Consider the following 237,026-nt stretch of genomic DNA (forward strand, 5'->3'; position numbering starts at 1 on the left):
GAAGAGGATAGAAGTGAGAAAGCAGGAAGAGGAGGATAGGCTTTGAAAATCCTAGCTAGTTGTGTCATTATATACTTATTGATTAGTGTTACTCTCAGTGTCCCTTGTAGCTGTGAACAAGTGGACCAATACTGGTTTATTGATTATCCACCACCAGACAAGTTAGCCTGGGAATAGAAGCGGACGCAAGAAGAGAGTGGTCAGGGTCATTTGGTTGTGCTACTTCATGAGCAGGCAGATTCCCAGCTGCTTCTCTGTAAGGTGTGTGTGTATGCATTATGCTTAAGCATCTGTGTTGACCTGCCCCTCTGTCCCCCATTTTGTGGCTTCTGTACTGCCTAGAAAAACAGCCTCCTCTTGCGATCACTGTTTTTGTTTATTTGGAGCACTCACTCATAGAGCACTGTGAGTTTCACTAGTGATGAAATGTACCTGTCATCAGGAGCCTCCCTAAACTGGAAATTGTTGTCTGACACTACCAGTAGGAATTTCAGTGCTCTCTACACCTATTTTTTTTTTTTTTAATTTTTAAATGTTTATTTATTTTTGAGAGAGAGAGACAGAGCACTAGTGGGGGAGGGGCAGAGACAGAGAGGGAGACACAGAATCTGAAACAGGCTCCAGGCTCTGAGCTGTCAGCACAGATCCCAATGCGGGGCTCCAACTTGGGAACTGGAAACGGTGAGATCATGACTTGAGCCAAAGTCGGACACTTAATCGACTGAGCTGCCCAGGCACCCCTACACCTATTTTCTGACAACTGTTCTTCTCAATGTGCCTCCACATACAGCATATGTAAGAGTTACACGCACACACACACACACACACACATGCACTAAATAGAAATGAAAATAATAGTTGGATCTGTTAATACTCTTGTAATAGCAAATAATAGAAAATCCAATTTAAACTGGCTTATGCAAAAAAATGGAATTAATTGGCTCACATGACTATAAAGTTGACTCATACCTGGCTTCAGGTCCAGTTTGATCCAGGTGCTCATATTATATAATCTAGACCCTGGCTTTCTTCATCTCTCACTCTCTTGTCAGCTGTGTTGTCTTTAGGCTTAGGTTTCACATGGTGAAAGATGGCTGCTAGCAGCTTCAGGCTCATATCCCTATATGGTCAGGTCCAACAGGAAAGAGTATATCCTGTGGCAATATATACTTATCATCAGGAACATGATGCCTGGGAACAGAGGTGTTCACATATAGCTGAAATTCTGATTGAATCAGCTTAGGTAATGATTGCAGCGAGGGAACTGGAATTATACTAATTAGCAATACAGAGTCTATATGCTCTATACTTGAACTGAAAGGGATCACTCTCCAAAGCAATGGGGAAGGGTTGTTCACCAAAGGAAATTCAGGATGCTTTTATCAGAAGAAGGGGAAAAGGCTGCTGGATAGTTAAAAATTATAATACCTACTAGAGTATCTAGGGATATATAAATTAACATGCCCCCCACTTTGGTCTTTGTAGAGGAAAATTTGTATTTAAATACAAGAGCAATAAGTCATTATCAGTAAAGTAAAAAATTAAGTGAAACTGGTTCATCCATTCCCTGCTTACACCGAGAATTTAAATTGACTTATGAAATTTACAAAATAGACACGAAAGTTAAAGAGACAAGCAAACAAAAGCTAACTAAAATGAGTAGACCAGTGACCCTATGGCACTTGGAGCAAAAACAAACAACAAAACTGCCTTACATAATCTTCGTTGTTAGATGAAAGTAATAATGCAGATAAAATGTCAGATAAAAGGAAGTTTGTTGGCAGACACACAAACTTGAATTTTAGTAAGAATTTATCATGTGGACTTCTTTAAAAAAGAATTTACAGAGGACAACTTTGAGTTGCATTTGAGCCGATGGTCCACAATTGCTTTTCCAATGCACATTAAAGCTTTGATTGATTCAGAGAGCTTTTACTGAGCACCAGCTGAATATCAGACACTAGAGACATGGACTTGAGAGTCGTGTAAGTAGGTGGGAGTTGAAGCCATTGAGTGTGGACTGGATTATCCATGGAGGCTGTGAAGGTGGAGAGAGTAAAGGCTGAAAGCAGAGCCAGGATTCTTGGTGTATAATTCCACCTCCACCTGTGGAGAGGAAACTGAGGCAGGGTGCACAAGGAGAGGTGCAGGGGGGCACTTATCCCAAACATCAGGAATGGGAAAGTAGAGTGACATTTATCTTTTAAAAGAGATTTATAGGAAAAGCACTTGGGAAAGTGACTGGTGCATGGTAAACACTTAAAGAAAAAGAGCCATCGTGTTATTTCCCATGAAGCACTGGGCTGCAAGTCAATAGAACACAATTCTGTTCCTTCTTTGGATGGAGGCCTTCCATGTAACAATGGATGTGTGAATATTCAGCCTTCCTGGGACTAGGTTTTCTCATCTCTAAATTGTCCAACCACAGTCATCTTTTGTCCACAGAGTAAGGTAGCACGGTTTGGTGTGGTTTAAGTGTGTGACTTAAGCTGTAGCTCTCCATAAGCTTTACTCCCTCTTTAATATACCTCTGGGATGTAGGAAAGATCAAGATTAATTGTTTTTTTGAGAATAATAACCATGTTAATAAAGGACTTGGCATTCCCTAAAAGTGCTTTCACACCCTTCATTATGTTTTAAATTTGAAACAATCCCATGAGGTGATAGAGCAGATTGTATCAGTTCCATTTTGCAAAAGAGAGCATGAAAATTCACTCAGAAGTGGTATTACTTGTTCCATGTCTTATGGCTGGTCACAGGTTGAGGCTGATCAGGTCTTCTGATTCCAAGCAATGGTATTTTCTGCTCTGCAAACTCATGACATGAAAGAAGAGAGAGCCCAAAGAAAAACTTTATTTACTTCCCAGGCTTGCTTGCTGTATTCAGAGAAAAGAATGTAGCAGGTCCAAGAGGACTCTAAGACCTAGGACTAGACATGATGAGGCCAAAAGATCTGGAGGGAGTGGACACTGGGAGAAAGGAAAGAATTTAATTTGCAGAAACAACACACTCTGTTGCTTAAGTATTTAAAGCAGAATTTGAAAAGAGCTTCTAGATTAGGGTTTGATGTTTCCTTTTGTCATCAGAACTTCATTCCCTGGATGGACTCGCTAAACAGGAAGAGAGTTCCTGGATTATTATATCTTTCACTAACAATGAGCAAATTCTAGCTTTGTTTGTAAGGAGAAATCCTTTGGCCTTTATCTGTGGTATTGTGCCATTTTCTGACATTTTATTCTCTACTACAGTCTGTCCATATTCATCAAGCCATCTCAGCAACTTGGTGTGTAGCCTCAATGTGTTAGAAGGTTCCGGAAGCCATTGGAAAGCAAAGGAAAATTTTGAGCATCATCATCTTATATGAAAGCTTTCACTTAGAATTTCCACTGTTTTCTTTATATAGTGCTTTATTTCGTGTAGAAGATAGGGTACAATACAATGTGTTTTAAATAACTTTGGCAAGGTACATGTTTCAAAAGAAAAATAATAAAGGACCACGCTAAATAAACTGATAAATATGAAGACATCAATAAATCGGGTTTCATGTTTATAATCAGTTTCTTATGGAATTAATTGCACAGCGCTGTCTAGGAAAATTATAATTTCAAGCTATAGTGAACCTAAGTTTACCTAAATATTTTAGCTAGGCATTAATATATGTCATGTTAGCGTCAGAACCATTCATTTCATCTGTGTTTGACAAATTGAGGATGATAAAAGAAGCAACGATGAAATGTGTAGCTTTTTGTTTTGTTTTGTTTTGTTTTTTCTCAAAGACCAGGATTAGATGAATGAGAAAAAAGAGCATAGGAAGTGCCCTGATTTTCAATGGTCCCTGGAAATGGATATTGTGTTTTCACCAAATGTTAACTTTCCAGATAATATTCCTGAACACTGGACTGACATGAATCAGCAGCTGTCCTGTGTGATCGAACTACAACCCGGACAGTCAGAATACGACACCGTAAAGGACAAGTTCTCTGAGACTTGTCTTTCCTACAAAATAGAGAAGGTAATATTGTGCTTAAAAAATTACTTCCTTCAAATATTGAAGAACTAACATCAAAGATATCTTTTTAAAATAACACTCTTCCTTCCTTTATGCCTTACTAGATTTATTTTAATTTGACTCACTCAAGCTCCTAGACTTCAAATCTCATGGTTCCTTCCTTAGCAGTAATGAAGAAGATTCCCAAAAGTGACATATATATGTTTGGATCCTTTCACTTAACAATTTACAAACAAACTCACTCAAACTGATTGAACAAGAAGAAATGTATTTGAAATTAATGGAAAGTCCAGAAGTAGGATGGTCTTTGGAACAGTTGAATCCAGTGACTCAGTGATGTCTTGGATCCAGTTTCTCTGGCTTTGTCACCTTCATCCGAAGGCTGGACTCCCTTCATAATTGTGGGATGGCTGCTGGTGGCAATCAGGGGGTCTCTATGTCCTCCATTCACATACCATGGAAGGGATACAGCCACTGGATAAGAGTCCCAGGCTTTGTGTTGGGACCACTTTGTGTAGACCACTACAGCTAGTCTGTGTTGGGAGAGTGCTATGTGCTGACTGGCTTATACCTGGGCTATCAGATGCCATCATTGTGTGATCCCATCATGAGATTATCCAGATTGGTTAAACCCAATTAGGCTGCACCTGGGAGCTGTAAGTGAGGCCATCTCCACCCAATCAGGAGTTGCTGTACAATGGGAATGAAGTGGAATGGATGTTCAGATTCTCACAACATCCACTATGCTGCATAAAAATTTTAGCCAGTACAGGAATTTATTAGGTCATTATCATACCATGTATGTCAGAGCAGGGTATGGAAATTGATATTTCCACCCTAGTCATTTAAAAATCTAGCTGCTACTTCCATACAACAGTGTACTTAACCATATTATAGCACTTAAGAAATTGTGCTTTCATAAGCTTTCACATGCCTGACTGCTCCATTAGACAGTGGGCTTCTTAAGGTAGGAGTTGCATTCCTAGTACATCGCATGGTAGCTAGCATATTGTAGGACACAGTACCTACTAAATGAACTTAATTCCTGAGAAAGAAAGAGAATCAAAAGAGGGAGACTCTTGCAGAAAGGAGAGAATTTAAAGGAAGAGATGCTTCATTGATGTTAAAAGATGTTGAGAGTACAAGAACCTCGTTCAATTGTGTTTACCCAGTATCTTCAACTTTCTTGGCTCTTATCCTTTTATCATATCCATTTTGAAACACCTCAACTTTGGATTAATTCCATAGCCTACTTTCTCTCCTGCTGCCCCTGGATAAAATCATTATTAATTCATGGTCCCCAACCTCTGCAGCACTGTCCGGGTGCCTGAAATTTTTATTGCTTCCTCCAGTCAACTCCCTCACGCATTCTCCATTGCAAAATTTCAACACTCTCCTTGAGGTCTTCATCTGTCTCAAAAAAAACTTTCCCTCCTGCTTTTATTACTTGGCTTCTCCTCAACATCTGCTACAGGTTACCACTCCATTCTTATTCTTTATGTATTTGTTTTTAATTATTTACTGAAATTGAGGAATAACTGAAATATATTAGTTTCAAGTATATAACATGATTTGATATTTGTATATATTGCAAAATGATTACTACAATAAGTCTAGTTACCATCCATCATTATACATAGTTATGAAAATTTTTTTTTTCTTGTGATAGGGACTTTTCAGATCTACTCTCTTAGCAAATTTCAAATATGCAATTCAGTATTATTAACATAGTCACCATTCTGAGCATTTCATCCCCATACTTATTTCTTTTATAACTAGAAATTTGTAAATTTTGGCCCTCTTCACTCATGTTGTCTACCCCCCCAGCCCCTGACTCTGACAACCATCAATCTATTTTCTGTATCTGTTAGCTTTGGTTTGTTTTTTGTGGGTTTTGTTTGTTTTAGATTCCACATGTAAGTGAAACCATATGGTATTTGTCTTTCTCTGTCTGACTTATTTCACCTAGCATAATGCCCTCAAGGTCTATGGCAAGATTTCATGCTTTTTAATGGCTGAATAGTATTCCTATTCCTATAGTATGAATTCCTATAGTATGAATTCCTATAGTATGAATATAGGAATCCTATATTCCTATAGTATGAATATATATATATATATATAGTATATTCCTATATATAGAATATACATATATAATGGAATTATATATATAATAGAATTATATACATATATAATGGAATTATATATATAATGGAATGCTATTATGGAAAAAATATATATATATATCACATCTTCATTATCTATTCATCTATCAATGGACACTTAGGTTGATTCCCTATCTTGACTGTTGTGAATAATGCTGAAGTGAACATGGGGGTGCACTCGATTCTTCTTGAACTCTCTTCTTCTTTTGTTTCTAGAACATCATTCTTTCAGATTTCCTCCTCTCTCCCTAGACCTAGATTATCTGGATCCTTTTCTTATGCTTTCATACTCCATGTGTATTCTCCTAACCCATCCCTTATCACTCTGGGAGGTAGTGATTTTTTTTTCTTGTGTTTCTCCCCCACTAGACTGAGGGCAGAGATCCAACACAGTGCTTGATCCATAGTAGATGTTCAATAGATGATTACTGAATGTATGTTAATAAGTTCATTTTCTAGAAGGAAATAGAACTGTAGGGAATGATATTTTTTTTTTAAATTTTTTTTTCAACGTTTATTTATTTTTGGGACAGAGAGAGACAGAGCATGAACGGGGGAGGGGCAGAGAGAGAGGGAGACACAGAACCGGAAGCAGGCTCCAGGCTCTGAGCCATCAGCCCAGAGCACGACGCGGAGCTCGAACTCACGGACCGCGAGATCGTGACCTGGCTGAAGTCGGACACTTAACCGACTGCGCCACCCAGGCGCCCCAGGGAATGATATTTTTAAAAAATTTTCAAGAAAGACAAAATTTCAAGGAGGGGATGATTTATGGTTTGAAATGTTATTGAAGGTCTAGAAAGAAATAGTCATTAGATTAGGCAGTTATGAGGTCATTTGTGACCATAATCAGAGCAATACAAGAAAACTGTTACTGGAAGAAGCCAATGGAATGGGTTTAGAGATCAGAGGGAGTTAAGGAAATCATTACTTGACAAATTTTTGAGTAGGAATTTGAATGTTAGTAAATCTCCAGGAATTCCAGGTAAACATTTTTATGTAAGTTATAAGTTCTGTTATATAAAGTAGATAATAATCAGCACTATTACAAAGTATAGGTACTCTTAACCTAGCCTTTTTCTAAAGGTGGAAAGCTACCTATTCTCTGAATTTGCTGTTTATTTGCATTTTATTTTTCTTTTCCTTCTCATTTCCTTCCTCCAGTCCTCCTGCTTCTCTTCTTCTCCAAATTGCTTTTTTAAAAATCCACAACAAACACAATATACTGAGCTCTAAAGTCATTTTCAAAATGTTTTACTTTTTTGTCATTTGCAGATAGAGAGGATACAGAATATATGGCTCTGGAAGAGCTACCAGATAAAGAAAAAGCATATGGACATCAAGAATGGCCATACAGATAATGAGAGAGTCCTATATCATGGGACAGCTGCAGACTCAGTGCCATATGTCAATCAGCATGGCTTCAATCGCAGTTATGCTGGGAAGAATGGTAAGGAAGTGAATAATCTGGCCAACCAGAATGAGGTGAATGATAGTTCTAGCGTTGACTATTCACACCCAAGGAGTGTAGAACCATATATGGCAGCCATATTGTCATTGTCAGGATAAGGCTCATTGTGTGTCACCAGAAAGGAGGATGGCAACCTTCTGAGGATAGATGGAGTAAATTTTAGAAATGATGAAAAGTGGTTTTGGTGGGCAAGAACTACATTAAAAAATTTTTGTGTCAGGTTTGGGCTTGGTTCTACATACTGTGATAATTTTATGTTCTTAGAAAGGCTTTTGTGTTTCTCTTTACAGCTGCAGCCTATGGAAAGGGAACTTATTTTGCTATTGATGCCAGTTATTCTGCTAATGATAAGTACTCCAGACCAGACAGCAATGGGAGAAAGCATATTTATGTTGTGCGAGTACTTACAGGAGTCTACACACTTGGATATGCAGGATTAATTACCCCTCCATCAAAGAACCCTCACAATCCCACAGATCTGTTTGACTCTGTCACAGACAATGTACAACATCCAAGACTATTTGTGGTGTTCTCTGATAATCAGGCTTACCCAGAATATCTCATAACTTTTAGGTGTTGAAAGATAGGGGTTGTTTTTTTTTTAATCTCAAAGAGATGATTTAGTCGTCTATTCATAAAAACAATTTATAGGGGTTTTGTCTTTGCCTTTGGCCTGTTTTTATAGATAAAAATCTGTCAGGTGCTAAAATGCTGAAAACAGCCTTTTAAAAATGCTCTATTGAAATTTGTAGCATACCTCTCTTCAGAGCACGTTGATGGGTGGAAGCTAAGAAATGTAGATGACACAATTATAGCTACAGCTATTTACAGATAGCAAGTCTGTAGGAAAACAAAGAGCACATTACTTTTTTCTAGCAGAGAAGACTTAAGATGAATCACTTTAAAACCAAGCTGTTGTCCTTACAGAACATGTTAAGACATCAAACTGTGTTGAGCTCAACTGTACTATTAAATGAATAGGCTGCTGTTGTGCATCTGTAATAACTGTGAATTTTGCCTCCTTAAGAGGCAAGAATACTGGGGCGCCTGGGTGGCGCAGTCGGTTAAGCGTCCGACTTCAGCCAGGTCAAGATCTCGCGGTCCGTGAGTTTGAGCCCCGCGTCGGGCTCTGGGCTGATGGCTCAGAGCCTGGAGCCTGTTTCCGATTCTGTGTCTCCCTCTCTCTCTGCCCCTCCCCCGTTCATACTCTGTCTCTCTCTGTCCCAAAAATAAATAAACGTTGAAAAAAAAAATTAAAAAAAAAAAAAAAGAGGCAAGAATACTTATTAGCTAATAGCTTATTAGCAATAGCTCAGCTTTTAATGACAGAATCAAAGAGTATTACCTCAAATCTGTTGTGGAACAAATCAGGCAAAAATGTGTTGTACCATTATCTAATGCTACATAACAAATTACTACAAAATTTAGTGGCTTTTTGGTAAGGAATTCAGGCATGGCTTAGCTGGGTCATTCTAACTTAGGGTCTCTTGACTCAGGAAGTTGAGTCAAGATGTTGGCAGGGGATGCAGTCATCTGAAGGCTTGACTGGGGCTGGAAGATCTGCTTCTATGGTGAATCACTCAAATAGCTAGACAGCTTTTGCTGGTTGTTGGCAGGAGTCCTCTCCTCTCTAGACTGCTTGCAGCTGGCATACTCTACAGTCAGCAATTCAGGAGAGAGAAAAGAAGAAGCCATGATATCTTTTATGATCTAGCCTCTGAAGTCATACTCCATCTTTTCTACAGTAACCTATTGGTTACATAGATCAGCTCATTCAGTGTAAGAGGGAATTACCCAAGGGTATGGACACCAGTAGGCAGGGATCATTGGGGACCATCTTAGAGGCTGTATAAATAAGTGAATGACTAATACTTTGATAAAATGTTAGCAGTGAAAAGGACTCTAGAGGCCATCTAGGCCCACTGTCCTCTCATCTTTCTCTCTCACCTTCTCCTACTCCCAGGGCCAAAAGTCCTTTAGCCTCTGCTTGACCGCTTCTAACACTCCACATCTTAAGGATATTCCATTTGAGACAGTTCTAATTATTGGAAAACTCTTGTTTACATTGAATTGATATCTGTTCTTCTGAATCTATTGCCTGCTAATCACTGTTCCACCTTCTGGAGGACACAGTACATATCTCATTCTTTTTACAGATGGTGGCCCTTCAGATTCATCTCTTCCTTCTATTGGAGTTAGGCAAATTCTTGAAATGTTTAGCAGCTTATTTATCCTGAAGCATCATTTTTTAAGAGTTGAAGACTTTTAAGATGGGTTTATATCATAAATAAGCACATGCACATTAAAAAGAGTGACGTATAAAGAAAACAGCACTCTTCACCATACTCTATCACCCATAACTGCAACATTCAGAGGAAACCACTGCCAACGTTCTTATGCATTCCCTTCTAGTTTCTTCTACATCCACCTTCAACAAAGTCAAAATCACACTTTATTCAATTACTTAATTATACAATATTGCATCTACCTTTTTTCATTTAACATTGTATTACTCTCATGTTATTAATTTTTACTATAAACATAATCTTAATCGCCAAGTTATTCCACTATATATTTTCCTTCTATGTATATATAATTATAAATCTTAAAATGTCATAGTCTTTCCTTATAGTTTAATAATCCAGTTTTTCTTTTGTAATATATCTGTATTATTTCCCCCATGTCATTAAATATCTTACATATAATTTTGATGATTGTATAGTATTTCATTGTATGTTTCTACATAAATGTCATGTCAAAGTAGGGTGCCCTATATTTCTAGAGAAACATATGGTTGGATTATGAGGTGCAAAGGACCATAATCTACCTTCAATGAGACACCACCTCCTGAACTTCTTGAGGGAAATAAAGACCTAGAGAACAAAGCAAGGTTAAATAACGCTCTGCTACTACGTGGGCCTTGGCTCTCAGCTCCAGTGTAGAATCCTAGTAAGCCAGGTTGAAACATGGAAGGACTCTTTTTACTTAGGTTAGGTAGTAGTACTGCAACTACATTGCAGTTGACTTGCAGTGTAAACTGCTGTCTTCTGTTTCCTCCAATATTCAAGGACTCCTCACTTGATTTTGCTATACTCCCACTTCACTACAAGACATAGAAGTCTTGAATATAATACACCCATGCTATTAAAGTTGTGATCGTTTCTTGAGAAACAAAATATAGGCCAATCAATTATTACATAGTTATTATATTTTTGAAACAGAGAGAGAAACCAAGTGTCAGCAGGGGAGGGGCGGAGAGAGAGAGGAACAGAATCCAAAGCAGGCTCCAGGCTCCAAGCTGTCAGCACAGAACCCGCAGTGGGGCTCGAACTCACGAACTGCGAGATCATAACCTGAGCCAAAGTCAGACGCTTAACCAATTGAGCCACCCAGGCTCAGACACCCCAATAATTATATAGGTATTATAAACTCTACCTTCCATCAGTCTGAAGCCAAATCATGTTTTTCAACCTTTTACGTCTCTCTCCTTCCCAGTTGGCTTAACATTCTCTAAACATATGACTAGAATAGTCTCTACTTCTCTCTTAATAACGCACTGTTTCCAGTTAACCAAAATTGGAAGGCTTTAACTTTGCTAACTACTGATGAACTAGGTTTCTTTTCTATGGATTTCCAGAGTTCAGGCTGATGGTACCTGATTGATCTGAGACCAGAAAACCTAAACTACAATTGTGACTGGTAGTCAGATGGCTTTACTCTCCCATATATCTTCTCTCCTTTTCTCTGTTTACTTCTTTTAGCATCTTTCTCCTTCTCATTCCTTTCTTTTCCCTCTAATCCTTCCCCTTACTTGTGGGAGGATGAGGACACACATTCTGCTTGAATGAATCAGAGGAAACATTTTATTTTTTTTTCTTCATCTAGAGTAGAGAAACAGATTCCATGTAGTATATATGCTGACAGGTTAGTTGAACCCAGGATTTGTGAATTCATTTTCAGCTGGTAGGCTAATTATCACAATGCTGGTAAGATTATTTACAGCTAATAGGAACCAATTCAGTTTCTGCTAAACTGCTTATTAGAACAAATACTGTTTCTTATAGTGAACATGCTTTATGAGCTTAACTGATTAAATTATCACATTTACAAGCTGTGTAGGAAAAGCTGTTGCTCTCTATTTCTCCTTTACTTACACTTCCACACTCAGAACACTTCCGACAACAGATGTGTGGGGTCTTTCCCAATATAAATAATTCTCTACAACATTATATGGGGGTCCCACACTTTAATTCAATTCTGACACTACCTACATGGAAATAGCATCAGATCCCACAAGGGCTCAGCCCCATGAGACTATCTCACCTCCCCATCACTTCAGATGCCAATCTCAAAGCCCAGGTTGTTCCCTGTACTTCTGGCTGATTGTGCTTCTACTGATTTATACTCAGTGTGCCCACATCCCCCTCCTTGAGTTTGATAACCCAGGCGCTCTGAAAGCTCCAACCTCCTAATCATGGCTTGACCTTTTTAGTTGACTGATTCCAAATCCAGGAAACCAGCAAAAGTCACTTCATTAGAACAAAAGTTACTGCCACACCCAAGAAATTCCAAGGTATTTAGCAACTCTGTGTCAAGAAATAGGGTCAAAGACCAAATTTTAGAAGAGAAGATGAGGTCTTAGGTACTATAGCAAAAACGGAGGAGTCTGTGGCCAAATGCATACCAAATACTAAATCCTGAGAGGACAGCTCTCCCAAAGCCCCCTTCCCTGTTTGACTCCCAAAATAGCAGAAGCCAGACTTTTACTTTTCAGGCAAGACATTGGACATTTTTACTTTGCACCTGTCCACGTCAAGAGGAAATTTTACCCTAAAGATACTGACTGACAACAGGGGCTCCTGGGTAGCTCAGTTGGTTGAGCGTCCAACTTTGGGTCTGGTCATGATCTTGTGGTTTGTGAGTTCGAACCCCGCATCAGGCGCTGTGCTGATGGCTCAGAGCCTGGAGCCTGCTTCAGATTTCTGTGTCTCCCTCTGTCTCTCTACCCCTCCCCTGCTCATGCTGTTTTTCTCTCCTTCAAAAATAAACATTAAAAAAATTTTAAAAGAAAGAAAGAAAGAAACAAGAGGGGGAACCCGAGTGGCTCAATCAGTTAAGTGTCCAGCTTTGGCTCAGGTCATGATCTCACAGTTTGTGAGTTCAGATCCTCTCTCCCTTCTCTCTTTGCCCCTCCCCCACTTGCTTGCTTGAGCGGGCTCTCTCCCTCTCAAAAATGAACTTAAAAAAAAAAAAAGAAACAAGAGGTCTTGAAATTAAAAAGTGTAATAACATGCGAAAAATATGCGAGATATAGTTGAGGAAATTTCAGAAAGTAAAAGCACACAAAGATGGAAGAAAGGAAACAAGGATACAATTAGGAGACAGCTCCAAAGGGCCCAAAATTGGATTAATAGTAATTCCAGAACCAGAGATCAGAAAGCACAGAAGAAATCATCAATGAAAGAAATTATTCCAAAAATCCCCAAACTAAGGGACATGAGTTTCCAGATTGAAAGCCTGTAGTTAGTGCTCAGTACAACAGCAAAAAAAAAAAAAAAAATAGACTAATCCCAAGGTATACCATGGGAAATTTTCAGGAACACTAAGGACAAACTGCCAGAGGGAAGAAAATAAAACATACAAAGGATCAAGAATCAGAATGGTTTCAGATTTCTCAACACCAACACTGGAAGCTTAAAGACAGTGAAGTGAATGATTTCAAAATTCCGTAGAAAGAGATTTCTAACAGTCAGTATTGGCAAAAGAGCCTTCTGGTCATCGTAGTCTACAATGCAGGAGAAAATGCAAGTCTGCGCAAATAAGAGAAATTCTTCCAAATTTTCACACGTTTGGATATGCATAGAATATCTCTGGGAGGATACACAAGAAGCAATAACTGTCAAAATCACAAGTGCATTATCCTTGACCCAGCGATCCGACTGCTAGGAATTTGTCATACAGATAAAAATGAGGAGTGATAGGGCGCCTGGGTGGCTCAGTCGGTTAAGTCTCAGCTCAGGTCATGATCTCACAGTTCATGAGATCGAGCCCCATGTCAAGTCCTGTGTCGAGCTCTGCGTTGCACTCCATGCTGGCAGCACAGAGCCTGTTTGGGATTCTCTCTCTCCCTTTCTCTCTGCCCCTCCCCTGTTCGTGCTCTGTCTCCTTCAAAATAAATAAATAAACATTAATGTTTTTTTTTTCTTTAAAAGTGAAGGATGATTGATATATGTACAAGGTTACTTAATGTAGAATCATAGCATTTTTGCATTGTCTTCTCTGCAAGGATGGAAACTAGATGGCTAGATGGGATAGGAGGAGACTTTTCACTGCATACCTCCATACTTTTTGAATTTTGAATCTCACAAATGTATTACCTATTAAAAAAAACAAATACTATCCCTTAAACCTTAAAAACTTCTGTACAATAATTTTAAAAAGCAATAAATAAGGTAAAAAAAAAAAAAAACACTGGAAGATTTGTAATGCAGACAACCAGTAAAGGACTCATATCCATGACAATATCAAGAACTATGCATCAACAGAAAAAGCAAGAATCTCTACAAAAATATGAACAAGACCACTGAAAAGGCAGTTCACAGAAGAAGAAACTAGAATAATCAATAAATAGATCGTTTAAATGCTCAACATCATTAAAACAGTAATGACATATTATTTCACATATATCAGCTTGGGAAAATTTAATAATGTCTAACAGTATCGAGCATTGGGGATGTAGAAGAATAAATTAGAACAGCCACTATGAAAAGCAAGTCAGGGTGTGCAGGTGTACCATAGATAAGGCCTAATTAAAAATATACCAAATAAAAAGAGGAAAGATAGAAGAGACTGTACATTTAGAAACCGTAAGTAAACGAATTCCCAAATTAAAGAAGACAAAGTCTCAACTCGGATTCAACAATTCTTTGCCCTTAGGAGAATTTCCATTTCCCTTCCACAGAGGGTAGAGGCTGTTGAGGTAATTTGACCCTATCCAAACACTGGCACAGTCATCCCCCAGAGTGGGCTCTGTTCGCATTGAGGTGCTCAGGTTTGTCACTAACTGGGGAGGTGGGAGTGAGAGAGTTACTTTATTCCCCTCTCTTTGTGGGGTGAACACATGTAGGCCACCCAGTGAAGAATGCTCCAAATGCTCGTTACTCCTGGTTCCCTAGGGGAAGAAGCCTCACTGTAGGGGAACAAGGAGATCACATACATCTGATGTAACTCATCCCTAGGGACCATACATGCAGTGTCCTCATCCAGACCTTCATCAGGTGAAGCATGTAAAATAAGGAATCCTCCTCTCCTCCTTACGCTGCCTCATTCTCCCCTCTTCCCTCTTCTACTCCTCCCAACTTTGAGCCTTCCCACCTTTCCCAGCCTGTGGCCCTTTCCCCAGCAATTAGCAAGGCCCATGCTTCCTTTAGTGTCTGCAAAATCTTCACAACCTATCACACTGGTTGGAAGTCATAGCCATTCCTTCTCCAGCCCTGTTAGGCTGCTGCATAGGAGGAGGAGCTGGAAACTGAGTGCCTGAAGGTGGAGGGAAGGAAGACGATGTGAAAGTATTTTTTGCCCTGAGGGAGGTGATTCTTTAAATTTTTTTTAGTGTTTATTTATTTTTGAGAGAAAGAGAGACACAGCACAAGGGGCAGAGAGAGATGGAGACAGAATCTGAAGCAGGCTCCAAGCTCTGAGCTGTCAGCACAGAGCCCGATGCAGGGCTTGAACTCACAAACCGTGAGATCATGACCTGAGCCAGAGTCAGACGCTTAACTGACTGAACTACCCAGGTGCCCCTGAGGGAGGTGATTCTTATCCTTCCTTCCTTCCTTCCTTCCTTCCTTCCTTCCTTCCTTCCTCCCTCCCTTCCTTCCTTCCTTCCTTCCTTCCTTCCTTCCTTCCTTCCTTGTCTTTCCCTTCTTCCTTCCTTCTTTCCCACTTATCTATAACCCTAAAGTATTTTTTAAAAAGAAAAGAAAAAGAAAATATTAAATGTAGGCATGATTAATTTTTCAGTATATACAAGTGTCATATCTGTCATAACTTTTAGACCATATTTTGGTAAAAGAGCTTCCAGGTCATTTCTACCTTCCAATTATAAAAGTTAGAAAAGCCCTTTACTATTAAATTTACTATTAAAAAGCCTGGAAGGCACACAACTGTATTAGTCAGGGTTCTCTAGAGAAAAGGAACCAACAAGATGTGTATACAAATATAGAGAGATTTATTTTAAAGAATTGACTCACACACTTGTGTAAGGTTGGTGAGTCCAAAATCTGCTGGCAGACTGGATACTCAGGGATAAATTGCAGTTTGAGTCCAAAATCAGTCTGCTGGCAGACTTCTTGCTTTGGGTAGGTCAGGCTTTATTTTATTAAGGGCTTCAACTGATTGAGTGAGCCCCCGGCCCCACATGGTAGAGAGCAATCCGCTTTAATCCATGGATTTAAATGTTAATCTCATCCAAAAAACATCCTCACAGAAGAATCTGGAAAATGTTTTACCAAATACCTGGGTGCCATGGCCCAGCCAAGTTGACACATAAAATTAATCATCACAATAAAAATCACTCATTCCAGTCCCTGAGTGCCACCTCTAACTATAATGGTTGGGGGAAGCACTGCCGTGTCACACAAAACCAATTTATTTGCTGCTTAGGGTTTACATAAATAAAGAAGCCGGGGAGGAAGAGAGGCCAAAATTTAAAATTTGATCAAAGTATAGCAATCAAATGCAAATATATTTTTCAAGTCAAAAAGCAGTAAACTAGATCTTTGATGATTACTAAGCATATGGCTAAGTAAATAAGTTTAAATTTATAAAAAAAAAAACAGGCAAAAAATATGAGGCACTAAAATAGAAAAAACAATCTGAAAATGCATGAAGAAATTGAAAGAAACTGATCTGAAATAGCATTCATTAATTCAACAAACGCGATTCATTGATTCATTCAATAATTATTGACTCTATGTCTGACATTGTATCAGGTACTGGATATCTAACAATAAACAAGATAGATAAAGTTCTTGCCTCCAAGGAGCACATAATTTAGCAGGGGAGAGAGAGACATTAAAGGAATAATCACATAATTAATTCGTCAAAATTGCAATAAGTATTAAAGGGGAAATAGAGAGTGCTGTAAGATGTACTTAACGGAAGATTTAACCGAGTCTTAGAAGTCAGGGGAGGCTTTCCTGAGGAATGAAGGAAACCAGAAGGTGACCCCAAAATAGCCTTTTGACGTAAGAATTATCTTGAGCTGAAGACAATTAAGAAGCAGCAAGTGCAAGTAATAAGAAAAGGTCTCCACTCTTTCCCTATTTGCCTAAAAACAGGGTATATAAATTAACAAAGGCGTCCCTCCCCTCTTTACTAGAAAGAACAAAACTCAATCGCTGGAAACATTAGACCCTTCTCAGCCTGGAGATGGCACCAGGGGAATCCATGAAACAAATTTTACTGCCTAGTCTTTAGTTACCAGTAGTTTCCCATATATTTGCCTTCCCACGATTTTCCACCCATAGAGACTCAGGGTCTTTTCCTTTGTCCTGTTACTTCTCTAAAAATTTATTGTTCCTTTGCTAGGATGCTATATAAGCTCAAGTGCTAACCAAATCTTTGAGTTACTCATCTCTGGGTACATACACCCATGTGACACATGGGTAACCCATGATGCACGGGTTAATAAACTTGTTTTTCTCTTTTTAATCTGTCTTTTGTCAGTCCAATAAACAGGGCCATGGGTGGAAAACCTAAGTAAGAGGAAGAGACTTTTTCCCCCTTACAGGGATATATCAAACAGAAGTTTGATATAGAAACTTAAACAGAAAATTTAAAAAATTTATATATATACATATATAAAACACACACACACACACACACACACACACACACACACACACATATATATATACATACACAAAAGAAGGTAAAATGAAAGTGTTTCAGGTGAAATGAACCTCTGTTTCCAAGTAGGATGGATGAACTAGTGACAGACCAATGCTCAAACCACGAATAACCAAAAGTCCAAACAAAAGAGAGATCATCTATTTTAAGGCAGAGGAGAGCTGCTGAGTCACTGAAAAGGGGAAAAGCTCAGAGTTCAGAGAAGGAGAAACTTGGTGAGGGAGAAGCTGCCTCCCACAACCACTTTACCCAGGGGTCGTTGCTGCCTCCTGGGCTGAGCCAGAGGCTGGCCATCCAGGGCCTCATGCCCACAGAACACCACTACCAGAGAGAGACCAGCAGAGCTACTGGAGGAGATTTGAAAGTTCCCTTCAGAATGTCTGTTAAAATCTGGGGATGCATGAGGCTGGGGTTTAAAAATAAAAGCAGGGGCGCCTGGGTGGCTCAGTCAGTTGAGCGACCCACTGTGGCTGAGGTCATGATCTCATGGTTCGTGAGTTCGAGCCCCGCACTGGGCTCTCTGCTGTCAGCACAGAGTTCGCTTTGGATCCTCTGTGTCCCTCTCTCTGCCCATCCCTACTTGGCTCTCTCTCTCAAAATAAACATTAAAAAAAATTTTTTTTAACCTTTTATTTACTTTTGAGAGAAAGAGACAGAGCGTGAGTGAGAAAGGGGCAGAGAGAGAGGGAGACACAGAATCCGAAGCAGTCTCCAGGCTCAGCTGTCAGCACAGAGCCCGACACAGGGCCCGAACCCACGAGCTGTGAGATCATGATCTGAACTGAAGTTAGACGCTTAACCGACTGAGCCACACAAACATCCCAAATATTTTTTTTTTTTTTAAACAAAAGCAGAATCCTCCAGAAGCAGAAGAGAGCTTTCAAAAATCTTGTGAGACAAAGATTAGAATTCGGGGTTTAACCAGGGGATTTCTGCTGAATATACTGAAGAGACAGGAGTAAAATCAAGGTAAACTGAGGCCTAACCAGGGCTGCAACTCAGCCTCAACTCAGCACGACACATTATTGGATTCAGGTGACCAGCCACTATTTAGAAATAAGATGCTTCATAAAATTAACATAATTTTTATTTACATAGGAAAATAAATAGGCCAGAATGTCAAACAGTATGCCAGATTCAAAAGGGATTATGAGGAGAATTTGTGCTAGCAGACATTAAAATGTACTGGTAACCAATTTGAGACCCTTGGTGCACAAGACTATCAATAATGAGAATATTCAAAACTTTCTGCCATACTCTCAAAAAAAATTCCAAGTGGATTGAAAGTTAAATACTTTAAAATCAAAATAAATACACTCCCACATATGTGGACAGACTAGCATTAGTAGGGGTCACTTTTCGACTATTGATGGAATAGAAATGAAAAAGAGATGGACAGGTTCATTACTTAGATAGTTTTAGCTCTGATGGCGGGAATACCAATAAAGCTGAGAGTTAAAAATTCAGAAGAATGGAGAAAATTCTTGCCCATAAACACAGAAGTCTAACGACTAAAAAGTATGAAGAGCTCATATAAATGGGTAAAAATACCAACCATCCATTATACAAATGATTAAAAGTTTACAACAAGAAGAAACGTGATTTTAAATCATGATTTTTGAAATATCCAGTCAACCTTGTTGGCAAAATAACTGCAAATTAAACCTTCTGTGAAGTTTCATTTTGTACTTGAAAAAGAATTAGAAAAACTTCTGAGAAGTGACAGACCCCAAAGCCTGCAAGGCTTCAGGAAAGCAGATATGCTCATGCATTAATGATAGCAAGGTAAATGGATCCAGTTTTTCTGAAGGGCAAAATACTACTTTATTGAAAGAATCATAAATATGTCTAACCCCTGACCAAGGAATAGAATGTATCCTGAGGAAATAATGTTTAATAAAAACCAAAAGTATACATATACAATGTTTATTTTATGATTATAAAACACTGGAAGAAAGCAAAGAGCCCAACAATACAGAAATATAGAGATTAATTATGCTGTATCAAAATGATATACTCTAGTGACACACTAAAAATGATAAATATGAAGATGATACAGGTAATAGAGAATATTTGGTGAAATCATGTTATATAAAGTGATGAATACCAAATTGTGTATACATATCCATTATAACTATCATATAACCATAAATATGTATAGGCCAAGGAGGCAAAAGGACAGAGTAGGGAATGTTTCAAGTTGGGTTAAGATCAACGGACTTATAGTGAATTATCCCATAAGGTTGTTAAAACTAGATTTTTAAAGAATTTAATATTGTTATAAGAGAGAAAGATTTTTCTTTAAAGGACATTTCACTGGCTTATAGAAATACAGTTATTTGCTGCCTGCTTAACTAGACAAGATGGAAAGATGATGGTGTTTCCAGCCAGTCATGGGAACCTTACTGAAACTAATGTTTTCATAGAAAAAAGGTCAGAGGTAAATGATGGCTAGTGTAGGTCTGCTACTCCAGGGCAATGTTCTGTAGTGGAGGAAAATTAATTTTTCCTCTACCCTTCTGAATTCTTGGCTGAGATCCCTGTAATATAAGACAGATTAGCAAGAGAAAAGCAAACAGAACTTTATTATTATGTATACTTCACGTATACGTGGGAGATACCCAGGGAGAATGGATAACTACCCGAGGTGGCTCAGAATTCAGACTTAAACACCATTTTTTTTTAATGTTTTATTTATTTTTGAGACAGAGAGAGACAGAGCACGAACGGGGGAGGGTCAGAGAGAGAGGGAGACACAGAATCCAAAGCAGGCTCCAGGCTCTGAGCTGTCAGCACAGAGCCCAACGCGGGGCTCAAACTCGCGGACTGTGAGATCATGACCTGAGCTGAAGTTGGATGCTCAACTGACTGAGGCACCCAGGCGCCCCCTTAAACACCATTAATAGGGAAAGGGGTTGGGGGACATAGGTCTCTTAGAGGAGAGTAAATCTGTCCCCTCTTTAGGACAGATGAATAGGCCCTTAGAAGAATAGATGGGAGGTATGATAGTTTGTGACAAAGTTTGTCTTGGTGTGGTGTTGACTTCTAGTCTTACGTCCTGTGAAGTCAGTCCTCTCCAGTTAATGAAATTCCTTGGGAGGGGATTTATGACAACCAAGTCCTTTTTGGAGGATCTGTCTTTAGGTAGATAAGGGGAGTTCAGAGAAAGTCTCTCCCTGCATTTGTTGTTCTATAAATGCTCAAAATAATCAATATACCAAAGCAGCATGTTTTGGGAGTGGCACGTCCTGAATTTCTACAGTCATATTTTGAGGGGGTATACTGCAACCGAGAGTGTCAGCAAAAAAGAATGTTTTCTAGTTAGTGAAAACAAAAGAACTATTAGGTCCTGGCCACTTCCAGAAAGTGATTTGAGAAGTGAAACTGCAGTGGGTAAAATTGTGTCCCTCCCCCAAAAAGATACGTTGAAGTCCCAACCCCCATATCTGTGAATGTGAGATTTGGACACAGGGTTGTTGCAGATGTAATCAAGCTAAAATGAATTCATACTGAATTAGAGTAAGCCCTGACCTGATGACCACTGTCCTAAATCGAAGATGGGAATGTGGACACAGGCAGACACTGGGAAAACAATAGAAAAATGGAAACAGAGAAAGGAATGATGTGGCTGCAAGCTAAGGATTGAGGGGCAAACACCAGAGCTAGGAGAGAGGCACTGGAACGTTCTCCCCCAGAGCCACCAATAGGAACCAACCCTGCAAATAACCTTGATTTCAGACCTCTGGCTTTTAGACGGCAAGAGAATAAATTTCTGTCATTTTAAGCTACTTAGTTTGTGGTGCTTTGTTACAGCAGCCCCAGGAAATTAAGACAGGGACTAAATATGTATGGTAGAAATACTATCTAAAACAAAAAACTAACTGCAGCTGACTCCTGGCTTCCAAGTCAATGGCAAAATCCATATTTCATTATTTTTAGGGAAGCACCTTATATGGAGTCCCCAGCCCTGTCATGGGAGTTGGTAAACTGTCCTGCAAACCAAACCCAGCCCACTGCCTACAAGCTAAGAATGGTTCTTACAGTGTGGAAATAGCAGCCAAGAAGCAGATTTCAATGTGGATTTTCTCTAGGAAAATGTAGTCCTTTGAAAAGCGGTATTTTGGAGAGGGTTCTTGACCTTCCTGCAGTGCACTGGAGGGGAACTTGGGACATTTCATCTGGATAGTAAGTGAAGAATAATCCAAACAGGATAGAGAACTTGGGAACTGAGTAATGACCACACAGCAAGCCCTCAGTAAAGTCGCTCTTGTAACTACCTGTTGTTTTCTGGAATATATATGAAAACATATATCACTTGGCCAGGATGAATACCTACCAAGAAAGAAACAAAGGAAACTCAACTGCTTTTCAGCTCAAAAGAAAAATGTAGGGCAATGTGATGGTTTCAAACACATCTGCAAGTTCTGAAACACTCCTCCCAATAAGAGGTGGAGGTCCAATTCTCCTCTCCTTGAATATAGGCTAGGCTTAGTGACTTGCTGCTAGGCAATAGAATGCTGGAGAAGTGACAGTTCTGAGGTCTAAGTCATAAAAAAGGATACCCCTTGGGTTTCTCTCTCTCTGCCTGTCCCCACCCACTCTTGACATGCCTTAGTTACTGAGCTTCCCTGGAGCCGCTGCCATGTTGGAGGGACCATGTGGTAAGCCCACACCGGGAGAGATGCCAGAGGAGCCCCCAGTTGTTTCAGGTTGTCCCGGTCTAGCAATCAGACAGCTGTGAGTAAAATGGCCTTTGAGATGACTTCAGCCTCAGTCATAGTCCGATTACAAACCTCAAGAGACTTTGTGGGAGACTGCCAGCATGAGCCAGAATGTTGAGAGATAATAATAATAAGTGTTTGTTGTTATTTTATACCACTAAATTCGGGGGAGTATTGTTCAGTAGCAAAAGATAACGAATAATTTACTCATCTCCTGCTGTGCCAAGAATTTTTAAAAGTGAGGTTGGCTGCCTGATACAAAAGGAGAGTAATTTATATTGACATTTCTCTATGTTTAAGTCTTTATTTCACTGGCAGATTATGGAATTTAGGGAAGAAGTTGATATGTAAGATGAAGGTTTTATTTATTTTAATTCAGGCATATGACTAATTTATGGAAACAGAATTTACCAAACCTCTTTCACGGAGCAATGACTTCTAGAATGGAAGGGCCTTGAGATATCCACCTTATTGTACGTAGAAAAACCCACAAGACTGTACTTTCAGACTGATGAGAGATATAACATCCAAATACCTTGAATCTGAGCTGCAAGGCAGAAGGACACTGGGATTTCTTTTTTTTTTTTTTTGAAACTCAACTCAGATTTTAATTTAACCGAAAGTATTATTCATGACAAATTTTTCTAAGATAAGATGAAGTAGTCCTTTTTTCTTATTGGGAGCTCTTTTCCTGGTTGTAATAACAATATGCACAAATAACCATAGTTTTTATTTTTGAATTACAACCCAAAATTCAAAGGTTTTTTTTTTTTTTTTTTTTCATATAGGTCAGGGGCTTTGTAAAATAAATTAATTTTAATTACAAAGGACTAGTACCAACCAATACATAGCTAAGAAATGTATTACCATTTACCTGAAATAACAAACATGTGCTTTGATATTTTTATTATTTAATTTTTCTAAGATAAGATGAAGTAGTCCTTTGGTTGGGCTGTGAAAGACACACGGATTGAGCAGATGACACTTGTTCCCAGTTGCTGATCTGCCTTCATTCAAAAGAGTGAAAAGATGCTTTAAAATGTCATACCCTATTATGTTATAGGCTGGCTTTTCTAGGGATCAGACTCTGACGTGAAACGTAATGTGCAGGATGTTTATTAGGGAGTGCCCTTCCGGTCAGCACCTTTGGAAGGGAAACAGAAGAAGCAAGAATGGGAAAAGAGGTCGAGTTGCCATGGGGGCTTGACAACGGCCTCAGTCGGCTCTAAGGGTTGCTTGAGCACTAAAAGGGCACATCCGAGTTTTTCCACGTTGGGCTGGAAGGGCTGAATCTCTGTACTCCTACCAGAATCAGTCATTGGAGTGGGGACTGCCCCAGGAAGGGCATGACCTTGGGCAAGGTAGCTGTGCAGCTGATGCAATCCCTAATGGGCTAAGAGCTAAAGGCTGTTGACTGAGCACTCCCAGTAGCTGAGTCTACAAGTCCCTCCTTCTAGGGCACTCTTTGTGGTTCATCACTGTGACCATCACAAGTTGCTAAATACTTCAAAAGAGGTGAAAACTTTGGCTTAGTGTGGATCATCCATTTTGTTTCTAAGAATGTCTTTGGAGTGCAAATGGCAGGGTTCAAACCAGGGCAATCAGTTCAGTGGAATTGACTGAGCTTTCAGAAGACTCAAGAAGATGACAAAGTCTCCCCAGAGGTTTAGGGAGGATTTTATGACCCTCTGAATTATTCTAAAGTTTCTGGCTATGTGGCCAAATTCTAGTCAAAATTTGTGCGAACTCAAGGCTATGGGTATATTTTAGGTTCTGGCTATGAACTACATTTCTACAACTTTATTTGGCTAAGTTTGGACTTGACCACATCTCTCACTGCTCACTGGACTTGAAAAAAGTTTTTGAGTAAAATTACTAAGGACGCAGGATTTAATTGAAAAAAAAAAAAAGATTTGGATGTTATATTGTCAAAAGCCACTTTTCCTGTACCCTATAATTTAATTATAGAAAGTTTGTAATCCCAGGTGATCACCTTGTATTTAGAGTTACTACTTTGAAGAATATGGCTTAATCCAAATGATTTGATAGGAACAAGCTTGTGTAGAAAAGAATTAACACAGCAAGCCTGCTATCTTTAGAAAGGCCTGCTTGCAAGAGTGGCCCCTGGCTGGCATCTGAACTTAGGGAGGGTTCCCCCAATTCCCTAACTGATAAGAGAATTGGCTCGCAGAGTGCCTAAACTGTTTGTACAAACACCATGGTTTGTGCTGAACATTTGCTTTCCTTCAGGGTATGTGGAATCTTGGTGCAGGCTTGACAAAAACTGCCTACATGATGACCAGCTTCCCAAAAAACCTTGGGCAATGAGTCTCCAAAGAGCTTCCCTGGTAGATAACCTTTCATATGCATTTTCACAATTGGATGCTTGAGGAATGAAGCATATCCTGTGTGACCCGTCTGGTAGTAGACCCTGAGAATCTCAAGTCTGGTTTCCTTAACCCTCTTCCCATACACCTTTCCCCTCTGCCGATTTTGCTTAGTAGTTTTTCTCTGTAATAAATCACAGCTGTGGGGAGCCTGGGTGGCTCAATCAGTTAAGCGTCCGACTGTAGCTCAGGTCACGATCTCATGGTTCATGGGTTGAGCCCCACGTCGGGCTCTGTGCTGATAGCTTGGAGCCTGGACCTGCTTCAGAATCTGTGTCTCCCTCCCTCTCTGCCCCACCCCTGCTCATGCTCTGTCTCTCTCTGTCTCTCAAAAATAAGTAAATGTTAAAAAAATTAAAAAAAACCCACAGCTGTGAGTATGACTACATATGCCGAATCTGGTGAGTCCACCTAGAAAATTACTAAACCAGTGGGTGGTCTTGGGGATGCTGAACACAATGTTATTGTAGATGTAATTAAATCATTTTTCCATTTGACAGTCTACACGTGTAAATCGTAAGTTCTCAATTATGCTTTTTCCTTAACGAAGCCAGAAATATACATATTAGTCATAAAATTAAGCGAATGAAAGTTTTGCGGTTAATATGGAAGACAAGGGCTAACTATGGAAATAGCTATATCCACTATTAGCCATTTCCAGAGAACTGATGCAGACTGGGACCAAGAATCTCTAACCAAGAATTCTAGTATGTTTTCTTTAAAAAAAAATTTGTTTTATGTTTATTTTATTTTTGAGAGCCAGAGAGAGCACAAGCGGGAGAGGGGCAGAGACAGAGGGAGACACAGAATCGAAAGCAGACTCCAGGGTCTGAGTTGTCAGCACAGAGCGTGATGTGGGGCTCAAACTCATGAACCATGAGATCATGACCCGAACTGAAGTTGGACACTTAACTGACTGAGCTACCCAGTTCCCTCTCTAGTATGTTTTCTAAGGAGCCCCAGAAAGAAGCCTTCACTTCATCACTCCTCGTCACCCTTTCCTGCCCTCCACCTCAAACAAACGGTGAGATAGATGCTTATATTTTTATTTATTTATTTTTAATGTTTATTTATTTTTGAGAGAGAGAGAGCGAGCGAGCGTGGGTGGGGGAGGGGCAGAGAGAGAAGACAGAATCCAAAGCAGGCTCCAGGCTCTGAGCTGTCAGCACAGAGCCTGACGCAGGCTGAATCAGACACTTAACTGACTGAGCCACCCAGGCACCCTGATGCTTATATTTTTTAAGAAAGAGAAAGATCTCAAGACAATGGTATAAACTTCTGTCTTACCAAACTAGAAAAAGAGGAGCAAATTCAACCCAAAACAAGTCAAAGAAAGGAAATAAAAGAAAAGCAGAAATCAATGCAATCAAAATTAGGAAAAGAAAGAAAAAAATCAATACATCTAAAAGCTAGTTTTTTAAAAATAGTAATAAATTGATAGACCTCTAACAGACCTCTAGCAGACTAATTAAATATAACAGCATAATTTAAACTTATGAGTCAGGTACTACATAGTGCTGTTTATATACTTATCTTTTTATCTTATATAATCCTGAAAACACCCTATTCTAGAAAGTAACATTATATCTATTTTTGTTTATTTATTTATTTATTTTTTCAACGTTTATTTATTTTTGGGACAGAGAGAGACAGAGCATGAACGGGGGAGGGGCAGAGAGAGAGAGACACAGAATCAGAAACAGGCTCCAGGCTCTGAGCCATCAGCCCAGAGCCTGACGCGGGGCTCGAACTCACAGACCGCGAGATCGTGACCTGGCTGAAGTCGGACGCTTAACCGACTGCGCCACCCAGGTGCCCCTATATCTATTTTTAAAGATGAGAAAACTAAGATTTATAGATTTTGGTTAATTTGCCCAAGGTCACCTAGCTGGTAAAATCCAGAATTAGTTTTGAACCCAAGTCTATCTGACTTAGGCCTTCACCACCATATTACATAAAGGGGTGTCCATCCAGATCCCCATTTTAGGAATGACTATCTTTTCTCCCAGCTGCTAGGACTATCTGCTGCTGACAGGTCACAGCTGCATCCCTCACTGTAAACTGATCTGAGCCTGCAGAGAACTGCCCCTCCTATAACTGGCTGATGCAGAGATCCAAACGAAAAGATCTCTTTCCTCAGTTTGGGACAATTACAAAACCTGTTTTAGTTCCACAGTTCCTCATAGGTTGGGCTGAGGCTTCAGCTGCAACTATATTGCAAGTCACTTTCTCCCCGTGCCCAGATCTGTGTTATCCAATTCTTTACAGATCTGTCGCCCTAGAGGGCTCCTTACTAAACCTCTGCACTCACCTCTCTGTCTCAGAGTTTGCTTCTAGGGGACCCAATTTGCTTCTAGGAGACTCATATTGTGGTTTGCTTTTCTCAATAAAATTAAGTATCAAAAAATTGTGATACATTAATACCATTATACATTATGGAAAATAATCACATCAACTACTTACTTTCAAATTGTTCAGAAAAAAAAAAGTTCTTTGTACTCCTCTTGCTCTCACTCTCTCTCTCTCCTCTCTCTCTTTTCTGTAAAGTAAACGTTATTTCAAAATAAAAAAAAATCTTTAAGATTAAAGACATTTTCAGACAAACAGAATGAGAAAGTTCACCATCCATAAGCTCTCGAAAAGAGAACTGTAAAGGGTAATTGTCTACATTAGAAAGAAGAAAATTGAGTGAAAAAGAAAGGAGAGGGCTTCAAAAACAAAGAGATTGCCAAACATGTTGTTAAATCTAAATATATATTGATTATTTTTAAAAAGATTAAGCTTTTAAAAAACAGTTAACAACAAAAGGATAGCAAGATAGGGATATATTTTTCTCAGGTTTGAGAAGATGTATTGATTAATTTTAGACTATTAAGTCTAAGATCTGCAAAAGAATAGGTATAGAATTTGTTAATTCAAACCAAATAGAGAGTGAAAGACAGAATAAAGAAAAACTATCAATCTAATACAAAACAAGAAAGGAAGAAAAATAAACAAGGAAAAATCATAGGTAATTAAAAAAGTCATGAAACAAAATGGTAGGAATAAGACCTACTATATTAGTCATATATAATGTCTATACACTTATATTTACTAATTAGAAGAAATTGGATTAAAAATAATGCAGCCACATTCTGCTAATGAGAGATACAACCAAACTAAGGACACAGAACATTTGACAAAAAGGAATTAAAAAGTTATTCAGGTATATAAGAATGCTTTCAGCTGTAGGCAACTGAATACCTAACTAAAATAGGCTTAAACTACAAGAATGTTTACTGACTCATGTAATAAGAAATATGGAGATAGGTAGTACTAGGGCTGGTTCTTTAGTTTAATGATGCCATCAAGGACTTAGGCTCTATCTCTCCAATTTGCCATTCTCAGTGTTTCTGAGGTATCGGGCTTCACGGTTACAAAATGGCTGCAGCATCTCCCATGATTACATCCACTTGACAACATTTTTAAAAAATAGGGAAAAAGGATTTCTCCTAAGTGTCTCTTTATGGAGTAAGAAAATATTTTCTAGGACAGACAGCATACTTCCCCTTAGATCTTTTTGCCGAATTGGGTCACATGACTATGTTTAAACCAATCCCACCAGAACGTAATTAGATGACTAAAACTGGCTTAGCCAAATCATAAGTTGAGTGTGGTTCTGAAAGGGTATCTACTTTACCTAAGCACTTCGCCGCTGAGTATCGAAACAAAATTGAAGTTCTCCTGACAAGGAAGGAGAGACTGCCCTTGTGTCTAACCAACCAACCTACTCGAAGTGTCTGTCACACTCAGCAAGGACCAACCAAATTAAAGTGGTCAGAGCAATATTAATATACGACAATGGATTTTTAAGGCAATGAGAATCAATAAAGGAGAAAGACAGGCACACATTAATGATGAAAAGGAACAATTCACTTGTATATAAAAATCTGAAACCTAAACAGGTTTGAGCAAAAGAAGATAAGCTCACAAGGTGGCAAAATTACAAGGAGAAATGAACAAATCACCCATCACACAGGAGAGACCCCATTTCCCCACAAGCTCACTACCCCAGCTTTGTTATTGAGGCCACATAAATACAATATGATTAACTTGGCCTGGGGGTAGAGCTGGACTCAAATGTAGGAGACAGAAATATTCTCTGCGATGAGGAAAGGCAAGGCCAGTGAAGGATACTGCTGTGAGATACTGCCGTGAGCTGTGGACAGCGAGTATTGCCAACAGCTAGAGAACTGGTTTATTACCCTGAAGAAGGGATCTTAGTAGAACGTCACTACACGGGTACAGCATCATGTTAGCTTGGGTTTGTATTCTAGCCTGACCATTTTTTAAAAATGTTTATTTATCTATTTTTGAAAGAGAGAGAGAGAGAGAGAGAGCATGAGCTAGTGAGCATGGGGGAGGGGCAGAAAGAGAGGGAGAGAGAGAATCCCAAGCCAGCTCCATACTGTCAGCACAGAGCCCAAGGCAGGGCTCCATTTCATGAACCGTGAGATCATGACCTGAGCCGAAATCAAAAGTTGGTCACTTAACCTACTGAGCCACCCAGGCGCCCCCCTAGCTTGACCATTTACTAGCTATGTGAACCTAGGCAAGTATTTAATCTTCCTGTGCCTCAGTTTCCTCATAGTAAGATGGAGTTGATATTAATTTTCTTAGAGATTGTTGTATTAATAATTATATTGACAGAAAAATGCCAAAGACTGCTAAGTAAAAGAAGCAAATTGTGTATAGTACTTAAAATTTTCAATAAATGTATGTAGTATGTGTAGAAAAACGTATGCTGTAAACCATTGACAACATCAGAGTTTGGTGTGTTATTTCATGCATTAGGTATGCCTGTTGTGATTAGATTCTTTGAAGCATCATGTGTTTGTTTTCATGAACAATTACTTAAGATAATAACTGAGCCCTTTACATTCAGCAGTAAAATTAGGATAGAGAACATCAAAAGTAAAAAGGAATTTACTAAAATCTTCCATAGAGGGGGGAAAACGGATCACAGAGAAGAATAGGAATCAATAGTGCATAAGACTCACAGACTCACATACCCTAAGAACACAATGGAGCTCTCTGCAAGGATCATCGTCAGCAAACTATTAGTAGCCAGAATTTTTAGAACTTAGATATTGATAAGAGAAAGAAGCAAGCCATTTAGAGAAGAGGAAACTCAAACGACCAAGAAATACATGCAAACATATACATTCCCGCAAGTAACTGGCGAAATACCAATTAAATCTGTCGTAAGGTACCAACCCGTATGCATCAGACGTGGCATTCTCACCAATACTTAACATTGTCAGCCTTTTACAATGTTGGCAATATTTATTAAGGATGAAGACACACATAGTTTTCAACCTAGCAGTTTCACTCATGGATAAATACCAAGAGAAAACCTTCTACATATCTATCTAGAGATTTATACAAGAATGTAGCAGCAATCTAAGTGGTCTGAAATGCACTTAAATAACTATTGATAACTATTTGGGGACAATATGGGAGGAAAAGTGGGCATAGTGGTGTAAGAGCTAAATCCTCATCTGTCATATCAGGAAATCACTAATGTGTAAAGTAACAAATTAAGATGTGACCAAATAATTATTTGCGAAAAAACAGCAGAAGAAACTGCTAAAAGTTAAAAGCCATATATCTGGAGAACTAGGGAGGATGTGGGGCAAGAGACTGCTCAGGTTTTTTTTTATAAACTTTAAAAGTCTAAAAATATTTACACTTCTTAAGACATAAGACATACATTCATTTGAAAAACTACCAATGTGGGGCACCTGGGTGGCTCAGTCGGTTAAGCGTCCGACTTTGGCTCAGGTCATGATCTCGCCATCTGTGGGTTTGAGCTCCACGTCGGGCTCTGTGCTGACAGCTCAAAGCCTGGAGACGGTTTCAGATTCTGTGTCTCCCTGTTTCTCTGACCCTCCCCTGTTCATGCTCTCTCTCTCTCTGACTCAAAAATAAATAAATATTAAAAAAAAAATTAAAAAAAAAAAGAAAAACTACCAAAGTAATTAATGGGGGTGGGGTGGGGAGAAACATGAAGACGATAACTACCAGAAGGAAAATCTAAGAGAATAGAAATGCTTGCCAATGAAAAGGACAATTGAGGTTGGGGAGACTGCTGCTTTTGCTGAAAGACTTTTGGAACCATTTGATTTTATGCAACCATTTTCAGTATTTCCTTAGTACAAACAATTCTTCCTTAAATGAGAAGTAAAATAAAAAAAAAAATAGATTATATTTTTTAAAAATAATAAACACTGAAAATTCATCATTTCCTAATTATTTTACTACATTTTATTATTGTCTATATTTGAGTTATTTCTGTCTATTGTATCTGTATGGTAAAGTATTATATAATGGTGTGTTACTGTTTATCCCTTCTCAACTCTGCATTCAGTGACATCATGTTGGGAACTCAGGTCAGCCATAGTGGGAATATTTACACCATAAAAATTGGCAAACACCACAAATCAGGGCTTGATTTATTGTTCTCTTAATTGTCTAGACTTAAGAAAATGATGGAGAAGATGTTAATAAGGCAGATTAAATTGAAACATTTCTCATGTCTGCATCCATTACATTTATTTATTTATTTATTTATTTATTTATTTATTTTTATTTTTTTATTTTTTTATTTTTTTATTTTAATTTTTTTTTTCAACGTTTATTTATTTTTGGGACAGAGAGAGACAGAGCATGAACGGGGGAGGGGCAGAGAGAGAGGGAGACACAGAATCGGAAACAGGCTCCAGGCTCTGAGCCATCAGCCCAGAGCCTGACACGGGGCTCGAACTCACGGACCGCGAGATCGTGACCTGGCTGAAGTCGGACGCCTAACCGACTGTGCCACCCAGGCGCCCCTACATTTATTTTTATTTTTGAGAGAGAGAGAGAGCAAGCACGTGCAAACGGGGGAGGGGCAGAGAGAGAGGGGGACAGAAGTGGGCTCTGTGTACACAGCAGAAAGCCCAATGTGGGGCTCGAACCCACGAACCGTGAGGTCCTGACCCGAGCCGAAGGCAGACGTTTAACCACTTAACTGACTGAGCCACCCAGGCACCCCTGCATCCATTACATTTTAAAGAGCACAAATGAAGAAATATTCTTCCAGCATTTGAAAACTATTATCCAATCCAGCAAAGAAGGAGCTCATGTCAGTGACAGATAAGAGTTCTGACACATGTCTTCCTTGTTTCATTTTCATCTCACTTAATGTAAACAGAAGCATCAACCAACATTTATGTAAGAATTATACTCACTCATAATTGCAACCATAGGCTGGCTACAAAGATAAGAGTTGGGCAAAAATCTTTGAAACGTTCTGTGAGGATCAACTGGTTATTTGAAATTTACAGTAAAGAGGATTATATATTTAATTATTATTTGCAAAGTATGTGCTATGCAATCTTTATATCCACAAAATGTATAATAAACCAAAATGTATGTGCAAACTATTTTTCTCCAGAGAGCTGGTTGTTCAATATTTAACAGCACGTCACTGGGGGAGGTCATGCATTGTATGATATGGGAGTAAAATATTTTATGTTTTTCTTTTAAAATATGATCTAGAGTGTATTATCTCTGAGAGTTAATGCCTGTCTTGAGACATGCATGTGTGTCTGATTCAGAGGCCAGGAAGGATTGTTGCTTTGCTTTACTGTTCACCTCGCACAGACTTGTTAGATCTAGACTACTCTGAACTCTTACTTCCCACCCAATGATAATGTTAGTGAACCTATATGACTCCTATTTGGGAAAAAGTATCATTAGGGATTACTATGCTGGCAGGGTGACGGGTATTAGGGACTTACCCTGTGGAAGTTCGAAGCACACAAAGCTTCTGAAGGGGACCTGAATACAGGGAGTGAGGCCAGAAACTGGGTGTGTCCCTTTGGTGACTCCCCCTGAGGACTGAATTTGGAGTGGTAACAGAGGGTGGCTTGCCTTATTTCTGATGTCACATTCTATTGTAGAGAACTGGGCCAGGAGCCTCAGGACCAAAGTGAGGTGGAGAGATGAGCATGAGGCACTCACAACTCACTGATTCAAGAGATGGGAAAGCCACCCTTTCCCCAAAATACACTTCAGTGGGAGAAATGGGGGCCTGATGCTTTTTTGTAGAGAAGTTGAAAGGAGCCTGATGCTAAGTTATAGAAGTCTGCAGAGAAGCTGAAAGGAGAAATTTAGATGAAGTAAAGAAAGGGAAGTTAGCCCCAAAATGCAGATGTGGGTTTTATAGCAAGATCAGCTGAAGCTATGAGGGGTGTTGACCAGGAAAAGAGGCAGAACAGAATTATAACAAAAGCATTTATTTGGGGTCTTAAAATTGCAATTCTGGCAACACAGATTTGGGCAGCAACCCAAATATTGTTTCCCTAGGGAGCAAAACTCTGGGGTTTTTAAAGACAAAGCATGGAAGGTTGTTATGTTGTTTACAAAGAATTTTGATTGGTGTTGGTGGCAGAAAACCAGTCTTGGTTAAACCTAATTGGTTGCTCAGGCTATCTCTGAGCAAAAGTCAGCTATGTAGGAAGTTGTAGGTGTTTATGCAGAGTCCGTGGAGTATTTGTGGTTTGGCTTAGTTCAGAAGTTCCACCCAGTGAGGACGGGCATAAGGCCTACCTCCTTAGTGGCCTCCAGCTCCAATTTAAAACCCGACATAAATGATTCCATTTCGTCTCACCTTTCATAGGTGGACATAGCCTCTTCTATGTTGGCCACTCCCACTTCCCTCCCAGGCCCTGAGAGGACTTGCTTCCTTGGAAGGAAATGAGTTTCAGGAGATAGAGAATCAAGAGAGGATAAGCACACAGTGGGAGGGGGTAGGGTACAGACTCAACAAGTGAATAGGGACAAAACCATTTAGGATAAAAGACAAATACTTCAGGGGCTGATGATGAGCAATTTGCTTTTCCTAGAACTTTCTTTCCTTGGTTTTCAAGACCTGCCATCCTGATCCTCTGATAACTCCTTCCCATTCCATCCAGGGATGATGAACAGGTTTGAGTCTGAGCAGTCCTAAGACATTGCTGATAATTAAGGAGATTCTTTTTTTGAGAGAGAGAGAGAGCGAGCAGTGGAGAGAGGGGCAGAGGGAAAGAGAGAATCTCAAGCAGGCTTCATGCTCAGCATGGCACCCAATCTCACGACTGTGAGATCATGACCTGAGCTTAAATCAAGAGTCGGATGCTTAACTGGCTGAGCCACCCAGGTGCCCCAAATTCTTGAAAAAAAATCCAGAGATAGCCAAATAAAAATTCCACTATAAATTAATGATTTCAGTTTCACTCTATTTCTTGTATAATGATAATGTAAGGAAAAAAAGATAAACTGCCCAGTTCTGGAATCCCAAACTCTGGGGAAAGAAGGGTGCTGATTTTAGTTGTTGTTTGGGGTGAGGCATCCTGGGGCAAGCAGTCACCACAGTGTGGTGAGAGCTATGCCCTGGCCCTTCTGTGTCCTCCCCACCTCCCCTGCTGGGGTCCAGGGTGCGGTGGACTGGATGATGTGCGCCACCTGCAGGTAGAAAGCTGGAGGCAGGAGAAAACACCCGCCTACAGTTCAGCATTGTTACTTACTGAGCAGGAATAAAAGCCCAGTCAGTAATTTCTTTTGGCCCATCCTTGATTCTCTTCACCCTGAAATTTAGTTTCATTGTGATTAAAATACAACATGTGAGGTCCAATCCTGCAGGGGAAGCCGCTCTAATTTTGGCTGTGCCTGAGACCTCACCACCTCCTTCAAGAAGCAAACAGATCCCCCAGGGAGAATCCCCATAGCTTCCCACCAACAGTCAGTCAGAATCACCTACTTCTTTTTTTTTTTTTTTTTTAACGTTAAAAAAAATTTTTTTTAATTTTTTTATTTTAGGGAGAGAGAGAGTGCGAGTGGGGAGAGGGGCAGAGAGAGAGAGAGAGAGAGAGAGAGAAAGAATTTTAAGCAGGCTCCATGCTGAGCATGGAGCCTGACACAGGGCTCTATCCCACCACCCTGGGATCATGACCTGTGCCAAAATCAAGAGTCAGACGCTCAATGTACTGAGCCACCCAGGCACCCCCATAGTCACCTACCTCTGTTCTCCACCTCTTCCTGTCCTGGTGCAGTGAGAAAAGTGTTACCTGCCTGAGGCTAATGCGTCCAGAACCCCCTCCCACCTTCTCCCACAACCTGTATTTTCAACCATCCCTTCCTTCATTCCACCAGTATTAAACATGCTTAAGACTCTGCCATCTTAAAATATTTTTAAAGCCAGAAAACAAAAACAACAGCTCCCTGATCCTATAACCCCATACACTGCTAACTCCTTCACAGTCACACTTCTGGAAAGAGCTGACTGTGCATGCTGCTTCCACTTCCTTCCCTTCCTTTCAGTCCTTTGTCCACTGCCATGTCCCTCTCCTCCCTCCTCACCAGGAGATAGTGCATGTGGTCCCCGCAGTCCACAAGATACTTCCTTATATGGTGGTTTTTGAATGATAACTGCTTCTTCTCACTTGACACCCTCTTTTATTTATTTTTATTTTATCTTTAAAGTTTGTTTACTTATTTTGAGAGAGGGAGAGAGAGTAGGGGAGGGGCAGAGAGAGAGAGAGAGAGAGAGAGACAGAGAGAGAGAATCCCAAGCAGGTTCTGCACTGTCAGCACAGAGCCCAAGGCAGGGGTTGGACCCAGAAACTGTGAGATCATGACCTGAGCCTAAACCAAGAGTCACATGCTTAAGTGACTGAGCCACCCAGGTGCTCCGACACCCTATTTTATTACGGGTCAAAGGTACATACATTGCTAGCCTCCCTCCCACATTCCTGGCCACAGGTGATGCTCCCATCTGGTTGATGCCCTTATGTCTAGCCAGTTGCTTAGGCTGTCCATGGACAACCATGGAGTCATACTTTAGCATCTTCTCCACTGTGCACATATTTCAGCAAGTCCTGCAGCTGTGCCTTCAATGTCAAACTGGAATGTCACCCTTTCTCAGAAGGTCTTCCTCTGTCAGCATCCTGCTCTCAGCCACCCTTATCCCTCACTTGGGAAACTACAGTAGCTACTTGGCTGACCTCCCTGCCTCTACTCCAGCGACTACACAGCAGCCAGAGTGATCCTATACAAGTAAATTACATTATGGGAACCCCTCCCTTCTCAGCCCTCCAAGGTTATCCCCCTGTGAAAATTAATAAAGGGAAACCTCACTGAAATGGAGCTGGGAGGCCAGAAGGAAGAGCTGTCTCGGCATATCACTCCATGTCAGTCACAGGCAGAATTGTCAATTACAGACCCCAACAGAAGAATACTCAACAGGAGAGAGTTATCGGTGACGAGCCCCAGCAGGAAACTGACTACCCCAGCCACTCAGCCAATGAGAAACTGTCATCACCCTGAACTCTTGCTTTCTCCAGTAGCCTTGTGTGCAAAACAACCCCTCCCAACTTCCTCCTTCTTGTCCTCAGTTTTGTTTGTTGGACAAGCAGATGGTTTTTGCAGTAGTTTGCTTGCCCTGAATTGTAGTTCTCTGCTATTACCAAATACACCCATTTTTGCTGGTTAAAATAACTGACTTTTACTTTTAGCATCGATAACCCCATCATCCTTTGGCCTTGGGTCACATGTCACCTCCCCATAAATTCTCCCTGAGCTCTTACACCGGGCTAGAAGCCCTCCTAATTTGTTCCAGGAATACCTGTATATTTCCTCCTGAAGCACCTACTGCACAGTCATCATTCCTATGTCCCCACAGCTGTGTGAACTCAGTGAGGGCAGGAATCATGTTCGTTGAGACCATCCCAAGGGCATGGCACCTAATAAATATCCCACAAAGAACTGTGAACGTATGGCCCTCCCTTTCTGAATTTCTAGACATATAATATTAACAGATCTGCAAACAAAATGCAAAAGAAAAGCAAGGTAAAATTCTTATGATTTGTTTGGGGCCTATTTGGGCACTCCATTACACATTTTAAAGAGTCACAGTTTGCCAATACATTCTATTTTCTCGTAAAATGCTGGCCTCCAGAAAAAGTGAAGCTTTCTGTTTGCAAAAGGTATTGTGCGTGATTCAAAGATGCTGGTTTCGGCTGTGACTTGGGTGAGTGGCACACAGTGCCTGAGCTTTGGGACGCAGGTGCACAAATGGAGGAAGACCAGATGCTTGGAGTGGCGATGCCCAGCACTTGCTGTGGGCCAGAGCTGAAGGTGAAGAACTGGGTGGGCGGCGGTAAGTAGTTCAATCCTGGGACAGCTGTTCAGAGCCAAAGGCCAAAAACTAAAGACAGGGAGGAGTCTTCTGGGAAACGAAACCGAAAGGGGCAAAACTAGCCGCCCTCTGCTGGGGTGGGTCGGGCGGCAGAGGCAGCCTAGCGGAGCTGACCATGGCTGTGTCAGGCTCCGTCCCGCTGTTGGTCGACGGGTCCTGGGGCCCCGACCCCCCGAAGAACCTGAGCACCAAGTTGCAGATGTACTTCCAGAGCCCGAAGAGATCGGGAGGCGGGGAGTGTGAGGTCCGCCAGGAACCGGGCAGGCCGGGGCTCTTCCTAGTGTTCTTCCATCGAGAGGACGGTGAGGGGCGCGAGGGATGGGTGTGAGATGGGACAACCAGGGTCTTCCCCCAGGGTAAACTTGGGCTTGGGGCCTGCAGCGGGAGAATCCTCCCGGCTCCAGCAGCAGCCATGAGGGAGGGCGAGGGGCTGCCGGACCGACGAAAAGCGCGCGAGGGGCGCTGTGCTTCTAGGCGCTCCCGGTGTTGCCTGAAGGTGGCGGCAGAACCGCGCAAGTGAGTTCAACATGGAGCACGTAGAAACAGAAAGGAGTTGACAGGCGGCTTTATTCACCTCACTTTACAAGGCTACATAGTGTGTTGGTGGCAGAGTTGCAAGTCCATTGCAGTTTTTTCCTTCCTATTAAAGCAGCTGTTCTAGAACTCCAGAGGTTAATGGGAGCACAATTTTAAGGGAAGAGAAAGCTTCCGGGGAGAATCACATGTAAACTGATTCCTGAAAGCCAGTTCAATTCCTGATAGGAAGAATATTGGGGAAGGCTCTTCAGATGGGAGCACGTGGGCTGCAGTGCAGGGGGCAGGAAAGCACAAGGCATCTTCAGGCAACATGCATGGCGCTCTCTGGGAGGTTTGGCTTGAGTAGCGAGCAAGTCTACTAATCCCTGCATACAAGCAAGGTCTGCAGACTGGGTCCTAAAATAACACGTGGGGTCTGGGAAATTTCATAAGGTCATGAAGGAGACACCCGTATTTTAAAAATCTTAGGCCTTCTGTTATTAAACCTCCTTCTTATGAAACGGTGGGCAGGAAATTCAGGCTAAGAGAAAGTTGAGATGGTAGGGGGCCTTGTAGGATACCATAAAGAGTAGGAACGCCCTCCACCCCCTTGGCAGGGGAGAGGCATGTCCAAATATACTTTCAGGAGATAAATTTGGTTGAAAATAAGTACTTTGACTTCTTTTGGGAGAGAGCTTGGAAATCTGAACTTTTAGGAGAGTCATGCAATATTCTAGGTGAGGACAAGCGAGTCCTTGAACAATGAAAATCAGCCTGGGGATGGAAGATACGTATTTGTGTGGTATTCTGGATTTGGTAACTGAGGTCAATGCTCTGAGAGAGAGGGAGGGAGAGAGACAATCTCTTTTCTTCAGTTATTTTTTTAGGTGAGGAGTCATAGGGATTTTCTCCCAGTGTTTCTGGGGTCACTTGGGGGCAAAAGTGCTGCCTAAAATCACATTGGGTGTAAATATAGAAAGTTATTGGAGGGAGAAGGCCGTGTGCTGCTGATCAGCACGCAGAATCTTTGTTGAGGGTGCGTTGGTACCTCTTCCCCTGGTTTCATGGTGGTCCTTGGCCTGGGGGTAGGGGTGACATTCTGAGTTGATCTGGGTTGGGAGTTTTGAGCTTTGTGGGTGGGAAGCTTCCTCCCCCACAGGCAGCTGAGTGGCTGAGTTCGTCCTCCTCCGGTTTGTTGTCACCCTTAGGAAAGGGGGCAGATAAGCACCCACCAATGTGCTTGTTCAAAACACTACCGGGTCTGTACTGAGAGGCTTGTGACCTGTTGTTCCCAGAGCATTCGCTTTTTCCTTTGGACTCTCATAGGAAATGATGTGGACAACCCCTGCTTCCAGCTTCCTGTCGCTGGATTTGGACAAGTATTTGATCCAGAGGAGAGGCAATGAGGCTTACATGTGAGAAATTGGAATGCTCTAGGCAGAGATCCAAAAAGGAAAGAATGAAACCCAGAGAGAAGAGGGGTCCACAACTAAGTGTGTAAAAGGCGAGGCAGGTAGGGGACAGGAGATCTGTTAGGCTCACAGCCCTTATGAAAACAAAGTACCAAGTTTTCCAAGGATTAATTTCACCAAAGAATGCTGAGAGGGCAACTGTGCAATGTAAGCCGTGTCCCCTGGGTTTCATTTTCCTCAAGGAGTTTTACCACTTTGATTACAACTGTCCACATCATATGAGCCTGGCCCTTAGGGACCCTTCTTCCTTCTCCTTTAGAATCCCGTTATCCTCGTGAGTAGTTCAAATTGGGGCCACAGACCTCTGCATCTGACTCACAGCAGGCTAAACAGACATAGTTCCAGCTCTCTCTTAGAGATTTAGGAAACCTGGGTTTGGGTCAGCGGGAATCTGCACATTTAAACAGCACCCCAGGTGCCCCTGGTGTGCTAAAGTTTGAGAAACCCTGTTTGTTGACAACCCTGAATGAATGTGATTACAGAAACTACAAATGGCATAAAAATATCAACAGTGCAAAATACGATTTTGTGTCGATAACATCATTCTCTTCCAGCCCTGAAAACAGAAATGGTTTCAGTGTCCCTACCAGGCTTCTTTCCTCACATTGCCCAGCCCACTACCCCTACCTCCATCCCCAGGCTACAGTAGTGGCCCCTCTCAAACAGACAACTCAGACTTAGTACAACTCAAAACCTTTTACGGACAAAGACCCTGGGTGGTTGGGGGGAGGGGAAGGGTTCCTATTCAGTTTCAGTTTCCTACCAGAGGAACCATTGCCTCTGTAACAGGTTATCAGAAATTTGCCAATAATGGTTGACCCACCCTAGTGGGTCCTCCGGGTGTTCTTTCTTTTGCAGGAATTCCCTCCACCCTCCACTCTAGGAACTGGCTTCAACAGGTGTAGGCCCACAGTGTAGCACAACTTTATCCATATAATTCACATAATAAGAATGAACCCAACAGCACTTCTCTATAGAAATTAATGCATAGCAAACAGAAGTATTCGGAAGCTATACCTTACTTTTATTTATTTGTTTGTTTATTTATTTATTTTAAGTTTATTTATTTTGAAGAGAGAGAGAGTGTGTGTGTGTGTGCACGCGCACGCTCACATGAGCAGGGGAAGGACAGAGAGAGAGGGAGAGAGAGGAGAGTGAGAATCCCAAGCTGACAACGAGGAGCTGACCCTGATGTGAGGCTCGAACCCACAAACTGCAAGACCATGACTTGAGCCGAAATCAGAGCTGGATGCTTATCTAACTGAGCCACCCAGGCACCCTGCTGTATCTTACTTGTAAATAGTTCACTCAATTTCTGAAACATCAAGTATAAATTGACTAATACGACTTTAATCCGTGTTTCAGATGTGTGCATTTATCATTCTTTCTGGTCATAATTTGGCTCCTGATTATTTTCAGTCTCTTTGGGGTAAGGAAACCCGTCTCCTTAAGTAAATTAAATGTAGGTGGTCTGAAGTTAGTGCAGAAGGGAGGTTGTCCTCAGGGGGTAAGGGTGGCTGTACATCAGAGTTTCAGCTCTTTTTCCTCCCAGATTCACCTCTCCTTGTTGCAGATCACTTACTGATATTGCTCCTGCCTGCTCTCTTGAAATAATGGTGCCGTACATATTGTGCACAATCTGAGAACAGGCTTTGGCATTTAGATGCCTAGATAGGACTCTACCAAAGTCTAAGGAATAATAAAAGGAATGCATCACAGAAGCCCACGACTCTAGACAACTTGGCTTATAAAACTTGGCTTGTTCTAAGGCTTCAGGGGTCTTATCCAGTCGTCAGTCCTCACTCTAGCTTAGGACAGCCCCTTAAGAGTCCGTGTGAAAATCTCTTCTGCCTGATAAAGAGCGAAATTAGAGTCTGGCATTCCTTCTCATGTTGTTAATGGGGCTTGTTTTCCAAGTTAGTATCCAGTTAAGGCCTCACTTCTCCTACCCCTTCATGGATACGTGAGGTGGGAAAGTTATTCAAGCTCCTCTTAATGATTCCCTATATCCTTGGCCTCTCAGACCATCCACATCAGAATACAACATGGTAGCCCAACATTCATGTCAGAGCTACATCTGTGAGTAATAGGGCACTTTCAAAGGTTCCCCTTCACCCTGACCTCTTTGCACCATCTAGCTCTTTTGACCACATCTCCTCTCCTCTAAAGTCACTCATTCCCTATTTTCTGTGGCCTTAGGTACAGATTTTCCTTTTCTCTCTCTGGCCGTTCCTCATAATTATAACCTACATTTGCATAACTCTTGTGGGTGTTACAAAATTCATTCACAGGCACTGCTTTAAGGGAGGAAACAGACTCAAGAAGTTAAGATATTTTCTCAATGTCACTCATCTAGTTTTGGGCAGAGTTGGAATGTGAATCCAAGTCTTTGGACTCCTATGTTCATTGGTCAGTTTTTTCACTACAGCTCAGCTGCCTGGAATGCTAATTCTATTTTTTTTTTTTTAATCTCTCCCCTCCCTTCTTTTCTACTCCTTTTATTGCTGGATGTGAGGCTCTTATCACAGGTTAAAGAACTGAGTGAAACATCTTTTGCACTAGGCACTTGGCCATTCTGCTCATGGTCACTCAAGTAGCCTTCCTAAAACACAGCTGTCATCATGCCATGTCCCAGCACCCAATCTTCACTGGCTCACAATGAGGCATGCTTTGATTACTTTCCTTTATTTGTGGAATAAATATTGCTACCTTTCTGAGTGCCTACTGAACATCAGGTACTGAACTAAGTTCTTTATAATGTTTTTTAACACACAACACTTGTACAAGACAGTCTTCATTAATAACTTATTATAGACAAGAGACTGAGGCTGTGTAAGTAAGACTTATTAAAGAACATGCCCAAGGTTTAAAAAAAAAAGTAGGTATAAAGATGGAATTGAAATCCATGTCTACTTGCTAAACTTTTCCTCTTTTCACCACACAAGGACTCGCTTGGGAAAATGACCAAGCCATTGAATGATGATGATGAAACCCTCTGGAAATCATGGAGTAATTTTGTGAATAAAAATTTCTTGACAGTTTTTTTTTTAACTTCAGTTTGGCAAAAAGTTCTGGAGAAAAAGAACCATGAGTTAATATGGCCAGGAAAAGGAACATTCAAGTTAACTGTCCAGTTGCCCACAACCCCAGACAAGGTCCAGGATGCCTTTGAGGGGGAAATTCCAACAAAGGTAAGTCAAAACATGAGTAAAAGGGAAGTAGGATGTTCTGCCGAGGTGTGTGGGAAGGGAATCACAACATGGGGAATACAGTGGGATGAGAAGTATAAATCAAATTGGAGTAGAAAGCACCTTACAGATGTGGAGGGAGTGAGAGTGGTCATGAGGTAGTTATGGAATAATGAAGGAGAGGGCGCTTTTTGTTTGATTTTAGGCACTTTCGGAAAAGTCAGAATTTTCAGATTGTAATAAGGGTGGTTTGAAGGTATAAATTTTTGGGTTTGTTTGTCCTGGGTGCTTTTAACCTGGAACTTGCTCTGTTTGCTTTATCTTTACATCACTTTGAGGGGACAGTGATCCATACTGCATGTACTATTTCCTTGACTGTCAAATGGGATAGTCATAGTATCTACCTTGTTGGATTGTTGTGAGGATTAAAGAGACAACCTCTGTAAAGCATCTGGCCCGGTGCTGGTTAATAGCAAACACTCAATACATGTTAAATGGGGGAAAAGATTTAGGGCCCGCTCCATACCCCAAACGCTTGGTGTTAATTGGAATTTCTGTTATTTGTGACTCATTTGACCAATGATTTTGGAGCTAAGTAGATAGAACACTACACACGGGGTGCATTCAACAGCATAATTGCTAGAGCTTTTTATTATTGTTTCTATTGACCCTACGCCTCCGGGCCAGTCCCCAGGGACAGTTTCTCAATGTAAAGAAATTATTAGTAATTTATTGATGCTACTCTATTGTCTATTGGATTTCAGGAACCGGAAGGCAAAGAACATGTCAAAGAACCAGGTAAGGTCAAAGAACTGAGACAGGTGGCCTTCGCCAGCAGTTTTGGCTTTCATTACAGATGGCACCTGCAGGGGTCATCCTTCTCTTCTTGACTTCACAAAGCAGGGTGTGCTCAGCTTAGAGACGCCTCAGGCTGCCTTATCTACATACTCTCGGCCAGTTGTTCTCAGGGTGAGCATCGGGGAAACCCCCTGAGATCTTAGGGCTCAGGTAGAAGCATGGAAACAGCTCTCTCTGTGGGGACTGGGAGACACCTTGCAATTGAAGGGAAGCAAAGAGGTGCCTGGGAGATGGTGATAAGCCAACCTTTAGAGCCCATCAAGAAGCAAAGACATGATGTGTCAGTGGGTGCCGTATGTGGCTAAGTCCGTTTCTGAGCACTGAGTGTGGAGGGTGCTGTCCTCTGGAGCCACAACAGGAGGGTGGACAAAGGCTTCTAAGTGCTGGGTGCAGGATGTGAGTGCAGCACCCCCCAGGCCAGCAGCAGCTCTTTTCATCCCATCTGCTGTAGGAAACGGCCTGTAACCTAGCAGCTGTTGTGGATCCTGCTGCTTCACCTGTGTCCACCTGTTTGGCCTGTAGTACCACCTGCCAGTTACTAAAGAAGCAATTAGTTTTCCTGGCTAAGCATGCTGTTATAAAGGGGAGGGATGAGGACCTATGCTGAATGGCTGAGTAAGAGAGATAAAATGATGTATATACCCAAATCTTAGGCAAAAGGAATTCCAAAAACTGTATAAATTATTGTCCTCTAAAATTGAAATTGTCTTGAGAACATGTTTAGAGGTTTGCAACCTTCTCTTTTGAAAATAGCACTAAGCTGAGGGCTGCCTTTACTTGGCAAACCGACTAGATAGGGATGTATAGATTGTTTTCATCTAACATGCTATGAAACTATAGAATCTAGGATGCATGGTTTTCTTAGAAGCTCATGATTCTTATAAGATAGGAATTTTTTTTGTCTGTTTGGAGTAATTCCTGCTTTCTATTCTTCAGATATGGAACTGGCTTACACAACTCCTGGTGTTCATTGTGACCCCCTAAATCCTTATCTATTCTTGGAAAATGCCTTATGTGTTGTACCCTCAAACTCAATTTTAGACCAGGAAGTGGTTTTATACTGGTACATTTATATCTGTACCACTTCCTGGGTCTAGAATTAATCGAGTCTGTGTTTCTTACGGTTTCATAGATTTTACCCTCACTGTGTCTTAACTGATTTGTCAGCACTATTTCAGATTCACTTATAACCCCAAGTACAAGTGAGTAAGTATAAGGAAGAGCCATCCAGCCCCACCCACCAGTGGAATTTTCATCATACTGGAGATTTTAGACTCATTGGCTAGCCTGTTTTTACATGACCCAGACTCTAATGATAGTCACCAGCCAGGAAGTTGGGCAGTCTTTGACAAAATACTTAATGGTCCCCTTTAAGAGACATAAGAGGAGGTCCTTTGTTGAATGGTTACTCCACACTGAATCCTAACAGTGAGCCTAAGGCTAGAACTCTTGAAATTAATTGGGATGGTATAGATAGTTTTCAGAACGAGCAAAGTCAGGGTGGAAGGTGGTTCCCTAATAGGTCCCGTATTTCAGGAACGATAAGAACGGAGAATGCTGCCCTGAGAGTGCATGGGGCATGCACAAAATCCTGAAGTTGGAGATGGACAAGCAGTTGGCAGAGTAAGGATAGGTCAATCAAGCCACACACCAACACCAGGGGATGTGAGCCCTGAGCTAATGTTCAATTCCCGGCGAAGCAGAGTTGGGCTGGGTCTGAAAGGTGGAAACCAGCAGTTGGAAGAACCTGTAGAAGAGAGACACACAAGAGCAGAGAAACACTGGCCCTTGTGGTCAGCAAACTCTGGCTTTTTCAAATCTATATTTCCAGCCTGGACTCTTCTAAATTCCAGACCTTGTGTCTGATCTTCCTGTTGGAAAATATGTGAGAGCCACCATGTCTGAAGCTACCTGTGTCATCTTCCTCCTCCTACCCTTTCCGGCTACCTTATTTCTCTTGAAGTACACAACCAGTCTGCCCGTCACCTACTAGAAACTTCAGTCGTCTCTCCTCTTTAAGCCTTCACAGACATCGGTCACAGAGACGATCAATGTAAGTTTTCCTCATCTGTCCCTCCCTTATGCCAGACTCCCATTATTACCTCACAAATCCAGCATGGCAGGAGTGCCCTGTATCTGGGGTCTCTCTGATGTCCTTCCCCTGAAATCTGACCAGCCCTTTGTACTATTGCTGAATATCCTGTCACCCTTATCACAGAAGCCTTCCACAACTCACTCTTACTACCAACTGCAAGATAAAGTCCACACCACATTCTGGACAAAGACGGTTTTTTTGGCCTCACTTTTGTCTGCACACAAGTGCTCCTTGAGCTTCATCAGTCAGATCACCTTTTCCTAAGTAGTTTGGGGCAGTCACAGCACCCTGCCTGTACTTCTATTGCTCACGACCCCTTCCATCCCACTTCTCTCTACCTACACTCTAGAGAGCTTTCAAGATCCACTCAGCCTCCCCTTTTCTCTGAAGGCTTTCCAAGGCAGCCCAGCCCCATTCTTTCTCTCTCGGACTCCTGGATGGATTGTTGATGCTCTTTATTTGGCAGTTAACCAAGCCTCAAGCCTCTCTTGTGATGGAGCTTCTAATAGTCGTAGAAGCTTATGTCTCTGGAAAGGCTCTAACCATTCGGTTAATCCAATGCTCTTCATTTTGTAAAGAGACATGCCTGAGGTCACATGGCTAAAGAGTGGCTGAGTCAGGGCTTGAACTCAGGCAACCTCATCCCAGCTCAGCAGTCCTCCTGCTTCATGACATCTGTCTCATTGAAAGATAATTTAGGTTATTATTGAATCCTCAAGCCAATTTTTACTTGGCATGAATGTGTATATGTGTGTGTGGTGTTACATCTAGCATGTAACAGGAGTATGTGTGAGGGTGATCCGACTGGGGTAACAAACAACCTCCTAAATCATAGCTCGATATAGTTGGCAGCTGGGGAGTGGGGGAGTCTAGACTGCTTCACAGTCATTCAGGAATCCCAGATTCCTTCCATCTTTTGACAATATTACTATTGATATGTGGCCTCCAAAGTCACTGCAAGGGAGAATGGAGAGTCATATAAAGGAGATTTGTACTGGCCGGGCTTGGAAGTACAGTTCACACTTCCACACGTATCCCATTAGCCACATGAGCTTGACTGTGGGAAGTCTGGGAAATGTTGCTGAGAGAGAAAACAAAATGGATTTGGTGAGCACAGAGCATTTTACTCTGTCATAATAAACCTTTACAAATGTCGGTTCCTTTTGTCATTTTTCTTGTATGCCTCCATGAGAAAAATCTGTAAGTTCCGTATCTCATGTTTTGTGTATGCATCCCTCTGTACACCTCTAGTGCCTTGAATGTAATAAGGGCCCCAACTGAATAGTCACTCGCAAAACGTCTAAAGATCTTATACACATCATGCTGCAGTGAGTGAGTGAGGTCTGAGTGAGACTGACCTGATGCAGAGATGGAACTCACTTAGGGCCAACAGCAGAGAGGAACAAGCTGGCTGGGGTGATTGCTGTTCACTGAGCTTGACATATACGTACAGCTCTCTAGGCAATTTTACTTTCTATGTGTCTTCCTTGGTCATTCAGCAAGTATCCTTTTTTTCTCTTCGGTGATGAAAACTTAATACTTTTCAGAGCATAACGTGTTACATGGGCATCGTAAGATATTCTCGCTTTCCTCCAGTGGCCCGAGCAGTAAATCTCCAATTTAGCAAATGCTATTGAACCTCAAGAATATACTATGTGCCAGCAATACAGGATGAATAAATATATCCCTTGCTTTTGAGAAGCTGACTTCAATAACTATAATAAGGTGCTTGATAGAAGCATGTGTCAAATACTACAAAAGGCAGGTTCCTCAGAGAGACAAGGCAGGAAAGGATATAATAAAATCAAACTTAATAATAACAATAGACTGTTAAGTGCTCCATTTTATTTATTTAAAAAAATTTTAATGTTTACTTATTTTTGAGAGAGAGACAGAGAGAGAGAGAGAGAGAGAGAGAGCGCGAGCGTGAGTGGGGGGAGGGGCAGAGAGGGAGACACCAAATCTGAAGCAGGCTCCAGGCTCCGAGCTGTCAGGACAGAGCCAGATGCGGGGTTCAAACTCATGAACTGTGAGATCGTGACCTGAGCCGAAGTTGCACACTCAACCAACTGAGCCACCCAGGTGCCCCACTCCATTTTACTTTTAATTATATTAAGCAAAAAGCTTTCTAAAATCTGTTTGAGTTAGCCAAGAGAATGAGAAGGAAAGAGGACAGTGTCTTAAGATAATTTACTTTGCTAAGACCATGGTAGATTAATATAACATCTTGTATCTTTTTGTCCTTCTAAAATCAGATGTGTCCGAAGAATTGGATACAAAACTTTCTCTCAACAGAAGATCAGGAAAAGTGGAAGATACCTCAGAAGAATGTGAAAATATTTCCTCTTTGGTTGCATTTGAAAATCTCAAGGCAAATGTAACTGGTATAATGTTAACCTTGCTAGTGGAGAACATAAGTGGCCTGTCCAATGATGATTTTCAAGTGGAAGTAATACGAGATTTTGATGTTGCTGTAGTTACCTTTCAAAAATGTATAGGTAAGATCAAGTCATGCTGTATTTACCAATCTTTCTTTGCACCACACTTTGGGATTTGAGACATCCAGCTAATGTCTTTGAAAGTTGGACTCTTTCCAGTAGCTAGTAGGAGAGGACTCCAAGTTAATATCGATGCTTTTTTATTTTGAAAGAGAAGCAACTTTGTTTTAAAACTAAATTCTGATATATACAGTAAATCAGACTTTAGTGTATGAGTGGTGTGTGTGTGTGTGTGAAAGAGAGAGAGAGAGGGACAGAGACAGAGACAACACACCCAAATAGAAATCTAAAGTCTAAGGTTGTTAAAGTGATTCCACCTGGGTGGCTCAGTCAGTTAAACGTCCGACTTTGAGTTCAGCTCAGGTCATGATCTCCTGGTTTGTGAGATCCAGCCCCACATCGGGCTGACAGCACAGAGCTTGTTTGGGATTCTCTCTCTTCTTCTCCCTCTCCCTCTGCCCTTCCCCCACTCATGCTCTCTCTCTTGAAATAAATAAACATTAAAAGAAAAAAATTAAAGTGATTCCAGGCAGAGGAGTCAGCATTTTCACATGTGTTATCTTATTGGGAGAAGTATTGATACGTGTTACCAAACTGGACTTATTGGAAGGTAATAATAATAGCAGGCAGTCATATAGTGATACTATCAGTCAGGTACTATGGTAAGCTCAGTACATGTATTTATTTCTTCTTTTCAACAACCTTTTTTTTGTTGTTTATTTACTTTGAGAGAGGGGTCTAGGGGCAGAGAAAGGAAGAGAGAGAGAATCTCAGGCAGGCTTCACACTGTCAGTGTGGAGCCCGATGTGGGGCTCGAGCTCACAAACCAGGAGGTCATGACCTGAGCCAAAATCAAGAATCGGATGCTTAACCAACTGACCTCCTCAACAACCTTTTGGTAATAATAATAATAATGATTACCTAATGATAATTATTATTAATAATTATTACCTAATAATATAATAAGTATTAATTAATAATTAATAATAATATAATAATTATATACTACTAATAATAATTATACTAATAATAGTATAATAATAATTATACTAATAATAGTATAATAATAATTATACTAATAATAGTATAATAATAATTATACTAATAATAGTATAATAATACTAATAATATAATAATTATTAATTATTAATTAATAATAATCATTACCTAATAATAATAGGTAAATATTATTACCTAATAATCATCATCATCATTATTATTATTCCTCATTTTACAGTTGAGGAGACAGAGGTGCCGGGACGCTAATAAATTCTTGGATTTGAACCCAGGCAGCCCTGTTCACTTATCTCCTTTACAATATATTTCCTTAGTACTTTCATGGTCATCACGTAGGTGGGAGGGTAAGTGGATGGGATGCAGGAAATGAATGCTTTTCAAGGTCTGTGGGAGGAGTCATCTTCAGAAGGACAAGAAAATTTCCCAATTCCAAGCCTTCGCTATTCTGTGGCCATGGTAGTAGAATGGTTAAATAAGAGCACAGGTCACTAAGTCAGAACTCTAGCTCCAACATTTGACCACTTATCTGAGGTTGTCTGAGTTACTACCCCCTGTGCTTTACTTTTCTTATCTGTAAAATGGAGAAAGTAGTAGCTACCTGATATGATTTCTAAGAGGATTAAATGAGATAATGTTTGCAAAGCTCTTAATATAGTATCTAAGACATGATAAGGATTCAAGAAAGAGCTATTCTTATATCAAATTTATAATTATTTCTTATAAAGGTAAAACTAAATGGCCCTGCTTTTGTTCATTAATCAAAACTCTTAAATATCTACTACGTGCCAGACTAGGTGCTATGGGTACAGAGATGAATAATTCTTGGTTCCTGCTCTTGAGGGCCTCATATGGAGTTGGAGACCCATATGTAAATGAAAAATGGCGGATGCAAGAGGTGAAGCCATGAGCAGCAGGCTGTGGGGAATGGGAGGAAGGGGAACCCAAACAAGGTGGCTTGGTTTTGCCTTGCTTGCCTATGAAGTTTATACTCCAGTGATCCCAGTCTGCCGGGTCCCTGGTACACTGTTGTTTCCTGCCACTGCTCTTCTCTCTGCCTGAAATGTTTCCTCCCCTTATCTGTCTGCTAATCTCTTCTTTATCTTTCAGAATTCAGATCAGCATCCACTTTCTCTGGGGATCCTTGCGGGATTCCCTGTATTTGTCTTCCTGCCTCATCTGATCCTACAATAGGTCCTTTGTTTGCTTTCAAGATTCCTTCCCTCCTAGGTGGTGAACTTTCAAGGACTTGTTACACTCATTTCTTTATCCCCAGATCCTAGCAGAGTACCTGTTACATTGTGGGTCCACCATCAATATCTATGAATTTCAAAGAGATAATCAGGCTGAGTCCTGAAGGAGGAATAGGACAAGGATATTTTTTTTTTTTAAATCAGAGAAGGGCATTTCAGGCATAGGAAATTGTATATATGGAGGCAAAAGGGAACGGGGTTTTCAAAATAATGACTAGGTTTTTTGGCGGTATGGAAAATAAAACGAATGGCAGAGAATAACCAGAGGTGATGTTTGGAAATTAGTTTAGACTCAAATAGCCAAACAAGGGCATTTTTAGCCTAGCTGAGGAGTGTGAACTGACGCTTGCTGCCTACAGGTAATGGGGAGCCATTGTAGGACTTGAGAAAGAAGTGAAATGAGACGATTTGTATTGTAGACAGATTTGTATTGTAGGGGTAAGATGTCAAGTGGGGTGGGGGAGGGCTGTGACTGGAAGCAGGGACACAGCTCAGTGGCAGTAATCCAGGTAAAACATTCATATGTGTATCGCTGTTCAGAGACCAGGAGTTTTAAGCATGTAAATCCTCATATAAAAATAAAATATTGCGTCTAAAAATTGAGTGTTTAGCTATCTCCTTTATCTCAACTAATATTCAGTTTCTTCTGTATAATATAAAGATATAATCATAATTTTCTGATTGATCGATTGATTAATTTTGATTTGTAGATGCTGTGAAATTTGTTGATGATTGTGCCAGGCACCATTCAGTGAAACAACTTCAACTTTCTCCACGACTTCTGGAAGTGACAAAAACAATCAGGGTTGAAAACCTGCCACCTGGGGCTGATGACTATAATTTGAAATGTTTATTTGAAAATCCTCAAAATGGAGGAGGAAGAATTGCCAGGATTCAATGTTTGCCTGAAGAGAGTTCAGCTCTGATTGAGTTTTTTGACAAAAAAGGTAATATCTATGAGCTTGACATTATAAACCTACCTGACATAATCTAAACCATTTTAGCGGATCTTAATAGTCATCAGTTGAGTACTGATGCATGTTATTTTTTATTCATAAATTTCATTGGAAATCCAATTAGTAATCCCATTCATCTGGGATATCACAGTTAATGGGCCCAGTGATTTAAACATTAGAGAAGCAATGCTGAAGACATAAGGAGATTCTCTCATGAGTCTCTACCTATAATGGAAAACACATAATTCTTAGAATCTTTGAAATACTGTATTAAAGAAGAGGTGATCTGTGTTTTAGCTGTATACTTGGTAGAAATTTTCAAGTTAATTTCCACAAGATTAGGTAAAGAAATGCTCAGAAACACATACAGTTCCTATAAAGTATCACTACTTCCCTTTCACCTGTCAGTATCATCATTCAGAAATTAATAGGGGTGGTTAGTGGCATCCATTGGATGCCTGCTGGATAGTTCTTTGCAGCAACCCTGTGAAAACCATGTCCAGCTGAATCTCAGGGAAACACTTCTGAGGGTTTTGTGGATATTAGATTGCCAGTTCTCCGAGGCATGTGCAAAGTCAGCGCAGAGATTCCACTTGATGTTCAGAGGTGAAGGCTGAGGAGTAGGAATTAGGGGGTCAGACATTTTAGGAACAGTGAGTTTGGGATTACCAGGGGGAGCATGAGACAGGATCACGTGGTATTCCACCCACTGAAGATAAACTGCTTCATGAACATAGGGGAAGGACGCTCCCTTGGGCTTTGATGGGTTAGGGAAACGGGTGAAGGTATGGTTTAGATTAAAATGGAATGAAAGTCCTAGTATTCCTTGGACAAGGGGACAAAAGAGGAGCTTCTGTCACAATTTCTTTAAATCTCCCTGAGCCTGGGCTTGGGATTAACAGCTGTCTACTCTAGAAGTTAACTTCCCAGTTTATGGTGGGGCTTCCAACCTCTTGAAGGCTTGGGCAGTTGACTGTGTCCTCAGAATGTCTACATTACATTCTGTACGGCTAATAACAGGAACTGCTTAATCTGGGTTACTTTATGCAGAGCTGCATCTGTGAACAGCAGGGTACTCTCAGAGGTTCCCCTTCACCCTGACCTCTTGATGCTGTCTGACTGTGTTGACCATGCCTTTTCCTCTAAACCCACAAACTCTGTGTTCTCTGTGGTCTGAGATATACTGATCTTCCCTTTCTTTCTCTGGCTGCTCCTTCTCGTGATGATGACTTACATTTGCATAACTCTGCAAGGTGCTACAAAATACATTCACAGGTACTGCTTTATGGGCATTGCTATTACTGTGATTCCTATTTTACAAATGAGAAACTGCAGCAGAGAAACGTCAAATAACTTGACCAAGGTTACACAGCTAGTACGTGATAGAGCCAGGGTTTGAACATGGCTAGACTGGACCCTAATCTATGCTCTTAAATTCTCCACTCTTTCCTAATCTCCCGCTCACCTATACCATTAATTTTTCTTATGGGCCATCTCACCACTTACAACAGGTTATTAGTAATGAGGCAAACTGTAGCTAAAGCTGGATTAAAAGGATAATTTATTTAGCAGTCTACATTTTATGCAGATTATTTAAGAGGAATAAGTAAGGCACTTACTCTAAAATTATTTTGTTCAATTTTACAAAGCCTGATTCACAAAATCTTAAGGAAAGGAACTCTTTTTTTTTTTTTTTTTTTTTTTTAAGGAGAGGGGAACTGTTCCAGACTTTTAAAAACATGTTTAGGGGCGCCTGGGTGGCGCAGTCGGTTAAGCGTCCGACTTCAGCTAGGTCACGATCTCGCGGTCCGTGAGTTCGAGCCCCGCGTGGGGCTCTGGGCTGATGGCTCAGAGCCTGGAGCCTGTTTCCGATTCTGTGTCTCCCTCTCTCTCTGCCCCTCCCCCGTTCATGCTCTGTCTCTCTCTGTCCCAAAAATAAATAAACGTTTAAAAAAATAAAATAAAATAAAAAATAAAAACATGTTTATTTATTTGTTTTGAGAGAGAGAGTGAGCAGGGAGGGGCAGAGACCAAGAATTCCAAGCAGGCTCTGCATTGCCAGCACAATGCCCAACTCATGAACCATGAGATCATGGCCTGAGTCAAAACCAAGAGTTGGATGCCTAACCAACCAAGCCATGCAGGTGCCCCTTAAGAGAAGGAACTCTTATTGAATACCTGTTATAGGTGAGATCTTTTGCTGTATTTTCTATCACAGTATTTCACTGAATCCTAGTAATAACTTACATATAGTTACTTTTTCTTGTACAGAGAAGGAAACAGGGTGGAGAATTTAAGCCACAATAAGGAGTCATCTGTGATGATTCTTGGGTCAGACAGATCCTGGCTTTGATGCTTATTAGCTTTGTGATCTTGGGAAAATTACTTTATTACTTTATTATTTTAAATATATTTTTTATTGAAATATAGTTGACACACAATGTTACATTAGGTTTAGATGTTCAACATAGGGATTCAACAACTCTATACCTTATCCTCTATTCACTGTATGGTGTAGCTACTGTCACCATACAGGGCTATCGCAATATCACTGACTGCATTCCCTATGCTATACCTTTCATCCCTGCGACTTACTGATTCCGTAGCTGGAATGTATCTCCCACTCCCCTTTATCCATTTTGCCCATCCTCCAACCCACTTCCCCCTGGCAATCATCAGTTTTTTGTTCTCTGTATTTATGGGTCTGCTTGTTTGTTCATTTATTTTGTTTTTCAAGTATTTATTTATTTTTGGGAGAGTACAAGCAAGGGAGGAGCAGAGAGAGGGGGACAGAAGAGAGCCTGATGTGGGGCTCCAACTCACAAACCATGAGATCATGACATGCGCCACCTAGGTGCTCCCATTTGTTTTGTTTTTTAGATTCCACATAAAAGTGAAATCATATGGTATTTGTCTTTCTCTGACTTATTTCACTTAGCACAATACCCTCTAGGTCCGTCCGTGTTGTCACAAATGGCAAGAGCTCATTGTTTTTTACGGCTAATTAATATTCCATCGTGTGTGTGTGTGTGTGTGTGTGTATTATCACATCTTCTTTTTTTAAATTTTTTTTTTCAACGTTTATTTATTTTTGGGACAGAGAGAGACAGAGCGTGAACGGGGGAGGGGCAGAGAGAGAGGGAGACACAGAATCGGAAACAGGCTCCAGGCTCTGAGCCATCAGCCCAGAGCCCGATGCGGGGCTCGAACTCACGGACCGCGAGATCGTGACCTGGCTGAAGTCGGACGCTTAACCGACTGCGCCACCCAGGCGCCCCATATCACATCTTCTTAATCCATTCATCTGTCAGTGGCCACTTAGGTTGTTTCCATATCTTGGCTATTGTAAATAATGCTGCCATAAACATAGTGGTACATGTATCTTTTTAATTAGTAGGGTTTTTTTTTTTTGTTTGGTTTCAGTAAATACCCAATAGTAGAATTACTGGACTGTCTGGTCTTTCTATGTTTTATGTTTTGAGGAATCTCAATACTGTTTTCCACATTGGCTTCACCAATTTACATTCCTACCAACAGTACATGAAGGTTCCTTTTTCTCCACATCCTTGCCAATGCTTGTTATTTCTTGTCTTTTTGATCACGTTAGTGATCCTGCCCAGGCTTGGATCCTGCACAAAGCCATGTTGGGAAGTTCATATTATGTGTAATGACCTCTGAAGGCCACATCCTTTTCATGATGTCTGGCTCCAGGCCTAAGAGACAATCATGCACAAGGGGAAATTATTTTTAACACCTTTCTACAAGGATGCTATTTTAATTCAACTTGTTACTGGAGTTCATTCTAATTCCCTTCCTTCTTAGACCTCTTGTGCCCATCTAATAACTAACACAAAATGAAGAGGGGCTTTGGGAAGAAGAGTACCCACCCATACACACACACACACACACACACACACACACACACACACACACACACATCCCACCCTAGGAACTGTCCCAGTAGAAGTGGCAGGAGAGGGGGTCATAGCAGGGACAAGGGAAGGTTCAGAACCTACTGAATCAGAATCCTTGGGGTTGGGCTTTCTAATGACTAGGAGGTGATCCTCTTTGGAACCCCTGGTAAAGGAGCAGGAGCATTGGCTTGAGAGTTAGACACTGGCTCAAATCTTAGCTCAGATAATACTAATATTAGATGACCCTATTTGAGTTCTCTAACGTTTCCTAGCCTCAGTTTTATCATTTGTAAATAGGGATGATAATAATAGTGTCTCTATCTCAAAGGGTTATTGTGAGGATTAAATAAATACATATATGTAAAGCATTTAAAATGGTGTCTGACACATGGTAAGCTATGGTAATTATTATTATGCTCCCCCTCTTAGAGGTATTAATGGAATCTAAATCATCTATGAAGCCTAAAATTGTGAGACTGTATAAGAAGCAGCAAATAGCATGATTCTTACATGAGCTTTGCTTTCAGCACCAGAACATTCTTTACACTGGGACCAAACATTGCCCCCATGCTTGTGAACAAATTCTTATCTATTTGTTAATCTGGTGGTGATATATCAGTGTTACCAGAAAACAGAAAATAGAGGGGTGCCTGGCTGGCTCACTCAGTGGGGCACACGACTCTTGATCTCAGGGCTATAAGTTTGAGACCTATGATGGGTGTAGAGATTACTTAAAAATAAAATAAAATAAAAAGAAGATAGAATTTGCTTAGCAGAATTTCACCATAGGGTGATCTTGGTTGGAAAGTATTCCATTAAACAAGGGATACCTATGCAGTATTAATACAAATCTATTTATATTTGAGCATAATAACATGCTTTTTAATAGCATGTTATAACATCAAAGTTCTACAAACACTAGGCTTTTTTTTCTCTAATAGAAAAGATTTTTTTTCCACTTGAAATACATTACTCTGGGATTACTTTATTTGTTTCTTTCCTTTTAAGTGTTACATACCATCACGACCAAGAAACTTGACCTCAGTAATATGCCGCTCTCTGTGTTTCCATACTATGCCTCTTTGGGCACGGCCTTGTACGGAAAGGAGAAACCTCTGATTAAGCTTCCAGCACCATTCAGAGAATCGTTAGATCTTCCCTTATGGAGATTCTTGAAGAAAAAGCACCATCTGATGGATGAGATAAATGATGAAGTGAGGCGTTGTCACTCTGAACTAATGTGGTCCGAACTCAGTGGTGAAGTTACCATCAGACCTGCAACCACATTATTCAGTCTAGGTAGACTAAGGATCAGGACTTGGCGGAAAGATGTTTCCACAGCATTCTCTAGCATCAGGTCTAAATATAAAGTCACCCCATTGAAAGTGGATCCCATAGTGTGGGACACCATAAAAAATAGTTTAGAGGACGACAGGATTTTGACTGAATTTGATACACTTATGGGGGTTGTAACCTTAGTGGGGAAATCAGAGGATGTACAGAACATTGAGCCACAAATCAAGGAATTAATAGAAAGTACAACTCAAAAAATTAAAAAAGAAGAGCAAAGTGTAAAGGAAAAAGTGGCCATTGCTCCAGGAAGGTATTCTCTTTTGTGTCACAGTGGCATCCTGGAGCATCTCCACACTGAGTGCCCAGAGATGGAGATGTCTTATGATGAAGCTTCTCAACACATGAGCTTCAAAGGACTCCGCACAGATGTGTATAAAGCAAAGTGTGAAATACAGAAAAAGATGTACACGATGGCTCAAAAAAACATCCAGCTTCCCCCCGAGATTTTCCAATTTTTGCAAAAAGTAGACTGTGCAGAATTCTCTAAGTCTCTTTTTATAGCACAGAAAATTCTTGCTGTTTATGAGCTAGAGGGTACAGCTGTTCTTCTAACCAGCTATTTCTCTGAAGTCCTATTAGATGCTGAAAAGCAAATGGTCAGTGCCTTAAGTTCTAAGCGCATAGACATTGAGGACAAGGACATTCTTAATGGCAAGAAATGGAAAGGGCTCACTCGCAGATTGCATAAGAAACATAATTCCTCGTCAAAGACTGTAATAATCGAAGAGTTAACTTCAGGAACCAAAGCTGAGGTGATCATTGCAGGCTGTGTGAGAGAAGTGAATGAAACCTATAGCTTGCTTTTTGACTTTGTGGAAGAACACACGAAAATAGAGAGATTGGTTGAAATAGAGCCTTCCATAATCATTGATTATTTGAAGATAGAAAAAAAGCCATTCTGGCAAAAGATAAAGAAGACAAATGTTCAAGTAATTTTCAATGCTGAGAATAAAAAAAAAGGCATTTTACTAACTGGCCCAAAGGCTAAAGTCCTGGACGGCATGCACATCATCAAGCAAGCCAGGGAATCCATCTGTGTTGAAAGCATCCATATTGATAAGCCAGGAGTCAGCCAGTTCTTCCAGGAGAAAGCACAGTATTATAAAAGTGAAGTCAGACGGTTATTTGGATGTTTCATTGAACTACAGGAGAATGGAGGGAAGAAGGAGGGAGGTGGCACTGATGGACAGAAGTGCTCTTCTCGGGCAGAGCTGGCCCCTGGAGTCTCTCTGATTGTGCAACGGGGCGACTTGACACAGTTTCCTGTGGAAGTGGTGGTGAGCACTGCAAATGAGGACCTGAAGCTCTCTGGTGGCCTAGCAGCTGCTCTTTCTAAAGCGGCTGGCCCTGAGCTCCAAGCAGACTGTGACCAGATAGCGAAGAAGATGGGCAAGATCCCCCCTGGCCGTGCCGTCATCTCCAAAGCAGGAAAGCTCCCATACCGGCATGTGATTCATGCCGTGGGGCCCAAGTGGAAGGGAGATGAGGCCCTGAAGTGTGTGCTCCAGTTAAAGAAAGCTATAGAAGAAAGTCTCCATTTGGCTGCAAAATACAAGTACCGATCCATAGCCATCCCTGCTATCAGCTCTGGAGTCTTTGGCTTTCCCTTAGCCCAGTGTGTGAAGACTATTGTTCTGGCTATCAAGAAAAACTTCCAGCTTAACCAGGATGGAAATACCTTGAAAGAGATTTACCTTGTGGATACAGCAGAGAAGGCTGTGGAGGCCTTTGCAGAGACAGTGAAAACTGTATTTGAAGACTCCCTGTCTGTTGCCACTTCGCTGCCCAGTTTACCCGCAGCAGTCCAGCCCAGCTTGATAACAGTTCATGGAAAAGGACAAATGTCATTGTCCCAGGGAAATCTGAGGCTCCTGCTGGTGAAAGGGGATGTGCAGAGTGCTACGGTGAGTGTCCCTACCTACAGAACACCCACCAAGGTGCTGTGACTCCAGTTAGCCTCTTGCCAAAGGAAGATTAGGATTGAGGGAAAGAATCCCATGCCTGCCCTCCCGGCCTCAAAACCGGTTTCCTCAGAAAACTGGGCTGCTTCATTGAGGCATTTACTAACAGCGATTGGCCAGTTAACCGTGGGGACTGCAAGTGTATTCAGATCTCTAGGTCTCCGGTAAATGTGAAAACCCACAGGAAGATCTTACATTTACACTTATCCTCACCACTTACACATTTATACTTTTTCAGTGCCTTTATACCTGTCATATTTTGGCAAATCTAAGGTTAATTTTCTGTCAAATTTACAGAGAGCAGATACAGAAAAATTAGAATATTTGATGCGGGCAGAGGACAGGAATCTTGTCAATGGCGCTGAACCAGGGTGAGCCACGTTACTCCTCAGTGACCCATGCGGGGCAGCTGTGAACATCGCTTGGTCACATTCCCTCTCCTGTCTTCTCTTGGTGCCTTAATCTAGCCTGATTTAGAAAGTCTCTATCAGGTCCAACCAATCTGCTCACAGCTCAAACGTACCGGGCTTATGTTCATGCTGGCCCCCTCCCAGATGACTGTCCTGTCTTCCTCTGCCTGCTGCAGGGATTCCCATTTTCTAGACCCCGGAAGTCACTTCCTCAGTGGCTGCTGAGTGGCAGTGCGCTGCTTCAGTGACCCCATACTATTTATATATTGCTTTTTGACAGCTCTCTGTTGTCCTAGAGTGTTAATTAAATAAGCTTCTAGTAACCCTTTGCCTTGGATGGCATTTCACCCTCTGAAATTAATCATCTTAGTTTCCCCCTCATCGTGCCAAGCACGTGGCTCAAACATAGTCCTCCTTGATGAATGCTTTTTGTTAGCATCTGAGACAAATTGTTGGCTTTCTCTTTAAGGCTGATGTTCTTGTCAACTCCATTCCCATGGATCTTGAGCTTAATAGAGGGCCCCTTTCTCAGGCCCTCCTGGCAAAAGCTGGGCCAAAGCTCCAGGAGGAATTGAACATTGTCGGACAAATGGCAATTGTTGGCATGGGCACAGTTCTCCAAACCAGCGGACACAGTCTGCACTGCCGCCGTGTGCTTCACGTGGTGGCTCCGAACTGGAGAGATGACAGCACATCTTCGTACAAGGTGGGCCAGGAGTTAGGTTCTCTAGGAAACTGGGTAGCCCTCTGGACCCTCCTCTCAGGGTAATGTAGCTTGCCTCTCTGTCACATTCTCAGCAGGTTCTATCATTAGGGCTGTTTGTTTTGTTTTGTTTTGTTTTGTTTTGTTTTGTTTTAGCCCTAGCTGACTTCTGAAGACTGGTTGATAATATAAATTGATTATAGCGCCCAGTCATTATTGGGGCTCATTAAGAGGTATGGAAAATGGCGCGTCCTCAGTGGGAATAGCAAGGTGAGGGCATGGAGAATGGAAGAGGATGAAGGATTAGAACAGTTTTTGCCCTGCTTCTTATCTTCATTGCTGAGTAAGTTTGGATCTTTTTGGAGGGCCTCTGACGTTCTTTTTTTCTTTTCCTCATCAACTCCTATATTCTTCTTTCCTTTTTTTGACTGCCCTTCATCTCTCTTGAAAGCAGAGGAGTAAACAGAGATCACGGTCAAAGTTGCTAAATTTTTGTCCTTTTTGTTCTGACTCCCAATTCTAGGAAAGATGCATAAAGTTGTGCTTTGTGCCTTTCAGATCATGGGAGACATAATCAGAAAATGTTTGGAAATCACTGAGAGCTTATCCTTGAAATCAATTGCATTTCCAGCCATAGGAACAGGAAATTTGGGGTTTCCTAAAACCATTTTTGCTGAATTAATCATTTCAGAAGTGTTAAAATTTAGTAGCAAGACTCAACTGACAACTTTACAAGAGGTTTACTTTCTGCTGCACCCGAGTGATCACGGAAATATTCAGGTACAATCTCACTAACTTCTGGTTGTTTTGGCAGCTGAGCCCTCATGTTCTCAAATGTCTTCTTGGTCTATTAGGTTGTTTTTTCCATGTATTTCCCATACATGGGAAAGTAAAGGAATAGTGTAGACTAGTTGTAGCACAGCAAATTTCAAGCAAATTTGTGGATATGGAAAAAAATTTAACTTCTTATTAAGGAAATTTTTAAGCATTAATGAAAGTAGACAAAATAGTATAATGAATTCCCTGTACCCATCACTCATCAATTACAATTATCAACCTCTGGCCAATATGTTTCATTTCTATCTCTATTTATTTCCCCTCTTCCTATGTTATTTTTTTCTTTTTATTTATTTATCCTTTTAATTTAAATTTTAGTTACCATAAAGTGAAATATTGGTTTCAGGAATTGAATTTAGTGGTTCATCACTTACATACAGCACCCAGCGCTCATCACAACAAATGCCCTCCTTAGTATACCCATCACCCATCTAGCCCTTCCCCCCCCCCGCCCACCTCCCTCCCTCAACCGTCAGTTTGTTGACTATCCTTAAGAGTCTCTTGTGGTTTGTTTCCCTCTCTTCCTGCCCCCTCTTCCCATGTGTTCATCTTTTTTTCCCCCTAAATTCCACATATGAGTGAAATCATATGGTATTTGTCTCTCGAGCAAATCCTAGACATAACTTTATCCATAAACAATTCAGTGTTTATTTTATTTTAAACAATAGGATTCTTGGGGCGCCTGGGTGGCTCAGTGGGTTAAGCGGCCGACTTCGGCTCAGGTCATGATCTCACGGTCAGTGAGTTCGGGCCCCGCGTCGGGCTCTGTGCTGACAGCTCGGAGCCTGGAGCCTGTTTCAGAATCTGTGTCTCCCTCTCTCTGACCCTCCCCCATTCATGCTCTGTCTCTCTCTGTCTCAAAAATAAATAAACGTTGAAAAAAAAATTTTAAAAAAATAAATAAATAATAGGATTCTTTTTGAAAGGTAACATGGCCACAGTGCTATTTCACACATAAAATAAATTGAAAATCATTTCATTATTTTAGCAATTACCAAATCGATGTTCAGATTTCCAATTGTCTCATAAAGGCCTTATTTTGTTTTTATAGCTTGTTTGTTTTAATCAGAATCCAAATAAGGCCCATATATTGCAGTGGAGCTGACATCCCTTAATCCTCTTTTAATCTATAGGATTCCCTTCCATATGAACATGGAAATCTTAATACATAATATAAAAGTTGTAGTCCTCTAAATAGGAGAAAGAACAGTTGTAGTCCTGTAAATAACATGAGGAGAATGTCAGGATGAGATACAACTAAAAGGTGGGGTTAGAATGAACTCAGCACATCCCCATGTGAGTAGGAGAGTTGGGACTAGAAATACCAGAACCCCCTTCGGTTGTAGAAAGTCTTTCAACTGGCTGTTCACCTTTACACATGGAGCTTCCCTAGAGGCCCATGAGCCTGAGACCCTGGCTCTATAGTCTTCCCTGGCCCCCTCCAGCTACTGTATCAGTCTTTTAGCAAAAAAGTTACTCATTTCCGCCCCCCCCCCAAAAAAATCTCTCCTGCTTGTTTAAAAGGAGAAATAAAGTGATGATTTGATGGTGTCACTAACATGAAAAGAAATGGAATTCACAGGCTCACTAACTCTAGAATACATACACCAGCCTCTTATCCCAGAGAGGACTACTCCCCTAGTGGTTCCTCTCCTGGTACAAATAAAAAGTTAAAAAATAAAGTGTTTCTGTCCATGTGACTATCTTTCTCATAATACTGCGGTTTTTTTTTTTAACAACTGGCAAGATAGCTGCTCTCACTGATTGTGAAAACAACACATATTCATTGTAGAAAATTTGAACCATACAAAATGTATTCATTCTTTTAGTTGAATTTCATCCTGGCCTTCTTTTATACATGTGTACTTTTTTTTTTTTTAATTATAGAGAGAGAGAGAGAGTGAGTGAGTGCAAGTAGGGGAGGGGCAGAGGGAGAGAGGGAGAAAGAGAATCCCAAGCAGGCCCTGTACTGTCAGCACAGAGCCCAATGTAGGGCTCAAACTCATGAACTGAACTGTGAGATCATGACCTGAGCTGAAATCAATAGTCGGACGCTTAACCGACTGAGCCACCTAGACGCCCCTGAAAATGAGATTTGAAATGGCTACTAAATATTCCAACACATGGATATACTAACATTTATTTAACCATTTCCCTGTTGGATTGTAAACTGTTTTATATTTTCTCTGTTATAAATAGCATATAATGAATATGCTTATATTTATATCTTTGTTCACATATTTAATAGTTTTCCTAGAATGCATTTGTAGAAACAGAGTTATATGTATTATTTTCATAGTTTTAAAAATCTATTATGAAAGTAACACTTTCAGAGTTGTTCTCTCCTGAGTATGTGTGCATGCAAGATCAAAAGCCCTGATGAATCAAATTTATTCATCTACTGAGGATTGTAGTGGTCAAAACTGTCTTTGTATTTCCAGGCATTTTCAGATGAATTCGCCAGAAGGACTAATGGAAATTTCGTCAGTGACAAAATTCCCAAGGCTGAAGATAAACAAGGTTCAGTAAAGCTTTTAAATGAGAAATTATTTCTAGTTGCTAAGTAACTATTCAGTGAAAGATGGTAGTGATGTTTTTTATGAAAGAATCAATTAACTGATAAAGAAGATATTAAATTATATCCCATACACCTGAGCATGTAAGACACTGGCTGTGTTTATGTGACCTAAAGTGAAAGAGTAGGTAGGCTAAATTATATAACCTGTACAATGGATTTTTAAGTAGTAATAAGGCTACTATTTTCTAAGGATGATGTGGCATGTTTTCTCAAACAGATAGATTTAGAGAGACAATACCAACCAAATGCTTCTCCTCTGTCAAATTTGCTGTTGCTATATTCGAGTTTATCCTGTTTGGAGTTTGCTGAGGCTTCTTGATTCTTTTTTTTTTTTTAATTTTTTTTTTAACGTTTATTTATTTTTCAGACAGAAAGAGACACAGCATGAACGGGGGAGGGGCAGAGAGAGAGAGGGAAACACAGAATCAGAAGCAGGCTCCAAGCTCTGAGCCATCAGCCCAGAGCCCGACCCGGGGCTTGAACTCGCGGACCGCGAGATCGTGACCTGGCTGAAGTCGGACGCTTAACCGACTGAGCCACCCAGGCGCCCCGAGGCTTCTTGATTCTGAATGTGTATGTTTCCCATCAAATTTGGGAATTTTTCAGTCTCTTCTTCAATTATTTTACCACACTGATCTCTCTCCAGTGCCCCAATAACAAGAATGTGAAGTGTTTTGATAGCATTCCACAGGGCCCCAGGATCTCTTTTTTAAAAATCTCTTTTCTCTCTCTGTTCTTCACATTGGATAATTTCTTTTGATCCACTTCCAAGTTCATGGACTCTTTGCTCTGTCCACTAGCCACCCAGTGAATTTTTTAACTTCAGATACTGTATTTTTAAGCTCGAAAATGTCCATTTGGTTCTTTTTAAAAATAGTTTATATTTCTCTGCAGGGCCCCTATTTTTTCCATTCATGCCAAATCATTTCCATGAATTCAACTATGTTTACTTTGACCTCAGGGAGCATAGTTATAGCAGATGCTTTAAAGTCTTGGTCTGATAATTCCAACATCTGGATCATCTTGAGATTAGCATCTGAAATTGATTGTCTTTATCCTTGAGAACTCATCACATTTGCTTGGTTCTTTGGATGACAAACAATTTTGGATTATAGACTGGGCATTTTAAGTGTTATGCTGTGAAACTTGGGTCCTGTTAAAATCCTCTGGGGCACCTGGTTAGCTCAGTCGGTTAAGCATCCTACTTTGGCTCAGGTCATGATCTCAACAGCTTGTGGGTTGAAGCCCTGCATCAGGCTCTGTGCTGACAGCTCAGAGCCTGGAGCCTACTTCAGATTCTACGTGTCTCTCTCTCTCTCTGCCCCTCCTCTGCTCATGTTCTGTCTGTCTCTCAAAAAGCAAAACAAAACAAAAACAAAAAAAATCCTCTGGAAAATGGTGATCATTTTGTTTGTTCTAGCAGACAGTCCATTCAGTTCACTCTAAGGTTCTGTCTCACCTTCTGTGTGGGTAGCAGTTCCAATGTTAATTTAGTTCTCAAAGCCTTTGTTATTGCTGCTTGGGTCTGCTCCCACACTTGCAGCTCTGTGTGAGTTCAGGATTTATCACACTTCACACACAAAATAAGGGCTTCCTTCTCCAGCTCTCACATGTCTGGGACTCCTGCACTCTCTGGCTCAAGGGAGCCCATTTTCTAGATCCTCTGGCCAGAAAGACAGCGTCTCTGGGAGTGTAAGCTGCCTGTTGGGTTGCCTCATAATTTTGCATGGTAAGATTTCCCTTGTAGGCAAAGTGGAGAGAGAGAGAGAGGGAGAGAGAGAAGGAGAGAGAGAGAGAGAGAGAGAGAGAGAGCGTACACACACTCAGACCATACACACTTTTCAGACCATAAGGGCCCTTTCTCCAGATTCTTCTGGATAGAAATACAGAATGCTTCCTGTGGTACCACTGTGGAGTTCTGTGACTGGGCCCACCTTGAGTCAGGGCCTGAATTAAAAAAGAAAAATTATGGACAACCATGATGATTACTTCTCATACTCTTTAGCTCATAGGGACCCTTTCTCCTAATCCTCTGGCCACAAAGACAGGAATTCTCGTAGCGTAGTTCTGCAACTGGGCCACCTTGGGCCAGTGCTGGGAGAGAAAAGAGGAAATATTTCAAAACAAAATAAAATGAGAAACTCCCCCTCCCCTTCCAGGTGGCTTCTTCAAGTACTGACTTCTTTCCCCAGTCTGCCTACTGTCTACTTTTCAGTTCTCAGTTAGTGGCTTTTTTGTATTTATCCTGCATTTTCAATTGTAAATCATGAGTGAAATAGATGCTAGGGGGCCTGACTTCACCCTGGCCAGCAGCAGAAGTCATGTTTGATACGTATTATGTTATATATATTATATTTATATAATATATATTATTTATATATATATATATTTTATATATTTATTATACGTAAATATATTTAAAGTTTATTTCTTTGTTTCGATAGAGACAGAGACAGTGCGAGCAGAAGAGGGGCAGAGAGTGAGGGAGAGAGAGAGAATCCCAAGCAGGCTGTGCACAGAGCAGAGTGCAATGCAGGCCTTGAACTCACCAACCATGAGATCATGACCTGAGCCAAAATCAAGAGCCAGATGCTTAACTGACTGAACCACTCAGGCGCCCCAATATGTATTATATGTTATAATCCTTTTTCAGAAATGGACCATCACTGGGGCTTAGAGTCAGGGCTGGTTAAGGGCCGGAAGTCACAGAGAGGGGGAAGAAGTATGAGAGGAGCACGTGTGAGGAGTGTGTGATCTAAGTTGTTCTTGCTGTTGCCAACTTGGTGATGGCCTCCATTTTTCTTCTCAGTTTTCTATGGGACTGGGTTTAGCCCAGATGTAGGAATGCATGAAATGATGATTGGTCCCATCATCTTCCAAGTGGCCTTTGGAGATATCACCAAAGAAGAGGCAGATATGATCGTAAATTCAACATCAAAGACATTTAATCTCAAAGCAGGTACTTGACTTGTCAGATTTTGAGTAGGGTAATAGTCAACTATTCTACAATTGCTACAATTGCTACAAACTGGCTTCTACAACTTTGGCTTATTAACGTTAATTAATAACTTTAAAATTATTTTGACATGGTTTCTACTAATTGGTAACAGTTTATAAATTTTTCTTCTTTCTTATCAGAAATACCAGGTGATAGGATTCCTTTGATGATCGGGAAAGCTTTAAGTTAATGAGGCAATCATTCTGATTCAAATGTATTATTTTCATTTTTTAAAATTCATGTTTGTAACTTTGCTTTTTCTCCTGTAGGGGTGTCCAAAGCAATTTTAGAATGTGCTGGACAAAATGTGGAAATGGAATGTTCTCGCCAAGGTAAGGCACAATACTATTTTTTGCTTCAAAATTGTAAGTGGGAGGCTGAATATGGAAGGCTTTGGAGAGGCTGGGGAAAGTCTTGGGATTGGGGAGAAAACGTATTAATCTTAAAATCATACATTTGACCAAAGACTTCTAAGCATAGACAATTAGAAGTGAAAAGCAATCTCACAGTTAAAAAGAGAAAAAAGATTCATCAAAGACCATATTTTAGGAGTCTCTTATTCACGTAGAATGCTTTATGTGCCAAACCAAACATTTTGCTTCCTAAACAATCAAAGAGTAGGTTCAATAAAGAAGATGTGGTACATATATATACAATGGAGTATTACTTGGCAATCAAAAAGAATGAAATCTTGCCATTTGCAACTACGTGGATGGAACCAGAGGGTATTATGCTAAGTGAAATTAGTCAGTCAGAGAAAGACAAATATCATACGTCTTCACTCATACAAGGACTTTAAGACATAGAAAAGAACACAAGGGAAAGGAAGCAAAAATAATATATAAAAACAGGGAGGGGGACAAAACATAAGAGACTCTTAAATATGGAGAACAAACAGAGGGTTACTGGAGAGGTTGTGGGAGGGGGGATGGGCCAAATGGATAAGGGGCATTAAGGATCTAGTCCTGAAATCATTGTTGCACTATATGCTAACTAACTTGGATGTAAATTAAAAAAATAAAATAAAATGAAATGAAAAAAAGAGACAAAAAAGGTAGGTTCAGTATCTAATTTTGCACCTCTCTGTTTTATGCTTCCCAGTTCAAAAGGGCAACAGTGATTATATAATTACCGAAGGTGGATTATTGAGGTGCAAAAATATTGTTCACGTTATTGGTGGAAACGATGTCAAGAGATCAATCTCCTATGTTTTGCAAGAGTGTGAAAAACGGAATTACTCGTCCATTTGCCTCCCAGCCATTGGGACAGGTTTGTAACCTCTGGCTATCAAGGCATCCACCTTTCCTTGGATCTGGTGCTGTTAATATAGTTAATGATGAGACTGAGTAAGGGTCTTCACTCCAACGCAGCCCCCTGAGGGAGTAAGCAAAGACTGTGGGTGGTTTAAGTAAGAGGAAAACACCAAGAAAACTGAAGACAGTGTTGAATATTAGTTAGAGTGACATTTGCTCTCTACTATGGTAGGGAAGAGACAGGAAGGGAGAGAAAAGAAAGAAACCACCCATTCCATCTGATTCCTCAGTCTCTTTCTCTTTTCTGTCCCCTACATTATTTAGTCTGTAACCTCTTGCTCCATCCCTTCTCCATGAGAACATCAGAGCATCTGCTTGCACCTCGCAGTTGCTGACTCTCAGATGAATATTCCTGCCTTCTTACACCTCTTGGACAGTTGGCTGCGTGGGTTGGCCTTAGGACATCTCCACACAGAAGCCTCTCAGTCACCAGAGCCTAATGGGTTTTGGTTCTAATGGGTCATAAATTCAACTCCAAATTTCCCCTTTTCAGCCTACTTGCCTCTTTTGTTTTCCTCAAACTATTTAATAGTTGTGTGGGTCTTCATGTATAAGGATGGTGCTTTGGGTTTACCATTAGTGAGGTGATGTTCTTTGAGCTCTTTTCCCAGGAATCTGAGTCATGGGCATTGGTTAGGAATTTCTGCTTAGTTTTCCGTAAGAGAGCTGGTCCGGGAGGCAAACATTCTCAGACTTGAAGTGGAACGTGGCTGACTGGTCCCAAAGAGCCCTGGATTGGTGATTCCATTGTGCAGCAATTGAGTGTTGCCCACTGGCATTCTAAGCCCTCCAAAAGCTTAGCTCAGTACACTTAACCACCCTTGTCATTTTCTGAGCCTTCTTCTAATCCTCTGTTATTTTGATTTCTGTAATTCTCTACCATTCCTCTTAATGTTCCCACATGGAATGCTACATCTATTTTATTACTCTCCTATTTCTGAAAGTATAATTTATAGTCCCTTTATGTTTTCATTCCCCATGTAGTATCATCCAATCTTGGGAGATTAGCCAATATGTCTGTCTGCCTGTTTGTCTATCTCTCTATCTCTATCTATGTATCTGTGTATCTATCTTTTATGAACACGCATTAATGACTCACCAGTCTCTGTCTCCATTGGTTTTTCTTCTGAGCACTGGTCTTGTATTTCTAAATAAATTTTATTTGGGCCAAGAAATCAGACAACTCAAGGGTGGCACAGACCTTCCCAAGAAAAAACAAGGAAATGAGGCAGTTTTCATTTTATATAAATATACACATGTTTGAGTATTTCTGGGTTACTGAAAACCTATTGTCTCTTCCACTGACCTGGTTGCATTGCTGGTCTGCACAAATAAATCAAGGTTAGCAGATTCTCCTTGCTTGTCGTCTTTACCAGTCTCTATCACCACCTGATTTGGTCCTTAGACTAAAGCACTAAGGACCTTTAGTGGTGTTTATGTGTTGAACTGGGACTGTGATTGAGACATCTTCTGGCAGTAAAAGAAGCCCTCTCCTTGGTTCCTTACAGACACCTGCCTGGGGGAAGGGGTGGGTGTCCAGCGATATTCACAAGCACCTCAAGTTCAATGTAGACTATGAACTTTCTTCTGTTGTCTTCTGCCCTGAACCTGCCCTTCCTCTTGTATCCCTGATCATGTTAAAAGCATCACTTTCTACCTATAATCCTTGACTCTATAGTCTTTATCACTCCTATCACACTTCATTAGCTTATTAACTAATTTGATTAAATGTTTACCAAGTGCCTGCCATATGCCAGGCACTGTGTTTAGGCACTGGAGACAGAAAGATGTCTCAGAAAAGGATCTAGTCCATAAGGAGCACCTAGCCTACTGTGAGAGACAGACATGTAAACAAACTACTGCAATACAGCACGACTCATGATGCACACATACTGGTGGGTGGGAGGCAAAAAAGAACGAACACAGGGTCACAGATAAACCCAGCTGGTCACTAGGTCCTGCTGACTTCACTTCCCAACTATCTTCTCAGTCCCTGTACCTGACTCTTCATTCTGGCCTCTTCTTTTTGTTCAGCTCTGGTATTTTGCCTAAACTTTTATTATAGCCTCCTATCTAGATCTGGGCTTCTGTGGAAGAGACCCACCCCTAGATTTATCCTTCTCAAAAAACAGATCTTTTGCCCTGAACACACCAGGCTAAGCATATCAAACCCCTGTTACAGTTCTGTCAGGCATAGTCTTTCCCTCAGCTTCTCTTACTTCACCTGTTGAATACCTATTTATGCCCATATATCACATCCTCAGTGTTCTAAGTGCCTAGCTGAGAGCTAGCCCATGATGGGACATAGTAAATGTTTGTTGACAGTGAATGAATGTGTCTGAACACTCCCATTTAAAATCTTCCAAAAATCACGGGATGACCATAGCTTTGCAAAGGAGAATTGCTCTCTTTTCCTGATCATCTAATAAAAAAAAAAAAAAAAAAGCCTGAACAAACCCATTTGTTTAGTTTTGTACAGGGTTTGTCTACATTCCCACAAGTGTCTATGTAGCCAGGCCAGAGTGGTCTACTCTCATTTCTGCATTAGAGGTGGACACCGTCAACAGGGAACATCCAAGTGGGCTGTTAGTCTACCACACCAGGTTGGTCATGGGATTTTTACACTGCTCCCCATTGTGATTTTCCAGCTGCCATTTATTTGTATGCGACTGCTTCCATGGCTTTTCATGGGACTTTTCAAGGGACTTTTCATGATCTTACCTGGGCATTAGGCCTGAGAAACAAGATATGGAACATGCTATACAAAGAAAAAGACTTGCTTAGGTGGCACCTCAAACCTAGCAAGTCAGCTAAAATCTCACTGAGTGTTCTAGAAAAGATTTCCTAGAGGCTCATGGATAACTTGTGTGCAAAGAATTATAGATTATAACAGATAGTTTACAGCTCCAGGTATCTTACAAAATTAGCTTAGTTTAAATCAGGTCCCCAAAGACATCTGGAAGAATAAAGATACATGCATATAGTCAGGTGACTATGAGCAAAAAAGAATATGATATTTCCACATATATTAGAATATTTTGCTTTTTATGGACCTTTTGAGGACACTAATGAGCCGAGAATAGTTAATTATCCTTGTAATACAGAAGAACACAGTGAGGTAGGGTCAGCTCAACAGAGTAGATATGAACATCCGAAACCAAAAGTTAGATTTCTGGGTCCTTTGTTCATTGTTGGGCTAGTGACTTCCTGACATCCTGGAATAGAAGCTCCCTGTTGCATCTAGGACCTCAAAAGTGTTTGGCCGTGCATTGCTAGAAAAGCCTGAGATGATGAAAGAGTTGGGCAGGGGGGCATTCATTCTGTGAGGACCGGAATCCCCAACTTACTGCTCAGCCTTCCCAGTTGGGTCTTTCCCCCTCCCTGTTTTTATTATTTGCTTTTCTAGGAAATGCCAAACAAGACCCAGGTATGGTTGCTGATGCCATCATTGATGCCATTGAAGACTTTATCCAAAAAGGATTTGTCCGGTCTGTGAAAAAAGTTAAAGTTGTTATCTTTATGCCTCACCTACTGGACGTGTTTTGGGCCAGCATGAAAAAAAAAGAACCATCTCTGACTTCTCCCCAACAGTCTCTGCCGTCTAAATTAACATGTGAGTTGACCTTTTTTATGAAATGCATATTCCTAATATGGATGTCACATGAGAAATAGCTAATCTTAAATATAACTATCAGAAAGAGAAATTAAGAAAATAATCTCATCTACAATTTTATCAAAAAGAACAAAACACCTAGGAATAAATTTAACCAAGAAGGTAAAAGACCTATACTCTGAAAACTATGAGACATTGATGAAAGAAATTGAAGATGACAAATGGAAAAAATATACCATGCTTATGGGTTGGAAGAATTAGTATTGTTAAAATGTCCATACTACCTAAAGCAATCCACAGGTTCCATGCAATCCCTATCAAAATTCCAAAGGCATTTTTCACAGAAATAGAACAAACAATCTTAAATTTGTACAGACCCACAAGGCCCTTAATAACCAGAGCAATCTTGAGAGAGAAGAACAGAGGAGCCTGGGTGGCTCAGTCAGTTGAGCATCTGACTCTTGATCTTGGCTCAGGTCATGATCTCACAGTTTATGGGCTCAAGCCCTGCACTGGGCTGTGTGCTGGCAGCTTGGAGCCTTCTTGGGATTCTCTCTCTCCCTCTCTCTCTCTGCCCCTCCCCTGCTTGCACTCGCTCATGCACATGAAAGAAAGAAAGAAAAAGAAAGGAGAACAAAGCTGGGGGCATCACACTTCCTGATTTCAAACTATGTTATGAAGCTATAGTAATAAAAACAGTATGGCATTGGCATAAAAACAGACAGATTAATGGGACAGATTAGAGAGCCCCAAAATAAATCCACACATATACATATCTTCTTTGACCTACAGTGGGGTTACATCCTGATAAACCCACTGTAAATTGACAATGTCATAAGTCATAAATGCAATTAACACACCTAACCAACTGAACATCATCGTTTAGCCTATTCCACCTTAAACATGCTCAGAACACATTAGCCTAGAGTTGGATAAACTCATCTGACACAAGCCTATTTTATAGAAAAGTGTTGAACATCTCGTGTAATTTATTGAATACTATAATGGAAGTGAAAACGGAATGACTTTACAGGTACAGAATGGTTGTAAGTGTAGTGGTTTTTGACCCTCACAGTGCCTGTCTGGCTGGAAGCTATGGCTCACTGCCAGTGTCCCACATCACAAGAAAGTATGCCACCACATATTACTAGCTCAGGTAAAGATCAAAGTTCAAAGTATAGTTTCTACTGAATGAGTATGATTTGCATACTATCATGAAGTTGACAAATAGTAAGTTGAACCATTGTAAGTTGGGGACCATCTGTGTGGTCAATTAATTTACAACAAAGGAGCCAATGGGAAAGGATATCTTTTCAATAGTGTTTGGGTGCTTGCTTCAGCAGCACATATGCTAAAATAAATGGTGGTAGGAAAACTGGACAGCCCCAGGCAAAAGAATGAAACAGGATTACTGTCTTACACCATACACAAAAATCCACTCAAGATGCATTAAAGATCTGAAACCATAACACTTCTAGAAGAAAACAGGGAGTAAGCTCCTAGATATCAGTCTTGGCAGTGATTTTCTTTGGATTTGACACCAAAGCACAAATAGCAAAAGCAGAAAATAAACAAGTGGGACTACCTCAAACTGAAAAGCTTTTCATGGCAAAGGGAACCATCAACAAAATGAAAAGACAACCTATGGGATGGGAGAAAATATTTGTAAATAATGTATCTGATAGGGGTTAATATACAAAGGGGTTAATATATAAAGAACTGTTGCAACTTAATAGGAGAAGACAAATAATTGGATTTAAAAATGGGCAGAGGATCTGAATAGACACTTTTCTAAGGAAGACATACAGATGGCCAGCAGGCGCATAAAAAGGTGATAAACATCACTAATCATCAGGGAAATGCAAATCAAAACCTAAGGCGAAATCACCTCACCTGATAGAATGGCTAGTATCAAAAAGACAAGAAATAACAAGTGTTGGGGAGGATATGGAGAAAAGAAACCCTCATGCACTGTTGGTAGGAATGCAAACTCGTCCAGCCATTGTGGAAAACAGTATGGAGGTTCCTCAAAAAATTAGAAATAGAACTACCATATGATGCAGCAATTCCACTTCTGGGTATTTACCTTAAGGTAATAATAAAAAACCTATCTTAAAAAGATTATCTGTACCCCCATATTCATTGCAGTAGTATTTACAAAACCAAGACATGGAAAAACCTAAGTGTCCACCAACAAATGAATGGATAAAGAAAATGTGATATATATACATACATATATATATATATATGGGTGTGTGTATATATATCACACACAGACAATGGAATATTATTCAGCCATAAAAAAGGAGGAAATCCAGCCATTTGTGACAACATGGATGGACCTTGAGGGCATTATGCTAAATGAAATAAGATGATCTCACTTAATATGTGGAATATTAAAATACAAACAAACTGTTAGATACAGAGAAGAGATTGGTGGTTGCCAGAGGCAGCAGGGGGTGGGATTGGGAGGTGAGGAGGGATGAAATGGGTGAAGAGGGACAAAAGGTACAAACTTCCAGTTATAAGATAAATAAGTCCTGGAGATTAATGTACAGCACAGTAACCAAAAAGAGAGAGAAAGAAATAGCTAATCTTCCTTTCTTTGCTTTTCTTTTTTTCTTTTTCTTTTTCTTTTCCTTTTTTTAGCATTTATGGGATCCCCGAGTCAATCTCCCCAAAAGCAGAATCCTTTGGTTTTGAAAAAGAAAACAGAATCAGCAAGTTTTCAGGTGTGTGGTGAAAATGTAAAATGTGTGGAAAACGCTCTCACCTGGATACAGGATCTGATTACAAAGGAACTGTGTCCTTACACCAATGAAGATGAGTGTATCAAAGATTTTAATGAAAAAGAATATCAGAAATTGAATGAGCTGCAGGAGAACTTAAATATTGCCATTTGCTTGGACAGTAAAAGACCTCTGATTGAAGTTTTTGGGATTGGCAAAGATTTGACAGAGGCTAGAAATGCAATTGAGGAAATGATCAAGAGAATTAGATTGGCCAAAGAACAGAAATCCCAGGCAGATTTTATCAGTGAATTTGTAGAATGGCAATATTATGACAAAGACACTTTTCATAGTTTTAAGAAAATAATCAATCTGCAATTGGAGAATGCGAGGAAGGCAAAAAAAAGGATAGTTGTTGTCAAAGTTAATCACCAGACCTACACCGTGGACCTGTGCAAGTGCAGTGCTACAGATGCAGAAGGACGCAGTTTACCTGTTCGGCGCCTCATGAAATCTGAAGGTGAGTCAAACCTGTGTGCTTGTGATCCATTATTTTACCCCTACTTTGGGCTTAACACTATTTGGTACATACATCGAAATTGTACTCAAGCAGATCAAATTCAGGCAACTCTTATGGGAGAAAATAGAAAACTTGGTGTCTGAGCTTAATGCGCTTACATTATGGCTGGGGAAACGTAGCATGGGTTCACTCAACAGTCTGAGGCTGACCATCTTAATGGTGACAGTACCCAAGCCTTGCAGTTGTTCCCATCTCTACAGTTTATCAGCTTTCCAGGGCCAGTTCTGCTGCAGAGATAATGGCTCCTTCAGTCAGAAGAGGGAAAGCCATGGGCTTTAAAGAAAAGTGGCTCAAGGTTTTCTAGAACAAAAGGAGAAGACAGCCTGGTCAGAGTGGGCACTCTCTCTGTGACTGATAACCTGGAGAGCACTGGGAACTTGTAGGATCTTCTCCCAGAATTCACTTCCTCTCCTGCCCTGAACATAAGTCTTCCTCAATGCATGCATCAGGAGGCAGCCTTGGAATTCTCTGACTGGATCGACTCCCCGAGAAGGGACTCTTTGTGTTGTGTAGATAGACATTCCTGTCTTTGAACCGCACAGGTCCTGCACCAAAAACTAGTAAATTGGCTTCTGGTACATTATCTTTATCTCTCATGAGATTCGTGTGAATGAATTCCTCAGACTCTGAGCCACCCTAGGGGAATGACAAATCAAGTATGATGTTCTGTTTAGCAGAAGAGAAGACAGCAAAACCTGCCAGCCACCCAGCTCTTAAGGATGTGGAGAAAAATAATGAATAGATGCAGAGGGCCTTGTGGTAGTGAGGCGTTCCGGCAAAATTCCACGCTTTTCTAACAAGACCATTGTAGGGAAATAATTTATTGTTAAATTATTAAATGATGACAGATTAGAGACTGAACAGAATATGCAGCTTGAGTTACACCACACCAGCACTTCTTAAATCTGAGCATGATCAAAACTTGTTAAGATGCAGGTACATGGGTTCCACCCCTCGGAGAGTTTGATTCAGTAGATCTGTGGGTTTTTTCTTTTTCTTTTTTTTTTTTAACATCTATTCATTTTTGAGAGAGAGACAGAGAGAGAGTGTATGAGCAGGGGAGGGCAGAGAGAGGAGACACAGAACCTGAAGAAGGCTCCAGGCTCCAAGCTGTCAGTACAGAGCCTGATGTGGGGCTCGGACCCACAGCCACGAGATCATGACCTGAGCCAAGTCAGATGCTTAACCTAAGATTGAGCCATGCAGGCGCCCCTGTGGGGTTTTCTCTTAACAAGCATTACGATTGGTTCTGATGTAGGTTGTCTATGGGCCATGCTTTGAGAGACATTCTCTGAGAAAGATAAGAACTTCTTGAACACGTTGAGTTAGGAGATAATAAAGTAAGAACACAAATGATACTCAGTTCTTCAGAGCATACCAGGAGCGTGTGGATGGGCCTTCCCAGGTGTGTGGGAGTCCTCAAATGTCCTCTTTGCAGTTGGGATCCCCGAGCACTGGAGTGATATGAAACAGCAGGATGTCTGTGTGGTTGAGCTACAGCCTGGTCATGCAGAATATGCCACAGTGGCAAGCAAGTTTAATCAGACCTGCTCGCACTTCTACATAGAGAAGGTAAGCCTTCTGCTGACATGGAGTTTCTTAAGAATGGTGGAGATGAGTGGCATCATGGTCCTGGATAAATCTACAAATACATTTGCAACCACATTGTTTTCCCAGAATTAGAATATTTTATGGCAATCCGATTTTTGATTGTAGATTCTACTCCCATCACTATAATTACAGAGACATTAAGATTGAGATCGTGTCAGTTATTACAATATAATATTAGATTGCGATGTGATGTTAGAATACTAAAAACACATGTTGACTCAGTGAGGAGCTGGTTAGTAGTGATCTTGAAGAGACAGCTGACAGTAGAAGCCTTCCCAAAGGAAGAAGTCTTTTCCCAAAGAGGAACCAGTTAGTGACCCTGTAGAGGAAGAAAACAGGAACATCCCCCCCCAAAAAAGAGGAAACTCTCTTCCTCCAAAGGAGGGGCCACTCAGCAGCAGACCTGAAGAGGCTGCTGACAGCAAGGGCAGCAGCTTCAAGAAAAAGAAAAAGTTCCAAAAGCTAGCCCAAGAAAATGAAAACGGACCCACAGCAACATTCCCCCACCCACCCTGATATCCCAGCAGAAACGAATTCACAAGAATCTGTGAAGCAAGCTAGTAAAAATTCAAAGATAGAGCTGCAGGGTTGGATTCAATAACTAGAAAACACCACAAAGACACACAGAGGCCCTCAGATCAGGATTCTGTTCTTCTGCTCCACCATTCACAGATCAGCAGCACTCGCTTCTGTGATTAATTCCAATGGTCCTTTCCTTGTTCGTCTCCCTCATTTTGGCATCTTCCACTTTTAAGCTTCAGTGTTGCTCTTTGAAATTATGTTCCCATTTGACCTCTATGGCAATATTATATTAATGCTTTCTTCTTTAACTAGTTTTCCTTTCGTTATCCCTGTTATTTATTTCTTCTCCAAACTGCTAATCCTAGCTTTGCCCATAGGATTTATAGTTTGTTCTTCTGTCTCTGTACTTCATCAAGAAATGTTTTTACCCTTCTTGGCTTCAGCTGCTATTTCAATGTTGACAGCTCCCAAATCAACATCACCAACCTGGATCTTTGATCATACTCTACAACATGTATTTTTATTTTTTATTATTTTTTTTAATGTTTATTTATTTTTGAGAGAGAGAGACAGAGACAGAGCATGAGCAGGGCAAGGGCGGAGAGAGAAGGAGACACAGAATCTGAAACAGGCTCCAGGCTTTCAGCTGTCAGTACAGAGCCTGACGTGGAGCTCAAACTCGGAATGGCAAGATCATGGCCTGAGCCAAAGTCGGCTGCTTAACTGACTGAGCCACCCAGGCGCCCCTACAACATATACTCAATGGCCTAAAAATATCTCTGCTTTAATATATGTCTGCTAAATCAATTTCCCTAAATCTAACTCATCATCTCACTGTTTCCCTTTCCTTCCCCACTTCTGTCCTTGGTTCCACCATTTTCTGAGTAAAGTTAGAGACCTTTGGGTACCTTCCCTTCATCCATCAAAACAAGTCTGCCAATAAGGCCTGCATTTTTTTTCTTACCAAATATTCTATTTCTGCCACCACTCTGTTTATTTATGTAGTTAAGCACATAAAAACTCAAAACGATTTGAAGCGTTTTAACAAGGATATATATCATATCTTCAGATAAAATAAAGAAAAATGGACAAAAAAGAAAAGGAGGGTAGGAAAAATAAGATAATACAGAGGTATTATCATTTACAAAAATATATAACAGGAGTTCCTAGGTAGTTATTAGAAGGACCACAGATTTGTTTCCTTGAGCTTCCTGGTAGACAAGGCAAAGAAGTAAACACGCATTTTTGAGATTCATAATTTTCATAAATCAGAAAGAAAATCATGTAATCAGGAGACTCACAGCTTTTCATGGTACTGAGACTGGCTACTGAGAGATTTATCCTGTGAATCAAGTCCTGGAGAATATTTTCAAAATCATCCTCACAATAAATTCAATATCAAACTTTGTACCACAGCTTCCATTTTTTAATCCTCAACGTAAACCATTTGAGCAAAAACAATTCTGAAGTACCAAGACAGTGTGATTCAGGTGTGCGGCACTTTGATGGTCTGGTTCTGCAATAACAAATATGTTTCATCTCAAATATCAAGTAGTCATCTGGTAGTGGCTGACTGGCACATTTTGAGGAGATGCCAAGTCCAGATTGAGCAGGACTGTCCGGTGGACCAGCCATGTCTACAGTGGGCTCTGGAGGTTTGCCATGTGTTAGTGGACGGCCAGAGAAATGATTTTACTATTTTTTTTGTAGACCCTTTTTTAAAATAAAATCTTAAAGTGAAAGTCCAGTGTGTGAAACAGATAAAAGTAGAGCTAGGTAATACTTAAGACACCTCTTTGGAAATCCCTGACAGTATGAAAACACTAACAGGAAAAATAGGTGGCTGTCATCCTCCATGACTATTAGGACCTGGGACTAAGACTTTGAACATCCATAAACTTACACAAAGATTCAGTAATTTTGCCACATTTGCTTTTTCTCTTACTCTCTCAGGTTTTGCTGAAGCATTTGACAGTAAGTTGCAGACTTCATGACACTCATAAATATTTTAGCACATATCTCCCATGAATAAAGACCGTCTCCTAAATAACAACAGCGTTATCCCATGTAAGAAAATTAACAGTAATATCTAATAGAGTCCATATTCAAATTTCCCCAATTGCTTTCTTATTACTCTCCCCTCTCCAAATATGTGTTCACACACTGCATTTGGTCATTTTGTCTCCTTTGTCTCTTCTGATCTAGAATATACTCCTGCATTTTAAAAAATCATTTTTCATGACGCTGAATTTTTTAAAGAGTTTAAGCCAGTTGTATTATAGAATGCCCCACATTCTGGCTCTGTCTTGCCTAGATTTTTTCTTTCTTTCTTCTTTTCTTTTCCTTTCCTTTCCTTTCTTTTCTTCTCCTTCCTTCCTTCCTTCTCCTTCCTTCCTTCCTTCCTTCCTTCCTTCCTTCCTTCCTTCCTTCCTTCCTTTCTTTTAAGAACCCAAGCAAGTTTGCTTACAGATTCTAGATTTGTCTGATTCCTCCTGGGTCCTGTAATCCAGGACTCAAGGAATTTCCCCCACAGCCCTGGAAGCCACTTCCCAAAGAGGATGGATGGTCAAAGCATAACTGTGGTCTGCAAGCAGATCCTATCCCACCAGGATTTATGCCCCACTCTTCCAACTGGACCAGAGATTGATTTTCATTAATTAATTTCCTTCTGGACCAGACCCTCTAGCACTTCTCCCACAATTAGAACATGGCTAACTGGGTGAACCAGTGTCCCAAAAGGACTGAGGAGGAGAGAGGCAAAGTGACAAAGTGACATAGACAGAAACTGAACTGCCCTTGAACTGAAGGTGAAAAGCAGGAGTTGGGGAGGCTTGGTCAGCCAACTTCACACAACGAGGACTTAAGATCCTAAACGCTGTTTGCTCTCATGTGGTACATAAAAGATGTTAAAAAATGAAATTAATATTCTTCCCAAGGTCTGTTTTTGTGAAACACTGGATCTAAAAAGATTTCTGAATGCAGAAAGGTGCCATCTGGCATTGAAATTGTTGTTTATTTTAATTTTCATTTATGAAAAATAATGGTCATGTTTCATTTGCTGTATCTTGCCAAAGGCTCTTGGCACCGACAGAATATTTTTCTTTATTGATTTGTAGATTGAGAGGATCCAGAATCCAGATCTTTGGAATAGCTACCAAACAAAGAAAAAAGCCATGGATGCCAAGTATGGACATAAAAACAATGAGAAGCAGCTCTTCCATGGGACAGATGTTGACTCAGTGCCACATGTCAACCGAAATGGCTTTAACCGCAGTTATGCTGGGAAAAACGGTAAGGCAGCAAGCAATCTGCCTGCTACGAATGGGGTGTCAGCCGCGAGAACACAACCTGGGCAAGGGACAGTGTGGTTTGCAGGGTTGGTGGCTGTGCTGCAGCCAGAGTGTCAGGGTTAAGAGTCATTATGTGTCCTCCCAGAAGGACTGACTGGCCCTCAGGGGTGGAGAAATGATTTTTAAAAATTAAAAACACATGAGGGGCACCTGGGTGGTTCAGTCGGTTGGGCGTCCAACTTCAGTTCCGGTCATGATCTTGCATTTCACGAGTTTGAGCCCCGTGTTGGGCTCTGTGCTGACAACTCAGAGCCTGCAGCCTGCTTCAGATTCTGTGTCTCCCTCTCTCTCTGCCTCTCCTCAGTTTGTGCTCTGTCTCTCTCTCTCTCTCTCTCTCAGAAATAAACAAACATTAAAAAAATTAAAACACATGAAAAAAATTCTTAAGAGGCTTTGGAGAGAAGAACTGAACGTTATTATAACATTATTTGACGTACCGGGTCAAGATGTCAGATTATAGACTAAATTGAACTTTTAAAAAATGTCTTTCTTTATCTTCACAGCTGTGGCATATGGAAAGGGAACCTATTTTGCCGTCAATGCCCGTTATTCTGCCAGCGATACATACTCCAGACCAGACAAAAATGGGAAAAAGCATATGTACTATGTGCGAGTACTTACTGGAACCTACACACGTGGAAATCAGTCACTGATTGTGCCTCCACCAAAGAGCCCTGACAACCCTACTGATCTGTATGACACTGTCACAGACTGTGTGCATGATCCGGGTTTATTTGTGGTATTTTATGACTACCAGGCTTACCCAGAGTACCTCATTACTTTTACATATTAACATCTTGGTATCCTTCCCAGAAGACGTTGCTCATCTATACATACTGTGTTGTAAAACAAGTTTAGATTTTTTTCCCCCCTCTTAACAGCATTTTCTAAGATCAAAGGATTCTTATCACTGAAATCAGACTTTCTTCAGCTTCTCCTTCATAACTGGAATGTACCTCTCTTGAGAGCAATAAATTTGAGAATTTAAATCAGATAACTTAGTTACAACTGTTTGTCCACAACTGTGGACATCAAATCTGTAGAAGGAAAGAACTTATTTGTATTTTCAGGAAGGAGAGAATAACGTTCATCTTATAATCTGATTTTTTTTTAATGTTTATTTCTGAGAGAGAGAGAGAGAGACAGAGTGTAAGCGGGGGAGGGACAGAGAGAGAGGAAGACACAGAATCTGAAGCAGGCTGCAGGCTCTGAGCTGACAGCACAGAGTCTGACGTGGGGCTCGAACTCATAGACTGTGAGATCGTGACCTGAGCCGAAGTCGGACGCCCAACCAACTGACCCACCCAGGCACCTCAGAATAATGTTCATCTTAAAGTCAGAGGGCACAGCCATGCAATTTCAGCTGCTGCTGAAGGAGACAGCTGGTATCACATTGGGATGCCATATTCCTTGAGGAGCACAATATTACTGAGCACAATATTACTGTAGGATTGCTGATTTCCCTGAGGACAGGGATGGTGTCTAACTCATTTTGTTTTTTTTTAATCCCTGGGCTGAGGTCTGTGCCTGATGTAAATAGAAGCTCTAGAAACGTTTTATAAACCAACTAAGAAAGACAAAGCATAGTCAGACTCCAACCCAAAGTAGGAGCCATCTCTTTTACATCCTAGACTTTGCCTTAAATTGAAGATTGTACGACAGAGAATAGAACCATGACAGGTGGGACAGCTCCAGTCAGGCTTCTGGAATCACAGTGCAGATGTGCCCCACATGGTTCAGGGACTGTGGTCTAGTTTGTGGCCCAAGGGGGTTGTGTCCCACCCAGTTGTGCAGCACAGCAACCCTGGCTCAGACTGGTCCATTTGTATGTTGACCCCAAATCTGCCTTCATCTAACTTCTGTTGGTCTTAGTTTTGCCCAGTGACAACAGTGAGATGAGCCTGCCACACTGTCAGCGTGAAACCCTTCTACTATGTTAAGATTAAGTGAGTTCTAATGTTATTAAATAGCATATTTTCTTTATGCACTCAATTTTGATGATTTTAAAGACTTGTGCATAAATAAACCAAAGGAATCAAGCAGTCATATTGCTAATTTGCTAGCTCAGTATCTATTAGATAGTAAAGTTTTGTGTTTTTTTTTTTTTTTTTATTTTCCCCAGGTAAATTTTAGATTCAGACACTATTCATTGAGCACCTAGATTGTACCAGGTAATATAATATGTGCTTTCACGTAGAGTATTTATTTTATTCCTTCAAACAATTCTATGAGGTAAGAATATATCCCCATTTTATCATTTTTTTAATGTTTATTTTTATTTATTTTTAGAGACAGAGTGTGAGTTTGAGGGGTGGGTAGAGAGAGGGAGAGAGAGAGAGAATCACAAGCAGGCTGTGTGCTGTCAGTGCAGAGACCCATGCGGGCTCAACCTCACAAACCATGAGATCATGACCAGAGCCAGAATCAAGAGCTGGATGCTTAATGGACTGAGCCACCCAGGCGCTCCCATATCCCCATTTTAAAGTTGAGGAAACATGCTCAGAGTGAAGAAGCTTCCTTGCCTGAGGTCATCTAGGTAGTAGTCCTCAGAGACAGAAACACAATCTTGGTCCTTGTGTCATCAAGCCCTTTGCTCTTCCCATTACAGAATACGGCCTCTGATTAATGTTACCATTTCAGAAACAGCTCAGGTTATCTATGAATGACCCTCATATTTCCTTGGCTTTTTCCTTCTGCCTTTGGATTTCCACTATAGTCTCTTCCTTTGAAACTCTGTAGGCCAAGAGACTAGACTGATGCCAGGGGGTGTCGCTAGGAGGCTAAAGGCACTCTTCCTTGGCTGTTGCAAACTACCTCACTCCAAGTTTGGGAGGCTGAGGGGGCCACAGGTACTGCTGCATTAATGGACATCTTGAAATTTTTCTTGCTGTTGCTATTTGTTTTTTAAGTGGATTGGCAAAGACTCCTTATTGCTTAGGAGTGGCTTCACAGCCACTGGTGTCTGAATGCAGGCTTGACAATGAATGTAAGAAATAAAAAGGAGAGACCTGCTCTCTGATTTGCTCGTTTTCCACTGGTTTGGTTAACTCAGGGCAAACCTGAGTATCAGGGTGTATTGCACCAAAGTGTAATGATCCAGTCAGTAAATGTCATAGTTATCCTCAATCTAAACAAATATATGTCATTTACCTCCTTTTTGAATAAAATATTTGGAAAATACATTTGGTGGTAAACCTCTTTATCCTTAAGGGCAGATACAGGAGAGCTTGATAGTAAACACAGGCCACTGCTGATACAAGACTACAACTAAACATGAGAGCATCAAGGGGTCCTCAGAGTGTTAATAATATTCAGCTGAAAATTACAGTAAGGGCACAGTACAGGGTTAGTTCAGTAAATCTGAAGGGCAAATTGACCCCAATAAGAAGTCCCTGCTAAACCAAGCCCACTTTGAGACTGTGAGAGGTCTTGGGGGTTTCCCCTAGGGCCAGAGATTCTTAAATATTTTTGGTATTTGAATCACCTGAGGTGTTTGCTGAGCTAGCAAGTTCTGGCCCATCCCAAAGGAGTCAGGTTCTGTAGCTCTAGAGTGGTGCCTAGAAATATGCATTTTCAGCAAGCATCTCAAATGATTCTGATATCCTGATACTCAGAGCCATGTAGGACTTTCATGACTCCAGGGACTTTTGCCTTCATGGGCCCCTTACTCCATAAAAAGTAAAAAGTATTAACAATTACATTTTGCAACTGAAATGATATAACTGTGAATGCAATTGAAGCTGGATTACATGTTTTTTGTTTGTTTGTTTTTTTAATTTCAAAAGAATCTAAAGCATTTTGGGGAACTCTAAAAGCTCATGGGCTCTAGTCACTGTGCCAACTGGACAGGTTCGCCCTGCTAATGCCTGGGTACTTTGGGTGTGATGCTGAGTCTGTATTCTTACTAAAAATTTTGTTTGGAGTTCTTCCATTCTCATTGTGAGCAGAGCTGGAACCCACTGCCCTACCCAGATGTGGCCCGGTCCTGGGAGCAGGGGAGAATAAGCCTGTATTCTTTGACGCCTCTGGCCTCTGCAGGGTCAATGCATTTATCTAATAATTTCACTCACTCAGGCATGCTTATCTGAGAAATGCAGGATGAAATGCGATCCAGCTCCTTTTGGTGGCTGATGGCCTCCCCCTTTTACTATCTTTCCTCACTGCCATACTCCACACATAGCCAGGATCTCCATCTCGATAAAATCAGGAAATATCTCCCATCACCCACTTACACTTAGAAATCCATTCATACCAATGTCTTAACTCTCTTCCCAGGTCTCAGCGTGTCAAAGACTGTTACCTCTAACTGAATTAAATGTTTTATCTCAGAATATATTTCAAATTTCTCTGACCCCAACCTACATGAGGACGTGAAGAAATATACTTTATATCAGGCCTAGTACACACACAAATATAACTGAAAAGTTTTATGAAATACACTTATCCTGGAAAAATACTTCTCCCGGAAAATTGTATGAAATAATACTTACACTTTCTAAAGAGTTCACTGAAATCACCTATTCTGTTTCACTTTTTAAAAATGCTGGTCTCACTATATTAATATGTCTACTTCTGCAGTAAGGATCCGCTTCCTAAGGGGAACAGACATCTTGCCTTTGGCCACAACATCCTTTACTCCAATGTATTTGATGGAGTATTGCCAAAAAGTTCTTTTTATAATCCACTCAGCCCAATATTTAACAAGCCCCCAACAGTATGCTGGACACTCTGATCAAGGCTCTATGAATACAGTAATAATCAAAACCAGGTCCATACTCCCATGGAGTGACATTCTGGTTAATAAACAATAATTATATAAATAGGTAATTCAAATAAATAGGTATATAGTGGTCAATTGGTAGTAAGTCCTACAGACAGGTTTCTTCCAGACCCTTCTTTTCCTAGGCATGTTCATATAACACCTTCCTCTCTTCTAGAGGGCATATACTTTTTTTTTGGATGTACTGATACCCTGAGTCTGAAGACTGAGAAGGATGGAGACAGTTGTCAATTCATCTTAAAAGATTACTTTGGGGGCGCCTGGGTGGCGCAGTCGGTTAAGCGTCCGACTTCAGCCAGGTCACGATCTCGCGGTCTGTGAGTTCGAGCCCCGCGTCGGGCTCTGGGCTGATGGCTCAGAGCCTGGAGCCTGCTTCCGATTCTGTGTCTCCCTCTCTCTCTCTGCCCCTCCCCCGTTCATGCTCTGTCTCTCTCTGTCCCAAAAATAAATAAACGTTGAAAAAAAAATTAAAAAAAAAAGATTACTTTGCTTGGGGCACCTGGGTAGCTCAGTCAGTTGAGCAACTGACTCTTGATTTTGGCTCAGGTCATGATCCCAGGGTTGTAGTATCAAGCTCTGCTTTGGGCTCTGTGCAGAGTATGGAGACGGCTTGAGATATTCTCTCTCTCTCTCTCTCCTTCTGCCCCTCTCCCCCACTCACTCTCAAAAAAAAATATTATTTTGCTTATCTTTTGTTATATATTTGTTTCACAAATGGTTACTCAGAAATCAACATACTTTTCTAATTCTAAATTCTTACTTTGTAATAGTAATAATTATCCCCAGATCTTCTTGCAAATGTAATGAAAGTAGGTAGGATCAATTTCACTCAATCAAACTTTTAGTTAGTTTCAGGAGTCAGTAACCTCCAGTGCTTTTCATTCCCAGGACTGGTGTTTCTATATGTCTCAGTTCCTTCCATACGGAGGACTTATATTGGACCCCCATCTACTTTTTTTCCTGCTCTAGATGGCAGGAGTTAACCAGTGAGAATTCTGCAGGTGTCACAAGTGTGATCACTTCAGATCAAGGCTAGAATCCACCCAATGGATGCATTAGGCCAGGGTTTGTCAAACTTTTTCTGTAAGGGGACATACAGTATTTTCAGCTCTGTGGGCCAACTGTCTTAGTCACTACTCAACTCTGACACTGTAACTCTAAAGCTGCCATAGACAATATGTAAATGAATGGCATGGCTGTGTTCCAATAAAACTTTATTTACAAAACAAGCAGCAGGCTGACCTCTGTTTGAGGCTGCTGAAGAGATTACTTTCTGTTAAGAGCACCTAGGACTTACACCTGAGGTAGGCTGAAAGGATAGGATGGGACAGGAAAGGCAAAGTCACTGAAGAAAGAAGGCCCAACAAATAACAAAGAGCCAGTTTGTCCAAGGAGCAATGTTCATGAATGAAGGTGGCAAGAGACTGAAACACAATTAGGTAAGAACAAGTACATTTATAAGTATGTACCATTAATTTTTACTCTTCCATCTTTTATTTAAAAATCACACCGTTTCAAAAAATATTTTAAAAGTATTATTTTTAAAGCCATTTTCCTTAGAACCACAAACTTCTTCCTTGTATCAGAAGCTGTGCCACTATCCTGGTTACTTGTGGGTTCAGCAAGCAGTCTAGCAAGTCATCTGTAGAAATAAGTGTTTGAGAAGGAGCCATATTACTATTTGAAGAATTTTGCTCCACAATTGCATCCTCACTTTTACTCATCATTCGTTGCCTCTTGGTACAATGCAGTTTTCCAGAGTGTTCTCCATCTTCTCCAACAAAGTCTTTACCATCACCTTCAAATATATTTCCTGTCTTTGAGGGTAGTTCTTCAGAAGTCAGTATTACAGGAACCAGATCAGGGCCAAAGAGACTTGCTGCCTCCTGTTTTACCACTCCCAAGCTTAAGTCCTGGCCGCCTGTCTGTTCCATCTCCATGTGATTGTGCACATTTAATCCTTCCTTTTTCATGTGCTCTCTGTTTGTTCTCATTGCTTGGATTTCTACTACCTTAGATGTTCTGTAATAATCGAAAAGGGCGGAAACAGCTCTATTTAAGTAGCGACAATTGACTTCATGGGATGTTTCCTCAACCTAAGGAAAAAGAAAAACTCTTTACAATGGATATATGCATTTACATGAATTAGAAAGCAAATGTTCTAGCCAGGGTCGATTTATTACAGGAAATTAATTGCCATGATGAAATCCAGAAGCGGCCTACCTCAGTTGGGTTTAACCAAGCTCTGGTATTGTGTGGGTCCTCTGCAGTTTTGAGGGCACACACAAGTATGCGTGTGATCGCTTCTTCTACCCGGGCTTGGTGGTCCTCTTCCTGAGTCAATATCAAAAAACACATATTTTTTCATTTGTCTGTATGTCTCATGGCTTAAAACAGAATAGAGTTTAATTGTGTGTCCTATTGTCTTATTAATATAAGCTTTGTTATAGAAGGAATGAACATGTTGTTGGAAGACCACAACTTTTATGTATTCACTATCACCTGCCATCTAGAAGAGCTGCAGAATACTTCACCAACCAAACGGAAGTATTATCCTGTCTATAAGACATAGGCCTTAAGTATGAGCCATCTTGTGATGTTTTTTCCAATTTTTTCCATTTGTTGACATGTTTAACATTTTTTTTTTTAAAAAAGCACTGAATTTGATAAGCTAATTGAGGAATGGAAGAAAAGTTGTAATAAACATTCTTGGCCACAAGAATGGAATGGCTAAAAGTCCAAATACGTTTTTTTTAAAGATACAATAAGCAAAGACTATAGTGTTAATGACAAATTACATTAAAATCAACTTCTGTTCATCAAAAGGCACCAAAAGGGAACAAACAAACCAGATGTCTGTAACACATAAAACTGGTAGGAGATTAATATCCAGAATATGTAAAGAATCTGCACACATCAGTAAGACAAACAACCCAATCTTTTAAAATGGGAAAAAGGGGGTGCCTGGGTGGCTAAGTCAGTTAAGCCTCCAACTCTTGATTTTGGCTCGGGTCATGAGTTCATGATTCATGGGTTCAAGCCCTGCACCAGGCTCCACGCTGACTGCATGGAGTCTGCTTGGGACTCTCTCTCTCCCTTTATCTCTGCCCCTCCCCTGCTCATGCTTGAGCTCACTCACTCTCTCTCTCTCAAAATGAGTAAAAAATTTTTAAAAATGGGCAAAAGACATGAAGACAAGCATTTCAAAAAAGAGCAATCACATGACTAATAAACATGAAAATATGCCATTAATAATAAGGAGATACAAATCGAGAAACTGATGAAATTGGTGAAAGAGAGTCTCATAATTCCAAGTGGTGGAGAAATGTGCATTGACAGACTCACTGATGGTGGGAGTACAAACTGGGACAGCAGTTTGGAAAACATGTTGGCATTATCTTGTAAAATTGAGTGCTGTATACTCTACAGACCAGCAATTCTACTCCTAGAGAAGTACATAGTTTTTAGAGAAACTCTTGTACATGTGTAACAGAATATTCTATTTATAAAAACAAAAAATAGGAAACACTCAATTATCCAGCAACAGAACAAAGAACCAGTAAACTGGGTACATTAATATAAGACAGTATTATACCACTGTGAAAAGGAATGAAATCCCCATGATAAGACACCACTTCACACTAGAATAGCTATAATAAAAAAGATAATATCAAGTGTTGGTGAGGAAGTGGAGAAATCAGAATCTTTGTACATTGCTGGTGAAACAATACTGCTTGGGAAACAGCCTGGCAGTTTCTCAAAAGGCTAAACACAGAGTTGCTATATGTGATGGTTAATTTTAAAGTTTATTTATTTTGAGAGAAAGAAAGAGTGACTGTAAGTGGGGGAGGGGTATAGAGATTAGGAGAGAGAGAATCACAACCAGGCTCTGTGCTGTCAGTGAGGGCTTGAGCTCACAAGTTGTGAGATTATGACCTGACCCAAAATCAAGAGTCAGATGTTTAACTGACTGAGCCACCCAGGCGCCCCTGTGACGGTTAATTTTATTAGTCAACTTGGTTACGCTATGGTACCCAGTTGTCAAACCCTACCTAGTCTAAATGTTGCTGTGAAAATACTTTATAGAGGTGATTAACCTTTACAATCAGTTGACTTTAAGGAGATTATCCTCGATAATGTAGGTGGACCTCATGTGAAGGCCTTAAAAGCAAAGACTAAGGTTTCCTGGAGAAGGGATTCTGCCTCATGATTGTAATAGAAATCTTGAGACCCTGAGTGAGTAGGTTTCTGGTCTGCCAGCCATCCTACAGATTTCAGACTCCAGACTTAAACTTCAACTCTTGTCTGAGTTTCCAGCCTCCTGGCCTGTCCTTAGGATCCATTAATATACCATATGATCCAGAAATTCCACTCCTAGATGGCCACACAGGAGAAATGAAAACATATGTTCACATAAAAAATTGTACACAAATGTTAACAGTAGCATTATTCATAATAGCAAAAAGTCGACACAAGCCACATATCCACCAGGTGATGAGTAGATAAACAAAATGTAGTATATTCATTCAGTGGAATATTATTCAGCCATAAAAGGGAATAAATTATCGGGGCACCTGGATGGCTCAGTCAGTTAAGCGACCGAATCTTGATTTCAGCTCAGGTCATGATCTCACTGTCGGTGAGATAGAGCTGGGCATCGGGCTCTGAACTGACAGCACAGAGTCTGCTTGGGATTCTCTCTCTCCCCCTCTCTCTGCCCCTCCCCTGCTCCCACTCTCTCTCTCTAAAAATAAATAAATAAACGTTTAAAAAAAAAGCCAAAACGTTAAAATGTTTTTTTTTTAATTTTTGTTAACGTTTATTTATTTTTTGAGAGAGAGACAGAGCGTGAGCAGGGGAGGGGCAGAGAGAGAGAGGGAGACACAGAATCTGAAGCAGGATCCAGGCTCTGAGCTGTCAGCACAGAGCCTGACGCAGGGCTCGAACTCACGGACCGCGAGATCATGACCTGAGTCGAAGTCGGACGCTTAACTGACTGAGCCACCCAGACACCCCTAAAACGTTTTTTAAAAAAGGGAAGATAGTATGATATATGCTACAACATAGATGAATCTTGAAAATACATAATGCTGAGTGAAAGATGCTGGCCACAAAAGACCACATACTACATGATTCCCAAATTGGCAAATCTATAGAGAAAGAAAATAGGTTGGTGATTGCCTAAAGCTAGAGGGGAAAATAGGTTGGTGATTGCCTACAGCTAGAGGGGAGCAACTACTAACACGCAAGGGGTTTCTTTTCAGGTTGATGAAAATGTTCTAAAATTGATTATAGTATGATCGCACAATTCCTTTTTTTTTTTATGAAATCAATTCACTTTTTAAAAAAAAAATTTTTTTTTTAACGTTTATTTATTTTTGGGACAGAGAGAGACAGAGCATGAACGGGGGAGGGGCAGAGAGAGAGGGAGACACAGAATCAGAAGCAGGCTCCAGGCTCTGAGCCATCAACCCAGAGCCCGACGCTGGGCTCAAACTCACGGACCGTGAGACTGTGACCTGAGCTGAAGTCGGACGACCAACCGACTGAGCCACCCAGGCGCCCCAATTCACTTTTTTTTTTAAATATATGAAATTTATTGTCAAATTGGTTTCCATACAGCATCCAGTGTTCATCCCAAAAGATGCCCTCTTCAATACCCATCACCCACCCTCCCCTCCCTCCCACCCCCCATCAGCCCTCAGTTTGTTCTCATTTTTTAAGAGTCTCTTATGCTTTGGCTCTCTCCCACTCTAACCTCTCTTTTTTTTTTTTTCCTTCCCCTCCCCCATGGGTTCCTGTTAAGTTTCTCAGGATCCACATAAGAGTGAAAACATATGTTATCTGTCTTTCTCTGTATGGCTTATTTCACTTAGCATAACACTCTCCAATTCCGTCCACGTTGCTACAAAGGGCCATATTTCATTCTTTCTCATTGCCACATAGTACTCCATTGTGTATATAAACCACAATTTCTTTATCCATTCATCAGTTGATGGACATTTAGGCTCTTTCCATAATTGATCGCACAATTCCTGAATATACTTAAAATTTCTGAACTTCACGCTTTATTGTTTTTCCACAGAGTATTCAAATGCACTTATTTGGGATCCTAAAATAGTTCTATTCTAGTCCATTTGCTTCTTAATGGGCTTTTAAAAAGCTGCACTTTTTTAAAGCTACCAAAACTAGTAAAAGAAGTAAAACTCCTCGAAGCTCTCAAAAACCTCCAAGAAATTTTTTTAATTGAGGTATAATTGACACACAATGTTACATTCATTTCAGGTGTACAACATAGTGACTCAACAACTTATACACTGCTATGCTCACCACGAGTGTAGTCACCATCTGTCACCATACAACATTCCTACAATTCCACTGACTCTATTCCCTATGCTGTACCTTTCATCCCTGTGACTCATTCATTCCATTAACTGGAAGGCTGTACCTCCCCCTACCCTTCATCCAGAAAGGAGAGGAGTGGGGGGGGATGAGCGAAATTACACCATTACAAATATGTTACATATATATTGTTTTACATGTATAAACACAATAAGACACAAAAATGGAAAAATTATTAAAGAGGAAAGTTGTTAAAAAATTAACAAAAATATTCTTTAAAGTTTGGGGGAAAATATTAATAAAGTAAATATATTTCAATACTAAAAGAATAAGGAGGAATACTAAAAGAAACAGATTTTAAAAAGGCACAATTGAGAAGAATTGAGAATATACTTTATCCTTTGGAAAATATTAAAATAGAATCTGCACCACTTTAACAGAGAAACAAAGAACAGATGAATATTGTACCACCTGAACAGAACTAAAATTTCTACTTTTTTCCCCAAATCTATGTGACTTGTGACAAGAATACCAGAGTCAGGAGTTTGCCTGAGTTACCGAATATTTTACGTTTTAAAACCTAAGGGTTTTTGGAGTCAAATTTGGCAACGTGAAAAAACTATGGTTCAGTGCTTGAAGAGATAAGGATAAAAGCAACACATGACAGAGGAAGATATAATTACTCAGCTCCTAATCTGCATTCCAGTTTTTCAAGGAAGAATGAATGAACTGTGAAGTATATAGAAGTTATAGAAGGAACTATATTTCTGGCTTGGTGAAGGACAGAAATCATCTACTTTGTCAGCGTAACTTTGTATACTCAATGACACCAATCCTTTGAAAAATTCTAAGAGAGACAGCTGAACAGACAGTATATAACAAGCTTCTAAAAAGACCATAGTGAAGGCTTTTAAACTCTTGGGGCCAGGTGAACTCAAATCTAAATAAAACAGGAACAAATGGTATTCTATATGGTACGTTAAGAAAGAATACATCACAACCAAGTATGATTTGTTCCAGAAATTGATGGCCCATACTAGAAAATCCATTGATTTAATTTACTCAAATACCAGATATTTACTAAAGAGGAGTCTTATTTGATCATTTCCATCGATGCTTAAAAGGCATTCAACAAAGTTTAACACCTTTCCTGAATTAAAAAAACCCCAACAAAATAAGTAATGAATTGACAGATACTTAACATGATAATATATATATATATATATATATATATATATATATATATATATACAACTCACCCACAAATCCAGCATTTTACTTCAAGAAAAATCACTAGAGAATTCTCTCTAAAATCAGAAAAAGACAAGGATGCCCCCTATCTCCATTATTTTGTATTATTGATTTGGAAGTACTAGCCAATGTGATTGAACAAAGGAAAATAACTACAGGAAAACCAATTGGAAAGGAACAGGTAAAAGTATCTTAATTTTCAGATAATCTGAGAGATACCTTAAAACCCAAGAAAGTCAATAAAAAAATCATTACACACAAGAAAATTCAAATTAACACAAAAATCAATAGTCTTCATATACACCAACAACATCCACTCAAATGATATAATGGAAGAGAAGACCCACCTTACTTACCATAGCAGCCAAAAAAAGATAAAATGCCCAGGAATAAACCTTGAAAAGAAATGTGCAAATCCAATGTGAGGAAAACTTTAAAACAATCCTGGGACAAAGACAACTAGACTTGGACGAGAAGAAAGATATCTCATTCCTGGATAGGACATTTCAACACCATACAGCTCATATAAAATTTAATATAAATGGAATAAAAATATCAACCTTTTTTTTCCCTGAAGGTAGATGAACTGACTCTAAAGATCACATGAAAAAACAAATTCAAGAAGAGTCGGGAAACACTGCAAAAAAAAAGTTTCTGGCCTTACAGATACTAAAACCATACTGTAAGACTTCTCTAGATAAAACAGGGTGAAGTGTTGAAAGAACATGAAGAAAGGCCAATGGAAGAAATAGACCAACCAAGTACACATAGATATCTAGTATATGATTAAAGCAACATTTCAAGTCACCAGAGAAAAGACAGACTTTAAAATAAATGATGTCCCTGACAATTCTATTATCATTTGGTAAAAGATAAAAATAGATCTCAGAGTGCCTGAGTAGCGCAGTCGGTTAAGCTTCCGACTTCACCTCAGGTCATGATCTCGCCGTCAGTGAGTTCGAGCCTGCTTCAGGCTCTGTGCTGTCAGCACAGAGCCTGGAGCCTGCTTTGGATTCTGTTTCTCCTGCTCTCTCTCTCTGCCCCTCCACTGCGTTCTCTCTCTCTCTCTCTCTCTCTCTCAAAAATAAATAAACATTAAAAAATTAAAAAAAAAAATAGATCGCAACCTTACATCATACATTAGTAAAAACCACTAAGTGGATGAGAGACCTAAATGTAAAAAAATGAAACAATCCAAGTTCTAAACTCCTTTATGACCTGGAAAAAGGAAATGTTTTTCTAACTATGATTCAGAAATCAGAAGCAATAACGTTCAACAATATATCCTGTTGGTGAGGCTGTGGAGGAAAGAAACACATCATGTACTACTGATGGAAATGCAAAATGGCACAATCACTGTAAAGTAGAGTTTGGCAAAACCTAACAAAATTAAAGATCCATTTACCTCGTGATTTGGCTAACCCACTTTTAAGACTACCCAAAGACACTCTCCTGACAAATATAAAACAACATGTGCACAAGGTTACTCACTGGCACTATTTATAATTATAAAAGGCTGGAAACAACCCAAACATCCATCCACATGGGAACCAGTGAATGAATGATTCTGTGCCATATAATGGGGTACTGAACAGCTGTTGGGGAAAAAAGTGAAGATATCTCTGTAATATCATGTAGTCAAATTCAGAATAGTATTGTTGTGTGAAAAAAGCAGGGTGCAGAACACTGTAACTTATTACTTTCTGTGTAAGAAAGGAGAGGAACTAAGAGGGAATATATATGGATAAGCATATAAATCAAATATATAAAGGTTTGTTTATATTCTTATTCACATATAAAGTCATAAATATATTTGTTCATTTACTTAATTATTTCCATATATGTTCACAAAGAAGATACACTGGAATGATAAACTAGAAATAATTAAAAACAGAGCCCTGCCCAAGGGAAGAAGGATGGAATGGAGGGGACAGAGAGGAAAAGGAGAATTCTCTACATATACTTTTTAATACAATTTTAACAAGTTAAATGATTAACATATTCAAAATATTAAATTAGGTCAAAATGGGAAAAAAAGTAAATCCTAATGTTGAAAACAAACTGAAACAAACAAATCTACCTAAAATTAGTAACATGACCACAAGTGAAAAGAATCCCTTCACAGTAATTTCTAAACACAGTACTTTGTACCCCCTTACTGGAATATGGTCTAACAATAAAAAGGACCAAAAAGAATCTTAAATTTTATTTGCAAGTTTTGTGGTTAGTAATACTGATATTGGAATTTTGAAACTGTAAATGTAAACGTCTTAAACATATATAGGTGAATAAAGGAAATAAGTAGATGTTACTGTAAGGATGGATCTGGATTTTCAGTGTAAGAGAAGAGATAAAAACACAGAAACAAATAGGGAAAAAATTTATAATATTAATCTTGAATTAGAAATATAAATATATTCATATCTACCTATCTACCTATCTATCTTACAATCTAGCTTTATCACTTAAAGGTCTGGAAACAGTGACACACCAGTAAAAACGAACGACAGCCTCAGAGCCCCAATCTCAGTTTCTAAGTACCATCCCTCACTGAAACGAACCATGACCACTTGGAGAAATTACTGATTTCCAAGTGTGAGGCAAGGAAAATACAAGGCAATCCTGAGATATCTTTTTGTACTAGAAAGCAAGGATACATTCTAGGATGAATGAGGACATATCAAAAGGGCACAGGCCCGCTTGAAGGAGTTCACTAACAACACAGAAGAGCACCAAATTCAAAACTATCTTGGCAAGCTGGAATGCTCAACCAAATGACCATGACAACAGCTGAGAGAGGTGACTGGAGTCCTGGATGCAGGTTTAAATAACCAGCTTTACAGCTTCACAAGGGAGGGCAGCCAGACATGGCAGCTGATCATGTGAACAAAAGCACTGGATATTCTCAAGCTGAATATGAACCCAAAGTGAGATCAGATTCCTAAAGGCTAATGCAATATTATAAGCAGCACTGAATAAATTTAGGATCTAGGTCATGTGAGACAGAAATCATATTCCATGAACTGAGGCCTCCTGGTATTTGTACATTAGGAGGGCTACTCTTGACATAATAGTCCTTCCTCCTCCTCATAGCAATTTCTGTTTTTAAACACTTCCCATGTGTTAGGCAGCAGATTAGTTTTCCCCAACTTCAGTCTCACAACTACCCTACTGAGGTGGGTGCAATCATGATCCCCATTCTGCAAGTGAGGAAACTTAGGCTTAATGAGATTAGCTAACTATCTAGGTTAGCCAGCTAATAAAGGTACCGACCTGAAACTTAAACCTACCAAGTTCCAAACTCTATAACCAAAATGGTGAAGAGTCTGGAAAAAAACAAAAGTCATATAAAAAACAGTATTAAAGAAACCAGAGGTTTTGAGCCTGGGAAAGAAAAATTTAAGGAGACATATGGCAGGTATCTTCAAATATTTAAAAAAGAAAAAAATTCAGGGTGCCTGAGTGGCTCAATCGGTTAAATGGCTGACTCTTAATCTCAGCTCCTGATCTCAGGGTCATGAGTTCAAGTCCCACACTGGGCTCTGCAGTGGGCATGAAGCCTACTTAAAAAAAAAATTGTGTATAGTTTCAGAAATAATCGGTACGTTGATAAGCAGGCGGGTGACAGCTCCACTATTTAACAATGAAAAGAGCTACCTTGAGAGTGAAGCACTGTCAGGACTGGGAGTGGATGGTACTTTGACATTTGCCCCAACTACAATTCAGCATGCTACCAGCAGAACTGAGTAACTAACTGAGTCTACAGATCTCCCACCATTCCTCTCACCTAATCCCCGATAGTACAGCTTCTTGTGATTAGTATTCCTTATGCTCCACCCATGACAAAGCCCTCCCCATTACCAAAGGATGAGGAAATCCCGAGGGGAGGATGCAGTAGCCAGAGAAATGAGAGGTGTATTCAAAACCTTTGCAATCAAAGCCTCTGGTTAAAGAGGCACAGGTGCAATGAAGGCCATGGTTGAACCACACTGGGCAGCCATTTTCATTGTCAAGTAGAGCAGGTGACCAGGATTAAGCAGGGCATATTTCAGGGAAAAGTCCTCTGGCAGAAATGAAATGATAAAGTCTTGGCACTCAAAGACTCTACTTTAAGGAAATGTATAAGCCAGGACAAAGAATTGTGCAATTAGTAAAAGGACCCTGAACCAAGAAGCAGTTATCTCTGGCCCAGATGGTACAGAAAGGACTGGTAATGTGGAACATACACGGCAGATCTAGACAGGCCCAACACAGTTCTCCTAATAACACTAGTCAAAGGAGAAGACCCTGCACACCAACATTGGGGCCCATCATGTGCCCTTAAAAGAAAGAATGGTGCATCACCGAGAATCCTAATTCCAACCTAAACACCCATTAACACAGCATAGAATACATCAATGATAGCATATCAAACCAAAGTTAATACTGGAACTTTTTTTATAGACAGACTATATATACCTTAAAAGCAGGGATTACATTTACTTAAAAAAAAAAAAAAAAAGTACCAGCTCAATCCATGAGTTTATACTGACAGTGACGGGATCGATGGATTCTACGTAATGCCACCAGTGTCTGGGAACAAACAGAACCTGAAAAGCAAACAAAAAGTAAGTTAGCACAAGAACAGCACATTTTGTTTTTATGTCAGAATCAGACCCTAGCTGAAACTGCTAGGAATACATACAAATTTATAGTAACATTGCTGTCGGAAAGGGAAACAAGAAACAAAAACAAACACGCAATCTTTGTATTCCTTTTTTTAATTGACAAGTTCATATCTTCTACAAAGAATATTGCTAGCTTTCCAGTCTCCTTAATCCTAAACCTGTTCCGTCTGCATCTAAATATTAGTAAAGGACTCTGAGATTCTAAGTTTTCCTCCTTTCCAATGCAAACTAGTTGTACACATTCTGAAAGAGGGCATAGGTAAAAATATAGGAAGTAGTTTGTCTTCTCATGGTCTAAAAATGAAGCCAATGAAGAAACAATAGGTGGAAAGGGAGCACTGGATAAGTGATAACTTAGAGGATCGGACGTTGGTGCTAGAGAACGTCAGAGGTGGGAGATGCAGGCAGGAACCAGGGAGGGCAGGGGCAGCCCAGATGGAGGAAGTGCGGTCTGAACCAGGGTTAGGAGAGAATGTAGACAGAGGAAAGAATGAGGACATGTCAGGAGGGAGAAGTAGCACAGGGAGGTGGGGCTGTTGAGGCACAGCAAGTAGGCTAGTCTTACTATTACAGACAGAGTAATGGGAGATAAGGTGGGAGAGTTAGGGTAGGGCCAGTGGAGGGCCCTGAATTCAGAATAAAAAATCTGGATATTACTCTGTAAGCATTAAAGAGTTGCTAAGACGTTTTTAGTAGGGGGATAGTCAGCATAGAGACATTATGGGAGAGCCTGGGAAGGACAGGAGATTCTTATAATGGTCTAATTATTAAATGTTAAGATTTAAAATGGAAGATTTAGTAAACAAAAGCAACAGACAGAATCAAGAAGGACTGCATTTGTCCAGATGCAATATGAGATTAGCACCCATGGAAGTTGGGCAGAGCAGATAGGATGATCTTCAGAGATTTAGAAAACTGGTGGCATTTGCTATGAACAAAGTGGAGCTACGATATGGGAAGAAGCACATTTTAGGAGAACTGAGCCCTAAAAAGGGCTACTGTACTTAGTCATTAGGAGGTCATAAATGTCCCATCAGGTTATACTTTCAGTAAAGTGGTAAGAGAGGGAACCAGTCATTGGTAGATTAAAGAATGAGCAGAATATAAGACACACTGATATAATAGAACCACACATTCAAATCTGGCTATGAAAACAGAAGACAAATGAATTACCAACCACTTCACATCCACTAGAATGGCTAGAATAATAAAATAGTGATAATGATAGTAATAATGGAAAATAACAAGTGTTGGTGTGGATGTGAAGAAATCAGAACCTTCACACATTGCTTCATGGGAATGTAAAATGGTGTAGCTGCTGTGGAAAACAGTTTGGCAATTCCTCAAAAAGTTAAACACAGTGCTGCCAAATCACTGCCAGCAATTTCACTCCTAGGTGTATAACCAAGAGGACTGAAAACATATGTTCACTCAAAAACTGTACTCAAGTGTCCATACTCTTCATAATAGCCAAAAAGTGGAAACAACCCAAATGTCCATTAACTGATCAATGGATAAGCAAAATGTATATCCATAGAATGAAATACATTTAGCCATAAAGAGGAATGAAGTACTGATAACATTCTACAGCCTGGTGCTATGTGAAAGAAGCCAGACACAACAGGCCACTTGTACGACTGCCCTTAAGTGAAATGTCCAGATTAGGTAAATCTATAGAGATATAAAAGAGATGAGTGGTTGTCAGAGGCTGGGGGATAGGTGTCTAAGGAGTGACAGCTAACGGGTTGAAGCAACTTTGTCAAGTTACATTATTTGTACTCATAAATGAAGGAAGCAGGAAAAGAGCCAGTGAGAAGGGAGTGAAGGAAGAAAACAGGTAGGGGAGAGGAACACTTGAGGAAATAAAATCTCCTAAAGAACCTAAAAAACTTTTCAAATTGTTAATGAAATACCAGACAGCAAATGCCAATGTTGCAGAGGTGATTTTCCCCACTGGACCGAAGCACTAAGAACAAAATCTTTGGAATATTTCAGAGACAGTCCTTTGTAAAAGGAACATCCATTCTTGCTTAACAGCAAATCATTCTCTGTTCATTCTGCTTTTGTTACCCCATCACTTGGATGCATTCCAACCTGCATTTATCTTCTAGTATAGTTGGAAAGATACTAATTGTGAATAAATATTCCAAAGTTGCTCTAGTACCCATGCCTTGACACATTCTCTTAACATTATTAATAATGACTGTTAGGACCACCTGGGTGGCTCAATTGAATGTCTGACTCTTGATTTCGGTTCCGGTCATGATCTCACAGCTCATGAGATTAAGCCCTATGTCAGACTCCAGGCTGGGCATTTAGACTGCTTGGGATTCTCTCTCTCTCTCTCTCTCTCTCTCTCTCTCTCTCTTCCTCCCTCCTTCCCCTGCTCATGCCTGTTCTCTCTCAAATTAAAAAAAAAACACGGTGAGTTCTTGTTTTCCTCCAAAGTTCATTCTCCTCTTCACTAGTAGGAGGAGCTATATTCCCTTTTCCCATAGTTCCAGGACCTGTGAAACTAAGAAGTATATGTCTGAAACCTTCTAATAGCAGAGCAGTAGGGAAGAAAATCATTCTCATTTGTACTGGTGGTGGGGCATGTGGCATAAGGACATGAGAGAAGTTATAGCTGGGATGTGTGATGACAGGTCATCAGTGTTTTAAAGCCCCCATTACCTGTCCTGGATTCAGGGTAACCATATGTCTTCGAGCTTTGCAGAACCGAGGAAAACGTTTTAAATCAGGATTGACAACATTGATTTTACTGAACACACTAGATTCTTCATAAGGGATTCTAGTCGGATAAAGGAAAGGAGTATCTTCAGGTGGAAAGAGATGCCATCTTTTCCTAATTAAAAAAAAAAAAAAGATGTAAGTTAATACTCTGAACTTGAGACAAAACACCTAAGACGGCAGTGGCTAAGTGTTCATTTTCATTCAGTCCATAAAGGAATACAAGAGCAATCTCAGTGGTCACTGGGCCCATCTGTCAGTGGTGGAATCTCCTATGCAGACAGGGGTGCAGGTAAGGCAGCAACTAGTGGGTATCTCCTGATGCCCTGAGGCAGCCCTATTGCTGGGACAGGATCTAGTTTGTAAGATCATTCTTTCTTATCTCAGATCAGAGTCTGCCTCCTCATCAGTCAGATTCCGTCCTTGATTCCAGAGCTCCCCTGAATAACCCCTCCCTTTCAAATATCCGTATTCTCATCTTCTCCAGGAGCCCCCACAGTATTATCCACCAAATGGTTTCTAGACTTCTCCCAGTTTGGATTGTAAATTCCTTAAGTGAAACCTGTGTTAGGTTAATCCATGAGGAAGAGAAATGCACAAATGATGACCCACAGCTAAAGACTGATATAATACAGGAATTTTCAAAAAGAGAAAACTGTAAGATGTTTCAGTCACTTCAATATTTTTGGAAAATGGAGGTGATAAATTTTAAATCGCAAAACACTAGACACACCCACACTTCCAGCCAATAAAGGGGGGACATTTGAGGCAAAGAAGGGAGAAGTATAACATAAGAAGATACACAGACAAGGAAGGAGAGAGAGAGAGAGAGAGAAAGAAAGACTACTTCTGAGAAAAGACTTAAAGCTCTCTAGTGACCCCCTTGCAGTTACAGTTACAGTAGGGCCATTGCATTCCTTTCAGGATGAGGAAGCAGTTGGCTGCTATTCTGAAACTAAGAAGTAGACACCAAAGTCTTATTTTGCCTTAGAGATGATAAAGCTGCTCCATTTCACTATAGCTATGACAGTTTGGGAGAATTCTTGTCATTTATTATGTTCAGAACATTAGAGCTAGAATAACTCTTAAGAGATCATCACTCTAATTTCAAAGTAGTGGAAGAGGAACCCAGTACTTGCTCAGCGTCATTCACTATACTAGTGGATAGTGGTGGACCCAGAACTAGGTCACAGATCTCCTGACCTCTTCAGGTCCCAGCTCCTACCTCTGCCTCGTGGCTGTGTTCCCACAGGAATACCCATAATGGTAACAGTCCCATACAATTTGTTTGGCTTAAAATGTAATATACAGTCAACCCTTCAACAACATAGGTTTGGACTGCACAGGTCCACTTATGTGCAGATGCTTTTTCTTTTTTTTCTTTTCTTTTTAAGAAATCTCTGTACCCAGTGTGGGGTCTGAACTCACAACCTCGAGAGTAAGAGTCACATGCTCTATCAACTGAGCCAAACAGGTGCCCCCAGATGGTTGGTCAACAAATACAGTACAGTACTGTAAATATATCTTCTCTTCCTTATGATTTTCTTAATAACATTTTCTTTTCTTTACCTTACTTTATTGTAAGAATAAGTATATATACCTCGGACATACAAAATATGTATTAATCAACTGTTTATGTTATTGGTAAGGCCTCCAGTCAACCGTGGTTAAGTTTTTAGGGAGTCAAAAGTTATATGTGGATTTTCAACTGCGCAGGGGGTGGGCACCCTTAACCCCCGCATTGTTCAAGAGTCAACTGCATATGCATCCTTCTCTTATCAGTCAGAAAAAGTGGTCAATCACCATGTCATTCCCTGATCAAAAAACCTCTCATTGTCCTTCATGCTGAAAGAGAGTAAGAGGTATTTGCTTGGAAGTCAACCTCAGGCTCCAACTTCCCTTTCCTGCCTGATGATCCCTTTGCTTCCAATGCACAATTTAACACAGGATGACTCACAGGGTTCTCTATACACCCCATATTTTCCTAGGGCTCTGCTCATGCTGGTCCCTCTGCTCCTCCCACCCATGTCTTTTGAACATTCACCCTTTCTTTAAAGCCTAACATAAATAAATGGCAGCTCTTCTCTGAAATCTTCAACTTTCCAGCAGGAACGCTATCCTACTTTTCAGTACCACAGCTCTTTCGAAACCTTCCTGAAGGGCATGTTCATTCTGCCTTCTATCACAGCTACCTGTGGGCTTGCCTGTAGTCCTATAAACTCACTCAGGGCAGAGAGGGATCTTACTCATTCACCTCCATTCCTACTGTAACACATGGTACCTGCTATATCACAGAAAGAACACAGGGTTTTTTTTGTTTTTTGTTTTGTAATGTTTTCCTAACTGAATTTCTTTCCCAATTCAGAACACATGCAAAATAGCTACTTACAACAATACCTCCCTTACCAAGTTTAAGGCTCAGACTATGAACTCCATAAGGGCAAGGACCATGCACACGATTCATTGTGGCATCCACAATGAATACTTAATAATGTATCCAAAACACTCTATGCCCTTTAGAAAAACTTAATGAATCCAGAAGTAGACTATCTTATACCATGTTTTAAGAGTTTCAAAAAGTTTCCAAAATACTTTGCATGTGAAATCTATTCACACACTTATTTACTGTTTCTTTTGGAACCACTTATAATCCTTTTCATGTCTAAAGAGTTTGAGAACTTGGAAATATCCATTTCTGTTTTTCCCTCTGTACCATCCTGTAAATGTTCCAAAAGGCCAGGAAAGGAGACTGGAGCATCACTAATTAGGGGAAAATAAGGCTGTACGTAAAACATTCTGAATAATCCTCCAACAGGCAGAAACACGTAAACTCTCAGGGAACTACCGGAACCAGGGACTATTAAAAATATTGCCTGACTTACCCTTATATATCTCAAGGTCTACAGACACATGGACAAGAACTTACCTAAAGTAATAAGATACTGCACTGTGTCTACACGTAGGCACAGACTAAAATTTAGACTTCAAAGGGGGCACAAATACCATCTCATGCAGCAGAGTTCCCAAACCAGGCTCCTTGGCATCTCCTCAGAGGCCTTAGGGTAGGAGCAAAGCCTCTTTCTTTTACCAAACAGCTCTGCTCTTATTTATTTAGGTTTGAAGGAAGGGTCTTCCTGCTTTTAAATAGAAGTCTGAAAACTACAAACACAGACACTAGGCAGTTGTCTAGCTGAACGGGGAGTGGGATCCTGGAGCTCTAGGATCAGGTTTCTGAAGGTAAGCCTGATCATGGCTGAGAGACACATGGAAACCCTCATTTGAAATGTTCCCCTTACTTCAAAAAGGAGGAAACTGGACGAGAGATTAAGAGATCTGCCCTGGTCATGAGGCAGGCTGACAGGGTGGAAATGGGGCTAAACCTTGGGGTCTGCCACCTGCCTGATCCTCATTCTTCTTTCTGTATGACACACACACACACACACACACACACACTCTCTCTCTCTCTCTCTCTTTCTCTCTCTCTCTCTTTCCCCCACGTGCACCTGTGCATTACCTTCCTTGTACCTGGAATACTAAATTGCAACCATAGGAGTCCAGATGACAGGGAGTATGGGCCCCCATAGAGCCAATCCACAATGTACTTTCCCGTCCATTTCTTCCAGGAAACCCAAAGTCAGACCATATCACGCCCTGTTTTGAAAATAAAGTTACAGTCCATCAAGAACCAAATCTTCTATATGGTAGTGTTACACATTTTCACTTGCATATCTGTTTTCTGGCACTTGGAACACTCTTTTACAGAAAATGCTACAGATGGAAGTTAGGTTTCCAGAGCAGTCCAAGAAATATTTTAAACCAATAACATACATGAATTATCTCACTAATAATAGTTATTCAACAAATATTTACTGACTGTTCTAGAAGCTTGTGATGAATCACTGAATAAAACAAACATGCCCACACAAATGAAGCTTACATTTTAGAGGCTGGAGACAGAAAATAAACAATAGACATAATTATGCATATATCTAGGGGAAGAGAGTCTCACTTGGGCAGCAGGAACAATAGTACAATGGAAATAACAGCATTTCAAAAAGTCTCTCAACTGAGGCAGCCAGAAAGCCATATTCTCTCTAAGCAGTGTAGATATATCTGGGCATAACTAGTGCATTAACCTTTTGCACTCTAATGACAACATGTTCTGATGGAGTTATTTAAAACTATAGATGCTGGAGACTTATTTTCACACCTACTAAATCGGAATCTCCAGGTAGAGACAGCCTATCTTTTGAAATACATATCCATACATGACTTCTGCTATGCTCCCCAAAGTCATGAACTCAAGTATAATAAACTTTAAAACAGAGACAGCACAGTGCTCTGGACTTGGCTCTTCTTATGCCTGGTTTTGTGGACAAATCATGCCCTCGTCAACTACTGACCCATAAATACTCTCTAGTCCAGCAGTTCTCAAACCAGGCTCCCCTGGCATCTCCTTAAGGGGCCAGAGGGTAGCAGCAAAGTCTCTTTCTTTCCTTTTATTATTGAAAATTTATTTATTATTTTTGAGAGAGAGATAGAGAGTGAGGGAGGGAGGGGCAGAGAGAGAAAGGAAAACATCCCAAGCAGGCTCTGTGCTGTCAGTGCAGAGCCCGATGCGGGGCTCGAACTCACAAACTATGAGATCATGACCTGAGCCAAAACCAAAAGTTGGAGGCTTAACTGACTGAGCCACCCAGGCACCCCAACCTCTTGCTTTCAACAAACTGCTCGGCTCTTATTTAAGTTGAAGAAGAGATGTTCCTGCTTTTAAATGAAAGTTGGGGTGCCTGGGTGGTTCAGTCGGTTAAATGTAGAACTCTTGGTTTCGGCTCAGGTCATGAGCTCATGGTTTTGTGAGTTCGAGCCCCGTGTCAGTCTCTGTGCTGGCAGTACAGAGCCAACTTGGGATTCTCTCTCAACCTCTCTCTATGCCCTCCCCCCACTCATGCTGTCTCTTTCAAAATAAATAAACTTAAAAAATAAAAAAATAAATAAAAGTTGGAAAACTACAAATGCAGTTTGACATAAATGCAAATCCATGAAATTATAGAATGTATAAGCTAGAAAAGAGAAAGAACATACTAGTGAACCAGATACAAAGGTTTCTCCCCTTTTTTTTAAGTTTATTTGAGAGAGGATGGTGGAGGCGCAGAGAGAGAGAGAGAGAAAGAGAGAGAGAGAATCCCAAGAAGGCTCTGCACTGACAGTGCAGATGTGGGCCTCAAATTCACAAACCGTGAGATCTTGGCCTGAGCCGAAGTCAGACGGTCAACCGATGAAACCACCCAGGCGCCCTTTATTTGTTTTTTAAAATCGTGAATCTTTCCTATTGGGTTTTGAAAAAACAAAACAAAACAAAACAAAACAAAACAAAACAAAACAAAACAAAACAGAACACACTTCTGTGTGCAGAACATGATCCTAAATGCTGACTCTTCTTTTATCAGTATCTTCAATCTACATTTTCAATTTTTCAAAGCAAACCATTAACAGCTGCAGTCAAAGAGAAAGAGGATTTTGGAGAGACATTTAATGGTAGTTTTGAGCAAGACTAGAAAAAAGTGTTTTCATTTTTGTTTTGAGTAATGAAAAGAGTGGACTATGTGCATATAACTAATGTCTGTTACAGAAGGGGCGTGGTTTGGAGGGTAAGCGCTATTGTAAATGCCTATGCACATGGCTCACATGCAGCTGCTCCAGACAGTTACAAAAATCAAGTCCCTTTACATATGACCCATAAGCTCCATGCAGGGAGCTTACCTCTGAATTCCTGTTGCCTAACATAATACCTGGCTCAGGGTAAGTGCTCAAAACATTTGTTGCTTGGGATGGAAAGAAGAAACTGTTGGTTTATTATTGGTAAATGTTTCCAGTCCAGAACATTTTCAAACACCTACCACATCCCTGGTATGATGCAGAATACAAGAACTAACACAACACAGGGCTACCCTTCAAATCTAATAATAGGAAACAGTTCCATAAATGAACTCTTTCAATATAATGTGGCAAGTGCTCTGACAGAAGTGAGCAGAGGGTGATCTACAATCGCTAAAGGAAGGCTCTTGGTCCAAGCAGGGAGCTTAGGAGAAGTTTCCAATTAACCTGGTCCTTGTTGAACAAGTCACCACACTCAGTTTGGAATTTAACTAAAGGCAACTGAAAGACGTGCAATATAGACACAAAAACCAGAGCTTTGCCTTACCTAAGAAGAGGCTTAAGTGATTCTTAATTTAAAAAAAAATTTTTTTAAACACTTATTCACCTTTGAGAGACAGAGACAGACAGAACATGAGCAGGGCAGGGGCAGAAAGAAAAGGAGACATAGAATCTGTCAGCACAGAGCCCGACATGGGGCTCGATCCCAGGAACCATGAGATCATGACATGAGTCAAAGTTGGACACCCAAATGACTGAGCCACCCAGGCGCCCCAAGTGATTCTTAATCCTATATATATATGTTATATACTATATAATTATGTAATATATAATGAATGTCAACATGCTTCTCCTCAGAGAAATGCATACTATACACAATTTCACATATACTTTGAGGGAGACAATGGACCAATCCCATGTGATGTGAGAAATTCTGTTCTAGAGTATTGCTTCACAAAGAATCACAGAAGGAAGATTTCCCTCTGGGGGATAGGGGTTATATGAGAAACTGGCAAGAGGGTTCCCTGACAGCAATGACAAAAAAAAAAAAAAAAGGAAAAATTATTTTGGAATGATTAGATCAGAGTGACCTAAACTACCAAAAATTCAGCTACAAATTGGGTGGAAAAACCAAAGGGTGAAAAAAAGGTAAATCTGTCACAAAATAGACAGAATTTTGTGTCCCCTCGCTCCCCCACAGGTTCTTAGAGAGTTGAGGTTTTCTTGCTAGTTGTGTTCAGTTACTTATAGGTAGTCAAATGTCTGAAATCAAAGTGGGCCCAAGAGGAATCTACCTTGAGTCTTGCTAGAAACAAGTGACCTGGTTAGGCTGCTATTCCAGTGAAATTAGTAAAGGTGATTGGTGGGGTGATCCACCCTGGAGTCTAATCCCACATCCACTTCAACAGTTGGAAAAGTCTTTAGAAATCATCTATATCCATAAAATTCTATTCTACACCATCCCTGAAAAGGGCAATCAAATATGCAATTGACCATTAAAAAGAAAACCACCGACCCAAGATGGAATCACTTATTCCAGGCCGTATCACCAAACCAGGGCTTACTATTTAACCTAGTTGCAGTTTCAACCTCCCCCAGAATGCAGTTTTAACTAATGGGTCAGGAATTTTCTGGTCAGCACCAGGGAGGTAATCTGTCACGTGGAGCATCTCCAACCACTCCACACAAAAGGAAATCGAGGTAATCTGCGTGATAAAACCCCATGCCATTCCCACGAAGGGAAGGTGATTTTACCTGAACCTATACTTTTTTTTTACCTTTGCTAATAACTTCTTGCTCCATCTTCCTTCCTATAAAAACCTTCCATTTTGTAGCTCTCCTCTACTTGCTAGATGGGATGCTGCCTGATTTATTTAATAAAGCCAGTCAGATCTTGAAATTTACTGGGTTGAATTTTTTTAACAGCTGCTCACCACAAAATATCTGCTTTCTTGTACTTACAGAAGGTCGTAGATTCGCTTTACACAGACAGGTTTATTTTCTTTTCTGCCAAAAATTGCTATCTTTAAGTTATCTGAAAAACTGTCATGCCTTCTCTTCTTGTACCTAAACTCAGGAGCATTAACTTTTCCCTCCAGCTGCTATCCTCTCAACTATCTTTGTCAATAGTGCTCTTGAAGCCTGACTTTCTAACCCTAGACACAGCCTACATGAAACCCTGCATATGGGACTGCAGCATTCCATCCTGAACACTGCACCGTCCATGTAGTGTCAGTGCTTTGTTTGTTTTGGGGGTTTTTTGTCGTTTGCTCAAGCAACTGAATTACATCATGGCTAATCTTGGGCTTGCCTGCCTTTTTCTTCTGAACCGTTGCCTAGCCATATCTCTTCAGCCTTGATTTATTAATAGATCTTAGGAAAAAGCCGTGGTCCTACATTTATCCCTCTTAAACTGAATCTTGTTTAATTTCTGCCTGGTATTTCACAATGTTTAAAGCAACCTGTCTACATGACTCCTAAATCTTACCTCCAGTCCTAATTTCTCTTCTGTTTATAACTAGACCCATATTTTCACTTGCTAACAAGTTATCACTACCTGGTTATTAAATCCTTACAGGTCAGACCCCAATACTAACATTTTGCATGTATCATCTCATTTAATCCTTATGAGACTGAAGTTGGTTATACTCATTTTTGTATGTGGAAACTAAGGAATATCACTGCTCTTTTGACAGTATTATTAAAAAACATACAGACATTCTTGTCAAAACAAGTGGGAGGGGGTGCTACTGGTATTCAGTGGATAGAGGTCAGGGATACAGCTCAACACAACAAGGAAAGGTTCTGTATCTTGTACAATTTTCATGCTGCTAAAAAACCTGATTTTAGTTTTCTGAGACTAGGACTCCAACTCCATTTCACATGTCACCAAAGGATCTTTGGCACGGTTTTAATATACACTGAGTTTTCCAGAGAAACACAATTACTAAATAAGTCGAGGGAGAATTATAGTTTGTGTTTCTGCAGTTTTATTAGGAGTTGTTCACCATTTTGAAAAACTAAGCCACCAATAGCACTGAAACTCATGGCTTTGGGCTCAGCAATATATACGCCAATATCAGTCTGTGCTTGTGTTGTCTCATCGTGGTGACTCTATGTGTGTATGTACAAATATACTTAAATTTAGCTTCATTTCAAAATGTTAACTATCAAATCTTGGAAATATTCTATGGAATTTTGTCTTAATTCTTCAAAATCGAACCTTTCCTTTGTAGGTGGGTACAAGCATCTGATTAATTCATTATGACTTCTAGTCTAGTCAGGCTTTGAATAATTACACATTGAGTCACATGTTTCTGTCTAAATTCCCCTGTATTTTAGTAGCTGCGGCATTTTAATCATTTAAAAGAATCACCTGCAAATGGCATTTCAGAACAGTGGAGGGGATGCGACATCTGGCATGAGACCCCTGCTACACCATCTCTATGGCTTTCCCAGTATGCACCACACATCTCCCTGCCTTTGCTCCAGCTGGTCTCACAGCTCTCCCACGCCCCAATTCACACTTCTCTTGGAGGACCCAATGTAAATGTCACTTCTTTAAACCCTTCTACCACCTTATACAACTTAGTCGTTATCTCTTTTGGTCTCCCTCTCAAAGAATGTTGACTCTGCCTCTGACCCATTCTCCTTACTGCAGCAAGAGCGATCTTTTTAAAATGTTAAGACCCCGGCACTCGTTTGCTTTGCGCTTTGAATTAGCTCCAAATGCCCTCATTTGTAGGACTGTATGACCAGGCCCTTCTCACCTCTCCTACACCTTCTAAACCCCTGCATCTCGTTGGCCAGGCTTTAGTCACAATCGCCTTCTTTCTTTTTTCCTAAAAAGGTAAATTTTTCCCTTCTTCAAGGGTTTTGCATATGCTATTATTCACTCTGCTTAGAAAGCTCCTGACCCTCCCTTCACATGGCTAGCCTCTCATCTTTTATTTATTTTAACGTTTATTTATTTTTTGAGAGACAGAGAGAGACAGAGCATGAGCGGTGGAGGGGCAGAGAGAGAGGGAGACAGAGTCCAAAGCAGGCTCCAGGCTCTGAGCTGTCAGCATAGAGCTTGAAGTGGGGCTTAAGCTCACAAACTATGAGATCATGAGCTGAGCTGAAGTCAGACGCTTAACCTACTGAGCCACCCAGGCACCCCATAGCTTCTCATCTTTTAGGAATCACCTTACATATCACCTCCTTGGAGAAAGCTTCCCAACTTACCCTATGTAAAGTAAGTCCCTCTCCCATTTGGGCCCATTTTGTTTACTTCATAACACTTAGGACAACTGGCTATTACTGGTTAGATTTGTCTATCTCCTCCACCAGAATATGAGCTCCCTGAAAAAAGGGGACCAGGGCTGTAGGACGAATATATAACCACTCACTTTTTTACAGTTATTTTCTATCTTTTTACCACTTATTTACCTCAATAGCTCCAGCAACTGACAAGAGTCCACAGCACATAGCAGAGTTTATATCTAGTTTCTGCATTTATCTATCCTCAGCTTTGGCACTTTTGGGTTTTACTGGCTGAACACTTACTATTCTGTTTTGCTCTGGAATTTTTTTCCTTGGGCAAATATAGATCTGGTGGGTATGGTCCTAGTATTCCTTGGTCATCCCAGGCCAATGCCCAAATCTAAGCAATTCTAACAGACAGCAACTAACTATAGTCATTTGGGACAGCCTCACATAGAAAGTAGCAAGCTCCCTCATGGTCTGCAATGTCAGAAAAGGGACATTGTGGATCACAGTGTGCATCAGGGTTGGCCTTGGTTTCTGGAGTAAATGGAATGTGGTATCCATTCAAAATGATGGCATACTGGTTTTAGAAATGGTCTACTTAATTACATACCTGATTTGACTACTTCATTATATCATTTAGCATAGTCACTGAGCATTAAGATACCAAATATATGTTGCTTTATTATAAATTACTTCCTTTAAAATTCTCCTTTATGTCATAGGTTAGGTACTTTAACAATTTTTTTTTAATTACATGTGTAGTTAATGGTATCATCTACACACTGTATTTCAGGATCATAAAAGGAATGCAAATACTGAGAGAGTTGAAAATCAGGGCCACACCACATCTACTCGAATCAACAAATACTGACTGATAACATGGGATATGCTAATCAAGGAGGGAGACTCAAAAAAAATGTGAGACATAAACATCTCTGTTATTGTGTTGAGAACTTTACAATCTAGTTGGAGACACCAACCTGAAACAACAACATCAATAAATTATTCAAAAAAAAAAAAAAAAAGCCACAGGCAGTTTCTATCACTACCACACGATGGTACAATTAAGAGGTCAAGGATAGTTGAAATTTGGGGGCCTGAGTGCTTCAGTTGGTTAAACATCTGACTCTTGATTTTGGCTCAGGTCATGATCTCGCAGTTAATGAGTTCAAGCCCCACATCGGGCTCTCCACTGACAGCACAGAGCCTGCCTGGGATTCTCTCTCTCTGCCCCTCCCCTGCTCATGCTCTCTCTCTCTCTCTCCCTCTCAAAATAAATAAACACACTTTGATTAAAAAAAAAAAAAAATTAAGTACCAAGGGAGCCAAGTCCTTTACTTTATTCAAGTTGGCATCTCCAATGCCTAATATAAGTGAGTCCAACAAATGCTCAAAAATTGCTGGAGTTACTGATCTAGGTAAGTAGATCTAATTTTTTTTAATGTTTATTTGTTTTTGAGAGAGAGAGTGCAAGTCGGGGCAGACAGAGAGGCAGACAGAGGATCTAAAGTAGGCTCCATGCTGACAGCAGAAAATCCAATACAGGGCTCGAACCCACAAACTGAGATATCATGACTTGAGCTGAAGTTGGACGCTTAACCGACTGAGCCACCCAGGTGCCCCAGTAACTAGATCTATTTTTATGCTGAACCTGAGTAATTCCTAAACCTGTTTCAATTAACAAGTTATATAATTATTACAGAGTCAAACACCATTTTACAAGTAACCAAATCTTCCATAATTTTAGTTTTAACCAAAGAACTGAAGAACACTAATTAGATGCTTAAAGTATAGAATAGTGGCTTTTTTTAGTCTACCATGTAAACTGATCACTGAAAGATAATTCATTCCTAAGTTGTTTTGTTCTAAAAAATGGTATATTTTGAGTGGGATGTTCTCAGAGAACAGATTCAGTATCAACTAGCTGGTGTAAGCTCTAGGCTCTGAGAACACCTCCAAGTATTTGTTCTTATACCTATACCATGGCGATGGTTGACTTGAGTCCATCTGTGACATAAAAAGTTGTCTCATTCTATTAATTCTCTGTGCTTAGATCAAAAATATAGAAAAGCTGATTACACAAGAGTTTTATGCCTGAAAAGAAGAAAGAAGTCCAATATTGGTCAAAACAACAAAAATAAAACTAAAAAAATACTAAATATTAAAACTATATAAAACTTACAAAGGATAAATACTTCAATTTAAAATTTAAACAGCCCCTTAAAAGGACATTATAAATTATCAAGCACTTAAGGGTCTTTTTTCCTTAGGAAAATTACCTTAGGTAACATAAACAGAAAAGAGATAGTTAACTCTACCCACAGATAGGCTTGGATAAATTCTTACATTCCAATTTGCCTCATCAGAAAGCATCACTGACCATCAAGCCCCTTTAATCATTACTAAACCACCTGGCTATATTTCAACCTACTCTATGTTACAAAGTCCAAGACAGGTTAGAACTAATTTTCCATGTATTGCACTTTGGGATTCTGTGTCCTGGTGACTTCACATGGCTCCTGACTCTCAGCAGCAGCCAATCTGAAACACAACATAAAATGGAGTCTATTTGGGAAAACTTCTTGGGGCAAAATCCTTTCGCTATATGTTTTTTGTTTGTTTTTTAGAGAAAGAGAGAGAGAGAGAGAGAAAGAGAGAGAGAGAGAGCACAAACAGGGGAGAGGGCAGAGGGAGAGAGAGAGAATCTTAAGTAGGCTCCACACTTAGCACAGAGCCCGATTCAGGGCTTGATCCCATGACCCTGGGATCTCAACCTGAGCTGAAATCAAGAGTGGGCCACTTCGGGTGGCTGGGTGGTTCAGTTGGTTAAGCATCCAACTTCAGTTCAGGCCACAATCTCATGGTTTGTGGGTTTGAGCCCCATGTCGGGCTCTGTGCTGACAGCTCAGAGCCTTGAGCCTGCTCCGGATTCTGTGTCTCCCTCTCTCTCTGCCTCTCCCTCACTCACGTTCTGTCTCTCAAAAATAAATAAAATGTTAAAGAAAAAAAAAAAAAGAGTGGGCAACTCAACCGAGCCACCCAGGCACCCCATATGTTGATTCTTAATAGCTTCAATTATGATGATACTTACTGATAATTACAAAAGGTAACACCTGCCATTCTTACCTAATAAGTGAGAGAGAAAGAAATTTTATGCGGTAATGTCACAAATTCCCTATCTTTCTTGGGAAGTAGAGAAAAAAATATTCCAAATAAAGTTTTACTTAGATTACTTAATGACATGATATATAACTAAAAAATAGTGGGGCTAATTTCATTTGCCATACATGAAAGTCACGCTATAGGATATTTTCCAATCATATCAGTATATTTACCAGTGCATTTATCAGTGTATATATTATATATTTATCAGTGGATAATTTTAATTTGTGGGGAAAAAAAGGGTTAATAGATGGAAACTTCAGAATCTATGAGTAAAAACTTCTAAAACTAGAAGGCTGAAGAGAGCTAAGAATTTCTCATCAAGATTGACAAATGCTACAATTGATTAGAAGCCACAGAAAATTTGACAAAGGTGAAACTAGGGGTATAAATTAAAACATCCCCTGAAAGATGCTAAAACCAAATAACAATCAAAACAAGAAATGGTTAGAGTAGGAAAAAAAAAGAGTCTTCTGTAATCATTCAAATACCTATTACATATGCAGCACTATATTACCAGTTTGGAGGAATAAAAAGTTATAGAACATACATAGTCCCTGCTCCCAAAGAGCTGATATTGTTAGAGGAACAAGACACAAACATTCTATGTCATATAAATAACAATCCAAATAAAATGTATAGGAATGAAGGCAAGGGATGGATGGCTGTGGGTACAGTGGTTGAGAGGCTTCATAGCCAAGACTGAATCTGAGCCAGGCCCTAAAAAGTAGAAGTTTAATAGGCAGAAACTGAGAAGAGAATAAGCAGAGGTCAGAAAATGACACAGAACACAGTGGTCCAGCACTCAATGAGGAGACAACTGGGACATATGCATAGGAGACAGGTCATATCAGTCACACTAGAGGGTCTTAAATGCTATCCTTATACAATTTTAAGTCATAAAATGTTTGTGAACATGATTAATATATTTCTATATTTAATCTGGAGCATGACTTGGAATGTATTTTCAGGAGAAATTGCTTTAGAATCGATGAGACAAGAAGTCAGAAGTGGAGGAATGAAGAGTAATACCAGAAGTAATATTGTAAATCAGAAGTTCTTAAGGTGGTCCACACACCCCTTGGAAGTCACTGAGACTATTTCAAAGAATTTGTGAGGTTGAAATTATGCTCATAATACTTTTAAGATGTTATTTGCTTATTTCACTGTGTTGACATTTGCATTGACAGCACACACACACAAAAATGGTGAATAAAACTGCTGGTGTCAAGACAATGGAACCAAAATGTACTACCAGCACTATATTCTTTTGTTTTTAAAACAACTTTATTGAGGTATAATTGCTGCATAATAAACAGCATATATTTCAAGTGTACAATTTGAGGAGTTTTTACATATGTGTACATATTGAGAAACCACTGCTACAATCAAGATGACAAATATTTTGACAAGTTTCCCTGTGACCTTTAGTAACCCATCCATCTCTACTCTCTTGTTCTTGATTTTTTTCGATCACTATAAATTTATTTGCAAGTTCTATAATTTTATAAAAATGGAATCATATAGTAAGTATTCCTTTTTCATGCTAACACTATCCAAAAGCAAACCAAGCAAAGTAGACTTCGGATCAAGGAAAAACCCAGGAGAAAGAGGATCATTTCATGATAATAAAAGATCAATCCATTAAAGAGGACATAGTAATTCTAAATGCATATGAGCCTAATAACAGTTTCAGAATACATGATGCAAAAACTGACCAACCTAAACTGAAAAACAAACATATACACAACTATAGTTGAGAATTTCCATACCTCTCTCCATATAATGGGCAGAACAAGTGTATAGAAAATCAGTAAGCACACAGGAGACTTAAACAATCAATGTGATACAATTGATATTTATAAAACACATTAATAGCAGAATACACATTATTTTCAAGTGCACCTGGAACATTAGTCAAGAATGACTATATTATGGGCAGTAAAAAGTAAATTTCAAAGGACTAAACTCACACCAAATATGTTCTCTGACCAAAATGGATTTAAATTAGAAATCAACAACAGAAAGATAATCCTCAAATATTTGGAAACTAAACATTACACTTTTAAATAATCCATAAGTCAAACAATACATCAAAAGGGAAATTAGAAAATATCTGAACAGAATGAAAATCATTTTTAGAAACTGTTATCATGAAACAAATGAGCTTGAGAGCTTTTTTTTTTTTTAAGTTTATTTATTTTGAGAGAGAGAGAGAGAGAGAGAGTGTGTGTGCACACATGCAGGGGACTGGCGAAGAGAGAGATGGAGAAATAGAATCCCAAGCAGGCTTCATACTGTCAGCACCGAGCTCAGCACAGGGGTACTCAATTCCAAGAACCATGAGATGATTACCTGAGCCAAAATCAAGAATTGGACGCTCCACCAACTTTATAAACTACCCAGGCACCCCAATACCACTCTTCTTATAACATTTAAAAAATTACTGAATATAATTATTTTCTTTTTTTTTAAGTTTGAGAGAGAGAGAGAGAGAGAGAAAGAGAGAGAGAGAGAGAGAGAGAGAGGGCAGGAGGGGGAAGGGGCAGAAAGAGAGGGAGAGAGAGAATCCCAAGCAGGCTCCATGCTGTCAGTGCAGAGCCCAACATAGGGCTCAATCCTATGAACCATGAGGACATGATCTGAGCACAGATCAAGAGTTTGGACGCTTAACTGACTAAGCCACCCAGGCGTCTCTTGAATATAGTTATTTTTATAAAAATGTTATTATATTCTCATATAATTATTTTAAGTGAATTAATAAAGATTTTTAAAATTTACCCATAAAAAAATTTTTTTAATGTTTATTTCTTTTCAGGAGAGAAAGAGAGAGACAGAGCACAAGTGGGGGCGGGGGGGGGGTTGCGGCAGAGAGAGAGAGGGAGACACAGAATCTGAAGTAGGCTCCAGGCTCTGAGCTGTCAGCACAGAGCCCGACATGGGGCTTGAACACACAAGCTGTGTGATCATGACCTGACACTTAACCGACTGAGCCACCCAGGCACCCCTAAATTTACCCATTTTAATGTTTAACTACCCACCATTTTATGACAGATGGAAGAAAACTTGAAATAGTAAGTTGTAAGACTCGGTGACTGAATGAATTAGAGTGGTAAAAGGAAAACAACTTAGGTACCTGGGATGTAAGAAGACCTGGTGTTCAGAAATTTCTGAGATAAAAAATGATATAATCATTATGAACTTGGTTGTTCATAGCAGATTTGCCTATTTTGATCCAGAGAATTAATCCCCATAATGGGAGCTGACAAAAACTCACTGAACTAAAAACATCAGGTTTTATACTATAAGGGCTCAATTAGAATTCCAGCACACAACCAAAAGGCCTTTTATATCCACACTTAATGGACAAGACACATGTCTGCCCAGTGCTGTCATGCCTGGGCTGAGGCAGAACAATTGATGGGGTCAGATGAGAGATTCACGCAAGGCAGAGTGAGCCCAGACTCAGCAGAACAGAAGTCCTTACCCCTGTCTACAGGGTCCTTAAGAACTAAATGTATTCAGACCCTGTGTATGCATACGCTGCAACAGTTAAAGCTTGGAGGACAAAATGCTTGGGTTACTCTTTTTTTAGCTGTAGAATTTCAGAAAAGGTTGAATTTTTGTGCCTCTTTTTTTCTTAAAACAGGGATAATTATTATATCATAGGGTTACTGTGATGGTTACAAATGTAAAGCACTTAGAAAAACACCAGGTACAAGAAGTACTTGATAAATACTGCCATTACACAGTGTTTTACCTGAAATATGGAGCAAAAAGTAGTAGTCTAATCTACAGGGTGGGTGAGAGTACAAGAAATATAATAAAAGACTCTAAAAGTTAACTACAATATCTAAATGTTCCAGGGTTAAAGATCCATAAAGTGATCACAGATAATTCTATAAGGAAAAAAATTACCTCAAAATTATCATTTAAAAATGAATAAATAGTAGATTTGGGATAGACTTAGGATTCAGAAAGTATCTACTGAATATTTTCAAAGCTGATGCATTTCTTTCATAGTAATGAGAATAAAAATATATCCTCAACTAACAATTATGAGACAAGTGATAGTTTTCCTTTTTTTATAAAAAGCAAAATTTAAGTAAGCACTTTAAAAAAAACTTTAGGGGCGCCTGGGTGGCGCAGTCGGTTAAGTGTCCGACTTCAGCCAGGTCACGATCTTGCAGCCCGTGAGTTCGAGCCCCGCGTCAGGCTCTGGGCTGATGGCTCAGAGCCTGGAGCCTGTTTCCAATTCTGTGTCTCCCTCTCTCTCTGCCCCTCCTCCGTTCATGCTCTGTCTCTCTCTATCCCAAAAATAAATAAACGTTGAAAAAAAAAAAATAAAAAAATAAAAAAAATTAAAAAAACTTTAGCTTTAACTATGTAAACCCCAGCATCTACACCTTGACTCAAAGTGAAAAAGAAACATGTAAGCTGAATGGAAAACTAACACGTGATGGGGATAAGGAGTACACTTGTCATGATGAGCACTGGATGATGTATGGAAGTGCTGAATCACTATATTGTACACCTGAAACAAATATTACACCGTATATTAACTACACTTGAATTTAAATACAAACTAAAAAAAAGAAAAGAAAAAAAAAAGAAGAGTCTAAGGACTATCAGCCTATTTGAGAGGCAAGTCCTGATGGTGACGGTCAGGAAGAGAGGAGTCCAGGGAGTTGGATGGGGGCAGAGGGGGGTTATGACAGCCTGCAGTGACGGCAAAATACCTCTCTGGATAAAGGACTAGTGGCAGGATAAAGGACTCTGGAGCCCTGACCTGATTGTGGGCAAGGCAGAGTCATCCAAGCAGCTTCCTGGAACTACTCCCAATCCTGCCTCATGCCTAAGAAAAACACAGGAACCAGAACAGAGAATTTGCGAAATTACCCCACAAAATAAGCTAGCAGTTGGGAGGTAGAAATCATTTAAAAGAGGATATGGTCGTCTGCAAACTCTGTTGTCAGTTATGTCAACACCTGACAAAGAATTTCCACATTCTTAACTTCCGGAAGCACTGCCATGCTTCTGCAGGACTTCTGCACTCAAATAGCAGGAGCACTCTGCCTCAGGCCATAAACCTGACTAAGCCCGCCCCCCCCCACCCCCTCCCCCGAGAGCAGGCCAGGATGGTGGCAGCAGCAGCCTGGAATGCTTCCAGGATTTCAGCAACGCTTCTTCATGTAATAATCGGTGCTGTACTTCCATCTGCCTCACTAACAGAATAAAAACGTCTATGTAGGTCAGGAGGAAATGAAGTTCCATACACAATCTATGCTTCTATATACTCCAAACCAACTCAGGCACTGTTTAAGGGCAAATGAGAGGGTGTGTGAGAAGTCCGGCGAGTAGGAAAATAGTGACAAGGCTGCTCATCCGTGGGAGCCAAACATTATACTTTTCCTGAACAAATCTTTTAGCCTGAGTGGATAAAATGCTTAAGACTCACAGTGATTACTTTTGAGAAAAAGACAGTGAAGGAAAAAAGTACCAGAGAGATTCTAATTTGTGATCTTTTCACAAGAGTAAATTATTACAATGATTGAAAGGAATGTATTGACTTACCTCGAAAATATCTGTCTTGTCATCAAATAGGCTGACAAAATATTTATAGTCAGCATAAGCCCAGAATTTGGAATGATCATAATCTCTAAAAGGTCCGGAAAGAGGAGACTGGTCACAGTTCCAGGTCAGAAACTCTTCAAGTGTAGCTTCTACATAACCACATGTAGTTTCAAACTGAGGAACTGCAATGTAAGAGAGCCCAACCTTAAATGTATACTGAACACTGTTTCCAAATATTGTTGCTTTTTTAAAATGAAGACAGTTTGAAACAATTAAAAATTAATTTTGTGCGTGTGATATAATTAGAACCATTTACAGTACTCACAATATCATGGTTTAACATAAAGGTGAAAAACAAGATTTTAACGTTAAGATTTTTAAAGACTACACTTAATATAGCCTGATTTAGTAATCCAGTGGTATACTTTAGATTATTAATTTTCCAAGACCTTTTCAGGGGTCTGTGAGGTCTAAACTATTTTCACAATAATACTCTGACATTTTTCATTCTCATTCTCTCACGAGTGTATGGTGGAGTTTTCTAGAAGCTTAGTTGATGTCACTACAGAGATAGCTAGTGGAATACGTGTTTATGTTTTTGTATTTTTAAAACGTCTCAGTTTTAATTTACAATATGGTAAGCATCACTAGATATAATCCATACTGGCAAAAGCTCGTTGGGGAACTCAATAATTTATTTTAAAGGTATGGCATTTATTGTTTTTCCAAATATTACAAAAGATATGGAATGCTTTGTGAAGTTGCATCATCCTTGTGCAGGAGTCATGCCAATCTTCTCTGCACTGGAGAACTCAACAAAGGGAGTTGGCAAAGGGTCCTGAAGCCAAAAAGTTTGAGAACTACTTCTTCAGATTAAAAAGGAAAAAAGGCAATAACAAAAAACAGTCTTTTGAAAATTTTCTGACTTTATACATAGCTCCTCAGAATTATTAAGTGGCCAATGGCAGACTTACTGTCTGTTCATTTATTCATTAACTCATTTATTTCAGAATCATTTATTAAGTTCCTAATTTGTAATTAGCACTGTGCTCAGACTTGCATAAAAGAGACAGGTAATACTCTTGAGTTGATAATATATTCAGACAAATATAAAGCTTCAACCAGAATAATAGGAAATTTGGGGCATGACATAATTAAATGCCAATTTTGTGTCATAGACACATAGGAAAAAGCAAAGACCCAGAGAAGAGTGTTGGTGAGGAAACCTTAGAGAGAAGACAATTGTCTGTCCATTTATGGATGTTGGACTCATTTATACAAGAACTATTCTTCTAAATAGTGAAAAATGAATTTTTTTTTGTAACAAGCGGAATATTTTTTTAAAGTGTTATTTGTTATTTATTTTGAGAACGAGCACACAAGTGAGCATGAACAGGTGAGGGGCAGAGAGAGGGAGAGACAGAATCTTAAGCAGGCTCCATGCTGTCGGCACAGAGCCCCACACGGGGCTTGAACCCACGAACTGTGAGATCATGACCTTAGCCAAAATCAAGAGTCGGATGTTTAACCGACTGAGCCACCCATGTGCCCCAATAAGCAGAATATTTCAAATGCGTGTTGGGAAGTTAATATTCAAGAAACCTGATTATGATCAGCATGAAATCCTTTCAAGAGATATAGATCTACTATGTGTAAATCAGTTAGCACAATGTCTGAAACAAAGTAGATTCTCAGTAACAGGCACTAATTCTGATTCTTATATTTACTTGGGGCCCTTCAAAAGTTAGTCAAATTAGTAGTAAGAGGAGAAGGGCATTCAAACTCTTCTTTCAACACCTTTAACTTTTCCCTCCATTTCTCCCTGAACTACTTAGGATTATCTTGACCATCTTTCTCTCCTCCACCTCTCTTTTTCCTATAACCTTAGAATGGCAGAGAATAGAGGGGAGGGGGTGTCAAGGAGGCATCCTAGGTCTACTTCGTCAACTTGTCACCTGACTTTGAGAAGTAGGAAAACTTTACAAAAGTATATTTATCTAAAAGATTAAAATCTGCATATTTAAGAACTTTTAAAATTTGACAAGTTTTAAGAAGGACTTAGAACAGTAACCCATCAGTGTATGTGTGTGTGTATATGGGTGTGTGTGTGTGTGTGTGTGTGTGTGTGTGTATGTGTGTGTGTGTGTGTGTGTATATATTTACCCCAGGGGCACCTGGGTGGCTCAGTTGGTTAAGCATCTGACTTTGGCTCAGGTCATGATCTCACAGTTCGTGGGTTCAATCTCCACACCAGGCTTTGCACTAACACCACAGAGCCTGCTTCGAATCCTCTGTCTCCCTCTCTCTCTGCCCCTCCCCAGTTCTCTCACTCTCTCAAAAAATAAACAGTAAAAAAAAAAAAAAAATTGTTGAAGATATTTGCAAATGACATACCAGGTAAAGGGTTAGTATCCAAAATCTATAAAAAACTTTTCAAACTCAACACACAAAACACAAAAAATCCAGTGAATGGGCAAAAGACATGAATAGACACTTTTCCAAAGAAGACATCCAGATGGCCAACCGACACATGAAAAAATGCTCAACATCACCCATCATCAGAGAAATACAAATCGAAACCACAATGAGATACCACCTTACACCTGTCAGAATGGCTAACATTAACAACTCAGGCAACAACAGATGTTGGCGAGGATGCGGAGAAAGAGGATTTCTTTCGCACTGCTGGTGGGAATACAAACTGGTGCAACTCTGGAAAACAGTCTGGAGGTTCCTCAGAAAGTTAAAAATACAACCGCTCTATGACCCAGCAAGTGCACTATTAGGTATTTATCCAAGGGATACAGGTGTGCTATTTCAAAGGGGCACATGCACCCCCAAGGTTTATAACAGCACTATTGACAATAGCCCAAATTGCAAAGAGCCCAAATACCCATTGACAGATGAATGGATAAAGAAGATGTGGTATATATACACAATAGAGTATTACTTGGCAATCAAAAAGAATGAAATCTTGCCATTTGCAACTATGTGGATGAACTAGAGGGTATTATGCTAAGCAAAATTAGTCAGAAAAGGACAAATATCATAGGACTTCACTCACGTGGAATTTAAGACATAAAACAGATGAACATAAGAGAAGGGAAGCAAAAATAATATAAAAACAGGGAGGGGGACAAAACGTAAGGGACTCTTAAATACAGAGAACAGACTGAGGGTTGCTGGAGGGGGTGTGGGTGGGGGGATGGGCTAAATGAGCAAGGGGCATTAAGGAGGACACTTGTTGGGATGAGCACTGGGTGTTATATGTAGGTGATGCATCGCTGGATTCAACTCCTGAAATCATTGTTGCACTATATGCTGACTAACTTGGATGTAAATTAAAAAATTAAAAAATTTAAAATAAATATTTAAAAAATTGTCCAACTTAAAAAAAAAAAGAATTTACCCCAACAACATAGGAACACACAGAGTTTCTTAACAAACAAAAACCCATGTGGCAAGAAAGCTGCATGGTGCTTGGAAACAGGAGTAATTTTATAATCATTTCAGTAAGCTCCAATGGAAGCCTAAAGATATTGCACTGTCTTATGAATTCTCACTTCATAAAACTAATCCAACCGATTGAACTGAATACTAAAACCATTACTTGAGACATCTGCCCCTGGGGGTACAGAGCAGCACTTCAGAGTTAAGGCCAGTTTTCACAGCCATGTCTGCGTTGCAGCCTTATCAGGGGACTCTGTTCTGTCACAGCAAACTGTACTTTAAAAAATAAAAATCCAAGAGTGAAAAAATTACATGTGAGAACTGTTACTGTCAGGAGAAAATTACTATGAATGGGATGAATGGAAATGACAGACTTTTTCACTTACATAGTGATTTCAAAATAGAATTCTTTTGATATTTTCCTTCCAGGAAGTAGCAGCACCAAAGGTACTGTTTTCATTCTGTTATGACAATTTCTTTCTGGGTAGCACAGCTGTTTTTCTTAGTTTATTTTTTTGCAATGCAATTATTCCTTTCCAACTTTATTATTATTGTTCTTTCATTTCATGTTGAAGTAGCCTAGGCAGCGGCAATTTTCATCCCACTTAACTGTCAAAGCGTTAGGTAAGACGCAGCTTGACTGAGCTCAGGATTTGGAAGTAGTGTGTAAGTTGAGTTTGCTTTTAACTCTCATAAAAGGGAGTCCTAAAATATTTTTTGCAGAGCAGAGGAACAAGTATGTCTCCATTTTGTTAGACTTCATCATTTTATAAGCAACAAACACTGCATGGAATACAGGTACTGGGAAGGACTTTTGATCATCATTGCACCCCCACCTGTTTAGGGTTCTTTCTACAGATGTTTTGCCAAATTACTGCCAGTTGAGGTATAGTATTGCCACTGAGCATGTATGTTGGCAAATGAGTTTGATCCAGAATGTTTTCAAAGACCTACGAGATATCATTATCTGCTTCCTAAAATGAACTAAGATATACATATAATTCAAAGTATAATTACTATTACCTCAAGCATTCTAGAAAAACTCAAACCAAGACCTAAAACAAAAATACGAAATATATTCAACAAGCCACAAAAGACTCTTAACAACACAGATCAAACTATGGGTTGATGGAGGGAGGTGGGTGGGAGAGGAGCTAGATGAGTGATGGGGTACCAAGGAGGGCACTTGTGATGAGCACTGGGTGCTGTATGTAAGTGATGAATCACTGAATTCTATTCCTGAAACCAATATTGCACTGTATGTTAACTAAAATTTAAATGAAAAAAAAAATGGTTCTCTAAATAAATAAATGAACGCCATACCTGCAACTAAAAGGGAAAAAAAATACATATTCAATAGGAAGGAAACAAAGTTATCATTGCTTGTAAGATCATTACCTGAGCTGAAGTTGGACACTTAACCAGCTGAGCCACCCAGGCACCCCTTGGTAGCCATTTAAAAGTCACATTTAGGGGCACCTGGGTAGCTCAGCTGGTTAAGCATCCCACTCTTGGTTTCGACTCAGGTCATGATCTCATGGTTTGTGGGTTTGAGCCCCAAGTCGGGCTCAGAGTCTGCTTGGGATTCTCTCTCTCTTTCTCTCTCTCTCTCTCTCTGCTCCCCACTGTTCACTCGCGTGCTCTCTCTCTCTCTCTCAAAATAAATAAACAAAACTTAAAAGTCATATTTAACATCAAGAGAAACTGCTCAAGACATGGTTCAGTTCCTCGAAAGGTTAAACACAGATTACCACATGACTCAGCAATTCTACTTCTAGGTATAATCCCAAGAGAAATGAAAACACACACCCATATAAAAATGTGTACATAAATGTTCAAAGTAGCATTATCCATAATAGTCAAAAAGTGGAAACAACACAAATGTCCATTAACTGATGAGTGGATAAACATAATGTGGTATATACATATGATCAGGATAAATAAATTTCAGCAATAAAAATAAATGAAGTACAGATATATGCTACGACATGGGTGAATCTGGAAAACATGCTACGTGAAAGAAGCTAGACACAAAAGGCCACATACTGAATGAGTCCATTTATATGAAATGTCCCAAATAAGCAAATCTATAAAAACAGAAAGCAGGAGTGCCTGGGTGGCTCAGTAAGTTAAGGCTCAGGTCATGATCTCATGGCTCACGAGTTTGAGCACCACATGGGGTTTTGTGCTGACAGCTCAGAGCCTGGAGCCTGCTCCGGATTCTGTGTCTCCCTCTCTCTCTGCCCCTACCCCGCTCACACTCTGCCTGTCTCTCTCTCTCTCTCAAAAATAAACATTAAAAAATTAAAACAACAACAACAAACAGAAAGCAGACTAGTGGTTGCCAAAATCTGAGGGTAAGATGGGGAGTGGAGAGTGACTGTTTAACAGGTACTGGGCTTCCTTATGGGGTGATGGGGTGATGAAATGTTCTGGAATTAGACAGTGGTGATGGTTGTACTACATGATGCATATGCTAAAACCACTGAATTGTATATTTTTAAATGATAAATTTTATATCATGTGAATTGCATATAAACTTTAAAAAATTATCATCAGTAAAAACTCAGAGCAGTTGCTCAAAAGTACAGAGACTTTCTACTTTCTTTTTCTTTTATGCTTAAGTGTAGCTTGAAAATGTCAAATCACTGTGCCTCATCTATAAAATAGGCTTATAATAGTACCATTCTAAGAGGGTTTGAAGAAGGTTAAGAGAATTAATATGTATAAAGCACTCAGAACACTGCCTGACACAATAGCTCTCAATAACTGTTAGCAATTAAAGGTAGTATTATAGTTAGAGCCTAACCACAGTGTGAAAAAATTACAATTCTTATTTATCTCCTAATTATTGTCTAAAAGACACTTCACTGGAGAGATTTATTTGCCTAAAATCAAGAAAGAAAAAGTACAAGATGAATTTTTATGTGCCTTGTGCTGGTCTAGCATTTAATTTTAAAATACAGTAAACATTTTGATCTATGATTAGAATGAGATGCCAAAGAGTTTGAGGTATTAAGCCTGCTCTACCTGCCATGAGTATGAGAGTGTTCTAGACACCATAAACCACATAGCTCTTGGGAGATATGCTAGAAGATCAGCATGAGAGAAGGAAGCTTGGAGAAGCTAGAAGGGAAATTGGGTAATTTTCTAGTTCCCTCTGAGTTATTAGTAGATATTCATAGAGCCACTTCACAGCAATGCTTCAAACACTGTGAAATTCTAGACTAGCAAACTTGCCCATATTTAAATAGAAGTTAAACACATTCTGAAGCCAGACAATGGTCATGGGTTCCTTTAGATTAAAAGCAGCGCTGTTTCTTTCCTTTAAATTAATTTTTAGAGTTCACAGTAACTGCTTTATCTGACTATAAGGCAAAATATCGAAATGTTACAAGTCTTGAGGGAAGAAGGAGGAGCTGGCAAAATCTGTTTAAGAGGATGAAAAAAACCCCAGCTTTACATACTTCTCACATTTATGCAGTGCCATAGAGGTCAGACAGCTGATAAAGCAGAAAGATACAATTACAACCAAGAGTAAGCACTATAAATATAGAGCCTGAAGCCACAAATGAAAGGGCACATTCTACGTGAGTCAAAAGTAAAAGAGACTGTTAGATTAGTATTAATCTTTTTCAGTCACAGGGGAACATAAAGAATAGCACATTAAGAAATCTTAAGCGTCTACCACATTCAATGAGCCATGATACATGAACAAATACATTTTATGTAAGGTTATCAACTATAGGTTGTTTAGTCTAAAAAAAACCTTAACACAAACTGTCCATCTAAAACTTCCAATAAAACCTTCCTATCTGCAATAGTCAAAAACAGGATTCGAAATAAAGGATTCCCTAGAGATAAGGAAACCACTGCTAAGAATACGGGAATGCTATTGAAGAGGCATTATTATTACGATTACTCATAGTCCTACCTGTATCTGTTCTTTTCATTCCCATCCTGAATCGTATCTGCTTGCCATGAAGGACCTCAGAAAGGTGTTCAGCAGTCCAGTGTTGTGCTGGCCAATCAACAGCCATGTTACAGAAGATTGCAGGTTGTTGTAAAGACATTATAATTTCTTTTGCTTTCTCTGGTGTAAAAGGTTTGATATGTTCACCTAGGGAGAGAAATAAATAGAGCGGCAGGGAGATAACTATAAAGTTATTTCATATAATACAAAGAAATAATAGCTAATATCATTTCTATTATGGTAAATCTTTCTATGTAATTATACATTTTACACTTCATTTATTACAATTTACATAAATATTTGACCTCAAAAACCATAATTCTTAAATTATTTTTCTCATATTAAATTTTGAACATTGGAAAATATGCACAATTTTCAATGTCAAAAATGTTTTTAAAAAAGGCTTTTCAATTACATTTAACCTTTAAAACCATCATTTTTTGAAAACAGTGTGAAACACTGATGGGAACTATGCTGGATCAACTAGGGGTGCTGGAGCCAGCAAGAATTCTACTTGCCTTACCATGTGTTTACCCAAAAAGACTACTGAATCAGTCAACGGGGTGAGGGGGATTATTTTTATTTCAAGATTTAAAAAGACAGGGGCACCTGGGTGGCTCAGTCGGTTAAGCATCTGACTCTTGATCTCGGCTCAGGTCATGATCTCAAGGTTCATGAGTTTAGGCTCTGCACTGATGGCATGGAGCCTGCTTGGGATTCTGTCTCTCCTCTCTGCCCCTCACCTGCTTGTGCTCTCTCTCTCAAAATAAATAAATCAGCTTACACATTTTTTTTTTTTAAACGTAAAAGATGTACTAGGATGGGTATCAGTGTTAGTCCTTGACTTCAACTGCATCTATAAACAGTATAAGGGATATGTACAAACGAATACCGTAACTTACTGAGTACTTCAATAAATTTCACAGAATCATAGACTATTAATCCTGGAGAGGATGGTAATGATAAGTATTTGTTAAATAAAAGAAGAAGAAAGTTTCTCCTTATAGACATCTTAAGATGAAAGTTGTATGGGAAAGTTAAAAAGCGCTTCATACACTGATTCTTTATATATATATATATATATATATATATATATATATATATATATATATATAATCATAAGTATATATTTGATTCTCTAGAACAATCAGCTAAACCCTGTAATTCATTACCTATTCTGTACTTATACTTAATTCAAAAAATTAAGGAAAGCTCATAAATAATCCAAATTCTCACAGCATCCAACTTTCTTCTAAACTTTCTCATAAAAGGAAGAGGGATGGGGAAGGAGTTATCAAGGAACTTGATTAATTCATACTTGTCTGAATGTAAGGTTTGTTTTTAAAGAAAATGGAAATTTAAGTCAATTTGGTCTCTCTTCTCAGACAAGGACAAACACTCAGAATCTTTCCCTAAAGACTTGATGAAAGTAAGCAAGACATCTGAGGACAGTCTGTCACTGTCTACACACTGAGGGCTCCCGAGTGAGGAGATGAGTGTGGACGCTCAGAGGGAAAGGCAGGTAGAAGAGCTGGGGGTTGTGTGGGGGCTACATGGAGGGAGGAGGAGACAGGGAATCCTTAGGTCTCAAAGTAATGAAGCTCAAGCTTATCTTTAAGTGCTGAAGAGCCTATAAGGGAAACAGAATGTAACCAGGAATAAAATTTTCTGTATTTCCTTGAGATTATTGTTTTGCACTTTTGACATGTTTGATAAATTCACAGTAGCGGTCTTGACCCATACTAGCCTATAAATATGTCAGTACAAGGTTACTGAGATCATGACACACCAAATCTTCCTGGACTTGGGAGTGCCTGGATTCCATGTACATGAAAATGAACAGGTTGTATTTTTTATTATACATTTTTTAAGTTTTGCTAGACTATGAGAAGCTCCAATGCATTCATGATAATACTCCATTGTCTGTGGCATATAACTTAGTGCTATCCTTTGGCATACAACTGGAAAAATGAAGAAGTCTCAAATAACCACCCATTAACCTAGTAACTCATGTTATAGGAATTTGCTTTTAACAAAATAATCATCAGCTATGTGCATATTCATATATATTATATATGTACACACATACACATAAAATATCTATTACCGTAATATAAAAACTGAAAATATAAACAGCCGAATGTCTAAAAGTAGAAAAATATTTACTGAATATTACTAAATATTATGTAAATTTCTCCCATGGTACATTATATCCATTAAACAATAAAAGTAAGGGCTATGTAGAAATGTGTGGAGACGTAAAGGTTGGACTGGACTTAGCTGATGTACTAGCCAAGTAAGACGTGTATAGTAAGGCCCTGAACAACACAGGGTGGCAGTAAGGAAGGCAGAGATGGTAGAGATAAAGAAATTCTAACCGAATAATATCAAAGACTATTACAACTAAAGAATGTGGGATGGGAGGCAGATGCAGCTATAAGGGAGACAAAGGTTTCCAGATTCCGACTTGACATAAAAAAAAAAAAGTTAGGAGCAACAGCTCATTCTAGTGGGAAGATGAAGAGTTTGGTTTTGAACATCATCATCATCATAACAATACCATATATTTACTCATATGATGCTTTACTATTTGCCATGTACTTTTATATACATTAAAACTGCTCATCTGATCCTCTTAGAAGCCTATAAAACACTGGCAGAGAAGGCATTTTATTTCCATTATCCAAAGGAAGACTAGAAAGCTCAGATGTCAAAGGTCAGCACACCAGTGATGAACTGGAACCACCAGTCACATTGCTTGATCCCAAGTCCCATGCTCTTTCCACTGCACAAGACTGCTTCTAGAGAATTAAAACCGTGGGACCCACACTGGCACTACAAACTCAGGAGAGAGAGTATATATAATCTGAAAAGAGAAAAAAGTTAAGGAAACCTTTAGGCCGATTAATGGATAATAAATCCATACATGCTGTTGGGGAGAGAGGAATGTTTTGGTTTGTGCGCATGTGGGCAGGGGGTAGTGGAGTAATAGCTGTAGTAGAGACTGCTAGTTGCCTACCTTATCCAATACCCACTCTCTTCTTCCTTACTAACAGAACTTTGAGCAATGGGTGTGGCTGAAAAATTACAATTCCTAGACTCCTTTGCAGACAGGAGTGGCCAGAGATGTATCTGGACGTTGTTGAGTCAGTGTTTTTGTCCTTTGCCTTCTCTTCTATATTTTGCCTGAAAAACAGACATGTTTAGCTCCTTTGAGAGATAAAAGAGAGGCCCAGGGAGTGCCTGGCTGGCTCAGTTGGTAGAGCATGTGACTTCTGATCTCAGGCAGATGGGTTCAAACCCCATGTTGGGCATAAAGATTACTTGACATTTTTTTAATTTAAAAAAAAATTTTAAAGGCCCATTAAATAGCAAACCTCAGCTGAAAGAATACAAAAACTGCAAAATTCTACCTCCTGAATCCTTTCACATATAAAAATGAACTCTTATAGTCAAGACTGCTAATAGTTCATAACTGGTTTAACACCTTGCCTTCTGAGGCTATTGTTTTCAAGGACGACCCTATTCTCTCTATAAAATACTCTGTGACTTCCACTGAATGAATCATGGCTGGTCTGAGCCTATAATAGCATTCTTTCATTTCTACAGTTGTGAAATATTCTAGCTTTGAACACTTTGCTTTTAGAACTTTAAAGGGCAGAGAAAAAGAGAAGCATCAGACCTTTTGGGGTAGGGATTTATTTATTCTGCTTATTTTAACCAGAGCCAATGGATCTGGCTTTGAACATTCCCAAAAGAGTTCTCCTATTTGGGTAAGATATATCTTGCCACCCTTCCACAAATAAATACATGGTCATTAGTAACACATGAGTAGTGTTCTGACAGAACAGTTTCAAAGAAATATTTTTTCATTAAATAAAAAATATTTAATGATCTGATCTAAAAATCCCACACATCCCAGAAGTTATTTAATAGGAGACCCCTAAAAAGTAAAATTTGCTGAGAAAGCATCTAGCCCAGTGGCTGAAATATATTAAATGCTCAAACATTTGCTAAATGAATAAAAAGTGCTATAAAGCGTGTGCAGAACAGAGCAGTAGGATGCTCACTTTAACAAGAAATTAGCATATTTACAGAATCTCAAGCCTACCAATGAAATAAAACAATCAGCTGCTTGTGAGATAAAAGTAATTTGGCTTCTGATAGTTTAATCAACAATGAACTGGGCCATTAAATTAACAAATTTAAGTGTTACAATTTCCTTTAAAGAAGAATGCAATCTACATTGTATTAATTAAATAGCCTAGGGATGCGCTCAGTTACTCCAAGGCAGGAATATATGCAAAGAGCTATAAAAATTCTGAAGCAACTTTGACAGCCTTTAAAGGATAAATGTATCTAGGTCTAAACTTGCAGCATGAAGCAATTTCTTAAAATTTTTTTTTTTTTCCGTTTATTATTTTATTTTTGGGACAGAGAGAGACAGAGCATGAACGGGGGAGGGGCTGAGAGAGAGGGAGACACAGAATTGGAAACAGGCTCCAGGCTCTGAGCCATCAGCCCAGAGCCCGACGCGGGGCTCGAACTCACGGACCGCGAGATCGTGACCTGGCTGAAGTCGGACGCTCAACCGACTGCGCCACCCAGGCGCCCCTGAGCATGAAGCAATTTCTAATGAGATGACTTAGAAACTAGGTGTTGCACAAGAGTCTTTTTTCCTTCTAAACATAGTATGTTGTTCAGACAATTGATTACAGCTTTGGTTTCAACTAACTCTTTGGAGATAGTGAAACATGATCAAAAAGCAAATTGCCTTTTTCTCAGCAATTTTTCTTTAATTAATGCAAACTACAAGATAATTTCTCTGAATTTGTTAGCAATCTGCCTTCAGTTGATTAATACATGGCTTGGCTTTATATCTGAGATTTAGAATTCAAGATGAGAATAAGGAAAATTTACCAAGTATCCAGAATTCACTCCTACTACTGATAGAATGCAACAAAGACACAGATCCTGAAACTGAAATTAACTCATCTCTCATGTCAGGTATAATTTTAATAGAAATGTTAATAACCATAAGTTTTCAATTAAATTTTATTACATTTTATTAAAATCTTTAAAAACTTTCAGAAGTTGACAGAAGAGTAAATCAGAAACTGGGTCCTGGCATGGTGAGCTAAATTATTCTAAACATATACATGTAAGCCTATGATAGTTTCTTCAATCTGACAACTACTGTATATACATACAAGGTATTTTAAAGCTTCTGAATGGTAGATATTAGGGTAAAAAATAATGAACATTATTCATGAAAACATTCACGGAATTATGCAAGTACCTCTTAACAAAATTACTGTATTTGTACTAAAGACCAAGTGGTAAAACTTACAACAAAGGTAATTTTTTATTTTATAGCCACTATTTTAAAACGTCAATACAGGGGCAGCTGGGTGGCGCAGTCGGTTAAGCGTCCGACTTCAGCCAGGTCACGATCTCACGGTCCGTGAGTTCGAGCCCCGCGTCGGGCTCTGGGCTGATGGCTCAGAGCCTGGAGCCTGTTTCCGATTCTGTGTCTCCCTCTCTCTCTGCCCCTCCCCCGTTCATGCTCTGTCTCTCTCTGTCCCAAAAATAAATAAACGTTGAAAAAAAAAAATTAAAACATCAATACAGGGGCACCTGGGTGGCTCAGTTGGTTAAACGTCCGACTTTGGCTCAGGTCATGGTCTCACGGTTCATGAGGTTGAGCTCCAAGTCAGGCTCTGAGAGCTCAGAGCCTGGAGCCTGCTTCAGATTCTGCGTCTCCCTCTCTCTCTGCCCCTCCCCTGCTCGTTCTCTCTCTCTCAAAAATGAATAAGCATTTAAAAAAAATTTTTTTTTAATGTCAACACAGGGGTGGCGTCTGGGTGGCTCAGTTGGTTAAGCATCCGACTCTTGATTTCAGCTCAGGTCATGATCTCAGTTTAGTTCATGGGTTCAATCCCCAAGTAGGGCTCTGTGCTGACAGCATGGAGCCTGCTTGGGATTCTCTCTCTCTCTCTCTCTCTCTCTCTCTGCCCCTCCCCACTTGGACGCTTGCCCTCTCACTCTCTCAAATAAACTTAAAAAAAAAAAATGTCAATACAGGACACCTGGGTGGCTCAGTCAGTTAAGCATCTGACTCTTGATTGCAGCAGCTCAGGTCTTGATCGCAGGGTTGTAAATTCAAGCCCCATATTGGTCTCCATGCTGGGCATGGAGCCTAGTTAAGGGGGAAAAAAAGGCAATAGAAATGAAGAAAATTCTATTGCAAGTTAATAAAATGCTTAATTAAAATGGCAACTAGTCATAAAGAGTTTGAATTTCAAGGTCTAGCAGGTGGTGCCACTGAAGAAACCATAAATAGAAGTATTGAAGCTGTTATGGCATAATCTTTCCAATACCACTGTTTGGTATAGTAGCAAACACCCAAGCGATTTCAGCCTGGGAACAAGAGACAGTTACATGCTGGATACCTCCCATCCTTTTCTTCCCATCCTCTTCCACTTGTGACTCTTGCCCAGCAAAGCCAGAAAATCCATTTAGGGCCAGAAAATGGCTCATAAATAAGACTTACAAGTTCAAAAGTTATACTGGTCCAAAACGTAAAGGAAAAGCAAATCTATATTTTAAGTGAAGTTGATACTAGAAAGAATAGCTTCTCAAAGACTAAAGTTCTTTAAAATCCTCCAAAATTATCTTCAAAATTTCTACCAAAATATTTCCATCTAGCTCTTCTGATTCCGCTAAGTAAATTTTCCATATTTCCAAATAAAATGGCTATTTATCTATTCATAAAAATATTCAACAGCAGAGTCTTAAAAAGATATTTGCACATCCATATTCATAGCAACACTATTCATAACAGCCCAAAGGTGGAAGCAAACCAAACATCCATCACACAGTGGAATATCATTCAGCCTTAAAAAGGAAGGAAATCCTGTCATGTGCTACAACATGCATAAGCCTGAAGACACCATACTAAGTAAAAGCCAGTCACAAAAAGACATCTATTGCATTATTCTACCTACATGAGGTACCTAAAATGGTCAAATTCATAGGTACAAAGTAGAATGGCAGTTACCAGGGACTGAGGGGAGGGAGAAAAGAGGAAACTCTGGGTACAGAGTTTCAGATTTGCAAGATGAAGAAAGTTCTAGAGATCTGTTTCACAACAGTGTGAATATACTTAACTCTACTGAGTTGTACTTTCTTAAAAATGGTTAAGATGATAAATTTCATGTTATTTTTAACCAACAGTATAGTTTAAAAATTCAACAGTATAGGGGCGCCTGGGTGGCGCAGTCGGTTGAGCGTCTGACTTCAGCCAGGTCACGATCTCGCGGTCTGTGAGTTTGAGCCCCGCGTCGGGCTCTGGGCTGATGGCTCGGAGCCTGGAGCCTGTTTCCGATTCTGTGTCTCCCTCTCTCTCTGCCCCTCCCCCGTTCATGCTCTGTCTCTCTCTGTCCCCAAAAAAAAAATAAATAAACATTGAAAAAAAAAATTAAAAAAAAAAATTCAACAGTATAGTTTATCTGATATTTGTCCTTATTGAATATAAAGTATTTTAGCTACATATGAATTACATATATGCTCTAGCATGGAAACTCTTTTACTTTTTAAGACCATAGAAGCTTCTGCTTTTCTTTAAGCTCCCCTGCCCCCTTTCCCCATTTTCTCTTTTAAAAATGAGAAAAAAAATGACAGAGAGAATATGGCATCTCCAACTGAGGAAGAGTAAATCCAGTCATGTAAAAGTGTCAGTTCTATAAGAACTCAAGTCCCTGCAACTCTGGAATAAGATACTTCCTTGCGAATGTCAACCTTAAAACTGCCCATTATTTTACCAGCAAAATGAGCTTATTTGGGAATAGCGGAGGAATTACAATTCAGGACCAGCAAACTGACTTTAGGAGGAAATTGGGAAGGGTTATTTTGAACAAAAGTTCACTGGAGAAGGACAAGAGTTGGAGGTTTTGGTGGTTTCTCATTGGCTGCAAGTGGTGGTTAGTGCACTGTTGCTGGGACTGGGAGAGATCTTCCTTCTTTTAAAAGCAGGAGATAAATTCCTCTGTGAAAAGTGTCCTCCCTTATCAAGATAATTCTTATCTACCTTTTCCTGCTGGTGATAACAGCTGCAAATGTGCAAGAGAGGTCTCCCTTAAGGGCTTCCCAACTCCATTTTAAATGTTTTCTTTACTCATTTCAGGAAGGACTGGAAGAAGAGTACGAAGAGTACATTCTTCTTTTCATCACCGCATAAACCTGGCTACAATTAAAACAAGAGCCCAAGAGAAAGAAACAAAATAACCTCAGTCTGAAAGGCAGAATCAGATTCAAAGAATGACAATTTTTAATTTTACTGAAAAGCTTCAAACAATGCATGATTCTGTAACATCTCACAGTATTTAAATTGATTCTTAACATTAAGTCGTTTCTTGTTTATTTATGTTTTAAGAATTTATTTTAGAGTAGTTTTAGGTTTACAATGAAATTGAGAAGAAGGTACAGATTTCCCACATATCCTCTTCCTGTCACATATGCAGAGTCTCCCTCATTATCAACATCATTTGCCAGAATGGTACGTGTGTTTTCTGTCTCTTTTTTACCAGGATAAACCTAAATTGACACATCATAATCACCCAAAGTCCATAGTTTCTCTTAGGGTTCATAAGTGTCGTATATTCTACAGGTTTGGACCAAAATATAATGACCATCATTATAATATCAATATAATCAATATAATATCCATAATTACAATATCAAAGTATTTTCATTGCCTTAAGAATCCCATGTTCTGCATATTCATCTAATGTTTTTTTCCTTTTTAAGAGGAAACAAATAATCTTTATTAAATAATAAAATATTATTAATTTTAAGCTATAATAGCAGTAATATAGTTCTTCATTTTACATTTTAAGATCCCCTTTATTTTCAAATAGGATTCCAACATATTTGATTATCAATATGATCATGTTTTGCCTTTAGTAATTTTCAAGCTGTTACTTAAAAAATATATATATCACATCCTTGTAGGCAAGACAGTTACTTTTATATCCCTAGAGCTTAGCACAATGTTTGGCATAAACTTATGCTAAATAATGTCTTCTGAATTCACATCTCATTTTTAGTAATCTATATAAAATATTAAAACTAGCCACTTGTTTTCTCCTGCATAATGAGCTACTGAACATAATCAGAAACAGTCTCAAAACAGACGATCAGTTCCACAAGTTCATGCTCACCTCCACTGGGTTCCTTTTCTGCTCCCAACACGTTAGTTATCCCTAGTTGATTCCTAATCACCCTTATCCCTACAGCAACCATTCTAAAGCTTCTTCGCTTTCAAATCCCCAGTACCTTTCTCCACTTCCTCACTCTTTGTGGTGCTTTGCTCTATTATTCTTAGAAAACGGAAACCCATGATTTCCCTCTTCTTCACTTCAACATTTCTGGTTCACCCTGCTCTTGTTTGGTTTCAAAGGACACAAACTGCATTCTCTGCTACCATTCTACTCTAGTAGAACCAGTCTGTCTCCTCACCTTCCTCCCCGCCCTCTGCCCCTACATGCCTCAGGCCTTTCTCCACTCACTTCCACTACCAGCCTCACCTGCCAGACATGGCCTCTTCCACTCATTTCTATATTCAAACTATACCAAACTTTCATATTAGTCTAGGAAGGACAGACCAATCCAATTTGCATTTCTTTCTTCTCTCAGCCCCAAAGCACTTAAGATGTGTAATACTTACTTCCCAACTAATTGCTTCCTGCCTTATGGATATTCTTCTACTACAATTCTATCTGCATCTCCCCCCTCCCCCCAAACTATATTTACAAGTCATTTTAAGGCAAGGACTGTCTTCTACCCTACTGTATTAAACAGTCTTCTGTTTATCGTATACAGCCAAATATTTTCTGATAAGGGGGTAGTAATAAGTTTGCTCAAAAATTAACTTTCCTTTTTTTCATACGCTTATTTTATTAAAAATTTTTAAATATAATTTATTGTCAAATTGGTTTCCACACAACAGCCAGTGCTCATCCCAACAAGTGCCCTCCTTAATGCCCATCACCCACTTTCCCCTCTCCTCCACCCCCCCATCAACCCTTAGTTTGTTCTCAGTATTTCAGAGTCTCTTATTGTTTGCTTCCTTCCCTCTCTGTAACTTTTTTTTTTCTCCTTCCCCTCCCCCAATGGTCTTCTGTTAAGTTTCTCAAGATCCACATATAAGTGCAAACATATGGTATCTGTCTTTCTCTGTCTTAGTTTACTTAGCATAATACCCTCCAGTTCCATCCATGTTGTTGCAAATGGCCACATTTCATTCTTTCTCACTGCCAAGTAGTATTCCATTGTATATATAAACTACATCTTATTCATCCATTCATCAGTTGATGGACATTTAGGCTCCTTCCATAATTTGGCTATTGTTGAAAGTGCTGCTTTAAACATTAGGGTACAAGTGCCCCTATGCACTTGTACAGGATCAGCACTCCTGTATCCCTTCAGTAAATTCCTAGCAGTGCTATTGCTGGGTCATAGGGTAGGTCTATTTTTAATTTTTTGAGGAACCTTCACACTGTTTTCCAGAGTGGCTGTACCAGTTTGCATTCCCACCAACAGTGCAAGAAGGTTCCCGTTCCTCCACATCCTTGCCAGCATCTACAGTCTCCTGATTTGTTCACTTTAGCCACTCTGACTGGCATGAGGTGGTATCTCAGTGTGGTTTTGATTTGTATTTTCCTGATGAGGAGTGATGATGAGCATCTTTTCATGTGCCTGTTGGCCATCTGGATGTCTTCTTTAGAAAGTATCTATTCATGTCTTCTGCCCATTTCTTCACTGGATTATTTGTTTTTAGGGTATGGAGTTTGGTGACTTCTTTATAGATTTTGGATACTAACCCTTTGTCCGATATGTCATTTGCAAGTATCTTTTCCCATTCTATTGGTTGCCTTTTAGTTTTGTTGATTGTTTCCTTTGCAGTGCAGAAGCTTTTTATCTTGATGAGGTCCCAATAGTTCATTTTTACTTTTAATTCCCTTGCCTTTGGAGATGTGTCAAGTTAGAGACTGCTGTGGCTGAGGTCAAAGAAGTTTTTTCCTGCTTTCTCCTCTAAGGTTTTGATGGTTTCCTGTCTCACATTCAGGTACTTCATTCATTTTGAGTTTATTTTTGTGTATGGTGTAAAAACTGGTCTAGTTTCAACCTTCTGCATGTTGCTGTCCAGTTCTCCCAGCACCATTTGTTAAAGAGACTTTTTTCCATTGGATACTCTTTCCTACTTTGCCAAAGATTAGTTGGCCATGCATTTACGGGTCCAATTCTGGGTTCTCTATTCTATTCCATTGGTCTATGTGTCTGTTTTTGTGCCAATACCATACTGTCTTGATGATTACAGCTTTGTAGCAGAGGCTAAAGTCTGGGATTGTGATGCCTCCTGCTTTGATTTTCTTCTCCAGTATTACTTTGGCTATTTGGGGTGTTTTGTAGTTCCATACAAATTTCAAGATTCTTTGTTCTAGCTTTGAGAAGAATGCTGGTGCAATTTTGATTGGGATCACATTGAATGTGTAGGTTGCTTTGGGTAGTATTGACATTTTAACAATATTTATTCTTCCAATCCATGAGCAGGGAATGTTTTTCCATTTCTTTGTGTCTTCTTCAATTTCCTTCAGAAACATCCTACAGCTTTCAGCATACAGATCTTTTACATCTTTGGTTAGGTTTACCCTAGGTATTTTATGGTTCTTGGTGCAATTGTGAATGGGATCAGTTTATTTCTCTTTCTGTTACTTCATTATTGGTGTATAAAAATGCAGCCGATTTCTGTACATTGATTTCGTACCCTGAGACTTTGCTGAATTCATGTATCAGTTCTAGCAGACCACTGTTGTTTAACATAGTGTTGGAAGTCCTAGCATCAGCAATCAGACAACAAAATGAAATAAAAGCATCAAAATTGGCAAAGATGAAGTCAAACTTTCACTTTTCACAGACAACATAATACTCTACATGGAAAACCTGACAGACCCCACCAAAAATTAACTTTCCTATGACTCCCACAATATTCATCATTATATAGAACACAATGACCCTTTCACATGCATGTATTTAATGTATGTATTTTTTTTACCCTTTGTTCACATAACCCTTATGAAATTTAAAGCAAAGCCTTCTCTCCCAGTAGGACTTTGCCTATTTAACTTACTTTGGGTTTTTTAAATGTTTATTTATTTTGAGACAGAGAGAGAGAGAGAGTGCCTGCGGGCACATGAGTGGGCGCGAGAGGGAGAGAACAGAGAGAGATGGCAAGAGAATCCCAAGCAGGCTCTGCACTGTCACCATGAAATCTCACCAATCATGAGATCACGACCAGAGCCAAAATCAAGAGTCTGATGATTAACTGACTGAGCCATCCAGGCACCCTTATTTAACTAACTCTGTTTTATCATGACAATAAACAGTCACCCCAAAGTGGAGTTTCTAGGGAGGATGACAGTTTAAAATGGGGTTGGAAGTTCCACAGATAGGATTCCGAGAATCTAATACAAAAATATGAAGTCACCTGCAAAATGGGTGTGCATGCTGCTTTTCTCAAGGGAGCAGATCCATATTTTCATTAGATTTTTTTTTCCTTCCTTAGGACTTCAAGATTAAAAATCACAAGTTTCCTTACCACAATGAGATATCAGCTCACACCTGTCAGAATATCTAAAATCAACAACTTACAAAACAACAGATGTTGGCGAGGATGTGGAGAAAGGGGAACATTTTTGCACTGATGGTGAGAATGCAAACTGGTATAGCTACTCTGGAAAACAGTATGGAGGTTCCTCAAAAAGTTAATACAATGCTCTATGACCCAGCAATAACTAGTTATTATTATTTTTTTGGTTATTTAAAATTTTTATTAACTACATTAAAAAATAAGAAACAGGGGGCGCCTGGGTGGCGCAGTCGGTTAAGCGTCCGACTTCAGCCAGGTCACGATCTCGCAGTCCGTGAGTTCGAGCCCCGCGTCAGGCTCTGGGCTGATGGCTCAGAGCCTGGAGCCTGTTTCCGATTCTGTGTCTCCCTCTCTCTCTGCCCCTCCCCCGTTCATGCTCTGTCTCTCTCTGTCCCAAAAATAAATAAACGTTGAAAAAAAAAATTAAAAAAAAAAAAAGAAAAAAAAAAAAAGAAACAGATGAAACTAAATTTAATACTTTTTGTTCATCCCAATATATCCAAATTATTAACATTTCAACATGTAATCAATATTAAAACACTATCAATATTTTAATATTATTAACAGTTTATAACCCATTTTTAAACTAAGTCTTCAAATACGTGTATTTGACACAAGACGTCTTAACTGAGACTAGCCACACTTCAAGTGTTCAGGAGCCACATGTTAATTAGTTGCTACTGTTTTAGTCAGCACAGTTTTATACCATTGTTGGAAATTATTCTAAAGAAGCTCTATTTCAGTGAGTAGCTCACTTCTGCATCTCTTTATTTGATTGCCTCTGTTATCAACAAAACATTATTATTGATTATCATTCATGGCATTATTTAATTATCAGCAACAAACTGTTAAATCTACCTAGATTAGATTACTCATGAGGTTCATTATCAGAGCTTTGATTAATACGTCACTGTTAGTTATTTATCCAAAGGATACAAAAATGCTGATTCGAAGGGGAACATGCACCCTGATGTTTATAGCAGTGCTATCAACAATAGCCACGATATGGGAAGAGCCCAAATGTCCATCAATTGACAATCAGATAAAGAAGATGTGGTATATATAATGGAATAGTACTTAGCGATCAAAATGAATGAAATTTTGCCATTTGCAACAATGTGGATGGAACTAGAGTGCATTATGCCATGCTAAGTGAAATAAGGAAATCAGAGAAGATAAATCTATGATTTCATCCATATGTGGAATTTAAGAAACAAAACAGGTGAACATAGAGGAAGGGAAGGAAAAATAAGATAAAAACAGAGAGGGAGGCAAACCATAAGAGACTCTTAAATACAGAGAACAAACTGAGGGCTGATGGAGGGGAGGTGTGTGGTAGGGGGATGGGCTAAATGGGGGATGGGCATTAAGGAGGGCACTTGTTGGGATGAGCACTGGGTGTTACATGTAAGTGATGAATCACTAAATTTTACTCCTGAAACCAATACTACACTGTATGTTAACTAACTTGAATTCAATTAAAAGAAAAAAAAAACTATACTGTAATTAAAACTAAAAAGTAAGAAATAAGATAAAATAAAATAAAATAATATCAATGTTGACAAACAAACAAAAAAGAATCACAAGCTTCCTTAAAACATTAAATACGAAGGGGTGCCTGAGTGGCTCAGTCAGTTAAGCGTCTGGCTTTGGCTCAGGTCATGATCTTGCAGTTTGTGAGTTCAAGCCCCGAGTCGGACTCTGTGCTGACAGCTCAGAGCCTGGAGCCTGCTTCGGATTCCATGTGTCTCTCTTTCTGCCTCTTCCCTGCTCACACTGTCTCTCTGTCTCTCTCAAAAATAAATAAACGTTAAAAAAAACCAGTAAATATGGAGTTATCTTAGGACCTAGCAATTCCGATTTTAGATATACACCCAAGAAAACTGAAGAGATGTTAATACAAAAACATGTATATTAATGTTCATAGCAGCATTATTCATAGTAGCCAAAAAGGGCAAACAACCCAAATGCCATCAACTGATAAATGGATAAACAAAATGTGGTATTACCATACCATGGAATAGCACTCAGCCATAAAAAAATGAAGTATTCATCTGTGCTACAGTACAGATGAAGCTTGAAAATATTATGCAATGTGAAAGAACCCAGACACTAAAAGCCCCACACTGCATGATTCCATTTACACGGAACATCCAGAGTAGGCACATATACACAGAGACAGAGAGTAGACTAATGACTGCCAGGGGCTGGGGAGAGGGTCTGACTGAGGGTGACGACTGATGGATACCAGGGTTCTTGGTGTGATGAAAATGTTCTGGAATTATGGTAGTAATGGCTAAACAACTTTGTGAACATACTAGAAATCAATGAATTGTATACTTTAAAAGGGTGAATTTATGGTAAGTGAATACTCCTCTTACCTAGCTGCATGCTTGATATCTTTTGCATCATCTCTCCTTACCTAAACTCTATGCATGTACACATTGCTCCCAATCACCTCCTTTTCTTCAGGTTCCTAATTTGCATAGTTTCTCAGGCTGAAAAATTCCAGAGATCTAATTTCTTGTCTCTTGGTTTCAACACCCATCAGTCACCAATGCCAGGCCTTTTTATTAATAATAAAACATACCACTCTTGAACATGTAATTCCTGCCAGACACTATGCTAGATGATCCACAATTATCTTTAATTTTTACAATAATCATGCATTTTACAGAGGACAAAACTGAGGCTTAAAAGTAAGTACCTGTCCTTTAGTCTCTCTCCCTCCCATCTGTCCTCCACCCTTCAGGCAGAGTGATCCTCCTAAAACCAAATCTGATCAAGTTACTCCCTTAACTAAAGCTCTTTAAAAGCCTCCTACTTGGGGCGCCTGGGTGGCTTGGTCGGTTAAGCATCCGACTTCGGTTCAGGTCATGATCTCGCGGTCCGTGAGTTCGAGCCCCGCGTCGGGCTCTGTGCTGACAGCTCAGAGCCTGGAGCCTGTTTCAGATTCTGTGTCTCCCTCTCTCTCTGCCCTTCCCCCGTTCATGCTCTGTCTCTCTCTGTCTCAAAAATAAATAAATGTTTAAAAAAATTAAAAAAATTAAAAAAAAAAGCCTCCTACTGTCATAAAGTCCAGACTCCTTAACTTGGTACGAGGTGCCCTCCACAATCCCTCTTCTCTCACCACTTCTAATACCAGCTTCTTTCAGTTCCTGGACCATGCCATGCTCTTTCTCCTCCTGCCTCTGGACTTGGCAGGGTTCCCTTACTCATTCACACAACAAACATGTATGAATGGCCCACTATGTGTCTGGCATTGTACTTGCTGCTTGGGCATATGTGATGAATAAAACAGATGTAGGTCCTGCCTTCAAGGTACTTAAGGTCAAGTGGAGGAAACAATACTAAACAAGTAATTACAAGTTGTAATAAGTGAATGATGGAAGCAGGATGCTGTATCACAGAACATCTAGGGTTAGAAATCAGGGGAAAACTACAATGATTGTTTTAGATAGGTTGGTCTGGTAAGAACTCAGGTGGTGACAGACTCTGAAACCTGAAGATTAAGAAGCCAATTATGTGAAAAGTAGACAACAGGAGGGGGCAGTGAGTGCCAACAGATACTCCTGGAGACATCAGCAGAGCCCAGACCAAGGATTTTTGTAGGTCATGGTTAAGAGTTTGGATTTTATTGTAAGTGCACTGGAATTCATTTAAGAATTTTATGTAAGGGAGTATCACCTTTTTTTTTTTTTTTTTTTTTTTTGCTGAGTGGAGAAGGGATTGGAAGGGCAGAAGATAAAAAACAGGGTCACATGGCCTGAAGATATAGGAGGGGTGTAGGTGAGAAATGTGGATGATTTGGACAAGGGTCTGAGAGTAAAGGAGGAAAAAAGTAGACAAAATAGACGCAGAACTGACCTGACTGGCAAAGTCATCCACTGAAAGTTATGAAGAAAGGATATTGGGGAATTGTCACTAGAGGAAGTAAGCTTACCACAGAAACAGAATCAGAGGATCTCAGGCCCATGCTGACTGAATATTCAAGAAGTTGATCATTTTCATTTTATAGTGTCATCAATTTGCCCAGGACTTTTTCCAGCAAAATTGAGCCACATAAGTGCAGGTGCAAAGGAAACAAAAGGTTGGGTTCATCCGGAGTATGGGTTTTGCCAGAGGAATAAAAGTCAGGGAGGGACAACAGAACAGTACATCTTCAAGGAAGAGATCATGATAAAATAGAACATGCATTCTAAACTGGAGAAGGGGGTACAGATGGACAGAAAATGGAAGGATCAATGGATGGGGAGGTACAGATGAAGTTCAAGAATTGTATCTTTGGGGTACATAAGGGAGTTTATAAAGATAAGAGACTACTCACACTAGGAGGAAGTTATAATTGTTTCTTCTGCAAAATTAGTCATTTTCCTCCCTAGGCAAAACATGACTATTTAATCTCCAACCACACCCATCCTGTGTTTTCCGGCTCCCTGTCTTCCCACAATTCCCCAGCACTACCACCTGAGTTTGTCATGATCTCATCCAATCTTTTTTTTTTTTTTTATAATTTTTTTTCAACGTTTTATTATTTATTTTTGGGACAGAGAGAGACAGAGCATGAACGGGGGAGGGGCAGAGAAAGAGGGAGACACAGAATCGGAAACAGGCTCCAGGCTCTGAGCCATCAGCCCAGAGCCTGACGCGGGGCTCGAACTCACGGACCGCGAGATCGTGACCTGGCTGAAGTCGGACGCTTAACCGACTGCGCCACCCAGGCGCCCCAATCTCACCCAATCTTAAAGGCCCACCTGCAACTACTCCTTCCTTGAAGCATTTCCACACTGAAACCTCTCCTCCCGGGGAACAGCTCTCACCCAATGTGTACTGCTGGTAGTATGCGTGTAACCAGATATTAGTCAATCTTTTCCTTCCTAAGCCCCTTTACTCAGTTGGAAAAAAGGCATTATTATAAACAGTCAAAAGTCTCTAGATCCAGTGAGCACCTGGCACAGAGCAAATCACTCAGTACAGCTAACACAGACTTCAGGCACACGGGCCACCCAGCTTCACTGGTTATCTAAGGCAGGATTCCACTGAAGTTGAGCAAAAGCTCATAATCTCTGTTCATAAAAGTCCCAGATACTTCCATTTACCTCAAGAGTAAATTTTTATACAAATTTAATTTCATATAAATTTATACAAATTTAATTTTAATCCATTCAAACCACCCTTGTGGGTAAATCAGCACTGGCAGGATGTGGGGATTCAGGACCTGTAAGATGACTGCAAGTCTTCATGTCCCAACTTGAGAAAAGACACGTTCGCTAAAGATAATAGTTTTCCTCACAGTTTAATGCAGGGCCAGAGAGACCTGAAATAAGAGCTAAATCAAACGGCCACGTGAGAGGCAGCAAGAGTCAGTTGGCACGGGGTTGTACTCTTGGTCTGACTTCAGCGCGGCGCCTACCTTCCACCTCTCCAGCTCCAGCTGCAGGGGCCGTGTCAGCGGTCGCCCGCGGGCCTGCTGCCATGGCTAGCTTCGCCCCAACCCCAAACCGGAGCGGAGTGGAGTGGGTTCTAAGGAGGGCCAAGACCCAGGTTCTGGGGTCGCACGACGGGAAGGAGTCGCCGTAGCAGCTGCAGGACTCTTCCCGGAAGCACCCCTCACGCAGCAGTCACGTGACGTGCGCTAGGCGGGGCCACGCAGGTTTGTTTTGATTCCCTTGTTGTTGAAGTGTCAGCACGTGGTCTGTCTGTAGCGCTTTTTACCTTCCCCAGATCTTAACCTTCCTTCATTGTAGTCTTTTCTGGCTTAGTTTCTGCTCCTTTGTTTTTAGTCTGGTCCTTCCTATCTGCCTTGGCGCTTTCCTCCACCCAAAGTATTGGAGTTTTGGGGGATGGTTTGCAGTTTTGTGGGGCTCCGGGCGGTGGCATGTGGCTCTGCCTCGGCATACTCTGTAGCCGCGCTCACTAGCTTTGGGCACGAGGAGAGGTCACGCTTCTCTTCCACCTCTCTTGCCCTTGTGGCAGCAACTTGACTCCATCTGGTTTTTGTGGCTGCTGGGGAATAAGAACCTCAGGCAAATATCCTTTAATTGTGTTCTCCGTGACTCATTCCCGACCCACACAAGACAAATCGCTTGACCTAGGGTTTCAAGGCTACTAACCGACAGCTGTCAGGCTTCTGGGTTTGTATAATGAAATAAATAAACAATCTGCCGCTTGATCAAGACATCAACAATCCCCACCCTTCTCACTTTTCCATTGGTCAAAATTGTAATAACTGGAGATGGATCTAAGTGATTAGGAGCAGAAACCTAGTCTTAATCAACCTATCTTTATTGCTAGCCTGTTATTGACAAGCAGAGGGTTGAACGATATGTGTCTTTTTTTATACATATGAATGGAACTCCCTAATTTATAATCTCAGTGAGTAAAACAAAAAGCTGATAAAACTAGGCAGTACTTTATGTAAAAAAATAAACGAAAAGTTAGGTTCATGCGTTAAATCTTATCCTATATCCCCTTTCATTTCTGAAGTTAGAAATCCAACAAAAATAACAATAAACACAATATAGAAGCAAGCATTAGCGTAAGTGATCAGAAGTCTCAGAGTTGTTTATTGAGCACGTGATGTAAACTTCGGCACTTCCTCCAGCAATCCCAGGTTCCTTGCCCAACCTCCTCTTAAGCTTCTCCGGGAGTTTCCTCTTTCCCGGGCTCAGCCACGCCCCTCCCGCCTTTTCAGTTCTGCTTGTCCTCCCTCGGGGAAGCAGCCTCCACTCTCTCTCCCGCCTCTCCAGCACCCGGTGGGGGCGGGGGGCTGCCCCAGTCAGGTACCCCAGCCTCCTTTTAGCCCGCCGCACCTGCCCCGCCTTCCAGCCCCAGGCCGGCTGGCGCGGCGCAGGCGCACCAGGCGTGGACCGGAGGCCGAGGGCTACCACAGCAGCTTCGGCCTCCACCTCCTCCTGCCGCATCCGCGCCGGGCTGGTCGGCAGCCACCGGGGCCGCGCTGGGCAGGGGCTCCGCGGGCCGCGTGTTGTCATGGGCGCGGGCTGGAGCACCGAGGAGGAGCGGCAGCCACTGCTAGGGCCCGGACTCGGGCCTGCGCCGGGGACTGTCTGGAGAAGCCGGGAGGCGGCGGCGGCGGCGGCGTCCGGGGTACCCGCGGCGGTCCCGGGTCCCGGACGGGTCTACGGGCGCCGCTGGCTGGTGCTGCTGCTCTTCTCGCTGCTGGGGTTCGCGCAGGGCCTGGTCTGGAACACCTGGGGCCCCATCCAGAACTCGGCGCGCCAGGCCTACGGCTTCTCCAGCTGGGACATCGCGCTGCTCGTGCTGTGGGGGCCCATTGGCTTCCTGCCCTGCTTCGCGTTCATGTGGCTCCTGGACAAGAGAGGTGAGGGGGTCCGGGCTGCGTCAGACCGGTGTTGTTGCTTCTGGGGGAGCCGGAGCCCGCCAGCCGCCGCCCTCGGCTTCGTCTTAGGGGTTATGTGAGGTGACCGAGTGTTGCTGGTATCCCATTCCCGTCTAGGAACCCTCCGTCCCCAAAGCGACAAATGTGGCAAGGCTCCTTTGCCTTCTGTATTTATGTTTACATGAAGGCCCATTATGCAACAGCAGAGACTAAGAGATCTCTAAATGTTCAGGCTTTTGCACAGTGTGGACGTCAGAGCATCCTCGTGCACGTGCTATGTATGTTTTTTACACCTAACAAAAATGAGTAATGCTTTGACTTCAAAGGGATTGGGAGGTGTTGTGGGTGATAGGTCAGAAAATAGACCGACTTGATGCCCAGATATAAGGAAGTATTGAGTTGGCTTTGCATACTAAATGACTCCCGCCCAAGGCTGTTGGAAAACTCCTGTCCGATGCTTTGATTTCTCTAAAATGGTGAAAGGCAGTTATAAAGTGTGTGTTTGTGACTAGGTTGTTGTTTCAGTTGAGATTTATGACTCTCAGATAAAGCGTGGCAGGTGAAGGCTCTGAGGAATACTCCGAACAGACATCTCACTTTACCACTTGCCATGTGATTCTGTGAGAAGAAAAAAGAGGTCATAGGACTGAATTATATACTACACAGGTGTGGGTAAATGATTCTTGATCAATGTGATGTAACTGATGGAAAAGGAGGACAGTTTTAGGCATATAAGTATAGTTGCCAAAGCAAGAGAAATAGCTTGGTATGTACGCTCTGTGTTTAGTTTGAGCATTAATTTTAAGAAGACCATCGACAAACTGGGGCACTTTAGAAGTTGCATGACAAGAATAATAAAGGATGTAAATATCATAATGTGTAAGATTGAGGGAACTGGGTGTGTCATGTTTCAGAAAGAAACTTGAGGCAGAATATAAAATACGTGAAGATCCAGTAAAAGAGGAATTAGACTTACTCTGTGTGGTTCTAGAAGGAAGAATGAAACCGAGTGAAGTTACAAAAGGATGTAACTCAAAGCAATAAAGGAAGAACCTTCTAAGAACAAAAGGTGTCCAGCCCTGGAAGGTGTTTCTTGACTGGCCTAAAACTTCCAGATTAGGTACTTTTGCAGAGGATGAGTGTGCTAGATATCCAGGAAAGGTTTCTTGTAATGAATGGAGGTTTTCTTTGTTTGGATTTATTTGTTTGCTTTTAAACTGATCGTATTTGGATTTCACCACTTTTTCCACCAATGTCTTTTTTTTTTCTTCCTGTTCCAGGATTCAATCTAGTGTTCCAAATTACATTTAGTTATTATTTCTCACTGATCTCCTCCAATCTGTGACAATTCCTCTGTCATTCCTTACTAGGTTGGCTAAATTTAGGGGAAAATGTTGTTGTTTCTTTTTATTTATCTTTATATCGGGAGCATTTTCCAATATTCTAAATTAAACCAACTTTGTTTTTATGGTAGAAGAATGTTAATTTTTACTTTTTTTATTATAATTTTATGAACTAGCTGTGGCTGGATAAATTAGGGACTACCTGTTCACCTTTTAAAATAAGTTACTTTAGGATTTCTCTCAGTAGTTCCTGTAACCACATGGGAATTCAGATGTGTATTTGCCGTTGCTTGAAGCTATAAAACATAAATTTAAAAATTCTCTTTTAGGAAGTGGTTTTCCTTTTCAGTAAGAGAAAGCTGCTATACTTTCATATGTTGGCTGTCCTGCCGCAGATGTCCTATCTACGTACATAGAAAGTAAGTTCCTGCCATCCTTGGACACTAAAATACCTTGCTCCATAGAGGGTAGATAGTTGTCTGGCCTTCCTGCTACTGTGGGTCCCAGTCAGCTTAGTAGAGAAGACTGGTTATCTTCCTAAGATGGGTTTTACACCCTCTCGCCACTTTTCATCATTCAGAGAAGAGACAAAAAAGGACAGCTAGTAAGATAATAGGAGAGCCAAGAGCAAGTGTGCCCTAGAAGCCAAGTGAAGAAAATTTTAAGAATGAGATAGTACCCAAATGTGTGTTGGGAGACAGCCTTCACAGAGCCTACATTCTAATGAGGAGGTCTAGGTAACAAACAAACAATAAAATTAAATATTTAGTATGCCAGATGGCATTGCTATCCAGATAATTGCCATGGAGAAATATAAAGCAGGGCAAAAGAGAAAGAGAGGAGGTCATGGTTGAAGAATGGAATGCTTGAAATTGAGATGATGTCATGGATGCAATCATAGTAAAGGTCAGAGTATAAGCAAGAAAACAGACTGCTGAGGTGTGGGGTAGAAGACACCATCATGGAATATGAAGTCAGGGGACTGAGAGGCCAGCATATTGAAATGATCATCTAGTGGATATCAAAATCACCAGATTTATGAAAAAGTAGTGTCACAAGGAATAAGAGTGAGCTGAGACATTTGCAAATGGTGAGGGTGAATGCCTTGGAGACAGGTGTGTGGTGGTCTATAGAGGACTGCAGCAAGGAGTTTTGAGTATTAGAATAAAATGTAATTAGAGCAGGGGCTCCTGGGTGGCTCAGTCAGTTAAGCATCCTACTTCAACTCAGGTCATGATCTTGCAGTTTGTGAGTTCAAGCCCCGCATCGGGCTCTGTGTTCACAGTGCAGAGCCTGCTTCAGATCCTCTGTCTCCCTGTCTGTCCCTCGCTTGCTCGCTCTCTCAAAAATAAATAAATATTTAAAAAATTTTTTTAAGTTAATAAAAAAATATTATTAAAGCAAAGACTATTCTGGCCATGATAGAGTAATAGGAATGGGACTTATCCTTCTCTTTTAAACAACTAAAAACAAAAAATGTGTATGAAACAGAGTTCTCAGACATTGGACAAAAGGCAGGGCAGGACAGCGATCGCCATGAATGCTTCAGCTTATTGCCTGGAGAGCATTTCCAGGTTGCAGTGCAGAGATGGGGAGTCCAGACATTCCTGCCGTTTTTCTAAGTTGAGACCATTTAGAATTGCAAGAGGCCAACTTAGCTAGAAATTTTAGGGTGAGAGTACCAGAAAGGAAAAAGCTTAATGGGAAGTTCTAGATCTACAAGGAGTTCCTCTTGAGTCTGCAGCTGATAACTGATGTGCAGATAAATGTGAGGAAACTACCAAACACTGGAAAAAGGACTAGGAAAAAGTACAGGCAGAACAATTCCCCGAAGGCTGGGAATAGCTCACGTTCCCAACAGCCAGAAAGTAAAAACCGCAAAATACATAGGAGTTTGGGTTGAATACTCAGAGGGGTATTGTTTCAGTAGTAAAGACAAAAGAACTCTAAGGTAAAGAATGCTTTTGTTTCACCTAATAAAGCTTGAAAGTATGTCTCGGAGGGGCACCTGGGTGGCTCAGTTGGTTAAGCGACTGACTCTTGGTTTCGGTTCATGTCATGATCTCCTAGTTAGTGAGTTTGAGACCCTCATCGGGCTCCACAGTTGGCAGCACAGAGCCTGCTTGGAATTCTCTCTCTTTCCCTCTCTCTGCCCCTCCCCGGCTCGTACTCTGTCTCTCTCAAAATAAATAAACTTTACCAAAAAAAGTATTCCTTGGAAAGGTCAAAAGTAACTTGGCTGTATCTCACCATTGTTCACAAATATTTAAAGGAGTGCAAAAGAAAACCCATCATCCAACAAGGTAAAATTTAGAATTCCTGACATCAAAATAAAAATTTACCAAGCATGCAAAGAAGCAGGAAAATATCACCCCATAAAGAGGAGAAAAAACAATGAATAGAAACAGATCCCAAAATGGTACAGATGACAGAACTGGTAGACAGGAACATCAAATCAGCTACTTTAAATAATCTACATATGTTCAAGAAGACAGAAGAAAGCATGAACATGTTAAGGAGAGACACAGGAAACAAAAAGACCAACATTAAATTTCTATGGTGAAAATGCAATCTGTGTCTGAGACAAGAAAAAAAAAAAGATGTACTGGATAAGATTGAATAACAGATTAGACGTTGCAAAAGAAAAGATTAGTGAGCTTGACAGCAATAGATACTATCCAAAATGGAAAAGAGGGGGGCAAAAAAAGACTAAAAAGAAATGAACAAGAACCCCACCAGCATCAGTAAGCTGTAAAACAGTTTTAAGTGACCTAATATGTGTGTAATTAGGATTCCAGAAGGAGAAGAGTAAGGGGAGAGGGCATAGAGTGAGATGAGCGAGGGCCAAAATAATTGAGGAAATAATGGCAGAAAAATTCCCTGTCTATAAACCCACAACTCTAAGAAATACAAGAATCCTAGCAGAAGAAACATGAAGAAAACTACACTGAGGCACATCACAATCATGTTGCTTAAAACCAGAGAAAATCTTAAAAACATCAAGGTAAGAGACTGCAGAGCTTTAGGGTGGAGAGAGTAATAGTGATCTGGAAGTGCTAGAGAAGCAGTGTCATCAGGAGAGGGGTTTTGGTGGGAGTAAGAAGGTGAAGAGAACATTTGGAGAGGGGCTTGAGAATGTAGGGATTCCACTGTTTCATGGATTCAGAGTGCTCCAGAAGGCACAGTGGAAAGGTTTCAGGAGTTGGGGACACTACAGAGATGAGGCCAGATTAGGGGATATATGAAGCCATATTTGTATAGCAATGACCTGTGAATCTTAGATTTCTCATGACTAATGTAAGCAGAAAATAACAGGCACAATGTGATTATTCCTGATGGTCTCCAAAGCAGATTGGGGTGGCAAGGCTGTGGTTGTTGGGGATAGGGAGCCTGGGGGGTCTTACCAAGAACAAGTAGAGCTGGTCTTCACTCCAGCTGTTGAAAGTGTGGAGCCTGGGAACAACAGGCTTGCCAGATGAACTTTATGCCTATAATTAATTTCCCATGCATCCACCATGGATATGTGTTTGTGTCTGTTTTCCAATCAACTTTGCATCCTGATTTTTTAGGCACTTGTAGAGATGCCATTCCTATACCAAATATGATCCCAGTGAAAGGAGTTATTTCATCTATGGGAAGGAGGCTTTCTGCAGTGTCTGTGTGCCATATTTGGATAGAATTTGTTTTTATTTTCAATCATGTTTGGTCTTCTGAAATTGTTCTAAAACCTTTCATCAGATGGTTTTTGGCATTCATATCCCAATACCATAATCACTTGGTATCTACTTATTTATGTAAAAGTACTAGATGTCTCATAAGCTATTTTCCTAGGGTCTTCATACCTCTCCTTCCTAAAATCAGTTGATGTCTTTTTTGATTACATGAAATTATAGAGTTCCTCCTTGTCAAGACTCGAATGCGATAAAGAAAGCATTCTTTTCGGAATTGAGCATCATCTGGGATGGATTAAGTAATACTTGGCAGCAATTAAAAATAAGCAAGAAAAGGGGTACCCTGGGTGGCTCAGTCAGTTAAGCGTCCAACATCGGCTCAGGTCATGCAGTTTGTGAGTTTGAGCCCTGCGTCGGACTCTGTGCTGACAGCTCAGAGCCTGGAGCCTGCTTTGGACTCTCTGTCTCCCTCTCTTTCTGCCCCTCTCCAGCTTGCATTCCTCTCTCTCTGTCTCTGTCTCTCTCAAAAATAAATAAACACTAAAACAAAAATTAATTTAAAAAAAGGTAAGCAAGAAAGCCACAAGTGGTACTTGTGAGATTGCTTTAATAATCAGCTTTTCACAACTTGTTTGTTCTAAAATGTATATATTTAACTGTTATATTGTCATTTATTTGATAAAAACTATAATTGAGTAGAAAAGTGTGCTGACCTTCAGCAGTAATAATAGGAAGCCTGGTTATTTGGACTATATGGCCATAAACAATGCCTCACTGCTTACTTGGTGGCTGCTTGCCTTAATTACAAACCAAATACTTAGAAAAAAAAATATCATTTAGGAGGTAAGCCTTCTAGTCCCAAATCTATAAAATTTTCTTCAGTATCTCATAGGACACCCCATATAACCTTATAAGAGCAACATTTTGCAAGTTTAGCATGTTTATGACGATGAATGTACTTATTATTAATTACACTCTATTTCCTGTGGCTATAATGTGTGTTTAAAATCTGCATTCTCTTAATAGAAACAGTAAATGAACAGTATGTATATATTACTTCTTACTGGGAAACACAATTTTCTATGGTATTCCTTCTGCCAAGTTGTATTAATCATATTCAAATCATATAAGAATATCATAAAGCTAACTCAGTTCATATCACACATTATCCTCAATGTGGCATGTGTGTGCCTGATGCAGATCTCGTTTATTTTCCTTGCTATGTTTAATCTGCATAATTATAGTTTTGTTGACTTTCAATTTCCTTGGTTAAGAAACAAAATTCAACTGAGTAAATTTAAAGATACTTATTGGCTTTATTCAATGATTCATGAATCAGACAGGATCTCATATAGCATATGAGCATATATGCTCATATAGAAAGGAGTTCCAAGGAGCTGTACAAAATGAAAGACTTTTATACACAGAATGGAGCAAAGGAAGTTGGATTGGTTGTGGCAAGGTCGTCTTCCTTAAGGGGACAGAAGGGGTCTCTCTGTCAGGCAGGTTAACTCACTAGCACTGGTTGACTAGATTAGAGATCCATTTCTGGGAGAACCAAAAATAATGAAGCCCATTTAGTTTGGTGACATGAGGCTTTGCATGAGCAACTCTATTTTTGGCCTGTTGTCTTGTTTTTAACACTTTAAAGCAGAAAAGCCCTTAAAACCAAAATACTTAACCATCTCCCATCTTTCAAAAAAAAAAGATCTGGAAAAAAGAAACATTTGCACTAAAAAATGTGCATTAAGTCTATTCACTATGAAATGGCTTCAAGGAAGTGTTGAGTTTAGGAGAAATTGGAAGAAATGTCGTCCCTTTTCCCACATACTTGGTAAGAGCCCCCTGTGTGATGTGGTTGCCACAAACAGCAAGGTGGTATTAGTTTAGTTGTAACAGAAATACAGCATTCAAGGGGCCCCTTGGGTGGCTCAGTCTGTTAAGCGTCCGACTTCAGCTCAGGTCATGATCTCGCATTTCATTAGTTCAAGCCCCGCATCGGGCTCTGTGCTGACAGCTCAGAGCCTGGAGCCTGCTTCGGATTCTGTGTCTGCCCCTCCCCTGCTTGTGCTCTCTCTCTCTGTCTCTCAAAAAATGAATAAATGTTAAAAAAAAAAAATGCAGCATTTGAACAGTAGGAATTTATAGTCCCATTATATTATTCTGCCATAGCTAGAATATTGTGTGTGTTTTTGTTTATCTTATTTTAATGTTTTTATATTCTCTTTTACCTTGTTATCCATGTGACTGACCATTGGCACACATTTTAAAAATAATTTATTTTATTTGAGATAGAAAGGGAAAAGCTATCTGATCAATATTATAAAGTTCTAAACCTTTTTTTTTTAATTTTTTTTTTTTTTACATTTTTAAATTTATTTTTGAGAGAGAGAGAGAGACAGAGCACAAGTGGGGGAGGGGCCGAGAGAGAGGGAGACACAGAATCTGAAGCAGGCTCCAGGCTCCGAGCTGTCAGCACAGAGCCCGATGCGGGGCTCGAACCCACGAACCGTGAGATCATGACCTGAGCCGAAGTCAGTTGCTTAACTGACTGAGCCACCCAGGTGCCCTAAACCTTTTTTAAAACTGTATCATTCTGTGAATTGAAAGCCATCTGATAAGTCAAGAAAAATAAAAAGACCGTTATTGTATTATCAAAGTGTTCTAAAAGGACCACCTCATATAACAAGCATTAGCTTGTACTGATTATAAGATCAAATACATAATTAGCTAGTTGTCATTTTTCAAGAAAATTTAAAGCAGTGGTCTATCACCTTAAAAATCTTTATAGGAGCAGGTTAGAATTTTTGCAACTTGCATTTGAAAATTGGAAATTTCATATTGGACGTATAAAGCTAAAATACCTACTCCTTTAAAATTATGTTCTATATTTTTAGTGTTCTATGTGAACAAAACATTGTAGCCATTCATTTTGAAAAACTAGGGCTATTGGAACTTCTTCCTTGGTGTGATCATTCAAGTTTTCTATTAAAGTTAGAATCCTTTCATTTTCAGCATGTAGAATTTTTTCCCCCATTTGTAGTTTTAGCAAAAAGCTATAATATTAGAATATAACATCATTATGATTGAGTAAAAAAATCTTTGCTTTTGACATCGGACATATGTGAAAAGGATTTAAAAAATAATCCAGATGTTTTTGTTTCCTCTTAGGTCTTCGGGTAACTGTGCTTCTGACATCCTTCCTTATGGTTTTGGGAACTGGTCTAAGATGCATACCTGTATCAGACTTAATGCTTAAAAGAAGGTAAATCATAAATAACTTAAAATTTATCCCACATTTTTCTCTTTTTTATGAGTATATTATATATGTTTGGTTATAAGCTTTTAGTAAATAGTTCCAGTTTTAAGAGTCTCCAGTAGAAGGTCATATTTATATTAGCATTTATTTTTCCCCCTACATGATGATTAATTCAATAAACATTTATTAGTTGTCATATGGAAGAGGACTCTACTAGTTTTTCTGTAAATAAAAAGAACAATTAATCTTCATGCTATCTAGGAGCTATAGTGACCACAGGAAAATCATAGTATAACATAAAGAAGAATAAAGTAGTTAATGCAGTAGAAGAAGTATAAAACTGTCCTGAGAGACTGAGAGAAGTTTTGGCTGAGGGTGTCAAAAAGAGTTCAAGCGGCACCTGGGTGGTTCAGTCTGTTAAGCATCTCTTTTAAAAAAAATTTTTTTTCAGTGTGTATTTATTTTGAGAGAGAGAGAGAGAGACAGAGCTCAAGAGAGAGAGGGGGACACAGAATCTGAAGCAGGCTCGAGGCTCTGAGCTGTCAGCACAGAGCCCAACGTGGGGCTTAAATTTGTGAACTGTGAGATCGTGACCTGAGCCAAAGTCAGATGCTTAACTGATTGAGCCACCCAGGTGCCCAAGTGGCTGACTTTTGATTTTGGCTCAGGTCCTGATCTCAACAGTCATGAGATTGAGCCCCACATTGGGCTCTGCGCTAAGCATGGAGCCTGCTTGGGATTCTCTCTCCCTTCACTGCCCCTCCCCAACTGGTGTTTTTTCTCTCTCTCTTTCAAAATAAATGAATAAGCAATAAAAAAAAAGTTCATGAAGGGGGTGATAATTAAACAAGGCATTGGAGGGTGAGTAGAATTTGATAACTGTAGTTTGGGGAAAGAATATTACAGAGTAGAAGAATAGCAGGAATGAAGGCATAGAGGTAGGTAAGCATAGGCCTCTTCTGGGATGGATAGGTAGCTTCGTTTGTGTACAGCATCATTTCTGCAACTGGAGTCTCTGGATGTATTCTCAGAGGGCACAAGGTACAAGAAAATTTTAAAGCTTTATTTTCCTGTTGGTTAGAATATTAAAAATTATTTTACCAGTAATAATCTGTAACTAAAAGACATTTTTACTGATCAGAACATCAATTTCTTAAATTAGTGTTCCTTAAACTGGGGCCATAGGATGTGATCTTGAAACTCATTGAGAAATTTTTCCCCTTTAAAGAGGACCCATAGGGGCATCTGGGTGGCTCAACCCGTTAAACATTTGACTTTGGCTCAGGTCATGAGCTCATGGTTTGTGGGTTCAGGCCCTGCGTCAGGCTCTGTGCTGATAGCTCAGAGCCTGGAGCTGCTTCAGATTCTGTGTCTCCCTCTCTCTCTGCCCCTCCCCAGTTCATGGTCTATCTTTTTCTCTTTCTCAAAAATAAATAAAAATTAAACAAAATTTTTAAAAAAAGGATTCATAGATTACTCAAGTTTGGGAAACACTGGTCTACGGGATAAGGTATAAGAATGGGATATAAAGAGATGAGTTTAGAAAAGGTTATCCAGAATATGAGGGATCTTAGATGCCGTCCTGTAGAATTGTGTTTTCCTTAATGGGCAGTTGGAAGCCACTTAGTTCTTAAGTGGCTCAGAGCAACAATAGGACCTGACCTGTATTGGGTAAACTCCTGATTTGAGGTATGTAGGATTGATTACAGAAGGGAGAGATAGTTGGTAGGAGACCAGGAAAGAAGACATGAGAGCCCAAATTGGAGTCATTCTTTTATTTGTTTATTCATTTATCAGTTTAGTTACTCGACAGAATTCACTGTGTGCCAAGCTCTTTTCTGGACATGGGGAATACAACAGAGAACGCTATAGACAAATGCTTGTCTCTTGGAGTTTACATTCTGGTTGGGGAAAGAGGCGGTAAGATAGATAAGTAAATAAAATATATAGTATGTGTTATGGAGAAAAAATAAAGTAGGAAGGAAAGATTTGAAATGTCAAGGGAAGGATGGTGAAATCTCAGAAAGAATGGCCAAAAACAAACAAACAAACAAACAAAAAAAAAAACGCTTACTAGGAAGATAACTTTATGGGGTAAAAACCCAAAGAATGGACCATACATTATCTGGGGGCCAAGCATTCTAGGAAGAACAGCAAGTGTAAAGGGTGGGAAGGGAAGAATGTGCCTGCCTGGCAGGGAGGCTGGTGTGGCTGGAGCCATGTGAGATATGAGAGATTTCATGGGAAGAGTGACAGGAAATGATGAGACCAGCCTGGTTATGGAGTGGTGGGAGCATGAGACAGGGTCCTTTAAGACCTTAGCTTTTTCTGAGCTAGAAAACCATTGGTGGTTTTGAGTTGAGGAGAACCTTGGTCATAAGCTGCTCTGTTGAGAATAGACTGATGCTGACGGTCAAGGGCAGGAATGAGAAAACCAGTTGGGGAACTGGTGCAATAAACCAGGTGAGAGATGATGGGTTTCTGTGGAAAACTAGTCTTCATTTCCTATCCTTTTGAGTGAGGTTTTAACAGATGAGTTTCATTATTGTGTTTGAGATGTTCATAATTTTTCAAACATACGGGTTTTTTTTTTAAGCATCCACAGTTTTTAAGTACAAACTTCAGTAAACTTAACTTTAATGATGCATTCTTTCAAAAAGCCCATTAATATTTTTGTTAGCTTTTCTTCTGTAATGGGCCATCCATATTATTCTCTGTAGTCTTATTTCCCTTTATATCCTTTCCAGTTGTAAAATTCTAGGAATAATGAAGAGTTGACCCTCCATCTTGGTGAAGAAGATGATATGAAAAAGAAATAGAGCTCATAAAGAAATGTAAACAAAGAGAGATGAAAGAGAACTGCTAAAATAAAGAGTTCAGAGAGATTGAATCTTTCATAAAAAGAGGGTATAAATTGAATTTTCAGTCCTTATATGTTCATCTATAAAGAATGTAGGAATATTATCTCCTTAAAATGACACTTCGTTTTATGTCCATACAGTATTTCTTTTAAGCAGTAGTATTAACAATGCATATGCAGCTGTTAAAATGAAAATGCTACAATTAGAATATGTATTTTTGACTAGCAGGTTCAATAGATCACCACTTTTAAGCTTCAGTGTCCATCCTGATACACAGCGGGAAGGGGTAAAGACCTTTAACATGGATTAGACTAGCACTGAAAAGAGTATTTGGCCGTCTATATTTTGTGCCCCTGTTTTACTTGGAGCTTTTTGAGTCTCAGACCCAGTCTTCAGGAATAGTGACCCTCCACCCTTGGCTTCCTATATCTTAGCTTCTGTAAGTCTCAAGACATGAAAATAGCAGCTTCTGACAAGCTCTTTTCTCAATCAGGATTTTTCTTACCACCTTCCTATTGGTGCTGTACCTCTGCATGGTATCAATATTTCTTTTATCTGCATAGTACCAATAAAAATTCAAGGAAATTATTTTGCCACTTCTATTAACGTCATGGATAAATAAGGAACTTAGAATAATGAACTATAAAGCATGTCTTCTATGATTGGGAAGCAGATCATACAAAAAAATTATAGATGACATTGCTCTATAGCACTATATGATATTGCATGCCCAGTAAATGAAGATTTCTGGAAGGTGAACTTAAGTTATATCTGCTGTTAATCATATGTGTTTATCCAGCAAATCCCTAACACATGCCATATTATCTTCTAGTTCAGTATAGTTTTCATTAATATAAATAATAGATAAAAATTTACTAATGTGTGTTAGAAAGGTAAATAGTATGGTTCTAGTAAACATAGATTTTTTTTAAAGAAATATATTCGATTGTAAAATGCTTGTGGCTGGCAAAATTCCATTTAAAATGACCAAAATGGCTGGCTCAGTTGGTGGAGCATGTGACTCTTAACCTCAGGGTTGTAGGATCAAGCCCCACATTGGGTGTAGAGATTACTTAAGAATAGAATAGAATAGAATAGAATAGAATAGAATAGAATAGAATAGAAAGAAAAGAAATAACCATGTCAGAAATATTGTTTATTAAATGGTTTTGTGATAATTACTTAGCTATCTGGGGACCAAAAAAAATGAAGAAAAACCTTAAATCTCTGTCTTACCACTTAAGTAAATTCAAATTGGATCAAAAATTTAAATGTAAAAAAAAAAAAGAACCATAAAAGTGTTAGAACATGAGACTATTTTTCAATACTTTTTGCATGGGGAAGGCCTTCCTACACAAGTCCCAGAAGCCATAAAAGAAAGGCTTCATCTGGGACCTCATCAAAATAAAAAGCTTCTGCACAGCGAAGGAAACAATCAGCAAAACTAAAAGGCAACCGACGGAATGGGAGAAGATATTCTCAAATGACATATCAGGTAAAGGATTAGTATCCAAAATCTATGAAGAACTTGTCAAACTCAACATCCAAAAAACAAATAATCCAGTGAAGAAATGGGCAAAAGACATGAATAGATATTTCTCCAAAGAAGACATCCAGATGGCCAACCGACACATGAAAAAATGCTTAACATCGCTCATCATCAGGGAAATAAAAATCAAAACCACAATGAGATACTACCTTACACCTATCAGAATGGCTAACATTAACAACTCAGGGAACAACAGATGCAGAGAAAGAGGATCTCTTTTGCATTGTTGGTGGGAATGCAAGCTGGTGCAGCCACTCTGGAAAACAGTATGGAGGTTCCTCAAAAAACTAAAAATAGAACTACCCTACAACCCAGCAATTGCACTACTAGGCATTTACCCATGGGATACAGGTGTGCTGTTTCGAAAGGACACATGCACCCCCATGTTTACAGCAGCACTATTAACAATAGCCACAGTATGGAAAGAGCCCAAATGTCCATCGATGGATGAATGGATAAAGAAGATGTGGTATATATATACAATGGAGTATTACTCGGCAATCAAAAAGAATGAAATCTTGCCATTTACAACTATGTGGATGGAACCAGAGGGTATTATGCTAAGTGAAATTAGTCAGAGAAAGACAAAAATCATATGACTTCACTCATATGAGGACTTTAAGAGACAAAACAGATGAACGTAAGGGAAGGTAAACAAAAATAATATAAAAACAGGGAGGGGGACAAAACATAAGAGACTCTTAAATATGGAGAATAAACTGAGGGTTACTGGAGGGGTAGTGGGAGGGGAGATGGGCTAAATGGGTAAGGGGCACTAAGGAATCTACTCCTGAAATCATTGTTTCACTATATGCTAACTAATTTGGATGTAAATTTAAAAAAATAAAAAATAAAACAAGTTAAAAAAAGATTCTGATGTGAGAAAAAAAAAGGCTTCATACATCTGACCACATAAAAACTTATATTATCTTCAGATTAAATATACTACAAAACAAAGTCACAAGTTAAAAACTGGGGAATATTTGCAACAATAAAGTTGTTGAATTTTAGTTGAAAAGAATTCCTTCAAATAAAATAACTTAGTAGGAAAATGAGTGACAGGTATGAGTGAGCAATTACAGATATTGAAATATAGATGACGTAAACTTAGGGAAAGATATTAAGCTCTCTGTCATAATTAAAGAAATGAAAATTAAAACAGCAAGTAGATGTCTTTTTATTGGCAAAGATGAAAAAGTGTGATGACATGGTATGTTGCTCAGGGTAGGAAAAAACGGGCACCACTGATGTGCGAGTAGTTTGGGGCATTCCTATTTGGAGGGTATTTTGACAGTATTTAGTAGATTCAAAATGCAATTGTCCTTTAACCCAATATTTACACTTCTAAAAAATTAGCCCACATATAAAGCTCTACCAGTTTGCAAGGATAAGCATGTTTATGCAGCTTGGCTTGTAATAGTAGATGACTGGTCAGAAGGGTAGTGTCTTCAAAAGAGGATTGGTTATGGTGAAGTGTATGATGGAATAGTATGCAGCTGTGAAAAGGAAGTGAAAGTTCTGTTAAGTGCTGAACAGAAATGTTTCCAAGATACAGTGTCAAGTTTTTTTTTTAAATGCAAAGTTTACATATTATGTAACATGTTATGTTTAAAATGTTCCTACTTAGAAAAAAGTGGGAGGGATGTATGTGCCAGTGTTTGGCAAGGAACTGTTTTTGAAAGAAACCATTATATTGTTTCTGAGAAAGATGTCTGGAGAACTAGAAGTCTGGGGTTGAGGGGAGATTTACTTTTTTTTTTTTTTTTTTTTTTTTTTTGGTACTCTTTCCTATTCTTGGAAATATTTTTACCATGTGCATATATTACCTTTTTGACTGAAGACACTAGTTAAGTGAAACTAAAGTGACCATGTTAGAGTTTTAGTAACAAGAATAAGAGAAGGAAAGGCAAAGAAGGGTTATATGCAGATTTCCCCAGTATAGAAATAGAAACCTTTCCGTGTAAAAATGAACAGTTGATAGATTTCAGGATTAAGACTTTTCTCTGTAAAATACATTAAGATTCAGATTTCCTTAGGTCAGTGTTTTTTAAAAGTATGGTTTACAGACTACCTGCTTATTAAAAATGCAGATCCCTGTGCCCCACTGTAGTTCCACTGATGTGGTCTCTGGAATGAATCTCCAGAATCAACAGTTTGAACACGCTCTTTTAGTTAATTTTATGTTCATTTAAGTTTCAGAACTACTCCCTAAGTTCTAGCATCCTCACTTTAAATGATTAAGCACATTGCATTGTGCTTGCCCATCCTGCAATATAATCACATAATGTATTTAATGTCTTGAAGCAGATTAAGATTTAGCCTTTATTCAATAATTTTATTTGCCCCAGTTTGACTCTTAAGCCTCCAGGGGTCAAGTTTCACTACTGTTTCTGCATGGTGGTAATATGGGCTCTGGATGAGGGAGATTGGTAGGCAAAGATAACTCATCTTCATTAGCATTTAACATGATAAAAAAATAGAAAGCTGTGGATAATACTTTTTCCTCTTTTGGTTATCTTTAGGATATGGTGATTTTTGAGACATTTCTTCCAAGGGCCCATTCAGTATCTTATATGAATATTTTTATTTACTTTGTTTAGGTTAAACATAATATACGTATAGAAAAGTACATAAACATGTATGTACACTTTAGGGAAATAATCATAAAACAGGCAGCCAAAAAAAAAAGAGGTTAGAGTGGGAGAGAGCCAAAGCATAACAGACTGTTAAAAACTGAGAACAAACTGAGGGTTGATGGGGGGTGGGAGGGAAGGGTGGGTGGGTGATGGGTATTGAGGAGGGCACCTTTTGGGATGAGCACTGGGTGTTGTATGGAAACCAATTTGACAATAAATTTCATATATTAAAAAAATAATAATAAAATAAATAAATAAATAAATAAATAAATAAATAAACAAACAAAACAGGCAGCCATGTACCCATTACCTAAGTTAGAATTCTAGAATTCCCCATGGGCCCCTCCCTCATCATACCCCTCTCCTTCCCTACTTTACATAATCATAATCACACATGTTGATAGGATTTCCGGAGTAGGCTGAGTTGAAAGTTATGAGGAGTATATTCAGAGTCTGTTGTAAATCCCAATTTTTTTCTTTTGAATAAAGATTTGCCCTAGATTTTTTTTCTCTTAATGTCAAAAGGAACAAACAATTAAAATATTATTTTATCTGCAACAAAATCATTATAGGAATAAAATAGGCCAGTAGTAGATGTTGATAATAATTTAACATAATTAAAAACCTATAAGTCAGTAGGTTATTAAACAAATCATATTTTATTAAGTAGGTTTATCTAATATGTGTTTGGGAAAATCAGTTACTTATTTGGTTACCTTACATACATCAAAATATATTCCAGATGGAGTGATGAGCTGAGTATTTAACAGTGAGACAGTATCAGGGAAAATTAATCTTATCTCTAAAGAGATTTCTTTTTTCCAAGCATAAAAACCATGAAAAAGATCACAAAGGGAAAGATTTATAGGTTTGACTACATAAACATTTGAACCTTTATGCTTCAAAACAAATCAAAGTTAAAACGCAAACTGGGAAAAATATGTGTTGCAAGTATGATAGATAACCGATAGAATAATATAAAAATATATAAGCAATTTAGGAGGGTGAATGGAAAAACAGATACAGTAGACATAAATAACAAATGTTGGTTTCCAGATTTCATCCTTCAAATTCATAATTCAACAGTCAGCATTTATTGACAGCCTATGCATTAGTAAGGTATAAAAAGCTAAGCTATATAATAAAGATACCAAAAATACACAGACTCAATGAGATAGAAGTTTATTTTTCTCTGGAAAAAAAAAAAAAAGTAGTCTAAAAGATAGTGGATTGCTTGAGATTTGCTCAAAGCAGGTAGGCAGCTCTGTTCCACAAGGCCCTCCAAGGACCCAAGTTTCTTTTCTGTTGTTGTTGTAACATCCCCTAGAGGGATGTCCTCGTCCAAGTGGTTGAAGCCGGCTCATAGTCATACTCTCATTCTAGCCCACAGGAAGGGGAAGTAGGACATCCAGGGCAATTACTTCATCTTTAGGTGATGACGAAGAGGTTGTATATGTCATTTGTACTCACATCCCATTGTAGACTTAGTCACATGGCCACCCCTGTCTTTTTTTTTTTTTTTTTTTAATTTTTTTTTTTCAATGTTTATTTATTTTTGGGACAGAGAGAGACAGAGCATGAACGGGGGAGGGGCAGAGAGAGAGGGAGACACAGAATCGGAAACAGGCTCCAGGCTCTGAGCCATCAGCCCAGAGCCCGACGCGGGGCTCGAACTCAGGGACTGCGAGATCGTGACCTGGCTGAAGTCGGACGCTCAACCGACTGCGCCACCCAGGCGCCCCGGCCACCCCTGTCTTAAAACAGATTAAAGCCCTTCTGTAAGAGAGTCTAGAAATACAGCTCAGCAGCCATGTACCCAGTTAAAATGCAGGTAAATAATGTAGATAAATATATAAAGCATTCACTCAAAATGAGAAAGATTGCAATACACCAGTAGGGGAAAAAGACCAGTAATCAAAAAAGAAATGCAGATTAAAATGAGGAGATGCCTTTTGGCCTTACCAAGTGTGGTAGGCAGAATAATGCCCCCAGCCCCAAAGGATATCCATGCTCTCATCTCTGAAACCTATGAATATGTTATGTTACATGGTGAGGGAATGCTTTGGTTGCAGATGGAATTAAATTTGCTAATCAGCTAACCTTAAAATAAGGAGCTTATCCTGAGTTATTCATGTGGGCTCAGTGTAATCACAAAAGTCCTTAAAAGAGACTGAAGAGGAAGTCAGAGATATGCAGCCTGAGAGGACTCAAATCTCTGTTGCTAGCTTTGAAAACAGGAAGGGGGCCTCTAGAAACCAGAAAAGGCAAGGAAACTGATTATTCTCTAGAGCCTCTATAAAGGAACATAGCCATGCTGACACCTTGATTTTGGCCCAGTGAGACCCATGTTGGATTCTGATTTACAGAGCTGTAAGATAGTAAATTTGTGTTGTTTTAAAGCCACAAGTTTTATGGTAATTTGTTACAAGAGCATTAGAAAACTAAACACCAAGTTATTTGTGTGTATGTGTGTGTGTGTGTGTTCTTAATGGTGACACTCAATACTGGTGACACTTAATGCTGGTGAGACAAACATCAATCACAACTAATGGGGATATAAATTACTACATATCCTTCTGAAAACAATTTGGGAGTATGTTTCATAAAACCTAAAATGTTCATATCCTTTGACTTATTGACCCTAAAGAAGTAATTTGGGAAGTAGCAAATATTTACATACAAAGATTGTCACAACAGCATTATTAATATTAGCAAGTAAGTAGCAAACATTAGGAAAATGGTTAAATAAGTTTTGTCTATCTGCATAGTAAACTGTCATGCTGTTATGATTACCAAGAATCTTTAATGAGAAGATGCTTATGACAGACTATGAAGTTAAAATGACTTAGTGGAGGGGCGCCTGGGTGGCTCAGTCGGTTGGGCAACTGACTTCGGCTCAGGTCATGATCTCGCAGTCCGTGAGTTCGAGCCCCGCGTCGGGCTCTGTGCTGACAGCTCAGAGCCTGGAGCCTGTTTCAGATTCTGTGTCTCCCTCTCTCTCTGACCCTCCCCCGTTCATGCTCTGTCTCTCTCTGTCTCAAAAATAAATAAATGTAAAAAAAAAAAAGAAAAAAAAAAAGAAATGACTTAGTGGATAAAACTGTATATTCAGTATGGTTTTTGTGGTTACCTATGCTTAAGTATTGAGAGATGCATTGGGGCGGAGCAGGGGGTGGGGGGAGAACTGAAAGAAAAAAAGAAGCTCCTGGGTGGCTTAGTCTTTGCCATCTTTGACTCCGGTCATGATCTCACAGTTTGTGGATTCAAGCCCTGCATTGGTCTCCATCCTGACAGCTCAGAGCCTAGAGCCTGCTTTGGATTCTGTGTCTCCCTCTCTCTCTGCCCCTCCCCCGCTTGCACTCTCTTTCTTTCAAAAATAAATAAACATTAACATAAAATTTGTTTTAAATACATTAGTATGGTTGTCTGGGCTATGTAATTGAGTTAGTGAACTTAATTTTTTTCTTTTTTCTTTTTTTTTGGGGGGGTGTTTTTTATTTTATTTTTAAGAGAGAGAGAGAGAGAGAAAGAGAGAGTCTGAGCAGGGGAGGAGCAGAGAGAGAGAGGGGGACACAGGATCCGAAGCAGGCTCCAGGCTCTGAGCTGTCAGCACAGAGCCTGATGCGGGGCTTGAACCCATGAACCGCTAGATCATGACCTGAGCCAAAGTCGGCACTCAACCGACTGAGCCACCCAGGCAGCCCTGGATTTTTTTTTCTTTATACATTTTTCTACTATGAGTATATATACTTTTAAACTAAGAGGACAAAATAAAAGAAGATCAGAAAAAAGTTATGAGACAAAATGGGGTGGGGGGGAGGTAGACATCTCTTAGACCAAGACAACACCCATTTTCCCCCCTCTACCTTGCTGAGAGATTATTACTTTTGGCCTTAATAAAACCCCTGTGAGATAAAGTACCTTTGGAGAAGTTGAAACACCAAGAGAATAGGTGATTCACCAAAGATTATACAGGTAATAAATTTAGCTAAGACTAGAAGTTTTGGTTTCTGATGTCTAATACTCTTCCCTGTGTTTTTTTTATGTACTGTCTGTAACTGGTACTTGATAAGTTATCATAAGCTATTTAGGGTCAAGACCATAATATGTATTCATCTTTATATTCTCTTTAGTGTCTAGCTATAGGTGCCTTGCCCGTGGTAGATATTGAATCATAGTTGGCCAAAATTATTAAAGGATATAAAAGTGAAATAGATTTTCTTAAAAAAAATTTTTTTACATTTATTTATTTTTGATAGAGACAGAGCACAAGTGGGGGAGGGGCAGAGAGAGGAAGAGACACAGAATCGGAAGCAGGCTCCAGGCTCCAGGCTCCAAGCTGTCAGCACAGAGCCCGATGCGGGGCTCAAACTCACAAACTGCTAGATCATGACCTGAGCCGAAGTTGAATGCTTAACCAACTGAGCCACCTAGGGGCCCCTGAAATAGATTTTCTTAAAACTGAAGACTGCAACAGCAGTCTTTAGAAGGCTTATTCCTTTCCACCATCAACTCTTTCTTCCTTTCTTCAGTAATTAATTCATGACATCTCTGACCCTTTTTTGCTGTATATTTTCTTGGACTAAATAAAGGAAAACTATTTCTAGCACTCTGCCATTTTCAAAATCCATGAAATTCTATAACACACCAGTTTACTCTGATGCAGGATGATTAGGAATTGGGAGAAAGTTTTTGAAACATTGGCATATTGAGTCTTAGAAGTAAATATTGTTGTCAATTCTAAATTATTTTGTATTAAAAATACATAAAGTTAAGAATGCTGGACTTACACTGAGGAAGTATCTACTGTGTTTCTAAACCAATTTTCTATCTATTTTCTATCTTCTAAACCAATTATCACTACTGCTAGTTGTAATAGATTTCTAAAGTAGATATATGCACAGAAAAAAAAATATGCTAGCTACTTGCATGCCTTTGGATCTGAGAACCTTGAGTTATCTTAACAATCAATGATTTTTATTAATAATGTTAAGAGAACTTTGAGAATGAGACCATGTTGGAAGAGTAGAGAGATTTGTAGACTGATTAAGTCAGATTTTATATTATTTTCCAGTCCTGGCTTAGCCATTAGCTAGTTATATGACTTTGGAGCTTCCCCCAATACTTTTTGGAGAAAAGAAAGTTATAAAATTATAAGTATGATTTTAAATGTATTAGCCTCTCTGGAACTCAATTTTTATATCTGTAAAATGCAGAGGTGGGTTATCTAGATGAGGTTTGAAGTCTCTTCCAGCTATAAAAATTCGAATTCTAAAACATATTATAAATAGAAAATAGTTGAGGAATCCCAAGTATTTGTTCCAGGATGTCAGAAAGCAAAAGGTTAGGATACTAGAATATCATTAAATACAAACTAAAATGTCAAGTACATTAGAAAACCATGAGCTGTGGATCTTCAGTTTGAACTTTAGCTCTTGGCATTTGTTTGAAAAGCTGTAGTATAGTGAATGATATGAAATGGAATGTGGCTGTGCGCAAATGCCATCCCACGTGCCACTGAGGCCTGGGCGGCAGGGGGTGGGGGGGTTTGGGGGAGATGGGGTTTGCTAATTGAAGGCTGAAGGTGAAGGTGCACAGGGCAAGAGCAGGATTTTGTGAGGCTGTCTGTAGTTCCCTTCCCCATACCCCTTCCCTCCTGTCCCCCACCCCCCAGGCCTACCAAAGGCTAGCAACCCTCAGCAGTTCTGACACTAGTGGGCAGCACCTGGTTTTCCTACTCTCTACCATCCAGTTCTGCTGCTGCTGGAGAAAACTCCAGGTCTTTAATTATCCTCTCAGCCTGTTAGGGAAATCACTCTCTCACCCATTTTGCCACCTGACTTGTGAGGATGAGACAAACTTGGCCTCAGAAGTAGTCAGAAGCTAGGTAGGAGGAAAAAAGGTAAAAAAGGGGAAAAAAGAGCATTGGGGAAAGGTGAGAGGGAATAAATCAAGGAATCAGAGGAGACTGGGATGAAGAAAGAGGGCAGCACACCTGCCTTTGGCAGATCTGTCACATCTTGGCCTGCAGAGTTCGAGACTTGCATTCCCCTAACAGTGAATGTGTACTGGCCACTATCAGGTGTGAAGTTTCAGGTGAGGAGGCAAGAGTTAAAGCCCATGAGTTACTGAGTCAACTGTCTGGAGAGCTCCCTTTCTGCTGCACAGCTTGTTGCCCAGGAGCTGCCTCCATCCTAACTTCTCTCCACCCTTCCCGGGTCTACCTCACTTGCATTGACCATGCGTTTACCACCCTCAGTGTAGTATTGGTTTTGTTTGTTTGTTTGTTTGTTTGTTTTGTTTTTTTAAGTTTTATTGCCAGAATATTTGTTAATCATCTTGGTTTTTGTATCACTGGATTTAAACTTTTTAAAAAGGATCTGATGTATGTGTCTAGGTAACTGAGAGTTTTGCAATGCAAGTAGTGTATTTCAGCAACGCCACTTCCCTGTACCTGAGTCAGTCTCTGTTCTACTAGAGAGCATCCACACTTCGTGAGACACTGTGGCAAATTTAGAAGCCATGGTCCTTATCTGCAAGGAACTTTAACTTGCATAACAAAACTGAAGCATATAATGATGACATAGAAAAATTGACATTAAATTATGGGATCTGCTTCCTTTTACTGAAGATTGTGAATCACTCCTCTTGACAGTCAGCCCAGATCAATAGGTATTAATTTCTGAAAGCCAGCTGCTTTCACGAGTGCTAAAAAGCATTAGGACAATCACAGTGAGTTGCATTTGCCTTTCAGTATGTGAAGGCAACGGAGACTTTTTGGTCCAGACAATTCGTTTAGGCTTGGGTGTTTTTTTCTTGTCACTTTGCCAAGCTTATATACCTAATTTTTGTTCTGGCATCTAACTACTGGCACCGTCTAAATCCAAATTTCCATTTCCTCACAAGTGTTAACTTCATCCTCAACATTCTGCTGAAACAGCTCTACTCAGATCATGAATGACCTCCATGTTGCCGAATCTAATGGTTACATTTCAAATACCAAATGATCTTTCTGTTTAACTCTACCTGATCTGTTTAACCTGATCTGTTGAACTTGATGAGTCAACGACTCATCCTCATCTCAAACCCTCCTCTCCTTAGTTGCTGCTGTACTGTTCTTTCGCCTTTTTTTTTTTCTACCTCTGTAATTGCTCCTTCTTAGTTGTCTTTCTAGACTCTTTTTCCTGTATTTAAAAAATATTGGTGGGGTGCCCAGGTGGCCTAGTTGGTTAAGCGTCCGACTTTGGCTCAGGTCATGATCTCACGGTTGGTGGGTTCGAGCCCTGCACTGGGCTCTGTGCTGACAGCTTGGAGCCTGGAGCCTGCTTCGGCTTCTGTGTCTCCCTCTCTGTCTTCCCTCCTCCCCCGCTTGTGCTTTCTCCCCCAAAAAACATAAAAAATATATATATGTTGCTATTCACCAGTGTTTGTTCCCCAACCCCAATATATAGCTCTTAGCTCAGATCTCTTTTTTTAGCTTCTGATGTATATTGAATCACTTATTGTACATTTTTATGGACTTAAATATGCCTTCCCAATATGCAGTCATCTCCCTATAGCCACATCTATTATATGGCTAAGAACAGTCCCCCAAACCATCCCCTGTTCTATATCCCCACTGTTGTTGGGGACTTGTATTCTAGAGTACCTCAGGGCATGGCACTTACTAAAATAACTCTTGTCCTGCAATATTAAGATTTTCATATTTGCCTGACACTGTTTTCTGGGGTGGCCAGTACTGCCAAAGGGTCCTTGCCCTGGGCTCCTTGCCTGAAAGTTACCACTCTGGCTTTCCTTCAGCTTTACTATTCCCTATGTGCTGAGGAGTCTGTAGGGCCAGGGGGATGTGCCCACCCTTCTCATCACAGTCTAGCTACACAAGACCCTAGATGTGCCAGCAACAGGCCTTTTTCTCAGGTCTGTTCTTCCAAGAGTGGACCCCATACTTGTTATGTACTCCCCAGGCTCAAGGGGTTGCCAAGGAGCAGCTGTTTGGAAGACAAAGCTTGGAGTCTGACTTTCAGGTCCACGTGCATACATGCGATGATATTGTCAGACCAGAGCCAGAGGTCAGAAGAGAAGGAAGATATTGAGGGACCTCCATTAGTACTCTTCTCACAGGCCCCACAACATTAAAGGCGGGACTAATGCCTTCTTTTTCTTTATATTCCTGGTACAGTGCTGATAGGTGACACTTAAACTACTCCTAAGGATTTGAAGGGCAAGGGCTTTAGCTTTGTAATTTCATATTCCCATCACAATGCCTACCCAGTACATACACTCAGTACATGTTTGTTGAACAAATTAAATAACATAGCTTGTATTGAACCGTTTATAAATTATTTCATCTTCTTTATTGTCATTGAATAGAGTTTATTGTAATATTTGTATGATTTTAGTCTTATGGCCACCTGTTTTCAGAAAAAACATACCTCTAATTTTGCATTACCATTAAAATGGGAAAGCTAGATTTTAGATATACAGTGAATTTTATTTTTAAATATATTTTTAGGGGTGCCAGGGTCGTGAGACTGAGCCCCGTGTCCATGCTCAGCATGGAGCCTGCTTAAGATTCTCTCTCCCTCTTCCCCTGTCCCCTACTTGCATATGTGTTCTCTCTCTGTCTCTAAAATAAAAAAATATTATATATATATGTATAGATACATGTATACATATATATATACACATATATTTTATGGACTAATTTCATAAAATAGGGTAAGTTAATGATACGTACAGAAAACAGTGTCAGGCAAATATGAAAATCTTAATATTGCAGGACAACAGTTATTTTAGTAACTGCCATGCCCTGAGGGACTCTAGAATACAAATGTGAAAAAGAATAAGACTGTGCTCTGGAAAACACAAAGAATTTGGCAAGAGCAGGGTCTAGATTTCCCTGTCAAGTTTCCCATGAATTCAGGAGTTAACCCAAAATCCTGTGGGTCCAATTCTCCTTATTGAGTTCATTTGTAAGGAATGTGTTTGTGCATTATGACTTTTAATGCAAAAGGCACATAACTACTACAGTAATTTTTTAAAATTTATTTATTTTGAGAGAGAGAGAGAGAGAGAGAGAGAGAGAATCCCAAGCACAGAGCCCAGCGTGTGGCTCAAATCCATGAACCATGAAATCATGATATGAGCCAAAATCAAGAGTCAGATGCTCAACCGACTGAGCCACTCAGGTGCCCCTAGAATAAATTTTAAACACCAAGTTAGCATGTTTTGATTCCCAAGGTGATTTTTTCACTCTGGCAATTCATGTTTTAGGTTGGCCCCCCAAGTTCAGTGACCTTGTAGACTTAGAACCCATCTGAAATGTCCCTAGTGCTGATATACGTGTTTTGGATACTATTTTTATCACAAGCTTCCACCTTGTATGACTTATGTTTGCTGCTTAAAAAATAGTCTATTTGTGATTCCAATGAGAGGTAACACATAGTTAAACTATGGCAATAAGCTGAGTTTTATGCCTTAATTCTCTCAGGATTCATAGTGTTTTATCATGTTTTGTTTTTTGTTTTGTTAACAGATTGTTTTTTCCATGTTTGCATTCTACTCTTAACATTTTTAGGCACAATAAAATTTACTTATTCCAGCCCTTCTCCTTCTAGATGAGATGAGCCTTTCAGGAACATGTCTTTATGTATTAAATATCAAAGCGGTTACTCTATGAGTCATCATGCACTGTCTGTTGTGCCACCACGAATCACGAATAAAACCACTCAGTGATAATTGTTTCAAAGTATTTCTAGATGAAATTGCTCTGTTATAGCTTGGGACCCACTGGTGTTTGGAGTAGGTATTCAGTTTCATAAACAGTGTAAATTGTTTTTGTCATCTAGAAAATAGTTCCCCTTTCACAAGAAGATTTTAAAATGTCTTCGGTCTTCTTAATTTAGTAGTAGTAATGATGCCTAGGGCTATTTTTGTCTTCAAATAATTTTTCCAACATTTTCAAAAATTTGAGCAGACCTAATTCACGTATTTCACTTCCCACTCACTTATGCCTCTACATTAGGGCCCTACCTCTCTCCCATATGCCTGTTTATTATTTCCTTCTATATTCAAAAAACTTTTTCTAAGTCTCTTAAGGTGGCAGTTATTTTTAAAAAAAGGATTTGGTGTCCTCTTGGTGATTGAATAGCAAAACAGGGGGAAAAAGTGTCACATGTGTATCACATATACTGTTCCTTCCCCTTCCTCTACCTCCAAGGCAGAAGAGGTTGACTTGCCTCCCTTTCCTGCATATGCTCTTTGGACTTCTGGCTTCTCTTCTCCTTCAAGGCTACTCTTGAATGTGAATGTGTATGTTGGGAATTGGAGGAGCAATGGGAGTAGAGGCTTTGACAAGGAATAGGATAGAGCACTAAATAGAATATTGAGAAAAGATGAGCAAGAGAACAAATGGAATAGAAACAAGAAACTACTTTTTTACTAACCCTTACAGTTAAAGCCACAGAGTATTAGAACTGGGGGGGATGTCGTACTCCTGTGATGACAGTAGCTTAACCTTAACAGATGCTCAGTAAATGGATATTGAATTTAGACTGATCTCGTTTTATGCAAGAAGAAATGGAATTGCGCAAAGATGTATTGCCCAGAATCATTCAACTAGTTAGTTGCAGAGCTGGGCCAGAACCTAAGTCCTCCAGTTTCTCAACCAGTTCCTTTTCTATTAGAAGCTACTATAATGACTGTTTTTGTTTATTTTTGTTTTGTTTTTGTTTTTGTTTTTACTCCTATCACCTGACACAGGGTAGGCATGAAATGTTTTATAGCATTTTATTATTTTTTTTTCATCATCCCGCCCCCCCCCCCTCCTTCCCCTCTGGTAACCATCAGTTTGTTCTCTGTGGTTAAAAGTATATTTCTTGGTTTGTCTCTCTCTCTCTCTTTTTTTTTTCCTTTGCTCGTTTGTTTTGTTTCTTAAATTCCACATATGAGTGATATCATATGGTATTTGTCTTTCTCTGACTTATTTCATTTAACATTATACTTTCTAGCCCTATCCATGTCGTTGCAAATGGCAAGATTTCGCTCTTTTTTATGGCTGAGTAATATTCCATTGTACTTTTTTTTTTTTAATGTTTATTTATTTTTAAGACACATAGAGAGATACAGAGCACAAACCAGGGAGGGGCAGAGAGAGAAGGAGACACAGAATCCAAAGCAGACTCCAGGCTCTGAGCTGTCAGCACAGAGCCCAACGTGGGGCTTGAACTCACAAGCCGTGAGATCATGACCTGAGCCAAAGACAGATGCTTAACAGACTGAGCCACCCAGGTGCCCCTCCATTGTATTTTTTTTTTAATTTTTTTTCTAATGTTTATTTATTTTTGAGACAGAGAGAGAGCATGAATGGGGGAGGGTCAGAGAGAGAGGGAGACACAGAATCTGAAGCAGGCTCCAGGCTCTGAACTATCAGCACAGAGCCTGACGTGGGGCTCGAACTCACGGACCGTGAGATCATGACCTAAGCCAAAGTCGGACGCTTAACTGACTGAGCCACCCAGGCACCCCCATTGTACTTTTTTAATATCATTTTAGTTTAAGAAATGTTGAATACAGCTGTATAATTTTTTTGAATGGCTGGTGGCAATTACTAGGTCTGTTTATGAATGGCAGTCTAGTAGAAAGAATAAGGATTTTGGAGTCAAACTAGGTCCAAATCTCTGCTTTGCCTGTTAGCACTTGGGCAAGTGTCTTAATCTTTCTAAACAGAGGCTTTAACATCTCAACAAATAGAGATAATAATAGCTACCACATGGTGTTGTTATAATAAATGAAATAAGGTTATTTGGAGTATTTAGTTTGGTATGTGGCATAAATCAAAGGCTTCAGTAAATATTTGTAAAATGAGTAAGGGGTAAGTATTACTGTATTGATCTCACTCCTGGGGAGTCAACATACTTTACCTTTCAGTTGTGTCCTGTTCTTTACAGACATGTATCCTTGTTGCCATAGTTAAACTGCAGTTTAGCTAACTTCTTTTTGTGTAGAAATGTCCACTTCAGCTACCTCACAACCTTTTTTTTTTTTTTTAATTCCAGATTAATCCATGGAGGACAGTTGTTAAATGGATTGGCAGGTCCAACGGTAATGAATGCAGCTCCATTTCTCTCTACGACGTGGTTTTCTGCAGATGAACGGGCCACTGCCACAGCCATTGCATCAATGCTCAGTTATCTTGGTGGAGCATGTGCATTTTTAGTTGGGCCACTTGTTGTTCCAGCCCCCAATGGAACATCACCTCTTCTTGCTTCAGAGACTAGCAGGACCCACATTAAAGATCTCATAGAGACTGTATTATATGCAGGTATTTTAAAGTTTATTTTCTTCCCGCTCTACTTTGTCTTTTATCCCAGTAATCTTCACTCCACTCTGTACACCAGATCACTTCTTACGAAATACTTAGGAGTTCCAAAATATACATATACACGCGTGTTTTTCTTGTCATATAATATGGAGATGCCTATTTAAAACTTACCCTTTCTAAGAAGTTATTAAGTTTAAAATGTATTATTGCTACATGGAAGTTTATTCCTTAATTTTTCTCTTCCCATCCGTTTACAATTAAGCACTGTATAACACGTTGTCTAGTGTCTTTTCTAGATATCTTATCAGAATATAAAATTATTGGTAGCTGGCAAGCCCATTTTCTCCCTTGCCATTTCCCTGCTCTTCTCTGACCTGGTATACATAGGTCACCCACAGTTTATTCTCTTCTCCACTTCCTATTCTCTGTATGTTGGTCTATTAATAAGGGGTATTGACCTTTCCAAAACATCTTCTTGGTCCTTTCTTTTTATTTCTAGAGTCAAGTTCTAGTCCGCTCTTCTATTACAGTCTCTTAACAGATCTCCTTAAATACATCTCCCTCACTGTATGCCTATTTGTTATTTTCTTCTGCATTCAGAAAACTTTTTATAAGTTTTACTATATACTCAGCACTGTGCTAAGCACTGAGAATTGGTAAGGTCACTGATAAGACAGTTGCAGTACAAATAGACATACAGAGCCTGAGAAGCCTAACCTACCTGAGATTGGAGGGAACTTGAGGAGTCAGGGAAGGCCTCACCAAGACTGTGATAATTAAACAAAGTTCAGAATTTCATAGGAGTTCAGCAAGTGTTCCAGTGAGGTAGGGTATTCCATATAGAAGGAATAACCACTGCAAAGGCAGATATGGTATGAGAGAACTCAATGTGTCCAGAGAACTGCACATAATTTAATATGGCTGAAGTAGTGTAAATATGTGTCTTTGCATATAGGTAACAACTGGCAGAAAATGAGGCTAGAAGGATAAAGAACTATATTATGATGAACTTTTTATTAATTTATTCACTTACTAAGTGAACAGATATATTTTGACCTCCTATATATCTGTCCCTGTGCTAGGCACTGAGGTAGACATGATTCCTGCTCTCACAGAACTTACAGTGTCCCAAAGGAACAGACAGGTAAACAGCTGTAAAATAGGGTAGTAAGTGCTATAAATGAAGGCTGACAATTGTTCTGAGACCTCAGAGGAGGAGGACCTAACCTAGATTTTAAAGGTCAAGTAGAGCTTCCTGATGATGCAGCATCTAAGTTGGAGCCTGAAGGATGATAGGGAGTTAGCCAAATACAGTGGGCAGGAGGAACAATATACTAGAAAGAGAGAGAGAGAGAGAGAGCCATGGAGGAGAAGCCCAGTAAGGGGCTTAGTTGCTATACTCAAGCAACTCAAAGTCCAGAGTGGCTTAGACTCGGTGAGAGTAGTGACAGATAAAGCTAGAGAGGTAAGCCAGGCCATACAAGCCTTCTAAGCAGGGCTAAAGGGTTTGAAATTCACTATATTGTAGGCAAATGCCACACTCTGAAGAATTTTACATTAGAGAGTTATGCAGTGATATTTACATTTCAAAATATGTTTTAGAGGGAATAAAACAAAAGCAGAGGTTGCGGTATATATAAAGTATTTAACCCCCCCCCCCCGCCTTAAACAACTCCTTTTAAAGAAAAAAAAAATTGAAATTAAAAAAAATTTTTTAATGTTTATTTCTGAGAGAGAGAGAAAGAGAGAGAGCATGAGCAGGTGAAGGTCAGAGAGAGAGAGGGAAACAAACAATCCAAAGCAGGCTTCAGGCTCTGAGCTGTCAGCACAGAGCCTGACGCGGGGCTCGAACTCGTGAACAGTGAGATCATGACCTGAACCGAAACTAAGAGTCAGACGCTTAACCAACTTAACCAGTCAGGAGCCGTAAAAACTTTTGTGTTTGAAAGGATATCCATCAACAAAGTGAAAAGACAGCTTGCTTTGGGAATGGGAGAAAATAGTAGCAAATCATATATCTGATAAAGGACTTATATCCAGAATATATAGAGAACTCTTAAAACTCAACAATAAAAAGACAACCCAATTAGAAAATGGGCAAAGGACTCAAAACTTCTCCATAGAGAAAATATATGTGGCCAACAAGCCCATAAAAGATGCTTGTCATTAGTCATTAGGGAAATACAAATCAAAACCATAATGAGATACACTTCACATCTAGCAGGATGCTATAATCAATAAAATAGGATGGGGCACTGGCTGGCTCAGGTGGTAGAGCATGTGACTCTTGACCTCGAGGTTGTGAGTTCAAGCCCCACACTGCATGGGGAGGTTTACTTAAAATCTATTTTTTTTTTTAATTTTTATTTTTTTTATTTTATTTTATTTTTTTCAACGTTTATTTATTTTTGGGACAGAGAGAGACAGAGCATGAACGGGGGAGGGGCAGAGAGAGAGAGGGAGACACAGAATCGGAAACAGGCTCCAGGCTCTGAGCCATCAGCCCAGAGCCCGACGCGGGGCTCGAACTCACGGACCGCGAGATCGTGACCTGGCTGAAGTCGGACGCTTAACCGACTGCGCCACCCAGGCGCCCCTACTTAAAATCTATTTTAAAAAGTGGGAAATAAATGTTGGTAAAAAAGTAGAAAAACTGGAACCTTCATATATTGCTAGTAGCAGAATAAAATGGTACAATCACATTGGAAACAGTTTGGGCAGTTCTTCGAAGTGTTAAATATATATTATCATATGATCTAACAATTGCATCTCTAGGTATATACCCAAGTGAAGTAAAAATATATCCATGCAAAAATTTATACACAAATGTTCATAGTAGCATCATTCATAATAGCCAAAAAGTGGAAACAATCCAAATGTCTATTAACTAACTGAATAAAAAATGTACTTCATCTGTTCAATGGAATATTATTTGGCAATGAACAAGAGTAAAAGTACTGATACATGCTCCAACATACTTGAACCTTGAAAACATTATGCTAAGTAAAAAACGCTGGTTACAAAGACCACACACATGGTATGATTCCATTTATATGAGATGTCCATTATACTCAAATCCATAGAAACTGGAAGGTAAACGAGTGATTGCCTAGGGCTGGGAGATTTGGGAATGGGGAATGGATACAGAGTTTCTTTGGGGGATGATGAAAAGGTTCTAAAGTTGATTGTGGTGATGGTTACACAATTCTGTGAATATACTAAAAAATGTATCTCTGGGGGCGCCTGGGTGGCTCAGTCGGTTGAGCCGCTGACTTCGGCTCAGGTCATGATCTCGCGGTCCATGAGTTCGAGCCCCGCATTGGGCTCTGTGCTGACAGCTCAGAGCCTGGAGCCTGCTTCAGATTCTGTGTCTCCCTCTCTCTGACCCTCCCCCATTCATGCTCTGTCTCTCTCTGTCTCAAAAATAAATAAACGTTAAAAAGTGTATCTCTGAAGCTCTTTGCAAAAATGCCAACAGAAAGATGGGTCAAAAATGTCAATAGAATGTGAACAAGGCAATCCCAGAAGAAGAAATACTAATGGCCAATAAGTGTGTAGAAGATGCTCATTCATTGTTGTTAATTAAAAGATCTGCAAATTAAAACAATTCATTATCTTCTTATTGCTCCTCAGTCTAACAGAGAACAAAGACATCTTCTATGGTTAAATGCCTTATAGGAATATTGTACCTTTTGCTCAGAATATAATAGCCCTAGAATCCTAAGTATCCAACTGAAAAGACTCTAGAAATCACTTAGTCCAGTCCCTTTATTGACCACAAAGAATAAAGAATTCATCCAAATTACGTTAATTAATGGTACAGGCAGGTCTCTATTCCAAGTTTCTTAACTTTTCTATTTGAGTCTTGCTTTTCTACTAAATTGGACATAACAGAAGTTGGGATTTACATGTGCCAAAACTCTGGAGGGAATGATCAGGACTCCAAGGAACTTTTCCTTGTTAATAGTGCCAAACTAACATTGTTTGGATGTTCGTTTTACTTCTAATTGCTTAATATTCTATATTAGTGAGTCTTTTTATTCGTTAAGTTTTGCTCTCTTATTTTTGGATGCTTTTCTGTTTTGTTCAAATTCCCCATACAGCCTATAAATTCAGTCTTTCCTAAACTGTGCTTCAGAATATCCAGTCATTGATCAAATAAACCAATTAAACTGATTGGATGGTCCATCAGTTAGGCATCTGACTTTGGCTCAGGTCATGACCTCACAGTTAGTGAGTTCTAGCCCTGCATCAGGCTCTACAGTGACAGTGTGGAGCCTGCCTGGGATTTTCTCTCTGTGTCCCACCCCCAGTTGTTCTTTCTCTCTCTCTCTCTTTCTCTCTCTCTCTCTCTCTCTCTCACAAATAAAGAACCTTAAAAAAAACAAAAAACAAAACCCTTCTCTTAGCCTGTTCCTACAATTTCTGTATCATATACTTTCTTTCTGATTACAGTACTTATTAATCAACCTAGATCTGTTTCAAAGGCTTATAGTACAGTACTGTTGATTTTTCATGTTTTCTCCATAGAATAATATTTGTTTACTGTCTCAATCTTTTCATCTATGTGGTATACCATTGTATGACTTCTTACCTGACTTTTCACAGGCTAAAATTTATATCTTTACATATCTATTTTTTTTCCACAAGACTGAACTATCTTGGCTAGATACTGTATTTTGCTTATCTTTTTATGCATAGAGCTTAGTTGATGATTTGTTAGATAAGTAAATACTTGAAACATTGAACTTTTTATGTTATCTGGTTAACATTTTATTCTTTTTTTTCTTCCCTACCCCCAGAATTTGGAGTTGTCTGCTTACTATTTTCTGCAACACTAGCTTATTTCCCACCCCGGCCTCCACTTCCTCCCAGTGTTGCTGCAGCTAGCCAGCGACTGAGTTATCGGCGGAGCTTTTGTAGATTATTAAGGTAAATATACTTTAAGTCACTGAGTGGTTTTGATCAGTACTTTCAAGATAATTTCACATTTAGTTAAGGTCATTTTGCAAATTGATTGCAAATAATTGATAAAATACTGATTAAAACCTCTATAAGTTTTGCCTTTTCTACATGCTACCAATGCTATTATTACTTAATCTTTTAAAAAATCAAACTTTTATTGAAATAATTTTCTTTTATAAGGAAATATCACATAATAGTATCTGTGGAATCATGGATTTTATGTGTTTATTATGTTTTTCATAATATTTAAGTTTTTTGTTCGTTATGTATTTCTTAGTTCACATTAAAATAAACAAGTACTAGTCAGTACAAAGTGAATAAAATATATAAGGTTTATTTACAGCTCCCCGAAAATTAATCATCTCATGCCGGGATCATACTTTTAAAACTTACTATTTTATTTTATTGATATAACTTAACTGTAATTTTATTAAACTCTACCCTTGAATGTTCAATTGCCCAGTACTAAATTTAATTCTTTGAATATATAGACTATCACTGGTGATTATGATTTGCATTTGGGCTGCTAGAACTTATCTTTTGAATTTTTTTCTCAGTTTGTTGTGATGAGTTTTTATTGATTCATCAGCAACTCTCTGGTTGGTTCTTTCTCTTCTTTTTTTTCTGCCTCCTATCAGTGGTAAGTTCCTTGTGGCCAAGAACTATGTGTTTATAGCCACTTTAGTAATATTGTCCAGTAAGAATGTAATGTGAGCCACATATGTAATTTTAAATTTTCTAATAGCCTCATTAAAAAAAGTAAAAGAAACCAGTAAAATTAATTTTAATAGCATATTTTATTTAACCCAGTATATCAGAAGTATTATTTTAATATGTAATAAATTCAAAATTATTGAGATTTTTTATGTTCTTTTATTTGAACCAAAGTTTTGAAATCTAGTTGTATACTTTTACACTTAAAGCATATCACAATTCAGATGCTAGATTTTCATTAGAAATAGTCTGTATTGAAATTTCATTAAATTTAATTTCATTAAATTTTTTACTTGAAAAAGTTTTCATCGAGCAGTCTCGCACGTTGCACTACTTATCTAAAGTTCAAAGTAACTTTGCAATATTTCAAATTTTGAATCAACACATCGTTGATATTTGAAAAATCTTATATTCTACAAGCAATTGTTGGGGCTTTAATGGAAGATCTTTTACTTCCATAAAATAGATATAAAATTTTCTTTTCTTTATCATTTTTAACAAAATTATCATAGCTAACATAACAATTTCTTTTACCATCTCTCCATCTAAAAATGATTTTCTTTTTGGAGGAGCCAAGATGGCGGAACAGCATGGAAGTTTTTTTAGCGTCTCGTGTCCATGAAAGACAGCCAGATCAACACTAAAAATGGTTTTCTTTTTGTGCAGGAACCCAAACCGTTTTATAACTGGCCAAAGTTATAAGTCCGATCTGTTTTAAAAAACTGTTTTTTAGGGGCGCCTGGGTGGCGCAGTCGGTTAAGCGTCCGACTTCAGCCAGGTCACGATCTCGCGGTCCGTGAGTTCGAGCCCCGCGTCGGGCTCTGGGCTGATGGCTCAGAGCCTGGAGCCTGTTTCCGATTCTGTGTCTCCCTCTCTCTCTCTGCCCCTCCCCCGTTCATGCTCTGTCTCTCTCTGTCCCAAAAATAAATAAACGTTGAAAAAAAAAAATTAAAAAAAAAACAAACAAAACTGTTTTTTAATGTTTGTTGGACATTTAATTCCGGTTTTGGACAACTAATTTTTTTTATTCCTTTTTGACTGATGAAAAGGAGCTTCCTATAAAATTTACTCTGTATCTGTTGAACACGTCCCTTATTATTATCCACTTAATAGTCTTTAAATTTTTTTACACAGCATTCATTTTGCTCTGCTGCAACAGATTGCAGTTCCCATTCATTGTGAAATTTACAACATACTTTCTTCTACTTTCTTATTTTTTTTCATAAGATATTCAAATAAAGTACAATGTTACCTCTATGTGGAACAGAAATACTGAGAACTGAGTCAGTTCACTGACACCAAGATCAGTGGTAGGTTGTAATACTAGAAACAACACATGCTACACCCACACATTACAATAAAATCTTACCCGGTGCAGTTAAAGTGAAATGTAGTCCTACCAAAACAAAAATAAAGTTGTGATTAATGGGAAAGTACTTTTCACTGCTCCTGTTTTTTAAGTTTGGTTTAGGTTAATTATAATGAAATAAAATGAAAAATTCAGTTCCTCAGTTGCACTAGCCACATTTCATGTGTTCAATAGCCACATGTGGCTAGTGGCTACCAAGTTAGACAACATAGCCATGCAACATTGTTTTTCAAACTTTGGTTCACAGCCAACTAATTTAGTAGGTTGACCACCTTAAAAAAAAAAAAAAAAGAAAAGAAAAAGTAGAATGAAATTAGAATGGAAATATTATTGTATCACCTGTAGTAAGAATACATATTTTTTGTGAGACTTTTGTTTCAGAATCTATGTCTGTGTATGTGGGTAGATCACAAAATAATATATTTCTTGCTTTGGAGTACAGAAAAAAGCTTTTAAAAACCGCAACTCCTGGCACCAAAGTGGCTCAGTTAGTTAGGCACCCGACTCTTGATTTTGGCTCAAGTCATCATATCCTCGTTTGTGGGGTCGAGCCCCATGTCATGCCCTGTGCTGACAGTGCAGAGCCTGCTTGGGATTCTCTCTCTCCCTCCCCGTCCCCCACTCATGTGTTCTCTCTCTCTCTCTTCTCTCTCTCTCTCTCAAGATAAATAAATAAACTTAAAAAAAGAAGAAACCATATCTCTACAGGGGAGCCTGGTTGGCTCAGTCAGTAGAGCATCTAACTCGATCTCAGGGTTGTGAGTTCAAGCTCCACACTGGGCGTGGAGCCTACTTTAACAACAACAACAACAACAACAACAACAACAAAACACATGTCTACAGCACTTAGTATATTGCCTTACATGTAAGAGGCAAATTAAATATTAGTGAAATTGAATGGTGATCAGTGGCACATATTTGTAAAATAACAGTTTAAAATGATGGTTATTTTAAGTTTATTTATTTTGAGAAAGAGCATGAGCAGGGGAGGGCAGAGAGAGAGTGAGAGTGAGAATCCCAAGCAAGCTCTGCAATGTCAGTGCAGAGCCCGATATGGGGCTCGAACCCACAAACTGCAAGACCATGACCTGAGCAGAAACCAAGAGCCAGACGCCCAATCGACTGAGCCACCCAGGCACTCCTAAAATGATGGGGTTTTTAAATGCTATTTAAGTTTTTTCTCCATACAACACCAGAGATTAGATAGCAATTAATAAGGCTGGAGAGGTAGCTTAGGCTATATTATGCCATACTAATAATTTGATTAGTCTATAGAAAAAGAGGGGTCACTGAAGGATTTTAAGCTAAGGAGTTAGGTAAAAAAAATTATTCTGACAAGGAAAAACAACCTAAAATTATCACTCTGACCAAAGTATATACCCTGGATTTGCTTCTAATTACTCTACCATTGAGATCTTTATTCTCTGTTTGAACTATAAAGGATAAGATCTTTCCTCTCTATAAAAAACCCTTTTCACCAATACCTAACATTCCTTTGTTTCTTCCATTATGTGTCTGTTTATTCTGCAGGATTGCCTGCTTCTCCCTTTAGGCTCTCTAGAGTACTTCTTTGGACCTGCCATGCCCCATTCCCCTAGCCTATCAACGTAATTTTCTCTGGCCTTTCAAAGGACACTTGAAGTCATTACTTTCTGGATTAATCAGAATAACTAACTAGATTCTAATTCCCTTGTCTGGGGAAACAACAAAATCACTGGTTATGCTCCAAAGTTTTCACCGCTGTTATTTATTTATTATCCACATGATTCCCACGTCTTACTATGTGTTTAACCTGTGTAACCTGAGTGAGCCTTCCTCTCCCTTTATACATTACTTTAATGTTTGATGATAGTGGTTGTTGTCTTTGCCTTTTAGACTTCAAGAGTGGAGAGCTGAGTTGACGTGTTTCTTCAGGGCACAGGAACGCATTTATTCATTCATTTATTCATTTGTTCATTTATTTATATTTCCCACTCCCATTTCCCTCCCCCTCCCCAGGCTACCTCTCAAATGCATTTAATCTTTACTTTTCGTTTATTTAATTAATTAATTTTATTTTGTAATACGTGTTTTGTAGCATCTGTGTTTAATTTATCCAAATGATGGCATATTATGTATCTCAGTCTGAGTTTTTTTCACTAAATGATATATGGTTTTTTAAAATAACTTTTCATTTTTGGAAGTTATAGTAATATACAAAGGTAGAATAGTATAACCCCCATATGTCCATAACCCAACGGGAACAGTCACTGATTTATACCCAATATTGTTTCATCTGTAATCCACCCACTCCTCCACTTCTTGTATTATGAAGCAAATCCAAGGTGACCAATCAGCCATAAACATTTCAATATGTGTAATATATGTTAGAAAGGTGGGGACTCTTTTAACACTAGTTTGCTAATATCAGATCAATGCTTAAATTTCCAACTGTCTCATAAGTGTTTTTTTAACAATTTGGGTCAGAATCCAAATTTGGTTCATGCATTGCACTTGGTTCAAATGCCTTATAATCTATAGGTTTCCTTTCTATCTCCCTTTTTTCCTTGTAATTCATTTATAGAAGAGCCAGCTCTTTTGTCCCCAAGGTCTGGATTTTGTTGATTGCCTCCTTGTGATAGAGTTTGCCATGTTCCTCTGTCCTTTGTATTTTCTATAAATTGTTAGAGCTATGTTATGATTTGGAGTTTTATTTGGTTTTACAAGACTACTTCACAGGTGATGCTACTTTTTTCCATCAGGAGGCACATGATGTCTGGATAGCTCTCATTTTGTGATATTAGCACTCCATTTTCTTTTCTTTTTTTTTTTTTTTAATTTTTTTAATGTTTATTTTCAAGAGAGAGAGAGAGACAGCATAAGCAGAGGAGGGGCAGAGAGAGAGGAAGACACAGAATCTGAAGCAGGCTCCAGGCTCTGAGCTGTCAGCACAGAGCCCAATGAAGGGCTTGAACTCATGACCCATGAGATCATGACCTGAGCCAAAGTCAGACGCTTAACCAACTGAGCCACCCAGGTGCCCCAGCACTCCATTTTCAAGATGCATCCCTATTGCTGTGTTTTTTGTGGGTTTTTTTTTGTACTCTGTAGTATGAAACCTTCACATTTTATGTACCCCCTCTGGCTGTGTGTCCAGATTGCCTCCAATTCATTGTCACCACAAATACTGCAATGACATTCTAATATGAGTCACCATGGACCTGAGAATTTCCTTGGAAAATAGATTCCATGGGAGGATGATGGGGTCGTAAGATATTTTAAGCTTGATTTGCCAAGTATTGCCAGATTTTCCTAAAAAATGCCTCCCCTTATCCATACCTCGATCAGCAGTGCCCATTTCCCTGCATGCCTACCAAACTTGGTATGATCCATCTTCCTAATTTTTGCCAGTCTAATAGATATGAACTAATATATCTTTTGTTTAATTTGCATTAATAAGTTAGAGACTCTCATGATGTGATAGCTTGCCTTATGGGTTTCATCTACTATAAATTCCTCTTCATAGCTTCTCTCCATTTCCTAATGGTAATTGTTTTCCTATCTTTTTCTTAACGATTTACATATTCTAGGTATAAGCTCCTTGTATATTAAAAAATTCCAAGTATCTATTCCCATTCTTTCATCTGCCTACAAATTTTATTGATGGACTCCTTAATTATCAACTTTCTGGTTTTATCTTTTACATTTAGGTATTCAACCCACCTAGAATCTACCTTAGTATGTGATGTTATCTAATGATGCAGGAGTTTTGGGTTTTTTTTCCCATAGAAGAAACTAGCACTACTTACTGAACAATTGTTAGCAGTTTGTTAGCCCTCTATTCTCCTCCATTGTGCTAGTTCTTTTTTTTTTTTTTTTTTTTTTTATAATATATGAAATTTATTGTCCAAATTGGTTTCCATAAAACACCCAGTGCTCATCCCAAAAGGTGCCCTCCCCAATACCCATCACCCACCCTCTCCTCCCTCCCACCCCCCATCAACCCTCAGTTTGTTCTCAGTTTTTAACAGTCTCTTATGCTTTGGCTCTCTCCCACTCTAACCTCTTTTTTTTTTTTTTTTTTCCTTTTTTTCCTCCCCCTCCCCCACGGGTTCCTGTTACGTTTCTCAGGGTCCACATAAGAGTGAAACCATATGGTATCTGTCTTTCTCTGTATGGCTTATTTCACTTAGCATCACACTCTCCAGTTCCATCCACGTTGCTACAAAAGGCCATATTTCATTTTTTCTCATTGCCACGTAGTATTCCATTGTGTATATAAACCACAATTTCTTTATCCATTCATCAGTTGATGGACATTTAGGCTCTTTCCATAATTTGGCTATTGTTGAGAGTGCTGCTATGAACATTGGGGTACAAGTGCCCCTATGCATCAGTACTCCTGTATCCCTTGGATAAATTCCCAGCAGTGCTATTGCTGGGTCATAGGGTAGGTCTATTTTTAATTTTCTGAGGAACCTCCACACTGTTTTCCAGAGCGGCTGCACCAATTTGCATTCCCACCAACAGTGCAAGAGGGTTCCCGTTTCTCCACATCCTCGCCAGCATCTATAGTCTCCTGATTTGTTCATTTTGGCCACTCTGACTGGCGTGAGGTGATACCTGAGTGTGGTTTTGATTTGTATTTCCCTGATAAGGAGCGACGCTGAACATCTTTTCATGTGCCTGTTGGCCATCCGGATGTCTTCTTTAGAGAAGTGTCTATTCATGTTTTCTGCCCATTTCTTCACTGGGTGATTTGTTTTTCGGGTGTGGAGTTTGGTGAGCTCTTTATAGATTCTGGATACTAGCCCTTTGTCCGATATGTCATTTGCAAATATCTTTTCCCATTCCGTTGGTTGCCTTTTAGTTTTGTTGGTTGTTTCCTTTGCTGTGCAGAAGCTTTTTATCTTCATAAGGTCCCAGTAATTCACTTTTGCTTTTAATTCCCTTGCCTTTGGGGATGTGTCGAGTAAGAGATTGCTACGGCTGAGGTCAGAGAGGTCTTTTCCTGCTTTCTCCTCTAAGGTTTTGATGGTTTCCTGTCTCACATTCAGGTCCTTTATCCATTTTGAGTTTATTTTTGTGAATGGTGTGAGAAAGTGGTCTAGTTTCCACCTTCTGCATGTTGCTGTCCAGTTCTCCCAGCACCATTTGTTAAAGAGGCTGTCTTTTTTCCATTGGATGTTCTTTCCTGCTTTGTCAAAGATGAGTTGACCATACGTTTGTGGGTCTAGTTCTGGGGTTTCTATTCTATTCCATTGGTCTATGTGTCTGTTTTTGTGCCAATACCATGCTGTCTTGATGATGACAGCTTTGTAGTAGAGGCTAAAGTCTGGGATTGTGATGCCTCCTGCTTTGGTCTTCTTCTTCAAAATTCCTTTGGCTATTCGGGGCCTTTTGTGGTTCCATATGAATTTTAGGATTGCTTGTTCTAGTTTCGAGAAGAATGCTGGTGCAATTTTGATTGGGATTGCATTGAATGTGTAGATCGCTTTGGGTAGTATTGACATTTTGACAATATTTATTTTTCCAATCCATGAGCAGGGAATGTCTTTCCATTTCTTTAAATCTTCTTCAATTTCCTTCGTAAGCTTTCTATAGTTTTCAGCATACAGATCCTTTACATCTTTGGTTAGATTTATTCCTAGGTATTTTATGCTTCTTGGTGCAATTGTGAATGGGATCAGTTTCTTTATTTGTCTTTCTGTTGCTTCATTGTTAGTGTATAAGAATGCAACTGATTTCTGTACATTGATTTTGTATCCTGCAACTTTGCTGAATTCATGTATCAATTCTAGCAGACTTTTGGTGGAGTCTGTCGGGTTTTCCATGTATAATATCATGTCATCTGCAAAGAGCGAAAGCTTGACTTCATCTTTGCCAATTTTGATGCCTTTGATTTCCTTTTGTTGTCTGATTGCTGATGCTAGAACTTCCAGCACTATGTTAAACAACAGCGGTGAGAGTGGGCATCCCTGTCGTGTTCCTGATCTCAGGGAAAAAGCTCTCAGTTTTTCCCCGTTGAGGATGATGTTAGCTGTGGGCTTTTCATAAATGGCTTTTATGATCTTTAAGTATGTTCCTTCTATCCCCACTTTCTCAAGGGTTTTTATTAAGAAAGGGTGCTGGATTTTGTCAAAGGCCTTTTCTGCATCGATTGACAGGATCATATGGTTCTTCTCTTTTTTTTTGTTAATGTGATGTATCACGTTGATTGATTTGCGAATGTTGAACCAGCCCTGCATCCCAGGAATGAATCCCACTTGATCATGGTGAATAATTCTTTTTATATGCCGTTGAATTCGATTTGCTAGTATCTTATTGAGATTTTTTGCATCCGTATTCATCAGGGATATTGGCCGGTAGTTCTCTTTTTTTACTGGGTCTCTATCTGGTTTAGGAATCAAAGTAATACTGGCTTCATAGAATGAGTCTGGAAGTTTTCCTTCCCTTTCTATTTCTTGGAATAGCTTGAGAAGGATAGGTATTATCTCTGCTTTAAACGTCTGGTAGAACTCCCCTGGGAAGCCATCTGGTCCTGGACTCTTATTTGTTGGGAGATTTTTAATAACCGATTCAATTTCTTCGCTGGTTATGGGTCTGTTCAAGCTTTCTATTTCCTCCTGGTTGAGTTTTGGAAGAGTGTGGGTGTTCAGGAATTTGTCCATTTCTTCCAGGTTGTCCAATTTGTTGGCATATAATTTTTCATAGTATTCCCTGATAATTGTTTGTATCTCTGAGGGATTGGTTGTAATAATTCCATTTTCATTCATGATTTTATCTATTTGGGTCATCTCCCTTTTCTTTTTGAGAAGCCTGGCTAGAGGTTTGTCAATTTTGTTTATTTTTTCAAAAAACCAACTCTTGGTTTCGTTGATCTGCTCTACAGTTTTTTTAGACTCTATATTGTTTATTTCTGCTCTGATCTTTATTATTTCTCTTCTTCTGCTGGGTTTAGGCTGCCTTTGCTGTTCTGCTTCCATTTCCTTTAGGTGTGCTGTTAGATTTTGTATTTGGGATTTTTCTTGTTTCTTGAGATAGGCCTGGATTGCAATGTATTTTCCTCTCAGGACTGCCTTCGCTGCGTCCCAAAGCGTTTGGATTGTTGTATTTTCATTTTCGTTTGTTTCCATATATTTTTTTATTTCTTCTCTAATTGCCTGGTTGACCCACTCATTCGTTAGTAGGGTGTTCTTTAACCTCCATGCTTTTGGAGGTTTTCCAGACTTTTTTTTGTGGTTGATTTCAAGCTTCATAGCATTGTGGTCTGAAAGTATGCATGGTATAATTTCAATTCTGGTAAACTTATGGAGGGCTGTTTTGTGACCCAGTATATGATCTATCTTGGAGAATGTTCCATGTGCACTCGAGAAGAAAGTATATTCTGTTGCTTTGGGATGCAGAGTTCTAAATATATCTGTCAAGTCCATCTGATCCAATGTCTCATTCAGGGCCCTTGTTTCTTTATTGACCGTGTGTCTAGATGATCTATCCATTTCTGTAAGTGGGGTGTTAAAGTCCCCTGCAATGACCACATTCTTATCAATAAGGTTGCTTATGTTTATGAGTAGTTGTTTTATATATTTGGGGGCTCCGGTATTCGGCGCATAGACATTTATAATTGTTAGCTCTTCCTGATGGATAGACCCTGTAACTATTATATAATGTCCTTCTTCATCTCTTGTTACAGCCTTTAATTTAAAGTCTAGTTTGTCTGATATAAGTATGGCTACTCCAGCTTTCTTTTGGCTTCCAGTAGCATGATAAATAGTTCTCCATCCCCTCACTCTCAATCTAAAGGTGTCCTCAGGTCTAAAATGAGTCTCTTGTAGACAGCAAATAGATGGGTCTTGTTTTTTTATCCATTCTGATACCCTATGTCTTTTGGTTGGCACATTTAATCCATTTACATTCAGTGTTATTATAGAAAGATATGGGTTTAGAGTCATTGTGATGTCTGTATGTTTTATGCTTGTAGTGATGTCTCTGGTATTTTGTCTCACAGGGTCCCCCTTAGGATCTCTTGTAGGGCTGGTTTAGTGGTGACAAATTCCTTCAGTTTTTGTTTGTTTGGGAAGACCTTTATCTCTCCTTCTATTCTAAATGACAGACTTGCTGGATAAAGGATTCTCGGCTGCATATTTTTTCTGTCTAGCACACTGAAAATCTCGTGCCAATTCTTTCTGGCCTGCCAAGTTTCAAAAGAGAGATCAGTCACGAGTCTTATAGGTCTCCCTTTATATGTGAGGGCACGTTTACCCCTTGCTGCTTTCAGAATTTTCTCTTTATCCTTGTATTTTGCCAGTTTCACTATGATATGTCGTGCAGAAGATCGATTCAGGTTCCGTCTGAAGGGAGTTCTCTGTGCCTCTTGGATTTCAATGCCTTTTTCCTTCCCCAGTTCAGGGAAGTTTTCAGCTATTATTTCTTCAAGTACCCCTTCAGCACCTTTCCCTCTCTCTTCCTCCTCTGGGATACCAATTATGCGTATATTATTTCTTTTTAGTGTATCACTTAGTTCTCTAATTTTCCCCTCATACTCCTGGATTTTTTTATCTCTCTTTCTCTCAGCTTCCTCTTTTTCCATAACTTTATCTTCTAGTTCACCTATTCTCTCCTCTGCCTCTTCAATCCGAGCTGTGGTGGTCTCCATTTTGTTTTGCATTTCATTTAAAGCGTTTTTCAGCTCCTCATGACTGTTCCTTAGTCCCTTGATCTCTGTAGCAAGGGATTCTCTGCTGTCCTGTATACTGTTTTCAAGCCCGGCGATTAATTTTATGACTATTATTCTAAATTCACTTTCTGTTATATTATTTAAATCCTTTTTGATCAGCTCATTAGCTGTTGTTATTTCCTGGAGATTCTTCTGAGGGGAATTCTTCCGCTTGGTCATTTTGGATAGTCCCTGGCGTGGTGAGGACCTGCAGGGCACTTCCCCTGTGCTGTGGTGTATAACTGGAGTTGGTGGGCGGGGCCGCACTCCGACCTGATGTCTGCCCCCGGCCCACCGCTGGGGCCACAGTCCGACTGGTGTGTGCCTTCTCTTCCCCTCTCCTAGGGGCGGGATTCACTGTGGGGTGGCGTGGCCCGTTTGGGCTACTTGCACACTGCTAGGCTTGTGATGCTGGGGATCTGGCGTATTAGCTGGGGTGGGTAGGCAAGGTGCACAGGGGCAGGAGGGGCAGGCTTAGGTCGCTTCTCCTTAGGTGATCCACTTCAGGAGGGGCCCTGTGGCAGCGGGAGGGAGTCAGATCCGCTGCCGGAGGTTTGGCTCCGCAGAAGCACAGAGTTGGGTGTTTGCGCGGAGCGAGGAAGTTCCCTGGCAGGAACTGGTTCTCTTTGGGATTTTGGCTGGGGGATGGGCGGGGGAGATGGCGCTGGCGAGCGCCTTTGTTCCCCACCAAACTGAGCTCTGTCGTCCGGGGGCTCAGCAGCTCTCCCTCCCTTTGTCCTCCAGCCTTCCCGCTTTCTGAGCAGAGCTGTTAACTTATGACCTCCCAGACGCTAAGTCGCGCTTGCTGTCGGAACACAGTCCGTCAGGCCCCTCCGCTTTTGCAGGCCAGACTCCGGGGCTCTGCTTGGCCGGCGAGCCGCCCCTCCGCCCCGGCTCCCTCCCGCCAGTCCGTGGAGCGCGCACCGCCTCGCCGCCCTTCCTACCCTCTTCCGTGGGCCTCTCGTCTGCGCTTGGCTCCGGTGACTCCGTTCTGCTAATCCTCTGGCGGTTTTCTGGGTTATTTAGGCAGGTGTAGGTGGAATCTAATTGATCAGCAGGACGCGCGGTGAGCCCAGCGTCCTCCTACGCCGCCATCTTCCTGGAATCCCCCTCCATTGTGCTAGTTCTTGAGCTATTCCCATACTACTTTTATTATGGCCCTGCAGCTTGTCTTTTTTTTTTTTTTTTAATGTTTATATATTTTTGAGAGAGAGACTGAGTGCGAGCGGGGGAGGGGCAGAGAGAGAGGGAGGCACAGAATCTGAAGCAGGCTCACGGAGCCTGATGCGGGGCTCAAACCCATGAACCGTGAGATCATGACCTGTGCCGAAGTCAGATGCTTAACCAACTGAGCCACCCAGGCACCCTAGTTTATCTTGGTAGGATAAGGGCTTCCTTTTTCATATTTTTTAGAAGATAAGTTAGCTTTCCAAGGACTTTTTTTCTTCCATATAAACTTTAGAGCATGTTTCTTAAGTTTCTAAAAAAATTCAACTGGAACTTTAATAATGATTACATTAAATTTATAGATTAATTTGGGACCAGTTGACAGTATGGATGATCTCTCCATCTATTTAGATCATTTTCTATGCCCTTAAAGGTTGCTTCCTCCTCCCCTCCCCCACCCCCACCCCCAGAGATTTTGGACTTTCCTAGCTATTGTTAATAGTATGTAATTTTTATTACATTTTTTAAATTAAGCTTTTTATTTTTGAGATACTTACAGATTCACATGCAGTTGTAGGAAATAATACAGAAAGATAATGTGGGCTCTTTACCCAGTTTCCCCCAATGATAATATCTTACAAAACTGTTGGTAGTCAAGATATAGAACATTTCCATCACCACAAGGATTCCTTTTTTTTGTCCTTTTGTAGCCATATCTACTTCTTAACCCCTGGCAAACACTGATCTCTTCTCCATTACTATAATGTCAGTTCAAGAATGTTATATAAATGGAATAATATAGTACATACATTTTGCCATTGGTTTAAAAAATAGAAAGAGATGCAAACCAGGAAACAGACTCTTAACTGTAGGGAACAAATTGAGGGTTACTAGAGGGGGGGTGGGGGGGGATGGGTTAAATGGGTGATGGGCATTAAGGAGGATACTTGTGATGAGCACTGGGTATTGTATGTAAGTGATGAATCACTAAATCCTACACCTGAAACTAATATTGTATGTTAACTAACTAGAATTAAAAAAAAACAACATAATTCTCTAGAGAGTCATCCAGGGTGTTTTGTGTATGAGTAGTTACTCCTCTTTATTACTGAGTAGTATTCCATGGTGTTGATGTACACAGTTTGTGTAACTGTTGACCTGTTAAAGGACATCTGGGTTGATTTTAGTGTTTTTGTTTGGTTGGTGTTTTTGGATATGATACATAAACATTTGTATATAGGTTTTTGCTGTGAACATAGGTTTTCATTTCTCTGGGGTAAATGCCTAGGAGTGTAATTGCTGGATTGTATGGTAGTTGCATATTTAGTTTTTTTAAAACCCTGCCAGTCTATTTTCCAGAGTAGTTGTGCCATTTTTCTTTACCACAAGCAGTATACAAGTCATCTAGTTTTTGGGCATCTTCACCAGACTTTGGTGTTATCACTATGTTTTTGTTTTAACCATTTTGATAGGAATGTAGAAGTACAGTCTCTGCAGAGGGCACTTGGCATTATCGATTAAAGTTACAAATACACATACTCTTTTGACATGGTAGTTGCACTTCTAGAAGTCAATTCTCCAAGTGTACTAGTGCAGACGTGAAACGACTGTAAGAGCAAAGGAATAAATTTATATATATATATATATATATATATATATATATATATATATATATATATATATATATATAATATATAATAAAAATACATATCTCTCTCAGTGGGAGCTGGTGAAATAAATTATATACCAACATAATGGAGTACTACCCAGCTCTAAGAAAGAGTAAGGAAGCTCTGTCTGTATTGACTGTGGAAGAATTCTAAGACTTATTAAGTTAAAAAAGTAAAATTCAGGGGCACCTGGACAGCTCAGTCCGTTGGGCTCTGAATAATACATCTCTCAATAATAAATAGACGTTAAAAAATAAAGTAAAATTCAGCAAATGGTTGTAACATACTATCATTTATGTAAAAAGATTGGGGAAAGAATATATATATAATTGTGAATATATGTTAATATGTACATATATAAAATAACATATGTAATACTATATATTTATATACTAATGTATATACACACATATGTATATGCATAGTCTTATATATTTTTAGATGTTTCTGAGAAATTGCCCAAGAAAGCAAGAACATTGGTAATTGTGGGAAGAGGGGAATGGGGTAAGAGGGACATGTTTTCCCCATATTTTTATACCTTTCTGGTTTTGAGCCATTTGCATTGTATTGCTTATTAAAATCTTTGATTAATACAAACTTAAAAAAATTTTTTTTAATGTTTATTTATTTTTGAGAGAAAAAGACAGAGTATGAGCTTGGGAGGGGCAGAGAGAGAGGGAAACATAGAATCCGAAGCAGGCTCCAGGCTCTGAGCTGTCAGCACAGAGCCCGATGCTGGACTTGAATTCAACAAACCGCGAGATCATGACCTGAGCTAAAGTCAGACACTTAACTGATTAAGCCATCCAGACGCCCCAACAAACTTTAATATCAATAAAGCAAAAGTGAAAACTGCTCTCTGAAAATAATAAAACTAGCAAGTTATGTATTTTTAATCTTTGGTTTTTCTTCCCTCCACTCTGTTTAAATAGAGAAATAGTAATTTAACCTATACCTACTCATTGTATGAAATAATGTTAACTCATCTGTATAATAAACTTTGACAATTTTAATATGAACAAAAAAGGTTGTTGTTTTTTTTTTAATTTTTTAACGTTTATTTATTACTGAGAGACAGAGACAGAGCATGAGCAGCAGAGGGGTGGAGAAAGAGGGAGACACAGAATCTGAAGCAGGCTCCAGGCTGAGCTGTCAGCACATAGCCCGATGCGGGGCTGGAACTCACAAACCAGGAGATCATTACCTGAGCCGAAGTCAGACGCCTAACCAATTGTGCCACCCAGGTGCCCCACAAAAAAGATTATTTTTATGTAAACAAAAAATTCAAAGACCGTTGAATTTATTAACAAACTAATTATTAACAAACTGAATATTTTCTGTTTCTGATTCTGGTGTTCCAATTTCCAAATGACTTACATTTTTCATGAGTAAGAATTTAAATTCAGGGGCAGCTGGGTGGCTCTGTTGGTTGAGTGTCTAACTCTTGATTTTGGCTCAGGTCATGATCCCAGGGTTATAGGATCAAGCCCCATGTTAGGCTCCATACTGAGCATGGAGCCTGTTTAGAATTCTCTCTCTTTTTCCATCTGCCCCTCTCCCTACCTTGTGCTGGCTCGCCCTCTCTCTCTCTGTCTCTGTCTCAAAAATAAATAAATAAATAAATAAATAAATAAATAAATAAATAAATAAAGGCGTGAAGAAAGTGATTCTACTTGCTTTAAAAATTTTTTAATTCACAGTTTTGAATCTGTAATAATATTTTCTTTTCTCATTTACAGCAATATGAGATTTTTGATGATTGCTTTAGCATATGCCATACCACTTGGTGTATTTGCTGGCTGGTCTGGAGTTCTGGACTTAATTTTAACACCAGTGCATGTCAGTCAAGTAAGTATTTCATTTCTTTATATGTTGGAGATATTTTTTAGTACATTTAAATTGTAAATATTGTCTGTGTGTTCTTGGTTTAAACTTCAAGGCCTGGGTAATCATTATCCAATACCATTGTTGCAAAAGCAAGATCCTAGGGAGCCTGGGTATCTAGTGAGTTAAGCGTCTGACTCTTGATCTTGGCTCAGGTCATGATCTCTGAGTTCATGAGATCGAGCCCCATATTGGGCTCTGCACTGACAGCGTGGAGCCTGCTTGGAATTCTTTCTCTCCCTCTCTGTCTGTCCCTCCCTGGCTCGTGTTCATTCTCTCTCTCTTTTTCAAAAATAAATAAACTTAAAAAAAAAATCCTTGAAATAGTTAAAAATAATATTGATTTTCTTCCTGGGTTTTGTTAACAGCCATGAGTTTTACATTTATTTGGCTATTATTAATGATGCTAATAAACAGAAAAATAAAGAAGGAAAATCTTCCTTTGTTGACTCCATCCTAATCTTGCTCCATACTTTATAAAGAAGATTAAGACCCCATCATCAAATATATGGCTAATGTCGACATCTAATTTCTCACTTTCTCCCTAGTCTCAGAATAAGGGTACCTCATTTCTTTAAAAATAACCATGTACCTATGGTTATTTTTGACCTATATTTTTGACCTATATGATTCAGGCCATGTATTCCTTCTCCTTACTTCCAGACAGCATGGTAGAAAGGGGTAGAGAGATTTGGAGGGGCAAATGGAAGCAATCCAGCACGCTGGTGTGACTTTCTATTGTATGAATGAACAACAATTTTCCATTCTGCTTTTGATGAACATTTGGATTGTTTACAGTTTTTAACTGTCACAATCACAAACAATGCTGTATGAATGTTATCATACATGTTTCTTTTTTTTTTTTTTTTTTTTTTTTTTTAATTTTTTTTTTTTTTTCAACGTTTATTTATTTTTGGGACAGAGAGAGACAGAGCATGAACGGGGGAGGGGCAGAGAGAGAGGGAGACACAGAATCGGAAACAGGCTCCAGGCTCTGAGCCATCAGCCCAGAGCCTGACGCGGGGCTCGAACTCCCGGACCGTGAGATCGTGACCTGGCTGAAGTCGGACGCCCAACCGACTGCGCCACCCAGGCGCCCCTATCATACATGTTTCTTGATGCACCTCTATACACATTTCTGTTGGATATGTAGCTAGCAATAGAATTGTTGGTTATAGTATATTCCTGGTTTGATAGATGATGCCAAACTTCCCCAAAGTGGTTGTATGAGTTTATAGTTTTACCAGCAGGATATGAAATTTCTCATTGCTCCACATCTTTACCAACACTTGACAATGTTAGTCTTTTTTTTTTTAATGTTTGTTCATTTTTGAGAGATAACATAAGTGGGGGAAGGGCAGAGAGAGAGAGGGACAGAGAATCCTAAGGGGGCTCTGTGCTGACAGCAGAGAACCCAATGCGGGGCTCAAACTCATGTGAGATCATGACCTGACCCAAAGTCTGACATTTAACCAAATAAGCCACCCAGGTGCCTGAGTCTCTAAAGTTAGAAATGCTGGGCGCCTGGGTGGCTCAGTCACTTGAGCGTCTGACTTCGCCTCAGGTTGTGATCTCACAGTTTGTGGGTTCAAGCCCCACATTGGGCTCTGTGCTGACAGCTCGGAGCCTGGAGTCTGTTTCAGATTCTTGTACCACCCCCTCCCCCACACTTGTGCTCTGTGTCTCTCTCTTCCTCAAATATAAATAAACGTTAAAATTTTTTTTTTAATTTTTAAATGTTTGTTTATATTTGAGGGAGAGAGAGACAGAGTGCAAGCAGGGGAGGGGCAAAGAGAGAGGGAGACACAGAATATGAAGCAGGCTTCAGGCTCTGAGCCATCAGCACAGAGCCCGACGCAGAGCTCGAACTCACGAACTGCAAGATCATGACCTGAGCTGAAGTCGGTCACTTAACTGACTGAGCCACCCAGGCGCCCCTAAAAAAAATTTTTTTAAGTTAGAAATGCTAATGGATATGCAGTTAAATGCCACTATAATGGGGCGCCTGGGTGGCTCAGTTGGTTAAGCATCTGACTTTGACTCAGGTCATGATCTCACGGTCCGTGAGTTCGAGCCCCGCATCGGGCTCTGTGCTGACAGCTCAGAGCCTGGAGCCTGTTTCAGATTCTGTGTCTCCCTCTCTCTCTGGCCCTCCCCCATTCATGCTCTGTCTCAAAAATAAATAAACATGTAAAAAAAAAAAATAAATGCCACTATAATGATATCTTTTTGTTTGATATTTGAATATCCTTTTTTGTGACACACCTGGTCAAGTCTCTTGCCCACCATTGGGCTGCCTTTTTCTTACTGATTGTAAAGAAGAGAGCTATGCAGGGCACCTGGGCGGCTCAGTCTATTAAGCATCCCACTCTTGATTTCAGCTCAGGTCATGATCTCATGGTCATGGGATCAAGCTATGTGCACATCAGGCTATGTGCTCATGGTGCGGAGCCTGCTTGCAAACTTCTCTCTCCCTCTCTCTCTGCCCCTCCCATGCACACACTCTCTCCCTCTTTCTCAAAATAAATAAACTTTTTGTGAAAAAAAAAAAAGTACTAAAATATATTTTTAAAAAAGATCTGTGCAGAAGGAGGCTCCCCAGAGCACTGTATGGGGTCCTCAGCACGTCTTAGACTGAGAAATGAACTGCACATGTAAACGGCAAAACTATTAGAGGCTTAACAGAAAGATTTCTATGAGGTTAAAAGCAGAACGAATACAGTAGAGGGTAAGCAGTGCTGGGCTCTTAGAGTTCTAGCTCAACCAGAATGGTAATACCTCATTAACACCTTTTTAATACCTTGGGCTTCTGCTAAGACACAGAATCTAGGCCAAAATTTAAAATCAAGAACCATGTTCTAGGTAAGATAAGGCCTATTCTACTTAGACCCACAATACCCAAGGCCTAAAAACAAGCCCTGACAAAAATCTGCAGAGGAGACAATTTGGAGACTGAATCCTACCAAGTGAGGGGGTCTTGAGAAACATTTAGGTTTCTACTTATCTTCCTTAATAAAACACAAAATCAAGCCAACAGAAGTTCAAGGTGATCAGTTATTAATTGAACTGCCTACTAACACAAAAATCAACCATTTTAGAGAAAGATAAAAGGATCCAGAACCTTTATATTGTGTCATCCACAGCATGTACCACACTGTTAAAAAAAAAAAATTAGACGGGGCACCTGGGTGGCTCGGTCGGTTAAGCTTTGGCTCAAGTCATGATCTCACGGTTTGTGGGTTCAAGCCCCACGTCAGGCTCTGTGCTGACAGCTCAGAGCCTGGAGCCTGCTTCAGATTCTGTGTCTCCGTCTCTTTCTGCCCCTCCCCTGCTCATGCTCTGGCGCTCTCTCTCTCTCTCTCTCTCTCGCTCTCTCTCTCTCTCAAAAATAAACATTAAAAAAATTTTTTTAAATAAAAAAAAAAAATGTGGCCCATATTTACAAAAAGGAAGTATTGAATAGAAACCAACTCAAAGATAGCCTACATGTTGGACATAACAGAGACCATAATGCAAAAGAGTGAGAAAGAAAGAAATCTTTGCTTGCTCAAAGTTGATGAGCATATTCCCCTATGTTAACCTGTGGCACTGTGTTGTCTGGTGCAGTAGCCACTAGCCAATCATAGCTATTTAATTTGGAATTTAAATTAGTTGGGATAAAGATAAAAATTCACTTCCTCAATGGCCACCTTCTGGCTACCTTTCAGGTGCTCAGTAGCCACTTGTGACTTGTGGCTGCCATATTTTGGACAGTGCAGATACAGAACATATCTGTCATCATAGAAAACACTGTCCGTGCTGTTCTAGAAGTTTTATCATTAGTCCTGTCGCATTTAAACCTAGAATTGAATTGTGTGCTCATTATAAGGTAGGTGTTAAGTTTCTTTTTTTTTTTTTTCCCCATATAGGTATGCATTAACCTGGTATCAGTTTTTGAAAAGATTATGCTTTTCTTATTGTACTCTAGTGTCAACTTTGTCTTAATGAAGTGCCCTTATGTGCACCGATGTGTTTCTAAACTGTTTTTTCCCTTATAGTCTATTTTGCCTGTCTTTGTGCCAATACCAAAGTGTCTCAAGTGTTTTAGTGTTATAATAAGTTTTGGTATTTCATAGAATAAATATGCCCCTTTATTGGGATTTTGACTAGAATTTTTTGAATCTAGATCATTTTGAAAATTAAGGTCTTTGTAATACTGAGCCCTCTGAACCATGTTCATTGTATTTCTGTACATTTACTAAAGTCCTAATGTCTCTGAATGATGCTTTATAATTTTCTGCAAAGGCCTCTTCTATGTATTTGTTAGATTCAGTCCCAGGTATATGATATTTTCTGAGGCTATTGTAATTGGTATCTTTAAAATTTTTTCTTTTCTGGGGCACCTGGCTGGCTCAGTCAGTAAAGCATGTGACTCTTGGTCTTGGGGTTGTGAGTGTAAGCCCCACGATGGGCTTACTTAAAATTTTATTTTCTGTTGGCTAGCGTATAGAAGTATAGTTGACTTTTGCAAGGAATTAAAATATACCTGATCTTGTATCCAGCAGCCTTGTTAAACTCACTTACTTGTTTTAGTAATTCACCAACAGATACTTTGGCCTCTTTACATATCAGTTGTGACTAATGACAAGTAGATGGAGAAAAGTACATTTAAAAAAATTTAACACTTGAGATAATCATATGATTTTTCTCTTTTAAATTTCTAATGTGGCAAATTACATTTACTGATTATTAAATGTTAACCCACCTTGCATTCCTGTACCAAATCCTATTGTCAGTGACTTGTTACGTTTTTTATATATCACTGGACTCATATGTTCATGTTTTACTTAAGACTGTTTACATTTATGCTCATGAATGAGATTGGACTATAATTTTCTTTTCTTTTTCTGTCCTTTAAGTTTTGGTATCAAGGTTTTTACCAGTCTCAAAAACAAATAAGGGGGCATTTTTTTCCCCTCTCTTAGTGGGGAGTTTGTGTAATCTTGGTGGTTTGGGGCTTTTGTTTTTCCCTAAATATTTGGTAGAATTCACTGATGAAACCAGCTAGCCTTCTTGTAAAAGGGTTTTTAATATGGGTTCAGTTTATTCAGTAGTTATAACATTACTCAGATTTCCCATGTATTCTTACATCAATTTTAATAAATTGTACGTTTTTAGAATTTGTTCATGTCATCTCATTTTTCAAATTTATTGGTAAGAAGTTCTTCATAGTATCATCTTATGATTTCATTAGGTCTCCAAGATAAGTCAATGTGTCATTCTAGATACTGATTATGTATCTTCTCTCTCATTTTTCCCTTTAGTAATTTCACCAGTGTCTCTTTAATGAATCCTTTTCTATTTTATCAGCTTCTGATTTTATATCTTTATATTTTTCTATTCTGTTCGTTTTTTGTTTGTTTGTTTGTTTGTTTTGAGGGAAGGTACTTTGCTCTCCTTATTCTAACTTTCTCTTTAAATTTTTAAAAATGTTTTTATTTATTTTAGAGAGAGACAGAGAGTAAGCAGGGGAAGGACAGAGAGAGAGGGAGACACAGAATCTGAAGCAGGCTGCAGGCTCTAGGCTGTCAGCACAGAGCCCAACACGGGGCTCAAACCCACAAACCGTGGGATCATCACCTGAGCCGAAGTCGGACACTTAACCGACTGAGCCACCCAGGCGCCCCTGTAATTTTTTGATATAAATGCTTAGATCTTTGGTTTTCAGCTTTTCTTTTTAATGTGTGCATTTTAAAGCTATGTATTTCCTTTTAAATATAGCTTTATCGTCATTCCATAAGTTTTGCTAAGTAGGATTTTCATTATTTTTCAATTTCAAATGTTTTCTAGTTTCCATAGTGATTTCTTCTTTGAACCATGGGTTACTTAGAACATTTTCTTAATGTATAAACTCTTGAAGATTCTCTCGTTCTTTTTTTTTTTTTTTTTTTAATTCCTAACTAAATTGCATAAATGTGATCTGTATTTTCAGTAGTTTCAAATTTGTTCACCCAGTATTTGGTCAACTGTATTCTATAATTCTTGGGTATGGTGTTATATTGTAAGACTATGTAATTAGGTGCACATAAATCTAGAAATATAATATCTGACCAGTGAATTGAACCTTCCATCCATATGAAGTATTATTTATTTCTAGTAATGCTTTTGCCTTAAAACTTATACATTATACCAGCTTTCTCTTGACTAGTGTTCGCATGGTGTATCTTTTTACATTTCTTTACTTTCAGACTTTCTTTACGTATACCTCTTATAAGCAGCATGTCCTTTTTTTTCTTTAAGCCAGTCTGATAATCCTTGCGTATTAATTAGAGTATTTAGTCCATTTACACTTAATATAATTATTGATAAATTTGGGTCGGGATCTATCATCTTATTGGTTTCATTTTTTTCAGTCTATCCTTTTTTCTACTTTCTTACTTTCTTCTGGGTTAAGTAATTTTCACTATTCTGCCTTCCTCTTTTATAAGCTTGATAGTTATAATCTCTTTTATTATTTAGTGGTTACCCTAGAAAGTACAGAATGCTCTTGTGATTTATCAACACCTATTATAAATTACAACTTTCACCTCTTCCAAGACAGCCCAAGATCCATAGAACCTTTCAACATTATTTAACCCTCTACAATCTTTTGTGCTATTATCATCATGTTTTACACTGCACAAAACATTATTATTATTGCTTATATAGTCAGTATTTAATTAGATTCACCTTCATATTTGCCCATTTTGTTGCTCTTCATCTCTTTATCTACAGTTTTCCACCTGTGATCACTTTTCTTCTGTCTAAAAAGCACCGTTTAGTGAGCATGTGGTTTGGTTTTTGTGCAGGTCTGCTTGTGACAAATTCTCTTGTTGCGGATTTGTTCTTTATTTTTGCCTGAAAATGTCTTCATTTCACCTTCATTTTTGAGGATTATTTTCATGGAGATAGAATTCTTGATTGGCATTTTATTATCTTTTGGTTCTTTGAAAATAATCCCATTTTCTTCTGGCTTCCAAGAAGTCAGCTTTTAAGTTTAAAAGTTTGTTGCATTTAAGATTTTTTTCTTTGTCTTTGGTTTCAGCAGTTTTACTATGGTATAACTAGGTGGTGACTTTGAAATTTATTCTTCTTGAGGTTCTATTCTTCTATAGGTTCTTGAACCTATAACTTGATGTCTGCCATCAGTGTCTGAAAATTCTTTCTTTCTTTATTTTTTTAGTTTATTTTCTGAGAGAGAGAGAGAGAGCGAGCAAGCAGGGGAGGGATAGAGAGGGAGGGGGAGAATCCCAGGCAGGCTCCATGCTGTCAGCACAGAGCCCAATGCGGGACTCAAACTCATGAACCATGAGATCATGACCTGAGCCAAAATCAAGAGTCAGACACCTAACCAACTGAGCCACCCAGGCACCCCAGTGTCTGAAAATTCTTAGCCAGTATCCCTTAAGCTTTATTTTCTCTAATTTCCTTATGTTAAACCTTCACACTCTATTTCCTATGTCTCTTACTCTCTTTTCTGAATTGTCTATGCTTCTGCCTTTCTCTCCTTCAGGCTGGATGTTTTATCTAGCCTTTCTTCAACTCACTATTTCAGTTTTCAGCTCTAATATTCTATTAAACACATCTATGAGTTGTTAATTTCAGTTATTATATTTTTAAGTTACAAAGTTTTTATTTGATTTTTTTTGTGGTTTCCAAGTGTCTGTAAAGTGCTTGATCTTTTACTTTTTCAAATTATTAAAAATAGTTGCTTAAAATCTCATCATTCCTTGATCTGGATCCCCTGTGGGTCTTTTTTTATTTGTGGTATTCATTTATGTTTTTTTATCTCCTTATGTGTTCCTTTATTTTTGACTGAGTGCCAGACATAGTATATGAAAAGTTATAGAGATCATTTAAGCTTCAAGGTGATGTTATTTAACCTCAGAAGCAACTTATGTTTTCTCTACAGGAGTGTAAGGATCATTTAATCCAGCTTCAAGAATTGAGATAATTTAAAGCTGGGCTTCTGTCCCACAGAATACTGTTCTATTTCCAGTGCACAGTACTCTTAGATACAGCCTTTCAAAGTTACCATCTAAAGGCTCGGGTTTTTATAAGGCCACCCACACCACAACAGGCCCCACACTCACAGTTTTTTCTTTCCTAAGTCAGCAGGCTATTGATAACTGTCAGCCCCTTAGCTACCTTTTCTGAAATCAGGTACCCCAAAGGAAACCAGGCTTATCTTTCTGGGTTTCCTTCCCATTTTACATCATGGTTTCATAATTCTGGATTACCTTCTGGGCCCTCTGATGCCATCAGATAGATTTTCCCCTGGATTTTCTAGTTTTCAACCAGAATATCAATCCAGATTACCTAGTGTACCTTCACCAGAAGAAGAAAGTCTTCCTTTAGTTTTCTAACTTATTTTTCTGGATGTCAGGTGTTCCAGGCATGCTCAATTCCAAAGAAAGAAAAGTGTAGCACCCATTTGAATGATTCTGACTTTGCAGATCTTATGCTTCACGTTGTAAATCCTGAGAAGCCCTTTCAAGTATCTCTGTCTGTATAAACTCTGAGAGGTAGAGAGACCAAGAATTACACCAGGTATTAAATGAAATGAAATTTAAAATTAAATGAAAGCAAAAAAAAAAAAAAAAAATTAAAGAAAAAAATTTTAATTAGTGGGTAGAATGTTATTAACTAAAGCAAATGTCATGAACAAAGGAAGCAGTAAAGCACAAAAGCCTTACCTAAAAGGACCGGGATTAGTACAGTCAGATGCACAGTGGTTCTTAGCCTAACACAGAGCCCCACTCAGCAAGGGGATAGATGGAAATGTTTGGGAGGCCCAATGGCATTAAGTGGGCCTTAGACAATGGATGTTAAATGCTCTGCAATGAGAGGGGAAGTTCTGCAGAACAGAGAATTCTCTTGCCCCAAATGCCAATGATATGAAAAAAAAAAAAAAAAATGTAGAGATAAATTAAGCTTCAGGCTGTTCTCTTTCTCCAGAGAGTACTTATCTTTGCTCTGGCACCAAACACTGTTAAGTAATTGTATTACTTAGAGTAGGCTAAGCTGCTATGAGAAGTAGAATCCCAGAATCCTGAGGCTTAAGAAATTTATTTCTCATTTACATAGCAATCTAGGACAGTTTGCATAATAACCTAGGACAATTGTGCACAGTTTGGATAACTTCCTCACACTGATTTAGAGACCTGGGTTGCTTCTTTCCACTTTGCAACAGTCTTATCTTCTTTTTTTTTTTAATTTTTTTTTTTTTTAACGTTTTATTTATTTTTGAGACAGGGAGAGACAGAGCATGAACAGGGGAGGGTCAGAGAGGGAGACACAGAATCTGAAACAGGCTCCAGGCTCTGAGCTGTCAGCACAGAGCCTGATGCGGGGCTCGAACTCACGGACCGCGAGATCATGACCTGAGCCGAAGTCAGCCGCTTAACCGACTGAGCCACCCAGGTGCCCCCAACAGTCTTATCTTCTAAGACCTTGTTGTTGTATGCATCAGTTAGGCGGGTGACTACATTCAGAATCCAGCTGTCAAAAAGGGAAAGAAAGCATGGAGGAGGCATACAGCTGTCCTCCAGATTCTACCCTACAGGTGGCACACCTTAATTCTGCCCACTTCATTAGGAACTTAGTCACCTAGTCATATGTAATTGAATGGGAGCTGGGACATATAATCCAGCTAAGTGTCCAGGTAGAAGATCACATATTTTGGTAAACAGGTATAATGAAAAATACAACTGGGAAAATAATAAAAGGTAGAAGTTAGTTGGGCATCTCTCAGTGCCAGGTCAAGCTTGGACTTGACCCTGTAGCCACAGTGAAAGCTTGTAACTATTTCTGAGCAGGAAAGTGGGATAGTTAGGATAATTATTCTGGCAATAGTGGGCAGAACAGGTTGTGGAGACCATTTAAGAAGCTATTATAGCAGTCTAGAAGTAAGAACTAAGGTAATAAGCATGGTGACCGTGGAGAGGGAACAAGGACACAAAATGCACTGATATCGTTAGGGACAAATGGAATTCCAGTGGTAACCTCTAACATGTATTGAACATTTTACACATATTAGTTTATTTAAGTCTCAAAAAAATAAAAATCTCGGTATCCTTATTTTAATAATGAGGAAACGGAGACCTACGGTATGAATTTGGATAGAAGCCAAGTAATAGCAGGAGTTAAAGATACATGAATGATGGGTAAATCTAGGCAGCATTTGTAGATTTCTCTGAGAAAGTTTGGCCATGAGGTGAGGAAAGAGTTAGGACATTAGCTAGATGGAGAAGCATCATCAGGTAGTAATAACAGATAGTAATAACACATAGATAGTACTTCCTGTTTGCTGACCACTGATCTAAGTCTATGCACAGATTATCTCTTTTAGTTCATTTTATAGAAAAGAAGACATAATCCATCCAGGGTCACAAAGCTAGTAAATGGCAGGGTTGGAAATGTTTTCCCAAGAGTGGAGTGAGCTCTGTATTTGAAACCCAGCTCCAGTTCTCTTTCAGTGGTCTCCCTACGTGCTCCATTCCACATTGCTCTTGCTGTCACTCTCTCTGTCTTCTGTGACCTCTTGATGCATCTTTAATTGTTGCCAGATGTTTTAGCACTTAACTATTTCCTAGTAGTGTCCTGTATATTGCCTATATTTAAGCTTCTTGAAGTCACTGACCATCTTCTGTCCTTTTCCTGTTTGTGATGCTGATTATTTTTTGGATTTAAATGTTCCAAAAAAACTTAAATAAGGATATATTTACTTAGATAAGTTGTATTAATTAGTCACACATGAATCCTTTCGTTTTATTCATTTTCTACATTTGTTGCCATTTAGCTGTTGATTATATTTGAATTATACGTGTATATATAATATATAAATATATTTACATATTGATGACAGAGGATCTTTATTTCTTGCCTTCTAAATTGCAACATGATAGTCTTATATTAAATGTGTCTGCCACTTTCTCCACAGGTAGATGCTGGCTGGATTGGATTTTGGTCCATAGTTGGAGGCTGTGTTGTTGGAATAGCTATGGCAAGGTAAGAATATTTTATGTTAAACATGTGGGTGGGCCAAACCAAAAACAAAAAAATGGCTCCTTTTGATAAGTGTTAAAATTCAGGGGAAAATAAAACAGGCAAAACTCAGAAAAGGGCACTTGTTCAGGCTACAAGAAAATTCACATGCAGTAAGAATTTGCTGCTGCAAGAAACATTCTCAGGAGTAGTCTGTCTTCAACTGTTTCCAGAGGATAGAAATGTGTTTCCAGTGTAATTAAGCTGCCTGTCTCCATATTATTGGAGAACAGAAGCTACAAATGGAGCCTGAAGAAAGGTAATACAGTAATAAAGGAAAATTGATTATCGAGAATAGAAAAGAATTGAAAAGAATCATTTGTAAGAACATCTTTAGAACTTTACATGAAAAGGGAGTATCTGATTAGCAGATATTTATTATTGGTCTTTTTTGGCAGGTACATCCCTGTATTTATCCCATTTTGATGAAAAGTGTCCATAAAGACTTCCAGTCATCAAACTCCCTTTGATCCTAACCCATTATGACAACACATTTTAGAAGGAATCAGAGGAAGGAAAATGTCTTTTTTCTTAAAAAAAAAAAAAAAAGAAAGAAAGAAAGAAAGAAAGAACAGAAATGTCACTCATCCAGGTGACTGCCTATAAAACTATCCTTGGTGTTTCCAAAGAGATGAGTTATTCACTTCCCAAATTGTTTACCCTGTTTAATCAAAAACAAAATTAGGCAATCAACTTTACCAGAAAGAGAAGAATCTAATTACATATTTGGGGAGATCAAATAAGATATGTAAATCACCTCAATTTCTAAATACTTAAACATAATTGGCACAGGATAATATATCTAGACCTTACAGTTTGCATAGTGTTCCTGGGATAATGAAAGAATAAACTGACACTGATTTCTAAATCGCCCTGAGGTTTTTATAAGTTAGGGAAATAAAAGAATAAAATCTAAAAGCGAAAGAAGAGGAATAGGAAGATAGCATTTGTAGGAAACCACTACACAAATACTGAAATACATTGACTTGTCACATTTGACAGAATCATATCTGATTTTTCTAATTAAATATCCAAGCCAATTATAGTGAATCATCATTTCCCAAATCCTATTCTGAGCACTAGATAGGTCAAAGAGGAACTATTGTATATCAGAAATGACATCTCACATGTACCTTTTGCTTTATTTTCTTTCTGTAAACCCTTAATTTTATCTATATGGAAATAGAGCTAGAGGGAAAAATGAGACTGAGGACATTTCTGTTTTTAATTCATTGAAATGCAAGATCTAAAAAATACGACCCTTACTCTGGATTGAAGTCAATTATAGCTATCTCCTAGGCCTAGAATCAATTTTAAAATTATGTTCATAACACCATTTTGGGGATCCCTAGAACAGAATCTCCTTATACACATTAGTGTTTGGGTGATTTTTTTTGTAATTATGTTGCTAAAGGCCACTACCAGGTGTAATAATTTTGATGGTATTAGCCCATTTGAAAGGACTAGGTCTACATAAATAGCAAATCACAGTGGTCAGTTTATTCTTATGTGACCTGGCCCTGTCAGCTCTCTCACTGTTCAACTTTATTCAGTTCTGATTATACCATAAAACTATTTTATTCTCTCATACTTTGCCATCTGCCTATCAGACAAGTATGTTCTTGCAGCATACCAAAACATAAAAAAGTGTTTGGTGGTCATGAAAACTGTTTTTGGAGTTTCTTGAGGGAAATTTCTATGAAGCTGTGGAACGTTTTCAGAGTACCAAAGAATTTTCTGCTGGTAAACTTTAATAGTTGAGAACCAACATAAGTCACTGGGCAAAGATGCATCCATGTTTTCCACCAAAAGATGGCATCAGCTGTCACAGAAAGCTATTTTGGTCCAGGCAATGCTTACAAACATGATTAACCTTATCATGTCAAATAAGCACAAAAGATAGTATTGAAAATATTAAGAAGGACAGTAATATAATTACAATAAAAATTAAAATCAATTTTAAAACTTCAAAGTAGAAAAAACACAGTAAATGTTATATTTGGGATGAGATCAGTTTTTCTGCAGCAGGAACAATTCTGAAGGCCTGAGTATGTTGCATGTAGGCACAGCCGGAGGATTGTGCCTGTACAAATTAGCAGATGAGGAAAAGTTAATTGGCAAATGGAAAAGTTGTGGGTCATAACTAAACAATAAGCATCTCTACCATTTGCCTTTTAATTTCATGTTAATTCATAAAAAAGCAGAAATTTTGAGAACTTAAAATGCCCTGAAACATTAGCCACAACCTTTGTAGGACAGTAGTCATTACTCCAGAGCTACATTCTTGCTCTCCTGGAGCTTACTAATAGGGAAGACAAAAAGTAAATGCAAAAACAAAAGAAATCCCGATAGAGATCAATGCTGTGAAGAAAATAGAGTGTGGAGATGGGATGGTGAGGGCTTCTTTCATGAGCAGGGAGAGCTTTATTGAACTGAGACCTGAATGACCGGAGTAAGCTAGAGAAAGTCACATGAAGAATGAGGGTACCAGCATTCCTGGCAAACAGGACAAATACCAAAGGTACATATTGCTATGGGAAACAACCCTAGCTTGTATGAGAAACAAAAACACGGCTGTCCAACTGGAGAATAGTAAGGCAGAGGGAGAGTGGAGGCACAGACCAGATCATATAGGACCCCGGTGGCTCTGTGGCTAAGCATTTGGATTCTCTGAGTTTGAATTTTGGGAGAGCCATGTTTGCAAGTTGATGTCAGCAAGTTAGCCTGTTTTCTAAAACTAGAATAATATAATGCTCATTATAAGATGTTTGGAAATTATAGAAATATATAAAGAAAGTAAAAGTAGCATTTAAAAAACACAGAATCCATCCTGTAAGTTACAGACCTTGAACAGAGATCACATTTTGTATGTTTTGTAAGAGAAAAAAATATTTGCCACGATATATGCAAAATGTGCTAGTTAAAAAAGGTTTTTTTACTTGCTTTAAAAAGAACTCCTAGAAATTTTTTCAAGAAATTATTGCTTAATGAAAGTGTGTCATTGATTTAAACAGTATTTTAAAAATCCAAGTAGAATTATAATAGAACATTGTTTCTTTTCAGGTTTGCAGATTTTATCAGGGGTATGCTGAAACTAATTCTTCTCCTCCTGTTTTCTGGGGCTACACTGTCATCCACGTGGTTCACCCTGACCTGTTTGAACAGCATCACACACCTGCCTTTAACCACAGGTGAACACAGACTATTTTGAACTTTGAATAGATATTTTCAGATCACAAAAATATATAAACCCAGACAGTAGGAATTTTCCTTGTTAGAGATATAACAGAAATATAATAATAATTACCATAAAACTATAAAAATTCTAAAACTAATAAATATACAAAAAGGTCTCCCACGTCCAGACATCAGACTATCTTCCCATCTAAAAAGAGTCCAAGAATAACTAAAAATATTTTCATTGGTATTTTCACATGGAAAAGAAATGTAATCCTTAGCCTAAACTCATATAGCATGGAAAAGCCTATATTCTTTTAAAATTCATATCAGAGCATAATACAGAAATTTTTATCTTCTTTATAGCCATTACATCATTAAGCAGTAAGGAAAATGAACAGAGGCAAAAAGCTATGATGTTTGAAGTATATACCAGTAAAATTCTTTCTACACCTATAGGTTATTCAGTCTTCTTACACTATCAATACAAAACAAAACTTACTAGAAAATACCTTTAGGAAGTATATTACAGACAGCTTATTCAGCTCATCTAATTGACCTGAAATATTTAATTTTTTTTAATGTTTATTTATTTTTGAGACAGAGAGAGGCAGAGCATGAATGGGTAAAGAGGGTCAGAGAGAGAGGGAGACACAGAATCCAAAGCAGGCTCCAGGCTCTGAGCTGTCAGCACAGAGCCCAATGAGGGCCTCGAACTTACGGACCCTGAGATCATGACCTGAGCCGAAGTTGGATGCTTAACTGACTGAGCCACCCAGGTGCCCCTGACCTGAAATATTTATAGTTGCTATTGCATTTTTTTTTGTTTTATTTTAGAGAGAGCATGATCAGGGGAGAGGGGCGGGGGGGGGGGGGGAATGGTTAGGAGAGAGAGAGAGAGGAATGAATCTTAAGCAGGCTCCATGCTCAGCGCAGAACCCGACTTGGGGCTTGATCCCATGACCCGGGATTATGACCTGAGCTGAAACTGAGAGTCAAATACTCAACCAACTGAGCCACCCAGGTGCCCCGCTATTGTGTTGTTATCAATACTGTCATTTGGGGGTCTATATTAGTTTACCATGGCCACTATAACAAGTTATCACAAATACAGTGGCTTAAAACAACACCAGTTTATTGTCTTACATTTTTGTAAGTTAGAAGTCCAATGTGGGTCTCACTAGGCTAAAGTCAAAGTGTGGGCAAACTCTAGACAAGGGAAGAATACACTATCTTGCCTTTTCTGACTTCCAGAGGCCACCCAGATTCCTGGATTCCCTTCCTCCATCTTTAAAGCCTGCCATGGGTCAAGCCCTTCTCACGCAGCATTACCCGCGCCTTTCTTCCAAGTCACATCTTCCTCTGAGGTCTAATCCTCTGCTCTTTTCTCTACTTTTAAGGATCCCTGTGATTATACTGAACCCACCCAGATAATTCAGGATAAGCTCTCAATTTTAAGGTCAACTGATTAGTAACCTTAATTCCATCTGCAGCCTTAATTGTATACGGACAAAAGGAACCTTTCTCTAATGGAGTCCCCATGAAATACGCATGCCATTGGTCAATAGGCCCCAATAGAGCCACTTCAGACTTGTTAACTCTTACCCATACAAGTGCTTATTACAGCAAATAATCCTATAATTTTATAGCCTACTTTGTAACAAAGAATCCTATATTCTATCTTTATAACAAATAATCCCATAATAAACACATAATCCAGTAGGTGGCTATTACTTACAAATGGAATAAAAAATCTGCATCTTGAGCAATCTTTTATTAAAAAAAAAAAAAAGGAAGTGGGGGTGCCTTCGTGGTTCAGTCGGTTAAGTGTCTGACTCCTGGTTTCCTCTCAAGTTATGATCTCACTGTTCATGAGTTCGCGCCCCATATTGGACTCTGTGCACTAGCACAGAGCCTGCTTGGGATTTTGTCTCTCCCTCTCTCTCTGCCCTTCCCCCACTCACTCTCTCTGTCTCTTAAAATAAATAAACTTCAAAAAAATTTTAAAAAGGAAGAAACAATAACAGAGCCCTCATGGTCTATAAAATAATATGTCAAAGTATCCCAATTTGGATTTCAGTGCTCTGTGATAAAAGGACCAGCAATTTATATATCAAAGGTATCAAATTTTTCAAAGACAGCCTTTGAACTCACAACCCTGCAATCAAGACCTGTGCTGAGATAGAGAGTCAGATGCTTGCTTAATGGACTGAGCCACCCTGGCACTCCAAAGACAGCCTTTATTTTGGAGTTCCTACCACTTCTACAGTGACACTTTTATAGGTTGCCCTATATCCATGACTACCAAACTACACCAGGCCAGCTTCCCTGGAGTTCCACAGCAAACTCAAAAAGGCAACGTGGGTTATTTTAAATTTCTGCAGTCAAATGCTCTACCCCTGAGCTATACCCCCTAAATTTCTGAAGGAAACACAGAGATATTCCACATCTGTCAGACACTTTGTGAACCTCTAGTTCAGGAGAGTTCCCAGTTTCGTCATTAGATCCTACTACATTCTTTTCGATGACATCACATCTCTGCAAAGTTAGGTTTCCTGCAGCTGCTGTGATAAAAAGCAAGTGCTGCACAAAAATCAGGACCAGGAAATGAGGGTGTCGATCTGATTGTAAGAGTTGATCCCAAGATTTGAGAAGGCATGCATTGCCCATCAGATGCACGCATCTCATTAGTAAGCAATTGTGGTTATTTGATACACACACACACACACACACACACACACACACACACACATATAATATATGTTAAATTGTTTGGACCTAACTATGTAATTAACAGAATTGTTAGCTATTTCTTTTGGCCTTGGGGCACCATGAAAAAATTACTAAGGCACTAAGGGTGCTGCAAAGGAAGGTTTGGAAATCTCTGTTTTGTACCATCCTGCCAGGTATCCTTAACTTTAATTTTTATTGCTTTACCTATAAAGCCCAGTTGTCCAGAGTAATAAGTTTTGGATACTGTGCACTTTTTTTATACTAACATACCTACATTAGGTTTTTGAGCAATTTTGGCAAGTATTTTGGGCCAGAATTTTTTGTTTTATTTTATTCTGGTATAATTTCATAATTTAGCAATTGCACAACATTCCGGTAGAATAGTTTTAGTTTACAACTCCTCGTATAACATTACACTCAGATTTTTGTATGTATCTGTTAGGTTTTATAAGAACAAAGTTGTGAGTACATAATGAACACGTTTTTCCCTTGAATTAAGTGTAGAATATTCATTATAAGATATTGCATTCATTAAATTTTATGTGTTTTCTATTTAACATGATGAATTAACAGTTTTATCTCTGGGTGGTGGCAGTAAGAATGTTTCTTTTATTGCCTTCTTTTTTGTCTAGATTTGTAATAATGAGCATTTTTTTACTTTTATAATCAGAAAAAAGAAAGTATATATTTGAAAACTATACATCTTTTTAAATCTTAAGGGAAAATTGATATTATTGACCTTGGTCAGGACTATGGTTTTCCCATCTGTCCTTGAAAACAATTATGTTGGACAGAAAGGAAAGCAGAATTCTAAATTAAATCAAAGCCAGAATTGAAAGGTTGAGTTTGTGTGGCCATCTTAACAACTGAATTTATAAATTCTACTGTTGTTTTCAATTGCAAGTGAGTTTTTGAATGTCACTTAGAAACTCCTGAAAGAAAGAAACTCCTGAAAGATGCGTTTTTAAATTAAAAGCACACTGTTGAAACCTAGACTTTTCAGTCCTTCTCTGAATGATCATAGTGGGATTTTTTTTCTTTCCTGATACCATTTAATAGTTACTTGAATGTGTGTCTTCTCTCCCCTACCAATCACAAAATATGGAGCATAGACTCGTGCCTTATAAATTCTGACACCCAACTCCCAACCCACTACCTACCTCTAGATCCTGACTAATGAGTGAATGAGTGAGTGAATGAATGAAGTGTACATTACCTCCATTTTTTTTAAGTTTATTTATTTATTTTGAGAGAGTGGGGGAGGGGCAGAGAAAGAGAATCCCAAGCAGGCTCCATACTGTCACTGTGGAGCCCCATGCGGGGCTCGATATCACACTTATCATGACCTGAGCCAGAATCAAGAGTTGGACACTTAACCTACTGAGCCAACCTGGCACCCCACCTGAATTTTGAATCTCAGTAGATATGACTTATTGCAAATAATAGCAACTGTGGCCACTCTTTGTTATTCAGCACTAGCTGCAGAAAGGCAAAAGGGCACATTTTAGTGGAACAATGGAGAATTTGAATAAATCTGTCACAGATACTCTTACTGCCTTTGTAAAAATCTGACCTAATTCCTTCTAAGTAAAAGAGGTTTCATGAAAGGGAACTTACTACAAAATCTAATTATAGACACATCTAGACCTTTAGACTGATATTTAAAGCCAGTAATGGCAAATTCGTATTTCTTTTTTACCAGAGTCATTATTCTATTTTTAATGTGGAAAATATCTAGTCTTTTTACCATTTCCAGTAAATTTAGTATTCCTTTTGTTACTTTTAAATAACAGAGGACTCTACATGAAAAGTGTGAAAATATATGCATTGATTGTAATTACTGACTTAATAAATTAAAAGCTAGTTAATTTTGTTCAAGCCATGTTTAAAAGTGCTGTTACTGCTAAAACCTTCTGTTGCAATATTTTGTGGTCCACTGATCTTGATACTATTGTTGCCATCTCTATAGAAGAAAAACTGAATCATTCCATTCTATCTAAAGGTGCATTTTTTTTTAATGTTTATTTATTTATGTTGTGAGAGAGAGAGCAATCGAAAGGTGGGGAAGAGGCAGAGAGAAAAGGAGAAAGACAATCCCAAGCAGGCTCCACACTGTCAGCGCAGAGCTTGACGTGGGGCTCAATCTCAGAACCCTGGGATCACGACCTGAGCCAAAATCAAGAGTTGGTGGCTTAACTGACTGACTGAGCCACCGAGGTGCCCCATAAAAGTGCACCATTTTGATACGTGTACTTGCATATATACATCCCCTTGGAAGCTATCAGCAGTATGCTTTTATTTCCTTAAGGAGACTCAGTATTTATAATTGTGTTATATGTTTATTAATTGAAGTATCTTCAACAGGGCAAATAAATAAATTCATGACTAGATAATGTGAGTTTCAAAATCTTGAAGCTTATTCTATATACAAAGTTATGAAAATGCATTTCACCTTATCTGAAAAGTAGACATCTAGCCCTGTTTGCCACAACTCACACAGTCATTTTTCACTGAACAGATAAATGCTTTGAAAACAGCATTTTGAAAAATGTTAGCACTTTGGTGTTGAGTTTACTGAAACAATATAATTTGAGTTTTAGCAGAAGTGGCCTTGGGAGGTTCTTTATCTAATTCAAGTTACTGGAAGGCCTCAATGGCGAAGTCAGACATAGATAGTGAGTGGGGAGTAAGGGGGAAAGATAAGCTAGACACGAGCCCCTTGACAATGATAGGTGACTACAAGCTGACTTCAAGTGGTATTTGAAGAAAGAAAATATACTCGGTTGTATTGAAAGGCATGTGACATGTATAGGCTAGAGAGTGATCCTCTTAATATATTTTCATGTATCTTGCTTTTATTAAGATAATTATGTCCCACTTTAACAGCATGCAAAGAAATAAAAACATACATTTACCCCAAAATGGAGGGGAAATGAGAAAATTCAGAAAGGGATGATGAGCATGATTATAATATGCACACTTTTAAGGAAATTAGGGATTTTAAGGAAAGGTAGGTAAGTGACTTAATTATTCTTTCCAACTTTATGAACTAGAAGTGACTGTTACTCATGTTCATGACTCTGTGATCAAGAAGGAAAAAACAGAAGGTGGATTAAAGGAAGAAAATGGATTTGTGAAAAATCTTAAATGTAAGAGCCATGATATGCTGATAGGACCTATTGAGCAAGATAATATAATGTTTATCCATGGAGATTTTCAAGAAGAGAAATGAGTCTGTAAACAGACTCTGTTTCTGAAAGATAGAGGGCTTGACCAGGTGATCAGTGTTCCATGATGCAACTGTGCATTGCCTTCTATAGAACCGTAAGTAGTTCTTTGGGAACTTAAAAGTTACTGATAAACCTATACCTGTACTACCTGATATAGTACAACCAATCTCTACTCTGGGCCCACTATTTCAAAGGGTTATTAGTTGTGCTTCATTTCTGCAAGATAACTACTTTGCCTTCCACCGTAAGAGACTCTAAACATAACTGTCAGCCTTTATAGGACTAACCTATGCCAACAAAAAGGCTAAACAAGGGACACAAATAAAATAATAACATAAATAAAGTCATTACTATTAATGAATATTGCAGCAAAATATGCCCTATACTTTTTTGAAACCACAGTTTCATGGACTGCATGTTTTAATCAGCGGCAGATCATGAAGGCCACAACAATCATTTTTTTTTTTTTTTTTTTTTTTTAATTTTTTTTTTCAACGTTTATTTATTTTTGGGACAGAGAGAGACAGAGCATGAACGGGGGAGGGGCAGAGAGAGAGGGAGACACAGAATCGGAAACAGGCTCCAGGCTCTGAGCCGTCAGCCCAGAGCCCGACGCGGGGCTCGAACTCACGGACCGCGAGATCGTGACCTGGCTGAAGTCGGACGCTTAACCGACTGCGCCACCCAGGCGCCCCCACAACAATCATTTTTAGGAAGAAAATCTGAGGCTGAGAAGAGAGGCACAGCTCAACAATATAGAAATGTTATATCAGTGTGTGTGTACATATGTATGTGTGTATCCCGTATATTCAACACACCTAAAACCCATGAACAAACATATTGTGAATGTTTACTGTTTCTCTTTATACATGTGTCTTTATTTCCTGAAGGAGTATTTTCAAATGCAATATCAAGGTTAATTTAGATTGTAGAAATATTTTTAATAAAGGTTTAATCTAATAATTCCCAGGTAGCTTTCCTAACTTTATCATAAAATAAAATCTAGTCAGTATGCATAATCATAAAATTTATCCAATAAAGTGTATTAATAAGCCAACTCTTTAGGGAAATTTCTTGATTCTAATCTTTAAAACTTTTCATGATAAAAATTTATTGTACTTATTTTATAATCTTATTTCTTATTTATAATACTTCCTAATAAAACTGGAAAGAAATTCTGTATTATTCATATCTACTGAGAAGCACCTATGAAAGTTTTAGTTTTAGTTAGGCTCTCTACCTAAATTTATTTGTTATTGATCTGCTTAAATGAACCTCAGTTATCATCTGGTATAACTTATCATTCAATAAGTGAGTCTCTTCGCTTACAATCCAGAGATATGCCCATCTCACTGCAACTGGAATCCCGCCTGGATGAGGAAGCCATTCCCTGTCCCATTGTTTATCAGCTCTGGGTCCTGGGAAATTCTTCCTCCTATGGAGAGAGCTGATTTGGAGCAACACAGCCCACAGGGCAGGTCAGCTCCCTCCCTCTTCCACTGACACCCTCAAAACATTGTACCTGTCTTGTCTGTACTTAGCCTTAATCTAAGCATCCACCAGTTCTCACAAGCTGCCCTCATCAAACATGGATTCCCAGCACTGACCACCACAATCAGTCTCTTCTAAACCTACCATACTTTGTCAGGGTTTTCCTTAAAACCTATTGCTAATAGATTTCAGCCCACTTTTCCTGCTGTACTCAGCACCTGATAGTGGGGGCTATTGCTTCTCATGGTTAGACATAGCTTTTTTTTTTTTTTTTTTTAAGAAAAAAGAATGAAGTATAATTATTTTCTTTACACTGTGCATATAAATGGCTACTAAGCCAATAGCTGTCGATCATATTCCTTTAGGTTAGGAGTCATTTGAGGATACAGTGTGTCCTATTTATTGTTCCAACATAGTGGCTTATAAAAAATAGGTGCCTGATAAATGGTTTTGTAAAAAGGCTTATGTTTTCCCTATTAAATACCTAAACAATAATTTTTGAACCCATTTTACATGTATCATGATTAAGGTTCATCTTCTTTGTAACTTTTTGGGTTTTTTATTTTGTCATCTAGCTTATTATGTTCAGTCACTTCGAGCTTTTAGTGCTGAACACAGATTGGGGAAGCATGCTTTTTGTGTGAATACGATTGAATAAAAGAAATACCAAGTCTTGTTTGGCGTTTTTGGGGTTTTTGTTTTGTTTTGTTTTGTTTTTCAGTCTGACACAGTGGCTTCATGCTAGATTCTGTACACCTTAATTATCTTATTTTTAGCAAAGCTAATTTACATTGTTTCCAAATAAGTCATTTTGACTTCCAGAACTTTCATCACTTCATCTGTAAAATGCTTTACCTGCTTCAAAGGGTCGATAAGGTGATCAAATATAATATATTTGAAAACAGCTTTAAAAATGCCTTAAAAATTATGTAAACCCAAGATTGAAAATTGTTTCATTATTAATGATATCTTAAGAATCTCATTAAATGGTTGGGGCACCTGGGTGGCTTAGTCAGTTAAGCGTCCGACTTCGGCTCAGGTCATAATCTTACCGTTCGTGAGTTCAAACCCCACGTCGGGCTCTGTGCTGACAGCTCAGAGCCTGGAGCTTACTTCGGATTCTGTGTCTTCCTCTCTCTCTCTGCCCCTCCCCTGCTCGCACTCTATCTCTCTCTCTCAAAAATAAATAAACATAATAATAATGAAAAAAAGAATCTCATTAAATGTTGAATGGGAATAGTTCTTACCTGAAATTTTGTGATTTATTTTATGACACCTAAGGTTTGAGTGTTTGGGTTACTAAAAATGTATTTATACGTAGTTTTATGTCCCTAAGGTTAACTGACTTGGTTTGCCATTGGGAGCAGGAGTGGGGGAGGTAGTAGTTTCAGGGTTATGATCCAATTTGTGTTCTTGAAATACATCCATTGTAACTGTATTCGGTGTTGCACAGGACTTTGTTTTTTGCAGTTTGAATTGTGGGCCTGTGAAATTTTATTAACTTCTTTGAAAAAACTCTGCATCAGCATTGTATTTGTTCTGCCAAATTACCTTGACTTTTTAATTGAAAGGCAGTTTATTATAATTTTAGTATCATAAAAAGTCATAGAAATACTTAACAATTATGTAGTTTGAGCCCTCTCTGACAAGCAGGAAATTATCTTGTCTGCCTGACTTTTCGTAGATGACATTCACCCACTGGATCAGACAAACCAGTGTATAAAGATACTGTATCAGACTCTAAACTAAAAACTCAAATGAAAGTCAAATTCAAATCGGCTTCTACTTTGTGCATGTCCCAGAGCACTGGGGAGTATATGAATTCAGTCCTGACACAGCTACTTTTCCCCACTTTGATTATGAATGATCTTAATTTAACCCTTTCCTATGTAAACTATTTTGATCCTTTATGCAATAACAAGGGATTTCAGCACATCCATCCAGTGTAAAACAACCTCTTGGTCATCATTTTTATATAATAGAAGAAGCAAACCCCAAGAGTGAGAGAATTAAATGAAAATACTTTTTCTTTAATTTTTTAATGTTTATTTTATTTTTGAGAGGGAGAGAGACAGAGCGTGAGCGGGGGAGGGGCAGAGAGAGAGGGAGACACAGAATCGGAAGCAGGCTCCAGGCTCTGAGCTGTCAGCACAGAGACTGACACAGGGCTCGAACTTAGGAACCTTGAGATCATGACCTGAGCTGAAGTTGGATGCTTAGCCAACTGAGCCACCAGGCACCCTGAAAATACTTGGCTTTTTGATTACTGGCCTCTGAAGTTATATTATACATCTCAGCTTGTCTATCCTACATGTAATAGGAATTCTTATAAAATGAAGTGAGAATATTTGTGTCAAGGATCCTGCATAAGGGCTGAGTTACGTGGCTCCCAGGTGTAGACATTAGGTCTAGGGGTCTTGCCACTCAGTGATAGCCATTTCTGAATCAGTGAGCTAAGAAACTTACATGGGGGGGCAGGTTGGATCAGCTGCTATTTCGTTAGTTTACAATACAGTTCTTTTTTTTTTTTTAATTTTTTTTTTTAATGTTTGTTTATTTTTGAGACAGAGAGAGACAGAGCATGAATGGGGGAGGGGCAGAGAGAGAGGGAGACACAGAATCGGAAGCAGGCTCCAGGCTCTGAGCCACCAGCCCAGAGCCTGACGCGGGGCTCGAACTCACAAACCGTGAGATCGTGACCTGAGCTGAAGTCGGACGTTCAACATACTGGCCACCCAGGCGCCCCCAGTTCTTTTGTTTTTAAATAGCTAAGATACGCACAAAGTAAATAATTCAAATTCAAATAATAGGAAAAAGGTATAAAATGAAAAATGTCTACCCTCCTGTGGCCTCCAGTTTTTCTCTTTAGAGGCAACCCTGTATGTCAGTTTCTTAGGTATTTGCCCAGAGAATTCTATAAATTTACAAACAGCAGTGCGTGTGTTCTTTTTAAAAAGACAACACTCTTCACCTTTTTCACTTACGTACCTTAGATATCATTAATATCAGTATAGACAGAGTTACTTCCATTTTTAATAGTTGCATAATACACCTTTGATGTTTGATGCATTTTTAAACAACCAACCCCCTATCGGTGGACACTTAGCTTATTTAATAATCTTTTTGTACTACAAACAATATTGCAATGAGTGTTCTCTATAATCTTGTACCTGCATAGCTATAGAATAAATACCTAGAAGTGCGATTGTTGGGTGAAAGAGTAAATACATTATTTATTTTGAAAAGCATTTTCAAATTACCATCAGAAGATGAACTATTTACAGTTCTATCAACAATGTTTAATTATAATAGAAGTCTAATATTTCCAGTGATAAAGATTTCCTCTTCCCTTTCCAGAATTCAGATACCTAGGAACCAAAATCATAAGATTCTTAATGAACATGAAATGAAACCAAGGGAGTTGGATGATCTTGAGTTTTCAGATGGGGCCCCCTGCTTCACCAAGCTCTGCTTCTCTGAGAAATTCTGTGTGTGTGTGTGTGTGTGTGTGTGTGTGTGTGTGTGTCTCATTTTTTTTTTTTTGTACCATGCTTGATAAAAATCGATAAAACCAAACCTCTCTTTTCAAGACTTCATACTGATAGTCCTCTTTTTGTATATCCTTATCATTACATTATCATTCTTTCTTTTACAACATGCAATTGTTCTATTATACACATATTGTGGTAATTTTTCATTTTCACTTGCCTGATTACAAACTACATGTAAGGGTATATTTCAGACATAAAAATGTCAAAAGGATTATTTCCAAACGTGTTTCCTAGAAACAGCTGATTCTATTAGTAGTTTGTGAGTCTTTAGAAGTAGCACTTCCTGGTTCTTAAGAGATTGATTCTTCCTGGCATTTATTTCAATATTCTCTTATTTTGAACTCTTAGACTCATCTGTGTTTGGGTCGATAGCCATCTCTGCTCTGATTACCACTGACTGGCTGATAAATTATTATAGAGTGTTTTGTAGATAGAATATGCTATAAAAGCTACCGATGACATTCCATCCCTACATTTCCAAATGTCCCACTAATGAGTCAAATGAAAAGGGGAATGTGTTGATTTGTTTATGTGATATGTGTGGAGCAAATATATAGTGAGCATGAGGGGTTTTGTTTTTAAGAATCTTGAGGGGCGCCTGGGTGGCTTAGTCGGTTAGGCAGCCGACTTCGGCTCAGGTCATGATCTCACAGTCCGTGAGTTTGAGCCCCGTGTTGGGCTCTGTGCTGACAGCTCAGAGACTGGAGCCTGCTTTAGATTCTGTATCTGCCTCTCTCTCTGACCCTCCCTCGTTCATGCTCTGTCTCTCTCTGTCTCAAAAATAAATAAACATTAAAAAAATTAAAAAAAAAAAGAATCTTGAAAGTTACTTCATATTTTAAGTGGTATTTATTTTAACTATCAGATGCTTCCCGTTTAATTCTGTGAATAATTTGGTCACTGCTTTAGCCAGTAGTATGTTCTTTATTCACGGTCATCCTTTTGTTCTCTCTTTTCATATGTGTCTCCTAGTCAAAGAAAATCAGTATAATCACCAGCTATTTGTGTTATTAGAATGACTAAATATTTTATAATCCTGAAAGGCTAGTGTAATTAGAGGAGGAAATGGAAGTTGAGGTTCCTATACAGAAATTTTTTTTCCAGGGCATCTGGGTGGCTCAGTTGGTTAGATGTCTGACTCTTAATCTCAGCTCAGGTCACAGTCTCGCAGGCTGTAGGATCAAGCCCCACGTTGGGCTCTGTGCTAACATCGTGGAGCCTGCTTGGGTTCTCTCCCCCTCTCTCTGCCTCTCCCCTGCTGGCACACTCCTTCTCTCAAAATAAATAAATAAATATTTTCAAAAAAGAATTTTTCCTTAACAAATATTCAAAATATTTTCCCAGAAAAAATAAAATATTTTCCCCAAAGTTCCCCTCTACTTGCTGGATGGGATGCTGCCCAGTTATGAATCATTTAATAAAGCCAATTAGATCTTCAGAATTCTTAAAATAAAATGTATTTTCCTGCTAACCTTAGGCTTAGAATGAATTCTACTCATTATTATCTGTGGGTATGATATACTTACTAGTCCAAAAGGGATGTGTTCTATAGGATATCATTTTTACCCCATTGGTTCTTTTTTCACCTTCAAATTTAAAATAATGAACATTTGTAGCTATGAAAAAATTCCTTGGAGTGGGGTGCATTTCCCTAGACATTTTTCTAAGAATAAGAATAATGCCCTTATTCAAAGATCAAAGATTTCACTACAGAATAGGGTTAAATGGGCTTTTTATTGCTAACCTGGGATCCTAACCACTATTTATTATACATTTCTGGGTGAAATTTTTTTTCTATCTTCCTAAAAAGTTACATATTTTTAATTTTTTCTCTAAATTTTTATTTAAATTCTGGTTAACATATAGAAAGTTATGTATTTTTAAAAAACTGTTGACATAAAATTCAAAATTCCAAAAACACAAAATTCCAAAACTGAAGACTAGTTATATTTTTAGCATTTCTCCGGGAGTTACATACTAAATATTTTTATTTTGTATTTGAAGATGATTACTAACCAGTCCTTTTAAATATGTAATTTTTAGGAACACTTAATGTTTCTCACATTTATTCTTAGATTTTAAGTTTTCTTTAAAATTATAGAATGAGTTTAGATTTCAAATTAAGTTGCTGTATTTTATCTAAACCTCTGTCTGCCAGGAGTGTGACTGAGGGAGAAGAACCCTTTTAATTATATATTATAGTGGTGAAATGATTATAGTGGTGAAATCACTTCTGTGCTTTGAAGTAATCCAAACCAAAATGATAAAGCAAATCCCGATGGTCATCTGGCAACAAAACCTTCTCCTATCTACTCCACAAAACCTGAGCAAAGAGCTGACAGATATGTGATGCTTTGTCAAACTTTATCAACTACCATTGAAAAGATATGAAATTCCAGAGTTGATACTTCTGAAAGAGAATACCCAGAAGATCTATCTGATATGACTCACTGTTGCTACCATGAGACTAAAATGTTTGTGTTTTCATTTTAGTGACATTATATGCCTCCTGCATTCTCCTGGGAGTGTTCTTGAATAGCAGTATACCTATATTTTTTGAGCTTTTTGTGGAGACTGTCTACCCAGTTCCAGAAGGAATTACTTGTGGAGTTGTCACTTTTTTAAGTAATATGTTCATGGGAGTACTTTTATTTTTTCTCACATTTTATCACACAGGTAAGAAATTTGACTTTTTATTTACTATCTAAATGTGTTACGAGAGAAGTTTGTGGCACTGGTGTATAGGGAATTTATATGGAGAATTCTCACCAAAGCAAATTACTTTGACAAAGCTTTCAGGTGCCTAAAAAAAAGATCCTCCATTTTGTTTTTCTTGAAATGCATCCTAGACTAATGTAATGCACCCTCACTCCCTAGAGTTTCTGGTTTAATTAACCTGGACTGGGGCCCTGTATTTGTATTTTTAAAAACCCACCAAGTGATTCTAGTATACTGGTTCTTGTTGAGAACCACTGGTATATTGCTTTTTAAAAGATACTTAGAATCTACTGTCTTTTTTTTTTTTTTTTTTTCTTAAGTTTATTTATTTTTGAGACAGAGACAGAGCATGAACAGGGGAGGGTCAGAGAGAGAGGGAGACACAGAATCGGAAGCAGGCTCCAGGCTCTGAGCCATCAGCCCAGACCCCGACGCGGGGCTCGAACTCACGGACCGTGAGATCATGACCTGAGCTGAAGTCGGACGCTTAACCGACTGAGCCACCCAGGCGCCCCAGAATCTACTGTGTTAACATAAGGTACAAGTTAAAGTCAGAGGTAGATTTGTAGTGTCAATCCTTAGAGATGAATGAGAGGTCACCCAAGGAGTGGGTAGAATATAAGGAACAGCACTCTCCAGTGAAACTTTTTAGGAGGCTGGCAGTGTTCTTTACTGTCCAGTACAGTACCACTAACCACACTCAGCTAGTGCAAGTAAGGGATTGGACTTTTTACCATTTTATTTTAGTTAATGTAAGTTGAAATTTAAATAGCTACACATAGCTAGTGGCTAGTGAATTGGTCAGCACAGGTATAGAGTGAAAAGAAGGTTGAAGTGAGAACCCAAGGGGTACGCCTTTGAAGAAAAGGGAGGCCCTTACAAGAGAGGAAGGGATGGGGTCCTGAACTCAAGTGGAGGAGTTAGACTTGGACAAAAGGAGTTAGGAGAGGAAGCAGTGCGGGCGGCCACAGAGGCAGACACGCTTCCCAGAGCGATTGTTGAAGGAGCTCCTTCTTGATGGCACCAGCTTCTGCTTAGAAGCCAGTTGTCTGTCAAGAGCTGGTGGGAAGATAGTGGAGACAGGGCTTAAGGAGAGAATGGAACATTAAAATAACCTTGGAGGGATGGGAGGAGACACTGCAAGGACAGCTGGAAAGATTGCTGGGCACACTGAAGGCAGACCACCTGAGGTTGGGATCCATGGGTTTGTAGTGACTCCGTTTTGCACAGCTGTTTGGTTTTCTCTGATACTCATTCTTCTCTGTCCAAAATCTGTCTTGCTGTTTTGAAACATTTGAGCATAATTATCTAGTATTTTTTTCTTGCATGTTAAGGATTTATACTTGTGATACTTGAATGTAAATTTTTATTAATTTCTACTAGGCTTGTATCCTATTTTATTTCCTCATCATAAGCAATCTGTTATTTTCCTCATTGCTTTTCTCTTAACTGCTCATCAAACACCAGTAAATTTGGATAATTTTTACATGGAAGAATCTAATTTTAAGATTCAAATGTAACACATGCTCTAAAGTGTGACAATCCAAGAGGCCTAATATTTTATAGGAAACTTCCTGACAGTCTTATAATTGAAATAATAGCCACAATAACCACCTTGACTGGAAAATACATTTTTGAAACTTTCAAAGCTGATGAAACAGAATCTGGCCTGGGTTTTAGACAACTTTTAACATAGCATTTTCACCTAACAGCAAAAAGCATCCAAATGATATGTTAATTTCTTAATATATATGATTAACAACAAACTAGATCATTTCCACCAATCAGTAATGCAGGCGAAGTAGGTTTTAACTTTCCTAAACTTGATGTGAGGTCAGTTTCTCTTATGAAGGAGAGAGAGATTGATGAAGCCAGACTCCTGTTGACAGTCCTCTTGAAAACATGTGTTTCCATTAGGGAAAATGCCATCAGCAGGTGTTAGAATAAGGTCTTTCCCTCCAATGTGTTTTCTAAACAGAACAAACAATTCCAAATAGAATAAACAATTATTACACATCAGCTTTAATCCACTTCAGTTTGTCACAGTTGAAATTAAGAGGCTTAATGCCTCTCTTTTTGCATGGTAAAGTATGAGAGATGGCTATGTTGCCCCTTCAGGTGATAGAAACAATTTTCCAGCCCATGGACACAGCTCTGCTAAGTGGTCCCTGCAGCCTGGTAGAGCGTGTTTTTTGCTGTCTGCTGGGAATAAGTTTTGTCCTCCCAGTATATAAAAACGACAACAGTAGAAGCCCGATAATGTTATCCTCCAGAAACCTCTTGCATGTGGTCTCTAAAACATAACACACATTTATTCATCAGTTTAAGGCAGAGACTAACTACCCTTACACTGACTATGGAAGAGCCCAGTGTACCCCTGACCATCTTGCTTGGCCAGTAGAGAGTCTGTGTCACTCTGCTGGTCCAGCTGCAGCTTTCAACTTGTTCAACAGAGACTGGAGTCTGGCACAAGGGTACTAGAACTGACATCAGTTGGCGTTCACCCCCCATTTTGCAGATTCCTAGTGACCAGGTACAAGCAGATGTTTTTGTTTCTTTGGCATAGGTGGCAGAAGAAACACTTAGCAACGTTTCTGCTAATTCCTGTCTCATTGATGTGATCAAGGATTTATCTAGCTGAGGAAAAAAACTTCCCTCTTTTTGCTTGGTTTCTGGTCACATGTTTGTATACATCTCTTGTGTGGGTGTTAAAGGTTTCTGCCTAATCTCCGTGATTATTATGAAAAATGAAACTTTAATTATTAATTTTAATCCGGCAAGATGATTTTCAGGAAAAAAGAAAATCTCAGTTCATTTTGATATTTTAGAGAGTTAATGAGAAAGGTATGTGTGAAAGAGGCCATTACTGGCACTCACCAAATGTTTCTTTTGTTTCCTTCTAGATAATTTGCTGTTTGCTGGTAATAATTTAAATATCTAGGCTTCTTTTTTTTTTTTTTAAGTTTATTTATTTTGAGAGAGAGAGACAGAGTGAGCAGGTTGGGGGCGAGAAAGAGAGAGAGAGAGAGACTGAGCCATTCAGGCGCCCCTAGGCTTCTGTTTTCTAGGGGTGCCTGGATGGCGCAGTCAGTTAAGCGTCTGACTTGGTTTTGGCTCAGGTCACGATCTCATGGTCCGTGAGTTTCAGTCCCGCGTTGGGCTCTGCGCTAATAGCGCACTGCTTGGGATTCTGTTTCCTTCTCTCTCTCTGCCCCTCCCTGCTCACTCTCTCTCCCTCTCTTAAAAATAAACATTAAAAAAAAAAATGCTTTTTACATGTTTATTTGTTAGTGTGTGTAATAAATGCATACAAATATGCCCACATCTCTCTAAGGCTAAGGTTACTAGAACCATGAAGACCTTGTTGAGGCTCTTTCATGTATGACTAGTTGATCTCGCCCCAAAAGTCCTGTAGCGGGAGTTCACATGCCTCACAACTGAGGTTTGAGGATACATACATTACAAGTCTGAAGATTCTGCAAAGTTATCTCCTAAAAATAACTTTTAGTTCCCCAGTCAGTACCCCAAACATTTCATAGGATGAATGGAAGTCCCTTCCATTACAGCCAGCATTCAAATGCCATAATTCAGTCACGTTAAAACTTGAAAAACTCACCCAGAAGTTAGTTACATGTCAGGACTCAATTCCGTCAGTTATGTGATTGGAAGGCCTGTATTTTAATCATCATGAAAATCTCTGGTTTCGTAGGTCACTCCTTGAAGAAGTACTAAACTTTCTGACTAGCATTTTATTTCCCCACAACGTGCTACTTAGTGGGTGACTGTGTCAGATATAATTTTTCAGGGCTATACAGACTAGCCCCAAAATGACCACATGAGAATGGCTTGCCAAACAAGAAAGCCTCCACTGGTGATTTGCTTGCAGATAGATCATGGCCATTGCCATCATTGACGATGGATGTCATACCAGTTTCTATGCCAGTGGCACTGGCTTCTTTGGAGCCCTGGGCCACAGGGTCTCCCATGTCCTGTTTTTATTCTATTTGGGGGTACCTGGAACAGTGTCAGAAGTTTCTTAGAGTTTTTCTGTCTTGGGGTTTTCAAGGTCACTTTCAAAAAAAAAGAAAAGAAAGAAGCCAAAAACTGTTACTTGCTCCCTAATATAAGCATATTTATAAAACTGAGTTGCTTCGTATAATGTTTGCCTTGAGAATCTCAGTGAGTTATTTCAGACAGTGCAATGAAACTTTATTCTAATAACTTCAATTTGACAAAATCAGTCTGAGGGTGCTCTTAGGTTCTTTATATGCTTTGAAATATATTCTCATGTTCTACTTGATAGTTTGTAGCTTGTTCTGAAGTTTGTATTGTTTGCTATTTTGTTGTTGTTGTTCTAGAAGCTTTGCAGCAGGTTTTGGCTAAATGAACTAAATGTTTTTACCTCTGGCCTTTCATTTTTGAAGTAGCTGACCACATGAATGTGAGGCTGCATTGTGGCTCAAAAGATTCAGGAGCCTGGCTGAGGGGGAGGCATTGACTGGTAGTTACCAGAATAGGTTCACCAGGTATGGACTAGTCAGGAGTAATTTTATATGTAGGGAGTAATTATACAACATTATGGTTAGATCCATTTGATACTTAGTGTGGAGTGAAGACAGCAGGGCATTATACCATGAGATCATGATGTCAGCTGGCTCTTCTTGAGGGTGAATAGAGGCAATTTTGTTAAATCATCATAATTCTGGTTAAATCCCCAAAGAAGGTAGAAGGTTGGTTCCGGAGGGTGGTATCTGGGAACAGACAAGTACTCAAAGGTGATAGAAAACAAAAGCATAACATCATTAAAGGGAAAGATGAGATGAAGAGTATAAGAGTGCTTCTAGAAGAAAAAAGTAAGAAGATGAGCGAAATCCTAATTAGATAATCCCAGAAGAACATCACCATTTGGTGCAGAGCCCACTTCACTGAGTAAACCATAGCATAGCACCTGTCTAAACTGTAAAACTGGCAGACAGTACTCAGGATGCAGTATATATAATAAATGATAGAGAACCAGCAAAAATAGAAAGAGAAGCAAACTGTGTAGAATGGATTCATACTTTCTCTAGTGAAAGACCGAAAGAAGGAATATTAGAAAGCTGTGTTCCTTTTAAAAAGGTGTCAAGTTTAAGAACGTTTCAATGAATCAGGATTCTCTTGGTTCAATTATGTCATATGACACCAGGCTCAGAAAGGACAACAGGTGACTTTGCTACTGGAAGGTCATGTTAAACTTTCAAGCAAGCCATTTCCTGCTTATTAGAGCACCTAAGCTGTGATTCATGTGAACAGTTTTCAGTGGGAAAATATATAGATGCATACCTTTTTGCTTTCTGAAATGGCAAATAATTTTTTTTTCCTTTTTTTTTTTTTTATTATATGAAATTTATTGTCAAATTGGTTTCCATACAACACCCAGTGCTCATCCCAAAAGGTGCCCTCCTCAATACCCATCACCCACCCTCTCCTCCCTCCCACCCCCCATCAACCCTCAGTTTGTTCTCAGTTTTTAACAGTCTCTTATGCTTTGGCTCTCTTCCACTCTAACCTCTTTTTTTTTTTTTTTTTTTTTTTTCCTTTTTTCCTCCCCCTCCCCCATGGGTTCCTGTTAAGTTTCTCAGGATCCACATAAGAGTGAAACCATATGGTATCTTTCTTTCTCTGTATGGCTTATTTCACTTAGCATCACACTCTCCAGTTCCATCCACGTTGCTACAAAAGGCCATATTTCATTTTTTCTCATTGCCACGTAGTATTCCATTGTGTATATAAACCACAATTTCTTTATCCATTCATCAATTGATGGACATTTAGGCTCTTTCCATAATTTGGCTATTGTTGAGAGTGCTGCTATGAACATTGGGGTACAAGTGCCCCTATGCATCAGTACTCCTGTATCCCTTAGATAAATTCCTAGCAGTGCTATTGCTGGGTCATAGGGTAGGTCTATTTTTAATTTTCTGAGGAACCTCCACACTGCTTTCCAGAGTGGCTGCACCAATTTGCATTCCCACCAACAGTGCAAGAGGGTTCCCATGAAATAGCAAATAATTTCAAAGAACACTTGTAGTTGGTTGATCCAAGTGAACTTTACTAAAAGGTGGACTTAACTTTTCAGAGGAAGGCACAGTAGTAAAAACCAACTATAAACCATAACACTAAACAGCAGTTATGAGGCATTTTTATAGATTTCATCTGAACCCAGGGAGAAGGAATAATTTACAACTCTGATGAAATAAAAGGTCTGCTTTCGCAATATTCGATAAACTTCTAGGTTTGAGGAAAGCAAGGACAAGTTGGTTGTTGCTACATGTGTGTTACTCTAGCTCCCCATAAAATACAGTCTCTTAAGGTTTAGAAAATGTCATTGTTGTAGACTACTTTGTCAAGTACCATACTTTTTTTTAGCTGTTGCTTAAAAGTCAGAATGTTCACTTTAAAAAAAATTTTTTTTTAATGTTTATTTTTGAGAGACAGAGACAGACAGCATGAGCGGGAGAGGGGCAGAGAGAGAGAGGGAGACCCAGAATATGAAGCAGGCTCCAGGCTCTGAGCTCAAACTCACAAGCCGCAAGGTCATGACCTGAGCAGAAGTCGGAACCGACTGAGCCACCCAGGCATCCCCAGAATGTTCACTTTTAATATAAATAGTATGCTGTTCTATTTTACTGCCTTTTCTCTTATTTTTTTTAACTGCTTCTTTTTGCCTGTTAAAATTATCATCAGAAATCCAGAAGCTACATGGTTAATATAAAAGCTGAAAATGCTGGTGTGTCATTTCAGGGGATATTGGAATAAAGACAAGATTCCAGGGGTCACAGCCTTCCTGGGTGTTTAGATTATACTCAATCCAAGTAAAGCACAGAAACAGCTTTGCATAGAAATACCATTGAAATATATGTCTTTGTTGTATGCTATAGAATAGCATGTCTGACTTTTAAAATGTAAAAATTGAGAGGTGGGGAGCCTGCTTTTGTAAGCATATTACAGAAAAAAAAGTATTTCAGCACCTTTTCTTACCACTTGGTTTTCTGATTTCCATTCCTGAGCATAAATTGCTCTTTTAGCCATATGAATTATGGATTGATTGAAAGCAGCAGTGTAGAAATCTTTAGGATGATTTTTGAAGATTAAGGCAGTGTTAGTATTCTGTAGAAGTACAAAAGGAAAATATAAACCTATAGCAGTGCCCAAAGGAAAAAAATGTACCAGGGAGCTTTTTCCCTTCATTTGTTGTTGTTATTGTTGTTGTTGTTGTTGTTGTTTTCATTGAAATTGCTAAATAGATATTAAACTAGGGAAGTTATCCCCACCACCACCAACCCAACCTCTTCATGCCAGGGAGCTGCTCACTTGTGCTCCCAGAGCCTCAGGATTGCCTGCCAAGGAGGGTTGGGTAGAAGGAAGCCAAATGGATGCACAGCTCAAGGGCCACGGGAGCTGGAGGAGGCAGCCACGGGCAGCCACAGCGAGTGGGTGTGTCTTGTTAGCACAAGGCTGGGACTGGCCTGTAGGCAAGCCCTGAATTCACATTTTTGAAGCATTTTTGAAGAAGGATGTTCTTGATACCATTAAAGCAAGTAATGGCAGAATCACCTGTTTAGAGGATTCCTGTAGGTTTTCAGATAATGGGCATCATTTATGCTGGTAGGGGGGAGAAAAGAACAGAAAGAAACAAACCAAAATATTCACAGTAGTTTTTCTGAGGGTAGAATTAGGATTAATTTGTTAGATTTTACTTTATTTTTTTCATATGTTTTCTAACCTGTTTTACAATCATTACTACTTGCTGAGAACTAGATTTTTCTGTCCAAGGAAATCTAAAAAAGTTATCTCAAAATTCAGGTCATTTTCTTATCTTTAACCCATCAGATATTTCTTTTTTTTTTTTTTTTTTTCAACGTTTATTTATTTTTTTTGGGACAGAGAGAGACAGAGCATGAACGGGGGAGGGGCAGAGAGAGAGGGAGACACAGAATCGGAAACAGGCTCCAGGCTCTGAGCCATCAGCCCAGAGCCTGACGCGGGGCTCGAACTCCCGGACCACGAGATCGTGACCTGGCTGAAGTCGGACGCTTAACCGACTGCGCCACCCAGGCGCCCCAACCCATCAGATATTTCTAAACAGAGATGAGAGTGATAGTGATAGCATTAAAAAATAGCAAACGAACATTTAAAGGTGATTGATTATTTTTTCTTTGAAGAAATGGATTTTTTTTTTTTTTTGCCACCAAGGTCAAGGTGAGTTAAACTGATGAAAAGTTATTAATAATATTGATTTAAAATGTTCCACATGAAAGCAGTATAATACATCATATGTATCACCCAGACTCCAGATCGCCATTTATTGAACACCGGTTTCCAGGCCTTCCATGATGCATTTAGTGTAAGTGCTTTGGAATAATGCACAGCAATTGCTCCCAGCATACAGGTGCCGTTCTGCTGGTGACGTGTGAATGCTTACAACTGTGTGTTTTTGTCTTACAGAGTTGTCTTGGTTCAACTGGTGCCTTCCCGGGTCGTGTTTGCTCAGTCTCCTCCTCATTCTGTGCTTCAGGGAATCCTATGACAGACTCTATCTTGATGTGGTTGTCTCAGTTTAATAGCACAGACTTGAGGAGTTTGAAAAGGGACTGCAAATCATACGGCATACTGCACATTTGCTTGGAGTTGCACACCTAACAGGAAAAAAAAAGGAGAAGAGAGAAGCTTCACTCAGAGGTTTTGTCAGGTTACAGATGATCATATTCATTTCATGACTACTAGGTAACAATAATGTGGGACTTGAGTGATAATAGGGGGCTTAAAGACTCTAAATGGCATACCAGTGCCTGGTTCTGGGGTTGGAAGTGTGGATATCTTACACATAAAGCACTACCTAAATAATGCCCTCTATGTTCTGTGCCAGTGCTAAACTACTGATTGATTAATTGTAATTATGGGAAGAAATAAAGGGTATCTATCACATACCTTACCGAAGTCACATATCAGAATAGGAAGAAATGCCACTAACTTCTAAAGAAGTTTAAACCCTATATCAGATTTTAATTATAAAATAGCCAACAGGTATATCAATGATAAAATTTAGCCACGTGTACACTACATTTTTTCTAATAAAGCCATTTCTTATATGACTCCTTATTTTTAATTAGGTCGGAAACCTTTGGCCATCTTTATTATGGTGAGCAAGTGCTTCCCAGTGACTTCAGAGCACATATTTGTGTCTCGATCTCAACTTATCCTTGTTTCTGTGAAATACAGTTTCATCTACTAGGCTCTTAAATAATTATATTAAAGGTGACTAAATGTTTAATATAGTCGCATTAAGTATTGTATGAAAAATGTAATTCCGTTCTGATTTAGCACTTTGTTAAAAGTGAAATGACAAATCACATAGAGCATTCTGTGTCTTCAGCCTATATATATGCATATGTACATGGTGGCGTGGGATGTAAAGTCCAGCACCAGCTCTTATTTCCTAGGGTTGCATTTTACTAAATGGTCCTTGTTTGAAAATAACAATTTATAACCTTGAAATCTTCAAATCTGTTGCGTTATATCTGAATTACATTCTTGTGTTTCAATTCAGGTTGTTTCAATTCAGTTCTACATGGAGTCAGTACATTTGAGAGGACGATATTTTGCCAGTACCTGTTTTCTTTGTATGGAGGATAGCTTTTAAAAAAATGACAGTTACTCATTGGACAGCTCTCAGACATATATTTCACTGTGACATAAAATATGCTCCAGTGGGATTATGCTGTTACCACTGTTCACATTTACATCATTCCCCTTACCCAAGGAAACCAAACGTTTTCTCAAAAAGACAAAAACAGTACTTTCTTTGCCTTCATTATTCTCAGCTTCCTTCCACCCCCTCTTTTTCTCTTCAGTTGAAATTTACATCTTCCTTGTTAGCCAAATTTGTATTTTATTTGTCTTTTTCTGGACAGAGCACAAGCCAGCTCCTTCCATTAGCCATGGGGACAAAATGCAGTTAGAGAGAGCTAGTCAGCCCTCAGTTCTGCTCCTCTCTACTCATGTGCACACACCGTCACACACAGTCCCAAATGCCCCTCCTCTCCCCTCTTGGTAATTTGAAGGCTGTGTGTTAACTCACCTCAATCTCAGAGGAGGACCTAAGCTTTCTTCTAAGATCCTAAATTGTGCTCCTTGAAAAGTAAGAAAACCCTCCCCTTCAGCATCTGTCTTCAGTCACCTTTAAATCAACCCCTTTATAACCATCCTGCTAACTTAGCATCGAGAATGGAAGGAACTAAGGAACTTGCTAAAGAGAAGAAAACCTGTGAAGGCTGGGCTTACTTCCAATTAACCCTGTCATTCTTAAATAAAAAGAAAGCAGATTTCTTGAAGATGATTGAAAGCCAGCCACTAGAGATAGGAGTAGTCCGTGAGCCAGTGCTAAAATAACCACCACCCCTTCCTGTATAGACAGAAGACAGAAGGGAGAGGGAAGAACTATGAAGTATTTGGTTGTAGTCAGAACCACTGACTACAACCGCTGTTTGAGGACTGCTCTATGAAATTTTGCTATAATTAAGATATGATACAAAATATTTTAATTATAGCTAATTCTACTTCTAATACAAAGTAAAGAAAAATATTAAAAATATTACCTAAATGACTATTTAGTTGAAAGACATCCCAAGTGAGTAGTGATCAAAAATTCCTACGTTGTACCAGACACCAGCCATTGTCTTAGCGTCCGTGAGGTGAGATGGTCCTTCCAGCTCATTCATATCTGGCAGATGCTTGTTCTGATCACAAACTGCCATGTTTTAAGTGATCAAAATGTCATATACCAAACCTGATATAACCAAAGGGCTTTGGAGGGTGGGGGAAGAAGATTACACAGTATTTCCTGAATGTTTCAAGTCATATTTTTTTTTCACTTTGTGTGATTATTTCTAGCATGCATAAAAATAGAGCAGCTGTTGTCTCTGTACTTTCTAAACAAATACTGCAGATTTGTAATGATATTTTATAATGAAAGAAGTCTTAACACTCCACTAAGCCAAGCCCTCATTTTAGAATTTATAGAAACCACCCCAGAAAGGTCAGGGGTCTTGCCGAAGGTCACAATTCTAGATAGTGACAAAAGTAGAATCAACTAAAACCCACACTGTCTGACTCCCAAAGCAATGTTTTTCCCTACCTCACAAAACATCAGCTTAATTTGGACTTTTTGGGGGTGTTCATGAGCACACCTCCATGTTCATACACAGTGGGACTTAAGAGCAAATCATCATTATGAAGTGTGGAAAGTACAGGGGTCCAATTGAGGTGACTGTTTTTTAAGTAAGATCATTCTGTTTTCTTCACCCTGTTGGTCCTCTAAGTCTTAGCTTGCAGGAACATAATATAAAAAGATTCTGATGAATAATTCAATCCTCATAAACCAAGTCAACAGCATTAATTGGTAAGGACATGTTATAGTGTAAGTTCCCTGTGGCTTATCAATGAATACTTCACAGTTTATGGGAAGAAACGTTTTTTAATATGGTCCATGGTGGAGGCATAGGAGCAAGATAATTACACACACAAATGCATTTCACTGGAGGATGGAGCTAATAAAATAACAAGAGGGAATCAAGTACAAGTATAATTTTGTATATTTAAGCATATATGGCTTAAGGGCCAAGCTTTATCATAGATCATATATTTATGCTTAATTATTGAGAATGTTTACAGCTTGTTTTTATGAAGCCCTTCTAATGAGGGATTCAAGCTAAGAGATTTTATTTTATTTTATTTTATTTTTAATTTTTTTTTTCAACGTTTATTTATTTTTGGGACAGAGAGAGACAGAGCATGAACAGGGGAGGGGCAGAGAGAGAGGGAGACACAGAATCGGAAACAGGCTCCAGGCTCTGAGCCATCAGCCCAGAGCCTGACGCGGGGCTCGAACTCACGGGCTGCGAGATCGTGACCTGGCTGAAGTCGGATGCTTAACCGACTGCGCCACCCAGGCGCCTCAAGCTAAGAGATTTTAAATCGAAGAGATTAAATTCCCATCTACTTTAAATTGGGTTTTTTTACTATTATTTTTACTAAAATCTAGGCATTCGTCTTGCTGCTTGCATGAGTAGAAGCTGCATTTCAAACTCAAGATCAAATACAAATGCACAGTAAATTTACTTTAAATTAATGTTAAAAATCACATTAATTCCACACTTGTGCCTGAGATAATAAGTAGAGGAATTACTATGATTATACCATCTTATGTAATAAGTGCAAAAGCTGTGATAAGAAGAAAGTGCCATATTAAAAAAAGAAACATACAAAAAACTATGAGGGTATTTGACTAGGCATGTTTTGTAGTTACCGGAACAATAGAAATCCACTTTAATTTGGAATTATACAGAAAGGGACAAATTAAAGTTTATTTCCATACTATCAAACAGTTCGTCAATCTGTTAGGAAAATATAAGCAATGCTCCAGAGGCAGGTGGCGTTGGACCACCCTAGAAGAACAAAAGCTGACCGGGAGATTTTGGGGTGTTCTTTTAACAGCATCCATTGGGTACTTTGTGCTCAATGGAGGTAGTTGTGTGCTCAGTAAGCAGACACCTTCGCTACCCTAAGCAGGCATGTCCTTTCAGGTGTCTGAGACTCTCCTAGGTGTCTGCTTCCTCAAACTGACTTCCTGGCACAGGCTTCCCCCTGAACTCCACCCTAAGCTCTGAGTCAAAAGCGTGGTCTCATTCTTGAATACTTCTAAGGCCACGCAGCTGGGCTTCCCTTTCCTGAGCAGGACGCTAGCATGACTAAATCCAGAAAGATTTAACAGTTCTCCCACACCAAGTCTGATAAGTTAGAATATTCCCTGAAATGGGAATGACAAAGGTCTCTAACAAGCTTTTCTAGTCATTATTTGCTGCATTTTAGAATATGGGCTGATTAAACTGCCTTCTGTAGTCTTTCTGTTGTGCCTTGGAACCTGGAAGACCTCTATTATAATAGCTTTCCATCTCAACCCACACTCAGAAAGTGAGAGCAAAAGGTTACCCCACCCTAGATGTTCTTTCATTCAACAAGGGAGAATTACCTTAAAAAAAAAAAAAACTAAAACTAAACAAACAAAAAAAGCAAATACAAAAGGAAAGCGTGGAATTCATTTTAGCTTGATAAAATGAGAGAAACACAACAAACCATTTTAGCTCTAACCCCACAGTGCTCTAACATCACAGTGCTCTCAAGGTTCCCTCCTGGCTCTTCTAGTCTGCAAGGGAGGCTTCTACAGTCATGACCAGAATGTCAAGAATGACTTGGAGACACTTTTAATTTACCTAAATGGTAAAAAGTGAAATGTCTGCTTAGTACAACTTAATTTAAACTTTTTCTAATTCAGATTGATTTTCTTCTCATTAACCCAAGATGAATCATGGAGTCAAGGAGATGATCTACCTCATTTTACAGATTAACAGAGAACCTTTCAGGTTCAATGCCACAGGCAAGTTTTAGCAGGTAAACTGAGTCCTAGACCAGCATTCTTTCCATAAGCGATCAATGTGGTAACCAGAAACAAATTTTTTAAGTAAAATTTCTTCCATTTCTTTTAATTTTTTGAAAATTAAACACGAAGTGCATGAATGTTTATCCATTATAAAATACCCAGTACAGAAATACAGAGCGAAGTCTACCTCCGTACAAACGTGCTGACTCCATTCCCCTTTTCCAAAGTATCCTTATGAATCCTTTCAGAAATTTTTCTATGCATTTGCATATATATGTATAGATACTTAGAGGGAACTTAAAATCAAGTCGTCTAGGGAACTGTTTCTTAGACCATGTTGGCTTTAACTTTCTTGGGCAGAAGCAGGAGTTTCTGAGATCCTTATTTCTCTCCCAGATGAGTCTCTATCAAATGTAGGAGTGGTTAGTAGAGACATTTCACAGACCTGGTTGTGTACCATCAAGCTCTATCACATCCTGAAGCGTAAAGATGAATTCCAACATGCAATATTCTGTTTTTTCTTATTGGAAATAGAGTTTCTGTTTTTATGTCACCAACTAAGGCCCATGTACTGTGAGAGAAGAAAGTGAATGACCCACACCAAAACCCAAATAGATTTTCTTGACAGGGCTTCCTTGTCTCAGCAGAGGCACAAATACTGTAGAAGGTGGAGTCAAGAGAATAAACTATGTGATTCCATTTTTTTAAACAATGGCTAGTGAAGATTCTGGTAATCCTTACTATTTTCCTGGCCACCTTCCTTAGCTATCCTATCTTTCAAGCTAGCTACCCATAAAACTGATTAATTGTAGTAGGACAAAAGCATAGGTTGGCTTGGTCACCTCCTCTTCTTTTCCTGCCCGTCTTCCCATCCAGCTTTCCCCTTTCTGGTTGTATCTTCTTACGTACTCCTGACTATGCTTGAAAGCAAGCTGTGTGAAACCCAGATATTCTGAGTTGCCAGCTTTAGAGAGGAGAGCTGGCCAGTTTCTTCATGTACTAGACTGAAGAGACCCAGGAGCCCCCATATCCCAGGCCTGGCGTCTTCAGCTATTTGACCTGGAGCAAGTCACTTCATTTCTTATTTACCACATCTCTGAAGTGAAGGAGTGAACAAGGATGTTCCCTAAGGTCTCTTCCAGTTCAAAAAACTCAGGTCCATTCTTACTTAAGTAGTAGGAAATGATTAAGCACATGCAGTCTCTAAAACTGCAGAGCTTTCCAGCACCTTCATGTTTCCCTGTGTGCGGTGGCCCTCCTACTGTGAACACATGGACGATTCCACTGCACATTTGACAAGAAGAAATGGCTTTTTCATTGTCTGTGGTAGGAGACAAGCTACACGTACTGTTTATTTCCCCAAAGGACTTCATATATGAAATGCAGGGTGTATTAAATTTATCAAACCCAATAAGAGAAAATCTGCCATTTGATGTTGAGATAGCATTCTGGGAGCCAGGTCAGAGTACTGCATTTGTTCCCTGGAGTCAGGCCAAACCAGGAAACCCATCCCTTGGCTTGCTTTGATTCATCGTGAGTCAGTAATGGGTTTACACCTGTAGAAATCAAACTGTCAGATCAGATGCGAAAGCCCATCCTCAAACTTGTATTTCGAGAGTCATGGCCCCAAAAGAATTGCAAGTTGCTTTCCATGTCATCTCTACATGGCCACATTCTGTCAGTAGAGCGCTGTGCAGATATTTTACTGAATGAGAGCAGGGGCGTAGCATGCCAACGTCTGGCCTGTGTGCAGGTGTTAGTAAATAAGGCTTCACTGAGATTCTAATGTGAGCACAGCTGTCAGAGAGAGAAATGAACCAAAAAAAGAGATGAGGCTGGGAGTCTGGAGGCCTGGGTCTCAGCCTCTGTCTCCAGGGCAGCTGCTGGGCACCCTTGGGGCCTTGGGCAAATCACCTGTTCTCTGTGAACTTCAGCTTCCACACCTCTACATTAAGAGGGTCAGAGTAGATGTTTCTTTTGGTTGAAAAGTTTTATACACCTATTGGTCACACACCACAGAAAGTAGAAAACAACATGAGTGCAATACCTATCCATCAGTACTTCCAATTATACATTATCGTTTCAAATAAATGAGGAACTATTATAAGGCAGTGATGTGTTATAGGTGTCAGGCAATGAGAGAAGCTCTCGGGCTGTCAACATACCTGTGTATTCCCTCATTCATCCTTTTATTCATTCTGTGTACAGAGTAATTCCATGTGTGAAATGTGTGCCTGTGAAAGAGAATCAGAAAAAACAAAAGATATTTCTATCCTTCAGGACCTTTTAGATATGTTTTTAAAAACAAAAACAAATGCTCTTCTGAG

General features: G+C 39.3%; 4 protein-coding genes and 1 non-coding gene across 8 annotated transcripts in view; 4 read left to right on the plus strand and 1 right to left on the minus strand.

Moving 5' to 3' along the window:
* PARP15 (poly(ADP-ribose) polymerase family member 15) overlaps positions 1–8,674 on the plus strand; it is a 21,551-nt gene extending 12,877 nt beyond the window's left edge. The window contains 3 exon segments of the mRNA XM_045502264.1: positions 3,879–4,012; positions 7,450–7,624; positions 7,936–8,674. Of these exon segments, the coding sequence (XP_045358220.1) occupies positions 3,879–4,012; positions 7,450–7,624; positions 7,936–8,225 (599 nt within the window). The 3' untranslated portion in view covers positions 8,226–8,674.
* A 28,276-nt stretch (positions 8,675–36,950) lies between these two features.
* Positions 36,951–82,428, plus strand: PARP14 (poly(ADP-ribose) polymerase family member 14). 3 transcript variants are annotated; one of them, XM_045502265.1, is made up of 17 exons: positions 36,955–37,226; positions 41,970–42,103; positions 42,865–42,898; positions 47,309–47,551; positions 50,529–50,765; positions 55,697–57,945; positions 58,882–59,118; positions 59,674–59,895; positions 62,394–62,472; positions 65,340–65,489; positions 65,798–65,860; positions 66,630–66,797; positions 70,248–70,454; positions 73,104–73,703; positions 75,202–75,335; positions 79,013–79,187; positions 79,750–82,428. In XM_045502265.1, exons 1-17 carry the CDS (start codon positions 37,040–37,042, stop codon positions 80,037–80,039), a joined length of 5,409 nt encoding a protein of 1,802 aa, XP_045358221.1. In that variant the 5' UTR covers positions 36,955–37,039; the 3' UTR covers positions 80,040–82,428. The 3 variants fall into 3 exon arrangements, with proteins under 3 accessions (XP_045358223.1, XP_045358221.1, XP_045358222.1); XM_045502266.1 differs by lacking the exons at positions 36,955–37,226; positions 41,970–42,103 and adding an exon at positions 44,495–45,011 and having other exon boundaries at positions 42,875–42,898; XM_045502267.1 differs by lacking the exons at positions 75,202–75,335; positions 79,750–82,428 and having other exon boundaries at positions 36,951–37,226; positions 79,013–79,059.
* A 2,795-nt stretch (positions 82,429–85,223) lies between these two features.
* HSPBAP1 (HSPB1 associated protein 1) lies at positions 85,224–143,422 on the minus strand. 2 transcript variants are annotated; one of them, XM_045502268.1, is made up of 8 exons: positions 143,207–143,421; positions 125,046–125,231; positions 117,662–117,843; positions 102,531–102,667; positions 98,960–99,131; positions 96,125–96,208; positions 86,250–86,360; positions 85,224–86,122 (listed from the first exon to the last, which is right to left on the minus strand). In XM_045502268.1, the coding sequence occupies exons 1-8, from the start codon at positions 143,268–143,270 to the stop codon at positions 85,583–85,585; spliced, it is 1,476 nt and encodes a 491-aa protein (XP_045358224.1). In that variant the 5' UTR covers positions 143,271–143,421; the 3' UTR covers positions 85,224–85,582. The 2 variants fall into 2 exon arrangements, with proteins under 2 accessions (XP_045358224.1, XP_045358225.1); XM_045502269.1 differs by lacking the exon at positions 86,250–86,360 and having other exon boundaries at positions 143,207–143,422.
* TRNAR-UCU lies at positions 128,326–128,398 on the plus strand. The gene has a single exon. It is a non-coding gene; the product is annotated as a tRNA-Arg (tRNA).
* A 917-nt stretch (positions 143,423–144,339) lies between the features above and the next one.
* On the plus strand, positions 144,340–230,767 carry SLC49A4 (solute carrier family 49 member 4). Its single transcript, XM_045502270.1, has 9 exons — positions 144,340–145,135; positions 153,339–153,432; positions 172,529–172,794; positions 177,597–177,726; positions 193,114–193,222; positions 204,219–204,286; positions 207,386–207,513; positions 220,998–221,180; positions 229,710–230,767. Exons 1-9 carry the CDS (start codon positions 144,784–144,786, stop codon positions 229,823–229,825), a joined length of 1,446 nt encoding a protein of 481 aa, XP_045358226.1. The 5' UTR covers positions 144,340–144,783; the 3' UTR covers positions 229,826–230,767.
* Positions 230,768–237,026: the final 6,259 nt, after the last annotated feature.

The sequence above is a fragment of the Leopardus geoffroyi genome, chromosome C2 (genome assembly GCF_018350155.1).
Source record: "Leopardus geoffroyi isolate Oge1 chromosome C2, O.geoffroyi_Oge1_pat1.0, whole genome shotgun sequence".
Lineage (NCBI taxonomy): Eukaryota > Metazoa > Chordata > Mammalia > Carnivora > Felidae > Leopardus > Leopardus geoffroyi.

Bases quoted from the DNA above. Each gene is read 5' to 3' on its own strand.
- PARP14 (XM_045502265.1), top strand. From the start codon at position 37,040: ATGGCTGTGTCAGGCTCCGTCCCGCTGTTGGTCGACGGGTCCTGGGGC. The intron at 59,896-62,393 runs GTACAATCTCAC...TTGTATTTCCAG, and splicing joins GTGATCACGGAAATATTCAG to GCATTTTCAGATGAATTCGC. The intron at 62,473-65,339 runs GTTCAGTAAAGC...TTTTCTTCTCAG, and splicing joins CAAGGCTGAAGATAAACAAG to TTTTCTATGGGACTGGGTTT.
- HSPBAP1 (XM_045502268.1), bottom strand. From the start codon at position 143,270: ATGGCAGCAGGCCCGCGGGCGACCGCTGACACGGCCCCTGCAGCTGGA. The intron at 117,844-125,045 runs GTAGGACTATGA...CTTACATTGCAG, and splicing joins AATGAAAAGAACAGATACAG to TTCCTCAGTTTGAAACTACA. The intron at 99,132-102,530 runs GTAATGCACAGG...TTTTTTAATTAG, and splicing joins GTATTCCAGGTACAAGGAAG to GAAAAGATGGCATCTCTTTC.
- SLC49A4 (XM_045502270.1), top strand. From the start codon at position 144,784: ATGGGCGCGGGCTGGAGCACCGAGGAGGAGCGGCAGCCACTGCTAGGG. The intron at 207,514-220,997 runs GTGAACACAGAC...TTTTCATTTTAG, and splicing joins ACACCTGCCTTTAACCACAG to TGACATTATATGCCTCCTGC. The intron at 221,181-229,709 runs GTAAGAAATTTG...TTTGTCTTACAG, and splicing joins TCTCACATTTTATCACACAG to AGTTGTCTTGGTTCAACTGG.